Source organism: Sus scrofa, chromosome 2, assembly GCF_000003025.6.
Source record: "Sus scrofa isolate TJ Tabasco breed Duroc chromosome 2, Sscrofa11.1, whole genome shotgun sequence".
Taxonomy (NCBI): Eukaryota; Metazoa; Chordata; class Mammalia; order Artiodactyla; family Suidae; genus Sus; species Sus scrofa.
This window is the reverse complement of record NC_010444.4, coordinates 136,103,228-136,336,881: the sequence shown is the minus strand read 5'-3', so window position 1 is coordinate 136,336,881 and position 233,654 is coordinate 136,103,228. Positions and strand designations below refer to the sequence as shown.

General features: G+C 49.0%; 2 protein-coding genes and 1 long non-coding RNA gene across 8 annotated transcripts; all 3 read left to right on the top strand.

Moving 5' to 3' along the window:
* On the top strand, positions 2,421-34,694 carry VDAC1 (voltage dependent anion channel 1). Of its 5 annotated transcripts, none has more exons than XM_005652948.3 (9): positions 2,421-2,543; positions 16,268-16,340; positions 16,868-16,917; positions 18,031-18,183; positions 18,272-18,324; positions 25,432-25,659; positions 30,177-30,327; positions 33,078-33,135; positions 33,741-34,694. In XM_005652948.3, the coding sequence occupies exons 2-9, from the start codon at positions 16,274-16,276 to the stop codon at positions 33,830-33,832; spliced, it is 852 nt and encodes a 283-aa protein (XP_005653005.1). In that variant the 5' UTR covers positions 2,421-2,543; positions 16,268-16,273; the 3' UTR covers positions 33,833-34,694.
* C2H5orf15 (chromosome 2 C5orf15 homolog) lies at positions 37,757-50,375 on the top strand. The gene is made up of 3 exons (XM_003123938.5): positions 37,757-37,942; positions 46,301-46,827; positions 48,985-50,375. Exons 1-3 carry the CDS (start codon positions 37,804-37,806, stop codon positions 49,114-49,116), a joined length of 798 nt encoding a protein of 265 aa, XP_003123986.1. The 5' UTR covers positions 37,757-37,803; the 3' UTR covers positions 49,117-50,375.
* Positions 52,038-233,183, top strand: LOC110259480. 2 transcript variants are annotated; one of them, XR_002341906.1, is made up of 4 exons: positions 52,038-53,532; positions 53,881-53,958; positions 200,199-200,247; positions 232,360-233,183. It is a non-coding gene; the product is annotated as an uncharacterized LOC110259480 (long non-coding RNA). The 2 variants fall into 2 exon arrangements; XR_002341907.1 differs by lacking the exons at positions 200,199-200,247; positions 232,360-233,183 and adding exons at positions 69,691-69,737; positions 116,430-116,523.

Here is a 233,654-nt window from a genome sequence, read left to right as displayed (position 1 = left end):
TCTTCATTTTTAGGGACAGACTTTATAGCTCCAGGAAGCCTGACAGGGTCTCATTGGTCCATCCCTGCAGCTAGGGGAGTGCTGTGCTCTGATTGGTCAGCCCGAGCTATAGCGTCACCCCCAAGGACAGCCCCCTGGAGTCAGGGAACTGAGCAGAGGAAGCGCAGGGTCACTCCTGCAAAGTAAAACAATTACACCTGACAAGGATTTCATGGAGTTCGAATGTGCAAGAGTGGGGCTGATTGGCTGGTCTTGGGTCAGGTGCCCACCTCCAGCCCAATTAGCTGTGGCAGAGGGAGTGGAGGCGGGGCTGAGGGCGGGGCTAGAGGTGGTGCGGCTGGTGCTTGGGTGCTAAGCCTTGCAGGGAGGACAGGCTGCTTTGGCTCAGCTCTTTTCCCCAAGGGCTGCGGTGGGGTGGGGTCAGCAGTCAGGCCTGAGCGCTGCCTCATCTCATTTGTTTTCTTCACTGTTTTCCCAGTGCTTACTTGTCGGTGTTCCATTTTAAACTCCCAACAATACTCTGAAATTGCAGTTGAGAGGGTAGGCGTCTTGCCTAAGGTCACACAGCCAGGAAGTGATTCAAAGGGCACTCAGGTGATTAATCGGAAAATAGTACTTAAGGGATCCCCAGAAGGGACCTGGAGCAGGTGGGGCATGGGGATCTATACCCAAGCTGAAGGTCCTGAAAGGGGGGTTGACAGGGAGGCGCTAGAGGAGAAGGAGCATCCTGGACGCTTGATTCAAGTGTCAGGCCTGGGCTTTACTGACCCAGGGTGGACATCTGCTCCTAGCTCGTGTGAGGTTTCTGAAGCTGTGTCTTCTTGGAGCACCACCTGGTCCTGCCTGCCTCCCCGAGGGCCTGTTCCGCCTCCCTGAGGTTCTGTCCTCCCAAACTCTGCCTCACTGCGCTGGTGGGTGATTGAGTGGCTCTCCCTGCCTGACCCTCTCCAGGAGTGGGCTGGTGCCTTTATGTGGGGGTGGGGATGGCCAGGTTGGGAAGCCCACAGTCCCCATCAGTCATGGAACAGGTCATGGGCCTGCGAGAGTTCTAGCATTGGTTCTCCACTCTTCAGGACTCCAAGGGGTCCAGGGGCTCCTCCTCACATTTTTAGTCAGCCCTGAGCACCTACAGGAGCCAGGGTACCCAGTCCGCACCCCTCCCATCCATAAGCTTCCTTCTTTCTTAACGCTCTGCACCCACTGGAACATCAGCCACTACTTTCTTATGGAAGTTGCCACCTCTTTCCAGGAGCCTGTCCTGATTGCCTCTCTGCATGCCCAGTTGTTCATTGCTTTAATTTGTGCCACAGCAGGTTGTGAGCAAGTGTCCCGATTCTATAAGCTGGTACCTCCTCTAAGGGGCCCTAGAGGCAGTCGCCTCAAGCCTGTGGCTAAAGGCAAAGGATGTGCAGAATCTTCATCCAGCCATGAATTCATTAATTCTTGAAGTCTGATAGGGGTGGGCCGCATAGGCCCAGCGAGCAGTCTGCATTCTTTAACCAAGGTGAGGAGGCTGGACGCGGGTTCCCCGAGAGGACCTGGTCTGGTCCACGCACTGTGGGGTCCAGCAGGGGACGTTCTTGCAACATGCAATTTACTTTTTTCACTTCTCCAATGCTCCAAAAATGGCAGCCCTAGTAGCTTTGCTACAGGGGGAAACTGCTCATCTTGACTGCATCCTCCGCGCACAGAGGAATATTCTTGGAATTTCGTTCCTGGTCCCCGAGGAGATCTGCGAGCTAAGCGTGCTAAGCTGGGCAAGAGGGAGGGTCAAAGGCGCCGGAAGCGTTGCGTCCGGAGGTGGGAGCCGAGGAGCAACATTCATGGGAGCTACTCTATATATGCGCGCTGCCTCGGATGCCCAGTCCCCCAGCTGGGCCTGGTCATGTCCCCAGGGGTTCAGAGCGCGATTTAACACCCCGAGTGGGCTTTGCCGAGGGAACCGGGGAGGGGGGGCGGTCACCGCATCCACCTTGGCCAGGCCTTGGTCCAGCGACACCTGCCACATCAATTCCCGGGGGAGGGGGGTTGTCTTCCAGCCCTTAGGCCGAGTAGGAGGCCCAGGACCCTGCGTGTCTTCTATTAGCACAGGGGACCTCAGCCACCGCTCAGCTAACCGGAAGATCCCTCCCTTCCCGAATGCTTCAACCGGGCCGGATTTCCAGCAAGGACAGCCCACGCGGGCGGCGACACGCGTGTCCCTGCGCACGCACACACTCTTGAGCACGTCGGCCCGGGCGCGCGCAGGCACAGGCACTGCCGCGGGCCGGCACCCGCCCGTAGCACACGCGTCCGCCCGGGTACCCAGGGGCCCAGAATGATCAGAGTGCGGCTCAAGGGGAGGCAGCGGACCCCGGCGGGGCAGAGCTGGTGTCCCGGGAGAGCCCGGGAGGCGGAGCTCGCGTGGCCGGGCGCGCCGGGGCAGGGCGGGGCTGCGCCGCCGCGGTCCGCGCAGCCCCGCCCTCGGCCCCGCCACTGGCTCGGTTGCTCACGCTGCAGCCCCCGCCGTAGTCGCCGCGGAGCCCACTGCCACCGCTTCGGAGGTAGGCGCCGCGCAGAGGGACCCGGGCTCTGCCTGCGCCTCGGGCCGCAGGCCGGCTCTTGGGGAGGTAGGAGGAGATGGGGCGGAGAGCCGGCCACGGCGAGGGCTCCAGGGCTGGGCCGGGGCCGGAGCCGGGAGCGGCCCTCGCGGGCCTGGCGGGTCAGCGGCGGACAGAGCAGGCCGCGCGGGGCAGGCGGGCAGGCGGTGAGCGGGCCCGGGCGGGGGAGCGAGAGGCCCGGACATCCGGAGCCGCCTGCGGCTGGGGACCAGAGCCCGCGGGGAGCTGCGGGTGGAAGGGCCCGCGTCGCCGCGTGGAGGCCCGCCGGCTGCAGGTCTAGGTGACCTTCCCCGGAGGCGCCCTCTGGCCCTCGATCCCGCCAGCGCGGATAGGGCAGGGATCCGCCCGCCACCTACGCTCGCGGGGCCGGGCTCAGGGACCTGTGCGGGCCACATTGGCGCCGCGGGGATGAGCTCACGTGACGACTGTGGCCCCGCGCCCCCAGCCCTTGCGCGCCCTGTCTGGTCCACGCCCGGAGCAGCTGGCGCCCGGCACTGTCCGCTCGTGCCAGCGCCTTCCGGGAGGAACGGGAGGCAGGCAGTCGACTTAGGCCGCAGGGACCCGGCCGGGACGAGGGCCTGGGCAGGAGGTCAGGCCTTGGAAAAGGAGCTCCTGCGGGGAGCGATGTGGCTTTAGCAGGGATTCCTTTCTGATTAGGTGGCTCATTCATTCACCAAATGCAGCGGTGCATTCTTGAAACTGACTTCTAGCACTTTGGATTTGAGGCCCGCACCCCTTGTGACTTGTCCAAGGTCACAGCTGGGAAGATACCAAGCCTCAGTTTTTTCATCTGTAGAATGGGAGCAATTCTACTTCTTCATTGGGTTTTTGGGGCGAATAAAATGAGTTAACTTCAGACGTTCAGAACAGTGCCTGGCATGGAGAAGGCCTGGGTAGAAACCTTGACACTTACCCTTGAGGCTTTTTGGGAGCTTCTAGCCCATCCTTACAGAATGTTTTGTTCCACGTGGTGCTCTGGAAGGGGTTCAATAAAGGTAGCCCCTGTTATTTTAAACATTATTATTAAGCATTTGTGTGCTGGGCATTGAGTAACTTTCAGGGTCATTCATCAATAGCCTTTAAATTTTACAGACGGACAAAGTCAGGCCGGAGCAGGAAGGTGAATGTAGGGACAGACCTGGGCTAAGCCTAGGCCTGTTCCTCTTGAGCCCCCCCCGAACCAGCCTCCCCTCTCCAGAGAAGAAAGGGAATGAGCTTCCTCTTTGTCTAACATGCTGTTGCCAGGACCAGGGCACACTGCCCAGGGTCTGCCTTCCCCCCCAGCTCTGGACCGAGTTCCTACAGATCAGGCTTAAGCCCTATGCAGCTTTGTTTTCAGTGCCTGGGGTGGTGCCACCTGGCACACAGTAGGTGCTTGAGAAAGATCTGTATAAGTGAAGGTACTCCTGCCTTTTTTTTTTTTTTTTTTTGGTCTTTGCTAGGGCTGCACTAGCGGCATATGGAGGTTCCCAGGCTAGGGGTCTAATCGGAGCTATAGCCGCCAGCCTGTGCCAGGGCCACAGCAACGTGGGATCCGAGCCTAGTCTGCAACCTACACCACAGCTCACGGCAACGCCGGATCGTTAACCCACTGAGCAAGGCCAGGGATCGAACCCGCAACCTCATGGTCCTTAGTTGGATTTGTTAACCACTGAGTCATGACGGGAACTCCTGTACTCCTGCTTTTTATCCAAGAGTCAATTCACCCTTTTTGACACAAGAATAGTTTTTTTTTTTTTTTTTTTTTTTGGCACTCCAGAGTGTGGCTTAGAGTAGGTGCTCATTAAGTATTTGTGTGGGATTATTGAATGGGCCTGTGTAGTGGTTGTAGGCCCAAACTGTAGTCTCTCTCTTTGTTTTTTGTTCTTTGATTTGGGGGCTGCACCTGAGGCTTATGGAGGTTCCCAGGCTAGGGGTCATATCAGAGCTACAGCTGCTGGTCTACACCACAGCCACAGCAACTCTGGATCAGAGCTATGTCAGTGACCTACACCACAGCTCACGGCAATGCCGGATCCCTGACCCACTGAGCAAGGCTGGGGATCGAACCTGTGACCTCATGGTTCCTAGTCGGATTCGCTTCCACTGCGCCACAACGGGAACTCCCAGCCTGTAATCTCTTGATCTTGAACATCCGTTTTGAGGGAGACACATCTCACTCACTTCCAGAAAATAGCCTTGCCCAGCAGAGAGCCACAAATAATTAAAGAGCTGTGATGGTGTGGACAGCCCCAGAGCAGGGAGAGGCCCAACTGCTTTCCAGTTTGAAATAACTGCTTTAGACGTGTTATCTTCATTTCCGTGACTTTCCGAGTCCTTTGGGAAACTCGTTGAACGGGTGTTTCTGGGTTTGCAGGGGAGGGTTACATTGGTGCATGGGATTCTTCTAAAGCCCTCGGGCCTGGTGCCTTTCTTCCCTCCCCGAAGGTGAGTGAGCCAATGGCTTCTACTGGACTCGTTGCAGAAGGGCCTGACCCCGGGGATGTGCTCAGTTGATTAGTTTACTTCTGCTCTTCTGTAGGCGGGGGCTCCTTGTAGACAGAGGGGCTCAGGAGGACCAGATAGTGAGCGGTTGCCTGTGGGCCTCTGGCCCCATTGGGCATCTCCCAGCTGGTGGTCTTGGGGGACATTCAGCCCCGACCTTTACTGGTGAGATGCTCCCGACGTCCACTTAGCCCTCGATGGGCTTTCTCAAGGTGTGACATCTTTGGTGAGAGAGAGGCACATGTGGCTGAGAGCCAGCCCAAGCCCGTAGGCGGCCCCTCAACATATGTAGGGTGGCCTTGTCCTTCTCTGTGGTCACTACTGAGGGAAGGTCATCAGAGGACTCGTCAGCTGGCTCTGGGCAGGGTCCTCCATTTCTCCGTTTGCTCCCTCAGAGGGGTGACAGTGAGTGGGCATCTTAGCCCTTTTTCCAGAACTGGGCCAGGAGAGTCCCAGGGAGCAGGTCTCGCACTCACCGCCCAGCTCTGATAGGACCCGGGGGGGTCTCGCATGGGTCCATTGACCTTCTTGTGTCTGTTTCTCCATCTGAGCGTGTCATCATTGTCATCATGGTCCTTCTTTATTGAGGCCAAGCTCCTCGGGGCTTGCCGTATGTACAGTGCCGCTGACTCCAGCATCCTCCCAGCCCCGCAAGAGCAGTACTGTTGTTTCCATGGTCCCGGTCCAAGGCTTGAGCTCAGAGAGGCGAGGTCCCCATCCCAGCGGAAGTGGGGTTGGGATTCGGGGCCTGGGCTGGCCAGCTCCAGCACTGATGGTTTCACCCTGTGGTGGCCCCTCCACGGGGCCACTGCAAGGAGCTGGCAGATGTGAGTGCCTTTTGAAGGGTAGCATTTGCTCTTCAGAGGGCAGGTGTTGCTCTTTTGCACCGATCGGAGTGAGTGTGTATGTGGCGGGGTGTAGGTTAGCTGTCAGTGGACGGCGCGCATTGAGTCACCCTTTGCGTGGCAAGAAGTGTGGCACCGTGTTTATCAGGAGAAGGGTTGGTTTTCCCTGGGATGCGGTGGGAGGCATTCTTCCAGGACCTGGCTGGACAGTATTCAGCTAAACAATACCTCGTTAGGGCTGGGGAGGACTCTGAACTCTGTGATTCCGAATGACCTTCTGGCATCCGCACAGCAGCTGTGATTATAATAAGAAGTGTGTGGAATGAAAACCTGTAGTGCATGCTCTCCTTATGTGTGTTGCTTATTTACTGGGTACCAGCCATGGTACTAAGTGCCTTGTATTAGCAAGCGAATTCCGTCCTCACAATGATGCTGAGTCAGGTACCCTTGCCCTGTAGCGGCGCTGAAAGACAGTGAGAGGCAGATAGGTGGCGACTTGCCCAAGATCACAGAGAGAGTGGTGGCGGAGGATTGGAACTCGGGTCTGCTGGACTCCCGAAAAGCACCGTTGATTTTACCCCCCCCCCCCCCCCCGCCACAAGTCAAGCCTGGCAGCGAGGCTCCAGGGCATTTGAGGTGCGAAGGTCAGGCAGGAAGCCTAGGGGTGCCTGGGACCCAGGCCTCCTCGTGCTGCCTGCCAGCCCAGGTCTCCTCCTCTGCTGGGTGGGTGGGTGGGCGGGCAGGGTACCCCTCAGACAGCAACATTCTCTTGAGGCTTGCGAAAAGCTGTGCCTGAGTTTTAAAATAGAAGCAACGCCTGGAAAGCCTGGCTGCCCCGTGTGAGTCGCTTCTGGAAGGGGGGAGGGGGCACAGCTGCACCAGGAGCACCGATACCAGAGCCAGAGCATTGGCTTTGCCAGCGTCTTGGAGACCCCAGCCAGGGGCTCTTTTCCTGGGCTGCCTCTTGAGAGGGGAGGGGGAGAAGGTGTGGGGTGGGGGTAGGCAGGGAGGCTCCTGATGCTCTTGGCCTCACATGTTGGTTTTCAGAACAGCTCTGGCCTCCTGCTGGGGAAATTGCTTTTCCTGGTCCTCACAGTTCGGGAGGAGTTGCTTGCTCTCTAATCCTCCGCTGGTCTGATGCGCCTCTGAGAGGATGGCCCAGTTCTGCCCTCACAGACTGCCTGGAGTGGTGGTAGAAAGAGCAGACAGAGGAGTTCCCATCGTGGCGCAGTGGTTAACGAATCCGACTAGGAACCATGAGGTTGCGGGTTCGATCCCTGGCCTCGCTCAGTGGGTGAAGGACCCGGTGTTGCCGTGAGCTGTGGTGTAGATCACAGACGTGGCTCGGATCCTGCAAAGTTGCTGTGGCTCTGGCGTAGGCTGGCGGCTACAGCTCCAATTGGACCCCTAGCCTGGGAACCTCCATATTCGACAGGAGCAGCCCAAGAAATGGCAAAAAGACAAAAGGAAAAAAAAAAAAAAGAAAGAAAAGAAATAGCAGACAGAGCCAAAGGCTTTCCTGTGCTTCTCCCTTCCTGAGGGCGAGCCAGGATGGTGATGGCGATGGAGCTGATTGCTGTGTGGGCCCGTGTCCTGCGTCCTTGCGGGAATCAGCTGTACACGCACATGGGATAATTCAAGAGCAGGATGAAGGGATCATTTGCAAAAGTGTGGGCACACTATGGGGGACCTGACGAGGGGGTCCTTGGGCACGAGGAAGGTGTCCTTTGGTGGGAACCGTGGCCTGGGGTAGGGGGAAGTTGTCTCTGCCCCTGAGGCCCAGCAGGAAGGGAGCCTGGGGCGTGAATACCCCACCTTTACTCTCTCATCTTCTGCTGCTGCCTCCTTTTGGCTGAACCAACCCATAGCCCATTGATTTTTTTTGTCTTTTTAGGGCCGAACCCTCAGTATATGGAGGTTCCCAGGCTAGGGGGCACATTGGAGCTGTAGCCACTGGCTATAGCCACAGCAACGCCAGATCCGAGCTGCATCTACGACCTACCTCACAGCTCATGGCAACATCAAATCCTTAACCCGTTGAGCGAGGCCAGGGATCGAACCTGTGTCCTCATGGATGCTAGTCAGATGCGTTTTCCGCTGAGCCACAACCCAGAGTCCATTGGTGACGGTCCGTAATGATGAGCTCTTGGGGGCATAGGCCGGATGGAGGAGGAACGTGGATCTGCAGGGGCAAAGAAAGGCTGTCTAGAGGAATGGGTTGTGCATTCATTTTTGGCATACTCACCCGGTGCCAGGCTTTCTGCATGCTCTGTTTGCCTTACTCAGTCCTTGCAACTGTGGCGATGGAAAGGCAGTATTGTCAGTCCCATTATAGAGATGGGCAAATTGAGACCCTGGGAGTACAGATGATAAGTGGCTTGTTCCGAGTCACACACCTGCCCAAGGCTAGCAGGGGCTACATCCTCTGCTGGGTTCATAGCCCCTTCCATGTGCCCCGCTTACTCAGATGGGTGGAGAGATGCCTAACCAGTGTGGCTCTTGCTGTCTAGGTCCCAGCCCTTTTATCCCCTTGCCCTTGAACCTGTGTTCCGAAGACGTTTCCTCTCAGTTGTTCCTGCCTGGGCCCGGGAGCCCATCAGCCCTGTTCTCTGTCAGCCCTGGCCGTGGTGGTTGGTTCCCTGGGGCGCCCAGGCTTCCCTGCCTGGGTCCTTCCGAGGGGGCTGCTGCAGAGCAAAGAGCGTAGTTCAAAGCAGGGATTCTGGTGGGTGTCAGGGCTGCCCTGCTTGTGTGGGAGGCAGGGGGGAGGGAGGCTTGTGAGTAAGTGCCTCTGTCGATTCTTGTGCACCCTGAAGATGCACCCTTCTGGGCAGGGTGGCCAGAGCCACCAGTGGTCCCCTGAGGGGTAGAATGTGCTGCTCGCCCCCTCCCCCTCCAGTCTTATCTATTAACCACCTCAGTGTGGTTTGAATCTGTCCTTGGAACCAGTATAGACACCTTCCAGGGGGCTTTTCCTCTGACACCTCTGCTGCTGCCGCTGTGTAGCCTATGACTTGTATCATGGTAAATGCAACATGGCTCAATTTTGGACACATTGGTTAAGTTTTTAATTTTCTGTCCTTAAAAAAAAAAAAAAAGGAGTTCCCGTAGTGGCTCAGTGGTTAATGATCCCAACTAGTATCCATGAGGATGCAGGTTCAGTCTCTGTCCTTATGCAGTGGGTTAAGGATCCGGCGTTGCCGTGAGCTGTGGTGTAGGTCACAGATGCGGCTTGGATTTGGCATTGCTATGCCTGTGGCATAGGCTGGCAGTTACAGCTCCAATTCGACCCCTCGTCTGGGAACCTCCACATGCTGTGAGTGTGGCCCTTAAAAAAAAAAAAGACAAAAAAAAAAAATGATCAGAGTTTCCTGGTGGCTCAGTGGGTTAAGGATCTGGTGTTGTCACTGCTGTGGCTTGGGTCACTGCTGTGGTGCTGGTTGACCCCTGGCTGGGGAACTTTCATGTGCCTTGGGTGTAGCCCCCCCCCCCCAAAAAAAAAGAATCAAATACACAAACAACTTCAGTGATTAAGTGGAATAAAAGATGAAAATCCTATTTTAATTTCACTCTTTCTAGAAGCAACTCTAGGGCAGCCACAGTTTACAGATTAGCTTGTATCCTTCCCTTGCATATACTTTTCTATCCATTCACAAATACGGAGCATATAAAGAGGAGTGTGTAAAAAGGTTTTCCTCCAGTTACCTGGAATTATTCATTTTCTGAGGCTTGCTTTTCTCATTGAATGACATCATAGATAGCTTTCTGTGCTCCCGAGTAGAAATCTACCCCATTCTTTTTGATTGCCACATGCGACTCCTTTGCAAGAACCTTAATTTTGGCGTTTCCGTTGTGGCTCAGTGGTTAACGAACCCGACTAGTATCCATATGGATGGGGCTTCCATCCCTGGCCTCGCTCGGTGGGTTGCCATGAGCTGAGGTGTAGATTGCTGACAAGGCTCGGATCCCACATTGCTGTGTCTGTGGTGTAGGCCGGCAGCTACAGCTCTGATTTGACCCTTAGCCTGGGAACCTCCATATGCCGAGGGTGTGGCCCTAAAAAGACAGAAAGCCAAAAAAAAAAAAAAAAGAACCTTCAGTTTTATTCATTTGTTTTCTTGTTGATGGGCATTGAGGTTGTTTATGAGTTTTGTGTTACAGATAACCCTGCAGTGAGCATCCTTGTATACACATCTCTGGGTGCCTTGGCTACCACTGTAGGTGGGTTCCTAGCAGTAGAACTGCCACTAGAATTCTGCATGTCCTCTTAGGCACTGCCCGAGAAGGGGCTTCTCAGGGGTGGCACTGCAGGTGATACTCCTACTTGATGTGAATGAGTGTGATCATTTTCCACACTATCAGTAGATAATGTCATTGACATTTTTGTGACTGTGGGACGAGTGAGCTTCCCAGACACAGAGGTGTCAGTCTCTCTCCTGTGGCTCCCAGAGGCCCTTTGAATAAAACCCATGCTTGGTTCTGAGGTCAGAAGTGACAGCTCTCGGAGTCCCTGTTGTGGCGCATCAGAAACAAATCCGACTAGAAATCATGAGGTTGCAGGTCCGATCCCTGGCCTCGCTCAGTGGGTTAAGGATCTGGCGTTGCCATGAGCTGTGGTGTAGGTTGCAGATGCCGCTCGGATCTGGTGTTGCTGTGGCTGTGGTGTAGGCCAGTAGCTACAGCTCCGATTGGACCCCTAGCCTGGGAACCTCCCTATTGCCATGGGTGTGGCCCTATAATGACAAAAAGACAAAAAAAATTAAAAAAATAAAAAAGTGACAGGTCTTGCTTCTGAAGGCACTTGTCTCTTCCGCTAACGTTCAGCTCCCACTGTAGGGGTGGCACACGCTCTTTGTGCACTGTCCCTGGTGCTTCAGCAGTGTTCCTGTAGAGGGCGCTCCTGCCCACTGGTCACATTGTTTACTTAACTCCCTATTGTCAGATACTAAGTTTCCTTTTTTTTTTCCTGCTGTAAAAATGCCTTAATGCTCAGTGCCCAGTTACTCATTAAACAGGCATTTATATTGGATACCTACTGTGTGCCAGGCCTTGGCATCTTCATACGTGCAGTCCCTCCCGTATTTTGGGTAAATGTTTGCAAGCTCTGGGCTGCTTAGGGTTCCGGGTATGATTTGGGAGTAAGTGTGTTTGTAGGCGTGGAGGGGCCCTGGGAGCAGAGCCGCTGTCGCTGCCATGCAGCTGATGAGTCAGGGAGGATGTGTCCCCCAAGGTGGAGGTTATGCAAGGCTGGGCTGCTGGGCGATCGGCTCTCTCTCCCCTCCGAGCCTCCAGTAGGGGCTGGATTTTCATTCCTCCGCTGGAGTGGAGCTTGCATAATCTGTTCAAGGTCAGCCAAGGAATGGCTGGGTAGGGAGGCTGACAGGCCGTGGAGGGCAAGCAGCAATTCCTGTCTTCTGGTGTGACTTACAAGCCCAGCTCGAAGTCATCGGTGACTCTCGGCAGGTCTGCTCTGCCCGGCCCTGCCCATTCCTCATGCCCCGTGTGTCCTTGGGAACCTCATTCCCAGGCTCTACCTTGGAGCCCTCACCTGGGTATTGGTCTGGGGTCCTGGCTTCCCCAGGCAGCCTTCTGATTTCCATCTACACAGGGCGTGCTTTGTGCTCAGCCTCCAGGGGCTGTGCTGCCTAGCCCACCCCCGTCCCTTTAATTTTTTATTGAGGTAACACTTGTTTATAACATTCTATGTTTCGGAGTTCCAGTTGTGGCTCAGTTGTTAACAAATCTGACTAGGAACCATGAGGTTGCAGGTTCGATCCCTGGCCTTGCTCAGTGGGTTAAGGATCTGGCGTTGCTGTGCGCTGTGGTGTAGGTTGCAGACGTGGCTCGGATTTGGCGTTGCTGTGGCTCTGGTGTAGGCCGATGGCTACAGCTCCGATTCGACCCCTAGCCTGGGAACCTCCATATGCCACATGTGTGGGCCTAGAAAAGACAAAAAAAAAAAAAAAAATCTGTGTTTCATGTGTACAGCCTTGTGTTTCTACATGTGTCCACCACCCAGAATCTGAGTTTTCATCCATCACCACGTACTTGATCCCTTTCCCAGTCTCCCCCCTCCTCTTTTCCCTGTGGTAACCACTGCTGTATTCTCTGTATCTATGGGTTTGTTTTGGTTTGTTCATTTATTTTGTTTTTTTAATATTCCACCTATGAGCAAAATCTTAGGGTATCGTCTTCTCCATCTGCTTTATTTCATTTAGCGTAATAACCTCACGGTCCATCCATGTTGTCATAAATGGCCACATTTCATCTTTTTTTTTTTTTTATGGTTGTGTCGTATGTACACACACATGAATACGTACATGCACCATATCTTTGTTATGCATTCATTGGTTGATTTCCATGTCTCGACTATTGTCAGTAATGCTGCAGCGAGCATGGGCATGCACTTATCTTTGCAAATTAGTATTTGCACATTCTTTGGATAAAGACCGTGAAGTGGAATGGCTAGATTATTATATGGTCATTTGAGTCTTAATTTTGGGGAGGAATCTCCATTCTCTTTTGCACAGTGGCTGCCCAGTTTGCCTTCCCACCTGCCGTGTATGTGAGTTCCCTTTTCTGAAGACGCATAGTGGCATGGTCGGGGGGGATGCTGCAGAGACAGACAGGGAGTGGTTTGGAGCTGATCCAGGTGGAGGGCAGGGCCAGGACAAGGGTTCAGCCTCCCAGGCAGTGCAGGCAGGCTATTACGTAGGATACTGAATTCTCTCCCCTCTAGTCCTGACCTGAAAAAGCAGGGATGGCAATCACTATTGTGACGATAAAATTGTTTTTGAAGGGGGGTCCTGAGAACTGTGTTGGGTGCTGTTTGCACTTGTAAGAAAGCTGAGCTTCTCAGACAGGCAGGCTGTTTCAGTCCTGTCGCATCAGTGCCGCCGGAGACAGGAGGTGGGGAAAGAGGAAGTCCCCACGGAAAGCAGAAGGGGAAGCTGTAGCCACAGGGCCTTTGGGGGCCTTTGGTGGAGGGGAGTCAGCCCCTTGCCCCTGTTGGTCCAGGAGTGGCATTGGTTCCTGTGCATCTTCCTTGCCAGGTGCTGTGCTGGGGCTGCAAGGGGAGCCTGGCTTTATGTGAGCTCCCTCTGCTGTCCCACCTCTCCTGTCTTTGGGTGGTAATCTCCTTAGTGGCCCCTTTAGGGCGATGCTTGCTGTGGCTGGAGTGTTTTTTGACAGGTGGCTTTGCTTTCCAGTTTGGGGGATTAGGGATAAGAGAGGGCGTTTGGGGAGCATTAAATGATGAGTGTTCTGCTTTTTTCCTGAGGGATGGACCACTCCAGATGTGACAGCTGCCTGTGCCAGCTGGGGTGGGTCCTAGAGCCAGGGGAGGGTACTCGGGAAGGCCCTGACCCCTGAGGTACAGGAGGTCTTAGCTGACCCGGAAATAGTGCCATCAGGCCTCACCTGGCTGGGCTGAGTTTGTGACCCATTTGGGTAGGGGGCACAAACCAATACCTTTGAGTGCTCACGGGGGTGGAGAATGTTCTGGGCCCTTTGCTGAGATGTTCTGCACATTTCCTCGGGCTCTCTGACCTCACTTTTCGATCCAGGGTTGTTTCATTGCTTCTCCTGGGGGTGGTGGTGGTGGGGCAGGCGCATCTCTGGCTGGGCCACATGCCTAAGGCAGAGGGTGTCTCTGGGGGACCTGGCGGATGGTCTCCTGCTGTGTCCCTGGGGGCGGTGGAAGGGGAACAAGTTGGGAGAAGGGGGTCCGCAGACTTGAAAGAGCCAGTGAGAGCAGCCTAAAGCGGGTCTCTGCCCCTGTTCTCTGTGCCCTGATGCTAATAGGGACTGATGTGCCCATGGTTCCAGCCTGATCATGTGTAAAAATAACAACAGCGACAAAACTAGGGGAGCGTCAACAGCTTCCTGGGCTGTTCCTCTCCGCTCTGACACGAGAGGGAGCCGAGACACAATTGGCAAAACCTCTGAAAAAAAGTAAAAGAGGTCTTGGACCGTATTTTTGTAATTTAAAATTATTGAAGTTTACTTTTTATTTTATTTCTTTTCTCTCTTTTTTTTTTTTTTTTTTTGTCTTTTTGTCTTTCTAGGGCCGCACCTGCGGCATGTGGAGGTTCCCAGGTTAGGGGTTGAATCAGAGCTGTAGCCGCCGGCCTACACCAGAGCCACAGCAACTGGGGATCTGAGCGGCATCTGCAACCTACACCACAGCTCACGGCAACGCCGGATCCTTCACCCACTGAGCAAGGCCAGGGGTCAAACCTGCAACCTCATGATTCCTAGTCAGATTCATTAACCACTGCGCCACGACGAGAACTGCAATTTTATTTATTTTTTTAACATGATACTCATTGGTTCTGTGGGTTCCCTGCCGTGTCTGAAGTGAAGGCTTTGCTCAGGAAGGCACCTTCCAGTTGTGCTGTTGTTACCCTGGGATCCCTTGGACCGTTTTTCGGGGGGGGTCCCCCTCAACCAGGAACATGCCCTGTGGGTGTTTGTGTTAGTTGGTAAGGATGTGACTTTAGATGGGGTGTACGCAGATTCAGTTTGGTAACTTAGATACATTGTGTTAAAAAGGAGCAGACCAGCCCCGGGTTAAGTGAATTTCTGGCTGATTGAGACCCACGATTTTGAGGATGGAGAAGATACAGAAGTTGGAGCTTTCTCATGGTCTCTTCTTCTGGATGGAACACAGTGTGAGCTGTCTGGAGTAGGGTTTTCATTCTGTACATAATGTGTCATCACAGAGCCTCCCAGCAGCCCAGTGTGGTCCTCAGATAGGGCAAGGACTATTTGAAGTTCCTTGCCTTTCTTGGAGTTCCCGTCGTGGCTCAGTGGTTAATGAATCCGACTAGGAACCATGAGGTTGCGGGTTCGATCCCTGGCCTTGCTCGGCGGGTTAAGGATCTGGCGTGGCTGTGGCTGTGGCTGGTGGCTACAGCTTGGATTAGACCCCTTGCCTGGGAACCTCTATATGCCGCGGGTGCAGCCCTAGAAAAGACAAAACAAAAAAACGAAAAAATAGTGAAGTTCTTGTCTTTCTTGAACACCGAGGTGTTTAATAAATGCTTGTTGACTGGCTTAATGATATACAATAATCCCAAGTAGTACTTTGATAATTGGTTTTAAAAATGAAGTCATCATGGAATTCAATAAATTTTTGTTTGAATCAAATTTGAGGGGGATGTGGTTGCATTTCCTTCCCTATGAAGAGTTGCCTACTTAGGTTTTATTGTTGGTTTTTTTCTTTTTTTGCTTTTTAAGGCCACACCCACGGCATATGGAAGTGCCCAGGCTAGGGGTCCAATTGGAGCTGCAGCTGCTGGCCTACGTCACAGCCACAGCAATGTGGGATCCGAGCAGTATCTGCGACCCACACCACGGCTCACGGCAACGCCAGATCCTTAACCCACTGAGCAAGGCCAGGGATCGAACCCATGTCCTCATGGATCCTGGTCAGGTTTGTTACTGCTAAGCTGGGACAGGAACTCCAGTTTTTTTTTTTGTTTGTTTGTTTTCTCAGTGCAGAATATGATATCCCTGTTGATTCCTGTAAAATGCAAGTTTTGGGGTAATTTGGGTCCATTCTGACTCGCAGTAGGGACTCCATAAATATTTGTTGAATGAATGAAATTCGAATCTTAGGGAAAATCAGTTGTTCTGAAAAGCTCTGATTTCTATTTGTTGTATTAATGTCCTGGCAGTCGATATTTTGTAAGAAGATACGTTATATTGGCAAGAGTCCTGCCGTCGAGTGAAGTAGCTGCCTTCTGGGAATGCATCTTTGACAGTGAATTCATTTAGCTGATGTTGCCTGACTCCTCCCGTCTTCTGGGCCTGTGCTCAGTCCCAGGGATGCCTAGGAGAAGAGGTCCAAAGTCAGGCTGGGCGTTCCCGCTGTGGCTCAGCGGTTCACGAAACTGACTACCATCCAGGAGGATGCAGGTTCGATCCCTGGCCTCACTCAGTGGGTTAAGGATCCGGCGTTGCCGTGAGCTGTGGTGTAGGTCACAGATGTGGCTCAGATCTGGCATTGCTGTGGCTCTGGTGTAGGCTGGGGGCTACAGCTCCGATTAGACCCCTAGCCTGGGAACCTCCATATGCTGCCGGTGTGCCCCTAAAAAGCAAACAAACAAACAAAAAAACTAGAAAAAAAAAAACCAAAAACCCAAACCCCAAAAGTCAGGCTGGTTTGCTCTCAATAAAACTTATTGGGCATTTTAAGCTCTGGTCACAAAAAGAAGCAGCAGCCAGCACAGGCCTCTCCGCCTGCCACTGGGGGAACTCAGTGCTGATGATTTTTATTGGTGGAAACTCATAGCCGAAATTACCAATGTGTTTATTTTGGTGGTTTTTTTCTGGCAGCAGAAGATGGCTGTGCCTCCTACGTATGCCGATCTTGGCAAGTCTGCCAGGGATGTCTTCACCAAGGGCTATGGTGAGTGTCGCACGGAGTGGCCTTCCAGCTCGGAGGCGGGGGTGGCATGTTTGGGATTTTGCCCATCAGAGTTTGAGAGACTGGGGTCAGCTCGCTCTCAGACCTTTCATGTCAGGGAAAAAAAGATAAGCCTTCTACGGCTGGCCGAGCAGTTGTGGTTGTGCACCCAGTGCAGGTGGGCTTGCACATTGCTGCCAACAAGCGGGCGTTCTTGTTTCCTCTCGCAGGCAGGGAGCAGGTCTGTGGCTGCCGCTGCAGTGGATTGCAGCTTCTAAATTTAGCTTGTCCTTAGACATGTGCCCACGCGGTCATGCACCTTCTTCTCAGACTCCGCTGGGCGTGCAGGTGGGGCCTGGGCCTGTTCTGTCGGCCACGGTTCCATGGCAACCAGCCCCCCCCCAACACACGCAGCAGTGGTGACTGGTGCCCTCACACTCAGAGCGTGTTAAAGCAGACCGAGGGAGGCGGGGATGCTGTTTTCGAGTGAGTTATTTAACCTGCTAATAGCTACCATCTCCTCTCTTTAGGATTTGGCCTAATAAAACTTGATTTGAAAACAAAATCTGAGAATGGACTGGTAAGTTGTCTGGCCCACGCGGAGCATGGGTATTTATGCAGATCAGTATATAAAAAATAACTTCCTTCGGGGTGACCAACAAAGGGACTCTTCTGATTGTGGCAGCTTGTAGCTGTCCTTTGCATTGCATCCTTTGTAGGATTTGTGGTCCAGGGGAACCATGTGACCAGGTCCCCACTTCTTCAGCTGGATTCTAGTAGGAATATGGGGCAGGCTTCAGTTTTATTTTTCCTTATGCGTCTTATTTCAGAATCAGCCTCTGTTCCATACCATGTGATTACTTAAAATCTTTTTTTGCTTTTTTTTAGGGCCACACCCACGGCATATGGAAGTTCCCAGGCTAGGGGTCCAATTGGAGTTGTAGCTGCTGGCCTACACCACAGCCACAGCAACGCCAGATCCGAGCGGCATCTGCAACCTGCACCACAGCTCACGGCAACGCCGGATCCTTAACCCACTGAGCCAGGCCAGGGATCAAACCTGCAACCTTATGGTTCCTAGTCGGATTCATTACTGCTGAGCCGCAAAGGGAATGCCTAAAACAAAAACCTTAGTCTCTTTTAGATTGTACATGTGGTAATTGTTCGAAGAAGGATACTTCGGGTTGAATTCCTGCCACGTCAGCTTTAGCTCAAAAGCTTTTTCTCTCTAGGCTGGAGGCGGGATGGAAGGATTGCCTTCCTGTCCAGACTGAAGCGTTAACAGGGGAGGAAGGAAGCCGTGTCCTGATAAAGAATTCTCTGTAGTGGAGTTCCCTTGTGGCGCAGTAGGTTAAGGATGTGGCATTGTCACTGCAGCAGCTCCGGGCCACTGCTGTGGCACCGGTTCAGTCCCTGGCCTGGGAACTTTCGCATGCCTCGGGCACGGCCAGTAAAAGAATTCCCTGTAAGATTCCTTTCATTAGCCGGCTCCATCTGTACTTGAAATATCTCATTGAATTATCGAGTGAGGCTTTTCCTGCACGCATGCAAGGTGTCACCTCTTGCTTAAAGGAGAACAGAGGCCACGTAGGGGTGGCGTGGACTTGCTGCGGGGCTCCCAACATTTAGGGGGGGCGTGATGCAGAATGAAGCGTTGGCATGCAGGCCGTGACCCTCTTTCTTTTTTTTAAAGGAATTTACAAGCTCAGGTTCAGCCAACACGGAGACCACCAAAGTGACGGGCAGTCTGGAAACCAAGTACAGATGGACCGAATATGGTCTGACGTTTACAGAGAAGTGGAACACCGACAACACCCTGGGCACGGAGATTACCGTGGAAGATCAGGTAACTCGCCAAAGACGCGGTGTGACTGAGGGGCGGCTGCCGGCCCGTCTCGTGACTAACCCTGCTGGCGAATTTCTTCTCTGTTCAGCTTGCCCGTGGACTGAAGCTGACCTTTGATTCATCCTTCTCACCGAACACTGGGTAAGAATCTCATCCACCGTCTCCCTAAGGACAGCTAGCCGTGTCTTTTTTTATTTAATTTAATTTCTTTATTTTTCTTTGCCATTTCTAGGGCCACACCCGTGGCATATAGAGGTTCCCAGGCTAGGGGTCGAATCGGAGCTGTAGCCACTGGCCTGCGCCAGGGCCACAGCCACGTGGGATCCGAGCCGTGTCTGCGACCTAGACCACAGCTCATGGCATCGCCGGATCCTTAAGCCACTGAGTTCACCTCATGGTTCCTAGTCGGATTTGTTAACCACTGCGCCACGATGGGAATTCCTAGCTGTGTTTTATAGTGAGATTCTGTGCTGTGATTGTTCTGCTGGCCTCAGCTTGGAGGCTGCAGGATTTCTGGTCCAGGAATGCTGCATTCCCTGGGACTGAGGCTGCTGGTAATGTGAGTAGCCAAGGCCAGGGGGTGGCGCTGGGAAGCAGGGGCTAATGGGTCCCTGTGGCCAGCCCCCTTTCTTAGGCTTGATGGCCCTTTCCCCACCTTCTTACTTAGGGACACTGAGAGCATGTGGTCTTAACTACAAGGTGGCTCCAGAGGCTGCCTTTTTTTGCTCCAGGCCCTGGGGCCACACACAGATCAGACTTGTTGGTTATCAGGAGGAAAGGCGGGGAGTTCCCGTTGTGGCTCAGTGGCTAACGAATCTGACTAACATCCATGAGGATGCAGGTTCGATCCTTGGCCTTGCTCAGTGGGTGAAGAATCCAGTGTTGCCATGAGCAACAGTGTAGGTTGCAGACATGGCTCAGATCCCACATTGCTGGGGCTGCGGTGTAGGCCGGCAGCTGTAGCTCCGATTCGACCCCTAGCCTGGGAACCTCCCATAGGCCGTGGGTGCAGCCCTAAAAAGCCCAAAAAAAAAAAAAAAAAAAAAAGGGAGCAAGGGGCCTGCTGCTGGTCTGCCTCTGTTCCTGGTACTTTTCAAAGTGGCTAGAGGGAGTTGTTCTCTTCTAGAACACACTCTTGTTTTTTTTCCACGCAGAGCCGTAGGTCTCCTCATCCTGGAAAGGTTGTTTTGCACGCGGATAACAGGCTCAGGGCATGTATGGAATTTCATTTCTCAGTTTTTTTGTTTTTAAAAATCGTGGTAAAATGTACAGAAAGTTTACCTTCTCGGCTGTCTTTGAATGGCACTTTGAATTTAATTTTTTGCCATCCCGTATTTTCCTCTCTCCTCCTTTTTCCCTCTTCCGACACCTGTTTATTAGAGGGAGGCCCTTCCGAGCTCAGACCCTTGGTGCAGGCTGGCCACGGGGACTGGGTACACAAGGTTCCTGCCTCTGGAGGTTATGCTTTCTTTATTTTACTTTATTTTCAAATTTTTATTTATTTATTTTTCAACTCGCATCACTTGTATTGGTCATATATCCAGAATTCATTATATAAATCTTTCAAAATAACTAGATAGTACACGAATAGTTTACTCTTCAGCTCTGATTGCACAAAGACTGACTTGACACAGGAAAAAAAATATGGACCAAGTCACGAATTAGTGTGTCATCCTTGCGCAGGGGCCACGCTCATCTTCTCTGCATCGTTCTAAGTTTCGTATATGAGCTGCCGAAGCGAGCACTGGCCGTTATGCTCTCTTTCAAAGTTGGTCGTGGATGGTCTGAAGACCATTGGCCAGGAGCTGAATTTACTCTTGTTCTCACCTCTGCTGTAGTTTCTCTCGCGGGACTGTCGCCTTCTTGCTTGTCCACCTCCCTCTAGGTCCCCTCCCACAACAGCACAGGTTATCCAGAGAGACACTCAAGAACTATAATACAATTAGCAGAACCAGGAAATGTATGTCGATAGTATATCATTAACTAATCTGTTGCCCTACTGATGTCTTATTTCTGGTCCGTGATCCGGTTCAGGATACTACATTACACTTAATTTTCTTTTTTTCTTTTTTGTCTTTTTTTTTTTTTTTTGTCTTTTTGCTATTTCTTTGGGCTGCTCCTGCAGCATATGGAGGTTCCCAGGCTAGGGGTCAAATTGGAGCTGTAGCCACCAGCCTACTCCAGAGCCACAGCAACGTCCGATCTGAGCCATGTCTGCGACCTACACCACAGCTCACGGCAACGCTGGATCGTTAACCCACTGAGCAAGGCCAGGGATTGAACCCGCAACCTCATGGTTCCTAGTCGGATTCGTTAACCACTGAGCCATGATGGGAACTCCGGGACCGTGACACTTTTAAAGAAGATTGCCCCTTATTTTGTAGCATACTTCCGTTTGGATTTTTCTGATGTTTCCTCCTGGTTATGCATTTTTTTTTTTTTTTTTTTTTTGTCTTGTGTATTTTTGTCTGTTGTTGTTGTTGCTGTTGTTGCTATTTCTTGGGCCGCTCCCGCGGCATATGGAGGTTCCCAGGCTAGGGGTTGAATCAGAGCTGTAGCCACCAGCCTACGCCAGAGCCACAGCAACGCGGGATCCGAGCCGAGTCTGCGACCTACACCACAGCTCACGGCAACGCCGGATCGTTAACCCACTGAGCAAAGGCAGGGACCGAACCCGCAACCTCATGGTTCCTAGTCAGATTCGTTAACCACTGCGCCACGACGGGAACTCCTCATTTTTTTTTGCTGATGTTGTGGTTTCTTAGGGCCGCACCCACAGCATATGGAGGTTCCCAGGTTCAACTTCGACCTGTAGCCGCTGGCCTGCGCCACAGCCACAGCAACACCAGATCCAAGTCACATCTGCAGCCTACACCACAGCTCACGGTAATGCCGGATCCTCAACCCACTGAGCGAGGCCAGGGATGGAACCTGCGTCCTCATGGATACTCGTCAGGTGTGTTTCCGCTGAGCCCTGCCGGGAACTCCCTGGTTATGCATTTTTGACAACCACAGATGTGATATTGTGTTGTGTCCATCCTGGTGTGTGATAGCAGGAGGTCTATGTCAAGGTGCCTCATTACTGGTGACATTACTTTAATCACTGATTAAAGTGGCATTTGCCAAGTTTCTCTAAAAGCTACTATTTTTCTCTTTGTAAGTAACAAGTATCTTGGGAGATGATTCGAGACTGTGCAAATATTCTATTTTTTTATACTTTGACTCACAACTATTAGCTTCCACTGGTGAGTTATGCCTGCAGCAGTTACGTTTGACAAATAATGATTTTCTGTTCCCACCATTCCTTCTACATTTATTAAATCTGAATTTCCTGGAAGGAAGCGCTCTTTCTTCTCCACCTTTTATTCATTTAATCATCTATTTGTTTATATCCGTATGGATTCATGGACAGTTGTTTTAGTCTGTGGGTTATATTCTGTTAATCTCATTTATTTTGTTACCTGTATTGTCCTCGATGTGGCCATTGGGAGGGGCTTCAAGTTGATATCCTGTATCCCTTTTTTTTTGGCGAGGGGGCTGTTTTAGGGCCTCACCTGCAGCATGTGGAGGTTCCCAGGCTAGGGGTTGAAACGGAGCTGCAGCTGCCAGCCTACACTGCAGCCACAGCAACGCTGGATCTGAGCTGTGTCTGCAACCTACACTATAGCTCATGGCAACGCCGGATCCTTAACCCACCGAGCAGGGCCAGGGATCAAACCCACAGTCTCTTGCTTACTAGTCGGATTCATTTCCCCTGCACCACGATGGGAACTCCGATATGCTGTGTAGTTTTGACAAGCCCCTGTCATTTTTTGGACTGCTTCCTCAGAACGGGTGCCAGGTCATCTTCTCCTTGCCCTCCGTAGCCCCGCTCTCAGCCGTTTCTCCAGGGAGCCTTGGTTCCTTTAATTGAAGACGGATGATTAGAAACCAAGATTGTGGGCATACAGTGTAGTCCCTGCTCCTGGAGGCGAAGTTTTGATAACTTGATGGAGATTGGAAATGAGAGCTGGCTTTGCGCAGTGGCTGAGGGGTCCAGCCGGGAGCGTATCCTGGCTTCCATAGGGAGCTAAGCATCCACATCTGGTTGTGGCCGCAGACGGCCCTCATCCGTGGACCAGCCCCACACCGAGTACCTGTCACGGATGAAGCCAGCTTGTGAACCACAGAGCGGAGTCATGCCTCTCTCAGGCGCTTATCAAGTTACCACCACTCCTTTTTTTTTTTTTTTGTCTTTTTTTTCTAGGGCCGCTCCCGTGGCATATGGAGGTTCCCAGGCTAGGGGTCTAATCAGAGCCGTAGCTGCCGACCTGAGCCAGAGCCACAGCAACGTGGGATCCGAGCCACGTCTGCGACCTATACCATCGCTCACGGCCATGCCAGATCCTTAACCCACTGAGCGAGGCCGCGGGATTGAACCCGCAACCTCATGGTTCCTAGTAAGTTACCACCACTGTTGAAATAGCTTTAAACAAATTCCAGTAATATCTGAAAGAGGAAAAGCTCGAAAGACGTGAAACGCTGCCTTAGAGCGCAGTCCTGGAGAGAAACCTGAGTCACTGCCCTAGCAGTGCCCATTCCCTGGCTCTCCTGGCCAGGATCCAGTGAGGCCATGGGTGGAGGTGCTTGTAACTGTCCGGTGTGGCTGGGGCACACCCCTGGTCAGAGGCCCTGTTCCAGGTGTCACACTGTGTGTCAGCAGCAGCCTTTTACCCAGTGGTTATGAGAAAACTGATTCTTACATAATCTTGGTCTCCCCCACTTTCTAAATGTCAGCCTCTGAGCAGCTGTCTTTTCATCAATCACCCCACCCTTCTTGCTGCCAATGGAACACTTGGTCATAAGCCAGGGCTTCTTCTTCCAAAGAGTAGGCAGACCAGAATAGGTTTATTTTAAGTTTTTCTTATTGAGAGGTAATTTGCTTGGTTGTCACTCCTTTCCTTCAAAGCTTGCAAAAATGCACAGAAGCAACTTGCAAGTGTCATTGTCACTAGGGAAGCTTGTTGGCTTTATTTCTAAATAAAGATTGAACCCTCATCCTCATGGATCCTAGCTGGGGTCATTACTGCTGAGCCATGACAGGAACTCCTTCATTTTTTTAGCTGGACTATTTCAGTAAAGAGCAACTTCTAATCAGCATTTTGGTTTCTTGAGATCTAGTTAGTATAGCAGTGGTGAAATAAATATTTGATTTGTTTTTTTATTTACTGTATTCGAAATAACAAAGTGGTTCTCTAGTCTCTGAAGATGACCAGTGTATGTGTATTTTGAGTGTCATAACTTCATAGATTTTTTTTTTTTTTTTGTCTTTTTGCCATTTCTTGGGCTGCTCCTGCAGCATATGGAGGTTCCCAGGCTAGGGGTCTAATTGGAGCTGTAGCCACAGCAACACGGGCAACCTACACCCCAGCTCACGGCCACGCCAGATCCTTCACCCACTGAGCAAGGCCAGGGATCGAACCTGCAACCTCATGGTTCCTAGTCGGATTCATTAACCACTGAGCCACGAGGGGAACTCCTGTAATTTCCTAGATTTAAACATATTTGAGATGCTTCAATCCATTGCCGATATCATTCTTAGCGATGCTCACATTGTCTGATGTTTGAAGCCCTTGGGAGCCTCTTCATCTCAGCTCTCAAGTCCTTGCTTCCCACCTGCAAGGTCTTTAATAACTTTGATAGGTGCTTCACGCTCACCTTGCACCTTTCCGCCCCCAACCTGTAACCTCCAGTTTTCAGAGGAGCCCTGGCTCCTTTTGGGAGGGAATGGTATTTCGGGCCCACAGTCCGGCTGCTGGGGATGAAGCTGTAATTTCAGTGTGAAGGAAGCTGGGGAGGGCAGGGCTGTGCGCTTCTTCAGGCTTGAAGCCCATCTGGTTTCTCCTGGGGTCTCTGCTGAGCATGCAGCCTGCTGTGTGGGAGAGGTCCGTTTAGCATCTGAATGACAGAAACAAATCAGGTGAGAGTCGTCTCTGACTTGTTGGCTGTGATCGTGTCTCCAGTGCTGACGTTTGGTAAAAGGCATGATGATAATATATTTGCAGTGACACAACTCGCCTCCCCTTCCTGAGAAACGCTAGGTCTTGAGCAATAGGCAAGGGAGGCACTGCTCGAGCCATCTTGCGAATCTGGCTCAGCAGACCAGACCTGGGGTCTTCTCTGGTCCAGAAGGGCTTCCTGGCCCCAGGTTCCACACCGCTACCCAGTTCGCTGAAACATATGCTCATTGAAATCGTATGACGTGTGAATTAAAAGCTAACTGTGGTGTGTACTTAGAAGGGCTCTAGTGTTTATTTACTAAGCGAGCCACAAAATAAGAAGACAACCGTTTCCTTAAAAGCTGTGTAGATAGCTGCTGTCATGACAGATGTATCTTTTCCACAGATTTGGAAAATAGCAACGATGCATCTGTTCCATCATTACATGGTGACACGCTACCTAATGAGTGCCTGTGTCAGCCACCGTATTAAGCATGGGGGGAAGGTAGTAAAAATTGCGTCGTGCTTCTTTTCCAGGCTTTTCCTGCTTGTGTTCTTGCTTCATTATGGTGGCCTTTCTGCATTATTCTGCCTTCTGGTTGAAGAGAGGTTGTGTTCTGCCCACTGTGCCAGAGCAGCTGCTTAAGGGACTTCTGGGGCCCTGACTTTGTCTCCCTACCCCCCCCCCCCCCCCCCGTTCACACGGGGATTACTTTTTAAAAGTTTGCATTTCTTGGGAGTTCTTTTTTGTGCCTCAGCAGTCTTAGAATCCGACTCGTATCCATGAGGATGCAGGTTTGATCCGTGGCCTCACTCAGCGGGTTAAGGATCTGGCATTGCTTCGAGTGGCAGTGTAGGTCGCAGATGAGGGTCGGTTCAGGCGTCGCTGTGGCTGTGGTGGAGTCCAGAGGCTGCAGCTCCGGTTAGACCTCTAGCCTGGGAACTTCCGTATGCCGTGCGTAAGGCCCTAAAAAGACAACGACAACAAAAAGAGCATTTCTTGTCATGCTTGTCACAAGATGAGCGGGCTTCTGATTTTATTTACTTATTTATTTACTTATAAAATGAGAGTTGCAACATTTATTTCGGGTTCTCTCTCTCTTTTTTTCTTTGCCACACAGGCGGTATGTGGAAATTCCTGGGCCAGGGATCGAACCTCCGCCACACAGCGGCAACTAGAACCACAGCGGTGAGAATGCAGGAACCTCAACCCACCAGGCCATCAGAGAACTCGCAGCTTCTGATGGTAATACCATTTCTTTTCTTCTAGGAAAAAAAATGCCAAAATCAAGACCGGGTATAAGCGGGAGCACGTCAACCTGGGCTGCGACGTGGATTTCGACATCGCTGGGCCGTCCATCCGCGGTGCTCTCGTGCTGGGTTATGAGGGCTGGCTGGCGGGCTACCAGATGAATTTTGAGACCGCCAAGTCCCGAGTGACCCAGAGCAACTTTGCAGTCGGCTACAAGACCGATGAATTCCAGCTTCACACTAATGTGTAAGTGTGTGTGAATGTGTACACTTGGGGGATTGTTCTCTTGATTTCTTTTCTAGGCTCATTTGTTTTGTTTTGTTCTTTTCTAGGGCTGCACCCACGGCAAGTGAAGGTTCCCAGTCTAGGGGTCAAATTGGAGCTACAGCTGCCGGGCTACACCCCAGCTCACGGCAACACCGGATCCTTCACCCACTGAGCAAGGCCAGGGATCGAACCTGCAACCTCATCGTTCCTAGTCGGACTCATTAACCACTGAGCCACGACAGGAACGCCTAGGCTCAACTTGAAATCGCTGTGAAGTGAGTTTGATGGACTCAGACAAGGCCGAATGGCCTGCTGGCATTTTTCTTATTTCCCACCGACCCATTTCCTGGAGTGACATCAGTTTTTTTTTTCATTCCGTACCTGTGTCACTGGTGCACACAGAGTGACTGATCGGTTATGGCGAGAGCGTGCTGTCGGCCCACAGGAGTGTCCCTTCCCGGCAGCTTTATGGATCCCGGAGGTCCTTTGGGTTTTCGTTAAGAGAATGAGCGGGCTGGGGAGTCGCTCTCCCTTTGTGTGGCTGCCTGAGGTCCAGCTCGCTGTGCTCAGTGTGTAGGCCTGGGAGGCGGAGCAGGAGCGGATCGTCTCAGTTGAACTCCGCGTGTCCTCTCCGCAGGGCAGAGCATTTAAAAGTTCATTCTCGGGCCGGTATCGTGAAGGCAAGAGAGGATTATAGCGTAGGTCAGAGAGAGCTCCTTGTAATCCAACTTGAGAGTCGAGGCAGAGTGCTGATTTAGGTTTAAGGGAATCGAAAATTTCACCCAGGAAATCCCTGTAGACAAGAGGAACGCAGCAGTGCAAGCCGGGTGCAGCTTTACCAGATTTCTTTCTGTCCACTAGAGGTCGCTAAAGAAGTGTGTTTTTTTTGGTTGTTTTTTAATTTAGAGACAAGTAAATGGTATTTGTGTCTAAACTAATACCATTGCATTAATAAAATGTGTGGAGGAATTTTTATAATTAATGCAGTATAATAAATTAATGTAATATAATTAATTAAAGTTTTTTTTTTTTTTTTTTTTCTTTTCTGGGGCTTCACCTGCGGCACATGGAGGTTGCTAGGCCAGGGGTCTAGTCGGAGCTGTAGCTGCCGGCCTGTGCCAGAGCCACAGCAATGCCAGATCCGAGCCTCGTCTGCAACCTACACCACAGCTCATGGCAATGCTGGATCCTTAACCCACTGAGCAAGGCCAGGGATTGAACCTGCAACCTCATGGTTTCTAGTCAGATAAGTTAACCACTGTGCCACGACGGGAACTCCAAAGTTTGAGTCTTAAAATGAAAACGTCACAGGAAGACTGTGGAGAGGGACAGCCTGGTGGTGGGGAGAGGGCACAAGGAAGATGTCACTATAAAGGGTTGTCACGGGGGAGTTTGGGGGTGAGACTCTTCTTATTCTTGTCACATGCGTATGTGCATATGGTAAAATTCACAGAAATGTATACCAAAAAAATTTTTAAAAAGACAGATAAATTCAAAAAAGTTAACATGCAAAAAAGTCACAGCAATAATATTTCAAGCATAGAAAGGTTTTTTTTTTTTTTTTTTTTAATGGCCATGCCCATGGCATGTGGAAGTTCCTAGGCCAGGAACTGAACCTGTGTCACAGCAGTGGCCTGAGACAGCAGTGACAACGTGGACTCCTTAACCATTCAGCCACCAGGGAACTCCCAGAAGTGTTTCTTATTGAGATTTTTGGCTGACAGGGAAAGTGCTTTCTTCTTTTGGAATTGGGAACTGGCGCCAATGCTAGGAAAAACAGTGGCTGTTCGCAGTTTTCCTGACCTGAGATTCAAGAGATTTAATAAATAGACATGGTTTATTTTTGGAACTGGCATGGAAACAGCTGACAGGGCTAATCTGGGTTGCCCTGGTCTTACAGAGGCCCAGATGTGTAACAGATGTTCTGTGTCCTACATATAGATGAATTTGAATGAGTTCCCTCTGTTTATAGATTTGACAGTTTAGTACTGGAAGGCCATGCTGCTGGCTTTAGAAGGTATTGAAAAATCTAACGTTTAAACACATTGAAGCCCAAGAAACTTTCTCCATTTGTTGTACCATAGTCATTCGAAACTCTGTTATTTTGGAGGCGTTCCCGCTGTGGGGCATCTCTGGAGTGCTGGGATGTAGGTTTGACCCTGGCCTGGCACAGTGGGTTAAGGATCTGGCATCGCCGCAGCTTCAGCGAAGGTCGCAACTGCGGCTCAGCTGTGATCCTTGGCCCGGGAACTCCATATGATATGGGGCGGCCAAAAAAGGAAAAAAAAAAATCTGTTGTTTTCGCTAAGCTGTTGTATTGTAGTATGCTCAGAGTATGTGAAGAAGTCAGGATTCCCTGTGAGTCTGGTGGTGTCTGGGCTCTCCTGTACTTTCTGGAAGCACACGTCTGTCCAGCTGAATTTCAGGGCACACCTTAAGAATTTAGATCGTATTGGAGTTCCCGTTGTGGCTCAGTGGTTAACGAATCCGACTAGGAACCATGAGGTTGCGGGTTCGATCCCTGGCCTCGCTCCGTGGGTGAAGAATCCGGTGTTGCCGTGAGCTGTGGTGTAGGTCGCAGACACGGCTTGGATCCCACGTTGCTGTGGCTCTGGTGTAGACCGGTGGCTACAGCTGCGATTGGACCCCTAGCCTGGGAACCTCCATGTGCCGCGGGAGTGGCCCTAGAAAAGACAAAAAGACAAAAAAAAAAAAAAAAAAAAGAATTTAGATCGTATTTAATGAGCATCTATGTTAGGGAGTGTGTATTAGCGAAGAGTAGAGTTTGCAAGGAAACAGCAATAATTCGTTCTTGGGTTAGTGAGTTCTAAGCTTTTTGTTGGATCCCAAAGTAGTGTGTTTTTTTTTTTTTTTTTTTTTTTTTTCCTTAGCAGTTTCCAGTGCTGTTTCCATGGAAGACGAGCACAGTGATGAGGCAGAACTTTGACGCTGTATTTTTACAATAAGCGTGTCAGGGAGGGAAGGGAGGTATTCCCCGAGGTCAGTGTGGTGTATTTGGAAGCGAGGAAAGAGTTTGGCCAGCTGGATTTCATTCCTTTTTTTTCTTTTTTGGTCCTTTTAGGACCGCACCCGCAGCATAGGGAGGTTCCCAGGCCGGGGGTCGAATCGGAGCTGTAGCTGCGGGCCTACACCAGGGCCACAGCAATGCGGGATCCGAGCCTCGACTGCGTGAACCACAGTTCACGGCAATGTGGATCCTTAACCCACTGAGCGAGGCCCTGGATCAAACCCGCAACTTCATGGTTCCTAGTCGGATTTGTTAACCACTGAGCCATGACAGGGACTCCAATAGGCTAGGATTTTTTTTTTTTTTTTTTTTTTTTTTTTTTAGGGCTGCACCTGTGGCACATGGAGGTTCCCAAGCTAGGGGTCAAATCTGAGCTGTAGCTGCTGGCCTACGCCACAGCCACAGCAACGCCAGATCTGAGCCGCGTCTGCAACCTACACCACAGCTCACGGCAACGTTCCTTAGCCCACTGAGTGAGGCCGGGGATTGAACCCATATCTTCATGGATTCTAGTTGGGTTCGTTAACCGATGAGCCACGATGGAAACTCCCGTTCCGTTTTTTAAGGTAGAAGCATTTTGTGATGTAGCAGGTTGGTCCTATCTCACCAGGATGCAGCGTGGGCCAGCAGCATGCACAGGTGGCCGAGCCTGACTTGTAGGTTAAGGTCTTCTGTAATTGCTGCTTCTGTCAGGGGCTGGCTCCATGCTGACCACCGGTGGATGCAGCTAAGGGTTATAAGCTGCCGTCTGAGGAGCATGAATGGCCCCAACTTTCTTGCGCTCTCTGGCTGTGTTCTTGCTTACCATTTTTTGGATAGAGCATTTATGAAAATAAAAATAACCTTAGTAGCAGAAGAAAGAAGTCATTCAGAGTCCAGAACTTTTATTTTAAAGAATATTTTGGGGGAGTTCCCATCGTGGCTCAGTGGTAACGAACCCGACTAGTATCCATGAGGATGCAGGTTCGATCCCTGGCCCGACTCTGTGGGTTCAGGATCTGGCGTTGCCGTGCGCTGTGGTGTAGGTTGCAGGTGTGGCTGAGATCTTGCATGGCTGTGGCTGTGGCGTAGGCCAGCAGCTACAACTCCAATTTGACCCTTAGCCTGGGAACTTCTGAATGCCGTGGGTTCAGCCCTAAAATAAATAAATAAATAATAGTAATAAAATAATGACTATTTTGGAAGCAGACTTCAAGTTCCATGCAGACTTCAAGTTCCATGCAGCCTGAGTGGTTGACTGAGCTGCCTCTGGGTGTTCCCAGTAATGGCTGAGATAGCCTTTACCTTCCTCTGAGGCGTCCCGACCCTGCTGTCTGTGCCGTCCCTGTCCCTAATTTGGTGTCTGTTTTGTGATCAATTCAGCCCCTTGACAGCATCCCGGTCCTCTGTTGAACCTGGGCAGCTCCACCCAGCCCAGCCCGGCCCGCCTTCTCACGTGACTTGGCATTTGTGCTGTGCTTGTTTGCAGAAATGATGGGACGGAGTTTGGTGGCTCCATTTATCAGAAGGTGAACAAGAAGTTGGAGACCGCTGTTAATCTTGCCTGGACAGCAGGAAACAGCAACACACGCTTTGGAATAGCAGCCAAGTACCAGATCGACCCTGACGCCTGCTTCTCGGTGGGTACCTGCAGAACCGTGTATTGCTGAGGCCACCTGCCGCTTAGGTGGGCATCCTTTTGGATTGATGGAGTGCCGTGCTTTGGCTAGAGATTTTCTCGCTGTGAAAGAGGTCTCAATCAGTAAAACGATAATACTGATGGGACTTAACTGTGGGAGCCCGTTGTACATGGATTACTATGTTTATTTCTTACACACCCCGTTTGAGATAGGTGCTTTTCTCCCCCCCCCACCCCCCGTCTTTTTAGGGCTGCACCCATGCCATATGGAGTTTTCCAGGCTAGGGGTCCAATCGGAGCTATAGCAGCCGGCCTATACCACAGCACAGCCATGCCAGATCCAAGCCGCGTCTGTGACCTACACCACAGCTCACGGCAATGCCGGATCCTTAACCCACTGAGCAAAGCCAGGGATCAAACCCACAACCTCATGGCTCCTCATCGATTCATTTCCGATGCACCACGATGGGAACTCCCCAGCTTTTTTTTTTTTTTAAAGTATTCCATTTATGTTTTCGCAAATGAGGAACCAAAAGCTTAGAGCTGGGAGTGACTTGCCCAAGGGCCGGCCGTTGCAAAGTGCTGGGATCTTTTGGACGCAGGTCCCCCTGTTGTAGAGCCTCCTTTTAACTGGTCCCTGGTCCATGCTGCAGACTGTAAAGCGGTTCCCTTGAACCCACAGGTTTTAAATGTGTTCATTTTCCCCTCAGTTTTCATTCTCTGACTCAACTCCTGTACCGCATGTTAAGAAATCAGGCCCCGGCATCGGGCAGTTGGCATCTTATCAGTCCCAGCAGTGTTGCTCGTGGTCCCTTGGGTTGCTGCATAGTTTTTGCATAAAATCCTGTCGAGCTCATCTCTGCTGGCACAGGGCATTGCCCGCTGCTCCCTTTTTGGGGTGGAATGAGGACATCTCATGTTGCAGGCCGGTTTCTGGGCCGGCTTGTGATCTTTACAGGCAGCGCATTTTCAGCCTCCTGAAACAGGAACTGTGTTAGGTACGTAAAAACAGAGGAAAAGTGGCCTTGTTGTTTGGGTGGCATGGACAAAAGGGACCACGAGATGGGGCACTGGCTGCCGAGAGGCCTTCCTTCCTGTTGTCGCCTGTGGGAGATGCTGGGTCTGAAAACAGCACGCGAGCAGGAACACGGGCACCCTGGCAGCCCCAGCTTTCGCCAGGACTCCGAGTTCTCATGCGCTGGGCTTGCTCTGCCCCTGGCCTCTCCTTATTTCTCCTTAAAGGGGTCCAGATCTCCCTACACCTCAGGCAGAAGAGCGACGGCAAAATTCGTATTGACTCATCTGCTTTATTGAACTTAATTGTTCATCAGCAGTCACGGAATGCTAAGGTTTAAGCGATGGGCAAGGTCATGCTTTTGTTCCAGTATAAACGGCCGGTTGAGGCTTGTCTGCTAAATTTTCATGTCGGGATGACGTTTGCTTCTCTTTTCCATGAAGAGAAAATTTGAACAATGTTCTGCTGTTTTAAAAAATGCTTCATGGGAGCTCCATCATGGCTCAGCAGAAACAGATGTGACACGGTGTATCAGGAGGACATGGTTCGATCCCTGGCCTCGCTCAGTGGGTGAAGGATCTGGCGTTGCCGTGAGCTGTGGTGTAGGTCGCAGATGTGGTTCAGATCCCGCGTTGCTGTGGCTGTGGCTGTGGTGTCGGCCAGCAGCTACAGCTCTTGATTTGACCCCTAGCTGGGGAACCTCCATGTGTCGTGGGATGTGGCCCTAAAAAGAAAGGAAAAAAAAAAACCCCAAAAACGCCTCATGGCAGTTCTTGTTGTGGCTCAGCGGGTTAAGAAGCCAGCTAGTATCCATGAGGAAGAGGGTTCGATCCCCACCTGGCCATGCTTGGTGGGTAGAGGATCTGGCATTGCTGTGAGCTGTGGTGTAGGTTGCAGATGTGGCTCGGATCCTATGTTTCTGTGGCTGTAGTGTAGGCTGACAGCTGCAGCTAAGATTTGACCCATAAGAATGACCATATGCTGCGGCTGCATCCCTAAAAAACAAAAAACAAAACAAAAGTAAACAAAAAAAACAAACAAACCAAAGAACCCTGTCTGATACTTGCTCTGTTTTTCCTTATTCCAACAAATAGAATCTGGAAGACATCTTCCATACAAGAAAGGTTTTTTATCTCTCTGGTCATCAATGAAGGTGCCATACTTGTTATAACTTAAATACAGACCTACTCAGTATAAATGGAGTTGGGCATACATACTTTAAGGAATCAGAAATAAATAACTTTTTTTTTTTTTTTTCTTTTGATGTTTTCAGGGCTGTAGCTTCAGCATATGAAGGTTCCCAGGCTAGGGGTTGAATTGGAGCTGTGCTGCTGGCCTACACCACAGCCACAGCAATGCAGGATCCGAGCTGTCTGCAACCTACACCACAGCTCACGGTAATGCCGGATCCTTAACCTACTGAGCCAGGCCAGGGATCAAACCTGTGTCCCCACGGATGCTAGTCAGATTCATTTCCACTGAGCCACGACGGGAACTCCAATAACTTCTTTTAACTGAAAATTGTGTTGACTTTTTGAGTTACCCTTCTGAGACTTAATTCCCGAATTTGATTATTTCATTTTGAATTTAATGAATCCTGTAAACAAAGTGGTTGTGAAAAAAAGGGAAGTAGATTCTGGAGTCCAGAGTTGCTTGCTTTAGAAGTTCTTCGTCATTTTGGAGACAGAAACATGAAGTACTCAACGTTTTCACTCTCTTGTCTTTTCTTTGACTAGGCTAAAGTGAACAACTCCAGCCTGATAGGCTTAGGATACACTCAGACCCTAAAGCCAGGTATGTGTTGATGGTGTGTGGAATTAACTCTTTGCCTTAAAAAAATGGGGTGCTGGTTTGCTGCTTTATGTTAATGCTTATAAAATGACTGTCTAGCGCATTGTGAGTGTATATAAAATTTTGTCGTTGAATGTTTATAAAGAAGTGCAGAGAATAAAACATTTGCAGACCAGGAGAAGTAGTAAGTAGGAGCAAAAAAGGCCAAGGCTAACATACATTACATTTTTGGTTATTTTTTCCTATTGTATGCATAATGCTTGATTAGTTATTTCCACCAAGTTTTTATTTTTTATTTTTTTGTCTTTTTGCCTTTGCTAGGGCCGTTCCTGCGGCATATGGAGGTTCCCAGGCTAGGGGTTTAATCGGAGCTGTAGCCACCAGCCTACGCCAGAGCCACAGCCACAGCAACGTGGGATCCGAGCCACGTCTGCGACCTACACCACTGAGCAAGGCCAGGCATTGAACCCGAACCCTCATGGTTCCTAGTCGGATTCGTTAACCACTGCGCCACGACGGGAACTCCCATATATAATCATTTAACCTTTCTTGTCTTTTCTTTACTCTGTCTCTCCTCCTCTTCTGTCCCCGCTGTCTTCCCCCTGCAGGTATCAAACTGACGCTGTCCGCTCTGCTGGATGGCAAGAATGTCAACGCCGGTGGCCACAAGCTTGGTCTAGGACTGGAGTTTCAAGCATAAACGAATACTGTACAATCGTTTAATTTTAAACTATTTTGCAGCATAGCTACCTTCAGAATCTAGTGTACCTTTTACTGTTGTACGTCTGGGGATGCAAGTATTGCTAAATATCCTGTTAGACTTCCAGGTTCAAGATGATTCAGCTTTAGGATGTTACCCTTTCAGAGGTACAGAAGAAACCCAATTCCAAAAAAAAAGGTCCTTTCAGCTGCAGACTTGGGGGGAGCTTGCTGGACCCTCTCGAGATGTCCGGTTTCTTTTTGACCTAGAGATGGCTGCAGGTGGAAGCGGATGCTTTGTAGGCACTTTGTAAATTCGTACTGAGTAAAGGAATGAAATTGTGACTTCCCGAGAACTGACCCTTGGTTTCCTACCCTGCGGGAGGAGAGGCGCGCTGTTGGATGGCAGGCACAGACGCATCTGAAAGGGACTTTTTTAAAAAGGCAAACCTTCACGACCTGTTTTCACCCCCTTCCATCACCTCCTTTACACCAAAAGTAGTCTGCAGGGCATGGTAGCTGTTTCTTTTGTGCCATTTTGGGGTGGAGGTGGTGGATGTGATGACGCCAATCATTCAGGACTTAATTCCCTCTCGTGTTGTGGTTTTTGGCCCTTGCACCAGAGTATGAAATAGCTTCTCAGTTCTCCAGCTGCAGGCTGGGGAGAGTCTCTGTGACTAATCACATGGTGACCACCCTCGGAATCTAAATTGGATTTCTGTTGTATTCGCACCCGTTTATTTTTTAGCAGTTTAATGGGTACATTTTAGAATCTTCCATTTTGTGTGGAATTAGATCCTCCCCTTCAAATGCTGTAATTAACATCACTTAAAATAAAACTTGAATAAAATATTGAAACCATATCCTTCTTTTGTGGTCTTTATTCATATAAGTGTCAATAAACAGGGCATTTGTTTGGTCTTGTTCTTTAGCCCCTTGCTGTGGCCGGATGTATGTGTATGTGATATTTTTAAGATTCTTTTTTTTCTTTCTTATTTTGGCCTCCCCGTGGCCTATGGAGTTTCCAGGCCAGGGATCAGATCCGAGCCGCAGTTGCGACCTGCACCGCAGCCTCGGCAACGCCCGATTCTTCAACCCACTGTGCCGGGCTGGGGATCGAACTTGTGTCCTGGCACTGCAGCGACACCGCTGATCCTACTCTTTCACCGAGGGAGCTCCAGGCTCACACGGTTGTGACAGAATTCAGTTACCTTTGGTTGTAAGATAGCGATTTCGTTTTCCTTGCTAGCCATCCGCTAGGGGCCATTTTCAGTAAATAGAGGCCTCCTCTTCTGTCTTCAAGGCTGGAACAGACAAACTTCCTTGTCAGATCCCTCCCACGCTTCAGATCTCCTCCAGAAAACTCCTTTATAATTAAAAAAATTTTTTTTCTTCCTAAAAGGAAGACACCTTTAACATATAACATTGTATTAGTTCCAGATGGACAACATGATGACTTGATATTTGTATATATGATGAAATGATCACCATGGTAAGTCCAGTTCACATCCGTCACCACACAGAATTTTTTCTTTTCCTGTATTAAGAACTTAAGATCTACTATGTGTGTGTGTGTGTGTAGTGTGTTTGCCATTTCTTGAGCTACTCCCGCGGCATATGGAGGTTCCCAGGCTAGGGGTCGAATTGGAGCTGTAGCTGCCGCCTCTACCCCAGAGTCACAGCAACGAGGGATCTGAGCTGCGTCTGCAACCGATACCACAGCTCATGGCAACGCCAGATCCTTAACCCACTGAGCAAGGCCAGGGATCGAACCCAAAACCTCGTGGTTTCTAGTCGGATTCGTTAACCACTGAGCCATGATGGGAACTCCTTTAAGATCTACTCTTTAAGCAACTTTCAAATATATGGTAAATATCATTAATTATAGTCATCATGCTGTATGTACATACATTACACTGCCATAACTTCTAACTGCCTCAGGCCTTGTGAGGGCTCACCTGATTAGGTCAATTCCACAGAGGATAATCTCCCATTAAATCAGCTGTCCACAGCATAACCTAATCACAGGAGTGGTACCCTACCCTGTTCACAGGTCCTTCCTACCCTCAAGGGCCCGCGTCATAGAAAGGCATGGGTCATTGGGATGATTTCAGAATTCCACCATATGCATATTTTAAAATAATTTGTGTTTCAAACATTTAGCAAGTAGCATTGTAACAATTCTACAAAGACATTACCCAGCTTCATCAAATGTCAACATTTTTTTCCTATTTAATGATACATCTTTTTAGGCAGAATTCCTTTCTCTGGGTTTTGGAAGTGACAATTCCAAAAGGGTATTAGATTTACTTTTAGCATCTTGAATAATGGGTCACCCCAAATCTTCTGGCCCCAGTATTTTGTTATACTGTTTTCATGGGGTTCATAAGGACCTGCAGCTATTTCAAAGTGAGCTCTCTTAAATTTGTGTGAGATTTTTGGCAAATACAGGTTGTTGAGTACCTTCAGTCAGATGCCAGGTGCAGTACTGGTATTTTGAAAAGTACAAAGGGCTCTCTGAGTATGAGGGATTATTTTCCTCCCATTTACATATTAAGCGTCTGCCTGTTGGGTGCAGCATCTCGGAATATTATGCAAAATGCCTTGGGTTCATGACATCTCACCAGTCAGAGAAATGAAACAATCTGGTATGGGGACAAAGGAACAAACTGGTCAAGGAAGAAAAGATTTAAGGTGCATTTATTACAGAAAAAAGACCTGTTGAAGTCTGCATCTCTCAATAAGTAAGTAGAAGCTGGAATTGAAGAGGCTTATTCATTAAACGATGGTTTCTGTACTCACAGAGGGAATGCTCCAGGGGAACTCGGGAGGACTTTGTACTCTGTCTACCCTGGAAGTTCTGCAAAAAGGGCACCATTCAGTCTATTTGGGCTTGTGGTGGGCTTTGAGAAATGAACATATGAATGACTTCTTAGTTTTCCTAACACAGAGTTTGTGTGTTTCTGAGCGGTCACTGGGGCCAGATAAATGTTAAGGGAAACCAGATTCAGGAGAACATAGGCCCTTCTCTCTTCCGAAAGGCAGCTCAACTGTCTCTGGGGGAAGGCGGCAATCTTCTGAAGGACTCAGGGAGACCAGAGTGTGAAGCCGCGGGTGAAATAAATGTCTTGCTTCATGCCATACTGATTTTCCTGCACATCAATCAAATGCAATTTTACGATCTGAAGCCTACAGACATTTACTAAGAAAACAGTCACAGAAAACACAGACCAAAGCATTGTTGCTAGTGCCCCGAGGGAACTTCCTGGAAGTTTCTAAATGTGCATTTTCATATACTGGGGGTTTTGTCTTAAGTTACAAAACTACAAAATTGGAGCTTAATGCACCCCTCTTTCCTGGCCCATATTCCTGTTTGTCCTCCATAATACCTTTACCATGTACAGAGTATACATTTTATCCTGTAGTCTCTCGCACAGGAAAATAAATTCCACGAAGGTGGCGGGGGTTCATTTTGTTCAGCGCGGTATACTGAAATATGGAGAGGTGCTAAATGTTTGTTAAAGTAATAAGTGATTTGTGGGCAAAGTTAAAAAATAAAACAAATACCTAAAACTCTACCACCCAATTTTAACATTCGTTTGCTTTTAGGAGGGGGAGGGAGGATACTGCTCTTAGGAGATCGGTCTGTTACACAGGTGGATATACCTTCTAAACGTTTTAAAACACTGTTATTAGTTATATAGTAGCCGTGAGAGGGAGGGGGCGGGGAGGCTCGCTCTGACCCTCTCCACACCTTACACATTACAGCTAAACTCCGGGCCAAGTTTGGGGCGCCCGCCGGTTGTGCAACTCCCACCATGCCTCTTCCTTCACTCCGGCTCAGAGAGCCGCGCTCCCCGCTGCGACGTCATCACGCTGGGACGTAGATGCTTAGGGCCGAGATAGTATACGCAGTGTCTGACGTCATGACGTAGAGCCTAGCAACCGCGCAGGCTCGCAGCCGAGACCGTTATGGCTGCCGCCGCCCCTAGCAGGATGAGAGGCGCTGTACAAGCGAAGCTGCCGCCCAAGCCAGGCATCCAGGTTCCCACGGGGCTGGCGCGGCCGCTGGTCCTGGAGGTCCTGCTTGCGTCTGTCCTCATATCCAGCGGTAAAGGGGGCGCGGCGGCAGGGCGGGCGCAGGAAGATGGGGAGGGCCTGGGTACCTGCAGCGAGGCAGGCCCGGCCGGGGAACCGGCGCTTCGGAGTGTTCGGAGCTGGTGGCGATCATGTGTAGAGGGTCAGGGTCTCTACGGCCCTGAGAAGGGAGGGTAGGCTGTCTGAAGGAGTCTGCGGAGATGGGGTCTCTAAGAGGCCTGAGGAGTGGGGCTGCAGGGACCCAGGGAGCGAGTGTGTAGATGGGCGGGGAGGGAGGAGTGGTGGTGTTGTCTAAGTCTTGGCGAAAGGGTTGCCACAGAGAATGGCGGTGATGCGGTCTCCAAAATTCCTTGGAGGTGTTGATTTTTAAAAAGCCACACAACTCGAGGAGCTGTGAGTTGAGTGTATTCCGTGTCTTACTGACGGCTGTAGCCGGGAAGATAGCTTTTCAGATAGCTCTGAGAAATTATTGGACGAGGTAAGGGAGGAGCCAGAATATGTATGAATTTTTTGCTGGAAAAAAAAAAAAAACAACATGTAGTTGAAGATCAAAAGATGAGTGCTAATCACAGAGAAAAGATATCTCGAGTTCATGATTTTAGTCCTTTTCTATGTACGGGAAGACGCAAGAATCTGGGGTTGCTGAAATTCTTTCTTAGATAGGCTTCTTAACTATCTGGGGGCCTGTACATCCAAAACAAAATACTTCATCCTGTTTTTCTCTATCTTGAAGTCCCCTCTGGCGCACTATCAGTGGGCACCTGCAGTCGTTGGTGGCTTGATTCCTGTAGACTGTAATGGCAGGCAACTTTTTTTTTTTTTTTTCCTTTACAGAAGTGGGAGTTAGGAGGGTCTATAAGAGGGGACAGGGAGGGCAGGTGCTTAGGAGATGACTGAGATTAGGAGGTGTGGGGTCTAGAGAGGGGCGGGTGCCCAGGATCTAGCAGGACCAAGGGAAGGTGTGGGCTTCCCAGAATGGGTGAGATCAGTGGTAAAGACGGAAGTGAGTAGGGGCAGTGCTGGGCTGAGCTGATGGAATATTTTGGAGCGCAAAGGTGAAGGGGAAAGAGCTGTCTTTGAGTACTGGGGCATCCCTGAGGACTGGGAGCTTGTGGTGCTTGAATACTGGGGCCAGAATACTGGGGCTTGGGAGGAGGAGGGGGGTTCGGGGACAAGGAAATTCTTTGTAAACATGGTTCCCCTTCTCTGGGTCCTTGGTGAACCAGACACCTCTGCTTCCTTTTAATGGATCCGTAGGATTTCAGTATTTCTTTTTAAATTTTTTTTTATTGAGGTATAATTGATGTATTAGTTTCAGGTTACGGCATAATGATTCAATGTTTGTATGCACTGAGATCACCACAGTAAATCTAGTTACTCTCCACCACACAGTTAACAAAATATTTGTTTCTTATAATAACTTTTAAGATTTACTCTTAGCAGCTTTCAAGTATGTAGATGGTGTTAACTGTAGACACCATGCTGTACATCATATGCTCATACTTACTTTATAACTGGAAATTTGTTCCTTTTGATTCTCATTACCCCCACCCCCTCCCCGCCCCTGCGCCCCCTCAACCACCATTCTGTTCTTTGTATCTGTGAGTTTGGCTTTTTGATTTGTTTGTTTGTTTTTTAGATTCCACATGTAAATGAAACCATAGGGCATTTGCTTTTCTCTGACTTGTTTCACTTAGCATAATGCCCTCAAGGGCCATTCATATTGTTGCAAATGGCAAGATTCCATTCTTTTTTATGTCTGAATGATAGTCCATCATATATATATGTATATATATATATATGTGTGTGTGTGTGTGTGTGTGTGTGTGTGTGTGTGTATACACACCCTACAGTTTCTTTATCCACGGGCTGTTTGTTTCCATATCTTGGCTGTTGTAAATAATGCTTCATGATTAAGTATTCCTTGTCCTCGCAGTATTACAGTGTGACTTGAGATATTGAAGGCTTTATTGAGAAATGAGGAAACTTGTAAACCAGGGCCTGAGGTGTAGAGGGAACACATCCACTGGTAAGAATTTATAATGATTAAACGGTATCTTGTTTAGTACTTCCTTTTTAAATTTCAAGTCAGGACACAATCCTGCCTTTTCTGCCTAAATCTTTTTTGAGTTCAGATGAAAAAAGCAGTGTGAATGGGACAGTGTTCACTTACGGGCCAACAGGCGCTGTCCTGCCGTGCCTTCCTCCGCTCCAGTGCTGGGACTACTTACTGCGGTTCCCCCAGCAGCTCGGAGGGCCGGGCACCCGGACCACCCTGCGGGCAGTGTTTGTAAGTCTGCGGGGAAGGACTGTGGTACATTTTCCCAACGTCCTTTCATCGTTAGTAAAATATAATGAGGATTTCTCTGGTTGCTGCAGATATTCCTGTTCCTAAGGTACCTAAGTAACATGGGAGTTTTGGTCATTTAGTCATTTAAGAAAAAACTGATATTTAAACATTTATATTTCTTGCTGTAATGCTTAAGAAATATGGTTTGGGGAGTTCCCGTCGTGGCGCAGTGGTTAACGAATCCGACTAGGAACCATGAGGTTGCGGTTCGGTCCCTGCCCTTGCTCAGTGGGTTAACGATCCGGCGTTGCCGTGAGCTGTGGTGTAGGTTGCAGACGCGGCTCAGACCCCGCGTTGCTGTGGCTCTGGCGTAGGCCGGCAGCTACAGCTCCGATTCGACCCCTATAGCCTGGGAACGTCCATATGCTGCGTAGCGGCCCAAGAAATAGCAAAAAGACAAAAAAAAAAAAAAAAAAAAAAAAAAAAAAAAAAAAAAAAAAAGAAATATGGTTTGGGGTATATATAGCTGGTAACTATAGTTTTAGAAACAACTGCTTTTCACAGGAGACGGTGGAGAATCGTGTGATGGGTGGTAAGCGAGGGGAGTGTGGAGTCTTCAGGTGTCCTCTTGTCTGTTTTTACTTGTTAGGGCCCCATAAATATTGCTCCAACTACACAGTGACATTGCAGGGAATATTTTTTCTTTATTAAATTTTTGTATATATCAATTTTAAATTCAGATTATCCCCTATTGAAAATAGCTTAACACGAAAACTAATATATTTGCTTTTAATAGGGAAGCAGCTCCATTACAGTTCAGGGTAGCAAAGCTTTGGGTAAGATAAGTGTTCTTTCTAAGCGTGCCTTATGGAAGAGTGATTTCAAAGTAATTGCTCTTGTAATTAAATTAAAATCTAGCTAGAATGTTTTAAGTTCCTATTCAGTTAAGTGTAGAAAGTTAGAAAGTTACCGTATCAGATTTATTTAAACTTGTTCTATATTGTTTCTTAAAATCTTGGTACTTGGGTGTATTCTTGGCAGTCTGTAAGACTTTGTAAGTTTTATGTTTTTGCTTTGATAAAAAGCTTAGGAAAGTTAATGTAAGCGGTATTTTGGATCACTAGATGCTCACGGTATAACCAAGTCTTGCCATACCTTTTCAAAAGTGCCTACTTTCTACATTTGCCATCGTATTCCTCCCAAGATGTCACCCAAATTTATTTAATGTGTAATATATTTGATTTTTAAGGCAGTGTTTCCCAGTCGAGTGTGTGAATGAATTCTTAGGGTCCTCTGTATTCTTTTTTTTTTTTTTTTTTTTTTTTTTTATTATCGGTCTGCACCCATGGCATATGGAGGTTCTCAGGCTAGGGGTCAAATCAGAGCTGCAGCTACTGGCTCATACCACAGCCACAGCAACGCCAGATCCAAGCCACATCTGTGACCTACACCACAGCTCACTGTAACGCAGGATCCTTAACCCACTGAGCTAGGCCAGGAATCGAACCTGCATCCTCAGGGATACTAGTCAGTTTTATTTCTGCTGAGCCATGATGGGAACTTCATTCTTGTTTGAGAAAAGTTGATATAGTTTATTTTAAGGCAGTTTAAACTAAAATTAAAATATTTTTAAGATGTAAAGTTTTAACTAGAGAGGTCATATCAAATAGGAAAGGGTAGAAATTTGAACATACATTTAGAAGTCTGTAAGGCTTTGTGTGTGTGTGTGTGTGTGCTCAAATCCATAAAGTCGGAGTTATCTCTTTGTTCCGAATACTCTTCATATCTGACTGGATCAACTTCTCTAATTTGAAGGAATGACGGTCTAGGAGGTTGATCTCACTTGCATCAAATGTTTCTGAGGAATTCTTAGTTTGTTTTCTTTATATACCTTCCCTACTTTTACTCCTTGAACAGTGTTTATCAATTCTACTCCTGCTTGGTGCTAGGTATTGGAGCTCCAGCAACGAATATGGTGACGTGGAGGTGTCCTCAGAAGAGTGAGTGGGGTTTGACCCCCTTGGAACTATGAGAAAGGCTTTTCACGGGGAGTGGTAGGTGCAGAGATGCTGCTTGGGAAGCAGCGTAGTATTTGTGGTGATGCGTTGGGTGAAGAGCCTATTCAGTAAATATTTACTGAAGGCCTGCTGTCTGTTAAGTAGGCAGTGGGGATAGAGTAGCTGGGAAGGTTAGTAAGAGCATCGAGATGATGGGAACCAGACCATAGAGGATCTATCTTCGAGGCTTTTATAAAGACTTTGAATTTCCCTTTGGAGGCAGGTGGAGCGCCACTGGGAGGTTTTAAGCAGAGGGGTAACTTCATCTAACTTAAGTCTTTATGGGATGACTCTGGCTGTTAGGTTGAGAGCGTGCGCTAGAGGCCAGGCTAGGAGCAGGCGGATCATTCAGAAAGCTACTGTAACAATCCAGGCGAGATGATGGTAGCTTGGACTAGGCAGTGGCAAGGGAAAAGGTGAAAACTCTCCAAATTCTGCACGTATTTTGAAGGTCGGGTAACAGATGGGATGTGGGTGTTAAAATAATGACGCCAAGGCTCTTGGCTTACATAACAGAAAAATGAAGTTGCCTTGAGCTGAGAGGGAGAATCTAGGTGGAATAAGTTTTGTTTCGTTTTGTTTTTGTTTTTTCTTTTTGGAGTGGGAAGTAAAAATGTATTTCTTGAAACTTTTTTTCATTCTGAAATAATTGTAGATTCACTTGCAGGTGCAAAAATAAAATTACAGAAATTCTGTGTACTCTTTACCTAGTTTTTCCTGATGGTAGCATCCTGCAAAACAGTAGTACAATATCACAGCCAGGATACTGCATCAATACAGTCCAGATACCAAGCATTTCTGTTACCATAAGGGCCTTTCCTGTTGTGCTTTTATAGCCATGCTCATTTCTTTCCTCTTCCTACCTCCTCCTGAAATCCTGGCAACCACTATCGTTTATTTCTCTGATTTTTGTCATTTGTGATGTGATATAAATGGGATCATACAGTATGTAACTTTTTGGGATTGGCTTTTTTCACTTAGCATAATTCTCAGGAGATTCATCCAAGTTATTTCATGTGTCAGTAGTGTGTTCCTTTTCATGGCTGAGTAATATTCCCTGGTATGGATGTACTACACTTTGTCTGACTGTTCATCTCTTGAAGGACATCTGGGTGGTTTCCAGTTTTTGGCTGTTATGAATGAGGCTCTTATAAACATTTATGTACAGATTTTTGTGTGAACATAAGTTTTCATTTCTCTGGGATAGATGCCCAAGATTGTAATTGCTGGGTCATATGGTAGTTGCACATTTAGTTTTTTATGAAACTGCCAAGCTGTCTTCTGGAATGGTTGCCCTGTTTTACATTACCACCCGCAGCATATGCGTGATCTTGTTTCTCTGCATCCTTGCCAACCTTTGGTATTGTCATTTTAAAAAATTTTGCCATTCTGATAGTTGTGCGGTGATACTTCATTGAGGTTTTAATGTGCCTTTCCCCAATAGTTTACATATGCTTATTTGCCCTCTGTATATTTTTTGGTGAAATGTCTTTTTATGTGTTTTGCCCATGTTCAAAGAGGATTGTTTGCTTTTTCACTTTTGAGTCGTCAGATTTCTTTATGTATTCTAGATACTTTGTTGGGTTTGAGGCTTACCAGTAATTCTCTCACTTTGTAGCTTGTGTTTTCATCCTTACAAGAAGGTCTTGCACACAACAAAAATTTTTAAATTTGGATGGAATCCACTTGGTGAGTTTTCCTCTTATGTGTTGTGTTTTTGGTATCAGGTCTAAGAAGTTGTTGCCTAGTCCTAGATTCTGAAGATTTTGTCCTTTTTCTAAAATCTGGGTAGTTTTACACTTTACATTTAAACTTGTGATCCATTTTTAGTTAATTTTTATGAAAGGTGTGAGACGTAGGCCGCGAGGTTCATTTAGCTTGTTAATATAGTGAATTATGTTGACTGATGTAATGATTGACTTTTGAATATTGACCATTGTGCATCCCTGGAGTAAACCTTACTGATCATGGAGTAGCAGCCTTTTTATATATTATTGATTTCTATTTGCTCATATTTTGTTAAGGATTTTTGCATCTGTGGTTCGTGAAAGATCAGTCTGTAGTTTTCTTTTTCTGTAGTCTCTGGTTGTGGTATCAGGATGATAATATTAGCTTCATAAATGGGTTGTGACGTGTTCTCTCTCCTCAGCTCTCTGCAAGAGATGGTGTAGAATTGGTTTAAATTCTTTATTAAACATTTGGTAGCATTTTCCAGGGAAACCATCTGGGCTGGAGATTGATTTTTCGGGAGTTTTAAAGTTATGAATTCAGTTTCCATAATAGTTAAAGGGCTATGCAGATTATGTATTTCAAATGGGTTAGGTTGTGATAGTTTGTGTTTTTAAGTTTTAAGTCGTGTTTGTGAGACTCTGGTCTTATTTAAACTTTCACCTTCCTTTGCCTTTTTATGGCATTGCTCTGGCAGGAGAGGTGGTGGTCGGGGCGCATTACTGGCAGGTAGAGATAGAAACCTAGGGTCTCCCCTTGATCGCTGTTGACACCCAAAGGGTGGTGGTGATCCTGTTAGTTCTGGGCAAGGCTGAAAGTTTGGGCTACCCTCACGGCCTGCCCTGACATAATGCTGGGGGTGGCCTTGCTGTTGCTGGGTTGTGGTTAAAGTCTTGACTGTGCGCTGTTGTGGAGGAGAGGGGGCAGCTTGCTGCAGCTCAGTGAGGGGGGACGTCTAGGCTCCCCATTCAGCCTTTGCTGGTATAAGTGTGAGTGGAGCCAGAGTTGTTTTTTTGCGGTGTTTGCTTAGATAGTTGTTGTCATTTTCTTTTCTTTTCTTTTTTTTGTCTTTTTGCCTTTTCTAGGGTCACTCCCTCTGCATATGGAGGTTCCCAGGTTATGGGTCGATTCGGAGCTGTAGCTGCCGGCCTACGCCAGAGCCACAGCAACGTGGGATCTGAGCCGTGTCTGCAACCAACAACACAGCTCATGGCAACGCTGGATCCTTGACCCACTGAGCAAGGCCAGGGATCGAACCTGCAACCTCATGGTTCTTAGTTGGATTCGTTAACCACTGAGCCACGACGGGAACTCCTGTTGTCATTTTCTTTCTTGTTAGGCTGCCTCTCTCCCGATCTTATGGCAAGAAAGAGCAGGCATTTGGGGGACTCTTTTTGTCCATACCCCTGGGTGTTTCCAGGTTGCTGGCCCCTTCAACTCCAAGTCTGGAATACGTAAGGTAAAAAGAAAAGCAGGGACATTACTACTGGGTTGTTTCTCAGGTCTTGAGGTCCGTAACTACTCTGCCTTATGTTATTTTATGTGTAATATGCAGGCTTTTTAGTTGTCTTTAGTGGGAAGAATAGGGAGAAACACATCTACTCCATGTTCCTCGAAGCCAGAGGCAGACTTTATGTTGCACCTGTTAATTTGAATGACAGACACGTGAGAGGAGATGCCAGGCAGGCCGCTGGATTTGTGAGCTTACAGTTGTGGGAGGTCATGGTTTCCTTCCGATGGTTTCCTTTTTCCCTGAGAAGTTCGGAAGTGGTGCTCGCACTTGAAAATGAGGACAGCAGCGGAGAAGGTGTTAGAAGTTTAAGGACAGAGGAAAATTTGAATGCTCTCCCAAGGGAGCAGAAGGGTGACTGGACTAGGAGAATAACAGTGTAATTGCTCACAGTATTACAGGTACCTCTGACTTTTGGGTCCTGAATGTAAAATGAAGTATAATGAAAAAAATCAAACTGAAATGACACCCGAAATATTCATCAGGTAGTAAGAACTTCAGCAGCACAAGAGCCCAGTTGCATTACAGCGGCTGCCAGCATAAGAAAAAGAAGCGATGAGAGAGGGCTCTGACTCGGGGCCACAGCGGCAGCGTCCACACAGAGCTTGTGGCCCCTGTTTTCCTTTCACAGACGTTGGACCTGAGCACCCACACCACCCTGTCCCCCGAATGGAAAGACGGGACGCTGAGCCTGGCCTAGTGAAGAATTGAGGGCTGTGTGCTTCTAGCTCGGGGGGGGATAAATTTGGAGCTTTGCGTTTATTGTTCTTCACTTGCTTATTTCAGCTTTATCACAGACTCACGCGTTGAGCCAGCCTGCACTCCGGCCGAATGTTTCTACTCCAGATAGGAAAGCTTTAACGTCTGAAAACCAAACCGAACCTTCTCTTTCCCAAGTCAGTACCACCCTCGCTCCCGCGACTCGCACAGAGAAAAGCAGAGTGGCGTCCGTGTCCCCTTATTCCTCGCCTGCGACTTCTCTGTCCCAAGAGGAAGCCGACAACAACGAGGACCCCAGCATAGAGGAGGAGGATCTCCTGACCCTGAACAGTTCTCCGCCCACTGCCAGAGACACGCTGGACAACGGCGATTACGGAGAACCGGACTACGACTGGACCGCCAGTCCCAGGGACGAGGAGTCCAACGAGGCCTTGGAAGAAAACAGGAGCTACATGGAGATTGAACAGTCAGTGCGCTCTTTCAAGACCCCGCCCTCCAATGTAGAAGAGGAAGATAGCCATTTCTTTTTCCATCTTATTATTTTTGCCTTTTGTATTGCTGTTATTTATGTTACATATCACAACAAAAGGAAGGTAAGTTTGGGGTTTTTCAGCCCCTCTAGTTGTCTCCTATTATCTCAGTCATATTTCTTTCTTTCTTTCTTTTTTTTGTCTTTTTCTTAGGGCTGCACCCATGGCACATGGAGGTTCCCAGGCTGGGGTCGAATCGCAGCTGTAGCTGCCAGCCTGTGTCACAGCCACAGCAATGCAGGATCTGAGCCGCCTCTGCAAGCTACACCACGGCTCATGGCAATGCCGGATCCCTAACCCACTAAGCGAGGCCGGGGATCGAATTTGTGTCCTCATGGATGCTAATCAGATTCGTTAACTGCTGAGCCATGGTGGAAACTCCCAATCGTATTTCTTATTAATGCTTTTGCTGATCCAGAGTTTTTTCTTTTTTAGTCAGGTTTCAGTTGATGATCAAATATCGAGATGTCTCATCAGTATATAAATCTGTGATGTATTTTAACAAATGACAGACAGAATGCTTTACTACATGTGTTTCTGAAAAAAGAAGCCAAGTCATTTTTATTGAGTAAAATCAAAGCCCAATGATTTTAAAAAAATAAAGCTTTTTTATCTCAATTTAGCATTGCTCCTTCAGTGGGAGAACTTGTGGAGAAAGATTATTAATTTAGTCCTTCAAATTTATTAAACATTGAACTGAATGATATCTTGATAATTTTTTTTCTGGTCGTTAAGAGAATTACATTATCTTTTTGAGGGATTCAGAAAATGCAAAAAAGTATAGAAAAGAGAATGGAAGCTGCTACTCAAAGCTGAGCATTATTAACATTTTGGTGTCTTTCTGGTCTGTAAATGTTCGTATTAGTCAGACATATATGTGTTACGGTAATTTTTAAATGAATTTGATTTTATTTAGAGTTGCGTATCTTGCCTTTTACTTAAATCATGAGCATTTTTCATATCATTTATATTCTTTAAAAACGTGATTTACTAGGCACATGATTTATTCAGCTATTTTCCTTTTGAGTATTTAGATGGCTTCCAGTTTGGTTCAGAGATAATACTGTGAACGTTTCTGTACTGGAATTGGTTTGTTGGATTATATGAGGCAGAGGAGGCTTGACTAGGACTGGATGGCAATTAGCGTGAGGGTGCATCTGGGTCCTGGGCAGTTAAGCTTTTTAAACGGTTGAAGGGAGATCAGACACGAGGTCCTGTTTAATACTTACTGGCCAGGGAGTCTCAGTTCCTGGCTTTATTGTTCTTTGCCATTCCTGGCAAGCCATCTTCCCCTCTGGGACCTTGTTTTTCTCCCCGGGGAAATGATAGCACTGGACGAGATGATTTCACAGTGCCTTCCAGGTTTCCGAGGCAGTGATTCCAGTATCTTGTTTGTGGTTTTGAATTAAAAACCAAGCAGACAAACCCTTTTGGTTATTTATGGTTTCACAGTCTACCGCTAGCTCTGTAAATATTTGTAGGTGTACAACACTTTGAATTGCAGCGATATTCTATTCCAGGGTTTAGTGTTGGACCATCTCTATTATAAACACCTAAGGGACTTGTTAAACAGGTGGGTTCTTGGGCTCCACTGCAATCTCCTCACTCATCTCTGAAGATAGAGGCCAGGAATTAAGTCTTTTGCAAGCACTCTCCTGTACATTGAAATTTAAAAAGCACCATCTGCGCTTGTTTACAGGATGGAAAACAAAATAGCCCTCTTGTTGTTGATGTTTTACTTTTTTTTTTTTTTTTTTTTTGGAACTCTTCAAAGTTTTTATTCTAATGCAACAACATAAAGGCAATAAAAGTATATACTGAGGTTAATAATAATCTCTGTTCCAATCCAAAGAGTTAGGTAGACCCTGTCATTATTGCCATTAAGAGCTGAGAGAACAAACAGAAATGAGTAAGTTCCGAAACAGAAGTACTGAAGAACCAGTAATCAGAATACCACTGATCGCTCAGACTATCGTCTTCACTGCTGTGATCCCCTGTCAGGAAATGATGACAAAACGGGAACACGATTGGGACAGTCACTGTTATTAACAGTGGACTGCGGGACTGTGCTGCACCATATGCATATGTAATAACCAACTTGTTACATGTATATGATGTTTTACTTCTGTATTTGGGAACCTAGGAGAGAGAGATTTCACTTGTAAAAACTCTTCGCATATCTTCTCTTTTGCAAATCTCATTTATTTTGTTTTATTCCAGATTTTCCTTCTGGTTCAAAGCAGGAAATGGCGTGATGGTCTTTGTTCTAAAACAGTGGAATATCATCGTCTAGACCAGAATGTGAATGAGGCAATGCCTTCTCTGAAGATTACCAATGATTATATATTTTAAAGCACTGTGATTTGAGTTTGCTTATTATGTAATTTTATTTGCTTGACTTTTTATATGATATTGTGCAGATGTTTGCCATTGGCAGTTAGTACTTAAGTGAGAGGTGGGCCTCTCTTTATTTTGCCTCGGTGCTTTGGTAATGAAGTATCACAAACAAGGAGTCTATAATTTTTTATCTACATTTTTAGAGGTGAACTCAATCAGGTGTCCAAAACGTGGAGCTAAGCGTTACCTGTTCGTTTTTATTGTTTTAGATTTCTTTACTGTACTTCTTCTGGAAGTGTTGGTATGCTCCTTTTAAAGATCCTAGACTTGTAAGTTCTAACATATCTGATTGCTGGCTCAAATTCTCTTTCTGCCACCCAGATGCTGTTTCTTAAGCACACATTTCTTTGTGCTCCCAAACTGTAATTTACAAGGATGTATGTCAAAATGCTTTGCATATAAGTAACATTTTTTTCTTCCAGGAAGGTTACTTTAGATATTTTTGGATAATTTATAGGTAATTTATTATTGCTCATTCTGGCCACAATTTCAGGCAATCCATTAATAAATGTGTCTAGAAAATCTGGCGCTAGAGACTGCAGTTTGCAATGGACGTAAATAAAATGTTATATGGAAAACATTTTTTGGGTTGAATTACTGAGCTAAATTGAGGGTTAGAAATCGTGGTAAAATATTAAATGCTCACAATTGCTTTTAGTTAGCAATTGATTGTAGCACGGGTTCCTCTAAGTTTGAATAAATTTTAGGAGCCATTGTCACTTTCAAATTAAAACTATGCCCGAACGAAGTTGTTTGTATACCTAAAGGATATATGTGTGCACTGACTCGTTCTCCTCTTGTATTGGTTTTGTTTTCTTCTTTTTTTTTTTAATTACGACTGGAAATTATTTACTGTATTTAATTTTAGCCTGTCTTTCTAGCATAAGAAATTGATCAGTATGTAAATATGTGATTTGAACCATGGGTGACTTACAAGTGTCACCACAACTTTTTAAAAAACATAACCCTCATACATGTTAAACGCCGCTCACAAAGGCTGGTGAGCCAGTGGGCATGTGCTTCGTGTAGAGATGGAAGAGGCAGGACAATCTGTCATTTCTCTCGAGTGGACAATTCACTGTTACAGTAAGGAAGGGAAGCACAATGGAAATACACCTGAACTGTTTTATTGCAGTAATTTTTTTCATATCTGGAATTGTTTATTTCATATTTTGAATAAGATTTTAAAAATAAATGGCAAAGGTATAAGTCCATGAGTTTGTAAGTGTGTTTCATTTCAGTGGTGGCATAGGGCCCTTCATTTGGGTACTGATAGATGGGTAATGCCACGTCTGGGAGGAAGCTAAGATGATTCGCTTGTTTTGTTCCTTTTAGCCGTAGGTCTTTGCTTTTATGAATTTCATGTACACTTCTAAATCCTACTTTAGGTCCAGTTTACTGCTACATACTGAAGTTTATTGGAAACTCTGGGATTGCTGTGAAAAGTAAAGCAGCTAAATCCATGTGTGTTTCTAGCATCCTGGCTTCCGTGTGTCCCTGTTGAAGGCTCCGCCATCCTGGAGGATCAGCCCCCTCAGTGGATTGGGGTTCTTGGCTGCTTCCTGATGCCAAAGTCTTTGCTACCCATGTCCCAGTGGTGCAGTCAAATAGTCTCTGAATTTTGGAGCCTCAGATTGTACACCGATTAAAATTGTCAGCATCTTTCAGAGGCACCCAGGCTGCTGGTCTGTAAATATGCATATAATTCAGACATATATATGTATGTTAATTTTTAAGTGAATTTGATCTCACCTAGAGTTTTGAATCTAGCTTTTTATCAAATATGAACATTTTCTATATCAATACTCTTTAAAAAACATGTAATATCTACATATTTCATTTGGCTTGTTGCCTCTAGAATGTTTAGATGGCCTCTCATTTTTGGTTCAGATATAATATTGTCAATATTTCTATATTGAAATTGGCTTGTTGGGTTGCATGAGCCAAAGGAAGCACAAAAAGGATTGAAGAGTACAAATAAGACACACACTTGAGTCTCGTAGCACCAGTGTATCTTATTCACCTGTGGTGGTGTCTGCTCCCCTCTCCCCGTGTCAGTGGCTGCAGAGACCAGGAGCCCTGCACCAAACATCGGCACTCAGGGCATAATAGGTTACCCTTTAGTTCCCGTTTCTGTCTTAGCTGAAAAAGAATGTGTTGAAAGTTGAAGGCAGACAGAAGCAGACACTTGGAATTGGTGCACTCAGGTGTGTCTTGCCCGGGGTTTTGATTCTAGACGTGAACTCAGGAGGGCGAGTGTGGGCAGGGGTGGCCCTCTCTACAGTTTGTCTGCTCCTCAGAGTGGGAGCTTGAGAGCAGAGACTGGCTCTTAGGCATCTCCAGCCCCTTCTTCAGCGCTGCCTGTCACCTGCTTGAAAGCATTCAGTGACGTGTTTGCGAAATCAGATGAGAAAACGGGGTCAGCCCCGGCTCGTGTATTCCACATGCAGCCTCGTACCACTGATGGTCCAGGACCTGGCGCTGCAGGCAGTGGGGGAACCAGGATGCTGTGTCAGCTTTTGCTGAATGCATTCCCACACGAAGCTCAAGCCCACATGAATTGTGTGTGATACTCAGCTCTTTCCCCGAATCCCAGGTTCTGGCCGGAGCAGCTGCTGCCCATGAAGGCAAAGGGGCTGGAGATATCGGCTGGCGCAGCTGCCACAGGGTTCTGGTTCTTTCTCTCTGCATTTGGCTGTCTTGGCCTCACCTGGTGGTGCAGCAGTGGCCTCCTTTCTGGCTTCAGAGGCAGGCTGAACCTGGTGTGGGGTCTTCCCAGCACAAGTTCAAGAGGTTAAAACTCTCTTGCGAGGGTCAGCCGTCTTCCAGGGGAACTGAGAAGGAGGCTGTCCTGAGGTTTGAGGTGAGTCTGTCGCTTGATTCTGTTCACCTGTGGTTTTACTTATGTGACATGAGAAGGGGGCGTTGCTGGGACTGGTTCCAGAAATGGAGTTGGGGCCATTTCTGCCTCCCCATCTCAGAGCCCTGTGTGGGCCAGGTGATCTGCTGTCTAGGCTGCTAAAGTGACTCCGGGGAGCCTGATTTGGGACCAGTAGGCAGCGGCTTTTACCTCAGGCTCTAAGCCCACCTCCCAGCTCCCTCCTCAGGAGTCCCAGACGCCTTTGCCGCTATTGCTGAGGCTTCAGAGGAAAAGCCTCTGTTCCTTAGCCTCTCCCTACCTCACATCCTCGTCTCTCTGCTCTGACACCCTATGCTGCTTTCTCTCAAAACCCCCGAACCACCTCCGTTCCCTGCTGGTCAACCTCGAGGTGCCATATTCTGGGAATCCTTTACCTCCTGCTCACCCTTCTCATAGGGCCTTTGGGCACCTCTGCTGGGCCCCCCTTTGTCATGTGGATTGGTCTTCGCTCCCATCTGAGCCCCATCCAGAGGAGGCAGTGCCTTGCAGTGGGTTAGAGCTCCGGGGGGCCCTGGAATCAGACAGGTCTGGGTTGAATTCCCACTGTTGGCCTGACCTGTTGGCTCAGAGTCCTTCCCACACTATTTTGCAGCCTCTGGGGGGAGGCCGAGCACACCGCCTGATCCCCTGGGAGGGAGGAAGGGTCTCGGGTCTCCAGGGCTAACTGGAATGTCCTGGGCTTTGCAGGGGTTAAGGATGTCGTGGCCCAGGCTGCACCTACCTTCTCTGCTCGGAATATGGAGCTGGGGAGAAAGGGAGGGGGAGGAGGGGTGAGGCCGAGGGTGGGTGACCTTAGTCTGAGCTCTGTGTTTGCGGCAGCCTCCTACCTTGTAAAGTGAGTAACTGATTAGCTTGTCAGGAAGAAAAAATGGATTTATGTTTGGGAAAGTACTCTCTGTACCAGGAGGAGTTTATAACATGTCATAACAGAAGGGCCAGCTTGAGCCTGGGGCCCACCGTGGAGTGAGAGCCCGAAGGAGCTGCTGGGAGTGGCCCACAGTCCCAGGACTGCCCGCCCAGCTCCCCCAGGGCACCCTGGCAGCACGCAGCCTCTCCCAGCTGGGCGTATCCCCAGTCACACAGGCCGGGTGTGGCCTGCTAGGGGACAGGTGGGGCTTCCTCTGAGTTCCAGCCCCCCATTCCCTGTTCCCCATCCTTCTCTTTCCCTGAAGCAAGGCCAGAGAGTCCCTCCCATCACGCCCTGGACTGTCCCAAGAACTTGTGACTGGAGCCACTGCCACCCAGGGCCTAGAGAGGGCTGCTTTGAGGCGCCTTAGCCCGCCTCAGCTAAGGGAGCCTGGCTCCGCTGCGCAGGAAGGACAGAGGCAGGGCTTTGGCTCCAAGGTCACGCAGGTGTCCACCCTCTGCCATTACCACAGCTTCGCGTTCAAGGCCAAACACCTGGGCTCCTTTCATTCCAGCTCTGTGCTGCAAGCTGGGGATGCCAGTAGGTCAGGACAAACACTGTCTCTGTCCCCATGGTGCCACTGTCAGGCAGAGAAGAAAAAGACTTAAGCAGCTGCAGTGAAATTGACGAATATTGTTCTCCCAAAACTGGATTTCACTTTTGTTTCTTTGTGGTACATGTGATGGAAACTATTACAATAGTCGCTAACAGCAAGGGCTTCCCAGGAACTCGTGTGTGTGTGTGTGTGTGTGTGTGTGTGTGTGTGTGTGTGTGTGTGTGTGTGTGTGTGTGTGTGTGTGTGTGTGTGTGTGTGTGTGTGTGTGTGTGTGTGTGTGTGTGTGTGTGTACACGTTGGCTGAATAACGTAGTTACTCTTATCCCCATTTCATAGATAAGGAAACAAGCACACAGCTAAGCGACTTGCCCGATGTCACAGAGCTGATACGAGAGTGCGGGGATTTGACTTAAGGTAAGGTCTTACTCCAGACTTTTTTTTTTTTTTAATCTCTAATGCCTGCTGTTATAGAAAACGAGACAGCTATGGGAAAGTCAGAAGAAGAATTCTCCAGATTTTCCCCTTCGGCCTTAAACAATTAGGTGTATTCTCTTTTTCTTCCTTTTAAATGTGCTTTGATTATGAATATAACATAACACACTCTAGGAAAATGCATCAAACAAATGCACGGCTTAACAAATGATTAAAATGCACATACTTAGGTAGCTGTTGCCCAGGTGGAGAAAGAGAACATTGTTGGCGCCCCTGCTCCTTTGCCCAACCATCCCCCCTCTCCCTCCCTCCCTAGGGAGTTGTTATTTTGACCTTCGTGGCAATCGCTGCTTTGCTTTTCTTTGTAGATTTGCCACCTAAGTATACATCCCTAGACACTACAGTTTAGGACGCTTGGACTTTGCTATAAATTGAATCACATAGTAGGCTGTATGATTGTGTGGTATATATTATACAATATATGCAATGTAGATCTATTGTGTAATGTATTGCATATATTCTGTCATGACTGGCTTCTTTGCTTCTACATTATGAAGTGAGATTCAGCATGTTATTTCAGTGTGTTCACTCACCCCCATTGCTGAGCGGATTCTATTGGAAAAATACACTGCAATATATTTACCTCATCTACTGTTGATGGACATTTGAGTTATTTCCAGTTTCGAAGTAGTATGGATGAGGCTGTTAGGAACATTCTTACACATGTTCATATTTTTTGTTGCTGGCAGGAGCATTTGCATTTCCGGTAGGTACACACCTAGGAGCTGAATTGCTGGATGCCTAAGTTCAACTTGAATCGATCATGTCAAACAGTTTTCTCAAGTTGAGTGAACCAGTTCACACTCCTTTTCCTTCTAGTGGTATGAGAATTCCTGTTGCTACACCCTTGCTAACACTTGGCTTTGGTTAGTGGTTTTAGTTTTAGCTGGTCCGGTGACTATCTCATTCCGGTATCTTACTGTGGTTTGACTTTGCAGTTCCTTGATGATTAATCATATTGATCATTTTGGGGGCATTTGAATATCTCTTTGCCAAGTACTTTTTTCAAGTCTCTAGCTTATTCTTCTGTTGGAGTGTCTGTCTTTTTCTTCCTGTTTGGGGGTAGTTCTCGGTTCTGGATGTGAGCTTTTAGTGGATTATATATATGACATCATTTCTCTCACTCTGTGTTTGGCTCGCCTTGGCACTCTCTTAATGGTCTCTTGGGATGAGCGAAAGTTCTCCAAGTTTTTTGGGGCAATTATAGTTCTGTTTTATTGAGGTCCACTTTGCACACTTAAATTCACAGATGTTGAGTTCAATCAGTTTTGACAATTATATCTATCCGTGTGACTGCCACCCCATACAACATATTGTCACTCCAGCAAGTGCCCTAGTGCCTCTTTCTAGATGCTTCTTTATCCACCTTTCAAACATACCTACTTTCTGATTTCTGTCACCATAGATTAATTCTGCCGCTTCTAGAACTTCACCGAGGTAGAATTAGAAGTATGTATTCTCTTGTATCTGACTTCTTTTGGTTAATACAATGGTTTTACTTTTGGTTTTCATTTTTAGAGTCACTCATATTGTTCTATTAGCAGCAGTTCATTACTTTTTATGCTGAGTGGCGGTCATTAGACTAATAGGCCATCATTCATTCTGCTATTGATGACTACTTGTATTTTTTGTAGATATATTCATAATATATATCTGCATTTACTGTATATTATATTAAATATATTTTGGAAATGTAATAATATTTAATAATTAATATAGTGAATATATATTAAACTTTCAATTCTGAGATATAGATCAATGTGCAACTATAAGAAATGACATAAAGAGCCTGTGTATCTTTTACCCAATTCCCCTTGATAACATTTTGTAAAACTAGTACAAAAATAGTGCATGGTCAGAGCCAAGGTCTTGCCTTGATAGAGTCAAAATACACAGCGTTTCCATCACCACAAGGGTCCCACTTGTCGCCCTTTTATAGCCACTCCCACTTCCCTCCCACTCCCCTCATCCCTGGCAACCTCTAATTGCATCTCCACTTCCATTATTTTGTCATTTCAAGAATCTTGTCTGAATGGAATCATATAGTATATAACCTTTTGGGACTGGCTTTTTTATTCAGCATAATCTTCCTGGAAATTTATTCAGGTTGTTGAGAGCAACAATTGCCCCTCCCTGGAATTCCTGTTGTGGCTCAGTGGGTTATGAACCCAGCTAATAGCCATGAGGACACGAGACTGATCCTTGGCCTTGCTCAGTGGGTTAAGGATCTGGCATGGCCATGAGCTGTGGTGTAGGTTGCAGGTGTGGCTCAGATCCTGTGTGGCTGTGGCTGTGGTAGAGGCCGGCAGCTGAAGCTCTGGTTGGACCCCTAGTCTTAGATGGTATGTGTGGCACTAAAAAAGCAAAAAAACCCCAAACAAAAACAAATGAAAAACCAAAAAAACCAAAAAAAAAAAAAAAAAAAAAAAGACGCCCCAAACGACAGCTCCTTCCTTTTTATTGTTGTGTAGTATTCCATGGTGTAGATGCACCTCATATTTTTTAACCATTCATCTGTTCAAAGACATCTAGGTTGTTTGCAGTTTTCACCATTATCAATAAAGCTTCTATAAACATTTATCTACAGATTTTTGTGTGAACATAAGTTTTGACTTCTCTGGGATAAATGCTCAGGACTGCAATTGCTGGGTTGTATGGTACTTGCATATTTAATTTTTTAAGAGAGTTCTGGAGTTTTCTAGAATGATTGTCCTATTTTTACATTTCTACCAGTAACAAATCAGTGATGGAGGTTCTCTGCATTCCCACCAACATTTGGTGTTGTCACTAATTTTTTACTTAGGCATTCTGATAAGTACGTAGTGACATCTCATTACAGGTTTTTTTTTTTTTTTTTTTTTTTTTTTTAGGTATTTTAGGGCTGCACCTATGACATATGGAGATTCCCAAGCTAGGGGTCCAATCAGAGCTACAGCTGCCGGCCTACACCACAGCCATAGCAACGCCAGATCTGAGCTGCGCCTGTGACCTACACCACAGCTCATGGCAACACTGGACACTTAACCCACTGAGCAAGGCCTGAACCTTCATCCTCATGGACGTTAGATTTGTTTAGACTGAGCCATGATGGGAATTCCTTATTATAGTTTTATCCCCCCCTTTTTTATTACTCAAATGAATTTATCACATCTGTAGTTATTATAGTTTTAATTTGTGTTTGCTTAATAGATAATGATATTGGACATCTTTTCATGTGCTTGTCATCTGTATATCCTCTTTGGTGAAATGTCTCTTCATGTATTTGGAAATTTTTTTTTTTGCTGTTGGGTTTTTTTTAACTTTTTTTTTTTTTTTTTTTTTTTTTTTGTCTTTTTAGGGCTGCACCTGCAGCATATAGAAGTTCCCAGGCTAGGGGTTGAATCAGAGCTACAGTCGCCGGCCCACAGCCACAGCCACACAGTATCTGAGCCATGTCTACAACCTACACCACAGCTCACGGCAGCGCTGGATCCTTCACCCACTGAGCAAGGCCAGGGATCAAACCTGCGTCCTCATGGATACTAGTCAGGTCTGTTACATCTGAGCCACAATGGGAACTCCTAAACTTTTTAAAATTGGTAAAATAACTGTAAATTTATCATTTTAAGTGTGTAATTCAGTGGCATTAATTACATTTGTACTCTTGTGCAAACATCACCAGTAACTGTTTCTAAAACTTTTTCATCACCGCATAAAAACTCTGCAATCATTAAGCAACAGAAACCCGCCAACCCCTCGTAACCTCTAATCGACTCTCTGTCTCCATGATTGCCTAGTCTAGATATTTTACATAAATGGAATCATATATTATTTGTTCTTTTGTATCTGGTTTATTTTACCTAGCATGATGTTTTCAAGTTGTAGCTTTTCTGAGAACTTCATTCCTTTTAATAACTGAGTAACAGTCCATTGTATGTATTTTCTGCATTTTGTTTACCTGTTCTTTTGTTAATGGGCACTTAGGTTGCTTCTACCTTTTGATGGTTGTATGCTGCTGCAATTAATATTGGTATACAAATATCTGTTTGAGTCCTTGTTTTTAATTGTTCTGGGTGTAAACTTAAGGCAGAAATCGCTGTGTCATATGGTAATGCTTTGTTGAGTTTTTGAGGAACGACCAAACAACCTCAGCAGCTGCACCGTTTTTGCATTCCCACTAGCAATGTAGGAGGGTTCTGACTCCACATTTTTGCTGACATTTGTTATTTTTATTCATGCATTTATTTATTTGTATCCTAATAGGCATAAAGTGGTATCTTAATTGTAGTTTCTATTTGCATTTCCATAAGGATGAGGAATGTGGAATACCTTTTCAGGTATTTATTGGCGATTTATATATCTCTGGAGAAAAGTTGATTCAAGTTCTTTGTCGGTATTTAATTGGGTTGTCTTTTTGTTATTGAATTTTAGAAGTTCTTTGTATATTTTGGATCTGAATTCCTTATCAGATATATGACTTGCAAGCATCTTCCATTCTGCAGGTTGTCTTTTCATTTTCTTTATATATCCTTTGATACATGGAAGTTTTTAATTAAATGTCTTGGCTGTTTTTTTTTTAATTTTTAAAGAAATTATAGTTGATTTACGATGTACACACACACACACAAACACACTATTTTTCTCATACTATCTTCCATCATGTTCTATCACAAGTGATTGGATGTAGTTCCCTGTGCTATACAGCAGGATCTCCTTGCTTATCCATTCTAAATGTAATAGTTTGCATCAACTAACCCCAATCTCCCAGTCCATTTCACTCCCTCTGCCTCCTTCTTGGCAACCACAAGTCTGTTCTCCATGTCTATGAGTCTGTTTCTGTTCTGTAGATAGGTTCATCTGTGTCATATTTTAGAGTCCACATACATGTGATATATGGTATTTGTCTTTCTTTTTCTGACTTATCACAGTTAGTATGAGAGTCTCTAGTTCCATCCATGTTGCTGAAAATGGCATTATTTTGTTCTTTTTTTATGGCTGAGTAGCATTCCACTGTGTATATGTACCACATCTTCTTAATCTGTTCATCAGTCGATGGACATTTAGGTTGTTTCCATGTCTTTGCTGTTGTGAATAGTGCAGCTATGAACATAGGGGTGCATGTATATATTTTTTTAATATATCTGAAAATGAACTTTGTTTTTTTTTGTTTTTATATAATGATTTTTATTTTTTTCCATTATAGCTGGTTTACAGTGTTCCGTCAATTTTCTACTGTACAGCAAAGTGACCCAGTTACACATACATGTATACATTCTTTTTTCTCACATTATCATGCTCCATCATAAGTGACCAGACATAGTTCCCAGAGCTGCACAGCAGGATCTCATTGCTAATCCATTCCAAAGGCAACAATCTGCATCTATTAACCCCAAGATCCCAGTCCATCCCATTCTCTCCCCCTTGGCAACCACAAGTCTCTCCTCCAAGTCCATGACTTTATTTTCTGTGGAAAGGTTCATTTGTGCCGCATATTGGATTCCAGATATAAGTGATATCATATGGTATTTGTCTTTCTCTTTCTGACTTACTTCAGAGTCTCTAGCTCCATCCATGTTGCCGCAAATGGCATTATTTTGTTCTTTTTTATGGCTGAGTAGTATTCCATTGTGTATATATATACACACCCACACACACACACCCACACACACACCACATCTTCCTAATCCAATCATCTTTTGATGGACATTTGGGTTGCTTCCATGTCTTGGCTCTTGTGAATAGTGCTGAAATGAACATGGGGGTGCATGTGTCTTTTTCAAGGAAAGTTTTGTCTGGATATATGCCCAAGAGTGGGATTGCTGGGTCATATGGTAGTTCTGTGTATAGTTTTCTAAGGTACCTCCATACTGTTCTCCATAGTGGTTGTACCAGCTTACATTCCCACCAACAGTGCAGGAGGGTTCCCTTTTCTCCACCCTCTCTCCAGCATTTGTTATTTGTGGACTTATTAATGATGGCCATTCTGACTGGTGTGAGGTGGTATCTTGTGGTAGTTTTGATTTGCATTTCTCTAATAATCACTGATGTTGAGCATTTTCTCATGCGCTTGTTGGCCATCTGTATATCTTCCTTGGAGAAACGTCTATTCATGTCTATTTTTCAGTTGGGTTATTGGCTTTTTTCCTGTTGAGTTGTAGAAGTTGTTTGTATATTTTAGAGATTTAAGCCCTTGTCAGGTGCAACATTTGAAATGATTTTCTCCCATTCTGTAAGTTGTCTTTTTGTTTTCTTTTTGGTTTCCTTTGCTGTGCAAAAGCTTGTCAGTTTGATTAGGTCCCATTTTTTAGTTTTGCTTTTATTTCTGTTGCTTTGTGAGACTGACCTGAGAAAACATTTGTACGGTTGATGTCAGAGAATGTTTTGCCTATGTTCTCTTCCAGGATTTTGATGGTGTCTTATCTTATATTTAAGTCTTTAAGCCATTTTGAGGTTATTTTTGTGCATGGCGTGAGGGTTTGTTCTGGTTTCATTGATTTGCATGCAGTTGTCCAGGTTTCCCAGCAAGACTTGCTGAAAAGAGCATGTATCTTTTTGAATGAAAGTTTTGTCCGGATACATGCCCAGGAGTGGGATTGCTGGATCATATGGTAGTACTATATTTAGTTTTCTGAGGAACCTCCCTCTACACTGTTTTCCATAGTGGTTGTTATCAATTTACATTCCCACTAACAGTGTAGGAGTGTTCCCTTTTCTCTACACCCTCTCCAGCATTTGTTATTTGTAGCCTTAAAATTTTTTTTAAAAAAATTATATTTGATTTACAGTGTTCTGTCACTTTCTGCTTTTATATGTAGTCTTTAATGATACCATTCTGAAAATTCAATTTTTTTTTTTTGGTTTTCTTAGTTTTTTTTTTAGTTTCTTAGTTGGAAGTTCCTAGGCTAGGGGTTGAATCAGAGCTGAAGTTGCTGGCGTATGCCACATCCACAGCAATGCCACATCTGAACTGCAAGTATGACTTACATTGCAGCCTACAACAATGTCAGATCCTTAACCCACTGAGTGAGGCCAGGGATCAAACCCACATCCTCAGGGATACTAGTCGGGTTCTTAACCAGCTGAGCCACAATGCGAACTCCTCAGCTTTTTTTTTTTTTTTTTTTTTTTTTTTTTTTTTTTTTTTTTTAATGGCTGCACTGTGCCATATTCAAATTCCTGGACGAGGACTGAATCTGAGCCACAGCTGCTACTGACGCTCAGCTGCAGCAACACCAGATCCTTTAACCTACTGTGATGGGCTGGGGATCAAACCTTTGTCGCCCAGCAACCTGAGCTGCTGCAGTCAGACTCTTCACCCATTGTGCCACAGAGGGAACTCCAGTTTGTAGAGTTTTTGATGATGGCCATTCTTACTGGTGTGATGTGACAACTCAGAGTAGTTTTGATTTGCATTTCTCTAATAATTACTGATGTTGAGCATCTTTTCATGTGCTTTTTGGCTATCTTTATATTTTCTTTGGAGAAATGTCTAGATTTTCTGACCAGTTTCGATAGCGTTGTTTGTTTTTTTGATATTGAGCTGCATGAGATGCTTGTATATTTTGGAGATTAAGCCCTTGTCAGTCACTTTGTTTGCAAATATTTTCTCCCATTTTGTGGGTTGTCTTTTTTTGTGGCTTTTCAGGGCCGCACCTGCAGCATATGGAAGTTCCCAGGCTAGGAACTGCAGCTGCTGGCCTATGCCATAGCCATGGCAACACGAGATCCAAGCCACATCTGTGACCTACACCACAGCTCATGGCAATGCTGGATCCTTAACCCGCTGAGCAAGGCCAGGGATTGAACCTGTGTCCTCATGGATGCTAGTCAGATTCATTCCAGCTGAGCCACAGAACTATGAGCCATTGGTAATTTAATAGGAATTGCACTGAATCTGTAGATTGCCTTGGGTAGTAGAGTTATTTTGACAACATTGATTCTTCCTATTCAAGAACACGGAATATCTTTCTATTTGTTTGTGTCATCTTAGATTTCCTTCTTTAACATATAGTTTTCAGAATACAGGTCTTCTTCCTAAAAGTTTTAAATTTTACTAAGGTTCACTTTATCTGTTTTTTCTTTTCTGGCTTATGGTTTTGATGTTGTAAGGAGGGATCCATTGCCCTATCGAAGATTAGGAAATACCGTTTTCTTCTAAGAGCTGATGGTTTTAGCTCTTACATTTAGATCTTGATCCATTTTGAGTTAGTTTTTATAACTTGTTAGGTAAGCTTACAGTTTTATTATTGTTTGCATGTTGAAATCCAGTTGTCTTAGGACTACTGGTTTCTTTTTCCAGCACCATTTGTTGAAAAGATTGTTCTTTCTCTGTTGAAAAGGCTTAGCATCCTTGTTAAAAATCGTTTCTGTAGATATATGGGTTTATTTCTGAACTCTCTATTCCATTGGTCTCTATGTCTGTCCTTATGCTAGTACTACACTGTTTTGATTTCTGTAACTTTGTAATAAGTTTTGGAATCAGACTCTGACTTACTCTGTTTTTAAGTTTGTTTTGGTTGGTTGTGGCCCCTTGCAGTTTCGTATGCATTTGAGGATCAGCTTTTCCATTTCTTGAAAAAAGTCTGTTGGAATTTTTTTTAAAGGATTTTTATTTTTCCTATTATAGTTGGAAGTCCTGTTGGAATTTTGATAGGGGTTACATTGAATCTATAGATCTCTTTGGATAGTATAGACGTTTTCATAACGTTAAGTCTTCCTACCTATGACTATAGGATGTCTGCATTTATTTAAGTCTTAAAATTTCTGTCAGCGATGTTTAAAATTTTCAGTATGTAAGTCTTTTACCTCCTTAGTTAAAGTTATTCCTAGGCAATTTATTTTGTTAGATGCTTTTGTAATAAATAATAAATTTGCTTTCTTAATTTCTTTTTTGATTGTTCACTGCTCGTGTGTAGAAACAGATTTTTGTGTGTTGATCCTGTATGCTGCAACTTTCCTGAAATTGTTTATTAGTTTTAGCAGCTTTCTGTGGATTCTTTAGGATTTTCAGTTTATAAGATCATGACATCTGCAAATAAAGTTTTACTTCTCCCTTTCCAATTTCGGTGCCTTTTATTTCTTTTTCTTGTCTAATCACCCTGGCTAAAACTTGCAGTACAGTGTTGAATAGCAATGGTTAAAGTGGGCATTCTGGTCTCATTCTTTATCAAAGGGGGAAAGGGGTCAGTTTTTTTACCACTGAGTATCATTTTAGCTGTGTAGTTTTTGTAAGTGCTCTTTATCATGTCAAGGAAACACCCTCTTATTCCTAGTTTTCTGAGTTTTTTTTTTTTTTTTAATGGGTGGGGTTTGTTTTTGGCTCTGCCCTCAGCATGAAAAGTTCCTGGGTTAGGTATTGAACCTGTGCCATGGCAGCAATCTGAGCCACTGCAGGGACAACACTGGATCCTTAACCCACTGCACCATGAAAAGTTCTTTCATCTTGTCACGTGCCTTTTCCACATCAATTAAGATATTTCCCCCCTTTTTTTCTGTTAATGTGATGGATTATGTTGATTGGTTTTCTTATGTTGCATTACTCTTACATTCCTGGGATAAATCCCACTTGGGCATGAGGTATAATCCCTTTAATATGCTGTTGGATTTGGTTTGCTAGTATTTTGTTGAGAATGTTTGTATTTATATTCATAGAGATATTTATCTCTGATTTTTTTTTCTTGTGATATTATCTGGCTTTAGTATCACAGTAATGCTGGCCTCATAGAGTGAGAGGGAGTGTTCCCTTCTCTTCTACTTTTTGGAAGAGTTTGAGAAGGATTGGTATTTATTATTTATTTTTATTTTTATTTTGCTTTTTAGTGCCACACCTGTGGCATGTGGAGGTTCCCAGGCTAGGGGTTGAATCAGAGCTATAGCTACTAGCCTACACCACAGCTGCAGCAACATCAGATCTGAGCTGAGTCTTCAACCTACACCACAGCTCATGGAAAATGCCGGATCCTTAACCCACTGAATGAGGCCAGGTATCGAACCTGCAACCTCATCGTTCCTAGTTGGATTCATTTCCGCTGCAACATGATGGGAACTCCTTTGTTATTTTTTTAAACGTGTTGTGGAATTTACCAGTGAAGCCATCTGGTCCTGACCTTGTATGTCAGAAGGTTCTGATTACTGATTTGATCTCTTAAATTGTTATAGGTCTATAGAAATTTTCTGTTTTATCTTGAGTAATGTAGATAATTTGTGTGTTCCTAGAAATTTATCCATTTCATTTAGGTTATCCCTATCCAATTTGTTGGCATGCAATGGTTCATAGTATTCTATTATAATCCTTTCCATTTCTGTAAGGTCAATAGTAATATCTCCTCTTTAATTTCTGATTTTACTTATATGTATTTTCTCTCTTTTTCCCTTGTCAGTCTAGCTAAAAGCTGGTCAGGTTTGTGATCTTTTCAAAGAACTAACTTTTGATTTCATTGATTATATTATTTCTCTTTTCTCTATTTTATTTTTCTATTCTTTAGTCTTTATTTTCTTGCTTCTGCTAGCTTTGGGCTTGCTTTCTCTCTCCTTTCTTTCTTTCTTTCTTTCTTTCTTTCTTTCTTTCTTTCTTTCTTTCTTTCTTTCTTTCTTTCTTTCTTTCTTTCTTTCTTTCTCCAATACATCATTTTTTTTCTACTGTACAGCATGGTGAACCAGTTACACATACATATGTACACTCTGTTTTCTTACATTATCATGCTCCATCATAAGTGACTAGACATATGAGTGAAGTAAGTCAGAAAGAGAAAGACAAATGCCATATGATATCACTTCTTCTTTTTTTTTTTTTGCCTACGCCACAGCCACAGCAATGCCAGATCTGAGGCATGTCTGTGACCTACACCACAGCTCATGGCAATGCTGGATCCTTAACCCAACCCACTGAGCAAGGCCAGGGATCAGAGCCTGAAACCTCATGGTTCCTAGTCGGATTCGTTTCCACTGCACCACAATGGGAACCCCTTTTCTTCTTTTTTCTAGTTCCTCAAGGAATAAAGTTAAGTTATTGATTTAAGATTTTTTCTTTTTATTTTTTTTAATATAGGCACTTAACATTTATAACTTTCTCTCTGAGCACTGCCTTCTCTACATGTTATGTTTCGATATGTTGCCATTGTCATTCATCTTTCAGTATAATTTCTCTTGTGTTCTCATTTGATCCATTGATTGTTTAAGAGTATGTTTAATTTCCACACTTGTGAATTTTCTGATTTGCTTCTGAATTATTTATTTCAAGCTTAATTTCATTGTGATTGAAAAATACACTTCTTAGAGTTCAGCTCTAAAAAATTTATTGAGACTTGTTTTGTTCTCCCTTCAATTCTGTTTATGTTTGCTTTTTTTTTTTTAAAGGAGAATCATCAGAAGTTTTAAAATTATATTTATTTATATTGTCTCTTTTAGGGCCACACCCAAGGCATATGGAGGTTCCTGGGTTAGGGGTCAAATCAGAGGTGTAGATGCTGGCCTACACCACAGCCACGGCAGCGTGGGATCTGAGCCACGTCTGCAACCTACACCACAACTCACAGCAATGCTGGATCCTTAATCTCACTGAGTGAGGCCAGGGATCAAACCTAAGTCCTCATGGGTGCTAGTTGGAGTCATTTCCATTGAGCCACGACGGGAACTCTTATGTTCGCTTTATATATTTTGAGGCTTTTTTTGGTTGGTTTATATGTGTTTGTAATTGTTACATCTTCTTGATGAATTAGCCCTTTCTCAATATATAATGCCTTTCTTCATTGCTTTCAAAAGTTCGCTTTGGCTTAAAGTCTATTTTGTCTGATATACTGTATGTGTATATGTATATGTATATACATAATTTTTCATATTCTTTTCCATTATGGCGGTAGAGTCAGGTCCCAAGTTGCTGCAGTGGAAGCCCTGAGACTCAGGTCCTTGCTGGATCTGCTTCCTCTAAATGCATGCTCTCCCCCATCCCAGCATTAGCACATCTGTCCCAGAGAGGAGCAGTGCTGGAGCAAGAAGGGCTGGAATGGGACTCATCATGGGTTGCAGTGCAGGCTGGGCTGGTCCTGGGATCAGTCAGAGTTCTAGGCACTCCTGATTGGCTTCCTCCTTAGAACCAGCAATAGCTGCTCTCACCCTGTTCAGATGCTCTGTTGGATTTGAGCTGGCTCTGTCCCCTACAGCTGCTCACTCTCCTCCATTGCGGTAGCCTTCACCCTAGTGTGGCCCTGCACTGTGGAACAAGTGGGCTGTAGTAGGCTCTCAGCTCAGGCTGGGGCACACACTGGGGTGGTTGCAGGAAACCAGCCAGAGTCCAGGGCATTTTCTTTTTCTGCTTTGTTTTGGGAGGAAGCAAGTTCTCTTTATGAGCAGAGTGCAGGTTTCTTAGAGCCCTGCTGTCATTCCTACTGGTTTTCAAGCCAGCTAAGGGGATTTATCTTCCCAGTGTCAGACCCCAGGCTTAGGATGCCTAATATATGGTTGCAACTGCTCACTCCCTAGGAAGGATCTCTGAAGCCATATAATCCCCCTCCTCTTCTGTGTCCCCTCCCAGGGGGCAAGTCCTGAACTGATTACTCCTCTCCCCTTCCTACCTGCTTCCATATACATCTTTTTTTATAGCTTTGGTTGTATGAATCTTTCCGTCAGTCTTCAGTTTGTTTTCCATGGGAATTGCTCCATACGTGGATTTTTTGGTGGGTGATGAAGTATAGCATTGGTTTCTTGCAGGGTTCAGAAAGGAATATGGGCAGAGCATACTCAAAAGGTCTAAATTGTAGATATGTTTTTGATGTATTCATGTGGAGGGGTGAGATCCCTGTCTTCAGACTCCATCCTCTTGATCTCCTCCTGTGTTCTGTATGTCTTATTCTTTTTTCCCCCCTCATTCCTCCATTCCTGTCTTATTTTTTGTTTGGTTGATCTTTTCTATGGAACCACTTTGATTCCATTCCCATTTCCTTTTTTTATGTATTCTATAGATACTTTCTTTGTGATTACCATGAGGGTTGCATTTAACAATCTGAATTTATAACAACCTATTTTAAAACCCTACTCTTACATCGTTATGCATTGTGTGCCTAATGGTGTAGATTTACAATTATTTTTATGTATTTATCTTTTAATTCCTGTAGGAAATAAAAAGTGGAGTTATAAACAAAGTATAGTAATACTTGTTTTTATATTTGCCTGCGTATTTATCTTACCAAAGATCTTTATTTCTTTGTTTTTTGTCTTTTAGGGCCACACGTGGGGCACGTGGAGGTTCCCAGGCTAGAGGTCGACTTGAGCTACAGCTGCCGGTCTACACCACAGCCCCAGCAATGCCAGATCCGAGCCATGTCTATGACCTACACCACAGCTCACGGCAACACCAGATCCTTAACCCACTGAGCGAGGCCAGGGTCCAACCTGTGGCCTCATGGATATTAGTCACGATGGGAACTCCCAAGATCTTTATTTCTTGATGTGGCTTTGCGTTACTGTTTGGTGTCCTTTCATTTCAATCGAGAAATTCCCTTTAACATTCTTACACAGTAGGTCTGATGGTACTGAACTCCTTCAGCTTTAAAAAAGTCTGGAATTGTCTAAATTTAGCTCTCATTTCTGGAGGACACTTCTGCTGGATATAGAATTATTGGTTGACCTTCTGTCTTTCAGCCCTTTAAACATGAGATCCCACTGTTCCTTGGTTTCTGATGAGAAATTGCTACTGTTATGGAGCCTCTCTTGTATGTGATGAGGTGCTTCTCTCTTGCTGCTTTCAAGATTCTCTCTTTGTCTTTGTTTCTCAACAGTTTGATTATGAAGTGTCTCAATGTGGATCTCTTTGAATTTATCCTGCTTGGAGTTGAGCATCTTGGATTTTTGGATTTGTGGATTCATGTTTTCCATCAAACTTGGGAAAATTTTCCTCTATCACTTTTCTTCAAATATTCTTTCTGTCCATTTCTCTCTTTCTTCTCCTGGGATTCCCACAATCCATATATTGGTCTGCTTCATGGTGTACCATAGATCCCTTAGACTCCATTCATTTAACTTTTTTTCTTTCTGCTTTTTAGACTTGATAATTCCCGTGGTCCTGTCTTCAAATTAGCTGGTTTTATTTCTGCCTGCCCAAATATGCTGTTGAACCTCTCTAGTGAATTTTGGTTATTGTACTTTTCAACTCAGTAATTTCTGCATGTCTCAGCTGAGTGTCAGGAGTATTAATGTGGTGTTAACTGTGTTAATGAGATTTATTCACTCTGGCAGGGGCCCTCAGTACTTTTTCTCTCAACCCAACAGCAGCTACTGTCTGGCAAGGCTTAGGTCATCTCTTCCTACACATGCATAGTCTAGCCATCAGCCAAAGATTTATAAGGACCCTCCACACTGACCTATTGCGCTCTCTACCGCATGACTGTCTTCTTTTCAATGCCCTACCTCTCAGATTATAGCTGCTTTAGCTGCTCTAAACTCTAATCTCTGCCTCTTCAACTCAGTAAGTAATTCAGTCATGCTCTATTTGAAATCTAGCCCTTGAAACATAATTTGGAAACAAAAAAATGAACAAACCCACAGATATTCCAGTTTTATAGTTATTTATGGTGGGAGGGCTAGACTGGTACTTGCTGCCGCATCATTGTTAGAGGCGGCAGTTTCTCTCTTTCTGCATGAAATGGGTTATGTGTTGGCAAAGATGTTGAGACAGATGTCAGGCAGAGCGAGCCACTCTCTCTGATCCCTGCCTTTGTCAGGTCTCTCTGTGCAAGAGGACACTCACTCACTAGCCTCTACAAGAGCAGAGATGCGATGTCTTCTTCCTCCATCCTTAATGTACTTCCAGAAGAGGGCCTTGGGCTGTGTGAGCACTGATGGCAAGAGTCTCTTGGATCTTGGAAGTCATTCACCTTCTTGTTGCCCACAGATAACGAGTGTGTTCAATTCACCTTAAAAACTCAGTTCTGCCTCTAGTAGCCTGCTCTTTTGCAGCAAGGAAGTTAAGGTTGCCCTGTTGCCTGGTTGAGGGTGGAGGGGAGCACAGCATCTTCAAAGATCTATCTGGTTTCTTTGCTGCTGTAAGTCATTAGAATATGGATCGCTTTCCAGGCCTTGGGGCTGCAGGCAGCATGCCATGTAGTAAACCATGTTCCAGCAGAGGCGGACACACAAGGGCTGTTTTTCAGCCCATTAGGAAGGAGGCACAGCCAAGTCCAACACTAAAACAGAGGAGTTATTCTGAGACATGCTATGCCTATACAGGAATAATAAAGCTTGACATCTCACACTGTTCTAGGAGCCCACAGGCAGCTCATTCATTCACTAGACTTTTGATGTCTGCCTGCACTGAGCCAGACCCTGGGGTTCTGGGGATACAGGGTGAGGGGAAGATTCATCAGGGATAAGGACGGGGTCAAATCTTGGTTCCAAAGAAAATCGAGGAACAAATTGAAATGAACCCATCTTTTCCATACTTCTATTTGAATAAAAGAACGTGTACATTGAATTTATTTTCTGGAAAGGAAATACAGAGATTTTGTTTTAGAGGCTGAGGCACTGCCTTGCGGGGGACCTTGGGCCTTGTCTAACCCACCCAACACAGGCTCTCTCAAGAGCCCATAGCCGGTTGTGTTTCCGCAGTTGAAGGCATGAGTGGGCTCTGGCTTTTCTTGAGGACTGCTAACTCCTGATTTCCCTCTTCTTTCTCTTTTCTCTTAGACAGAGATGGTTGAGCTTGAGGTGCCCCGCCCCACACATCGGATTAGGTATGGACTTTGGTCTCCATCCCTGGGATACTCCTGGGATTCGACCCTCTGTTCTTGCCCTCCTGGCATCCTTAATCTGTAGCGGGCTTCTCGTCAGTAGAAAAGGGAAATTTCTATTCTAGGTGCTGCACATTTCACTCTGGAGCAGGGAGACTGCTGGCCAGCATGGACTTCTGTGGGTCTGTGTGTTCCTTGGGTAAATGAATTCACAACCCTCAAATAGAGTCTTGGTGTTTTCACCAATCCAGTTTCTGTTAAAGGAAGGTCTCTGAAGGGTCTTCAGAGGGGTCTTCTGGTTCTAGGACTCTAGAGATTGCCTGTTTCCAAAGATGATTTCTGGGTTTCCGTTTTGTTAGTTTGTTAGTTTTACAAATACTTGTTTGGGGAGTTCCCCTTGTGGCTCCGCAGAAATGAATCCAACTAGTATCTATGAGGATGTGGGTTTGCTCAGTGGGTTAGGGATCCGGCGTTGCTGTGAGCTGTGGTAGGTCATAGATGCAGCTCTGATCCTGCATTGCTGTGGCTGTGGTGTAGGCCGCTAGCTCCGATTTGCCCCCTGGCCTGGGAACCTCCATATGCCGCGGGTACAACCCTAAAAAGCAAAAAAAAAAAAAGCAACACCCCAAAACCCCAATAAAACCCCAAATACCGCTCTGCATCTCTGACTTCTTTCCTTGATCATGTTCTTAGGAGCCTTCTGTCTTATGGGCCTGGAGTCTTAGCACAAAGGAAGGCGGGCAGACAGTTGTTTTTTTTTTCTTTTTGCCTTTTTGAGGGCTGCTCCCGTGGCATATGGAGGTTCCCAGGCTAGGGGTTGAATCGGAGCTGTAGCCACCGGCCTACGCCAGAGCCACAGCAACGCGGGATCCAAGCCGAGTCTGTGACCTACACCAGAGCCCACGGCAATGCCGGATCCTTCACCCACTGAGCAAGGCCAGGGATCGAACCCGCAACCTCATGGTTCCTAGTTGGATTCATTAACCACTGAGCCACGACAGGAACTCCAGGCATCTTTTTTTGGTGGCATGCAGTAGCAGATTGATGTGCAATCTCAGTTTCCAGAGCCCAGAGTGAACCTGGTCCCCAGCCGTGAAAGGGCTGTGTCCCAACCACCAGACCACAAGGGAACTCCCCAGGCAGGGTCATCTTACCTGCTGGGTGTCGTTTTGAGGTTCTTTTGGCCACACTGGTAAATAAAGCTTCCAGTCCTTCGTTCCTTGTTGGGGCTCCCCCATCCTCTCTCTCTCTGCCCCTCCCACCGGGTTGCCCAGCTGTTTTTCCCTTTTGTCCACTGTCATGGGCAGGATGCTGCTGTTCACATACGCAGCATCCCTCCACGGGCAGGCTTAGACTTTTGAGGAAACACAGAATTTTTTTTGTGAGGGAGAAAAAGTCTATGAGACCATGGTCAGAATTCATTGCGATGGAAACATATTGATTTAAAAATAAAAGAAAATAATTAGGCCCGGAGAAAACAGCTTCGGAGAGGTTCTCTGGGTAGAAATCTGTGGACTCTGTGATGTGCTGTGTCGGTGGTTGGAATGAAGTTGACTCAGGAGCCTGCCCTGAGGAGCAGAGGGAAGCTGGTCAGCATCACCGCTAGGGGGCGACAGAGGTCACAGCTGCCATATCCTGGGACGGTGGTAAGGCCCCCTTCCCTTCTCAGGGGAGTAGGTGCGAGGGTCAGCCAAGAAAAGGGACCCTGTTCTATAATCTGCTCTACTGAACAAAGCAAGTAAGCTGTTTGGTAACACTACTCAAGGTCACCAAGAAGTAAAGCAACCTAGGAGTTTTTTTTTTTTTTTTTAGGACCACACCCATGGAATATAGAAGTTCCCAGGCGAGGGGTCAAATCGGAGCTACAGATGCTGGCCTACACCACAGCCACAGCAATGCAGGATCTAAGCTGCATCTGTGACCTACACCACAGCTCAGGGCAATGCTGGATCCTTAACCCACTGAGCAAAGCCAGGATTGAACCTGCATCTTCATGGATACTAGTCAGGTTCGTAACCTGCTGAGCCACAATAGGAGCTGTGGGACCTAAGATTAGAAATGGTGCTTTGGACTCTCTAGGAACGTACCAGAAGGGGAGGAGGAGGGTCAGGGCAGGGAGAGAAGGGGGAATTCAGTTTCTGATGCAAGCAAAACAAAAACAAAAAAGAAAGCAACAAATAGATCCATCAATAAATAGGGAAAATACATGAAGCTGTGAGCCAGTATTGGCCACATGAATCTAAAGCTTTCTGACAGCCCAGACTTCGAGCACTGGGTTTTCAGGATGCATGAACTGCTCTGAGCCATAATGGGTTTGCTTCCTCCCTTCTTGCTCTGCCAGCACAATGAGAGGGGGCTTTTCCATAATTGGCCCTTGAAACATTACTGTATCACTTTGTGGCCTCCTTCAGCTTATTTTTAATTACAAGGTCTATTGCGTTGTTAAATGATTAACTCTGCCAATTACTTATCTTGGCATTTTCTTACCCTGGTGAAAACAGCAAGGTCGTGTTAGCTCACTCCAGGTTTTGGTCTGCTACAGCTGAAATTAAGCTGGATCAGTTCAGCACATGTTGGTAGGGCGGGGAACAGCCGAGTTTGTGGAGGGTAAGCCGGTGGAAGCGGTGGAGGGGCTGGGCGGCCCGCACTGGTGCCCGTTCGGGCTGGTCGGGGCCAGGTTGTCTGTAGGAGTGGGACATGCAGTTGCTGCGACGGTGTTTTGCAAACGTGGGCGGCTTCTTCCCCTCACCCTTGAGGAAGGGCCCTGCCCATGGGGCTCCCATGTGCAGAAGCTCTCTTTCTGGTGGTTGACAGCCCCGGGCAGAGTCAGGAAGAGGAGCACGTCCTGTGGCCTCTGCTGATCTGGCCTGGCTCTGCTCTGGCTCCTGGTCCCCTTTCCGCCTTTCTAAGTCCCACTCATCTGAGGTCCATTGTGGACACTTTCTTCCCTCTCTCGGCCCCCACTGCCCTCCGTGGTGCTCACTGGATGACAACACGGGCAACAGTGACAGCGACTAAACAACCGCGGTAACAACGATGAATGTGTATTGAGTGCTTACTGTATACCTGGTGCCTTGCCTGCCATAGACGCTTCACAAACGTCTGCAAGTGCGGGCCGGGGCAGGTCGCGTTGTCATGCTGCCCTCTCTCCAGCAGGGGGTAGTGTGACTACACCATAAAGGGGACCCTTCTTCTCTTCCTGTGTTCTCAGGAAAAGTGACGCTTCAGCGTTTCTGCAGATGCTGGAAGAGGGCTTCTGGCTTTGACAGTGGGTCCAAGGCTCTGACTGACAGTGAGGACAAAAGGCTGCAGAGCTATCACCTCTCGCTCCCCCCAGCCTCGGGCACTTGGGGTCCCTCTGACCCAGTGTCAAGTCATTCTATGTTCGGTCCCCGTCTCCCCTGACTCTGTGCATGAGCTTGGAGAGATGGCTTTGGCCTCTGTTGACGGTGCTAGCTCTGTGGCAGGTACTTGTCACCTTGCCTCCTTAGAGATACACAGATGTTCCCAAAGCAGACAGCCACTTGGCGGGAGCTAGAGACTGGGTGTGCAGATGCCCCACATGCTGTATGCATTCGTGGATGGCACTGCTTTTGAGAGACCTCTTGGCCACGTGGAGCAGTGGTTTCAGGAGGCACACCCCTGTGCTGTGCAGTTTCTCCGGCAGGAGCCTGTGAACAAGTCCCATCTTTCCCACAGCCTGGGAGCCCAAGGTTCCCAGGGTATCACACCCAGAGGGGGAGGGGTGAGGCTGTTGGCAGGGTGTGGTTGTGTCGGCTCCGAGCCCTCTAACTTGGGGAGGACCTTGGTGAGAAGGAAGGGTACAAGCTGGCACCCACTCTGGGCGATTTCTGTCGATGCAGCTCTGGCTATGGTCCGACAGTCTGGGGAACAAGCGGGATATTCCTGGAATTGACCCCATGGATGTTACTGACAACACCAGGGCCCACTCAGGACTCGGAAGGCTGATTCTTTATCTTGGGAGGGATTTTTGTGTCTGGTCCCCAGCAAGGGTAGGCTGGGAGATCTCTGACGACCTCTGCAGAGGAGTTCAGATCCTGGGTCCCTCGGTACCTCCTGCGTCTGAGGCTCCATCTCTGATGAACTTATGGATCGATATTGCTGCCCTGCCTCTTGGCTTCAGAAGTGCTTTTGGTTCAGATGTTCAAAGCAGCCCTGAGTTATCTTTGTAGCCTCTCCAAATTCCTCCCCTGTTCTCTAGGCCCCTGTGAAAAGAAAATGCTAATCTATCAGCCACTGCTAACCCCACCCCCAACCACCTGCCTGCTGGCAGCCAGAGGGAAGAGAGCCATCGCAAGTGTTGAAACTGGAGTTCCCTTGGTGGCACAGTGGTTAATGAATCCGACTAGGAACCATGAGGTTGCGGGTTTGATTCCTGGCCTTGCTCAGTGGGTTAAGGATTCGGCGTTGCTGTGAGCTGTGGTCTAGGTCGCAGACGTGGCTCGGATCCCACGTTGCTGTGGCTCTGGCGTAGGCCAGCGGCTACAGCTCTGATTCGACCACTAGCCTGGGAACCTCCATATGCCATGGGAGTGGTCCTAGAAAAGGCAAAGACAAAAAGACAAAAAAAAAAAAAAAAAAAAAAGAAAGTGTTGAAACTGAAAAGTGTCTGCGTGTCCAAGGCCATGGCCACATTCGGGGCCTCTTGCTCCCCATCGCCAGGCCTCACCCCAACGGCCCTTTGCTGTGGAAGGCCTCAAATTCAAGGCCTCAAGTTCAAGGACGCTGTGTCTGTGTGTGCAGGCTCACCCCGAGTCCATTTTGAGAGATTTGCCTTTCAATACCCGAGTGATAGCCAAGGAGGACACGTGCCCCAGTGCCTCACCTGGGACCTGGTACATCAGTTGGGGGCATTTGTGTACTCCTGTTTAAAATAATAATAATAGGAGTTCCCATCGTGGCTTAGCGGAATGGAATCCGACTAGGAACCATGAGGTTGTGGGTTCGATCCCTGGCCTTGCTCAGGGGGTGAAGGATCCGGCGTTGCTGTGAGCTGGTGTGTAGGTCGCAGACGTGGCTCGGATCTGGCATGGCTGTGGCTGTGGCGTAGGTCGGCGGCTAAGGATCCAGTTTGACCCCTAGCCTGGGAACCTCCATATGCCAGGAGTGTGCCCTAAAAAAAAAAAAAAAAAAAAAAGAAAAAAGAAAAAAAAGAATGATGATAATAATAGTGATAATAATGATAGGTAGCAGTTTTGAGGTCTCCTCTTTCTCATTGGCTAGCTTCTTCTTAGGGATTACCTGATTTCATTTCTACAGGATTTTTTTTTTTTTTTTTTTTTTGTCATTTTGCCATTTCTTGGGCTGCTCCTGCGGCATATGGAGGTTACCAGGCTAGGGGTCCAATTGGAGCTGTAGCCACCGGCCTACACCAGAGCCACAGCAATGCGGGAGCCGAGCCATGTCTGCAACCTACACCACAGCTCACGGCAACACCGGATCCTTAACCCAGTGAGCAAGGCCAGGGATCCAACCTGTAGCCTTATGGTTCCTAGTTGGATTTGTTAACCACTGCGCCACAACGGGAACTCCCTCTACAGGATCTTTATGATGTAACTGCTATGTGTAGGATAATGCGTATGGTATTATACACATATTTTACGTACTATTTATAACGTTCCCATTATATGAGGTAGCATCGGAGGTGGGGAGAGGTTAAATTGAAGGTCTCTCAGGGGCTATGAGGCTGAAACTTGGGGAAGGGGCTCAGAGGAGGCTGGCTGGGGAGCAGGAGACGTGTTTCAGGGCTCTCACGCCCCCAGCTCCTTGTAGCCTCCTGACCTGGAGGGAGTGGGGCTTGGGCCAGGCAGCGTGCCCTCCCCCTGCCCAGTCCTAGGGACGGGGAGGAACGACTGTGTCCTTCAGGCTTGAGATGGGAGTTCTACTCATGGTGCCCTGATGGCTGGGTTGACTCCTGGGAATTCAGGGGGATGGCGGGGAAAATGTCTAGCATGAGAATCAAACTGAGGCCAGCAAAGTTGCGGGGCTTTTTTTGCTCAAGTCTGTAGTGGGCTTTTCTGGCTCCCTAGCACCGGCCCCAAGACCACACTAGCCCCCGAGTTCAGACTCTGAATGTCTCTGTCTGAGAAAACAGTTCGGTGAGGTCAGAAGCCAAGAGGTCAATTAAGAAAATGTGATTTGAAGTTCCCACTGTGGCTCAGCAGGTTAAGAACCCGACCTAGGGAGTTCCCATCGTGGCGCAGCAGAAACAGATCTGACTAGGAACCATGAGGTTGTGGGTTCAATCCCTGGCCTCACTCAGTGGGTTTAGGATCTGGAGTTGCTGGGGGCTGTGGTGTAGGCCAGCAACCGTGGCTCCGATTCAACCCCTAGCCTGGGAACCTCTATATGCTGCAAGTGTGGTCCTAAAAAAGCAAGCAAGCAAGCAAGCAAACAAAAAAACCTGACATAGCCTTTGTGAGGATGCAGGTTTGATCCCTGGCCTTGTTCTGTGGGCTAAGCAGCTGGCATTGGCTCAAGCTGTGGCGTAGGTCACAGATGTGGCTTGGATCCAGCATTACCGTGGCTCTGGGGTAGGCCTGTAGCTGCAGCTCCGATTTGACCCCTAGCCTGGGAACTTCCATGTGCTGCAGGTGTGGCCCTAAAATGAAGAAAAGTGAAAGAAAATGTAATTTAAAATATATTGGGTTAGTCCGTATTTTTCAAATGGCTCAAACATGTGCATGAGAAATTAATTCAAGCAGTGCAAAATGCTGAAAACCGAGTCTCCGCCCACCTTTGTCCCCCGTTCCTCTGCTCTGTACCATCGCTGTTCTTGCGAATCCTTCCAGAGACAATTCATGCATGTGTAATCATCTCTGCAAATGTGACAGGTTGTTGAAAGGGGTTCCCTGTCTACGTTTCATCTGAGACCCCAAACCTAGGAAGTCTCGTAAGAGAGGGCTCCGCAGAGTATTTGCAGGACGGTCACTTGGATGTGACCCCCGGAGTTGGGGCGCTGGTGTCTGGTAGATACTTGAAGAGTCTAAATATGAGATAGAGTGAAGCGGACAGGACAGGATGGGGGAGAGAGGTGTGAAGAGCATTTGGAGCCAACGGTGCTTTTTACCAAAAGCAGGGCCATTGATACATATTTTCTTGGAGACCAGGTATGGGCACCAGGGCAAGAGGCTGGTCTATAAAGCTAAGTCAGAAGTTCCCTGATGCGTCAGTGGGTTAAGGATCCAGCATTGACACTGCTATGGCTTGGGTCACTGCTCTGTTGCAGTTTGGTCCCTGGTCTAGGTACTTTTGCATGCCACGGGCATAGCCAAAAAAAAAAAAGAAAAGAAAAGAAGAAAAAGACCAGAAGGGAAGAAGGCAAACCACTAAAGACAGACCTCCAGATTCCTGTAGATGGAGGGAGGGAGGAAATCAGCAGTCAGCCACTGGAGAAAGCGAGCAAATATGCTCAAGGTGGTCTCTAAAGATCCCACCCACCATTCATGAGAGGAAGGTTAAGTCTAGAGAAAACCAGCTTTCAATGCCAGTTGTGACCAGAGAAAGCCATGGCCAGATGACACTGATTTTTTTGTTGTTGTTGTCTTTTTAGGGCTTCACCCGTGGCATAGGGAGGTTCCCAGGCTAGGGGTCCAATCGGAGCAATAGCTGCCAGCCTACACCACAGCCACAGCCACGCCAGATCCAAGCCATGTCTGTGACCTACACCACAGGTCGTGGCAACGCCGGATCCTTAACCCACTGAGCAAGGCCAGGGGTCAAACCCGCAACCTCATGGTTCCTAGTCGGATTTGTTTCTCTGTGTCACGACGGAAATTCCCCAGATGACACTGGTGACAGTCAAATATCCTCCTCCTTCCTCTTCCATGCGTATTCAGTGTGGTAATCTGAAGCTTTTGTTCTTGGACGTTTGTGTTGGTAGCTGCTCTATCGCGATGCCCCCAGAGACGAGGAGTAGTGAGCCACACACTCGAGTATTACTTGGTCTCCATAAGACGAAGAATTAGATCCAGTGGCCAGAGGCTAAACTGCAGTCTCTGCAATGGTCACTCCTGCAGTTTGTCATCCCTAGGTCTGTCCACATACCCGAAACCACACAATGAAGGCGGTTCCTGGCCCTCTGGAGGAGGAAACCTACAACAGTGCCACAGATACATTCAAGTGTGACCCAGAAACCGGCTCCCAGGCCTTCCCCAAGGGGATCCATAGTCGTTTACCGGGGAGACTGTAGACCAAGAAGATATACAGTCCTTCTGGGGGCACCTGGACACTGAATCTTTTTTTTTTTTTTTTGACTTTTAGGGCCACACCTGCAGCATATGGAGGTTCCCAGGCTAAGGGTCTAATCAGACCTACACCACAGCTCACAGCAATGCCGGATCTTTAACCCACTGAGCAAGGCCAGGGATTGAACCCGAATCCTCATGGATGCTAGTCAGATTTGTTCACCACTGAGCCATAGTGGGAACTCCTAACTTTTATATTGGAGTATAGTTGATTTATAATGGGCTCATTTCAGGTGTACAGCAAGGCGATTTAGTTGTACATATATCTGTTCATTTTCAGATTCTTTCCCCATGTATATGGGTTATTACAAAATATTGAGTAAGGTTCCCTGTGATATACAGTAGGTCTCTGTTGGTTACCTATTTTGTATGTAGTCGTGTGTATGTATTAATCCCAAACTCCTAATTTACCCCCCCCTCGCCTTTCCCCTTTGGTAACCACTGGTTTGTTTTTGAAGTCCGTGAATCTGTTTCTGTTTTACAAGTAAATTCATTTGTATCACTTTTTTTTTTTTTTTTGGTCTTTTTGCTATTTCTTGGGCCGCTTCCGAGGCATATGGAGGTTCCCAGGCTAGGGGTCGAATCGGAGCTGTAGCCACCGGCCTACGCCAGAGCCACAGCAACGCGGGATCCGAGCCGCGTCTGCAACCTACACCACAGCTCACGGCAACGCCGGATCGTCAACCCACTGAGCAAGGGCAGGGACCGAACCCTCAACCTCATGGTTCCTAGTTGGATTTGTTAACCACTGCGCCACGACGGGAACTCCTGTATCACTTTTTTAAGATTCTACATATGTGATAGCATGTGATATTTGTCTTTCTATGCAAGGAAAAAGTTTATTTTATTTTTTTAATAATGATTTTTATTTTTTCTATTATAGCTGATTTACAGTGTTCTGTCAATTTTCTACAGCAAAGTGACCCAGTCACACATACAAGTATACATTCTTTTTCTTACATTATCCTGTCATGCTCCATCACAAGTGGCTAGTTATAGTTCTCAGTGCTATACAGCAGGGTCTCATTGCTTATCCATTGCAAAGGCAATAGTTTGCATCTATTAACCCCAGATTCCCAGTCCATCCCACTCCCTCCCCCTCCCCCTTGGCAACCACAAGTCTGTTCTCCAAGTCCATAAGTTTCTTTTCTGTGGAAAAGTTCATTTGTGCCGTATATTAGATTCCAGATATGTGATACCATATAGTATTTGGCTTTCTCTTTCAGACTTACCTCACTTAGTGTGAGAGTCTCTGGTTCCATCCATGTCGCTGCACGTGGCATTATTTTGTTCTTTTTTATGGCTGAGTAGTATTCCATTGTGTGTGTGTGTGTGTGCATGTGTGTATGCAAGGAAAAATTTGTGATGGTCAGGTGATAAATGGGGTTTTGGACAGTCTTTACCTCATGGTAAAGAGGGTCCATGGGGCCTCCTCTGTGATGTTTCCCTGGGCTCTACATGTGTAACTGGCATGGACATACTCTGCACTTGGTAGAATCATCGCCTTAGTTCCTGGACCCGTGAAGTGGGAATTAACACAGAAATTCCTCCTCCTCCAAGGACAATAAGCCAAAAGCAGTGCTGCATCCTTGGTAGGGGTAGAGGGGAGAGGAAGGATTTCAGAGATGATTAGCATCAAAAGTTAATAAGGGAGTGATTTCTCTCACAGGCCCGTTTAACTCATGTATTTGGCCTGTGTGGGAAGGTGGTGAGGGGGCAGAATCTTGGAAGATGACTGTGCATTATCATAAGCCTAAGTCAGTTGGTAATTCTAATTGCAGCCGCAGTTCTAGTCGCAGTATCTTTATCAGAACAAATCAGCACAGCCCCTGGCACCTAGTGTGCATGTTTTTTTTTTTTTTTGTCTTTCTGTCTTTTCTAGGACCGTACCCGCAGCATGTGGAGGTTCCCAGGCTAGGGGTCTAATCAGAGCTGTACCCACCAGCCTACACCAGAGCCACAGCACTGCCAGATCTGAGCCGCATCTGTGACCCACAGTACAGCTCACGGCAACGCCGGATCTTTAACCCACTGAAAGAGGCCAGGGATCAAACCCGCAACCTCATGGTTCCTAGTTGGATTTGTTAACCACTGAGCCATGACAGGAACTCCTAGTGTGCATGTTTTTGATCTGACAAATACTTTTGATTTCGTGGGTCAGGTGCACTGTTGACAGGGTACCTTTCTCGTATCATCCCAGGGTTATGTCATTTTTCCTGTATTTGCCATAATATAGATGCTAGAGGTCTTGATCACCTTAGGATTCCACAGGACACAGCAGATACACTGCAGTGATGACAGCTTGCTGATTGGACCAGATACGTGGTAGTACTTAATATCTTTGAAAGACATATACAAGCCAGAGGGTGAGAGATTAGCCCCCTGAAAATTCCTGGAAGTCTTTTAGAGTCCAGTGATTTGGAGAACATGGAGATTTGCCCTCCAGAGTGAAAGAAAATTTGCTACATCCTGCACCCCTTGCCTTTAAAGAGACACAATGCTTGGGGGCCTCGTTGGGTCTTGGAAGCAATATAGCCACCATTCGAGTGTGCTGCTCTGACCTGTTTATGAATTGACAGGCTTATAGCTTTGCAAAGAGCCCAAAGTGAGAGAAAACTCTGCAGGAATCCAGGGCAGCAGCACAGATGCTCTGAGACGGAGTTTTAGGATCTAGCAAGTGTCTAGGGATACTGCGTGAAGGCACCAGTAAACCCTAAGAGGAAAATCAGGGCAGAGATCCTTGGACTTCTGAGGAAAAACCATGCTCTTTTATACAAAGAACTAGTCTCCATTTGAGAAACAGCTCCTGGCTTCCTACAGGCCCCTGCACACTAAATTCCTGATTTCAGGGAAGAAGCAACCCGAACTACCCAGCATGCACCGGGTCTCATGTGAGCGCAGCCATAGGATGGGCTTTCAGAGCAGCACTCCCTCAAGTGGAAGCTTCGGCTAAAGGAACTAGTGAGTACAAGTAAGATGCAAGGGGCTTAAGCAGATGCTTATTGCACGGACTCCTCTCCCTCAATCCATGCTTACGGCCATATGGGTGTGTTGCTATAACTACTTGAGTGAGAGGAACAAAAATGAGCCTGGGTTACAAAAGATTTTGCAGGATAAGCTCTGGAAGGTTCTGGAAGAGGGTTGATAGGGCGGAAACAGAAGAGTGGTGAAGAGGAATCCTCCAAGGGGACAGAGATCTAAGAGTCACCTGTGGTTGTCCATTTTCTCCGGGTGCAGCGCTGGCCACAAGCGTGACTCTGCTGTAACTCATGGGCAATGGCTCATAGCTTGACTGGATGGTCAGGAGCTTGGAAAGAAGAGGATCAGAAATTGGCAGAGGCCAGGATGAGCTGTAGATACACCTGTCAGGAAGGATGTGAAGGTGAGGTATCCCATGTGAATTCTCACCAAATCACATCCACTGCTCAGGAGGGGTTAGTGAACAGGCGGACATGGTTGCTTTCTTTATTCTTTTCTTTTTTCTTTTCTTTTCCTTTATTTTCTTTTCTGTCCTTTCCTTTCCTTTTGCTTTTTAGGGCCACACCCACAGCATATGGAAGTTCCCAGGCTAGTGAATTGGGGCTATAGCTGCTGGCCTATGCCACAGCCACAGCAACACGAGATCTGAGCCGCATCTGAGATCTACAGGACAGCTCACAGCAATGTCGGATCATTAACCCACCGAGCGAGGCCAGGGATCAAACCCACATCCTCATGGATGCTGGTCACATTCGTTTCTGCTGAGCCACGACAGGAATTCCCATGACTTTTTTTTTTTTCCAGATTAGTGATCCTTAATCCTGAATGTACACTAGAAATATTTAAGAGCTTAAAATTTTTTTTCAAAATTTTTTTTAAATTTTAAGATTTTAATTTTTTTGTAATAGCTGATTTACTATGTTCTGTCAATTTCTGCAGTACAGCAAAGTGACCCAGTCATGTATGTATATATATATATGTGTGTGTGTGTGTGTGCGCGCGTGTATACACACATTCTTTTTCTCACATTATCCATCATGGTCCATCACACGTGACTAGGTATGGTTCCCTGAGCTATACGGCAGGACCTCATTGCTTATCCACTCCAAATGCAATCATTTGCATCTGCTAATTGCAAATGGTCAGTCCCTCCCACTCCCTCCCCCTCCCTTGGCAACCACAAGTCTCTTCTCCATGGGCCTGGTGACCCTGTACAGTCAGTGAACTTCTTTCCCCAGTGATCCCAGGGCTTGCTCAAAGGGCCCGCGAACAAAGAACCCAAGGTGGAAGGAATGGAGGCTACACCTGGGCTTGGAGTTCCCTTGTGGTGCAGTAGGCTAAGGATCTGGCGTGGTCACTGCTGCAGCTTGGAGCACCGTGGTGGCACGGGTTTGATCCCTTGGCCCAGAATCATCTACATGCCACGGGTGAGGTGAAATAAAATAAAGACAACCCTGGCCTTGCCGGGTGCTTGTCTTGGCAGCCGTGGAGACCAATGCCGAGCCCCTGCTCTGGCGCCACTGGGTGGCATATTGGACCGCTTCCATCATGGAGGGGAGAGCAGTTTGGCCCCTCTGGAATAGTCAGGTATTCAGTATGTGGTTTTGCTTTCCCTTCGTGCTGCCGGCCCCACCCGTGATGGGCACATAGAGGCCTTATTCATGTGAACGTACCCGGATGACATTGCTTCTGACTAAGGAACACATTTCATTGTAAAAGCAGCACAGCAAGGGGGACGTGCCTGTGGAATTCGCTGGTCTCACCAGGTCACCCGCTGTCCAGAGGAAGCTGCCAGCACGTAGGTTGAAACATGTGAAATGGCCTGTATTCAGCCGTTTTTGAGTGGAGCTCCTGGTGTGGCTCAGCCCTAACAAACCCGATTAGGATCCATGAGGATGCGGGTTCCATCTCTGGCCTCGCGCAGTGGGTGGAGGACCTGGCTTGTTGAGAGCTGTGGTGTAGGTCACAGATGTGGCTTGGATCCTGAGCTGCTGGGGCTGTGGTGGAGGCTGGCAGCTGCAGCTCTGATGGGCCCGTTGGCCTGGGAACCTCCATATGCCACGGGTACGGCCCTAAAAAGCAATGGTAATAACAAAAGACGCTTGTTTTTGACTTAAAAAATCAGCAGTTTCAATGGTTCAACTCCATGTAACAGTGGAAGGGCCTATTGAAGATTCATGTGTGGTCCCAGCTGGGAGATAGACAGCATTCCAAAGGACTGGGATGCTATCTTAGATGATGCAGCTGCCACTTTGAAGCAAGGACCCGTTCTGGGGCTGTTCCCCCTCTAGCCAGAATACAGGGATCTGGGGCTCAAGCGAGTGAACGTTGGAGTAACACGCTTCACTGCTATTCCCTGTAACCCACTCGGATGATTTCTGCTTCGTGGCCCTACAACTTTGTGCTCAGCTTGTTTGGAAGTCTTGATTTCCAAGGGAGAAAGTCTTCCACCAGGAAACACAGCACCCACACAGTGCAATTGGAAATCGAGGCTGCCACCTGGCCACTCTGGGCGCCTCATGGCACAGAGCCAACAGGCAAAGAAAGGGTAAATTGACCTTACTGGTTGGGATGGTTGATCCCAATTACCAGTCCATTCATGGTTTTGCCTAAGTTGAGTTTGGGCTGGTTTTCTGTCCCTTGTACAAAGCTATCCAATGGCTGCCCAATCAGTACTGAATTATGGGTTAGCTTCTCTCCTGCTTCTTTGGCTTGTTCCACGGTCGGGTCACAGAATAGCACAGAGAGTTGATGTCTTGTCTCTGGGTGGGAGCTTCCCGGCTCGATGGCACCTGGAGATGCAGCGTCCACTCCAGTGGGATGAGAGGGCATGCAAGCTGGATAGGGCAGCAGAGAACAGAACCAAACTTGAGCTTGTCATTTAAAACATGAGAAAGGAATAAAAAAAAGGGTGGGGGCAATTTCACAGATCTCAGTTTGTGTTTAATTCCTTCTTCTAAACTCTCCCCGGGGCCTCTGGAAGCTTCTGCAGTACAAAGCTTGGAATGGCTTCTTTATTTCCCACCTTTGGCAAGGGAGAGCTTAAGGTCTGAGCGCTCTAAGCAAAGTTGCTTTTGTCCCGTTCCTTCTGTTATAAGGTCCACTGATGCCTATTTAATGGGTTGGAAATGAGGTCCCAGGTGCCTCCATCAGGGCTTGGAGAATCGTGTCTAGTGGTACAACGTTCTCTCCAAATTAATGCACCTCATGGTAAGGCGGCTAAATAAACTCGTTTGGAGAGCTAACCCGCGTCCTCATTGTCAACCTAACAGCATTCATGGTGTGTGCGCTTAGAATAATGCCTTTTCTCCAAGCCAAATGGGAAGCTGCTCTAATGCATTTCCTTGAATTTGGCCCGTCAGTATTGTAAATTACCTTGCTTAATGGGCTTGAGGATTCTGTTATCTATTCAGAAACTCCGGAGCTCTCAGAGAACCAAATCGAGGGCCTTAGTCCCCAGGAAGGGAAGGCAGGCTTAGAAGATTTACGGCTCCGTGACCATCATTATTGATGTCTGTTGTGTTGTGCAAACAACTTGCCAGTGGAATAAGTGCTTATGATGAGGCCACGGGCGCTTTTTTTTTGGATAAGTCGCCCTGAAATAATGACTATGAGGGCCCATAAATCCCCTCCGGAAATCAACATGCCAGGAGGGTATTTGGCAATGATTTCCCTTCCTACCCCCACCCCAGTGGCACATGGGCACCCTGCCCAGGTCCTCAGCAACCTCAGGTCATGTACCAACAGTGGCTAAAATATGTCACAATCACCACCACCACCACCACCACTGGAGCTCACATGCGTAGAGCACTTTACAGTGGAAAGAGGGCTTCGCAGGCTGTGTTTCACCTGCTAAGATATGCAGACAGTGGCCCAGAGAGGTCGGCCAGGAGTGAGAGCCAGCAACAGAGTGGAACCTGGGCCTCCTGACTCATGTCTACTGTCTTTGCTTCCTGCCACCGGGCTGGTTAACTTAATTTAATTTTTATCCCCCAGCTTCTCTAGTTCTTTATTATTATTATCATTGAAGTATAGTTCATTTTTTTTTCTTATGCTAATTTTATTTTACTTTCATTTATAATGATTTTTATTTTTTCAATTATAGCTGGTTTACGGTGATCTGTCCATTTTCTACTGTGCAGCATGGTGACCCAGTTACACATACATGTATACATTCTTTTTTCTCACATTATCATTCTCCGTCCTGAGGGACTAGATATAGTTCCCTGTGCTACACAGCAGGATCTCATTGCTTATCCACCAAAGGCAATAGTTTGCATCTATTAACCCCAAATTCCCAATCCCTTCCACTCCCTCCCTCTCCTCTTTGGTAACCACAAGTCTGTTCTTCATGTCCATGATTTTCTTTTCTAATATATGGTTCATTTGTGCCATATATTAGATTTCAGATATAACTTATATCATATGGTATTTGTCTTTCTCTTTCTGACTTCCTTCACTCAGTATGAGAGTCTCTAGTTCCATCCATGTTGCTGCAAATGGCATGATTTTGTTCCTTTTTATGGCTGAGTAGTATTCCATTATGTGTATATATATATATATGTGTGTGTGTGTGTGTGTGTGTGTGTGTATATACACACACACACCACATCTTAATCCAATCATCTGTTGATGGACAAATGGGTTGTTTCCATGTCTTGGCTATTGTGAATAGTGCTGCAATGAACATGCGGGGTGCATGTGTCTCTTTTAAGTAGAGTTTTGTCCAGCTGTATGCCCAAGAGTGGGATTGCGGGGTCATATGGTAGTTTTGTGTATAGTTTTCTAAGGTTCCCCCATACTGTTCTCCATAGTGGTTGTACCAGCTTACATTCCCACCAAGAGTGCTGGGGGTTCCCTTTTCTCCACTCCCTTTCCAGCATTTGTTATTTGTGGACTTGTTAATGATGGCCATTCTGACTGGTGTGAGGTGGTACCTCTGGGCTGGTTAATTTTATGTGTTGACTTGACTGACCTTGGGGCCCAGGTACTGGGTCATATGTTGCATTATTGTGGGTGTTTCTGTGAAGGTGTGTTTGGAGAAGATGAACATTCGAATTTGTAGACTGGGCAAGGCAGCTGGCTCTCCCCAGTGTGCATGGCCTCAGCCAACCTGTGGCTAAACTGACTAGAACAAAAGCCTGTCTCTTGAGTAAGAGAATTTCCTGCCTGATGACCTTTGAACCAGGACATTGGATTTTGAGCTTGCCAGCCTCCATAATTGTGTGAGCCAATTCCTTCTAATCAGCCTTTGTGTGTGGGTGATCTATAAATACCTCCTACTGGTCCTGCTTCTTTCTCCTCACGTAGTTGCTTGACTTGCCCTGAGCACTGGTCCCTGAGCTGAGGTCCAGGCCTGAGCTGGGGCTGCAAAAGAGCTTAAACTGGTTGTGAAGTTAAAGATAAACAAACAAACAAACAAACAAACAAAACACTGACACAACACTGTAAACCATCTGTGAAGGAAAACATATAAATCATTAAAAAAAATAAAAAAATAGGAATTCCCATTGTAGCTCAGTGGAAACCAATCTGACTGGCATCCATGAGGACGCAGGTTCGATCCCTGGCCTCTCTCAGTGGGTTAAGGATCCGGCATTGCCTTGAGCTGCAGTGTAAGTCACAAACATGGCTCGGATTCTGCGTTGCTGTGGCTGTGGTGTCGGCCAGCGGCTATAGCTCCAGTTCAACCCCTAGCCTGGTATTGAATATGCTGCAGGTGTGGCCCCAAAAAGACCAAACAAACAAAAAAAAATTAAATGTTAAAAAGCATTTTAAAAATATTTATTTTTAATGGTGCTAAAATATATATAATGTAAAATTTACCATTTTGACCATCGATAAATGTACAGTTGACTCGTGTTAAGTATATTCCCGTGGTCGTGTCAAGTTCTGATTTAAACCAGGCTAGACAGGACTTTTCAATCTCAGAAGATGAGATGCGATCATCCTTTTGGCGGGAAGTGACCCCCAAGGTTATGGGATTTGCCCGCGATGGCTCCAAGCTGCAGGAATGGAGATGTGGTGGAGGGTGTTTGGAGGCAGGGATGAGAGGAAAATAAACAATAAAGCTCCCGGCCCTTTGCCTCTGTGGAGCAGAGACCTGCTCTGCAGCAGGAACAGAGCCAGCTGCGGTGCCCTGAGAGCATCAAGGCCAAGGAGGCTGGGAGGAGGGGCCTCTGAGCCGAAGGTTGAGGGGTGGCGGGGTTGGAACCATTGAAGATGGGAGGGGATGAGGCGGGTATGAGGCAGAGAGCAGTGAGGGCGAAGGCCAGCCCCAGCGGGCACACCAGCCTCCCCGCAGCCAGGAAGGCTGTCCTGTGTCACTGGGCCATGTCCACTGTGGTGACCATACCTGTTCCCAGCAGCCTCTGCAGCCCGGGCTGCCAGTGGCTCTGACTGGAGGAGCAACCCCAAGTCCCCTTGAGCGTCCACCCCATGCCTGAGAAGCAGTATTTTCCAAATAGCCATGTTGGCACAGCCTTAAATATGGCACCTCTGGGAGCTTCCTTACCCAGCGGCAGAGCTGAAAGTAAGTACCGGCTGGGGGGGCTGCTCATGGGGCTGACGGTACAGGGACGGGCAGAGGGTCTAAAGTGTGGCAGAGAGCCCTGGCTCCACATAGCCTCCCCCCTACTCCTCCCACCACCACCCCCTTATAACCAGCAGGCCTGGCCTGAAGGAGCAGGTCCGGAGCCTCTGGGAGCAGCCTTCGGCTACACAGAGGGAAGTCCCACCCCAGTGCCCTCTCGTGGCCCTACTCCGTACTCTGTCCCTCGTCTGATCAGACCTCTGGGCCCTCTGTCCTCACTGGCTTCTTCTCGGACACCATGAGCTGGCCGAGGCCACAGCTGGGGCCTCTAGGGGAGCATCCAGCTTCCAGGGTCAATCCAGGGACCCTGCTCAGAGGAGTCCCCCTGAGCAAGGCGCTTGAGTGGGCCACACACATCCCAGGGCTGGGGGTTCTGGCCCCACCTGCTGTCAGTGACTCCCACTCTGCTTTTCACCCTGGGACCCCAGGTGCCCTCTTTTGGGACCTCAGAGGCACCAAGCCCTGGCTCCACGTGGCACTCCTCTCCGAGCACAGGGCACCTAAGAGCCCCTTCACACCCCGACCTCAACTCTGCAGGTGGGCTTTCCCTGACCACTGCCCCCCTGCCCTGGTGGGACAGTGGCCCCGGTGCACACTCTTGAGCACTGTGTCTTTCTTAAGAACCTCACGTTCTAATAGTTATCGTGCCCTCATGGTGCCGTTCTTGGCTGACTGGCACCTTTACAAGATGGCGAGCTCCATGAGGACAGGGGCAGTGTCTGGCTTGTTTCTCCCTGTATCCCGAGCCCCGTGCCCAGGGCTGGGCATGCAGTGGGTAGGCAGTGAGGGTGCCATGAAAGAAAGAAGGACCATCCCGCAGAAGCCACACCTCTCTGGGACCAGAAGCACCCACACCCCAACAGCTGAGACCTCCCTCCTGCTCCCTGGAAACATCTGGTAACCTCAGCACCTGAATCTGGTGGAAGGAGGTCAGAGGGTCAGCCGTGGCCTCTCCGAGACCAGAGCAGGGAACATGGGGCTGAGGTCTTTGGCCACTAGAGTATGATGGCCACAGGGATGATGGAGGCACAGTGGTTCATGGTCAGTGCCATTGTGCCAGCCATCTCCAGCGGTCCAGGGGGCACAGGGAGACCACCCTATACCTATGAGGCAGACTGGGGAGAGGTGAGGGCTCTGGGGGAGGGGTGCCTGCACAATGTAGGCTGCCGGGCTTCAGGAGGGGGGTGCACAAGGCTCCGGGCTGTGTCAGGAGACAGAGATGAGGCCATGAGGAAAACATGGGGGGTTGGCCTCAGTTCTCACATGCGGAGCCTTTGCCGACGAGTCCAAGCTTTGCTGCCCATGATGGCAGAGTGATGACACGGTCATATAGATCCTTGGCTGGAGGGCTGGAAATCGGGCACCCCTGGGCAAACCATGGCCCACCAAGTTCCCCGGGGCAAGGCAGAGGACTGGCCAGCAGGGAGCAGCTGGTGCTGCCAGGGCCCTAGGTCTCCATGTCTTGCGGGGCTCCGAGGTCTGAGGGGAGGAGAGGGGAGACACAGGGAGGGGATGAGAAGGAAACGGGTGGGAGATGCCTTGGCCTCATGGTCACACATATGGCCCCAGTGCTCCCTCTGGGGGTGCAGGGCCCAGCCTGGGCCAGAGCCTTTTGGCCTAAGTCTCACATTCACAACCATCTCTTCCCATGTAGACATTAGGAATTAGGTTTTTTGGTTTTTTTTGGTCTTTTTGTATTTTCTAGGGTTGCTTCCGTGGCATATGGGGGTTCCCAGGCTAGGGGTCCAATCGGAGCTATAGCCACTGGCCTATACCAGAGCCACAGCAACTCGGGATCCGAGCTGGGTCTGTGACCTACACCACAGCTCACGGCAACACCGGATCCTTAACCCACTGAGCAAGGGCAGGGATCAAACCTGCAACCTCATGGTTCCTAGTCGGATTCGTTAACCACTGCGCCACGATGGGAACTCCCCAGTGAGGTTTTGATGTTAAAGGCAGTCATTTGTTAAAAGTGAGCATTTAGATCATGCCACAGGCTTAAAGCTCTATTTTGGCAGGTCTTTGGTTTTTAATGCATCGGAGCCTTAGAATAGTGGAAGTGGTCCAGACCTCTTGACTCTGGGCAGCCTGGCGGAGCGGTCCTTTCTCAGGGCCAGAGCCCCAGGCTGCGGGGAGTCAAGTCCTGACCTGGACACTTTGGTGGGGTGCCTCCTCTGGCTGGCTTTGCCCAGGCCACCAGCCCCCACCCCTCCAACTCTGCGAAGAGAATATAAGGATGTTTTTTTTTTTTTTTTCTTTTTGTCTTTTTCCTTTTCTGAGGCTGCTCCCGCAGCATATGGAGGTTCCCAGGCTAGGGGTCAAATCGGAGCTGTAGCCACCGGCCTACACCAGAGCCACAGCAATGCGGGATCCCAGCTGGGTCTGCGACCTACACCACAGCTCACGGCAATGCCGGATCCTCGACTCACTGAGCAAGTCCAGGGATCGAACCCGCAACCTCATGTTTCCTAGTCAGATTCGTTAACCACTGTGCCACGACGGGAACTCCCATAAGGATGTTTTCATAGCCTCGTATTCCCCATAGGGTGATGGGGATGCTGAACACAGAGCACCCAGTGGTGGCCAGGAGAGAGTGACACAATTTCTGGGTCATATCTGCTCCCAGCCCGGGCAAGGCGGACGCAGAACACCAGACAGGGCCACAAAGAGGTTGCGTGTGGGAACAGGGTGGACAACCAGGGCTTGTGAGAGGCAGGTTTATAGTATCAGGAGGGTGAGGTGGCGCCCTCTTCCTGTGGGAGGATGCGATGGGCTTGTTGGAGTAATTCAGTGACTGGCAGGGAACCGAGCTGCCGTGGCTGGGGGAGTTGTTGGTAGCGGGCCTTTTCTGTGGGGGCAGATGCGGGACAAGGCGGTTAGGCTGTGGGAGGCCTTCCCATTTTCACCAGCTGTTGGGCAGCATGTGATATGAGGCCTGAGTGTCAGGCTCCGGTGCCCCTGCAGAGGGTGACAGAGCCTGAGACTGGGCAGACCGCCACGTGTGCACGGGGCTCAGGGAGGGCTTGGGAGCAGCCTGGGAGCAGGCTTGGGAGAAAGATGCAAATTCTCTGGCTGGCACGTTGCTGTGGGTACCTCTTGAGGCTGCCCCTTCTGTGATTAGACCACCTCAAACTTCCTCCCACCAGGGCACAGCCCTGTTTTTCTGACTTGGTGGAGAATGCCTGTGTGGGTGTATTTGGACCAGGGACCCCAAGGCCAGGGGACAAAACCACCTGGGGGACAGATGGACCCTGGTAGGGGCAGGTTCAGGCTCCTGGGATGTGGGAAGCCTCAGAGGATCCATTGCTGGTGCCCTTCCCTGAACCTCTAGATCCAGGCTCACGGAGGGCCTTGGGGAGCCAGGGGCAAAATGGAGAGCCAAGGTCACACATTCCAGAGGTCCACAGTTCTGCCCTTTGCTCAGGATCTTTGTCTCTGCCTCTCGCAGTGACATGTCGGTCCCTCCCAGGGTGCACCATGTCATAGTAGCTTCGCATCCCCGCCGCAGGCTCACTGCTTGGCCACACCTGATGCCAGACCCAAGCCCTCAGCTGAGCCTTCCTGGAGCTCCTGCTGGATTCCGCCTGTCCTTCCAGGGGCCTTTTCCAAGGCCACACACACCAGAGCATCTGTCCTCAGAGGTCCTGGTCCCCGTTACACCTTCCTAAGTGTAAGACACAGAATGCAGGGACAGTTAATTTGGATATGAATCTGTTTTGCTCGCTGAAGCATCTGCGGTCCTTTGCCTAAACCTGGGAAGGGCCTGGTGGTTTGGTTTGCAGGTTTCGCAGCAACAGCAATGGTCTCCCAGGCCCAGGTGTTCTCTGAGGATGGACGGGACCTCAGGGAGGAGAGTGGATGCGGTGGTCCTGGCAGAGGTTTCCCCCTTGATGCCCCATCAGGGGGTGACCAGGGAGGACTGCAGATGTTAGAGTCTTCTGGAATATTCTGCTTTGTGCGGGAGCCCCAAGAATGTTGCACGACTCCAGGGAGAGCAAGAGGCCTCCTTAAATCCCAACCCATGTTGGATCCTTATCAGCCTTGGCGCATGATCGTGAAACACTCCAAGCTCATTTTATTCTAAGTAATTTGTCTTTAGATGATTGAGACAGGATGGAAAAGTACAAAGATACCCCCCTCACCCAGGGGTCAGCATGACTGCCATGTTGGTATCTTTTCCTGTGGTCCCACTGTGCGTGTACTAAACGTGGGTGTGTCCACTTTACGGGACGAGGGTTCTCTGTGGAGAGAGTTGTATTTCTGCCTTTGGTTTAATAGCTGCACAAAATTCCACTCTGTGGCTCTGCATTCATCTAACGCTCTCCCTATTTTGGGTAATTTGGGTGGTTTCCAGTATTTTGCTGTCACGCTACAGGAAGTATGCTTGTGCGTCAAAGCATATGGATGTTGCTGATCGAGTTATCAGTCAGGTGTCACCACGCACAGCCCCCGCTCGGGCATCCAGGGGTCGCTCGGCCTGGGGGTCCAAAGCCAGAGGCAAACGCCCATCTGCAGAGCTCTCTTGAGAGAGGCGTTGGTTGGCGCTAAACTAACCTGTACCTGCATGAGATGGTTCAACCCTTGCCCACAGCCTTTCAAGGACACTATCCCTGCCCTGCTCTTCCTCCCTCAACAGATGAGGGAATGGTGGTGCCAACAGAGTCCTTAAGTGGCTGGTGGCCCTAAGGACAGAACGGCAAAAGCAAATGGCCCCCGTGGTGTGGAGAACAGCTCTGGCTGGGATGCGACCCCATGCCCCACTGCTGCACTTGCTTTTGTTGCTCACGTCACACACCCCAGCTTTCTGTGGGTGTTCAGATGCTCCCAAGGCAGGGCTGTTGAGCCTCACACTTCCTCTGCATTCATTCAGCGCACAGCTGCTGTCCACCTCCACCCACCACATCCAAGGAGCCTTGCAAATACCACTGGACCAGGGCCAGCAAGCGCTCTCTCTGGTGCGGCCCCCTGCTGTGACTCACAGGTGGGCTCGGAGCCTTGCCAACACTCCTCCTGGCAAGGGGGTCACAGTGACTCTTGGAGCTTTGTGCCCCCCAGGCCCTGCCCTGGCTTTTCCAGAACAGGGAACACTGGTGCCCTCTGGAAAGGCCCCCCCGTCCTCCCGCAGCCTCCACGGAGGCTCTGAGGAGTGAGACCCAGACTGCAGGAAGGATTCGCAAGTCTTCTGTTGCCACCACACCGTCTGGGCTCTCCCTTGTCCCAGGATCCTGGGAAGCTGCTGGACTATCTTTCCAGAATGTTCTTCCTGCCAAAGCCTGAGATGCTGATGAAGAAGCAGCCGAGTGAGACCACGATGCTGGAGAGCATGTGTATGGGGGGCCTTGGGGGTTGAATGGTACATCGCCCTGCCCAAGAGATGACAACCTCTCATACTCAGATGCTGTTGTTGGGAAATCATTTGCCGATATTGTTAGTTAGGAGGCTTAGGGAGGGCCTGAAATCCGAAGAGTGGGGTCCTTATAAGAAGGTGTGTAGAGACACAAGAGAAGACGTCCACGTGACAATGGAGACAGGCTAGAGTGATGTATCTTCAAACCAAGGATGCCCAGGATTTTTGTATTCCCAGAGTGAGGGCGAAGCAAGGAAGGACTGGAGCTCAGAGAGGGCGCAGCCCTGTAGCCACCTTGACTTTGGACATCTAGCCTCTAGGGCAGCGAGAGAATGAATTTCTATTGTCTTAAGCCACCTGCTATGGGGCTGCTTGTTATGGCAGCCCCCAGGAAGCTAACAGGGATGAACCAGGGTGCTTGGCCCACCTGAGGTGCTCCTATGCCTGGATGATGGGAGGGCACCCACCAGAGGGCAGGGGAGGGCTTCTTGAGCAGTTTTCTACTCAAAAGTACAAAAGAAGAAAACTGGCTCAGAGTACAGTCCTAGATCTGCACCCCGGCTGTCTCAATGGTCTCTCCTGTTTCCCCGTCTCTTCAGATCCTGGGATATGCTGGGGTCTGGGGGTGCACATGTGATGCCCCAGGACTGGTCTGGCAGAGACGCTTTTGTGTGTTAGGGGACCAATCCTGAGACTGGACTTTGTATCTCAAAACCTGAGAACAAAAACCAATTTTCTTTAAGTGGCCCACTCATGTGTCCTTTTTTAGCCAGGAGGTAAAAATAAGTCCTCATGGAGTCACAGTTGAATGAGAAGCTCCCCGACTCTCCTTTGCTTTTTCTCCCACCCTCAAAGGGAACTTAAAGCCCAGGAAGGGCTGCTCAGGGACAGGAAGCTCCAGAGTTCCCTGGTGGCTCAGTGGGTTAAGGATCCAGCATTGTCACTGCTGTGGCTCTGGTTACAGCTGTGGCATGGGTTCGATCCCTGGCCCCACACCTTGCATGTGCAGTGGGTGTGGCCAAAAAAGAGAGAAAGAAATAAAAAAGAAGAAACCTGGGCTGGGTCCATGGGGCTTCCAGCTGCCACAATCAGCATGGACAGCACAGGTTGGTTTGGGCTTGAAAGCACATTTGGTGGGGGTGGAACTTCCTCCTCCCTGAAGTCAGATAACATCCCCAAGACAGTGGCTCAGAGCGAAAGCCACTCTTTCTTTTGTTATTTGCCTGCGTTTGAAAATCCTTCAGCCCACTCAAGGGTTCAGACCTCTTTGGCATGGAAACACCATTCAATCCCTTGTATGGAGGTTGATGACATCTGCTCTCTCTGAACTGTCTGCTCCAGGAGGGCAGGGCTTGGTCCCTTTTGTTTACTGCTGTGTCCCCAGTGCCAAGAACATGCCAGGCACATAGTGGAGGCTCAGCAAATATTGATTGAGCCAATAAATTAGAAAAAGATTGTCTGGAGTTCCTATTGTGGCTCAGTGGTTAACGAATCCGATCAGGAACCATGGGGTTGTGGGTTCGGTTTCTGGCCCCACTCACTGAGTTAAGGTTCCTCGCTCAGTAGGTTGCAGATGCGGCTCGGATCCTGCGTTGCTCTGACTGTGGTGTAGGCTGGTGGCAAGAGCTCTGATTCGACCCCTACCCTGGGAATCTCCATATGCTGCGGGTGCAATCCTAGAAAAGACAAAAAGACAAAAAAAAAAAAAAAAAAAAGATTGTCACTTTACAGAGTCACTGACTGTGAGCTCAAATCCATGTGGCAAGGGTCGAGGGGCACAGACTCTTTGAAGAAAAGAGCAGCAATCAGTACCACATACTCATAGCCTCTCAACTTCTTAGGGGACCATTGCAGGTGTGACGACTGCTGTGTGACGATGGGAAACCTGAGGCTGCACAGGCTGAAGTGACATGCTCACAGGGGCATGAAGTTGGAGCAGGACTGTGGCAGGAACCTGGCTCTCCTGTCTGGGCTCCAGGCCTTGTAACCTGGATCAATGAGGAGCGTTAAATAGTACTTGTTCATTCCACAGTGACAAGGAAAACAGCGGGCCCATCCAGTGTCTTCCAGAATGTGTTCTGAGAACTTTGGGCCCTCATGGAGCTTTGTGAAAAGGCTACACGCTCCGGCATCTCTCAGCCGACAAGAGTCCCTAAGGCGCCCTGCAGTCAGGTCGCCCGTTTAATGTCCCTGAGCCCTGGGTTCCCTGTGACTTGGACCTGAGAAGCACCCCCCCACCTCCCCTGCCTTTCTGGTAATAAATAACCATCCTGGAGACAGGACTTGGATGCCATGGAGTCTTGGGTTGCCTCTCACCAGAGGAGCCCTCACTCATCTTTTTCAGAGGATAACTGGAGGAGAGACTGGGATGGGGCAGAAAACGCCTGGCAGAGCCTCAGATCCCCCTGGGCTCTAAGACTCGGTGGTCCCCTTGGGAAACATGCTGGACTCCCCAAGGAGAGAGGGGGCCTCGGGGGACAGGAGTGCCAGTCCGGGGGCGGCAGCTGCTCGCCTCAGCGGAGCGGAACAGACTGTGATTCATTATTCGGGCTCCCGCGTCACGCAGCCTCCCCCACCGCAGCTCCCTGGGCCTGATGACAAGCCCCCCCCCATGCAGACTCATCTCCAACTTGTTTGATGCTTCTCCACAGAGCTCCATCTGGTTCCTGCACCGCTTCTGACAGGTGGCTAACACGGCCCCCTGAACACCAGGACGCATCTTCCGCAGAACGGACTTGGCGTTGATGTCATATTTCTGTCTCCCAGTCGTGTGTTTGCCACAACCACAGACATTTGTATGAAAATGGAATCCGTGTTTGTGAGGGCTCATCTGTTCAGGCTGCCTGCGAGGGGGCACGGGGGAGCCCTCTGCCAGACCGGCACCCACCTGTGTGGCTCCCCGGGTGAGGCTTCCTGGCCTCTGAGCGCGGGGGATGCCATCCGGCCAGGATTTATGGCCTGTGTGGGCCTCCCTGGACCATGGAGCATCTGCTTCCACGTTGCGCCGTGTCTAAGCATCTATCCAGATGCGGGCCTGAGCCTTGTGAGCTGCAGGCTGGTCGTGGAGCGCTGGGCTGGACGGCGGGTCCGGGAAGGGCTGCTGGGGTGTCCTGGGGCCAGTGACAGGTCAAAGGGGTTAGAGGTGAGCCACCGAAAAGGACATTGAGCGAGGTGTCAGGGCCTGGGTGGGAGCCAGCATAGGCCCCTCCTGACGCAAAAACAGGGAGCGCACCTCTTTTGCCTTCCGTGGGAACGTGGAACTTTAGTCTTTGCAAAGCACCTGCACCTCTGCTTCGTGTCTTCAGGATGGCGTTAGGGACTGAATGTTTGTATCTTCCCCAAATTCCTATGCTGCAGCCCCTGTACAAGGTGATGGTATTTTGAGGGCGGGGGCCCTTGGGGAGGTAATTAGGTATAGATGACGTCATGCCGGTGAGGACCCCATGATGAGATGAATGCCTTTATAAGACGTCAGGGCTTCCTTTCTCCACCATGTGCAGACACAGTGGGAAGGAGGCCGTGTGTAAACCACGAGGAGAGCCCTCACTAGAACCCAACCACGCTGGCGCCCTGCTCTCCTACTTCTGCCGGAGGGTGCTGAGCAGAGGAGTGATGGCGTGTCATCCCCGTTTTGACAGGTGCATGCTGTGTTGAGGATGGACAGCAGGGGCAGGGGTGGCGGCAGGGAGGCCTGTTAAGAGGCTGGCACAGTACAATCCAGGCGAGAGATGGCACCAGCTGGCTCAGGGAAGAGGTGGCGGAAGGAGTCAGATTTTGAAATATTTGATATTGCTATTTGATTTGATATTTCCACATCCTGGGATGTGGAAAGAGAGAGACAGAGGAAGCGAGGGTGCTCTTGGCAGAGGCAATGGCAGGATGGATTTCCACTAACTGAGGTGGATGATGTAGGAAGAGCAGGCTTGCAGCAAAAAGATCGGATTTCCATCTGGAAATGTAAGGGTTGTGATGTTCATTAGAGATCTGCGTGAGGCTGTTAAGTGACCCTGGAGCCAGGGGTGAATCTGGGCTGAGACCTCAAGTTGGGAAGGGCAGCAGATGGAAGGCATGTAAAGTCATGAGATCCGATGGAATCGCTGGTGGAGGATGGTTGCTTGAAGAGAGAATATGCCTGAAGCTTGTGCCCTGAGCTGGCCGATATTTTTTTTTTTAACTTTTTATACAATGATTTTAATCTTTTTTTCCATTATAGCTGTTTTACCGTGTTCTGTCAGTTTTCTGCCGTACAGCATGGTGACCCAGTCACACATACATGTATACATTCTTTTTTCTCACATTACCATGCTCCATCATAAGTGACTAGACATAGTTCCCAGTGTTACACAGCAGGATCTTATTGCTTATCCACCAAAGGCAATAGTTTGCATCTATTAACCCCAAATTCCCAATCCCTTCCACTCCCTCCCTCTCCCCCTTGGCAACCACAAGTCTGTTCTCCATGTCCATGATTTTCTTTTCTGTGGAAAGGTTCATTTGTGCCGTATATTAGATTCCAGATATAAGTGATATCATACAGTATTTGTTTTTCTCTTTCTGACTTACTTCACTCAGTATGAGAGTCTCTAGTTCCATCCATGTTGCTGCACATGGCATTATTTTGTTCTTTTTCATGGCTGAGTAGTATTCCATTGTGTATACATACCACATCTTCCTAATCCAATCATCTGTTGATGGACATTTAAGTTGTTTCCATGTCTTGGCTATTGTGAATAGTGCTGCAATGAACACGCAGGCTGCATGTGTCTCTTTTAAGTAGAGTTTTGTCCAGCTATATGCCCAAGAGTGGGATTGTGGGGTCATATGGTAGTTCTACGTATAGTTTTCTAAGGTCCCTCCATACTGTTCTCCATAGTGGTTGTACCAGCTTACATTCCCACCAAGAGTGCTGGGGGTTCCCTTTTCTCCACCCCCTTTCCAGCATTTGTTATTTGTGGACTTATTCATGATGGCCATTCTGACTGGTGCGAGGTGGTACCTCATTGCAGTTTTGTTTTGCATTTCTCTAAGAATTCATAACATTGGGCATCTTTTCATGAGCCTGTTGGCCATTCGTATGTCTTATTTGGAGAAATGTCTATTTAGATCTTCTGCCTTTTTTTTTTTTTTTTTTTTTTGTCTTTTTTAGGGCTGCACCTGTGGCACATGGAGGCCATTCTGACTGGTGTGAGGTGTATCTTGTGGTAGTTTTGATTTGCATTTCTCTAATAATCAGGGATGTTGAGCATTTTTTCATGTGCTTGTTGGCCATGAGCTGGCCGATATTAACAGTGGGGGAGATGAGGAGGAAATGACAAAGATTCTGAAAAGAAGGCACCGAGGAGGTGGGAGGAAAACCAGGGTGGGTGCTTGTTGGAAGCTAAGATGTGTGTTTCAGGGAGGACAGGATGACTACTACATTTTTCATTCCTCTGGGCACAGTGTGTGGTTCACACACATGACCTACGCCCATCAAATTGGAGTACATTCAGGACCCTTAACAGAATGATAAAGAATAAGAAACCAACTCTCTTCTGCCTCTTGGTCCTTAGCTGGGGGATGAGCCTGGAGCTCTTGGTAGCCATGTTCCCCACTGGAGAGAAGAGCCAGGGCAGAATCAGAGCCATAGAGACACAGAGGGAGACAGAGCCCTGGTGACATCACCTCTGCCCTGGATCCAACCATGCCTGAAACCCTAGACATTTAGCTTCCCAGTTTTAAGTCAGTTTGAACTGGATTTCTGAATTTGCAACCACAAGAATTTTGACTGAAGCAGTAATGTGCCCCTCCTCTAGTATTATCCACATAGAGAACACCCCTCACTGCCATCTTGAGGCTTCCTTTCCGCCCATGTGGAACACCTGTTCTGTGTGACACTGAGCCTCTTTCATAGGGATATCTTAAAACAGTCACCTTTTTCTGAGGCTCAGCAAAGAAGGACTGAAGAGAGAGCAATGGAGAACCAATGGAGAGGATTGTTTGTTTGGCAGTTTATTATTTTCTTTGCTTTTTAATAATTTAAGAAATGTATTATTTTACTCTTAATTATTATTTTTTACTTAAAAATTTTTTTTTCTATTTCTCTAGCACTATTCCTTTTTTGTTTCATCTGTTTTTTGTCCTTTTAGGGCTGCACCCACGGCACATGGAGGTTCCCAGGCTAGGGGTCGAATTGGAGCTACAGCTGCCGGCCTACACCACAGCCACAGCAATGCCAGATCCGAGCTGCGTCTTCGACTTACACCACAGCTCACGGCAACGCCGGATCCTTAACTCACTGAGCAAGGCCAGGGATCGAACCCGCAACCTCATGGTTCCTAGTCGGATTCGTTTCTGCTGCGCCACAACAGTAACTCCCAGCATTATTCTTTTTATTGCTTTCTTTTTCTTTGTCCTTTTTTTTTAATTGAAATATAGTTGATTTACAACATTGTGCCAATTTTTGTTGTATAGCAACCTGACTCAATTATATACACATATCCAAGGAGATTGGATAGAGTTCTCTGTGCTATCAAGTAGGCCCTTACAGTTCATCCCATTCTAAATGTAATAATTTGTATCTACTCAACCCAAACTCCCAGTCCACCCCACTGCCTCTCCTGTCCCCCTTGGCAACCCCAAGTCTGCGCACGTCTGTGAGTCTGTTTCTGTTTTGTAGATCCGTTCACTTGAACCCTATTTTAGATTCCACAGAGAAATGATATCAGCTGCTATGTGTCTTTCTGACTTTCTTAGTGTGATATGCTCTAGATGCATTATTTTAAATATTTATTACATTGAAAATGTTTGTTTTTGTTATTAGGCGCTTTATTAATTAATTATTTTTTAAAAAGAGAACTGACAGGTGTGTACCTGTAGTTTGTCCTCCAGTGGCTGTGACAAGAGGTGACCTGGAGGGGCCGAGGCTCCGGTGGGGCAGGAGGAGTACTGGGGGATGGGCTCCTGCACACAGAAATAGGCAGGGGGATGGATTCCAAGAAGTGGAATCTTCAAGGGTTGTGACATATTGACCTGAGGGGACATGAGGAGGATGGAGTCAAGGAGGAAGGACCTTTTTCTTGTTTGTTTGTTTTTGTTTTGTCTAAAGCACCTGGGTGAGGGAGTTCCCTGGTCCCTCAGTGGGTTAAGGATCTGGTGTTGTTGCTGCTATGGCCTGGGTTCGATCTCTGGCCCCAGAACTTGTGCATGCCATGGATGTGGCTGAAAAAAAAAAAAAAAGGCAATTGGGCAAACAGGGGAGAGCCACTGAGTCAGAAGAGTTTAGAGGGACCAGCCCCGGGGAGCGGCACATCCAGGCCCTGGCCCCTGGCTCCGTTCCCCAGATTATTAATCTCTTGTTCTGTCTACATGTTTGTTTTTGAAGGGCATTTTTTTCCTCCATGCCTTGGAGTCACTTAATTCATTAGTTCTTCATCATTTATGTCCTATTTCATTATGTTATAATCTTTACAGTTGTTAATTTGCATTTCCTCTCCTGCAGTGACAAAAACCCCCTATCCATGAAAAATGTTATTGTTGTAAATATTAATACAAGTCACAAATGATCAGCATCCCGACCCCATTTCATAGAGCAGCGGCTCCCTTTGTCTGAAGCTGGGAGAATTTGGGGAAATTACCAAAAGCAAGAGCTCTCCATGGCCCGAGGCTGAATGAGCAGAACCCGTCACGAGCCCTGAGATAATATTAGAAGAGGCAGAAAAACCAGCACTTGCAGATGGCCACAACCCACTTGTGCACAGAGTGTCACCGCTGACACAGACCCCACTCGACCTGCACCTGAGTGTCTCAGAGGCTTGAGGGACAGATGGCTGCCTCCGTGCAGCATGGGTGGGGGTGAGCCTGTGCCCAGGACAGAGCAGGAGCAAAGCTGAGATGAGATCTTCCCTGAAGGGTTGCCAGGGAGAAGGGGGCCCTGGGATGGCAGGAGGGCGGCCTGGGCGGTGCTGCTGCTGCACCTGCTTCAGCTCCAACCCCTCACGTCCTTCTCTCCAGGTCCAGAACAGGACCCTCGCTCTGTGCCTTTTTAAGGGCAATTGCGCTGTGAAGAGTCCTTTCTTTGCTCTGGGGACAAGAGATGACTACCACTCCCAGCCCCTGAATGAGCCGCCTCCACATCTAGACCTAGAAGAAAACGCCCAGCCCTCCTGAGGTAGTTCTGTGCCTCCTCGCCAAACCCTTATCCCATAGGAAGCTCCGGAGCAAATCAGGGGCCCAGCGCTGAGCTGGGAGGTGAAGGCTGAGAGTGTAACCCCCGCGTGGCCTCTGCTCCAGAACCGTTCTGAGTCCCAACTCTGACTGCTAACCGGCCCCAGCGGCACCTGATCCCAGGAGGAGCCCTGGCTGTGGTCACAGCCCTCTCTGGTCCCCCCTTCCGATTAAGCCCTTACCCTGGCCGGGCGCTCCTGCTCCTGTCCCCGTCCCCGACCGAGGTCCCGATTCCACTCGCTTTTTCCTAGTGTAGCCTTAGCTTTGGCAGAGCATCTCCGCTGTTGCTCACACCAAGTTCACGATCAATCAGACCAGGCAGGGGCTGCTGGAAACCCCTCCCCCGGAGCTGTCTCCCCACCACTCTGCTTCTCCGTGTGCTTCTGGTGACTCCAGCTCTGCTTCCTCCAAAAAGGCTTCTCCAGTCAGCCCAGCCCTCCTCCACCTGTCCCACCACAGGCAGCCCTGGGGCTGCACTTGCATGACCTCTTGGTTCTCCTGCATGGTAATATCAGTAGCCATTATGAACTGGGACTTAAGAGATGCCAGCGGCTGAATTCTTCACACCCCACAGCCTGGTTAATTCTCTAACGGGCCCAGGGTATGGAGACGATGTTATGCCCACTGCACGGAGGGGAAAACAGGCTCCAAGATGCAAATCCATCAAGTTGCTCAAAAATCACACAACTTGAAAATCACAAATCCAGGGTTTGAACCAGGTGCTCTAGCTCTTTCTGTAAACATTCTTCCTTCCTTCTTTTTTTTTTCTTCAAAGTTTTAAACCCACGGAAAAGTTGGAAAACTACACAGTGCAGTGAACACCTGTGTACCCCTGTTAATATCTGGTCTTACTTTCTCCATTTTTCTCCCTTTATAAACACACACAGAGTTTTCTCTTTTTTTGTCATTTGAGGGCTTGCCCGCGTGGCATATGGAGATTCGCAGGCTAGGGGTCGACTTGGAGCTTCAGCTGCCAGCCTCCAGCACAGCCGCAGCAATGCTGGATTCTTAACCCACTGAGTGAGGCCGGGGATTGAACCCGCAACCTCATGGTTATTAGTTAGATTCATTTTTGCTGCACCCCCATGGGAATTCCCTAGGTTTCTTTTTTTGACTACCACTATGGACTCACGGATTTTTTTCCCCCTCCATTATATGTGTTGGAATTTCCATGATCCTCATTATTCTTTTTGGTTGCTATATTTGCCCCAAATTTGACCAGTGGGATCCCCCTTTTGGCTGGTTCTTGTGTCTTTTAAATATGACCCACTACTTTGTCCATTGGCCCCTGCTTTCTTGTCCTCGATATACAGGTCTACCTTATACTTTCTCTGCTCTAGAACTGGCATCAGCTCTTTTCTAAGAAGTCATTAAAAAAATTTTTTTTTAATTCATTAGTCTCAGGAGTTCCCTTCGTGGCTCAGTGGTTACTGAATCTGACTAGGAACCATGAGGTTGTGGGTTCGATCCCTGACCTTGCTCAGTGGGTTAAGGATCCAGTGTTGCTGGGAGCTGCAGTGCAGGTTGCAGATGCGGCTCGGATCCTGCGTTGCTGTGGCTCTGGTGTAGGCCGGCAGCTATAGCTCCGATTAGACCCCCTAGCCTGAGAACCTCCATACGCTGCAGGAGTGGCCCAAGAAATGGCCAAAAAAAAAAAAAAATTCATTAATCCCCGCACAGACTAGACACAGAAAGTATATCTCACTATTTCTTGTAGGATGGGTGTCCTGGATGATCTGTTGTAACCTCATGGTCACTCTCTGAAGGTGATGTCTTAGTGAGTCATTCTGAGAAATGGAGATGAGCTCAGGGCACTCCCAAGGTATCATCTAGAATGCTCTGGATGGACTAGGTCCCCATGAGCCAAGGCCCTGCCAGGGCTGAAAGGTGCTGCTCAAAGATATGTCTTTACTCGGACACCCGTGTATCACTTTCTTTGGGAAAGAGGATCTTTGCAGGTGGGGTTGATGACCTTGGGATGAGAGTATCTTAGGGCCCACCTGGGCCCTAAATCCGATGACAAGTTCACTAAGGGTCAGAGAAAGATGCAGATGCAGAGAAGCCCAGGTGAAGACAGAGGCAGAGATGATTAACTTGTAGCCACAGGCTGAGGCGGGCCTGGAGTCACCAGAGGCTGGATGAGGTAGCTTTCTGAGGGAGCCCAGCCCTACCAACACCTTGATATGTGATTTCTGGCCCCCAGAAGTGTGAGAGAATAAATTCTTGTTGTTTGGAGCCATCCAGTCTGTGGTGCTTGGTTACGGCAGGCCTCGGAAACGCACATGGTGCCAAGAAAGAAATTTGCCTAAAAAAGCAACAGAGTCCTTACCGCAGGAGAAATCACAATGGTGCTGGATCACTTAGACATGGTTTACTTTGTTTTGATCTGGAATCACTGCTTGAGTCCTGTAAGGTCTTGCCCCAGCTCGGACCTGAGTTCCTGATGGCTGGCCATGGCCATGGCCATGGCTCTGTGGTGTTTGCTCTGGCCTGATGCAACCCCCCAGATACGTGGCTTGCTCTAAACTCTGTGTCTTGGTGTCTGTGGGCTGCTTCACCTAGGGGGCTGCCCCCCCAGCCCTGCGGTGCTCCCCCATGCAGAAGGCACCTGACTGCCTCCTCCGCTGCACGCCCCATTCCCCGATGTGGGCACCGCAGTCACATGACTGAGTGGCAACACAGGAGGACCTAGGGCAACACTTAGGTGACACTGACGTGCTGGTCTGGAGCCACCGTCAATGCAGCTGCAAATTCTCTGGCTAATTCTGCAACTGTCGGGCTGGGGTGCAGCCCCAAGAGTGTAGACTCGCGGGCTGAACCGCAAAGCCAGGAGGGGGCTGGAGAGACCTGGGGGTCAGAGAGTGAGCCCGGCTTTGTGTGGCTCACAGGCTGGGGATGCCTGATCTGTTTGATAAGGGGTGACTGCTGGAGGGCAGGGCATGAGTCCCACCCAAGGGCCAGGGGTAGCAGGCTGGTGGCACATGCCATCCACTGGCTGCCCAATGACCTGGGAAGACATGGGTGCTTCAGGCTCAGAAGGGCCAAAGCTGATCCACTTTTGAGAGGTGTGTGACTTTGGGCTTTGCTGAACATGTTTGCCCCATGAGTGGTCTGGAGCTTTTGAGGAGGTAGGTCGTTAGAGGTGAACCAGACCAGGGCGCCCAAATCAGGCCTCATGGCCCGGGTGCTGGGGGGCGAGGGGCTCCCAAGGAGCATTTCTGCAGAAACCCCCACCTCCATCCCTGGGTAATGCAGACCCTTGGCCTTCAGACTAGAAAAGGGCAGGAGGAAGTGACCTTGGGCCCAAGCTGAGCCCTCTAGCTCGGGTGAAACAGCCACATCGCTGTAACCCTTCTGATGGCCACACCAAACCATAAATTCTGATTAGGGAAAGGCGCTGGTTGGCAATGACATGCAAAAAAGTTTGTGATTAGTGAACTGTGAAAGCTAACACGACACGCTCATAATTGGGATGTATTTACTGTGCAGAAAAACGCCACGCTGCCATCCGGACAATGTGACTTTGAGGGAACTTTCCCGACACAACTTCCCTCTCTTGCGTACCAAACAGCAATAACCTTTATTGATGGTGCTTTTCAAGTGGCAGCTACAGAGGGAGAGGGGCTGTGGCTTCTTGTCAGAACTGTTTTATGGTGTCGTATTTTCCGGGTGTTTAAGAAGCCCTGTTCATTTGCCGCATTATCCTGGGTGATTTATGGACCCTCCAAAAGCTTACTTCATTTCGATGTTTTAGGCATTTTGCTTTTTTTTTTTTTTTTTTTTTAACAACAAACCTTCTTCCAATATAATCAATGGAGGTTTCTCCTCGGGCCTGGGAGGGGAGTGCTGCGTGGGTTTATAGCAAAATCAATACGAGGATAAATGGACAGCCAAGATAGTCCATTGTCAGGGTGGAAAGAGGCTTGAAAGCCCGTGGCCCAGTGGCACAGCCATCAGAGGGGGGTGGTCCAGAGGCCGGCCTTGCTGAACTCAGCGGCAGGGTGTTGTCCGTGCTGACCAGCCCAGGAGGAGGCGAGGGACATAGAGCCAGGCAGTGGGACAAGGGCCCAGGCACGCTTTAATTAAGTAAGTGGGTTTAGGAGTTCCTGTCATGGCTCAGCAGTTAACGAACCTGACTAGCATCCACGAGGATGGGGTTCGATCCCTGGCTTTGCTCAGTGGGTTAAGGACCATGAGCTGTAGTGTAGGTCTCGGACCCGGCTCGGATCCTGTGTTGCTGTGTCTGTGGTGTAGGCCAATGGCTATAGTTCTGATTGGACCACTAGCCTGGGAACCTCCATGTGTTGCGGGTGTGGCCCTAAAAAAAAGACAAAAAAAAAAATTTGGTTTATAAGTGACCCCCCGCAAGTCTCATGAATGTTCAGTGCTGTTTGAATGTGTTTTCTAATTAAAGTAAAAAATGATTCTCAAACACATCAGTGTTCCAACACGTGCTTTCTAGGGGATGAGAAAGCAGATGAGTAGCTCACAGCTGGGCCTTGTGTCCCTTGAAAGAAACCTTGCAGCCGCAGAGGTGGGGTTCTGTGCAGACGGAGGGGTACCAGAGAGGCTGCTGCTTCCAAGGGGGCTGGGAGGTGGGGGTTCTGGGGCACCAGGATGGGGTCCACTAGGAGGTAATTGAAGCCATTTAAGACAGATATGAGTTTGCTCTTACAGGGGAAGGAAACTGTACAGGCCTCTTGCGGCCCCTTCCTGGAATACAGGAAGAGCAAACAAAAGAAGTTTAGGCTGGAAGTAAAATCCGGCTCCAGGCAGAGTGGACGCACATGTAAGAGGTATCTTCTTGCCCCCGGGAAGCCTCATCGTGCAGATAGTTGCTCCCTGTCCCATTCATTCACTTATGCATTCATGCACTGAACACCTGGCACGGGCCGGGCGACATGGCCACAGGACAGGCAGGCTTTGGCCCTCGGGGAGCTCCCAGTATGGTGGTGCAGGAGTCAATTCATGTGTTCTTACCAATGATGCGGGTCGTGAAGGCAAAGAGCTCAGGCGGCTCCCTGGCCTCCTTCCTGAAGCACTCCCACTACCCTCTGGCCAGAGACCATCCTGCTCCTAGCGCTTGATGGATTTGGTTCCAGCCCCAGGCCTTTATTGAAGTAACCCTCTAACCCCAGTAATCCTTCAAAGGGAGGTCACAGAACACTTGGGGCCACCCGCCCCGCCTCCGCGTCTGCCCCCTCTCCCCAGACCATCGAATTTGAGTGGCCGGAGGTCTCATAAGGTTTGGCTCCATTCCAGTCCTTGTGCTGGGCTCAGAGGAGTCAGCCAACATAGAGTTTTCTTTCCTCAAAAAACACACACCCTCTTCTTTGCACCAGGATCCTTTTGTTCAGCATCTGATTATCCCCTGCCTTGGGCTGGTGCCTGCTGATTTCATGCAGGAGGGTCCCAGTAGGTCTGGGGGTTCCTAGAGGTGGGGGTCTCACTGCTCCCTTTGTGGTCCCCTGCAGGACATCTGAGCACAGGGCCAGACTCAGAGCTGGGGCTCCTGCTCAATTCGTCGTGCCAGTCTCCACCCCACAAGGGGATCCATTCTTTGCTCTAAACCACAGTGACTGTTTCTATCACTAGCCCAACAAGAACCAACTGAAGCCTCATGTGGCGGAGATGGCTGGCTACCCACCAAGATCCACCCTCCCTTCCAGCAGAGAGCAGTAGCTGGAAAGCCCATCCAAGGATATTTTCCAGCCACATCCCCACTTCCCTACCTCCATCTCATGCATCTCAGCATGGCTGTGACAAGTTTCTTTTTTGTGACCAGTGTTTGACAATAGAATGTGAATGAGTGAGATGTATGCTGCTTCAAGGTCCAGATTCTTTCTCCTTTCATCAGCTGCATGAAGATGACCGCAGGCCATAGGCAATGGTGAAGCCATAGAAATAAAGATCCTGGGGCCCTGAATCACTGTGTGGAAAATGCTCTCCACCAGCCTGGGATACTTGCTATAAATGGTTATGTAAGCAAGAAATAAGCTACTGTCGTGTTTGAGTCTTTATGCATATTTAGGTCAACTCATTGGGTGCCTGTTCTCCCCAGGCTGTACCCCAGCATGAGACCCCCATTTCTGACACCTCCCCACTGCCGCCCCCCCACAGGCTATGCTTTCATAGCAACTTGCTCATCTCCCTTAGTCTTTTGCTTATGAAGGAGAATTATGCTTTTGGCCAGAGCAGGTGTCAGAAATCGTGATGGTTTGGGAGCTCCCTTTGCAGCTCAGTGGTTAACGAACCTGACTAGGATCCATGAGGATGCTGGTTCAATCCCTGGCATCGCTCAGTGGGTTAAGGGTCAGGCATTGCTGTGAGCTTTGGTGTAGGTCCCAGACATGGCTTGGATCCCGAGTTGTCCTGGCTGTGGCATAGGCTGGCAGCTGTAGCTCAGATTGGACCCCTAGCCTGGGAACCTCCATATGCCGAGGGTGGGCCCCCCCCGCCAAAAAAGAAATCATCATGGTTTGCTTGTTGGTTTTGTTTTTGAACTTTATATCATGAACATATATATACAGAAAAGTAGAGGAAAGAGTACAATGGGCGTATTTAGTATAATGTATATTGCCGTAGTGTAATGGACATCCTTATGCCTCTCCCCTAGATTTCACTGTTGTTTACATCCTATCATATCTGTTTCATCTGGTTTTTTTTTTCTGAAGTATTTAAGAATATAGACAGGAGTTCCATTGTGGTTCAGCTATAACAAACCTGACTAGCATCCATGAGGACGCAGGTTTGATCTCTGGACTCACTTAGTGGGTTAAGGAGCCGGCGTTGCTTGTGAGCTGTAGTTTAGGTTACAGATGCAGCTCATATCTGGTGTTGCTGTGGCTGTGGTGTAGGCTGGAAGCTGCATCTCCTATTTGACCCCTAGCCCAGGAACCTCCATATGCCACGGGTGCAGCCCTAAAATACTGAAAAAAAAAATATAATAAATATTAGTATTTATAATATATATTATATGTATATACACATTATTACATTTCAATAGACACCCCCAAAATAAGGTTCTACTGATCCATAATCATAATGCCATTACCTAAGGGTTCTCTAGGGAAACAGAACAAACAGGATGTATGCAGGTCTACAGAAAGAGCTATATCTGAAGGAGTTGGCTTGTGTGATTGTGGAGGCTGAGAAGTCCCAAGATGTGCCCTTGGGAAGCTGGAGGCCCAGAAGTGCTGATGGTGTAATTCCAGGCTGAAAGCCAGTAGCCTTCAGACCCTGGAGGGTGGTTTGGTCCAAAGTCCCAGCTTAAGTGGTCCGGCAGGTGGCCTTGGCTATTCCTGGTGGGAGGGCCAGCCTGCCAGGCTTTTTGTACTAGTCAGACCTTGGGCTGAGCAGATGAGGCCCACCCATAAGAGAGGGCGGTCTGCTTTACCCAGTCTCCCTGTGCCAGTGTTGATCTCATCCCAGACCGCCTCGCAGACACACTCAGAATTATACTTGGCCAAATGTCTGAGAACCTGTGGCCCAGTCAAACTGACACCTGATATTAACCGTCAGGGCCATTGTAACTTCACAGCTCCCTGACACCATCTAACACCCAAATGTGACTTAAAGAATCGTTGATTCAGACTGGCATCCCATCAAAGACCAAGCCTTGCATTTGGTTGTGGCCCATGACCCTTTGAGAAGCCCAGCAGCCGGGGTGCATGACTCCCCCGGCCTGGCCCGGTGAAGGGGATGTTTGGACGTGGTGTTGACCTGCAGGTCTGAGAAGATGATTATTCATCACTGAGAACAAGCACAGTGGAGCATCGTAACACTCAGGGCTCCCTCTCTGGGAGTTTATGGGCTGCAGGCATCAAGCGCTTAGGTCTCTAAGTGCTTTTACATCATTAATTAGAAATACCTGGGAACCCAGCAGGGGTGTGTGGTCAGGGCTGGGGTTACCTCCAGCAGAGCATGAGCAGCTGAGCTGCCCACTCAAGGTCACCAAGCCGGTCTGGGCTTGAGCGTGGGCCTCTGGCCCAAGAAGAGTATCCCAGAGTCCCCTCTGAGTGTCGAAGCTGAAGCCCAGCCAGAGAGGGGCTGGGCGCCAGTCGGGCCTGGCCCAGCATTCCCAGGCCCAGGACAGACTGAACCTTTATTGTGTGTGTGCATTCACATCCATGGCATATGGAGGTTCCCAGGCTAGGGGTTGAATGGGAGCTGCAGATGCTGGCCAACGCCACAGCCACAGCAACTCCAGATCTGAGCCACGTCTGTGAGCTACACCACAGCTCATGGCAGCACCGGATCCTTAACCCAATGAGCGAGGCCAGGGATCGAACCTGCATCCTCATGCATCTGAGTCAGGTTCGTTACCCCCGAGCCACCATGGGAACTCCCCACATTTTTAAAAATTATTATGATTTTTAAAAATTGTAGTTGATTTACAGTGTTGTGCCAATTTCTGCTGTATGGCAAAGTGATCTAGTCATACTTATACATAAATTCCCTTTTTATATTATCTGCCATCATGATCTATCCCAAGACTGGATATAGTTCCCTGTGCTATACAGAAGATCACATTTTTTTTTTTTTTTTTTTTTTTTTTAGGGCTGCAGTCATGGCATATGGAGGTTCCCAGGCTAGGGTTTGAATAGGATCTGTAGCTGCCGGCCTACACCATGGCTCATGACAATGCCGGATCTTTAACCTACTGAGTGAGGCCAGGGATCGAACCTGTGATCTCATGGTTACTAGTCGGGTTCATTTCCGCTGTGCCACAACAGGAACTCCCAGAAGATTACATTTTAAAAGGACATTTGCTCAAACTCCAGGTGGGCCCTTTTCCAAAGTAAAAGATCCTTCCATTAAGTGAATAATTTGTTCTTAAACTGTCCAGTTTCTATGAACTGAGTTTTCTAAAAATAACATAAACGCACAGGAGTTAAAAGTGTGGGCCCCTGGGTGCCAGAGTCTGTCTCACAGCAGCTGGCTTACCTCAGTTCCCTCGTATATAAAATAGAGATTATAATGGGTCTACCTCAAGGGGGATTATGGAAGATAATGCTTGACTCAGTGGCTGGCACATCACAAAGAATGAATGCTGGCTGGCTTGTCATTATCACTCTGTTATTACCTATGAAACAGACAAACAAATCAATGACAACACAAACAAAACTGCCTAGAATTCGTTCAAGTCCAGGGTTTCCTATCGGCCACCCAGACAGTCCTAAAACCTGGAAGGAGTCCCTGGGGCACAGTGACCACAAGTGGGGGTTCCTGGTCGGGCAGGGATACAGAACAGGACAGGATGCTTCGAGCTTGGGGAGGGTGTCTGGGGTGGTCTGTGCATTGTCCATTACCAAGTTCAGGAAGTTCCCAAGCTGAGGGCTTGTCCACGGTTCGCTCAGGACTGGACCATCTCAGGCTAGCCCAGGACTGAGGTCGGTCCTGCTACTTCATCTGCTTTCTCCTTCATTTTCTCATCTGTCACATGAGGCTAATACTATCCACCTCCCAGCACGGTGAAGCCAGAATGGGGTTCATTGGAGAAGGTGCCTCGCTCAGGGACTGGCATAGGGGCTCTGGCCACTCCCGGTGCTCACGTGTATCCTCAGCACTCCTTGAGGGTGGCTCCCAGAGGTGGCCGCCACCACCATGATTGAGAACGCTGTAGTGGTGGGGTGTCCCCCCACCAGGCCCAGGGCCCGTCCCCACGTTCCAGGGCAGGAAGGGAGAATCCCTCTTGGAGAGCCCTCCTGCTGGGGCAGGTGGTCCTCTGGGCTTAGATACACCTGGCCACCCGAGCCCCTGTCGGAAGAGCGGTACTCTGGGCTCCTGCTTGCCATTCACAGCCATCTGCCTCTGCCTCCTTGCCACATTATCTTTCAAAGTGATGGCCCAGGGAGGCAGTTGCTGTTCCAGTTGGGAGGAAGATCTCTCCAGCCTGCAGCATCTGCTGCTCTCCTCATCTCTTCCTTGGCCTTGCCAAAGGCTTTCTCCATTTTCATGCCCAAGGAGGGGCTAGAAAGTTTCCAAGAGCGAGGCCACGCCCCCCTCTGAGTGGACACTTGTCGTAAGACGGGGGCACCTCATTATCTCAAGAGCCTTAGTGAAGAAGCCGTTGTTTATTCCCACCCATGGTGTTTGGATTCTGGGAGATTTTTTTTCCCCATTGGAGAGCAAACTTAATTAAAATTGCACTTTATTTATAGACAACTTAGGACTGCAGTCTGGAAAGTTTAATTGGGGAAGAGGAGTTCCAGGATGCTTGGCCAGGCACTGATGGTCTGTGAAAAGGCTGCTAGATCCAAGGTCCTTCAAGAACAAATCTGTGGCAGAGAAGGAAAGAAGCTAGGGAATCCCAGAAGTTGCTTCGGCACGGCTTCTATCTCTGCACAGTGTGGGGACAGTGCCACTGAAGAGGCAAGGACCATCGTGGACGGTGAAGGTGGCATCCCAGCCTGGAACTGTGGAGAGTGCAGATGGCCTGCCTCCCGATTGCAGGGGGCCAGTGACGGCAGGGGTGGGAGCTTGCACTTGGAAATCAGCAGTTGAGCAGGGCAAATGATGCATCACCTTTCTCCTGAGGCTTCTGCTGTCACCCTCACCCTTCCCCAGGAGCATCCCTCCAAGATGCTCAGCTGGCTATGCCTCAAACTGTCCCTCTGGACCGAAATGTCCCCTAAGTCCTCTCTGGGTGCTGCTTCAGGAAGTTATACCTTCCAGAGGCTGTGTGCCCTGTGACCCCACAGGCCTGTGCCAGTTCTGTAGGGTATGGACCAGCTTTGGACTTGGGGCGGCAGAGCTCTTGGTCTGACCTGACTGGGGTCTGTGTGCAGATATCCTCCAGTCTCAGATGAGGTGATAAATCTATGTGGCCACGGGTCATTTGACTGGGAAGGAGGGCTGCAAGGGACATTTCCTGCCACTGCAGAACTTCTCTCAGCTGCCCTGCCTCAGGCCACCCGATCGCCCATGTATGGGATGCCCTGGGTACCTTGGCCTGCAGGCAAATCCCAAACCCTGTTGTTAAGATCTGCCACTTCTGACAAAGGGCCTGGCCTCAGAGCTGTTAGGAGAGTGATTTTTTTTTTTTTGTCTTTTGTCCTTTTTTTTTAGGCCCACATCTGTGGAAAATGGAGGTCCCCAGGCTAGGGGTCAAATCAGAGCTGTAGCTGCTGGCCTACACCACAGCTCACGGCAACGCCAGATCCTTAACCCACTGAGGGAGGCCAGGGATCGAACCTGCAACCTCATGGTTCCTCATTGAATTCGTTTCCACTGCGCCACGACGGGAACTCCAGGATGGTGATGTTTTTGACGCCAGTGCCCAGTGTCCCTGTAGGAGGACTCAGAACTGCGCTCTCCCAAATCAGAAGCAATGGCAGTGCAACTGTCATCACGTTTTGTTATTCCTGCCTGCATTTACATAACATTTCTGCACAGTGCTTTATAATCATTTCATTAGTCCTTCATTTGCTTAATTGCATAGCCTTCAATTCGATTAGAAAATCTGATTTTAAATTCAAGTTTCCACTACCAGAAATTTTAATTCAGAAGAAACTTTTTTTTTTTTTTTAAACTAGGTAGAAACGTTTCCACATTTTGAGCCCCATCCCACCAACAGTGACTGGTTCTGGAGTACGGGGGAAGGACATTTACAAGTGGGGTAGGGCCTGTATGTTCACTGCAGCACTATTCACAATAGCCAAGATATGGAAACAACCTAAATGTCCATCGACAGATGAACGGATTAAGAAGATGTGATATATATACACAATGGAATACTACTCAGCCATAAAAAGAACAAAATAATACCATGTGCAGCAACATAGATGGAACTAGAGGCTTTAATACTAAGTGAAGTCAGAAAGAGAAAGACAAATACCCTATGATACCACATGTATCGGGAATCTAATATATGGCACAAATGAACCTTTCCACAGAAAAGAGTCATGGACTTGGAGAACAGACTTGTGGTTGCCGAGGGGGAGGGAGAGGGGGAGGCAGTGGGATGGATTGGGAATTTGGGGTTAATAGATGCAAACTCTTGCCTTTGGAATGGATAAGCAGTGAGATCCTGCTGTATAGGACTGGGAACTATGTCTAGTCACTTATGCTGGAGCATGATGGAGGATAATGTGAGAAAAAGAATGTATATATGTATGTGTGACTGCGTCACTTTGCTGTACAGTAGAAAATTGACAGGACACTGTAAACCAACTATAATGGAAAAAATGAAAATCATTAAAAAAAAGTGGTGGCAGGGAGTTCTTACTGTGGCGCAACAGAAATGAATCCGACTGGTAATCCATGAGGACTCGGGTTCGATCCCTGGCCTCGCTCAGTGACTGAAGGATCCAGTATTGCTGTGAGCTGTGGTGTGGACGGCAGACACGGCTTGAATCTCGCATTACTGTGGCTGTGATGTAGGCTGGCAGCTGCAGCTCTGATTCGACCTCTAGCCTGGGAACTTCCATATGCTGAGGATGTGGCCCTAAAAAGCAAAAAAAAAAAAAAAAAAAAAAAAAAAAAAAAAAAAAAAAAAAGTGGCAGTAGTGGACTGGTTTTGAGGTTTAATGTAGAATGGCAGTAGTAGACCCCTACTCGCCACTGTGAAATAGGAGGAGCACAGGTTGAGCACCAATAGGGAAGCAGGGTAGCAGTGGTCATCAGGGAGAAAGTGCTATTTCAACTTGAAAGATGGATAGGAACTGGGGGAGTGGGGGTGGGGGCAGTGATGCTGGGAGTGACAGGAAGGTGAAGAAGAGGAGGGAATCCAGGCCAGGGAACAGCATTTGTGAGGTGAGAAGGGTCAAAGGACCAGGAAGCAGTGGGTGGCAATGGCAGGTATGTGCTGGGTGGGATGGAGGAAGCTATGGGAGAAAAAAACCTGAAAAGGCAGTTTGGGCCAAGCCAGAGAGGGCCTAGGATTCTGAAAATCAGGCGGAAGCAATGTGGGGTTTTAGGCATCGAGTTAGACATGCTCAGTACATGCCAGGTACTTGATAACTTCAGCACAGAGATGCAGCAAACACCCAGATGGAAAGCCCTCTGTTTCATGGTGCCTGGAGTCTAGTGGAACAGCCTGCAGTCAGGATGCGTTAGTTACACACGAAACAGAGAAATACAGCAGGGAAATGGAATAGGGAGTGTGAGGAGGGGGGAAGGTAGGGTGCGATTTCAAATAAGCTGGCAGGGGAGGGATGGCTGAAAGGGAGGCATTTGAGTAAGGATTTGACTCAGCTGCCTGCTTGGGAGGGGGCCTTGGGTGGCCAATGGAGCATGGATGGGATGGGAGAGAGGCCACTAGGGGGCCCTGGCCATGGTCAGGGTTGGGGAGGCCCGAACCTATGTCACAGCCCCTTGTGCTCTTCCTGCAGCCCAGCCCTGCTCCTGTGGCCTGATGTTCTGTCTGTGGCCTCGCACCTGGGGGACTGTGATGTCCCCAGGGAAAGAGGAACATAGCACCTGCGGCTCCTGCGGGAGCCCTCAGCATCAGGCACCAGGTGTTGGGTGGAGGGCTTGGTGTGGGTGATCTCGTTTGCTTTCCCAAACTCTCCACGAGGTACGTTTTGTGACTATCCTCATTTTACAGAGGAGGAAGCTGAGGCCCAGAGAGGCCCAGAGAGGCCAGAACTTCACTAAGCGTCACACTGCTTGGGAGGAAGGGGGCCAAAAGTCCGACCCAGGTCTGACTCCAAAAAGACCTGTGCTGGCAACCACCCCCATCCCACCTCCTCTCCGCAGCTTGCTTATGTTTTTATTTGTCATGATGTTGGTGCAAGTACCAACTTTCCACACTCTAGCGTCCCCTGACTGCTCCGGCCCCCATGCCCCGCCCCCCCGCCCCTCGCGGTATCTGATTGGCAGGTTAGAGGAGGAAGTGGGTGTGGCTTCCCTGCCCCTTCCGGTTCTCGATGGTCCAGGGAGCCTGGGTGCCCCTGCCTGTCTGTGCTCCTAACTTTCCGTCCTGTGCCGTGTCTCCACCTGACAGGGTGGGAAAGCCGACCTATTTTGGAGGTAGAATAGCAGACAGCCCTTGCCCTCAGATACCTTCACGATCCTCAGTTCAGGCTGTTCGGAAGTCACAGCAGACTTTTGGTCTCCTCTTCCATATACTTGGCTCAGATTCCGGCTGAGAAAGGGGTAGTTATTTACCAGGTGCCTGAATTGAAGTGAGGCTGGAGAAGGGAGTGTGAGGAATGCAAAGCTTGGTGGGGGCAGGCGGTGCTGGGCAGAGGAGGGTGGACCAGTCTCTTTGCACAGAATGGAGATGCTGTCCAGACACAAGGAGACAAAGGAGAAGCTGCAGGAACCTGGGGCCATGATCCTGGGTTCCAGATGATCCCAGGCTGGGGCTTAAGGAGATCAGGGTTGAGGGGGAAGGTGGTCCTTGCCCTGTGCCTCTCCCATTGGCCTGGCTTCCATCTGGTTAGCATCTTGCCGGCCCTCAGCCCGTCTGCAAAGAGGTTGTAGTCTGGGGTCTGTGGGCTCTGGCAGAAGTCCTCCAGGCTTTCCTCTGGGCTCTGAGTGTGTATCCTGTGCCTGCTCCAGGCTCAGGCCCCCATCTCTCTGTCTTCCAGCCAGCTCCCCACCCCCACCCTAGCAATTCTGGCAGCTCCTGCCTGTTGGGTGCTTTGGAGCCTCCAGGGCTATATCTTGCCTCTTGGCCTGTTGCCTCCCCTGAGAGCTGGGTCTCTAGCACACCTGCCTGGCTGCTCTTGGCTGGATCATCTTCAGATGCCTGGCATCACACGGAGCCTGGAGCAGGAAGCCTGTGGTGAGGATGCTCCCTGGCATGGCCATGGCTGCTCAGAGCTGGGTGCTCCAGGGCTGGGTGGCTGTTCTCTGTCAAGGATGGTCTGCTTCTGGGGCTTGACGGGGGGGAAAAATGCAGATGCTCGGGGTGGCCAGGGCTCAGCCAGAGCCCTGCCAGAGCCTCAACAACCTTCCTCCTCCCTGATTGTCTCTATCCAAAAATAGCAGTGGGGCCTATTGTGTGCAAAGTGCTGTAGACGCTGCATCTAATTCCAGCCTCACAGCCCTCTTTCCCCATTACGGCTGAGTGGCGGAGGCCAGGCTTGAGGTCCCCGCGGCAGGTGCGGCACCTGTGCTCCTGTTTCTCTTTCTCTGCCTGGTTGAGTCACAAGCTTTGCTGAGTCCAGTGAGGACACAGTTCCCTTTCAGGCTGATCCCTGCTGTCACTGAGTCTATACCATCCAAGGTGGGGGCTGTGGTGGAATCCAGTTCTCCAGCCAGGAGTTCCCCTCTAGAAAAAGTCAAAGTAATTGCTTGACCTAATTGCTTGACTTTTCTTTTCTTTTTCTTAATGAATTTTATTACATTTACAGGTGTACAACAATCATCACAACGAAACCCTACATACAGCATGCCTATCCCAAACCCTCAGTATGTCCTCCTACCCCCCAACCTGTCTCCTTTGGAAACCGTAAGTTTTGCAAAGTCTGTGAGTCAGTATCTTTTCTGCAAAGAAGTTCATTGTTTTTTTTTTTTTTTAGATTCCACATGTAAGCGATAGCATTTGATGTTGGTGTCTCACTGTCTGACTGACTTCACTTAGCATGATAATTTCTAGGTCCATCCATGTTGCTAAAAATGCTGTTATTTCGTTCCTTTTAATGTCTGAGTCGTGTTCCACTGAGTATATGTACCCTATCTTCTTGATCCACAGCTCTGTCGATGGACATTTAGGTTGTTTCCATGTCTTGGCTACTGCAAATAGTGCTGCAGTGAACATTGGAGTACATGTGTCTTTTCGAGTCATGGTTTTCTCTGGATAGATGCCCGGGAGTGGGATTGCTGGATCAAATGGGAGTTCTAGTTTTAGTTTTCTGAGAAATCTCCAAACTGTTTTCCACAGTGGTTGCACCAGTTTTACATTCCCACCAGCAGTGTATTAGGGTTCCTTTTTCTCCACACCCTCTCCAGCACTTACTATTTGTAGACTTTTTGATGATGGCCATTCAATTGCTTGACTTTTCGAAGCAGTTTCACCTTGGGCGTCTCACTTAGTTCTCCTGCAGTAGTGGCTTTTGGTGCTTCCCTTCTCATGGGTGAAGCATCTGAGCCCCAGGCAGCATGCAGAGCCCTTAGTGGGGCCAGACTTCCTCAGGCAGGTGCTTCTCCCACCAGGCCCTTTGGCCCCTATTGCAGTTAGATGTCCATGAGCCCTGGGGTGGTGGCGGGGGGGGGGGGTATGCTTGGAACCCGGTGTGCCTGCCTGTGGAAAGTTCTGGCCAGGACCTCTGTTCCTTTTCTGTGGGAAGATGCCTGCCCCTTGCTGGACACCTGACCCTTAAACTGTCCCTCTGTATCTGTAGCCCCCTGAGCTGGGAGGGGAGGCCAGGCAGTATTGGTCATGGCCCCTTGGGGCACTTGGGATCTTTCAGGGCGAGAAAGAAAATTCTTGACTTTTCAGTGGTTTAGGTCAATAATATTATGAAGCTTACTTCTCATTCACATCGAATCCAGTAGGGGCAGGATCTGGTCAGGCTGCTGATGCAGTGATCCGGGGGCCCAGGCCCCCTCCATGTCATGACTCTACTGACTTCAGTGACCCATGTCACTAAGGGCTCTTCTCTGCTCCAGCCAGAATGCAAAGCAGCAGGGTGACTCTCCCATGGGACGTCAGGAGCACACATCACTTGTGTCCACATCCCATCGGTCAGGACTTAGGCACACGGTCACATCGAACCACAGGGGCAGATGGGACAGGCCATCCCGCTGAAGACCCAGGAGCAGACAAGCTTGGGGAGCATGCAGTGCTCTGCGCTAAGGCCTGGCGTGTCTTCCCTGCTGCTCCCTGGGGCATCTCTGGGGCCAGATGAGCCCCTTGCTGAAGACACTGGTGTCTCTGCCTCTGCAAGATCAGGGGCCCTGAGTCATGGAGGCTGGACAAGGGCCAGGCTCCTCCTCTGATGGATGTGCCCGTGACTCCGGGAGAGGCCTTGCACCTCTCATGGCTCTGATACACGATGAGCCCAGCCTGCTTCTCAGAGCTGTCAAAGGAGCGGGTACGGGCACCCAGAGGAGATAGGGTGCTGAAGGGGGGAGGAGGGGGGAGCAGAAAAGAGGCTGATCACAGCCGGGCCCGCCCCGCCGAAGGCTGTGGACGCTCGGCCTGAGGATGCTCAGATACTCAACAGGCACCATCGGTCAGGTGCTGCCCTGCCTTCCATGGCCCGGCCTTTCACCTTGACCCTTTGTCTGATCAGTCTGCCCTGTACCCCCATCCTCCCAGGGGATCCTAACACACTAATGGCCTTTGATCTGGCCCCGTTTCCCCTCCAGTTAAAAACAAGGCTTATAAATTGAGGCCATGCCCTCAGGGACAGCCAAGTTATAAGCTCATCACCTGATGATGTTCAAACCTAGTTATAAAAATACACAGCCCTTCCGCACCAGGGAGCGAGTGGCCTACTTTATACCTCACGGAGCGGCACTGAATTGGCGGGGGGAAGGTCGAGGCCCTTGTTCTGTCTCTAAATTCCCCCAAACCTGTGTTCTCTGGCTGATTGCGCGTCTTAAAGCCGGAAGCCCCTAACTGGTGTGTTTTTCTTGGGCGAATGCTGCTTCTTGCTCAGTTCTGGGGCCGTGCAGCAAGGTACTCTGGGGCTTGGGTTGTCCAGGCCTGTGATCTCCTGTCTCCCCCATCAGGGTATCTGTCTCTTGGAGCAAGGAGTGAAGCCTTTCTGGGTGTTTGCTCACCCCCTCTTCCGTGTGCCTAGTGCTGAGGTCCCAGCAGGATGGGCTCCGTTGTCCTGGCTCTCTTTACATCTGCATCTGTGGTCAGTTCAGCGACTCCAGCCTCAGAGCCGTCTCTGGGTCCAGAGCCTGAGGACACGCAGGGCGTCTGATTGCTCTTCCCTCATTCATTCAGCAAGTGTTTGCTGAGGGTGTTCTGTGCACCATGCCTGGTGGGCAGTGAGCAGGTGGCTAGGAAACCTCCCATGTGCAGCTCAGCCTCCTGGAGTAGGCGCACAATTACCCACAAATGTCCTGAGTGTATCTATCTGTATATCTCTATATATCTACATGTTTACATATCTGTCTGTATATATAAACACTGACAATGGGAGTTCCCATTGTGGCTCAGCGGGTTTAGAACCTGACTCATATCCATGAGGATGCAGGTTTGATCCCTGGCCTCCCTCAGTGGGTTAAGGATCTGGTGTTGCTGTGAGCTGCAGTGTAGGTTGCAGATGCGCCTTGGATCTGGCGTGGCTGTGGCTGTGGCCGGCAGCTGCAGCTCCGATTCAGTCCCTAACCTGGGAACCTCCATATGCCACAGGTATGGCCCTAAAAAGAAAAAAACAATTGACAGTGGTGGTAAATTCCAGCCAAGGGTGGGCACCTCCATGGTGTGATGCTGGGAGGCTAGAGTGTGAAAGTTTGACCCAGTCATTGAAATCAGGGAAGGCTCCCTGGAGGAAGTGACAAAGTTGCTGAGATTGACGATGAGGACAATCAAGCCGGGTCAGGGAATGCAGAGTCAGGACGTGGGCTGTGGAGCAGAGAGAGGGAGGTCAGCTGAAGAAGCCTCCCCAGGGCCTCCAACCCTTGGTATATTTGGCTCCCACCGAGGGTGCAAGGGCTGGTGGGCGGGGCCGTCTCCTGACCCGCCTCCTTTTATACCTGTACCTTCATCAGGCTCACACCTTGGCTGTGCAGCAAGGCCTGGCTGGGTAGAATTCAAGGACAGTTCTTCATTTTTCTCCTAACCCCCCCTCAAGGTTTATGTCGCTTCTTTGAGGTCATAATATAGCCCAGGATCACCTGGGGCAGTGGGGACAATGCCCACACCGACTTCTGCCCCCTTCCCACATTCCACTCACCCTTGACTTTCAAGTACACTCTCGAGATTCTTTTGTTAAGAGATGACATTTGTTTTCCTACAGAAAAGATCCGAGATGTTTGCTTGCTTTGGGAGTGGGGCTGCCATTGTATTTGATGTATTTAGCAGCTGGGCCTGAGAATCAAGATGGTTCTGTTCGGCCCACAGCCTCCTGGTTGATGTTGACTCTGTACACAGCAGTGGGTGCTCAGCTGACCCTGTTGCCCAGGACATGGGTGACCCACACTCTCTGTGGCTGGATCTGTCCTGACGAGGCTCCAGTGGCTCACAGGTGCCACCATCTGGGTGAACCCTTGTCGGGGGGCGGGTCCTGCGTTTGGTTGGTGGGCCACAGTGATGGGATGAAGTTGCTCGGGCAGCACCCAGGACTCTGGGAGGCCAGCTGTCAGACCTGGAGGATGTGCCGTCCTGCTTGGGCATAAATGCCTCCGTCAGCGATCAGCCACCTCTCCTCCCTCATCTTACCTCTGTGCTTGTGTCTGCTCCTTGGTGGCCTGGAAGGAGCCTCACTGATGGGCTGGAGCTGGCCCCGCCACCCCTCTCATCCATTCCAAGACCCCTCCCAGCCTTGTTTGTGGAAACCCTTCAAGTGCCTTGGGAAGGAGACCCCCTTCCAGTCTAGGACCCCCCCTGGAAGACCTAGGACAGAGCTGGGAGGGGTGTCCAGATCTCTAAGCCAGAACTTGGCCTTCGGGATGTGGTTAAGAGAGATCGTTGCTGATATTACTGTTACCCTTTGTGGGACAGAGTGTAATTAGGTGAATCAGTGACGCGGAAAGCACTGATTTTACCATGTGACATTCACACTTGCTAAAGACCTTCCCAGCGGGGCTCTCCCTTTCTTCCCTCTAAAATAATCCTACGTGTCATATGGTGTGGTGACATATAGGTACCGCTAATCCCGACTCCCCAAAGAGGAAACTGAGGCCAGAGAGGCTGTTTGACTTGCCCCAGTGTTCGGGTCAGTTCGCGGCAGTGCTGTGAAGCCTTAATGCATGACACATTCCTGCCCCCGCTCTTGGCTGCTTGTTTGGGGAAACTAGACTTAAAACTTGCAGAGAGGGGGTTTCTCCTCTCCTCTCCTCTCCTGTCCCCCCATCATCAGGCTCTCAGAGAGAAATAGGCTGATGGTGCCACCCTGCTCCCGCAGAATCGCTTCAAGATCTAGCTCAAGAGGCAGGTGCGACCCTGGGGTCTTGTGTGTTGCACAGCCCACATGCGGACTTCCGGACCAGGAGAAGGATTGACGTGCGTGGCTGTAAGTGTGGTGGTCTCCCAACCAGACACGCTTTAGCTGCAAGGATTAGAAGCCAAGGTCAGGGCTTCCTGGCCTCTGAGAGGTCAACTGGTTCATTATCTGGGCAGGGCTGTGGAGTCAGAGGGGCAGACAGAGTGGCTCTGGCCAGATGTGGAAGGCAACGGGTGGGGACACCTGGAGAGAGAAGTGGGGACCCTGGGAGGCTCAAGCAGACCCATCCTCAAAGAGGAAACACAGGTGTGTCTTGGTGCTGATGCGTGGCCCTCCTCGCTGGGCTGGGTGGTGCCACCTGTCCTGGCAGGGCCTCCCGGGACCAGGACTCTCCCATTGGTTTGCTCAGAGGCATCTGTGCTCCTGCTAGCCAGCCTGCCTTGCCCGATGCATTATTAATGAGGAAGCCTTCATTTCCAGTTTTTGGGTAGCTAATTTGTTCCTACAATCATGATTTCAAATATCACATGAATAATTCAGAAAATTATTTTACTGTAGTTAGATAAGCCTGTTAGCTGTCACACATTGGAATAAATTAGTTTTTTCATCCCATGGGGCACGGAGAGGAGGTGCTGGCCACGCGGTGGGGCTCTAGCTCAGGTTGGCATCGCACTCAGAACTTGACTTCACCGGGCCAGGTCTGTCTCAGAGCTGAGGGAATAAGATGCGTTGTAATTTGTCATGGAGGAGCTTGGGTGCTGCAGAGGGTGGATGGGTCACAAATGACAGTCTCCCTGCCCAGATCTGGAGATGGGCACGGCTGCTCAACATGCCCCAGGTGGTACAGCTTTGGGCCCTCAGCTCAGCAATGCAGACCAGGTTCATGTTCCGCGTGACAAGCAGGGGACTCTGCATATGTCTGTTCTAGAAGGGACCCCTCCCCAAACATCTATATACTCCTTTCAGGAAGGCGGGGCTCAGACAGAAATTCACCTGATTTTGAATTTTAGCGGTGGTGATGGGGGGCGGTGGCGGTGGCTTTGTCCCTTACTCATTGGTTTATGTTTGGGAATTTGTTTCCCTTCTCTGAGCCTCGATTTCTTCATCTGTAAGTTGGGCACAGTATTTCTAGGATGCCTCACCCCACTGGGATTTTGTGAGTGATGAAAGTGAAATGGAGTTCTTGTTGTGGCTCAGTGCTAACGAACCTGACTAGGATCCATGAGGATGTGGGTTCAATCCCTGGCCTTGTTCAGTGGGTTAAGGATCCGGTGCTGCCATGAGCTGTGGTGTAGGCTGGTTGCTGTAGCTCCAATTCCACTCCTAGCCTGGGAACTTCCATATGCCATGTGTGCAGCCCTGGAAAAAAAAAAAAAGAATTTGAAGTAATGGACATGCAAAAACTTTGCAAACGACAGAGCCCTGTAGGAATATCCCAGTTATTCTGTGCTTGCCTCCTTCAAAACAAGCTTCGTCCTTATCCCTCCTCTGTAAATACCCAAGAAAAAGCAATTCTGGCCTCTCCCAACACCCATTCTAGAAGTTGGAGGGACTATTCAATTTCTCATGTATGCAGCAGTCACTGTGCTACTGCCTGTCTCTGGCCTCTCTCCTTGTACCCCTGGTGTGTCATTCCCAACTCTGGTTAGGACAGGCGGTCACCTGTGCCAGTGGCAGAAAAGCTTCTGGTCCCAGGGGTGGAGCAGGCTCTGGTGGAACCATCTGACTGAGGAGCTCTGTGGCTGAAAGTAGAAGAGTCAGGTGCCCATAGGCCCCACCAGGGAGCAGCCTGAGCAGCAGAGATCAGCGAGAGAGGCGGGTGTGGCCTGGTGACACTTCAGCTTGTGCCTGGGTGCAATGCTGGCAAAGGCATGAGTCATCAGGTGGCTGCTGAAAGAACAAGTGCCTCAATCCCACTCCAGGTGGTCGCAGCTGGAGCTCAGTTTGAGGGGAGGGGTTGGGGGAGCAGCCTGGCAGGGCCTGGGGGTGGGCGTGAGGGCGGAGGTGAGCTTGAGGTCTGGGGCTTCCTCCCTGGGGGGAGGGGGAAGGAAGAGGACCGTGGGGGAGCAGCTGGGGAGGATGGAGAGAGAACGAGAGGCCAGGGCTCCAGGGACCACGCCGAGTGCTGGGGGCCAGGGCACGGGGTATGGTCAAGGGCAACGTGACCTGGAGGATAACGATGCCAGCTCTGGATTCAGACCTAGGATCGGTCCTGGTGCCACCAGGGGACAAGAGCCAAGACCCTTCTAGACTTTGGTTTTCTCCTGTGTGAAGTGGAGATACTGATGCACTCGTCCCTGGGGACGCGACGTGGGTTCCAGGAGATAATACTTTGTAAGCTCTTCGCACAGTGCCCGGCATGTGCACCAGCATCCGCCAGGCTCCCCTCATCACTGTACCCGTTTTTATGATCCTCACTGATTTCCAGGCCCTTCTCGGTTGTTCCAGCTGCAGATTTCTCTCTGGAGTCGAGGCCAGGCAGGTGTGAGGTGCAGGCAGCTGAGTGTGTTCGCTGCCCGCCTGCCCTCCTCATGGCTCCTAGAAGGCTATGGTGAGCGTCTTTGTAGCACTCTTCATTACCCACTGCTTGGGAACCTCCTCATTGGCTCCAGCCTTTGCCTTGGCCACTTTCTCTGGGTCCGACCCTTAGGTCCAGCTTAGATGTCCCCAGGGGTGCATTAGAGGGCAGGTGGGGGAGATTCGGCATCACTAGGGACAGGTGGGTAATTTAGTTGGAGGATCATTCACTGTTGCGCACAAGTTGGGGCTGGTGGAGGATGTCCTGGGGCGGGGGGGGGCTCCTCTCTGTCGGGGACCCCCCAGGACAGAGTAGGAAGACCTGCCCTGCCCAGGGGGAGGGCCAGGCTACTACGTGAGAGAGGAGTCTGTGAGGCTGTGCAGAAAAGGGGGATGGCTGGGCCGCTGAGCAGGCCATTTGTCAGGATCTCGGCGACAGGTGTTTAAAAGGAAAAATATTTGCATGTGTATGTTTTTTCAAGATGATTAATATTCAAATTAGTGTTGGAGATTCAAATTGCTAAAGCATAACTAGGCAGAAAACTTCTCTGACAGCTTGTAATTTTTGATCCACTCCACCGTTCCCACCCCCACCCCCACCCCCATGCTCCCCGACCTGGTTCCTAGAAATATCTCTGGGCTCCTGCAAACTTGTCCCGGAAAGGCAGCAGCTCCGTGGGAGTTCACTGCCTGCTTCTTACCGCGCTGTGGGCACCTGACCTTCCAGCCAGAAGAGCAGCTTCCCTGTGACCGGCGGGAGCCCTTGAGATGCCCATCTCTTGACACAATCCCCTCTCCCCACTCAGGGATCATACTCCAAAGGTGCCATCCTGATGCACAAATATAAACATCCCGCTGCTCCCCTGCCCCCTGCAACCCCCTGGCACTGTCGTTGTTTGTAGAACAACGTCTGAACTGCTTTTTCTGGAAATCATCATCAGGACCCATGGCAGCTGTGCAGCCCTCTGACTGCTGCTGCCCTCTGCTCCAGCCGCATGAGCACCCCCGCCTGCACCGTGGCTCCCTCGGCAGGTGTGCATCTCCCCCTCTGTGCTCTTGCTCATGTTGTGGCCTCAATGGGCGTGTTTCACTGCACTGTGGCATCTTGTTTCCAAGGTCTTTCAGGGCCACCTCCCCTTAAACAAATATAATCCCACTTTACAGTAGAGAAAATGAACCTGGCAGAAGAGGGGGACAATAATTACTTTTATTTCTCAGGTTTACAGCTGGCCTTTTTTTTTTTTTTGCATTTTAGGATTTATTATTATTATTAAAGTATATTCTAAATAGCAAAGTATACTGGAAAGACACACTCTCATATACATATTATATACATTACATGGGAGCCGTAGCCAAGGAAGGTTTTGGTGAGGATAAATCACTTTTTTTTGTTTTTAGGGCCACACCCCCAGCATATGGAGGTTCCCAGGCTAGGGGTCCAATCAGAGCTGTAGCTGCCGGTCTATGCCACAGCCACAGCAACATGGGATCCGAGCCGCGTCTGTGACCTACACCACAACTCACAGCAATGCTGATCTTTAACCCACTGAGCGAGGCCAGGGATCCAACCTGCGTCCTCATGGATGCTAGTCAGACTCATTTCCGCCGAGCCACGACAGAATTCCAGACAAATCACCTTTGAGGGCCAGCTTCTGGTGACTCTTCAGGTGGTGGTTGTAGGTGGATGACTGGTGGTACAGCTGGCTTTAAATGTGCTTTTCAGCTTAGACACTGTTCTTGAGCCTCTAAGATACATACAGAGGAAGGAAGTTCACTGCAGCCTTAATTTCATAATCTTTAACAGAGCTTGGGTTCTACCTATGAGAGCTTTTGTGTGAGGGTGGTTCACTGAGCATGTGCCCTGGGAACCAGTCTCTGGCCGACGGGTTCTACCAGCCAATCACACGTTCTCTCCACCCCTAAGACTAAGCAGGTGTCTTAGGACACGTGTGTTCTTAGTCTCACCTTGTCTTTCCTCTTAGGTACTGAGTGTTACCTGAAGGCAGGTGTAGTGTCTTATGCTTCCCCGTGTCTCAGCACTTAGCATCCATCCATCCCCTCATCCATTAATCCAATCAATATTTATTGAGCACTCGATGAGTTTTAAGCCTTTTTCTAAGTGCTGGGAATAAAGCAGCTAACAGCCCAAATCCATGTCCTGCCTTCTAAAAGCCGCTTGTCTAGTGGCCACGGTAGAAGGGCAGACAAGCAGTTACCACGCAGAGCGGTCAGGGGGCTCTGGGAGCCAGAGGAGGCAGAGACCCAGGGAGGGTGGGGACAGAGCAGAGGGGAGGGGTCAGAGGACAAATCCAGAGTCAGGGATGCTTAGGGTGTTTTGCAGTCAAGTGTCCCTGGATTTAAGTTCCAGGTCTGCAAGTTGAGGGACAGTGGGCGGGTGGCTTCCTCTCTGAGCCTAAGTCTCTTCGTCTCTGAGATGGAGATGGTAACATCTGTCTTATCTGGTTATTTTTTAAAAAGTACAAACTACGTTTCCAGGAAAGATGAAAAACAGAATAAAATGAAAAGTCACATACATGGTGAACTATGTCCCCACATTGAAGCTCTTAGACATGTGAGAAAGAGGCTGAAAGCGAGCAGTAATAAAGCTGAAGAAACAGGACAGGAAAAATGGGTATTGCTGGATAAAACCAATAATTAGGCCTTTGAAAAAATCCACAAGGCCATTAGTCCATCTGATCAAAGAAAGAGCAAATGTAGAAGTAAAAAGAACTGGAAGTGAAACACGAGAGGCAACCAGTAATGCAGAAAAGATTTGTAAGTTTGGGGAGATGATGGATTTCATTTACATGAATAAATAGGCAGTTATGGGTAGGTGTCTACAAAAAGTCCGAGATATGGCACCTCAGGCCACTGGCACACTTGCAAAGAGATGTGTTGTCTTTGTCACTGGGTTGTTACAGGTTGAATTGTGTCTCTCCTCCCCAACCCCAAGCCCCTGGTGCCTATTAATGAGACATTATTTGGAGACAGCGCTTTCTCTGATGTGATCAAGTTAAGATGACATCATTAGGGCAGCCCTAATTCAGACGGACTGATGGCCTTGTAAGAAAAGGGAAACATTTGGGCACGGCGAGCACAGTGTGATGACAGGGGCCGAGACTGGACCGATGCAGCTGTAAGCCAAGGGACACTGAGGATTAACAGCCGCCGTCAGAATTTGGAAGCAGCAAGGGAAGGTTTTACCCAGAGTCTCAGAGGAAGCACAGCCCTGCTGGTCCCCTGCCTTCCGACTTCCCGCTTCCAGAACTGTGAGAGAGTACCTTGCTCTTGTCCACACCGTGGTGGCGTCTGGGTACAGTGGCACCAGGAACCCTACACAGGGTCCCTCCCTATGTCAGCCACTGGACCACATCTGTCACGTTTCTCAGGGCTGCAATGTCCTGTTCGTCTTCTTGTCACTCAGAGAGTATCGTGTACAGTCAGGGGGCATTTGTTGGATACCATCTTTCCATCTTTCTTGCACCTCTTTTGTGGCCATGGCGTTTGAGCCACATATTTGTGTAGGGCTGCGGCTGTTGATTCATTAAAAAAGAAATCTATTCTGTGGTGCGTTTGGGGATCTCCTAATACTCTTTTCTACCGAATCTACTTTATCTGTTCTAAGGTGACACTTGCTTAATATTTTTTGCGTTGACAATAAATAGTAGGGCAACATTTCAGCCTCTGCTAATTAGGGTTAGGGTTTGTTAAGCTTTTTCTTACGGTTTCTTGTTTTTTTTTAGCCATCCTGCAGCCTATGGAGATCCTGCACCAGGGATCAGATCCAATTGGCAGTTGTGACCCACGCCGCAGCTGTGGCAATGCTGGATTCTTAACCCTCTGCGCTGGTCCAGGGTTCAAACCTATGTCCCGGTGCTGCAGAGACGCCACCAATCCTGTTGTGTCACGGCAGGAACTTCTCTTAGAGTTTCTATAAGCAGGGCTGCATGTTGATTTTGTCGCAGAGTTCATTCAGGAAGTTCTCCAAGGATTCCTTATCCTGCAGGTACTATATGCAGGCACAGGACTAGCCTGGAGACACAGAGATACCCAGCATCCCTGGCTTGGCCCTCTCGCACCTCAGATCCAAGGATGTTCTGCCATTGGCTGCTCTCCGAACGGGGAGGTCAGCTCATCTGTGTATCAGGTTAGCACTGACCCAGCCCTAGGGTGCTCAGGTACTGCCAGTTAAGAGAGAGTGAAGGGAGTTCCTGCCGTGGTGCGGTGGAAATGAATCGGACTAGGAACCATGAGGTTGCAGGTTCGATCCCTGGCCTCACTCAGTAGGTTAAGGATCCGGCGTTGCTGTGAGCCGTGGTGTAGGTCGCAGATGCAGCTTTGATCTGGCATTGCTGTGGCTGTGGCGTAGGCCAGCATCTGTACCTCTGGTTTGACCCCTAGCCCAGGAACCTCCATATGTAGCGGGTGCGGCCCTGAAAAAACAGCAAAAAGCAAACAAACAAAAACGAGGGAGTGAATAATGGAGAAAAGGAGGAGGAAAAGACAGGAGGGCAGGAGACAGAGAAAGGGAGGCCTTGGGGGTCTTGAAGCTCTTTAGAGAGGCGTTGGTACCTTGCCACCCGAGGCGTCACAGGTGGCATCCTGGTTCTGTTCTGTGGAGCAGGTGTATGCTGGGCTGAGGTCACCTTTGGGCCGTGGCGCTCTCACACTGATCCTCTGGGCCATCTCAAGTGCCACATCTTTGCCTGTCTGACCTGGTGCCTCTCTCCCTGCGGAGCCTGAATGCATGTCGGGTCTCTCCTTGTTCTCCTGTCCTGAGGGAACCAGCTCCCCAAAGCCTCTGCTCTTGTCCCACTGGGAATGCTCTGGAAAATCAGGCTCCATTGGAGCAGGGCACTTGATTTACAGCTTTGGAAACAATGCTTCCTGTTCTCCTCTGCTTCTGACTTTGCGAAGCTGTGGCCGCTAACAGAGAAACAGGGCCCCAGAGACTGTCCAGGACAGACAGCTTCCAGGACAGAGGAAGAGACTGACCCTGTGTGATGGCCCCCAGCCAGCTGGTGGCAGATGGCCTGACTTGCAGGTCAGGGCTCCCTTGGCCCTCTGGGCAGGCATTGATATGGGTCACCCAATTCTCTCTACCCGAATGGGACAGCCAAGCCTGAAAGCAGCTGGTTTCCTGGCTGCCTGGCCTGGCCTGAGCTGGTCCCAGCAGCCAGCACCAGGAGCCTGGACAGGAGGGCCCTCTTCTAAGCACCAAGCACCAAGCACTGCATGTTCTCGCCTCACTTTGATTTCCAGCTCCTGTCCAGCCGTTAGAGTGCGTGCATCCGTCACCCCTACAGCTTCCACCCTGGGGCCCTCACGGTTCAGGAGGTTCTATGACTCAAAGCCATGAGTCCAAGTCTTCAGCTGACCTTCTCTGGACTGGGGATGTCTAACTTAGCCAAATTTATTTATCCCTATCTTCAGCGGCCAAGAGGGGTGGCCCTAAGAGCCCATAAAGCAGGCAGCATGGGGAAGGGGGGAGAAGCTTGGAAATAAATCTCCAACCCTGGTGACTTTGAGTTCTGACTCAGGCCCAAGGATTCAGAGTGACTCTGCTGACCCAGTCTTAGGGCCCTGACCTGACCAGCTCACTGCAAAGGGTGCTGCGGGGACCACACCCCAGGTCTGATTCTGCTGCATCTGTGAGCAGACCCGCAGTACCAGAAAACACGGGGAAAGCTGTAGCCTCCAGCTTATGAGATGCGGTCTTGCCCCAAGGCCCATGTGCCCACCCTGGCCCACCTCCTGAGCAGTGGGTATCAGGCTTGGCCAGCCTCTCCATCCCAGCCCTGGCTTTGCCCTCAGGGATGTACTCTGGAAAAGCAAAGTCTTTCCACGCAGCGTCTCACTGAAGATTCCCAGCCCCCTTGCAAGCCAGGTTTCCTTATTATTCCCATTCCCAAGGCCTCGAAGCCAGAAAATGGCAGAACTGGTTTGAACCCAGGAGTCTTTGACTCCAGAGTCTGTGCTTTTATGCATCCATGGTCCTCCGCTCCGTCACCGGGGTGGACATGGCTGGAAGGGAGGCCAATCTTAGATCCTTTCTGGACCTTGTATTCTTTGTGTCCCCTCCCTTTTTTTTTTTTTCCCCAATGTTCATACCTTTGGCATATGGAGGTTCCCAGGCTAAGGGTCCAATTGGAGCTACAGCTGCCAGCCTATGCCACAGCCATAGCAACGTGGGATATGAGCTGCATCTGTGACCTACACCACAGCTCATGGCAACGCTGGATCCTTAACCCCCTGAGTTCCCATGGGTTAACTTCCCGGATCCCTTAACCCATGAGGATCGAACCCGTGTCCTCATGGATACGAGCTGGGTTTGTTACCGCTGAGGCAGGACGAGAACCCCTGAGTCCCTTCTTTGCATCAGCCAGGCTGCTCAGCGGGAAGAGGGTGTGTTTGTCAAGCTCTTGAGTCAATAGCCTTGTGAGTCAAAGGCCAGGAGGCAGGAGATGTGGGGGGGCTGGCTTCTCCCATAGTCCACCAGCACTTGAAGCCCCGTTCCCATCATCCTCAGAGACCAAGGTGAGGCGTCCCGAAGGTCAGCTCAGCCCCCCAAGTGTCCTTCTACACACAGCCCCAGGGCGTGTGGCTCTGGGAGCCTCCTCCTCTAGGTCAGCCCACTGCACCATGGCCTTGGACTCTGGCCAAAATTACCCCCAACAGTGACTGACATCCCGCTGTCATCCCAGACACTGACGCATGGCCTCTGCATACAGCCGGGCTCACCATCGCTGTTTTTCTTTTTTTTTTTTTTTTTTTTTTTTTTTTTTTTTTTTTTTTTTTTTTTTTTTTTTTTTTTTATTAAATTTTATTTTCCCACTGTACAGCAAGGGGGTCAGGTTATCCTTACATGTATACATTACAATTACAGTTTTTCCCCCACCATTTCTTCTGTTGCAACATGAGTATCTAGACATAGTTCTCAATGCTATTCAGCGGGATCTCCTTGTAAATCTATTCTAGGTTGTGACTGATAAGCCCAAGCTCCCGATCCCTCCCACTCCCTCCCCCTCCCATCAGGCAACCACAAGTCTCTTCTCCAAGTCCATGATTGATTTTCTTTTCTGAGGAGATGTTCATTTGTGCTGGATATTAGATTCCAGTTATAAGTGATGTCATATGGTATTTGTCTTTGTCTTTCTGGCTCATTTCACTCAGTATGAGAGTCTCTAGTTCCATCCATGTTGCTGCAAATGGCATGATGTCATCCTTTTTTATGGCTGAGTAGTATTCCATCGTGTATATATACCACATCTTCCGAATCCAATCCTCTGTCGATGGACATTTGGATTGTTTCCATGTCCTGGCTATTGTGAATAGTGCTGCAATGAACATGCGGGTGCATGTGTCTCTTTTAAGTAGAGCTTTGTCCGGATAGATGCCCAAGAGTGGGATTGCAGGGTCATATGGAAGTTCTATGTATAGATTTCTAAGGTATCTCCAAACTGTTCTCCATAGTGGCTGTACCAGTTTACATTCCCACCAACAGTGCAGGAGGGTTCCCTTTTCTCCACAGCCCCTCCAGCACTTGTTATTTGTGGATTTATTAATGATGGCCATTCTGACTGGTGTGAGGTGGTATCTCATGGTAGTTTTGATTTGCATTTCTCTTATAATCAGCGATGTTGAGCATTTTTTCATGTGTTTGTTGGCCATCTGTATATCTTCCTTGGAGAAATGTCTATTCAGGTCTTTTGCCCATTTTTCCATTGATTGATTGGTTTTTTTGCTGTTGAGTTGTATAAGTTGCTTGTATATTCTAGAGATTAAGCCCTTGTCAGTTGCATCATTTGAAACTATTTTCTCCCATTCTGTAAGTTGTCTTTTTGTTTTCTTTTGGGTTTCCTTTGCTGTGCAAAAGCTTTTCAGTTTGATGAGGTCCCATGGGTTTATTTTTGCTCTAGTTTCTATTGCTTTGGGAGACTGACCTGAGAAAATATTCATGATGTTGATGTCAGAGAGTGTTTTGCCTATGTTTTCTTCTAGGAGTTTGATGGTGTCCTGTCGTATATTTAAGTCTTTCAGCCATTTGGAGTTTATTTTTGTGCATGGTGTGAGGGTGTGTTCTAGTTTCATTGCTTTGCATACAGCTGTCCAGGTTTCCCAGCAATGCTTGCTGAATAGACTTTCCTTTTCCCATTTGATGTTCTTGCCTCCCTTGTCAAAGATTAATTGACCATAGGTGTCAGGGTTTATTTCCGGGTTCTCTATTCTGTTCCATTGGTCTGTCTGTCTGTTTTGATACCAGTACCACACTGTTTTGATGACTGTGGCTTTGTAGTATTTCTTGAAGTCTGGGAGAGTTATGCCTCCTGCTTGGTTTTTGTTTCTCAGGATTGCTTTGGCGATTCTGGGTCTTTTGTTGTTCCATATAAATGTTTGGATTGTTTGTTCTAGTTCTGTGAAAAATGTCATGGGTAATTTGATAGGGATTGCATTGAATCTGTAGATTGCTTTGGGTAGGATGGCCATTTTCACAATATTGATTTTTCCAATCCAGGAACATGGAATATCTTTCCATTTTTTTACATCTTCTTTGATTTCTTTGATTAAGGTTTTATAGTTCTCGGCATATAGGTCCTTTACCTCTTTGGTTAGGTGTATTCCGAGGTATTTGATTTTGTGAGGTACAATTTTAAAAGGTATCGTATTTTTGTATTCCTTTTCTAATGCTTCATTGCTGGTATACAGAAATGCAACTGACTTCTGAATGTTAATCTTATATCCTGCCACTTTGCTGAATTTATTAATCAGTTCAAGGAGTTTTGGGGTTGAGTCCTTAGGGTTTTCTAGGTATAGAATCATGTCATCTGCATACAGTGACAGTTTGATCTCTTCTCTTCCTATATGGATGCCTTTGATTTCTTTTGTTTGTCTAATTGCTGTGGCTAAGACTTCCAAAACTATGTTGAAGAGCAGTGGTGAGAGTGGGCATCCCTGTCTTGTTCCAGATTTGAGTGAGAAGGCTTTCAGTTTTTCCCCATTGAGGATTATATTTGCTGTGGGTTTATCATAAATGGCTTTGATTATATTCAGGAATGTTCCCTCTATACCCACTTTGGCGAGGGTCTTGATCATGAATGGATGTTGAACTTTGTCAAATGCTTTTTCTGCATCTATTGAGATGATCATATGATTTTTGACTTTTTTCTTGTTAATGTGGTGTATGATGTTGATTGATTTGCGTATGTTGAACCATCCTTGTGAACCTGGGATGAACCCAACCTGGTCATGGTGTATAATTTTTTTGATATGTTGTTGGATTCGGTTGGCTAAGATTTTGTTGAGAAGTTTTGCATCTATATTCATCAATGATATTGGGCGATAGTTTTCTTTTTTGGTGGTATCTCTGCCTGGTTTTGGAATGAGGGTGATGGTGGCCTCATAGAATGTCTTTGGGAGTATTCCTTCTTCTTCAACCTTTTGAAAGAGTTTAAGGAGGATGGGCACCAATTCCTCTTTATATGTTTGATAGAATTCACCTGTGAAGCCATCTGGTCCTGGGCTTTTATTTGTAGGGAGTGATTTTATGACCTCTTCAATTTCATTTCTAGTGATTGGTCTGTTCAGTTGGTCTGTTTCTGCTTGATTCAGTTTTGGCAGGCTGTAAGATTCTAGAAAATTGTCCATTTCTTCCAGATTGTCAAACTTATTGCCATATAGTTGTTCATAGTATTCTCTTATGGTTTTTTGTATTCCTGCTGTATCCGTTGTGATTTCTCCTTTTTCATTTATAATTTTGGTGATTTGGGTTCTTTCTCTCCTCTTTTTAGTGAGTCTGGCCAGGGGTTTATCAATTTTGTTCACCTTTTCAAAGAACCAGCTCTTGGTTTTATTAATTTTCTCTATTGTTTTTTGAGTCTCTATTTTATTGATTTCTTCTTTGATCTTTACAATTTCCTTCCTTCTGCTGACTTTAGGACTTCTTTGTTCTTCTTTTTCTAATTCATTTAGGTGGAGGGTTAAGTTGTCAATTTGGGATCTTTCTTCTTTTTTGAGAAAGGCCTGGATTGCTATAAATTTCCCTCTGAGCACTGCTTTCGCAGCATCCCATAGATTTTGAGAGGTTGTGTCTTCATTATCATTTGTTTCAAGATAGTTTTTAATTTCCTTCTTGATTTCCTCATTGACCCATTGGTTTTTTAGTAGCATGTTGTTTAGTCTCCATGGAGTAGGTTTTTTCTCTTTCCTTTTCCCATGGTTGATTTCTAATTTCATGGCATTGTGGTCAGAGAAGATACTTGAGATAATTTCTATGCTCCTAAATTTATTGAGATTCGCTTTATGTCCCAATATGTGGTCGATTCTTGAGAATGTTCCATGAGCATTTGAGAAGAATGTGTATTCTGATTTTTTTGGATGTAGTGTCCTGAAGATATCAATTAAGTCTAACTTTTCTATTGTTTCCTTTAGGATCTCTGTTGCTTTATTGGTTTTCTGTCTAGAGGATCTGTCCATTGATGTGAGGGGGGTATTTAGGTCTCCTACTATGATTGTATTCTCATCAATATCTCCCTTTATGTCTGTTAATATTTGTTGTATGTATCTGGGTGCTCCTATGTTTGGGGCATATATGTTGATGATAGTAACATCCTCTCCTTGGATGGATCCCTTAATCATTAAATAGTGTCCTTCTTTGTCTTTCTTTATGTCTTTTGTTTTAAAGTCTATTTTGTCTGATATGAGCGTTGCAACTCCTGCTTTTCTGTCATGTCTATTGGCATGAAATACTTTTCCCCAGCCTTTCACTTTCAATCTATATGTATCTTTTGTCCTAAGGTGAGTTTCTTGTAGGCAGCATATTGAAGGTTTTTGCCGTTTTATCCACTCAGCCATTCTGTGTCTTTTGATTGGGGCATTCAGTCCATTGACATTTAAGGTGATAATTGATAGATGATTATTTATTGCCATTTGATCCTCGTGTTCCAGTTGATTCTATGGTTCTCCATTCTTCTTTTTTTTTTTTTTTTTGGTTGGATGGTCTCCTGTTATTATCTGCTTGAGTGTATTTTTTTTTTCATTTTTTGCAAATGCAATATTTGGTTTTGGCTTGTGGTTGCCCTGTTTTTTAAGTATGCTAACCCCTTCCCATAATTGTGTGTTTTAGCCTGATGGTCCTGTAAGTTCAAACACTTCATTATTATATTAAAATTAAGAAGAGAGACATACATACAAACAAAAAGGATTATTTACCTCCTAACATCCCTTGCCCACATTTTATGGTTTTGATGACTCTTTTATTTTTTTCTTTTTAATTTTATTTTGTTTGAAGCATGTTCATGATTAAATCTGTATGCTGGCTTATTTGAGTGACTGCTCTCTGATTGTATCTTCCTCAGTCCTAGTTCTTCCTCTTCTTCTTCTTCTTCTTCTTTTTTTTTTTTTCTTTTCTTTTTTCTTCCCTTTCCTTCCTTTCTTTTTGGTTTAGAGAAGCCCTTTCAATATTTCCTTTAACCTGGGTTTTGTGTTGCTGTATTCTTTAAGTTTTTGTTTGTTGGGAAAAATTTTTATTTCCCCTTCTATTTTAAATGATATTCTTGCTGGATAAAGTATTCTAGGTTGCATATTTTTTCCTTTGAGCACTTTAAATATCTCTTGCCATTCCCTCCTGGCCTGTAGTGTTTCTGTAGAGAAATCAGCTGATATTCTTATGGGGGTTCCCTTGTAGGTAACATTCTGCTTTTCTCTTGCTGCCTTTAGGATCCTCTCTTTATCACTAACTTTTGCCATTTTTATTATGATGTGTCTTGGTGTGGGTCTGTTTGGGTTCAGTTTGTTTGGGGCCCTCTGTGCTTCTTGTATCTTGAATCCAGTATCCTTTAGATTTGGGAAGTTTCCAGCGATAATTTCTTCAAATATATTTTCCATTCCTTTATCTTTTTCTACTCCTTCTGGAATTCCTATTATGACCATCGCTGTTTTTCATAGGTGACAAACACCCATGCACATTTCCCTTCTCCAAATCCCTGGCCACTGATCAGGGCCAGAGGGGCCCAGAGACCAGAATGTGAGTTAAATGTTATCCCAGATTTTCACACGCAGAGAGCATCTGCTTGAGACAGCTCTGAACTTTGGGAATATCCTGGAAAGTTGAAGACCTTATAGGAAGTGGTAAGGAATTCTTGTGTTTTCATGCTGGGTGCCTTGTGCCAGTTTCTAAATCTTCATTATTCCAACTTGATGCCTCTGGATCGCTCAAAGAACAAAATATAAGAAATGCGGACTTTGCTTTGGGGGGCTTCCGTCATCAGACGGTTGGCTGTGAGTGGGAAATGCAGGGGTCTGGGGGTCTCAGATGATGGAGGGTCTGCCTCAGTGTGTCCCTAAGACACCTCTCACCTCTGAGTGAATGTGGGGGAGGGGAGAGGGGTATTGAGGAAAACTCACCTTGCTCCCCGCCTCTCCCCAGCAGCCTCAGAAATGCCACCCCTCAGCCTGTCTGCATCAGAGGGGACCGCCCCACCTCCAAGGTTGCTGCTCGCTGCAGTCTCACACTTCTGCCATCTCCACCCCAGCAGGGCCCTGGAATATTTGCAGCCTTCGAAATAGTCAGAACGCGCTAAAAATGCAGTGACAACAGCTGTCTGGGGGGCATATTTTTAAGGGTAATAGGATCTGAGAGTCATTGGTGCCAGAAATGCAGGTCTCATCTTATTTTTAAAAACCAAGTGTCACATCACCAGATGCTCCAGCCCTCACCTCGGGCCATGTCATTAAACAAATATAGCCTCTGTGTCTCTTGAGTGTTGGGGACACAGTCAGGTGTCATCCTTGTGGGCGTCCACATCAGGTTCCAAGTCTGCATGATGCCAACTCAGAGTCAGGCCCGAGGACGCAGGGCTCCCAACCCAGGGCTCCTCCTTCCACATTTCAACTAATCCCCCGCCCGAGGGTGAGGTTTGGGGCCCTCTGGGCATGCCAGCCACACCTGGCCAAGGGAGCCCCACATGGAGCTGATGTGGCTGACCCCTCTGGCCATTGTCTGAGGCCCAGGCTGCACGGGACCCAAACGCCATCAGCACAGAGATGCCAGTGCTGCCTGGCCCAGGAGGGGGACCCTACCCCCTTGTTTGTGCTGATGGACAGGACTAACCGTGGAGTTTGGGTGATTCAGAGGAAAGCACCCCCCCGCCCCCGACTTGTGGTCAGAACTGCTGCTCAGGTGACTTTTTCCTCTATGTCACTGCTGTGCCATACAAGTGTAATGCAAGCCACATAAGTTGTTTAAAAATGTCTATTAGCCACATTAAAGAAGTAGAAAGGAACAGGTAACATTAATTTTTTTTCTGTTTTCTTTTCTTTCTTTTTTTTTTTTTTTTCCTTTTCTAGGGCCCCACCCATGGCATATGGAGGTTCCAGGCGAGGGGTCCAATCGGAGCTGTAGCCACCGGCCTATGCCAGAGCCACAGCAATGCAAGATCTGAGCTGTGTCTGCCACCTACACCACAGCTGATGGCAACGCTGGATCCTTAACCCACTGAACGAGGCCAGGGATTGAACCTGCAACCTCATGGTTCCTAGTTGGATTTGATGACCACTGTGCCATGACGGGAACTCCAAGGTAACATTAATTTGAATGATGCATTTTATTTACCCCAATCCCAAAATCCTATCATTTTAGCATGTAGTTAATATACAAAATTGTTAATGAGGTAGTTTACATTCTTTTTTTGTATAAAACCTTTGAAACCTGCCATGTCATGGTCACACATATCCCTTTGGAGTAGCCACATTCAAATTGCTCAGTGGCCGCACATGGCTTGCAGCTACCATATTGGACGGTGTAGGTCTAGAGCCTGTTCTAGGTGTGTGTGTGTGTGTGTTTGTGTGTGTGGAAGGCCTGGCGGGGTGTGGGGTGGGATTCTCTCTGGCCTCAGAGGAGCAGATAGCCCATCACTCATGGTTGCCTTTTCCTGGGGCACCTAGAAGAGCTGGGGTGACGGGGCTGGTCCTCAGGCCTTTGCACATGCTGTTCCCTCTCTAGAGGCCAGGGGGCCAGGGCTTGGGGCCCCCTGTTGTTCCTCACACAGGCTGGAAAGATTGCAGAGGTGAACTTTCTGGGGGTGTAGGTCTTAAGAACACAGCCCCCCTCATTCCCTCTTGCTTCCCCCATAATATAATTTCCTTGTGAGATAGGGAGCAAGGTCATTCATCCTCCAACAAGTATTTCAAAACACGGAACACATGCAAGGCTCTAGGATCTGGGAATAAATAGAGCAGTAAAAAAAAAAAAAAAAAAGTCAAAAATTCTTGCTTTCATGGAATTGTTTAGTTGAGGAGGTGTGTGGAGAGATAGGCAATAAGCAAATAAATATGTCAGCAATGATGTATATTGTCTTTGTCCCTATGGAATACCACAGACTAGGTGGTTTATAAACAGGGGATATTTATTCCTCACAGTTCTGGAGGCTGAGACGTCCAAGATCAAGGTGGCAGCTGATTCAGCCTCTGGTGAGGACCTGCTCCTTCGTAACTTAATTTGGTACTGAAGGCCCCATCTCCCAATGTCCTCACCTATGGGGTCAGGTTTCAACATATGAATTTGTTGGGGGACAAGCATGCAGTCGGTAACAAATGTTAAGAAGTGAAGCATCGTAGGAAGAGAGGCAGGGGGTGCTGGGTGGGGACATCCATACCTTTTCGGTGGAGGAGCCTGAGAGCCTTCTGATGACAACGTTACTGAACCACACTGGAGCCTGCTCTCCCGCACAAGGGAAAGCCAATCTACCGGCACCGGATTGTGATGAAAGTGCAGCATTTATCACTGAGCGCCAAGTGAGGAGTCCAGGCGGCTTGTGCTTTAAAGACTGGAACTCCCCAAAGGCTTTCAGAGAAAGATGGGGCGGTGGCGGGGGGGTTGTGGGCCATGTGATCGATCAGCTCATGGACGTCCTCCTCTGATCAGCTACTGGTGAGGGGAGCTCCTGTCGTGGCGCAGTGGAAACGAATCTGACTAGGAACCATGAGGTTGCGGGTTCGATCCCTGGCCTCACTTGGTGGGTTAAGGATCCGACATTGCCGTGAGCTGTGGTATAGGTTGAAGGTCCTGCTCGGATCTGGCGTGGCTGTGGCTGTGGTGTAGGCTGGTGGCTACAGCTCCGATTGGACCCTTGGTCTGGGAACCTGCATATGCTGAGGGGGTGGCCCTAAAAAGACCATATATATATATATTGGTGGTGAGGTATCAGACTTCTGGTCAACACCATCCACTTTCTGGTTCCAACCATCTGAGGTCTCTGTGCTTGTGGGCAGCGGACAGTTAGCTTCTTCCACCTGGGGGCGCTTTCAGTAGCTACCAGACAGCTCAAAGGATGTGAGTAGTACCTATAGGAAGAACGAAAGGTCCTTGACTTTGTTGAATGTCTAAACTCTTATCATTTTGTCTTGCTTGACGCTTCCTTTCTTTCTGCATTTTCTCCCTTTTCTGATTCAATGTATTCCTTGACTACATTTTTTCTACAGACAAAAGGCAGGTGGGAGAGTCCTGTTCTGAGAGGGCCCGATGAGGTCTTCTTGGTGACAGCAATACTACGCAGAGACTGGGGGAGAGTGGGCCCACCTCGTGTGGGCCTCATGGGCCTTTGTAAGGATATCGGCTTTTGCCCTGGGTCAGATGAAAAGCCACGGCAGGGGTCTTGAGCAGAGAGGTGACATCATCTGAGTTGCACTTCATCAGGCTGTTTGATTAGTTTTCTGTTGCTGCTGTAACAAATCACCACACAGTTGATGGCGTAAACAACTCAAATTTCTTATCTTCAAGTTCTTTAGGTCAGAAGTAGGACGTAGTCTCACCAGGTTAAAGTCAAGTTGTTGATGGCGGGGCTGCGTTCCCATCTTAGAAGCCCTGGGGAAGCTTGACTTCCTTGCTCATCTAGAGGTTGGCAGAATGTAGGTGGATGCAGTTGTGGGACCGAGAGCCCGTTTTCTTGCTGTTGTCCGGCAGGGGCTGCCCTTAGCGCCTCCTGGCCCCTCTTCCATCTTGCGTGGAGCCTCCAGCCTCTCTGAGCCAGCAACGGGTGTGGCGTCCTTCTCATGCCACCTTCCTTCTGCCCTTCATACACTGTCCCGTCTCCTTCTGACCACAGCTGGAGAGCTTCTCTGATTTTGAAGACCCACGTGATTAGATTGAGCCCCAGATAATCTACCGTGATCTCTCCCTCCTTAACCTTCAGCACATCTGCAAAATCCCTTTTGCCACGTGAGGCAACATGGTGCCAGGGATTACAGCATGGGCATCTTTGATGGGAGGGGTAAGTGGCATCATTTTGCCTCCTACAGGAATGGATGAGATGGTGGGTGGGGGACAAAGGAGGAGGCTGGTGCAAGAATCCAACGGGGGGGGGGGAGAGGGGCATGGCTTGGCCCAGGGATGGCAGTGGAGCAAAGTGAGCTGATTCTGCACTTATCCTGAAGGTAGAATGGGCAGGTTCTGCAGATAGATTGGACGTGGCAGGTGAGAGAAAGGAAGGAGGCAAACGCTGTGACTCCTGGTTCTTGGCCTAAGCAATGGGAAGGATGCCCTTGCTGCTCTCTGGTGTGGGGGACACTGAGGCGGAAGCAGGTTTAGTGTTGGGAGGTGACCGTGGGACTCAGGATTTCTAAGAATTCTTGGTTTCTGCAAAATCCTGTTTATTTCAGGGAGACAGAAAGGTGGGGAATATTAGCAAGGAATTGGCCAAGTGTCCTGGGGCAAGGTTATTGGCACAGCACTTCCCATGGATGAGGGCCAATTATGTGCCAGGTAGCATGGCAAGCACATCGGCTCGGCTCTTTGCAGTGGGAGGCTGACCACCCCGCCGTCCCACCTGCCGTCGCAGTCCCTGCAGGGCTTTGGGCTCACTGAGAGGTGAGGACGAAGTGCAGGAAACACGAACTCCCCGGGCCAGGCAACACCTGTTTGGTACAGGTGAGGAGAGGAGCTGAGGGCTGCCCTCCAGACAGGTCTGGGGAGGAAGGGTCCTGGGCTCCCTGGGCAGTGCCCGCACCTGCCACTCAACCCCTCAGCCAGTGGCTGTTCTCTTCCCCATGTGGAGGCTGTGACACCTAGTCCAGCATCCACAATTTCCCGTTTCTGGGGTTCTTAGTCTCTGTGTCTGTCTGTGACCCTTCCTGTTTAGTTGCCATGGTTTCTCAGGTCACTGTCCAAGATGTCCCATGTCCATTGTCTGCATTCTTTCATATCTGGAGTTTTTTCCTGAAGCAGCTGGACAGGCTGGAGCAGCCAGCATGCCTGCTATCCCTTGGGAACCTTGCCCTGGGGAGCAGGTGCACAGGCCTCTGTCTGCCTGTGGTCATGTTTCCTGCACTTGGCCCTGACCTCTCGCTGAGACCCAAAGCCTCGTAGGGCCTGAGATGGTGGATGGGACTGCGGGGTGGTCAGCCTCCCACTGCAAAGAGCCAGGACCCCTCCTCGCTCCCCATCTCTGTGGGGGTGGCATTCACGGCTCCCAGGGGTGGGAGGGGAGACCTGACTGCTCTTATTGGGGATGCTTTGGGGCGGGGGCTGCCTTGGGGACTTTCTGCAAGCAGAGGGGACCTTCTTGGAGGAAGGTCTGTGATTGTGACCTTCGTGGGGCTCCTTTGGTTGGGCTGTGTGGTAAGTAACATCATTAAGATGAATGTGTGTTTTGGTCAAGGGTATAAATATATGAATAGTATCCTCTCCAGCCCCATACATCACCCTGCGTTTATTCCGTGCCCGGCGCATAAGCTAGAAGGCACGCATCGCTATTTGGGGCTGAGGGTTTTAAAGTACATTAGGGGAGTTTACTGAAAACTCTTGGCAAACAGATAAAATACAATTACTCTAATTCCCAAGGCGTTGCAGACAGAGTGTCCTGAAAACCTGCAGTGTAATAATTCACAGGGAGCCGTGGCAGGCGGCCTTTGAGGCATCAGAAACGCTGCTTTTGTAAACTTCAGAGGCGGCCAAGAGCGGTCCCTCGGGAGACCCCTGTGCTGTGTTTTATTAACCTCCCTGTTTCTGGCTGAGGAGCTGCAGGGGGAATCTTGCTTGCAGGGCTGGCTTCTGCCCCCGTGAGCTTTTCTAGGGTCATCGTATTGGGGGGATGGGGCTGAGATGTCCCATTTTCCTCTGGCTGTACCTCTCCTTGTCCCTGTGTTGTTAGACTAACTCTGCTAGTTAGATACCCTTGCATGATGGAAAAGTCTCACCACCCATGAAATGGGCAGGACTCTTGGCCTCCTCCTGGGAGATGGAGACTTTTTATGGGACACTTTCTGAAAAGATTTATTTATTTATTTGTTTTTGTCTTTTTGTCTTTTTAGGGCTGCACCTGCGGCATATGGAGGTTCCCAGGCTAGGGGTCCAATTGGAGCGGTAGCTGCCGGCCTACGCCCCAAGCCCAGCCACGCCAGATCCGAGCGGTGTCTGTGACCTACACCTTAGCTCATGGCAATGCCGGATCCTTAACCCACAGAGTGAGGCCCGAGATCGAACCTGCAACCTCATGATTCCTAGTTGGATTCGTTTCCGCTGTGCCACGATGGGAACTCCGTGTGGAACCCTTGATGGAAGGATACTACTCATCAGGTTTGTCCACATCCCTGGGATTTGAGGTTGTTTCTTAGCTAGACACAGGGGACATGGGACAAATCCTGATGCAGTGGAGTTTCCACCCTACCAGTCTTGAGCACGATCCGACAGGTGGTCCGCTCTGCCTTGCCTCCCACATTTGCCAGGGAGATGGAAAATGCCCCGGACCTACAGACTTTAGGTGCTGCCAAGCATCTGGTACCCTGAGCCCAGGATGGGCAGCAGAGCTGTTGTCCAAAGCTCAGGGAGAGCCTGCACCCTCCTGGGGAGAAGGCGTGGTGGACAGCAGGTGGCTTAGCTTCTGGCCATGTGCATGGGCAGCAGTGAACAGCAACCAGAGGCCAGAACTTTGGGGGCCCTGGACCTCAGTTTCTTGCCGAGGGAACAGCAGATGGGCCTTCCTTGTGCAAGCCTTCTTCCTGGCTCCCAGTCCTGGGCTGCTCTTCAAAATCTGGGCTGAGCTGCTGTGCTCAAGAGCCAGGGCAGGCCCAGAGCCTTTGTGTAGGGTGACTGGGGGGTGCTCATAGGTGGTGTGTAGAGTGGGGAGAGGCAATGGGGGTGCAGAGTGGGTGAAGGCCTGTGCCTCACTCTGTGATCAGGTTCTCAGAGCAGAGCAGACCCTTGTGGGGGGAGGGCCTTCCGTGAACATTGGACAGACGTCACACTAGCCAAACCCTAGTCAATTGCATGAGCTGAAGTGTTGGGGGCCTGAGAAATGAGTCAGGCGGGATGAAAACTCAGAGACTTCTGGAACCTACTCTCTGCATCGGTAGTTCATTGCAATATTTCATACTTGCTTGTGTTGCAAACATACAATAATAAACACCTCCTCAAATAGTAACTTCTCGAATTTATAAAGGATACACTTTCAGGGGGTGGGGTGGTCCCAGAGCTGGTTAAAGCTCAGGGCTTGATACCTGTGGCCGCCTGGCTGACAGGGCTCCTTCCATTGGAAGGTGGCCCAGGGCCTCAAGCCAGAGTCTGGCTTTTTTCTTTTTTTCCCTTTGCTTTTTTGGGCTGCCCTGTGGCATATGGAGGTTCCCAGGATAGGGGTCAAATCAGAGCTACAGCTCCCAGCCTACACCACAGCCACAGCAATGCAGGATCCGAGCCAAGTCTGTGACCTACACCACAGCTCATGGCAACACCAGATTTTTAACCCACTGAGTGAGGCCAGGGGTCCAACCCGCATCCTCATGGATACGAGTTAGCCACAGCGGGAACTCCCAGAGTCTGGCTTTGATGTTTCTATACTTGGCGACTTGTTTTCTTTCTTGGAGCCTGCATGAAGGTTTCCAGCCGCAAGTGTGTGTTACCTGATCCTGTCACTTAGCTGGACCTCCTGCTCAGAGCCCAGGCAGGGCTGCGTGGGGTGTGGGGATGGGGAACAGCCCAGGTGGTCCACCTGGACCTTCTTCCAGCCCCAGGCTTACAGAGCCTGGGGACATGGATGTCTTTGGCCGAGATTTAATCGCTCAGATACAACAATATGTGGAGTCCCTCAGGGAAGATACCGAAATTAGACCTGATAACGGGACTGACCCCTTCTCAGCCACAGCCAGTGTTTAAAAGCGCCCCCTTCCACCACCAGGGAGACCGTGTAAGCCAATGTTCTTTGAAGTGGTTGTTCGATGGGGCTACTTATTAATCTAGCATTAGTTACGGTAGTTAAGCTTTTAGAGATAATGAAATGTAAATGGGCCTCCAGAACAGGCCATGTTCCCCGAAACCAAACACATTCGTGGGGAAAAATTGTTGTGGTACGATGATGGCGAATATTAATCGCCTGCATTTACATACTCTACAGATGGCCATGCAGATGCTGCGTACAGTCAGGATGCAGGCCGGCAGGGAAGGGGAGCCCGCGCTTGCTTTGCTCGTCCCAGGGCGGGTGTCACCCTCGCTGGCCACTCAAGGTCTCCCGTTGGAGTTGGATGGGCCACACGGGGTCAGGGGCGGAGCTGGATCTCCAGCCCCCCGCAGGCTGACAGCCTGAGGCTGAGCTTTGCTCTTCACCAGCAGAGCCTTGGGAGTCCCCGGGCTGCCCATCTGCTTGGGTCCCGGGGGGCTTGTATCCTCAGCGGGTCACTGCGCATCTATGCTGACGGCCTCCCTTCTCTGCAGCCTCCACACCCCACCCCACCCCCCTGAAATCAGAAAGAGCCAGTGATAATGATTTTTTAATCCACAGCTGTTAATTATTGAGTGCCCGTGCATGCCAGGCACCACGCCAGGTGTCGAGGTTACTTTTGCTCATGGAGCTGACATCTCAGCCCAGTTGTCGCTCAGGTACTGACTGTGAGAAGGGCCAGGAAGGCACAGCAAAGAGCGTGATGGGTGACAGATGATGGCAGTAGTAGTTCCTTGCTACGTGCTCCACACGGTGCAAACCACTGTCAGTGCCTTATGTCCCTTGATCCTCCAAAGGGCTCCGAGAATGAGCTTCATTTTACAGATGAGGAGATGGAGGCTCTGAGAGGCGAAGGATCTCGCCCACGGTCACGAAGCTCGTGCGTAAGCAGCAGACCTGGGATTTGAATCAGGAAGTCTGATTTCCAATTCCCGGCTGCTAATAATCACGGTTTTATTGCCTCTCGGAGAAAAGAGAGTTCATGTGGATGACCCAGGAGGTAGCAAGACTTCTCAAAGGAAGCCCTGGGTAAACTGGACCTGGGAAGCCAGCTGGCCAGGTGGGAAAGCCCTCGGGGAGGAGAGAGTTCGGGCCCCCAGAGGGAGCCATCAGCGTCTGCATGGGCCTGGGAGTGCTGGCCAGTGCCATATGATTCGGTTTCCTGGGGGCTCTGGGGCTGGTGAGCTGTGAGTCCTGATCCTAAAAGCTGCAGGAAGCTGTGTCAGGGTTTGTTTGTTTGTTTTTGGCTTTTTAGGGCTGCATCCGCAGCATATAGAGGTTCCCAGGCTAGGGGTCCAATTGGAGCTGGAGCTGCTGGCCTACACCACAGCCACAGCAACGCAGGATCCGAGCCCACGTCTGTGACCTACACCGCAGCTCAAGGCAATGCCAAATTCCTAACCCACTGAGTGAGGCCAGGGATTGAACCTGCGTCCTCATGGATGCTAGTCAGATTGGTTTCCGCTGAGCCATAGTGGGAACTCTGCGTCAGGGTTTTAAGCAGTGGAGTGACAGGATCCAAGCTTTATTTCCCTCCCCGATGGCTTAGTGAGGGGATAAGGCCCTTTCCACTGCATAGAGGGTTCGTTTGGTAAGTTGGTATTTGGCCTATGGCAGGAGCATGTAAATTCAGGGCAGATCAGGGGCAGAAAAGGCATCTGTTGGCTTTGAAGAGAGAGGACGGGTCACACTCAGGGTTGTGCAGCCCCCAGTGTGTGGGGGGAGAGAGGAAAGGCAAGGCCAGCCAGCCCTGGGAGCTGTGTATATGGGTCGGGGAGAGAAGGCGGTGGGGGCGGAGGGCTGCCTTCTGAGATGGCACAGCCCGTGGATGCACTAAGCAGGGGCATGCATTTATCGCCGAGGGAGCAGCAGCCTGGCAGTGGCTGACTTGAAAGATTACAACCCCAAGGAAAGAAACCCATCAGTTAGCACTGACCTGTGGTTTATGAGTTCCAGAACCCCTGGCCCTTAGAGGAGAATGACTCTATTTGTTGCATACAAGGAGGGTCCCTTTTTTGTTAAAATGGAAAAAGGCTGCAATGCATATCTTGGGAGCTGCCCTTCACTTCGAGCAGGAGAAGCTGTGGCTTGAGGAAGCGGCCAGTTCTTGCCTCAGGGTGGGCTCTTTGGGGGGAAGATCTTGTGCGTAGATCATTTTTATCAAGTCCAGGGTCTGAGATAGTGACCAGAGTGGGTGGAGAGCTGGAAATGCCCAACATGCTTGTCACAAAAAAAAAAAAATAGAAATCCATCAGCGGTTTGGTTGAAGAGGTCAAAGGAAGTGCATTCACCAGCTGTAAGAAGGTGGGCATCTGGGAGTGCTTCCTGGAGGAGGCAGGTCTTGAGCTGGACCCTGCGACTCTCAGGACAGTGATCCTTAGAGCCCTGAAAGCCCCTGTGGTAGCCTGGCCCTGGGGAAGGTCCTCCTTGTGTTAGATCCTCATGAGGTTCCATAAGTCAAGGTTCAGATGGCAGCCCTCGGGACTCTGTGCCAAGCTCTGGGGAGTGGTCCCCAGCCACCGGCTCTGGAGTTCTTGCATGGGTTGAGGAGTCTGTGGACAAGTGGGCCAGAGGACTGGCTGTGTTCGTGTGCCACTTCACCTGGTCAGTTGTGTCATTAAGAGTGGGGGCAGTGATGGGCCTGAGGGGGTTCCCAAAGATCCCCCCAGCCACCACTTAGCTCTGCCACTTTTCTCAGGGTCTGAAGCCATTGCTAGGGTGACGGGTGCTCCCCAGTACTGGCCCTCTCTTCTGTTCTTACGTCCAAGGACACACTTAGACACTTTTTTTGGGGGGGGGTTCGTCTGTGACATACGGAAGTTCCCAGGCTAGGGGTCGAATTGGAGCTACAGCTGCCGGCCTACACCACAGCCACAGCAACGCCAGATGTGAGCCGTGTCTGTGACCTAGATCACAGCTCCCAGCAACGCCAGATCTTTAACCCACTGAGTGGGGCCAAGGATCGAACCCTCATCCTCATGGATGCTAGTCAGAATCATTACCCCTGTACCACAGCGGGAGCACTTACACACTTTTAATCTACCATGGGATATTTTTGACCTAGAACAAGTCAAGCCTGCACCTTTTTTTCTTCCTTTCTTTCTTTCTTTCTTTCTTTCTTTCTTTCTTTCTCTCTTTTCTTTTCTTTCTTTTCTTTCTTTTGTTTCTTTGTTTCTTTCTTTGTTTCTTTCTTTGTTTCTTTCTTTGTTTCTTTCCTTCCTTCCTTCCTTCCTTCTTTCTTTTCTTTTCTTTTCTTTTCTTTTCTTTTCTTTTCTTTCATCTTTCTCTCTTGTCTTATTAGGGCTGCACCTGTGGCATACGGAGGTTCCCAGGCTAGGGGTCAAATCAGAGGTGTAGCTGCCGGCCTACACCACAGCCACAGTGACACAAGATCCAAGCTGTGTCTGTGACCTACACCACAGCTCACAGCAACGCTGGATCCTTAACCCACTGAGTGAGGCCAGGGATCGAACCTGCCACCTCATGGTTCCTAGTCGGATTCGTTTCCTCTGCGCCACGACAGGAACTCCAAGCCTGCATTTTTCTATGTCCAAATCTCAGCAAGCCTTCAGGACTTTTTACCAGTGCTTCACCCTCCTCTCACCATGAGCTCCACAGGCGCAGAGGCTCCTGGTTTCATTCCCTGGTGCTGTCCGAGCTTCGGGAACAGGGTCCAGCACGTGGCAAGGAGTCAGTGGATACCCATGGAATGAATGGACGAAGCTTCCTCTCCTTCTGGCCTTGGGGATCCCAGAGGATTTTATGAACCTCAGCTGCATTTGTTGAATTCATTCTGATGGTGGGTTAAATAGGGTTTTCCCCTACCCGCTGCCCCAAATTCATGTCAACCAGGAACATCAGAATGTGGCCTCATTTGGAAATAGGATCTTTATAGATGTAGGTAGTTAAGGATCTTGAGATAAAGTCATCCTGGATTTAAGGTACGCCCATGTGAGATCCGTGGGAGGCCACGTATAGAGGCGGAGACTAGAGGGATGCAGCTAAAAGCCAGGGAAACAAGGATTGCAGGTGACCTTGGGAAGCACAGGAGGGGCATGTGACACCTCCCAAACGAGCCGATCCCGCCCACACCTTGACGCTGGCCTCTGGCCCCCTGAACTGGGAGAGAATGAATTTCTGTTGTTTCCAGTTATCCCATGTGTGCTAATTTGTTCCAGCAGGACGCTAATACAATCCCTCTTGTCAATAGGGTGTAAGCTTTCACTTCCCTCTAGAGCCAAGGCTTGGTCCTGTCAGGGAGCCTGGGTCCCTGCCATCAGTCCAGTGCCTAGGTTGTTGGGTGACCAACCAGCTGGCTTGTCTGGGACTGAGAGGGATCCCAGAATGTAAGCTTTTTAAGAGCTAAATTGGAGACAGTCTTGGGTAAACCGAGACCACTGGTCACCTTGCTAGCAAGGTGGCTGCCCCTGGGTGAGTGCCTGATAGGTGGTGGCGGTTGTGTCTTAGGTGTGGGAAGAGGACGGGTGGGGCCAGGTGCAGGTGGCATGTGCAGGGATTTTGTGCAAGATGAGTCTGGAGTCAGACAGGAGAGGACGGAAGGATGGGAACCTTACTCTCTGGGTAATAGGGAGCCACAGTAGGTCTCTGAGGGCTACAGGGCTTCTCCTAGGAGGCCTGGGAAGTCCTGTGCCAGAATCCCTGTGGCTTCCCTCCAGGCCTGCTCCTGGGAGATCCAGGCACCTTGACTCTAGGAGCTCTCCCACAGGCCACCCAGGAGCTGGGTCCCTGCCCCAAGGCTACAGCCAGCACCTGTTGGGTCCACCGGGAGCTTCTCTCTGAAACCAAGTGCTGAGAAAGCCTAGGCTACCCAAGTCATTCTTCCTCCATTTGAATATCCTGAATGGAGCTGATTGCCTAAATTGAAGGTATTATAGTATAATGATTGTTATAATTAAAACTATTATCATCTGAAAGAGACCAGAACAGGGGAAACCACTGCAAAGACTTTTAAAGCTTTTAAAAGCGTGTTTTTGAACCAGATAAAAGCTCCTTTGTGTGGAGTGTTATGAAGAGAGGAAGTCTAGGAGGGGGCACCTGTGGGCTCTGCAATGCAGCTCTGGCCGCAGCGGGGACAGGAGAGTCTGGTCCTCCGTGAGGTGGCAGTGATGTGGGGTCAGAGGATGGCAGCTGCCCTCTTGGCCCAGACCTGAGAGGCTGCCCTCGGGCAATGTGGGCAGAGGGGGGCTGACTCTGAGGGCCAGACCGGGAGGAGATCCAACAGAGAAGCTTCCTTCTGAATGCGGGGCCCATGGAAGCAGAAGCAAAGGTGTTGCGTCCCCCCACCCACCCCCAATTTGGGAAGGACAGTTTGGCTCTGGCAGGAGAAAGAAGGGGGCAATGCCTGCGCCTGGAGGTGTGAGATCTTGGGGGGGTCTCCAGATGACAGTAGAAGGGGTCATTGGTCATAGAGTGGCAGGCTCAGGGATGGCCTGGGATGGCAGGATGCGGGCTCTCAGCAGGCTCTGAACTTGGCCATCATCACTCTCCCCCCACCCCCACTGCTCCTGTGACGGTGCTCTCAGGTCCCCAGGTAGGTGTGGAGCCAGAAACAGCTGAGAGGAGGAGTTGGGCCCAGCATTGCCATTAATGGCTTTTCTTTTTTTGTTTGTTTTTCCTTTTTGTGTGATTTTTTAAAAATGATTTTTATTTTTTCTATTATAGTTGGTTTACAGAGTTCCGTCAGTTTTCTACTGTACAGCAAAGTGACCCAATCTCTCTCTCTCTCACACACACATACACTTTCTTTTTCTCACATTATCCTCCATCTTGTTCCATTACAAGTGACTAGGTATAGTTCCCTGTGCTATGCAAGAGAATCTCATTGCTTATCCACACCAAAGGCAATAGTTTGCATCTATTAACCCCAAATTCCCAATCCCTTCCACTCCCTCCCCCTCCTCTTTGGTAACCACAAGTCTGTTCTCCAAGTCCATGATTTTCTTTTCTGTGGAAAGGTTCATTTGTGCCATATATTAGATTCCAGATATAAGTGATATCATATGGTATTTGTCTTTCTCTTTCTGACTTACTTCACTTAGTATGAGAATCTCTAGTTCCATCTATGTTGCTGCACATGATATTATTTTGTTCTTTTTTATGGCTGAGTAGTACTCCATTGTCTATATATACCACATCTTCTTAACCTATTCATCTGTCAGTGAACATTTAGGTTGTTTCCGTGTCTTGGCTATTGTGCTGCAATGACCATACAGGTGCATGTGTCTTTTTCAAGGAAAGTTTTGTTTGGATACATGCCCAAGAGTGGGATTGTTGGGTCATGTGGTAGTTCTACGTATAGTTTTCTAAGGTCCCTCCATACGGTTTTCCGTAGTGGTTGTACCAGCTTACATTCCCACCAAGAGTGCAGGAAGGTTCCCTTTTCTCCACCCTCTCTCCAGCATTTGTTATTGGTGGACTTATTAATGATGGTCATTTTGACTGGTGTGAGAATTTTGATTTGCATTTCTCTAATAATTAGTGATGTTGAGCATTTTTTCATGTGCCTGTGCTATGGCAATGGCTTTTCTAAGGCCAGTTACCTCCCACTGTCCTTGGCTTCCCTACCCCTACATCGTACAGGTGAAGAAACTGAGGCTCAGAGAGGGATGCGCCAGCGTCACCCAGCTGGCCAGTGCTGGGGCCAGGCTCTGGACCCCAGCTCCACGGTGCCATGCCCTCCACCTTGGGGCTCTCTGCTCTGGTGGTGGTGGCTGTGATTGGTCAGCTCTCTCTTGGGCAGGCATCCTGTGTGCTTGCTCTTGATTTGGATGGCACTTGATTATATTTTGATCCGCTTTGATTTTACTTCTCCTTTTCCTTCCTTTGCCTTCTTTAAGAAGATTACACAGTTAAAACATGAGACCATTCTTATTAAGAAATCAAGCATTATGGGTGATAATATTACCAACTAAAGGATGTTGCTCCCCATCTGGTTCCGCAAGGACTGAGTCATTAGCTGCTGCAGCTGCTGACCTTCGGCACCTGCTGAGAGCAATTCTGGGCAGAGATCAGGAGGGAGGCACTCTCTGCTCTGGGAGAACTGGCAGGATAGTCCTTCAGATACGTAGATATTTGCGGGAGAAAACTGTATGCACCCAAATGCTTACATCTTCCCATACTTTGCAACCTGCTACTGGGCTATGAGCTTGATTACAGGTACCCTTCATCTATTGTGTATATACTGACTTCCTCCCTTTATCTCCTGGGAGCCATTCTCAGAGTTCTCAGGGAGGCTCTTTCCCGGGCTATAGTCCTCAGTAAGGTGCTATAATAAACTCAACTCACAGCTCTTAGATTGTGTGTTTTTTTCAAATTGATAGTAGCTAGCACAGAGCAATGATTTTACACACGTGTGTGTTTATGTATACACATGTACATAACACATGTAATTCTCATACAACCCTATGATATAAGTATTATTTTCCCTGTTTTATAGAAGAGAAAACGGAAGCCCTTACCAGAGGCTTTGCAGTGGGACTTAGAGCATGCTGACTGGTCTGGAGCCTGTGTTTGATTCCTGTGCTTAAGGAGGAAGTCGAGTCCCCTTGAGAATACGCCCCCTTCCCCACCCCACAATCTTACTTCCTCCTCCTCTGCAAGGAAAGGCCAGGAGGCTCTGCCCTAAGGATCAGGAGGGCTCAAGTGTTATCATCCAAGGGGAGTGGGGGTGGGAAAAGACAGCCTCTTCCTCTTTCCTCTTCCTCCTGGGTATCCAGTCATGGAGCTTATTCAAAACAGCAGAAGGGTGGTCCTCAAATTCCTGCCCTTGGTCTGAACCTGAATGCAGGCTTCACCCCATCCCCTACCCAATGACCCGAGGCATATCTCATGCCTCCACTAGTCAAGCCAGCCTGCCCTGTTCTGAAGGCTTTCTTGAGTAGTTATTCCCTTACAGTGATCTCCCAAAGCCCCCTAGGTTTCCCTCTTTATCTGTGGTCCATTATTGGGACTTCTACAACTACCTGTGCCTTCTCCATCCCTATCAGTGCCATGAATGTTTGTGTCCCCTTCCAGATTCCTGTGTTGAAACCTAATCCCCCAACTGATGGTATTAGGAGGTGGAGCCATTGGGATTGATTAGGTCATGAGGGTGGAGTCCCTACCACCAAAGGGATTGGTATCTGATTAAAAGAGACCCCAGGGAGCTCCCTTGCCCCTTCCACCTTGTGAAGACACAGCAAGCCATTTATGAATCAGGAAGCAGACCCTCATCAGACACCAAATCAGTTGGCATTCCAGCCCCTAGAACAGCGAGAGGTGAATGTCTGTTGCTGGTAAGCCCCCCAGTCTATGGTAATTCTGTTGTAGCAGCCTGAACAGACTGAGGCAACTAGCAATCATGAACATAGAAATTTTTTCAGAAAAGGAGATGCAGCTTTTTCACCTGACAGTTTAGCAAACTTTAAAAAGATTGCTACCATCAAGTGTCGGCAAGGACGAGGGAGGGCTCTCACTCACTGCCGATGGCTGTGCATTACTGGAGCAGCCTTGTGGATGGTAATTTGTCAGTATCTATTCAACTAGCCTACCTTTGTCCTAGCCGCCTACTTTCTAGATCTCTAGCCCTGAGACAGATGTACGCACACCAGTAAGGAGGCATCCCAGTGATGCTCATGTAGCATGTTGGTAGTGGTGCAATATTTTTTTTTTTTTTTTTTTGTCTTTTTGCTATTTCTTTGGGCCACTCCCGCGACATATGGAGGTTCCCAGGCTAGGGGTTGAATCGGAGCTGTAGCCACTGGCCTAAGCCAGAGCCACAGCAACGCGGGATCCGAGCCGCGTCTGCAACCTACATCACAGCTCACGGCAATGCAGGATCCTTAACCCACTGAGCAAGGGCAGGGACCGAACCCGCAACCTCATGGTTCCTAGTCGGATTCGTTAACCACTGCGCCACGACGGGAACTCCGATAGTGGTGCAATATTGAAATAGCCTACTGTTTTTCTTGGTCTTGTGTCTCGGCTGAATTGTAAGCTCCCCAGTTCAGTGCTGGGTCCTTGGCTGCCTCCCAGCCTCTCAGAAGTGGACACCGACTTTCCCATGTGCCAGGAGATCAGCAGACACTTTCTGATTTTTTTGCTTTGTGAACTTTTTCATCCAGGTCCTGTAGATGGAGGTACAGAAGCCAAATAGAACTAGTGAGCTTAGAATAAAAGATGGCAGCACCCTGCCCCTTGTCCCCTGCTCCCAGCTCCTGAGAATCAATTGCGTTCAGTGTTTAACCTAGGTTTTTTTTAATATATCTTGTATTTTCTCCGTATTTCTCTACTGCTGGCTTTAACTGCTATTTCTTGATTTCTTTTTTCCCTTGAGAAAGGATTCCATTGACGTTCTTTTGTGGAAGGGAGGGATTTTGCACTTTTATTACCTGCATGGCATCGTCCCCTGCCCCCTACCCCCTCCGAACAGCTTCTCCGTCCTCTATCCTGAGAATGTTAAATCTTCATTTTGGGCTAAATCAATAGTCACTGTTTACATTATTACGACTATGTAACTATTATATACAGAGAGCCACATGCAGTACTATGATTATAGTTTCTTGTACAACTTTTAATTTTCTCAGAAGTTAATAATGGCCCCTTGGTTTTCCCTTGGTTTTAGTTTATGTGTTCCAATTACAAATTATTCCCCAAACTCCGTGACAGAAATGAAAATCTCTGATTACTTTAAACCCAGCCCTAAACGACTTGTTTTAGTTGTTTGTTTATTTTTCAGCCAGCCCTTAAGAGCTTCCAGCCTGCAGCTGCTGTCAAATTCGCTGCAAACAGCACCAGACTTCTTACCCAAACTTTCCACCACTTTCCTCCAGGGCATCTCCTGAAAATTGGATCCCACTTCATCCTTTCTTGGGTGCTTCCCTTCTTTGTTTTGGGGCAGGGGGGATACGTCCCCCAGTAGCTTCCTGAGAAAGGGGCATAGGAGGTAAGTTTTCACTGGCCCTGTTTGTCTGAAAATGTCTTTTTTCTAGCCTCGCATTTGATGGATAGTGTGGCTGACTCTAAATGGGAAATCATTTTCCCCTCAATTTTGAAGGCAATTGTTCTATTGTCTCTGGCTTCCATTGTTGGTGAGGCATCCGATGCCTTTCAGATCCTGAGGTTTCTCTGTGACCTGCTTATTTCCTTTGAAAGTTTCTAGGATTTCTCTCCATTTCTTTGTTCTACACTTCATGATAATGTTCCTCAGAATGGTTTAAAAATTAAAAAACATTAAAAATTTTTTTTTCTAAGTTTAATTCATGCTGCCATATACTTGGAAGATGTGTTAAATCTTGAAGTACATTTTCTTCAGTTTTGGAAAAATATCTAGTATTATTTTTTGATAATTGCATCCTTTCTGTTTTCTTTCTTTTTCTGTATCTCTTATTAGTTCAACAATGAATCTCTTAGGTTAATCTTTTGATTTTCTTTTCTTTTTTTTTTTTCTTTTTTGAGGTGAAGCAACATAGCTTTGTTGCTTTGCCAGGCAAAGAAGGCCACAGCAGGCTAATGCCCTAAAGACTGTGCCCTCAATCTTTTAATTTTATCTTTCATATTTTCTACTTTTTTCCTATTTTTTAATGGTGCTTTCTTCTATTTTATTTTTCAAATATTCTGTGGATTAAAAAACTCTGCTTTCATATTTTTAATTTCCAAGTTTGTCTTGCTTTCTGAACAGTCGTTTTTATAGTCCCTTTGTTCTTCTTTCATGAAATGCAGTATTTTCTAATTTTTCTGAGGGTATTAAAAGCCATAGATTATGTATTTCCCCCCCTCCCCTGTGTCCTACAGTCTATTTCCTTTGGAATTCTTTTCTTTCCTGTTTGCTCTGATCTTTCAGTTAGAGGCTTTTCTCCACCATCTGGTGCTCAGTGGCTTTCCACGCATGTCTAAGAGTGAGGCACCAGTGACCCTGGGAGGCTCTGTGACCAGTGGGCTTCAGGGTATAGTGATTGGGGTGGGGTGACTTGGTTATTTCCATGTGAGATCCCCTGATAGTAGTATCTTTAGGTCTCTTCTCTTGGGATGGTCAGTTTCTCCAGAGCAAAGTCCTCCCGTTGTCTGCCTGGAGGAGGGTGTAGGCCTGGGGGAGAACTTTCCGGAAGCTCAGTGGGAGAAGATGACATGAGTCTTCACCATTCATCTTGTAGAATGACCCCCTATGCTTCCTGTTTTACTCTTATTGCCCCACCCCATGCTGAGCTCTGTCTGATGCCCTGGAGTCCAGAATGTCTTTGACTCAGACTCTCCAGAGAGTTGGCCTCACGCCTTTTCTCACGGTGAAGGTAGGGGGGTCATCCTGCTGGGAGGGGGGGAGTAGGGTTCCTAGTTCTCACGTGGACTTTCCACAAGTCCTGTTTTGAGCCCCGTCTAGGCCTCTGCTGTCTGAGGCGATATGTGTTGCTCTCTCCACTCCTGAGCCTTTTGGGGTTCTGAATGGGTTGGCTCATCCAAACACAGGCTTGGCTTTCAGTGCTCCCTGATCTGCTGAGCCAGTTGGCTCTTGCCTGTCTGCCTTCCAGCTTCTAAATTGCTATCGACATAACTTATCTTCTGTCATCGTCTTTGTCCTTGTGGGTTCTGTCCCTTTTAGACCTTCACTGCTATTTTAGGGGAGTTTTCTTTGGGGAGTGGCAGAAATAAGTGTGTATGTTTAGTCAGTCATGTTTATTCTACTCCTGAGTTTTCCCTTTGTGATGGAGCATGAGCAGAGGCCCAGATCATTTGTTCGTTGCGTGTCCTCACAAGAGTAATGTGTATCACAGTCCTGTTTTCTTGCTGGTCTGCTGTCGTATGATGGGAAACCTAACCCAAAGAGCTTATGCAGTAAAGAGATTTATCCTACCTCATGAGAAGCTCTGGGGTAGGACAGCTCCAGGTCTGGTTAATTCAGCAGCTCCACAATGTCACTGAGGGCACAAGTCCTTTCCATTTTTCCACATGCGCGTGCCCTTCATGGTCACAAAATGGCTGCTGTGGTTCCACCCAACCTTCATGTCCTTACATACAAATGGCCACAGGCAGAAAAGATAGCATCCTTCCATCATTTTACTCTTTTAAAAATATATAATTGGGTCTTCCTCCGTTCAGGCTGCTATCACATAATACCATAGACTAGGTGGCTTATAAACAGAAAACATTTATTTCTTACAGCTCTGGAAGCTGGGAAGTCCAGAACCATGGTTCTGGCAGATTCCATGTTGGGTAAGGGCTTTCTGGTTCATTAGATGACTGTCTTTTTGCTGTTTCCTCATGTGGCTGAAGGGCTAGGGATTTCTCTGGAACTTTTGTTTATCAGGGCACTAATCCCATTCATGAGGGCTCTGTCTTTGTGACCTAATCACCTCCCAATGGCCCCAATTCCTAATACCACCACCTTAGGGGGTGAGATGGCAACATAGGAATTTTGGCAGCAGTGACACAAACATTCAGACCACAGTAAATTGTTTGCATAGATGTTACATCCATAGATTAATGATCTAAAACACTTAAAATGCAAAGTCTGCCTATTACTCTATTCTATCTTTTCATAGTTAGGACTTACTTATTTTTGCAGACGCTCTTTGTGTAATAAAGCATGTTACAAGCAAATATGAGTGTATAGTTTTATCTGCCTCACTGTCACTTTTCCCAAATGGTAGCATCCTCTAAGCATTTTTTTTTTTTTTTTTGTCTTTTGTCTTTCTTAGGGCCACACACACCCATGGCACATGGAGGTTTCCAGGCTAGGGGTCGAATTGGAGCTACAGCAACGTGGGATCCGAGCCGTATCTGCGACGTGCACCAAAGCTCATGGAAACACCAGATCCTCAACCCACTGAGCGAGGCCAGGAATCGAACCCGCATCCTCATGGTACTAGTTGGGTTCATTAATCACTGAGCCACGATGGGAACTCCTCTAAGCAATTTTTGACTCTGCTTTTTCTTTTTAACCTAGCAAAATATTTCAGTAGATAAAGCACATCTTTAGCACTGCTTTATAGCTATATCATATTGCATTATAGGCATGTAACCTAATTTGTTTAACCAGTCATCTTTTGATAGATATTTTGGTTGTTTCCCATATTTACTATTATAATAAATTCTGCAAATCTGTTAGTTTTCCTAGAGGATAAATTCCCAGAAGTAAAATCGCTGAGGCAAAAGGGGGTATGTATTTGTGACCTTGACAGATGTTGCAAATTGCCCTTCCCAGGGTTTGTACCAGTTTATTCTCCCACCATTCATGTACAAAGAGCTGGTTTTCCCACAACCCATGGGGTAGCTTCTCAACCTCTGGATTCTTGCCGGTCTGATAGGTGAAAAATGGTCCTGTGTCTCTATTTAACAGCTAAGAAACCATTCCCAGAACCTTCTCTAGCATCCTTGTTTTTCTGCAGAAGGTCTCCTTGGCCAGAATTTTGTCATGTGCCTCATTCTCAGCCGGTCATTGGCAGAAGGAATGAAATAACGCTGATTGGTTTAAATTAATCCAGATTAACCTCCTGTGTTGGAGCTGGTAGAGGGGCAGCCTTCCCACCTCAGGGATGCTAGGACTGCACCTGTTCGGCTGGTGAGGGAGATGGGCGTCATGCCACGGGGTAGGTATTAGGTATCCACTGTGTCTGGGATATTCCTGGTCCACCACCTGCTAGAGGGCTTGACCTTGCACCTACGCCTCCAAGGTCTGCAAGGCTGTTTCTAGGAGTCCTGATACTGATGGTCTGCCTGGGGCCGGAGGATGGTCTGTGTTTGTACAAATAGCCTGGTCTCTCATCAGATCCAAGGTACTGGTTACATTAGCCAGTCTAGGCTTTGGAACCAGGCAGCCCTGGGTTCAAATGTCCCTCTGCCACTTACTAGCTCTGTGACCACTGAGCCTCTGTAAGCCTCAGGAATCTCCACTGTAAAACTGGGCCAGGAAGTGCCGCCTCAGTGGCTGTCAGGAGGTTGAGAGCAGTGTACGCACCTGCCTGTCCCAGGCCTGGGTCCACAGGGAGTTGCTCAGCAGAGGCCCGCCCTGTCTCAGGTCTCCTGTCCTGCAGAAGGCAGGGAAGACGGGCCATCAGCTCTGCTGCGGTCCTAAGCTCCTGGGACATGGCCGGGGAGGGAGCTCAATGGATCCTGTGTCCTCCGGGCCCGGCGCACAGCTGGAGGCTCGAAAAAGGGCTCCATCTCTGCTTGTTGATTGAATGCGAGAACAGCAGTAAATTAGTGCAAACGCCGCTGCTACACATCCTAACAGGGTTTGGCTATCTTGGCCATATTGAGGCAGAATTTCCCTCGATACCAACCTGTATCGAATCATTTACACACATTTGTTTATGTGCAGCATCGGCTCCATATTGATTTATCAATGCCCATTTTGCACAAGGATCAATAATAAATTGCATCTCCACAGACAGGGGAATACAACCTGTTTGCCATGTAGAGTGCAGCCCTGAGTTGAGAGCTTCTGAAGCCTTTGCTTGCTCCTTGCAAGTTTTCCTGCAGACGGGGCTGCTTGCATGGCCATGGCCCAGGTCCTGAGTGACCGGCCATGTCCACTGCTCTGGCAGAGGTCAGGACCATGAGAGACCTGGTGCCAGTGCTGGATGTGCGTGAAGGTGTCTGGGTGGCTAAGGAAGCATGGCCTTGGGGGAAGGGCTTTTTTGCAGGGGATGGGGCTGTGGAGCTGGGGGGGGCTTCTCTCCTGTGACCCTTCCTGGGGTGGGTGTCACCCCATTTAGACCTGCCTCTCTGGTCATTGCACAGGTTCTAGCTTGTCTGTCTCCCCAGGGCTTGCCGCACACGAAGGTGGGGTGCAGTCAGGGCTGGCTGAATGCCTGAGGATAAAACGTACCATTTTCTGGGTTTCTAGAAGGTCTGGGAGCTGGGGCGCGGAGGTGGCAAGACTCGGGCAGTAGGTGGCGCTCTGTCAAAGTCTGCCAACAGTCTGGGAGAAAAGCCCCGTCAGGAGAGCTTCAGAATCCACCCAACTTCAAAATTACACAGAAAATGATGATGGAGCGTTTCTTACCTTAAACCATTTTGAGAGAATATGAACAAGCCTTATTTTATAAACGTTAGGGCCTCACAATCAATCACCTAGCATAACATCCACTCCTTAAGCACCTACTAAGTGCCAGGCAGGGTGCCGAGGGTGTTAATTCCGATGGAGCGTTCCTCTTTATGTAACACATGCCCCTGTCTAATTTATCTCTATTACTTACCTTTTAGAGGACTACATTGATGAATTGCGCTATTAAAAGACAATACAGATATTTAAAGTCCTTAATGGCAGAGGCATCACAAAGGCGTTTTTAAGGCTAACTTGGAATTGTGTAGAACACTCAGCACATTATGCTAATGTTTTTCACAGGCTGAGCAGCTTAGAGGGAGAAAAACTCCACCTGTTCCCATCGAGTTGCAGAAGCCGGGTAATCTACGTCTCATCAATGCTAACAAATATACCCCCTAATAGCAGGTTGTGCTTGTAACAGTGAGAAATGCTTCCCTGGAAAATATTATGCGCACTCGCCTTCTCTTCCGCATTAAACTATTGTTCAACGGAGGGTCCCAGTAAAAATACAAGAGCAGATTGCAGCGTTTGGGCTCTCTATTTTTATGTTAGAGACTTCATTATGTGGCAAAGCATACAGAAATTCTTTGAAAACAGACACCTAGAGCACACTTACAATTGCCAGAGCCCGAGCTCCGATGGGGCTGCTGCGTGTTGGGTCCCAGACTTGGTCTCTTTCTTGTCGGGGGAACTGGGGGAGCAGGTGGTATGAGGGGTGCCGCCTTCCCCAGAACGGGGAGACTGAGGGGCGGTTCTAAGCCAGCCCTGCTCAGTGGCCATCTTCCCTGCTAGATTGTCAACTCTGTGGGGACAGGGAGTGGGGCGTGAGGTTCCTGCTGTCACCCTAGCAGCCAGCACGGTGCTCGGCACACCTTGGGGCCTCAGCCATGCTAGGTCACCCCAGGGGTTGGAGCTACAGGAGAAATAGCCAGAGAGGAGGGGCTAAACAAGGTGTTACCCCCGGATGGGGCAAGCACTTCTGGGGGTGACTGGGCCCTCTTGAGGCCTTGGGCAGGAAGGATCCCAGGTTCAGGCTGACGCAAGGGCAGGACTGTGGTCCTGGAGCCTGGTGTGAGGACAGAGGAGGGAGTGGTGTGCCTGATGGAGGAAGCTGGTAAGTGGCTGGAGGAGGGGAGGGGAGACGTGAAGTGGGGGGAAGGCATTAGCAAGGCTGCAAGCGGGCATGAGATGAGAGTATGTAGGCCAAGCCAGGGCCAGGGCCGGGGAGGGAGGAACTTGGCTTGTAGTCATCCCAGGCTTCCAGACCCCAGAGGTGCCCTAGCGCAAGGCCCCTTCCCATTCTTTTGGTCCTTAGAGCTTGGGGCTGTTCTCCTCCAAGGCCCCTTTCCCTGTCCCAAAGGGCTGTTTCCCATCTGCAAAGCGGGGTCTCTGCCGACAGCAGTGGTGCCGTTGGCACTGATTCTGTGGACGAGCTGCACCTGCAGCTCAGCAGCCAGGCATTTCTCTGAGGGTGGCCGTGAGCTGATCAGGGACGGAGCTGCCAGGAGGGGCTCACAGTCCAGGGGAGGCGGGCATCTTCACGTGAGATGCCACGGCTCACAGGCCACACAGGGGGTCTCTTCCGCAGGTCTTTGTGTCTGTCCCCAGGTGAAGCACAGAGCCTGGACCATAGCAAGTTCTGATCTTGGTGAACTCGGAGATCTGAAACCTTGGCGAATTAAGGTTTGGGGGCCATGGGGTTACTGGGGCCTGGAGTGAGGGCGGAGCTGAGCCACTGTGTGGTCAAGTCTGGGGAGAGGGTTGATAGGCGGAAGGGGGCAAGGCATTCCAGGGTGATGCAGCGCTGAGTGCCAAGGCTTGGAGGTGGAAAACACGGCAGTAATTGGGGAACCCAGGCTGCGTGAAGCATGGGGTACATACAGCAAAGGGGGACAGAGCCTTTGGGGCGGGATCACGAGGAACTTGGATCCCAGAGTGAGGTGTCTGCTCTTGCTTCTCTGCTCTCGGCTTGGGGATCTGAGCAGGGTGTGCCCAGGTGGCGGACACCCCCAAGGGCGGAAGTCCAGAAACCCCTCAGGGAGTCCCCACCCCCGCGGGCTGGGGAGGCTCAGGAACTTCTTGGGGGACAGGGGGCTCCGGCCTGAAGCTCACAGCCAGGAAGACGGCTGGCTCTGGCCGGGAAGATGGTGAAAGAGACCCCAACCCTTACTCTAGAAGGAGGAGCAAGACTTGGGGTCCGGTGTCAGTCTCTGGGCAGGGTGGGAGCTGCTCTAGGGCCCACGGCACCCCCTCGGTTGAAGATGGAGCCGGTGCTCTCCTTGGGGAGCCCTGGCAGGCTCCAGGTCCAGGCATTGCCCATGCTGCGCAGCCACCTTCTCTCACGGTTTGACTCCACCCCATTCCACGAACTCTCCGGGGTCGGGGCCCCAGAAGAGGCCCTGAGCTCCCAAAGCTCCAGGATGGAGGCCCCCACACCCAGCCCCGCGCATGCGCCATGTGAGGCGCTGTGCCCCCAACCAGGCTCTGTTCTTCGCTTAGTTATGAGCCGAGCAGCCCGCGTCTCTCAGGCCATCACAGGTCATTTTCCTCTTAGAGCCGAAGGCGGAGGAGACCCGGGGAGAGGATGCTCTATTCGGGGAGAGAACAAAGGGAAATAACCGCCTTTTACTGTGCAAGGGAACGCATTAGCCGCTCCAAATAAGCGGGGGAGTTGGCGGAGGAGAGAGTAACAGGCAGTAATCCGCCGTGGGCAGGGAGGACAAAACTGGGTTCAACAAGCTTTGCCTGAGTGACAGGGGCCAGGCTCCCCAGGGGACCCTCGAGGCCCACTCTTCTCTCTGGCCCCCCATCCCCACGTGGCTGCCCAGTTATCCCAGACCGCAGGCGTGGCCTCTGCCGCCGGTTCCCTTCCCTGTCATCAAGCCTGGCATCGGGACGTCCCCCCGGGCTTTCCAGCACAGAGGGGCCCCGGGAGTTGTGGACCCAGAGCCCACCTGCTCACCCGGGCACCAGGGTCACCCAGGCACCAGGCTGTTGGCACCCCTCTCTCCCATGGTTGGGTCTCTTGGGGGTGGGGCGTATAATTTTTTCATCTCTCTGGCTCCAGGGTCTTGGCTGGGGCCTGAGATGAGGTTTAGGGTGTGAAGGGGTGAGGATGAAGAGGATGAATTCTGAATGTTGTGGGGTGACAGGGTTGATGGGGGGTGCTGTGCAGGAAATGGAGCTGGGCGAATGCTTGCTGGATAAATGGGAGTTCTCTGGAGAGCTGTTGATTGGCACTGGTCAGTACTTGCTGCTGCCTGTCATTCTCTCCCTGGGGTGACCCTAGGTTCTTTGAGGGCACATATTGTATGCCTTTTTTTTTTTACCATTTACATTTTGAATTTTTTTAAGTTTTATGGAAGCATAGCTGATTTACAATATTGTGATAATTCTTGCTGTACAACAAAGTTTAGATTCAGTTATACATGTACACACATTCCTTCTTTTTCAGATGCACTTATTTTATTCTCTTCGTCTCTATGTCATCATAGTCTAGTTCGGGATCTGACAAACAGTAGGAGCTCAATATATGCATGCTGACTCAATGAACGACTGGTGGAACTTAGCATGTTGTAAATAGATGCAAGCCCTCTGGTCTCTCTGGGACTCAACTTGCTCCATCGGTCAGCAGGGCGTAAACGGGGAGGACTCTCAGGTGTCTTGAGCTCCCGCTGTGACTCTGATGCTGGGCGCTGGGTGCTGTGGATCTCTCTAAGCATGTGTGGGTGCATCGCCAGGGCTGAGTCCACAGCTGCATGTGCTTCTACAGCCCTGTCAGGGTGACTCCTGCTTGTGGGGAGCTGTGCCCTGAGGGATGGCACCCAGCGGGTGGGCTGGCATGATTAGCTGCTCTCTGACCTGGCTAGGAGGGGAAGAAGGGAGGCAAGGAAAACGGGGTATGATGCTTGTGAAGGCTCAGGCTCTCTCGTCTTACTGGGGGAGGAGAAGCAGGGCCCTGGCAGCAGCTTCGCGAAGAAGGAGAAGACTCAGCTCTGGGACTCTGTGCTCTGCTGTCCCAGGCAGAAAGGGTCCGAGCATCCCGGTGCTCCAGGAGGAGGCAAATGAAACTAAAACCCGGTGCCCAGAAGATCTGCAGAGCTGAGCTCATATTTATTTTATTTATTTATTATTTATGTAGTTATTTCTTTGTTTTCTTTTTAGGGCTGCACCTGCTGCATATGGAAGTTCCCAGGCTAGGGGTTGGATAGAAGCTGCAGCTGCTGACCTATACCACAGCCACAGCAATGTGGGATCTGAGCTGTGTCTGCCACCTATACCACAGCTCACGGCAATGCCAGATCCTCAACCCACTGAGTAAGGTCAGGGATTGAACCCTTGTCCTCATGGATGCTAGTTGGGTTCATCACTGCTGAGCCACAGGGGAACTCCTCTGATCACCTTTAGAATGACCCCCAAACTCTGGCCATGACCTCCTGGGGCTTCTGGAGTCATCCAGCTGGCCTCCCAGCATCATTTCCAGCCCTGGGCTTCCTCACATTCCCTGCGCCAGCCTTTGAGGGACTGAGCTCATCCCTGCTCATCCTTCCTCCTTAAAAACATCACTCTTGGAGTTCCCATCATGGCTCAGTGGTTAACGAATCTGACTAGGAACCATGAGGTTGCAGGTTTGATCCCTGCCCTTGCTCAGTGGGTTAAGGATCCCGTGTTGCAGTGAGCTGTGGTGTAGGTCGCAGACGCATCTTTGCACTGTGCCCCATGCTTCTTCAGCATGAGAACACTGTGTCTTCATGTAGCTGGTGCCACGTCCCAGCCACTCATCCCTCGGGTGCGCCGCACCCCGTCCACCTTGCTGCCAGGAGCTGACCTGTATGGGCCCTCGTGGCTGCCCTCACCTCTGGCCTCCCACTGAGTTCATTCAGGGGGTACAGGCAGGACACTGGGGTCGGGAGGAAAGTGAGCCTGGCATATTCATCTGGCCCCTTCCCCATGGGTCTCCGTGCGCTGGCTCTGTCCCTTTGCTGAGGGCGCCAGCTCTCATCAGGTGGTCCTCTCCATAGACACGCCCTCTCAGCGTTCCAGCAACTTCTCTTTCCCTTTGACCTGTGACGTCTAGCGGCAATTACTGCTCTCTCTTTAAACACGGCCCACATCTTCGTAAACAGCTCCTTCTCAGGTACCAAGTTGGCCCCTCGTCTCCTGCTAGCTCTCCTGCACACTGGCTCGCTAATTTACCTGCTTCCTTATGATCTCCCATCCTGGCCTGTCTGCTTTGTGGGGTCGGGAGCTGTCCACTTTCACTGCTGAACCCGCAGGGCTTACCTTGGGGGTCTGACACACACTGGGTGCTCAATCAGTGCCCATTAAATGAGAGAGCACCCCCACACATGCACACACGTGTCCATGCAGATATGCAGACAGATAGATAGACACCTCCCATTCCCGTCAAAGCCCCCTGCAGGCTTCGGCAGCTTGGCTTGACTCTAGCCTTCAGGGAGCTGAGATCAGAGCTGGCCCCACAGCAGGGGGGCCTGGTCCTTCGCAAGCCCCTGCCTTTTATGTGAGGTGGTGGAAGCTGCCAGGGTTCCTGCTGTGCCGCCCCAGGGGGTCAGCCTCATCTCTTTGGGCTTCAGTTTCCCTGCACAGGGAGAGCGATGACTGCTCTGCGGCCACCTTCCTGGGTGATCCAGGGGCTTAGGGCTGCCAGTGACCCTGGGGAGTCAGAGGGCAGGATGCCTGGTTCACGGTGGGAGCAGCATGAGGGTCACGTGAGCCTGGAAGGACTTGCCCGGGGGTGGCGGGGGGTGGGGGGAAGGACTTCTGTGAGCGGGTTATTGCATCAACTCACCTTCTTTTTTTTTTTTTTTTTTTTTTTTGTCTTTTTGTTGTTGTTGTTGTTTGTTGTTGTTGTTGTTGCTATCTCTTGGGCCGCTTCTGCGGCATATGGAGGTTCCCAGGCCAGGGGTTGAATCGGAGCTGTAGCCACCGGCCTACGCCACAGCCACAGCAACACGGGATCCGAGCCGCGTCTGCAACCTACACCACAGCTCACGGCAACGCCGGATCGTTAACCCACTGAGCAAGGGCAGGGACCGAACCCGCGACCTCATGGTTCCTAGTCGGATTCGTTAACCACTGCGCCACGACGGGAACTCCTCAACTCACCTTCTTGATAAGGGTTTCCCGTGCCCAGGCGGGGGGGGCTCCCCGTTTAGCTGAGGGAAGGAGACACACACCCAGAGCCCCTCCTGCTGCTCCCTCCCCTCCTCTTCTTCTTTTCGTTTCCTTCGGCCAGATTTCTCTTCCCCCTCCCCTTTGTCTGGCTGAGAGAACTTTCTGGAAGGTTTCTTGGGATGGCAGGGGAACAGGACCCATTCTCATTGAGCCTTTAAAAGGAGGCCATAAAACCTCTGTGAGTTCAGGTTTCTATTACACATGTAGAATGTGGAAGCTGATGATAGTCTATGAAAATTCAATAAACCTGGAAAACAGCATCAGGGTTGATATCTGTAATTTAAAATAATGGATACCAAGAAATTGTTTCTCATTTATCTCACTGCTGAGACTGTGGCATGAAAGAGACTTCATTAAGCGGCGATTTTTTTTTTTTAAAGAAAAAAAAATAATGTCATTTATCTCAATCAGTGACGGATGCGGGCGGTGGCTGATGATGGTGTTTAATAATATCCGCCCCACCGAAGCCTCGGTTCCTTCACAGTTTGGGACACATAAATGGATACACAGAAATCACTTCGCTGCGGGAGAGGTGTGGGAACGTCACACCTCGTTCCGACAGAGAAGCGCCACTTTTCACGTGGGAGGCAGCACATCTGGCGGGTGGCGTTGATCAGGAATTAGGGGAGGGAGAGGGGACTGAAACGTGGCTGGGTCCCAGACCATCTCAGCCGGAAGCCTTGATCTGAAGCTGGAGTGCCTGGGAGAGAGGCTGCTTTAGGCCCTTTACCTGCTCCAGCTCCCAAGATGGGCTGTGCTTGGCTGGAGAGATTCCTGAAGTGTGTGTGTGGGAGTGGGTGTGTGTGTAGACATGTGTGTATTGCATACGTATGTATGTGTGTACACGTGTATATGTGTGTATATACATGCGTGCATTGTATATGCATATGTGCATTATATGTGTACATGCATGTGTGTACACGTGTATATGTGCATATATACATGCGTGTATTGTATGTATATGCATGTGTATGTGTGTATGTATGCACATTGTATTGCACATGTATATATGCATGTGTATATTGCTTTTTAAAAAATTTTTTTTAGGGCCGCTCCTGTGGCATATGGAGGTTCCCAGGCTAAGGGCTGAATCAGAGCTACAGCTGCTGGCCTACACCACAGCCACAGCAACATGGGATCTGAGCCACGTCTGCGACCTATGTCAGCTCAGGGCAACGCCAGATCCCTGACCCACTGACTGAGGCCAGGGATTGAACATGCATCCGCATGGATCCTAGTAGGATTCGTTTCCTCTGCACCACAGTGGGAACCACCTATACATGTGTATGTTGTATGTGTGTATATACCCACGTGTGTATTGAATATATATGTGCATGTGTCTGTGGGTGTGTGTGCGTGCACGTGTGTCTATGTCTGTGCCACGTCTAGGCTTCTCCCTAATGAGTTAGAGGGTAGCGTCCCTCTTTCTGCCATATTCCCAGTTCAGAAACCAAAAATCCAAGCGCCTAGTTCCTGTAAGTGACAAATTGGCAAAGCAGCAGACCATCTAAGTGAGGGTGATAAATTAACTCCCTTTTGAGGACGAAGAGCATTTAACCCACCATCTTAAGCTCGTTCACGGCAGGTGGTGGAGGCCAAGGACTCCTCCCGCGTCCAAGCCCACACGGATGGAGTGGAGGTTCCACGGAAGCCCCTGGGCTTGGATCATTAGTTCCTTTGACCATATGGCTGGTTATGTGCCGGGGGTCGGGCACAGAGCTGCCCAAGTCAAGGGGTGGGGTGACAGTGACGCAAGATGCTCAGGGACACGGAGCCCCCTGGGCTCTCAGCTGGCCTACAGCAGGGGTTCCCAGGGCGGGGCCCACTCTGCCAGCTGGTGAACCGCCACCCCCTGTCAGGTTTCACCCTGACTTCCTCTTCTCTCTGAGCACAGGCTCAGGCTGCTTGTGTTTCAGAGCACAGGTCACGTGTGTGAGCCTCTCTCCCCCTCGTACACCCGCCTCCCCGTGGAAACAGCAAGCTTTGCTCATCCAGCCACAGAGCCAGGGACCTCCCACTGTGAGGACATGGATCAAAGAACGCTAATTGATCAAATATTAAAGGCTGGTTAAACGCGGCACTGAATAATGCACCTTTTCTCCTGTGAGCAACTTTGCAGGAGCTAGAACAGGAAGCAGGAATTTTCATGCTGATAACGGCGTGAGCAGGGAGGGGAGCAAATGCTGTTTGTTTTCCTGAAGTGTTGCAAAATGTGTGAGCAGCCAAGTCCTCACTTATTAAAGTCAGTCCTGTAGGAATACAGTGTCAAGATTTTCCATCTCAACCTGAGTTTTAAAGAATCAGGTGACAGAGACGTGGCGGGCATTGAGAGGAGGAGGGCAGTGAAGTCCTTGGTGGAGGAACAGCTGATGGAACTGGGGGTGCTTTGCTCTGAGAAGGGGAAGCTCAGAGAATAAGGGGGACCCCACTCTGGAAGGCTAAATCATGGCCCTCCAAAATGTCCTTGGCCTAATCTCTGGCCTCTGTGCCTATGTTCCCTGACCTGGCAAAAAGGACTTTGCAGACGCTTAAGTGAAGGATCCTGAGTTAAGAAGTTTATCCTGGATTATCCAGGAAATCACAAGGGTCCTTTGTGAGAGAGGCGGGAGTCTCAGAGTCAGAGAAGAGAATGTGATAACATGAGCAGAGTTGAGAGGGATGCGACCCTGAGCCAAGGGATGCGGGCAGCCGCCAGAAGCTGGGCAAGGCAAGCAGCCGTTCTCTGCAGCGTCCAGAAGGAACACATCTCTGCTGACACCTCCACTTGAGGCTTTTGTGATCCGTTTGGACTTCTGTCTTCTTGAACTGTAAGGTGATACATTTGTGTCCTTTGAGCCACTGGATTTTTTTAGTGGAAACAATATAGGCACCTTTGAGATCCCCACCCCTGTATCTTGCCATGTGCCTAAAACTGTACCATCGGGGGAGTGCCCGTTGTGGTGCAGAGGAAATGGATCCAACTAGCATCCATGAGGATGCAGGTTCGATGCCCGGCCTCACTCACTCAGTGCTGGGTCGGGGATCCAGCATTGCTATGGCTGTGGTGTAGGCAGGCAGCTGTAGCTCCGATTCAACCCCTAGCCTGGGAACTTCCTTATGTTGCAGCTATAGCCCTAAAAAGCAAACAAAACAAAACAAAACAATAATGACAAAAAACAAAACCAGTACCATCAGGGCACCTGCGGAAAGCAGATATTCTTTTCTTTTTGGCCATGCCTACAACATGTAGAAGTTCCCCGGCCAGGGATCAGACCTGCACCACGGCAGTGTCAACACCTGATCCTTAACCTGCTGAGCCACCAGGGAACTCCCAGATATTCTTTGTTACAATTACAACCAGTATCATTTGTAAGCACTCACTGTGTGCCATCCCCTGTGCTCAGAGCTCTACCTGGGTTCGCCTACTGAGTCCTCACTTCAACCCTACTGTTGGTGGGGTTCAGAAACCCATTGCTGTCCCTGCCACACTGTTATCTACTGCTCTGCAATTACAGCTTCAAGCAACAAACATTTGTTATCTCACAGTTTCTCTGGGTTAGGAGTCTGGGAGATGCTCAGCTGGGTGGTTCTGGCTCAGTGTCTCTCATGAGTCTGTGGTCAAGGCGTTGACTGGGGTTGTTGTCATCTCAAGGCTTGACTGGGGGCAGGTCCACTTCCCGGCTTGCTCATATGGTGGGTGGGGGTGCCCCTGCTGTTGGCTGCAGGTTCCAGTCCCCTCTCCGGAGTAAAGGATGGGAGAACGAATGAGGAAGAGTGAGGGAAGACTCAAGATGGAATCTAACCCTAACCCTAATCCTGTCTCAATCTTAGAAGTGACAGCCTGTCGCTTCTGCCATAGTCTATCCATTAGAAACCAGTGACTAGATCCAGCCATACGCAGGTGGAGGGAATTACACAGGGGTGTGAATACGAGAGGCGGAGATCACTGGGGACTGTGTTAGATGCTGCCCACCACACCCACTTTACAGATGGGTAGCTGAAGTCCAGGGAGGTCAAGCTAGTCAGTTAGAGCTAGTATTTGAATCCAGCCCTGCATGAGCTGGGACCCCACATGTTTAAGCATTTTGCGGTCTTGTTTTTATGAAGCCGGTGTTATTGACCTGCTCTGGCCACACTCAGACCTTGTTTTGCTGCCCCTCCTTGGTGTATCCATGGCCTTTCATGTTCACCCGAGACCTAGCATGGACCACCCTACACTGCTGTGTTTGCTTTGTTGTCTGCCCTGCTAGATGGGCTGGCTGGCGAGCCAAGTGCTGATTAAATGAGTGAAATAGGAAATGTAAGGATGGACTCAGAGGTGTCCTGGCCACCTGGGGCCACAGGGTGCAGCTCCTCCTGTGACAGGTAGGGGGAGTTATGCATGGATGTTAGTTTCTGTATTTGGTGGTCTCTTGTGTGAGGTTTCCTTGGGATTCCCGCCTCTAGGCCAGGGCTTCTCAAAATGTGGTCCCTGGACCAGCAGCAGCATCATCTGGGACTTGATAGAAATTTAAATTCTTAGCCCTTCTATCCCAGCCCTTCTGAAACGGAAACTGGAGTTGAGGCCCTGCAGTCTGTAGCTCGGCAACCCTCTAGGTGATGCCTAAAAATCAGAGAACCACTGCTCTAAGCCTTAAAAAACATCCCCTCAAAGCGCTTCCATTTCTTAAGCATTTCAAAAGGAAAAATCTTCGATATATAAATATGTTGGAAAATCCAGAAAAAAATAGAAGGAAATTGTAATTACCTGGAGAGAAATATTAATTTATGTGTGCATAGGATTATGTGTGTATTTATAAATATACACCCGTAAAATTGAGATTTTTATGGTAAATACAGTTTTTTTTTTTTTCTTTTTTGTCTTTTTAGGGCTGTAACCGTTGCATATGGAAGCTCTCAGCCTAGGGGTCAAATCAGAGCTGCAGCTACCGACCTGTGCCAAAGGCACAGCAACACCAGATCTGAGCCACATCTGTGACCTATACCACAGCTCACGGCAACGCTGGATCCTTAACCCACTGAGCGAGGCCAGGGATCAAACCTGCATCTTCATGGATACCAGTCAGATTCATTTCCACTGAGCCATGATGGGAACTCCTATTCTGCCATTTAAAAGCACTTCTCCGTGTCGTAAATATTCTCCTGTGACATCACTTGTTCCTGGCTGTCACTCCTTCCGTTGTTGGGATGTACCATAATTTAACCAGTCCCTGGGATGGGAGCATCCACTGATGTTGGCTGTGAACCCTGCAGGTAGACTCACAGTGTAAACAGATGGCTGGCCAAGCTGATGCGCCCATGAACCACTTCCTCTGGGCCTGGAGGGGGGCACGGGTGAGGAGCCTCAGGAGAGTCTAGCCTCGGGGCGGGGGCTGGACACAGCCACGGAGTGCAGTGAAGGAGGGGCCGCAAGCTCAGCAGGTACCCAGAGTGGGCTTTGAGGGTGGAGCGGGGGTCAGAGGTTCCAAATCTTTGTGCTCCAGAATGCACTGTCAGAGGAACACAGCCGATCCCACTTTTGCCTCAGGAAAACCAAAAATCACCACAAAAGCAAAACTCTGTCTTCATATGCACAGGAAAATGGGTGGAAGGATATAAACCCAAATGTTCGTGTGATTTCTTTTCTTTTCTTTTTTTTTTCTTTGAGCTTTATTTATTTATTTATTTATTTTTTTTGGCAGGAAGACCTCTTTTTTTTTTTTTCCCACTGTACAGCAAGTGGGTCAGGTTATCCTTACATGTATACATTACAATTACATTTTTTCCCCCGCCCTTTGTTCTGTTGCAACATGAGTATCTAGACAACATATTTCTCAATGCTATTCAGCAGGATCTCCTTGTAAATCTATTCTAAGTTGTGTCTGATAAGCCCAAGCTCCCGATCCCTCCCACTCCCTTCCCCTCCCATCAGGCAGCCACAAGTCTCTTCTCCAAGTCCATGATTTTCTTTTCTGAGGAGATGTTCATTTGTGCTGGATATTAAATTCCAGTTATAAGTGATATCATATGGTATTTGTCTTTGTCTTTCTGGCTCATTTCACTCAGGATGAGATTCTCTAGTTCCATCCATGTTGCTGCAAATGGCATTATGTCATTCTTTTTTATGGCTGAGTAGTATTCCATTGTGTATATACACCACATCTTCCGAATCCAATCATCTATCGATGGACATTTGGGTTGTTTCCATGTCTTGGCTATTGTGAATAGTGCTGCAATGAACATGCGGGTGCACGTGTCTCTTTTAAGTAGAGTTTTGTCCGGATAGATGCCCAAGAGTGGGATTGCGGGGTCATATGGAAGTTCTATGTATAGATTTCTAAGGTATCTCCAAACTGTTCTCCATAGTGGCTGTACCTCGTGTGATTTCTGAGTGGTGATGTTAGGAGCTATTTTCCTCTTCGTCTTACTGCTGATGTATATTTTCTGAATTTTCTATAATGAACATCCATTCCTTTTGTAATAAAAACACTAAAAAGAAAAAACAACCGGGGGAGTGAGGAGGAACGTTCAAGAGGAAGAGAAGGGGCATCTTTTGGGTGGAAGATGTTGGAAGGTTCTATTTAGTTGTGCTGAGGTGACGGACCCCTGGGTCAGGGTTCAAGGAGGGAATTTGTAAATCTCTCTCCTCGAGATGCCCAGGATGTCACGGGCTGGACTGAGCGTTTGGGGTCTGGGAGAGGACCGTGGATTTCCCGTCAGTGGATCAAAGGACCCGAGGCTGCTCAGAGAGGGTGCTGCTGGGAGGGACTCTTGGACCGTCTTGCTGACGGTGTGGGGTGTGAGTGTGTGTGTGTGTGTGTGTGTGTGTGTGTGTGTGTGTGTGAGAGAGAGAGAGAGAGAGAGAGACAGAGACAGAGAAGGAGAGAGAGAGAAAGAAAAAGAGAGAAGAAACAAGAGAAAGAAAAAGAGAGAGAGAAGGAGGAAGAGAGAGAAGGAGAAAAAGAGACAGGGAAGAAGCAAGAGAGAGAAAGAAGAAAAATAAAGAGAGGCAGAGAGAGAGAGAGAAGGAAGAAGAGAAAGAAAGAAGAAAAAGAGACAGAGAGAAGGAGGAAGAGAGAGAAAGAGAAAAACAGAGAGAGAGAAAGAGAGACAGAAAATGACCACTTGCGGCCCCCCCCCCCCCCCCGTGGGAAGATGGAGGCCACGCCCTTGATTTGGGCTCTGCAGGGATCTAGTCGTCCAGTTCTAGAACCCTCCTCGAGATAAGGCTGATTAGGAGGGAGTGAGGACTGTTAACCTCTCTTTCTTGGGCGCAGCTTTCATCATCGCAATGCCCCGAGGAAGGAACCTTGAAAGACAGCGCGCAAATGAGTTTCCGCGACATCTCATCTGCCGCTCAAGGGGCTGTGCTGGTTTTTTTATTAAAGTTCATTACTTTCAATTACGAAAGAGGGGGTTTGGCGGGCTTACGTCTTCAAACTAATTGAACCATCTCCCTCACGCTTCTCCCTCGTGTAAAACATTCCCACCCTTTGGTGCAGAAAGCAGCAGAGAAAACATTTTTTCATTTTAAGACCACAGATTGATCCGTGAAGAATTAAGAAGTGAAGGAGACGGAACAGGCTGGCTTTGGAAGTGAGGGAGGAGGGGGCGGCTACCAAGGACCTGACGCCGGGGGTCCTTGAAATCTGACAATGATGGGAAGGGGTCTGCCTGGCCAGCTCCCAGGATTCCTGGGTCCTCCATCGAATTCCATGGTCTGCTTTGTTTCTTGGGAAGTGGAGGCAGCTTTACAGGGAAAGATTGATGAGGTTGATGGAGGCCACTGGCTGGAAGGATCGTGCAATTGTTCCTGGATAAGCAGAATGCGTGCTTTCTCTCTCTCTTCCCTTCCAGCCTCCCAATGAGATTTCTGCATCCGAAAAAAAAAAAAAACCAGTATGGCTGGAGCTCGTCCTTGAAAGGAGCTGAGCTAGAGTTCGACCCTTCATGGAGCCTTGTGGGGATTTCATAAAAAGTGTACCAGAGGAGGGGTGGGGGGCCTCTGGGGCAGGGTGTCAGGAGACCTGGCTGCTCTCTTACACACGAATCTCAGCTCTGCACCTGCACGTACCACTTACTTTAGAACATTTTTCTCTAAAGCATCTTTGTAGAAACCCCTTGTCGAAGCCAGGCAAGCCAGGGAGGGGTGAGAGGTGGGCTTGGGGGCTAGGAAGCTGTGTCCTCGAGGCTGTGGCTGTGGCACAGGGGAACCGGAAGGTCACTGTCTGCTCCCTGTGCAGGGAACCCCCTTTGCGCTCTCCTTCTGCTGCAAAGGGCTGTGATGGGGACAAGCATCCCCCGCCACCAACCCCTGGACCAGAGCCTGGGTGGGGCGGCGAGGTTAGGAGAGTGAAACACAGACAAGCGTCCTGACCGAGTGCATCCGGGTTTCTGATTACCTTGTCCTCTGCCTTTTGTTTGGGCGTGAAGGCAGCGGGGAAGGAGGGGGCCTGGAAGGAAGGTCCGCTCTTCTGGTGGAGCTGATGGCCCTGGGCTGGGGGTGGGCATGGCTGGGAGGTGCTGTCCTCTGACTGTCTGATTCTTGGAGGTGGCTCTTGGGCCCTTCTCATGAATCTGACCTTGGCTCCCTGTGAGCTGTCTCTTCCTCCCCTCCTCCCATCCCCATCCGTTATCCTGGAGCCTTTTACTGCCTGGGCGCTGTGAGGACAGCTGGGGGGCTTGCAAAGTGATAAGGAGACTGTCCGTGTTGGTCTGGAGCTTGCTAGTTAGCCAAGATGCCACAGGTTGATACCGAGGGTGCTCGCAGCAGGGCGTGGAGAGGGTCTCAGGAGAGGGACTTTCAGGGACCTTCAGGCGGCTGTGGCACTTGGAGGCAGGGAAGGCTTTAGGGTGAAGAAGCCCTTCTCTTGGACTCTGTAGGCTTTGAGAGCGGTATGTTTGAAAGAACATTCTGAAACTGGGGGCCAGCAAGGAGAAGGCCTGGATGTGAGTAACGGGAGGGGGAATGGGGTGAGGGAGGTTAGAAAGATTGGAGTGGGAGGGGTAAAATGGATGCAAACTGTGGGGAGGCTTGAACACCTTCTAGGAACTTGATCATGGGCCGAGAGGCGGGTAATCTGGGGAGTCTGCAAGTTTGGGAGCTTACTTCAAACTGGTTTTGAGAAAGCTCACTGATTGCTGGGCTTCTGGGTCTGGGGCTGGCAGTGTGATGGGGGGGTGAGTGGGGGCGCTTGGGCGAGGAGCAGGGGGTTTCTCCTTCTGGGGCTCTGAGCATCACCATGGAAGGTACGGCCATGTATGTCCCTGGTGTCCTGTCTTGTCTGTAACCATGGCTATGAAACTGGCTCTGGCTCTTAACTCCACTCTTTAAACCTGGGCCATAGGCTCAGTGGTTAATGAACCCAGCTAGTATCCATGAGGACGTGAGTTTGATCCCTGGCCTTGCTCAGTGGGTTAGGGATCTGGTATTGCCTTGACCTGTGGCATAGGTCACAGACGTGGCTTGGATCCCACATTGCTGTGGCTGTGGCGTAGGCCGGTGGCTACAGCTCTGATTCGACCCCGAGCCTGGGAACCTCCATATGCCGTGAGTGTGGCCCTGAAAAAAGACCACCACCACCAACAACAACAAAACCAAACCCCTGGGCCCTTGTGGGACTGGAGTCTCATCCCCAACCAGAGCGGACAATGCTAACTCTCTCCTATCTTGAGGACCAGAAGCTATCTTGGGTACCTGGATCATGGCTAAGCCTGATACCCACCTGGGCCTGAGGCTGCACCTGCTGAAGCCATCCATTCCCTAACCTACCCCCTATCTTCTGCTTCCCCTGCCCAGGGTCCTGAGTGTCAGTCTACACCCAAGAGAGCATCTGATGCTCTCAAGGCCCTGCCGGTGAGCGGGTTCTTGATGAGCCTGAAGATGGTGGGTTTGTGGGGATGGGGGAGTCCAGAGCTGACACTTGAAAGGTGTCCTTGTTTAATGAAAGTTTAAAATTTAATAAAACAATTTATGGGGGATGTTGCCGCTTTCCATATATCCTTCAGCCTCTTGCTGACACAGCGCGTTGGGCACACAGCTGTGCCTCTCTCTCTCCATGGCAGAAATGGAAGCCGGTGGTCCTGAGGATTGGCGGGGTGGGCGAGGGCAGGTGGCCTGCTTCAGACTCACTAGGGCTGGGGGCGGGACAGAGCTGGGCCAGGGTCAGGGTGGGCCAGGGTCACGTCTTTGATGCCGTTGTTCTCAGCCCACCTCCCTTGGCTGCCTTCATTGTAGCAGCCTGGCCTTGGCAGTAGTTGAGGGGACACCGGAAGCCCTTAAACACCCACGTGGAGAGCAGTAGAACAGAGGGGGACAGGAATGGACTGCAGGGCCAATCAGCTGGAATCCCAGCTCTGCTGGGAACTCACTGTGCTGGTACCTAAGAGCTCCTTCTTCTGCAAGACAGCGGGAGCAAGAGATCCTCCCTCATTGGGTGCTGGGCAGGCTGTGCCAGTGAGGTGCTTAGCATAATGCTGGCATGTCACATGAAATAAATGGTCCCTTTTTCACGCTTCTTCGTATGGGCTAGCCGTTGCTGGTGTTACATTCCTGCCCTCACAGAGCCCAAAATCAAAATAAGGGGGCGACTTCGCAGAGACACACTTGGAGGGATGCTGAGTCCTGAGAGGAACCCATAGGGTGTGTGAAATCTGGGGAGGCCCCTAGGAGGAGGTGATTTTTTTTTTTTTGACCCAGCTTCTTAGGGAGGAGGGAGGATTTCAGGTGAAAGATCTAGAGAAACCTGACAAACACTGCCTCTGCCAGGGGACCAAGGTCAGCATCTGTGGCGATCAATCATTGTTGATGGCATAGTCTCTGCCTATGAGAATGCCACTTGGTCTATATGGTCTTCCTCCCTAAAACCCGTCACTCTAGTCTCATCACGAGACCATCAGACAAATTCCAGTAGAGTCACTTCTGACACAATTCCTGACCAGGACCCCTCACAACTGTCGGGGCTGTCAAAACTGGGAAAGCCAGAGCAGGACTCGGGGCTGAGAGGGGACAAAGGGATGACTAAATGTGATGTGATATCTTAGATGAACTCCTGGAACTGGAAAAAGACATCAGATCACAACTAATAAGATCTGAAAAAAAGTGTGGACTTCAGCTAAAACCAAAGGATCCAAAGTCATTGTCTCTTAAAAGGAAGCATCTGAGAAAAGCTGAGCTGAGCGAATGATTGTCCGGGCCGAGGGGTGGGTCGTGAGATTCCGGGTGATGGATTCTCTTTAGCCGAGCGCTGGGATTCCGGCCATCCCCGACGGTGATGCTACGTGATGACAACAACAGCAGTAATAATAACAACAACACACACGGTGAACTCAGGCCAACTAAAGCAGGTGTCTACCAGCCTGGGCTTTGCCTCCTTCCTGGCATACCTCCTAGAGAGTGGATCACAACCCACCTCCCATCAGGAAATCTTATTGACAGCTTTCCCAGCTCCGGGCAGGGTTCCTGACCCCTGAAGATCACGGCTGGTGGGGAGACTGGCGAGGAAGCAGGTCTCAGCGCAGGGTGTGTTGAGTGCTGAGATTGGGGTGCACCGACTGAGCCGGGGTGATGGGCGTGGGAGCCTTCAGGACCCAGGAACGCGAAGCTGAGCCCCGAGCATGCGCACAGACCTCCTGGGCGAGGGAGCACCTGCCCCAGAAGCCGCCCCTCCCCAGATGCAGTCTCATCACCGCGACCGGAGCATAGCCTCTCAAAGCAGCTTGTTGACAACATTTTTTAAAAATCAGAGAAACGATTACAGTTTGGCCCAGATTTCCAGGGCTGTGAGAGCAGCAAGGTATTTGCATGAAGGCCTTTGAGGGTCTGGAGCTCTCTGCTGTCATTCATGGCTTTCCTTTTAATCGCTATTTATTTTAAACTATCTGTCTAATGTATAATACAAGCTTAGACTCTTGAGGCCATCCCCTCCCCTTTCAGCTCTGTTTCTGAAATCCCATTTACGGAGGACAAATAGCTCTTGGCTACAAGAGTCTTTGCTTCTTCAAAGACGTGGTTAGCGGCCAGTTCTCTCCTGACTGTGGCTGTCTGTGGCTGGGGCAACAAAGTGAGATTATTTTAATTCCATTTAAAGTCTCCGTGGGTCTGGCTGTCAAGGGAGGCAGCTGCTGTCTCTGTTGGCTTCCTTTCCTGAAACCACTGTGCAGATTTCTTGCGGAGGGGTGGGTGGGGAGGGTAAGGCAGGGGGTCTGCCTCTGCCTACGGGCCACTATCAAGGCCTGAGGACCTGGGCCCCACATTTCTCTGAACTTCAAAAAATCTCTCAGCACGATCTTTGCAGTAATGACTCAGAGGGCGTTTGCTGAGTTTGTGAGTATTTGTGCGTGGGAGGGCCCTGGGCGCTGAGGTTGCTGGATTTGTTGAAAATCAAGCTTATTCTTCTGAGCTGGAATTTCTGGAGTATCAACCATGTCCCAGTCACAGGCCACACAGAGGGGCTGAGTCACCTGCCTCCTTGGTGGGGTGCTAAATCCTGGCCAGAAGGAATACGGGGTGCTGGGAGAGCTCGGAGGAGAGGCCCCTGACCCCGTTCAGGAAGGCTTCCTGGAGGAGTTGGTGTTGAGGCTGGATTCTGATGCCCGAGTAGAGGCCATCCTGCTGGTACCTTCCTCTTCTAAGAGAAGAGCATGCCTCCCGGCTGTGCCATGTGAGGGCCTGGCGCTTGGGGGGAACTTTGTGAGTTGGGGACATGTCCAGACACGTGCAATTCAAAGGACTGTGGAGGTGACAGTGAGTGAGGGGCAGCTGCTGTCCGTGCCCGCCTGGACTGGTGGGCTTGTCTCAGGCTGGGGAGGCGAGGGTTGGAGTGGTCCTTAGCCTGACATCCTTGGCATGGCTTAGGGGATGAAGTAGCAGGTGGTAGATCTTCCCAGCAAGATGAACTCAACCAAGAGGTGATGCAGTGGGTCCCGCAGGGACCTCCAGTGGTCTCTCCTGCCATGCGTGATCCTCCTCTGGGGATCTTTTGGTTATAATGACAGGCGGCAGAGCTGTGATCAGGAGCGGGGGAGGGGGCCTGGTCATCAGAACCACCTTGCCTTCCAGCTGCTGTTCAAACCCTTCTTGTCTTTATTTAACCTAAGGGTGTCTCCTTCCGTGCCTGGGGGTGCGGAGATTTGGAATCTATGAAGAAACAGAGGCAAAGTCAGGCGAGGTGACCTGACCTGACTATGGAGTCTTCTGGAGGGCAGAGCCCATGAGGCCCCCTGGCCTGGGCTCCATGGAGTATGACAGAGACAGCACAGCCTCCACACGTGCTGTTTGGAGGCTACTAGACACCAGGCACAGATTCACTCTCCCTCAGGGAGCCCAGCCCTTGAGCTGCGTGTGGAGCTGAGGCTGGGCTGTGTGCAGGGCCCTTCAGTGTCTCTGGGTGGAGGAATGGAGTAGGGAGCCGGAGTGAGCAGTTGGCTCAGGGGCACCTGTTAGCATGGCAGCATCGCGGGATCGGCGATTGGGAAACCCAGGTTCTCGCTCAGGGATTTGCTGGATGATGTTATCAGGTCACCTTGCCTGACTTTGCCTCTTTCTTCTCCCTCCGTTTTACATCTTAAAATGGGGGTGACTGAGGTTACAGGTGGCATTTGGTGCTTTGCCAGTGCAGGCTGGTATTCCGAGGCCATGCCTGGGCCTGGCCCTGCAGTCTGCAAAGTCCCCTCCCCGCCACTCCCTTTTGGGCCCCGGGGATCCGGGATCCAGAACGCCCTCCAGGGCTCGCCTCTCTGGTGACTCAGCTTTTGGAGCACAGGAGAAAGTCAGAGCAAAGGATGAGAAGATGAATTCAGTGCCAGGGTCTTTAAAATAGCTCCTTGGACAGCTTGGGGTGGGTGTGGGCAGCATTAATTTTAGCTCCCTGCATTTCCTCGATTCACAGTGAGCCCAGCGCCCTTCCCACATAGGCCAGATCATTCACCGTGGTTTTGGAGTCAGCGTGTAGCCGCTGTCATCCTGCTGGGTTCTCTGCAGGAGCAGAGATGCCTTGGTTAGAGCTCTGTGGAGGGTTCAGGCCCTGCCTTGGGGAGCCCTCGTTGTGGTCTGGATCGTGTCCCCAGAATCCCACGTGGGCAGGTTCCACATTCTCAGGACAGTGTCCGGCCTGGACTGTGGGGTTCACGATGGGGCAGGTGAAAGGGGGCGGCGCCGCGTTTACCTGATTCTTTTGGGGTCACGTGCTGAGTCCAAGGCAGGACTCAATCCAGAAACACTTGCCTGTGCCCTTTGTCTCAAGATGGGCCCATCCTTCTTCTCTCCCCTCAGCCTCTTGCCCTCTTCTCCCATCCTCGGAAGTTCTGCTGTCCATACAGCAGGCACTAGGCACATGTGGCTCCTGAGCCTTTGAAATGTGGCTGGTCCAGACGGAGGTGGCCTGGAAGTGTAAAATAAACCCCAGAGCTGGAAGATGTGACAGAATGTAAAAAGTATGTAAGTGGGAGTTCCCGTTGTGGTGTGGCAAAAACATATCCGAGTAGGATCCATGAAAATACGCGTTCCATCCCTCACCTTGCTCAGTGGGTTAAGGTTTCGGCGTTGCCATGAGCTTGCTGCAGTTCGCAGATATGGCTTGGATCTGGTGTTGCTGTGGCTGTGGTGTAGACTGGCAGCTGCAGCTCCGATTCAGCCCCTAGCCTGGGAGTTTCCATGTGCTATGGGCGTGGCCCTGAAAGGCAAAAAAAAAAAAAAAAAAAAGTATGTAAGGTATTTCATTAAAATTTTTTCATATGGGAGTTCCCGTCGTGGCGCAGTGGTTAACGAATCCGACTAGGAACCATGAGGTTGCGGGTTCGATCCCTGGCCTTGCTCAGTGGGTTGAGGATCCGGCGTTGCCGTGAGCTGTGGTATAGGTTGCAGACGCGGCTTGGATCCCGCGTTTCTGTGGCTGTGGTATAGGCCGGCAGCTGCAGCTCCAATTCTACCCCTAGCCTGGGAACCTCCATATGCTGCGGGAGCAGCCCTAGAAATGGCAAAAAGACAATATATATATATATATATTTAATGTAGTTATAAGAAAATGAAAAATTACAGGTGCGCTCGTGTTCTCTTGGGGCTGCTCTGGGTCTTGCCACTCAAAGTGTGGTCCCTGGACCAGCATCGCTGACATCACCTGGGAGTGTGTTGGAAACGTGGGATTTCAGGTGCCGCTCCGCACTGGCTGAGTTACAACAGGAATTTGAACAAGATCCCTCGATGAGGTGCAGGCTCACCCAGGCTAGATTAGGCTCTGCCTGCCTGGGTCCGAGTCCCACCTGTAAACAAAGGAAGGGTGCCCTCACGTCCTCACTGGAATCCTGAGTCCGGGCAGCAGTGGGCCATTTGTGCTCCAAGCCCAGGCAGTTCTCTGAAGGGCTGGTCAGCTCGGGGGCCAGAGGAGCAGCCTTGGGGGACCTCCTGGTCTGATGGGTAAGGTCACAGTGACCCAAGGGAACAGTGTCCCCTCAGGGAAGGCTTCTGACCGCTGTTTCAAGCAGAGACTTGACAAATTAGAAACACATCAAGCACATGGAGGGCAGACTCGTGGTTGCCAGTGGGGAGGGGGAAGGAGTGGGATGGACGGGGAGTTTGGGGTGGGTAGATGCCAGCTATTAACATTTGGAGTGGAGAGACAGTGGGGTCCTACTGTACAGCACAGGGAACTATGTCCAGTCTCTTGGGATAGAACATGATGGAAGAGAGTATGAAAAAACAAAAGAATATATATATATATGATGGGTTGCTTTGCTGTATAGCAGAAATTGAAGGAACATTGTAAATCAGTTATACTTTAATTAAAAATTAAAAAAAAACAAAGCAGGGAGTTCTTGTCTTGGTGCAGCGGAAAACGAATCCAACTAGGAACCATGAGGTTGCAGGTTCGATCCCTGGCCTTGCTCAACCGGTTAAGGATCTGGCGTTGCCGTGAGCTGTGGTGTAGGTCGCAGATGAAGCTCGGATCCCGCGTTGCTGTGGCTGCGGTACAGGCTGGCAGCTACAGCTCCAATTAGACTCCTAGCCTGGGAACCTCCATACACCGTGGGTGAGGCCCTAAAAGGACAAAAGACAAATAAATACATAAATAAATAAAATAAAAATAACAAAGTAGACACTTAAGTTATTAGTTCAAAGACCTTTCAGGATAAACATCTGGAAGTTTTGGGATTTCTAGTCAACCGAAATGGATACTGACAGCAACAGTGTCCAGGGACTCGGGGCTTTGTCTCAGCAAGTGTGAACAGAGCTTGCGCATGCGCACCCCGCCTCAGTGGCTTCCCTGAGGTATAGCTAGGGAACCGCTGGGCTTGGCCGAGGCAGACGTGTTTTCTGAGGCTCCAGGTCCTGGGACTTGGGAAAGGGTGGCTGCACCGTGGGACAGTGGCGGGGCTGCACCTGCAGCGTCCCCTGGGGCTCATCCTACTCCCACCCACGTGCTGGTGCCTCGGCTGGCCTGTCCTCTGGGATGTGCTGGGCTAGTGCCCAGGGTGGGGGATGGAGGGTGCCGTTAGAAGGGAGGTGCTGATGGCCAGCCGCTCATAGACATGCCGATGGCTATAGCCGTCTTCATTCTCGAGGGAGGGTCAGACTCATGTCCGCTCCCCCCTCGGGGCTAGGGTGCGCGGACAGAGTACGGGTTTGGAGTGAGGTCCCCACCTGCCAAGAATCTGATTCTGAAGCAGTTGATTCCTGTCACCAGAGTCTCTTTGTCATTTGCACCCGATTTTGCAAAATCTGATGGCCGCTCCAGCCTTCCAGGATGTCTTCCCAGGATGGGAGAGGAAGGTGTATGCACTCCGACAGACTGGGCTGATGGGATTTTCAAGCAAGAGAGCCCTGTCCTAGGTGGGGGGTGCTGACCTGATATGCAGTGCTTGGGGAGGGGGCAGATCTGAGGGTGGCAGGTGACGGGGGGGTGGGGGTGGGGGTGAGAGGCCGCGTGGCCAGAGCAGGCCCGGCCCTGGGGACATCCCCCATCCCCCACCCTCAGGGATGGCTGCCAGGGTCAGGCTCCCGCAGGGCTGCAGACCCTCGTCTGGGCCCTGGTGGGTGCTGGCTAATCTCCCAGCCAGTCTGACAGCTGGACCTGGCACCCAGCTTACAGGGAGGGGGTTCTGTGTGTCCCTGGTTGGTGGGCTGGACATCAAAGACAGTGCTTAACCTGAGGACAAAAAAAACCCAACCCCAAACAAACAAGCACCTGTGCTATTAGGTGTTTGCATTTTCCTTATGGGCTCCTGTCCTCCTTGGGTTTCCCACAAGGTTTTCTTTTGAAAAATTTAAAAACATCAATGTTGAGAAATTTGCCCCCACTGCTTTCAGGTGGGGGAGAAGGATTCGCTTCTACCTGGGCCGGGATCGCGGGGTAGGGCTGGTGAGTGGACCTTCCAGAGCAGCGGAAGGACAGGCAGGCCTGGCGTCCCCTCTGTCAGGGAGGGTAGCAGGATGGGAATCGGACGAGGCATCTGCTTTCCCCCTACCCCTTCCCCCTCTTCAGATCCGCCTCCGTCTTCCGGCCCAGCTCCAGTACCCCTTCTTCCAGGAAGCCTTCCTGACCGCTCCCTCTTGCACCTGTCTCTGCTGGGTATTTCCCTGAGTGATTTGCGCGGCTTCTCTCTTTAATCCCCCCAGTAGCTTCCAGTGGCCTTATTCCCATTGCCAGATGAGGAGACTAAGGCTCTGAGAAGTTAAACGGCTTATTTTCGAGTATGTTGTTGGCAAGTTGTGGAGCTGAGATTCTAAATCAGGACTTCTGCTGCATACAGCAAGCGCTTCATATTTTATGGCTGTAATTGGATGGGATGTTGATTTTAGAGCTCGCTTGGCTAGGCTGAAGGGAGCTACCTAGGACCGTGGTCATACCTGTGGGGGTGGTGGGTGGCGGGAGGGCCGGGGCCTTGAGAGAGCCGACCCATTCCTTGCAGGACAGGAACCTGTGGTAACGACCCAGATGCCAGGGTCAGGGTCTGCGATGATCTGCAGAAAGGCCAGCCCTGGCGGTGGGGGCCATTGAAGCAAACATCCCAGTTTCAATTTGGGGTGTCTAGCTGGTGGGGGGTTGGAGGGTATCACACACCCCTGTGTCCCCACTATCTGGTGGCCTTGGCCAGTGGCAGCCCTGATGCCCAGTATTGGTTGGCCAGCAAGCTCTGGAGTAAAGCCACATTTTGTTTGTTTTTGTTTTTGCTTTTTTCAGGGCCACACCTGCAACATATGATAGTTCCCAGGCTAGGGGTTGAATTGGAGCTGCAGCTGCCAGCCTACATCACAGCCACAGCAGTGTGGATCCGAGCTGGGTCTGTGACCTACGCCATAGCTCATGGCAACGCTGGATCCTTAACCCACTGAGCAAGGCCAGGGATCGAACCCGCATCTTCGTGGATACTCGTCCGGCTTGTTACCGCTGAGCCACGATGGGAACTTCCTAAATTCACATTTTGCTTCTCATCGCTCACTCTTGTTCTCACCAATCATCTCTCTAAGATGAGCACATAAGAGGATGAGAAATACAGTGTGGCGCTTAAGCCTGTTTCCTCAGCTCTGACCTAAATAATTCCCTTCGTTATGTGGCTACCCTGTGCTCGAGCACATGACCTTGGCCATTATTTAGAGGTGGCTTGATCTTTGCTCCCTGTGCTGCTGTTGAAGACCCCACTCTATCTCCCTCAGGTAGGATGGCTTACCACGATCTGGGTTCTCAAGCTGGAGGGGCTAATAGGCCACCCTTGTGCCTTTGCCAGGGACACCCCAAGCTTCCCTCCATTGCCTGGCCCCTGGCTTGTAACTGTTGCGATCCACGTGGTTGGCAGGTCGCTGGCCTCAGGGACGTGTGAGGCAAGGCTGTCTGTTATTTCTGACGTGTTTATTTATTCATTCAACAAACATTGGTTGGGTAACCACCAAAGAGCCTGGCTCCCAGGCTGGGCCAGAGGGAATGCAGAGATGAGCATGGCCCTGCCTGCGGTGAACTTGGCTGTGATAGGACGTCTGCTAGGACGTGATGGAGATAATGGCAACACCCATCACCCAGCGGGCACTTAACAATTTGCTAAGAATTTGGTGTGCCGTTTTTTCTTTTAATATTGGCTTTATTTTTACCATTTTATAGATAAGGAAACTGAGGTTCAGGGATGATAAGAAACTGGCCCAAGGCCCCACAGCTGGAATGGGAAGGAACTGGATGTGGAAGCCAAGCGCGGGGTGCCGGGGGCTGCCCTCTTAACTGCAGTGTTATTGAGAACCCTGTAGGAGCAGAGAGGAGGGTGGGTCACGCAGCCCAGGGGCGAGGGTGAAGGAGAGAGGTGTCGCTGGAAGTTTCTGTGAGCTCGGTGCTTGATGCGTAAAGCAACAGCCATCTCCCCTGCTCACCTCTCATCATCTGTGGGACGGGGACTGACTGGGCTCATCTCTGGGTTCCTGTTCAGGACCTCTTTGGGGGTTGTAGTCAGGTGGTGGCCGGGGTGAGAGTCATCCATGACGCCTTCCTCCGTCCCCTGTCTGGTGCTGGAGGCCGGCTTTCAGCCAGGACCTCCGCGGGGGCCGTGAGGGCCTCTCCATAGCCTCTGGGCTTCCCTACAGTGTGGCGGCTGCGGGATAAGACGAGGGGTCCCCAGGGTCAGGCGGAGCTGTGTTGCCTCTGATGCCTTAGCCTTGGAGGTAGTGAAGCATCATTTCCCCACACTCTCCTGCCTTTGGTAGTGAGTCGCTAAGACCAGCTCAGACTCCGGGGAAGGAAGCCGGATGCCATCTCTCCATGGGAGGGGGGTCACGGACTGTGCCTCTGTGTTCACACAAGCTCAAGGTGAGACGAGAAGCAAAAGGCTCTGTCAGAGGTCAGCAGCAGAGGAGGGGGTGTGAGGAGGTATTGCCAGCTGAGGGTACCCTACTCGCACAGTCTGGTGGGGGGGACAAGGGGCCTGGGTGGGTGTAGGAAGAAGGCCACTCTGGGGGCTGGGGGTTTCCCAGGCAGGCCCTACAGGTCGGGGCAGGGGTGTGGGCTTTCTGGCAGGGCCCTTAAAAGAGCACTTTGGAAGCAGCTGGACGAGCAAGGCCACCCCCCCTCCCCCGCCCTGCCCCGCAGCAGCCCTGGGCTGGGAGCCTCTCAAAGGCTGATCCCAGGCTCTGAGTCCCCTGACCTGTGGGTGGGGCCCCAGGAGATCTTCCTGCCCCCACCCCCGGCCCCACCTCGCTCCTCAGCACATCTCAGGTGTGGGCCTCCCTCCCAGCTTCCTGGAGAACAGTGGCTCCTGGGTGTCTAGTTCCAGGACAAGGAGGTAGTCCAGTGGGTGATGGACTTTGTTTAATAATGTGGTGACTGGGGGAGGGTGGGAGAAAGAGGAAGGGAAGCCGAACAAAGGCTTTGTGTATTTATTTACTTATTTACCTGCTTATTTATTTATTTATTTATTTACTTATTTACTTATTTATTTATTTTGCTTATAAGGGCCGCACCTGTGGCGTATGGAGGTTCCCAGGCTAGGGGTTGAATTGGAGCCACAGCTGCCAGCCTACACCACAGCCACAGCGACCTGGGATCTGAGCCGCGTCTGCGACCTACGCCACAGCTCATGGCAATGCAGGATTCCCTGACCCACTGACCGAGGCCAGGGATGGAACCTGCCTCCTCATGGATGCTAGTTGGATTTGTTTCTGAGGTGCCACAACAGGAACTCCCAGAAAGGGCCTCCTTTAGATTGGGTGTTAGAGTCAGCTCCTGAAAATATCTATTCCAGGCTGTGCTCGACAGTGAGGGGCTTCCCCCCAACCCTTGTGTGTATGCACGTGCACACACACACACACACACACACACACACACAGAGCAGTCCTGGAGCTGGCTGTTTGCTGACCTGCCTCTGCATGTGTCCAGGCATGGAGGCTCGGTCTGAGACCTTCCAGGGTGTGCTGGGGAGGGGATCAGGCTTGGCCCCACCGCCCATACACAAGGACAGGCAACTGGCTGGTTTTAGCACAGAATTCTCCCTTGGTCCCTGGGAGAGCCACCCCTGGTGTATGTGACCCTCCCCCCTGAGCATAAGTGAGACCTTATGTTTACTGGTTAGCGCTCCAGCGACTACAGAGTAAGCTGCTGCCTGGTGGAGGGGGCCCCTTGGCCAGGACCTGAGGGCAGCTGCTAGGGACTGCTTGCAGGTGACCCCTAGCTGACGGCCAGCAAGGAACAAGGACCTCAGTCCTCCAAGCGCAAGGAACTGAATTCTGCCAACAACCTGAATGAGCCTGGCAATGGGTTCTTCCCCAGTTGAGCCTCCAGCTGCCCCTATAGTCTGGCCAAAATCTGGATTTCTGTCTTGTGCGACCCTGCCTGGACTTCTGGCCTAAAGAACTTGGCCGAATGCATGGGTATTGCTTTAAGCTGCGAAGTTGGTGGTAATATATTACACAGCAGTAGGACACTGACACAGTGGGGGACACCTCTGTCTGCATTTTGGGTGGCATCTGGACCCTTGACAGTCAGGGCCTGCAGGGTAGGTGGGCGTGGCTTGTGCTGTGGCCGTGGTGGCTCAGTTCCAGGTGGCCAGTTCCAGACCCCTGAGCCTCACAGCTCACCTCCGCTAGCGCCCCTAGTCACGTGACCACCCAGTTTTACGGCCTGGCCCAGCCACATTTTATTGTCGAATTAGTAGGAATAACAGCGGTATTTTAGTGGCTGATTGGGAGCTGTATATTAGTGATTGTATTAATAAGTGCACAGTGACAGGAGACCAGTGAGAGTGAGAAAATGAGACGTGGTATTTATCCCCTGTGCAAAATCTTTTTTATTATTAAAGGCGCTGGGTTAACTGAGGATAGATTTAATGCCTGCTGGTAATTTTATTGGCTCATCAGCAGCTCAGGGTCCCCACTGCAGCCTGAGCTCTGGAATCCTCAGCCAGGGCCAGTGGGTTCCTCAGAGAAGCTGCAGGGCTGGGCAGGTGCAAAGACGAGCACTTTGGGGGACTTGCCCCGGGGCCTGCAGCTCCCTGTGCGCAGAGGCTGGGCCACTGACGTGAGATGGGGCGCGTCCCTCATGCCTTTGGAGATGGGCGGTGCAGTTCTGGGGTGTCTGAGGAGAAGGATTGCAGGGAGAACATCAGAATCATTGCATGCCCATCTCTGACGCTTAGGGGAGCCTTCCAGCAGGGGGCTGCACAATTGGAGGTCTTGCATCCCGGGGGCAGCCAGCAGGTGCCCCTCGCCCTGTGCCCTGTCCTGTCCAGGGCTAGCTGAGGCCTGGGACCATGCATTCTGGTAAGTTAGACCAGGCCGAAGATCCTTGCAAGCACTTAGGCCTCAGAACATTTTAGCAGAGGGTTAGGGGATAGACTCGGAGACAAGAGGAGAGGACATGGAATCCAGAGACGCTGGCAGCTGATGGGCCCTGCTGGGCCTGCTTCCCAGGGACCTGTAAGCCCCCTTAAGCCTGCTTTTCCTTTCGCTCCCTCCAGCTCCCTTCACTGTTTCTCTGTCATTCTCTTCTGAAGAGTCAGATTCTTCTCAAGGACCCTCATCTGACTTTCTCTTTGCATCTTGGACCCCCGCCACCAACAGATGTTGGGGGAGAAGATGGGTGACGACAGGTGAGGGCCTCAAGTGGCCTAGGGGCCAGGGAGCCTGGCGTAAGAGGAAGAACATGGGCTTTGGAGCACGTGGGTTCATGCCCCAGCCCTGCCCTGTGCTGCTGGGAGATGCTGGTCTTGGGCATGGTACCTAACCTCGGAGCCTTTCTGTCCTCAGCTGCCAAAGATGCCAGCTACCGCCCCCCTTCAGGGGGTGGTCGTAAGGACTGAAAGAGAGGATGAATGTCTGTAAAGGGCTCTGTGCACTGTCTGGCACATAGTAGGCGCTTGGTGTAGAACATGCCATTATTTATAGAAAAACTCAGAGTCTTGTTTTTCGCCTTTTTTATTTTGGGGGTGTGTGTGTCTTTTTATGGCTGCACTCACAGCACATGGAGGTTCCCAGGCTAGGGGTTGAATTGGAGCTGTAGCCACTGGCCTACACCACAGCCACAGCCATGCCAGATCTGAGCTGCGTCTGCAACCAACACCACAGGTCGTGGCAACGCCAGATCCTTAACCCACTGAGCGAGGCCAGGGTTTGAGCCTGGGTCCTCATGGATGCTCGTCAATTCATTTCCGCTGAGTCACGATGGGAACTCCAAGTCCGGTATTCTCAAAGGCACCTCCTGGCTGATAATGAGTTTAATGTACTCACTGGTTTGTTCTTTCTGCAAGTGTTTGGTGCTGGCTCTTGGTGTCACCATGGGAGGCAGATAGGAGGTGGTCAGTGAGTATTATTGGGTGGACGTCTGCCGAGGTTACAAAGTTCTTGCTCTTGGGGAAATTTGCCTGCGAAGGAGTGGTGCCCCTGATGGTGCCAGTGCGTGGGGATATTTTCTGGTTTTCCTCAGGCCATTTGATCTTACTTCAGTGCCTGGTGCTAAGGAGGAAGCCTCAAAGATGCCTCCATCCCCATGGACCAGAGACATCGCCTCCTCCCTCTGTAACGTGACTTTTTTTTGACATGGGGCCTCATGGGAAGGTGACTGTGATTTTATCTCTGTTGGAAAAGATAGCGTGGACTTCCTTGGCCCAGTGTCGGGGGGTTGGGGGAAGCTTGTGGACACTGTCAGTATTTTGTAGCCTCCTATGGATGCTCGGGGGGGGGGGCGGTCTCCACTCCCCCTGCTTCCCAACCACACAATGCTCTGCCTCTCTCTGGCCTAGGATAGACACAGACATGCCCAGCAGGTGCTCAGTGAAGAGCTGAGGGAAGAGCAATCATTTTGGGAAGTCTTCCTATGCTCTTCTGGAGAGCTTGAGCTGGGTTCCTGGGTAGGGTGGGGATGGGTGGGATGGGGGTCCCGGTAAAGTTGACCGGAAATGATTCCCTTCCCTTATACTGGGCTTACTTTTGCAATGCATGTCCTTGCCTTCAAACTGAGGTCCCCCGTCTCACATCCCATGTAGACTGCTGGCTTGGTAGGGTTCTGGCTTGAAGAGCCAATCTTGGAAGTTGTCAGTAAAGCAGAGGTTGGCCCTGCTGTCTCTAAAATTGAAGAGAGTAGCTCAGAGTAGAGTGAGTGAGTGCCTAGGGGGTTTGCTGGGCCTGGGAGCATGTGAAGGCATCTCAGGGGTCCCAGAATGGGCAGCCTTTGGGTCCATAGAACTTTTCGCTTTCAGAGGCTGATTGTGCAGAGACCAGCAACCGTGCGGAAGCTGGTGGTGATTTAGCCATTGTAGGGCTAAGGACTGGAAAATCTGTGTGATTGTTTATTGCTTCCATTTTTTATTATCAGCAAAACTTTAATTACAGCTCTCGCTAAACCTACTACCGTCTGCCGGCCTTTACAAGGTAATAAATTTCCCCTTCTCTCTTTACACGATCTGCACCTCCAATAGGGCAGTGCATATGCACCAGAAGATATTGATTCCCTAAAGAAATTATAACAGCATTTGTTCTCAAGTAAACACACAGAGAGACTATTATAACACCGAGGAAGCGTCGATTGTCTTTGCTTTATTAAACAACACAGCTCTCAGTTGGAAGCACATCTAAATTACCAAGAGATCGGTGGAACAGGCAGGCAGCAATGCCTTCAATGAGGCTTTGAGTGGGAGGACTCTGTGACACAGAGGTTAGGAGGAAGGCTTTGTCCCTGTCTCCTTGTTTCTCACTCCCTTATCAAACCAAATCATCGCCCCACCCCTCACCCCTCACTTTAGCCCCGAAGGGACATTGATTGCGGCTCTCAGCTAGGGAGTGGGCAGCTCACTGCAAGCTGGTGGAAGTGAAGCTTGCTCAAGGCTGGCCAACTGGCTAATGGCCCCATGTGTATTGGCAGACGGTCCACACAAGCCTTTTAAAAACATCTTGTGTTACTGGCAGGTGGAAAAGGTTGATGCATTCATCAGCCTCATTTGGAAAATGGTACACGGTCCGTCTTTGCTTCGGAACTCCTAGAAATGCATCCCGGCTGAGCAGAAGAGTGATCAGCCATGACCCTGGTCCCACCAGGCGATTTGAGACAGAATATTTCACTGTGAGCAACGTGGTTCTACAGTCCCACAAGAGTGGAGATGGAATCAAAAGTCTGAGGCTGTTCCTTGCAAAGGTGATGTGTACTACACAGTGTTTGTGGGGTGTTAATTGGCATCCTGTTAATAAAAAGATAGCTTTCCCCAAACCCACTTTCCGTGATTAAATAAACTCATGAGACAAGGGAGTGAAACATAGTTAAGCAGATTTCTTCGCTGCAGAAATTTTCAGAGGCTGTGTGTTAATATGTGTTATGAATCTGAAAGAGGGTGAACTATATGAAGGTCTCTGCTTTTTTTTCATAATACTTTTATTAAAAAAATTTTTTTAGAGTTGATTTACAGTGTTCCATCAATTTCTGCTGTATAGCAAAGTGATCCAGCTTCCCATACACACCCATTTTTCTTTCCTTCTTTCTTTCTTTTCTTTTTTTTCGTTTTTTTTCTTTTTAGGGCCACACTTGTGGCAAATGGAAGTTCCCAGGTTAGGGGTCAAATCAGAGTTCCAGCTGCCAGCCTACATCACAGCCACAGCAAGGCGGGGTCTGAACCGCGTCTGCAACCTACACCACAGCTCACAGGAATGCTAGATCCCCAACCACTGAGAGAGGGCAAGGATTGAACCTGCATCCCTGCATCTTCAAGGACACTAGTTGGATTCGTTTCCCCTGAGCCACATCGGGAACTCCAATTTTTTTTTTCTCTTTTTTTCATTTTCCGTCAGGTTTTTGCTAAAGAGACCAGATACAGTTTCCTGAACTCTACAGCAGGACCCCATTACCCTAATCTGTTCTAAATGTAACAGTCTGCATTTAATTTTTCTCCTAATTTTATAATAATATAGAAAACAGAAAAAAGGAGAATTAAGAAAATTAACATCTCTAGAGATGACTACCTCTATTTTGGGTAGAAAAATTTCAGGCTTTTTTCCTTGTATGTGTAGAATTTCTACTTTTATTCCCTTTAAAACAAAATTAGGGTCATATTATATATGGCAGCATTACTTTTAATGACTGACTGGTATTCCACCGTATCAACATGCCATCTTTTATTTCTATAATTTAACTTTGTTCATTGACTTGTTTTTATTTTTATTTTTATTATTTATTTATTTATTTTTTTTGCTACTGGAAACAATGCTGCAGTTTTTGTTTTGTTTTGGTTTTGTTTTCTCCGGCATACGGAGATTCCCAGGCTAGGGGTCAAATTGGAGCTACACCTGCCGGCCTACACCACAGCCACAGCAACGCAGGATCCAAGCTGCCTCTGCGACCTACACCACAGCTCAGGGCAATGCCAGATCCTTAAGCCACTGAGTGAGGCCAGGGATCGAACCCGCAACCTCATGGTTCCTATTTGGATTCATTTCCGCGTGCCATGACGGGAACTCCGATGCTGCAGTTTTTAGTTGAGTTAACAATAGATACCTTGTGGCACTTATCCAGGTTTTTCTAGAAAAAAATTCTTGACGTTTAACTGCTTGGTCAAAAGGTATGCCCATGCTTATAGTTTTCAACTCCTGTTGCCACATTGCCTTCTAGAAAAGCCACACCAACTTCCACTCCCATCAGCACAGGGTCTGTCTTCTTGCTCTTACCAACATGGGACACGATCCTCCTTAGGAATTTTGTAAAGCCAGTTAATGGAAAATGCCATCTTGATCCTTTTTTTAAATTTTAATTTTTACTTTTTTTTTTTGGCCTTTTTTGGGCTGCAGGTGTGGCATATGGAAATTCCCAGCCTAGGGGTCGAATTGGAGCTACAGGTGCAGCCCTATGCCACAGCCACAGTAATGGAGGATCTGAGCCATGTCTGCGACCTACACCACAGCTCATGGCTTAGCTGGATCCCAGACCCACTGAGTGAGGCCAGGGATCGAACCCGAGTCCTCATGGATGCTGGTGGGGTTCATGTCTGCTGAACCACGATATGCTATCTTGATCTTTTAATCAGCATTACTTTGGTCTCTAGGAAGATTGAACATTTTCTCACACCTTTATTGTTCATTTGTACCTCATTTTTTGTTAATTTCCTGGCCATGGGACATCGATTCTGTGGGTCCCAATAGGGACATGTCTGACTCAGGCGAAGGCTCTTATCCGAGGTTCTAGATGGAGTTGTGTCCTAAGCCCCTTGCTCTTTTGTTTGTTAGTCAGATGCAAAGGGTCTGTTTTAAAGTGTCTGAAATGATATCGTCTTGAAATATCTGAACTGAAAGAGCGCATAGAGGACATTTGTTACATCTCCCAGTTTTACAGAGGGGAAAACTGAGCCCCAGAGAGGACAAGCCCAAAGCCACATGGCATACCACCCCCCCACACCTGCCTCTTCTTTCTCGATCATGTATTATTCAAACGTGACGTTTGGAATGGCTCGTTCCCTCTGGTGCCATCTGCTCTTCCCTCCCTGTCATTTGGGCTAAAGATGGAAATATTGGGTATGAGGCTGAGATCCCAAACTGTCAATCTCACTGCCTGGGACAGATCAGGAGAAAGTCTAGTCTGAATGTGAATATCCTTGAAAAGGAAATGCTTCTAAAATCCATTGTGATTCTAAATAGATTTAGGAGATGTCAAGTTTCAGTATGTTCAGGATTTGCTTTAATGAACAGATTAATGTCATTTATACATGATTCATGATTTTAAATGAAAATGGGTACCACAAAGGATGTTTCAAGTGTGTTCGAAAAGTTATTTCTTTCCTTAATAAAACTTTTATATTGAGATTTTGTCTAGTCCATGAATTCACCTAGAAAAATGCTTCATAGATTGTTTCAGAGAAGAGAGGCTAAGTTTGCTGTAGTAGAAGTAACTTCCCAAATCTTAGGGATGTAAACAACAAGAGTGTGTTTCTTGCTCACTCTGTCTGTCCAGTGGTACTAACTGGGGGCTCTGCTCATCTCAGGTGCTCATGCACCAGGGCTGATGCAGGCTCCATCTCCTTGGGCAGGGGAAGCAAGTATAACAAATTACCCACTGATGATTTTGAAGCAGGGGTTGGCAAACTATAGCCTTTGGGCCAGATCTGACCTGTCACCTCTTTTTGTACATTTTCAAATAGTAAAAAAAATTAAAGAAGAACAGCATTTTGGAGACATATAAAAATTGTCTGAACTTCAAATTTCAGTGTCCATAAATAAAGTTTTATGAGAACACGGCCACACTCATTTGATTATGTATTACCTAGGGCTGCTTTCATGTTATAATGGCACAGGTGAGTAGTTGTGATATTGCTGGTTTGGCACACGGAACCTAAAATATGTACTCTTTGGCTTTTCAGGGAGAAAGTTTGCTGTTCTTTTTTTTAATTTAATTTTTATCTTTTATTGGACTATAGTTGATGTACAATGTTGTGTTACTTTCAGGTGTACAGCATAGTGATTCAGTTACACATACACAGGTATCGATTCTTTTTCAGATTTTTTTCTTGTGTAGGTTATTAGAGAATATTGAGTAGAGTTCCCTGTGCTATACAGTAAGTCCTTTTTGCTTATCGATTTTATCTATAGTAGTGCCAAAATCCTAATTTGTCCCTCCCCCCAGCCTTTCCCCTTTGGTGACCATAAGTTTGTTTTCAAAGCTCCTCTGCTTATGTTTTCTGTTATGTAAACAAGTTCATTTGTATCATTATTTTAGATTCCTCATATAAGTGGTATCATGATATTTGTCTTTCTCTAACTTCACTTAGTGTGATGATATCTAGATCAATCTGTGTTGCTGCAAATAGCATTATTTAATTCTTTTTTATGGCTGAGTAATATTCCACTGCATATATGTGCCATGTCTTCTTTATCTACTCCTCTGTTGATGGGCATCTAGATTGTGGTCATGTCTTGGCTCTTGGAAATAGTGCTGCAGTGAACACTGGGGTGCACCTATCTTTTTGAAATATGGCTTTCTGTGTGTATTTTTTTTTTCTCTTTAGGGCTACACTTGAAGCACGTGGAAGTTCCTGAGCTAGGGGTTGAATCAGTCTCAGGTGCCAGCCTATACCACAGCCACAGCAGTGCCAGATCTAAGCCTCATCTGTGACCTACACCACAGTGCACAGTAATGCCAGGTTCTTAACTGAGTGAGGCCACGGATTGAACCCACATCCTCATGAATACTAGTCAACTTCATTACTGCTGAGCTGCAATAGGTACTCCCAGAACTCCTATGTTTTGGAAATTAATCCCTTGTCAGTAGCATCATTTACAAAGATTTTTCCCCATTCTGTGTGTTGTCTTTTTGTTTTGTTTATGGGTTCCTTTGTTGTGAAAATGCTTTTAAGTTTAATTGGTCCCATTTATTTATTTTTGTTTTTATTGTCATTACTCTAGGAGGTGGGAGTGAGAAGATATTGGTGCAGTTTATATCAGAGAGTGTTTGGCCTATGTTTTCCTCTAAGAATTTTATAGAATCTAGTCTTATATTTCAATCCTTAAACCATTTGAGTTTATTTTATGTATGGTGTTAGAAAGTGTTCTGATTTCATTCTTTTACATGTAGCTGTCCAGTTTTTCCAGCACTGCTTATTGAAGAGACTGTGCTTTTCTATTTTGTATACTTACCTCTTTTGTCATTAACTTAGTTGATCATAGGTGCGTGGGTTTATTTCTGGGCTTTCTATCCTGTTCCACTGATCTATATTTCTGTTTTTTATATCAGTACCATACTGTTTTAATGACTATAGCTTTGTAGTATAGTCTGAAGCCAGGGAGCCTCATTCCTCTAGCTCCGTTTTTCTTTCTCAGTATTGCTTTGGCTCTTTAGCGTCTTTTTTGTTTTCATACAATTGAAAAAATTTTTTTGTTCTAGTTCTGTGAAAAAAATGCCATTGGTAATTTGATAGGGATTGCATTGAATCTGTAGATTGGGTGGTATAGCCATTTTGACAATACTCATTGTTCCAATCCAAGAACATGGTATATCTTTCCATCTGTGTCATCTCAATTTCCTCCATCAGCTAATAGTTTTCAGAGTACAGGTCTTTGGCTTCCTTAGGTAAGTTTATTCCTAGGTATTTTATCATTTTTGATGTAAATGGCATTGTTTCCTTAATTTCTCTTTGTGATCTTCATTGTTAGTGTATAGAAATGCAGGAGATTTATGTATATTAATTTTGTTTCCTGCAGTGTTACAGAATTTGTTGATGAGCTCTAATAGTTTTCTGGTAGCTTAGGATTTTCTGTGCTTAGTATCATGTTATCTGCAAACAGTGACAGTTTTACTTCTTCTTTTCCAACTTGGACTACTTTTCTTTTTCTTCTCTGATTGCTGTGGCTAGGACTTCCAACACTGTGTTGAATAAAAGTGGTAAGAGTGGACATTCTTGTCTTGTTCCTGATTTTAAAGGAAATCCTTTCAGCTTTTCACCCTTGAGTATGATGTTAGCTATGGATTTGTCATATATGATCTTTATTATGTCGAGGTGTGCCCTCTCATGCCCACTGGTGGGTTTTTTAAAAATCATAAATGGGTGTTGGATGTTGTCAAAAGCTTTTTCTACATATATGGAGAGGATCCTATGGTTTTTATTCTTCAATTTGTTAATGTGGTGTATCACAGTGATTGTTTGCAGATGTTGGAAAATCCTTGCATCCCTGGGAGAAATGCCTCTTGATCATGGTGCCTGAGCCTTTAAATGTATTGTTGGATTTGGTTTGCTGGTATTTTGTTTAGGATTTTTGTGTCTGTGTTCATCAGTGTTATTGGCCTAATAATTTTCTTTTTTTGTGGTATATTTGTCTGATTTTGCTATCAGGGTGATGGTGGCCTCATAGAATGAGTTTGGGAGTGTTACTTCCTCTGCCACTTTTTGGGGAGAGTTTCAGAAGAGTGTTAACTCTTCTCTAAATGTTTGACAGACTTCAATTGTGAAGCCATCTGGCCCCAGACTTTTGTTTGTTGGAACTTTTAAAATTATGGTTTCAATTTAAATACTTGTGATTGGTCTATTCGTATTTTCTATTTCTTCATGGTTCAGTCTTGGAAAATTGTACCTTTCCAAACTTTTGTTCATTTCTTCAAGGTTGTCCATTGTATTGGCATATAGTTGTTTGTAGTAGTCTCTTATGATCCTTTATATTTCTGCAGTGTCCATTGGTAACTTCTTTTTCATTTCTAATTTTATTGATTTGAGCCCTCTCCCTTTTTTTCTTGATGAGTCTGGCTAAAGGTTTATCAATTTTGTTGATCTTTTCTATTATTTTCTTTGTCTGTATTTCATTTATTTTTGCTCTGTTCTTCATGATTTCTTTCCTTCTATTAATTTTAGGTTTTGTTTGTTCTTTTTCTGGTTGCTTTAGGTGTAAGGTTAGGTTGTTTATTTGAGATTTTTCTTGTTTTCTGAGGTAAGATGCCCTCTTAGAAGTGTTTTGCTGCCTCCCATAGGTTTTGGATCATTGTGTTTCTGTTTTCATTGGTCTCTAGGTTTTTTTTTTTTTTTTTTTTGTCTTTTGTTGTTGTTGTTGCTATTTCTTGGGCCGCTCCCGTGGCATATGGAGGTTCCCAGGCTAGGGGTCTAATTGGAGCTGTAGCCACCGGCCTACGCCAGAGCCACAGCAACGCGGGATCCGAGCCGCGTCTGCAACCTACACCACAGCTCATGGCAACGCCGGATCGTTAACCCACCGAGCAAGGGCAGGGACCGAACCCACAACCTCATGGTTCCCAGTCGGATTCGTTAACCACTGCGCCACAACGGGAACTCCGGTCTCTAGGTTTTTAAAATTTCCTCTTTGATTTCTTTGGTGATCCATTTGTTGTTTAGGAATATATTGTTTAGCCTCCACATAGTTGTGTTTTTTACAGCTTTTTTTCCTTGTAGTTGATTTCTAATCTCATAGTATTGTGATCAGAAAAGATGATTGATATGATTTCAATTTTCTTAAATTCACCAAGGCTTGCTTTGTAGCTCAACGTGTATTTGGAGAATGTTCCATGTGTACTTGAGAAAAATGTGTATTCTGCTGCTTTAGATGGAACATGCTATAAATAGCAAGTAAGTCCATCTGGTCTAATGTGTTATTTAAGGCCTGTGTTTCCTTACTGATTTTCTGTCTGCATGATCTGTCCATTGATGTAGATGGAGTGTTAGAGTCTCCCACTATTATCGTGTTACTGTCAGTTTCTCTTTTTATGGCTGTTAGTATTTGCCTTTAATAGTGAGATGCTCCTACATTGGGTGAATATATATTTACAAATGATATGTCTTCTTGGATTGATCCCTTTATCATTATGTAGAGTCCTTTGTCTCTTATAAACGTCTTTATTTTAAAGTCTGTTTTGTCTGATATGAGTACTCCAGGTTTCTTTTGATTTCAATTTGCATGGAATACCTTTTTCCCTCTTCTCACTTTCAGTCTGTATGTATCCCTAGAACTTGAGTGGATTTCTTATAGATCTTGTGGCATATATTTAAGTCTTATGTCCATTTAACCAGTCTATGTCTTTTGGTTGGATTTTTTTTTAATGGCTGCATCCATGGCATATGGAAGTTCCAGGGCCAGGCATTGAATCTGAGCCACAGCTGTGACCCATGCCACAGCTGCAGCTATGCCAGATCCTTTAACCCACTGTGCCAGGCCAGGGATTATACCTGCACTTCTTCAGTGACCCGAACCACTGTGGTCAAATTCTTAACCCACTTGAACAACAGTGGAAACTCCTAGTTGGAGCATTTAATCCATTACATTTAGGTAATTATTGATATGTGTATTCTTATTTCCATTTTTTAATTGTTTTATATTTGTTTTTACAGGTCTTTTTTCCTTCTCTTGTGATTTGATGACTTTATTGTTGTGTTTGGATTGATTTTTCTTTTTGTGTGTGTGTATCTATTGTGGAGTTGTAGTTTGCAGTTACCATGAGGTTTTTTTTTTTTTTCTCTTTTGCTTTTTAGGGCTATACCCGTGGCATTTGGAGGTTTCCAGGCTAGGATGTTGAATTGGAGCTGTAGCTGCTGGCCTATACCACAGCCACAGCGACATGGGATCTGAGCCGTTTCTGTGACCTACACCACAGCTCATGGCAATGCTGGATCCTTAACCTACTGAGTGAGGCCAGGGATCAAACCCAAACCTCAAGGTTACCAGTCAGCTTCATTTCCACTCCATCACAGCGGGAACTCGACTATGAGGTTTTGATATAGCAGTATCAAAATAGCCTTTCCAATATTCTGCATTTGTACTCCCCTTTTCTTGGGATTGCTGGTTTTGATATCATATTTGTGCATGGATGATTTCCTACCTTTATTTTGTGTTTACCTTTATCAGTGAGCTTTCTCATTCTTAGTTTTCTTGTTTCTAGTTGTGGACCTTTCTTTTCTACCTATAGAAATTCCTTTAGCATTTTTTTTTTTTAAAGCTGGTTTGGTGGTGCTGAATTCTCTTAACTTTTGCTTGTCTGTAAAGTTTTTATTTCTCTGTCAAACCTGTACAAGAGCCTTGCTGGGTAGAATATTCTTGGTTGTGTATTTTCCCCTTTTATCACTTTAAATATATGATGGTACTCCCCTCTGGCCTGCAGCATTTCTGCTGAAAAATAAGCTGTTAACCTTATGGGGATTCCTTTGTATTTTATTTGTTGCTTTTAAAATTTTCTCTTTGTTTAAAATTTTTGTCAGTGTTGGTGTATGTTTCAACATGTTCCTCCTTTGGTTTATCCGTATGGGACTCTGTACTTCCCAGATTTTTTTTTAATTTTAATTTTTGTATTTTTATTTTTTTTTATTGAATTAACATTTATTTCTCCATTTTTCCTTTCAAATACAGTAGCATTTGCTTCAAATATTTAGGTGTTCCAATGCTGAGTGTATATTTATTTTACCATCATTATAGCCCCCCAATGACTTGATCCTTTTATCATTGTACAGTGACATTTGTCTCTGGTTACAGTTTTTCACTTAATGTCTTTTTTGTTTCATATAACTACCACTGATCTCTTGGTTTCCATTTGCTTTGAATGATTTTTTTTTTCTATCCCCTAACTTTGGGTCTTAAAGTGTGTCCTGAAATTTGAAGTATTTTTTTTGTTGTAATTTTATTTTCCCACTGTATAGCAAGGGGATCAAGTTATCCTTACATGTATACATTACAATTACATTTTTTTCCCCACCCTTTGTTCTGTTGCAACATGAGTATCTAGACAAAGTTCTCAGTGCTACTCAGCAGGATCTCCTTGTAAATCTATTCTAAGTTGTGTCTGATTTTGAGTGAGTGCTTCCTTTCTCATATTAAGCAAATTTTTTGGCTATTACCCCTTCAACTATTTTCTCAGACCATTACTCTCTCTCTCTTCACCTTCTTAGATCTCTATAATGTGAATGTTGAGATGTTTAACTCTATCCCACAGGTCTCTTAGACTGTCCTCAATTCTTTTCATTCTTTTTTTCTTTATTTTGTTCCATGACAGTATATTCCAGCACTCACTTCTAGCTCACTTATTCATTCTTCTGCCTCATTTATCCTGCTATTTATTCCTTCTAGCGTATTTTTCATTTCAGTTATTGTATTGTTCATCTCTGTTCTTTAGATCTTCTAGCTCTTTGTTAAAACTTTCCTTTATGTTCTTGGTCTGGGCCTCCATTCTTTTTCTGAGATCTTGGATTATCTTTACTATCATTACTCTGAATTATTTTTCAGGTAAATTGCTTATCTTCAGATAGTTATTCTTGGGTTTTATCTTGTTCCTTCATCTGAAACTTATTTCTCTGCCATCTCATTTTGTCTGATTTTCTGTCTTTGTGGTCTTTGTTCCACAGGCTGCATGAATGTTCTTCCTCTTGCTTCTGATGTCTGTCCCATAGTGGGTGAAGTTGGTCCAGGGCCTTGTGCAGCCTCCCTAGTGGGAGAGACTGGTACCTGCCCAGTGGTGGATGGAGATGGTTCTTGTCCCTCTTGTGGGAAAGCCACTTTCAAGTGGTGTGTTTAGAGGTGGCTGTGGGCTCAGGACAGTATTAAGAAGCCGTCTGCTGATGGATTTGGCTGTGTTTCTACCCTGTTGGTTGTTCAGCCTGAGGTGTTCTGGCACTAGAGCCTGCAGGCTGTTGGGTGGAGCCAGGTTTTGTTGCCAAGTGGTGACCTCTAGGAGAACCAATGCCAGTGAATATTCTCTGTGACCTCTGCCACCATTGTCCTTTTTCCCACAGAAGCCACAGCTGACCCCTGCCTCCAAAGAAGACCCTCCAAGACCTGAAGGTAGGTCTAGCTCAGGCTCCTGTGGAGTCACTGCTTTTCCCTGAGTCCCAGTGCATGTTAAACTGTGCGTATGCCCTTCTAGAGTGGAGTCTCTGTTTCTATCGTTTCTGTGGAGGTCTTGCACTCAAGCCCACTGATTTTCAAAGCTAAATGCTCTGGGGGCTCCTCTTTCTGATGCCAGACCCTCAGGCTGGGGAGCTTTACATGGGGCTCAGAACTCTCACTTCTATAGGAGAACCTCTGTGATACAATTATTTTCCTCTGTGTGAGTCATCCATCCAGGGGGTATGGGATTTGATTTTATCATGATGGTGCCCTTCCTACTGTCTCATGGCTTCCTCTTTGTCTTTGGGTGTAAAATATATTTTTTGGTAGGTACCAAACTGTTTTGTCAATGATTATTCAGCAGTTAGTTGTGATTTTGGTGTTTTTGTGAGCAGAGGTGAGGTCGAGTCCTTCTACTCTGCCATCTTGTCTTCTCCCTCCAACCTCTGTTTTAAAGCACCTACCTGGAACTTGTATATGGTACCCATGCTCACCTTTCATTGGCCAAAACAAGTCCTTTGGCCTTGGTTAACTTTTGAAGAGATGGAGAAATGCACATAAGACAGGGAACTGGGAGTTGTCTCTGTGATGCACAGAATCAGTGGTGTCTCAGTAGCTCCAGGACACAAGTTTGATCCCTGGCCCAAAACAGTGGGTTAAAGGAACTGGCATTGCTGTAGCTGCAGTATAGGTTGCATCTGCAGCTTGGATCTGATCTCTGGCCTGGAACCTTCATATGCTGTGAGGTGGCCAACAAAGAAAAGAAAAAAAAAAAAAAAGAAGAAGAAGGGGAACTGGAAATATTTGGTGAAGAAAACTGATGATGACCCCATAGACAGAGGGAAGGTGACCTTCTCCCTACCATCTGGTTGAGATCTTGCCAGTACTTAATGAATTGATTCCGAACTAAAGATAATTTACTTTAAATGCTTATCAAACCCTGAAGTGCCTATGTTTGGGCAGACCTGGCCCTGCCTCAGAATGACTGCAATCGATCTGTGATTATTCTCATAACTTCAATTTACAACTTGATAACAACAGCCATAGAAATTTATAAGCAACCCAATGAGCAATTTTAAGAAAAAAAATCAATTCCAGTTCTCCAGAGTACAAGGGGACATTTAATACTGTAAATTGTCTGAGCTCAGCTGGAAAGAGAAAAAGAAAAGCATTTATTTTCTGATTCACAGTCTCCTTTAGGGTAAGCATTTTGACCCTTATCTTGGAGTGATGTTTCCCACACAGTGCAGCAGGGGAACTAGCAAGGCCGGCACTGCTTCCTGAGTTAGGCGTAAACACTCCCACCAGCTTCAGGCATGTTCCCACCATTTAAGTCCATAAATGCTAAGCAAACCTTGAAGAAAATAAGACATGTAAATAATTTCCAAGTGTTATCTCAGGGCTGCTGGATGTATTTATTTATTTATTCTTAATTTATTTGTTGCTTTTTAGGGCTGTACCTGCGGCATATGGAAGTTCCCAGGCTAGGGGTTGAATCAAAGCTACAGCTGCTGGCCTACACCACAGCCACAGCAACACAGGATCTGAGCTGCATCTGTGACCTACACCACAGCTCACGACAATACCGGATCCTTAACCCGCCGAGAGAGGATGCCAGGGATCAAACCCGCATCCTCATGGATCCTAGTCGGGTTCATTAACCACTGAGCCATGAAAGGAATTCCAGGGCTGCTGGGTTTCGATTCCTCTCACAAGATGTAGACACATGCTTAGCTTTGGTCATTGACAGCAGTGTTTGGACACGACAGACGAGTGTCAGACAGGACTTATGCAGACCCCTCTCTGCCCTGTGGACACACAGACCCAAGGGAGCAAGCTTGGGTACCCTGACCAGTGGTTCCAGAGCAACTGAGGCCACGGAGTCAGCTTCGCTTATGCTGGCTGCCTGAGATATTTTCTCTCTGCCTTCTCTTCTGCAAGTTACCATCCTCTTCTTTTAAAAATCTCCTGAAAGCTCTTGTGCCTTTGCAAACCACAATTATTTGTAATGAATCATCCCCAGAGGGTACGTCTTCATGAAGTCTTGCCTACTTCCTTATGGTTCTGGCAACTGAATAATCAGAGGATATAAGAGCTCTTGTGCTCTGCCGTAAAATACATTTATAGAGATATAATTAGCAATAGTATTATCTCCATTTGGATTTAGCCATGCTAAATGTCTTCCAAGAGTGGTTTACGAGGTGATATGAATGGTAATGGTATTAATAACGTGATTAGCCAGAAGTATCAATATTTCCTACCATTTACTGTCTCCTAATGAGGTTGCATGTGGAGTTCTGGGATGCGGATGAGCTGGTGGATTTATAGAAAGTTGTAAGGAAGTCCTTAAGAGTCATTAAAAGGCATTGGGTAACCTCAACATAGAAGGCCCTTGTCTTTCCTTGAGCTACTACAGTAGCCGAGGGCAGGTTTCTAGACACAGATCCCCATGGCCCTGGACCCACCATGACCTTGGCTCTCTTCAGGCTTTGCAGATGTCACTCCCCTACCTGAGATGCCCGCTCTCGGCCCATCCAGACATAGCCCTCCATGGGGCTGGTTCCCTTGCTTCCTCCTCCAAGAAGCATTCCGAATACTCAGTGGGGGCCTAAAATTACTCCATCCTCTAATGTGGGTGGTCTGCGCTCATGGGCTGTTTTGTCTTCTAACAAGCATGTGGTGGTCTTCGAAATGGGCGCCATGTTTCTCATTTCAGCATCTCTTACAGCACCCGGGAAGAAAGAGGCTAGAGTTCCCTCCCTCTGAACATCCCAGGTCTGTCTTCCAGTGCTCAGTAGGTATTACACCTCCCAGAGCCCCTGGAGCTGGAGGGGTAGAACTGGGGAGGCCTCAGATGTCATGCAGTCCACCTGGTCACTGTACAGGCTTAGTCGCCATCCAGGCTAACCCTGGCTATCACTAGCAGGCACTCTGGCTCTCAAGGGGGGGTCTCATCCCAGGCCTCAGAGGGAGCCTCTCTGGGTACCTGGGGCCCAGAGAGGTGGTCTGTTTGCCACAGTCTCATATGGTGAGTGGCAGAGCAGAGTCCTTCGCTTCCAGTTCCCCGGCTGGCTTTGGAATAGATGGGTGGAAGCGGAGAGGATACTGTGGAAGCACCAGTGTGGGGCACAGGGTGGTTCTGGTTGTTCCTCCAGAATCCTGGATGTCCACCTGACTGAGGAAGACTACCATGGCAGCAGCAGGGCAGCACCGAGGAGGGAGCTCTGGGGCTGGTGTTAGGGGGCTGCTCTGCCTCTTTCACGCCTGCCGTGGCCGAGCCTCTGTTTCCTCTAAGGCTGGGAAGTGAGGATGTTACTCTGCCCTGTCGGCCGCTCTGTGTGCCTGGGAGAATCCCCTGGTAGACTCGCTGAGAAGCTGCTCATGCTTCTGTGCTCCCTCCCTGGCCCGGGCAAGGCAGGGTTCATGGAAGGGGAGTGTGAGAGCAGAAGCAGGGCCCCCCTGCCCAAGGGCCTACCCCTTAGGTTGGCAGTGATGGCCCCTCACTTCCCCCGTGTGCCTGCACTCTCCGTCCAGGCCCTGGCCTGCCTCTGCCAGCTCTTTGGCCCACGCTGGATGGGCACCTGGGGAGCAGAGGGCCCTGTGGCAGCTCATCTCGTGCTGACTGACACATCCTCCTGATTCATGGCCAAGAGGCCATCTGGGTCAAGGGTTAGCTCCTCACACCCCTGGAGCCTTTGACCTCAATGTGAGTACCCGAGCCTGAGCACAGGATGAAGGCTATCAGCTGCGGGGGTGGGCGATGACAATCTCTATAGCTCTTTTGTCTTGAAGAATGGGCACATGCGTATTGATTTTGTCACTGGAACTCGCTTCTTGGGGGTCATGCAGGAGGATCCTCAGAGGATCTCTGGGGCAGAGCTGGGCTGACCCCTTAGTCGCTGTCCAGGCTAACCCTGGCTATCACTAGCAGGCACTCTGGCTCTCAAGGGGGGGGTCTCATCCCAGGCCTCAGAGGGAGGCTTGAAGAAGGGTGGGTGCTGGGTCCCCAGACAGCGAGGGTCCTTTCATCACGAAGGGGAGTGCAGAGGGACCATGGTTGTGAGGGTGGAGGAGGGGTGAAGGGCAGCCCTGAAGCCACCTCCAGGATGGGCTCTCCAGGCAGGTCTTCTTCCCTAGGCCTGGCCATGCAGCTCTAGACTGGCCTCTGAGAGGAGCCCAGACTTGCTCTAAAGACCAGGCATGAGGTTCTCCCATTGTCCCCTAGGCAGGCGCCTACAGGGGACAGCAGTGTGCCTCTCTTCTGTCCCCCCCGGGGTCAGCAGGGAAAACAGGACCATTGACCCTTTCTCTGCACCCCTTGATGACACCAAGAAAGCATCCATCAGCTTGAGAACTCCTGAGCCCTGGCGACTGTCAGGTTCCTCTCTCTACTTACCTTGGCGCACACAGTAGGTGTTTGAGACACTGAATGAATGCAGGGGTGAGGAGGATACATGGAAAAGAGGGTGGTTGGGTTTGGTCTTTGGGATATTTCTGAGTCTTTTCTTGGAGAGAAGTGAAAAATCACCCCATCTCACCTGAGGGAGAGCATCTTTCTGACATCCCAGGTAAGCGGTTCGTGGGAGGGGCGGTTGGCCGGAAGCTCTGCTGGACTCTACTCTCGCTTTTGCCAGCAGGGCTGCCTGGCCTTGTATATGACTCCTCTTAGCCCTCTCAGATCCTATTACGCCAACATAAATTGAATTACAGAGTCAAAAGCTCTTTGTTTGGTGAACCAAGCACTTTGTATTAGTTACTACATCTGTCTTGTTATTTTGCATCATCTTTGCTAGAAGCCTGCATGCGTGTCGAGGAGAAAGCTGTAAAGACTAAATGATTTATGAAACCTGTTTGGTTTGTTTGTTTATTCTTAAATGGGATAAATACTGGCGAGGGGGCTCCAGTATTTGCAGGGGAGGAGAATGAGGGTCTCTTGTCCCCTTGGTCTAGGACAATTGTGGTGCCTGAAGTAACCCATCCGTGGTCAGCCGAGGGCATGGCTGGCCTTCTCTAAATCTAACTGGGCACAGTCTGTTAGAAAGAGTTCTTGCAGAATGGATATGAGAATGATTAAGATTGCCATTTCTTTGCATTTGCACAATTTAAAAAAATAGCAGTTTTTTTTCTCCACATTATGAAAGTAGTGTGGTGTGCATGGTAGGAGATTTGGAAAATAGAGACAAAGCACAATGAAAAATAAGTCCCAACATTGAGGATAAAACACCGTTAATGCTTTAGGGTGTGGCCTTTTAGAGACTGAGGATGGGGTGTGTGTGTGTGTGTATCTATACTTAGACATTTATGTACTTTAAATTTTTCAAGAAACGGAAGTTCCCCTCATGGCTCAGCAGAGACAAATCTGACTAATATCCATGAGGATGCAGGTTTGATCAGGAAACCTTGCTTAGTGGGTTAAGGATCTGACGTTGCCATGAGCTGTGGTCGCAGATGCGGCTTGGATCCTGAGTTACTGTGGTTGTGGTGTAGGCTGGTGGCTACAGCTCCAACTTGACCCCTAGACGGGGAACCTCCATATGCTTTGGGCGCGGCCCTAAAAAGACAAAAAACATTTTTTTTTTTCAAGGAATGGATCCAAAGTGTCCTTGCCTTTTATCCTCATAGCCATGGTGTCTTTGGCTCCCAGGAAGCCAGCTCACCTGTCAGCTCACACAAAGCCTTCCTTTCCCCCAGCCATGACCGTCCCCAGGGAATCCGCTCCATCTTAATACAGCAGGGTGACTGAATGCCAACTGCGTGTCACCAACACCCAAAGCTCTGTACCCCTGGGGACTCCTCGTGGGACAGGAGGTGGGGCTGAGTGTCCCTTGATGGCTCTGTCACCCAGGAAATACCAAGCTGTTCGGAGCCTCTTGGTGGCTCTACCCTGCCCAGGATGGGGCTGGATGTTGATGTGCTCCTGCATGGCTGACTTCACAGGCCTCAGGCTGGGTCCTGGTCCTGGGCTCCTGCAGGACCCCCAGGTGTGCCTGTGCCTCATGCTCTGCCCCCTTGCCTCATCCTGCATCACTGAAGATGAGTTTCTGCCTGAAGATGGTTCTAGGGAGGTGCATAGCCAGCCTGGCCGGCAGGGTGCAGAATTTGGGGCGAGGTGGGATGGAAGAAACCCAGGCTTTGAAGGCCTTCAGCTTATGGAGGGAAGCGATACCAGAGGAAGCTACAAACGTTGATCTTCTCCCTGGCCTTGGGAGAAACTTGACTTTTTTTTGCTCCGTCACTCACAGGTGATGTTGTGCCATCTCTGCCTTAGCGCCGATTTCTAAGAGGGTATTTGTTCAATGTCCGCTTTCCCTTTTCTCAGAGAAATCAATCCTCCTTGTCAGAAACACATAGTTCTGAGGTGGTGCCTGCATCGATACGGCTGATCTCAGGGCTCTCATCGGAGGGGGACCACAGACACTCCTCATTCAATATTCTTTGACCTCCCAGCTCACCCTGGCTTTGTTCCGTCGGTCCCCCACCCCTGCTGTCAGGAAGGCCTGCCCTTGAACGTGGCTGAAGATTCATCACCTGTCAGAGGCAGCCAGGTGTGTCTGCACCCAGCGGTGCTGGGGCCTCGTTAGTTGGCTTAGTCATTAAAAGCAGACAAAGTCCAGATAGAGACCTCTTGGCGTTGCTGGGGGCGCTGGGGCAGAAATGAGCAGAAAGGCAGCCAGGATCCAGAGCCCAGAAGATGCGGTGTCCTGGGAGGTGACAGAGAGATGCTGAATTCTCACAGTGCGGACAGCACATGGCCTCCCGTCTCAGCCATGGTGTCTTTGGCTCCCCAGGAAGCCACAAGTCCTCGCTGCCATCTGGGCCTGGGGTGGGCCTTCTGTGTTGGGAGGACAATGGCAATTCCCCTTCTCACATCCCTGCCCTGCTGGGCCCTTGTATCGGAATCAAACTGGGTGTTGGTGGCATCCTAAGAAAAGCCTGGATTTTAGTGATTAAGTGTTAGAGGTGGGCTTCAAACCCCGAGCTTCCTGATCCCAAAGCTTTGCGCTTGCTTTTTTTCCGTAGCTGGGGTGTGTGAAGGATTGAATGGGTGCCCCCCCACCCCAAGGTATATCCATGACCCTGAAACCTGTAGATGTGACCTCATTTGGAAACAGGGTTTTTGCAGATATAATTAAGTTCAGGATTTTGAGATGTAGTGACCATCTGGTATAACCCTGGTGGGTCCTAAAATCCCACGACAGGTGTCCTTACAAGAGAAAGGCAGAAAGCGATTTGAGGCAGACAGAGAGGAGGAGACATAGACAGGAGAAGAGGAGGCATCTTGACCACAGATATAGAAAACGGAGGACTTCCTGTCGTGGTGCAGTGGTTAACGAATCCGACTAGGAACCATGAGGTTGCGGGTTCGATCCCTGGCCTTGCTCAGTGGGTTAAGGATCTGGCATTGCCATGAGCTGTGGTGTAGTTTGCAGATGCAGTTCGGATCCTGCATGCTGTAGCTCTGGCATAGGCTGGTGGCTACAGCTCCAATTAGACCCCTAGCCTGGGAACCTCCATATTCCATGGGAGCAGCCCTAGAAAAGGCAAACAAAAACAAAAACAAAAACAAAACAAAAAAAAGAAAGAAAAGGGAGTGATGGGGCCACAAGTCACGGAACACTGGGTCCCCAGGAGCTGGGAGAGGCGGCAGGGAACGGACCCTCCCTTCAAGCCCCTGGAATGTATGGCCCTGCTGGACTTCAGACCTCTGGGCTCCGGAACTGTGAGAGAATCCATTTCTGTTGTTAAATGCCACTCAGGGTGTTCCCTGGTGGTGCAGCGGGTTAGGCATCCAGCGTTTTCACTGCAGCAGCTTGGGTCACTGCTGTGACTAGGATTCTTCAGTCCCTGGCTTGGGAACTTCTGCATGCCACATGCGTGTCCACCCCCCACAAAAAAAGCCATTCGGTGGGCAGTAATTTGTTATGGCCACCACAGGAAACTAACACAGGGTGACTCAGCCTGTCAGAACTGGAGATCGGCAGCCCTTTGCCATCATAGCAACAGTGTCTTCTGGGGACATAGAGGCAGCGCTGGTGGGGTGTGGCCTGGGCATGGAGACATGCGTTCCCCGCCCCCCTCCACCCCCGCCGCCTCCATCCTTCCAGGCCTCTCATGATGTCCGTGGAATCACAAGCTGCCCCTGCAATTGCATCCATGGACTTGCAAGTCTCCATGTCCTCCTGGTGTACCCTGGAGTCCCCAGCCCTGGCACACAGCGAAAGCTGACCTGATGTTACCCATACATCTTTTATGAATGGATGCTGCTCAGCTCCGGGGTTGCCTGTTGCTTGCCCAGAGGCAGTGGCAGGAAGTTGGTGCTGTTGGAGGCCTTTAGCCCTAAAGTGGCCCCTTCCCTCTCCAGCCTCACCGGCAGGTGACCTCACAGGAAAGTTATAAATAGCAGTCAGGGATGGGTTCTGAGTGCCTTGAAGCAGAAGCACAATCCCTTGATGACAGTTCAGTGCAGGGGGAGGCGGCGGGATGCTGGGGGCCGTCGCCTCTCCTCCGCTCTGACGGTAATCAGAGCAGGCAGATGTCTCCGACAGCTGGGGCTAATAGGCTGTCAGACAGGGCTGGGCCGGTCTGGGACATCCTCCGTGCTCCCTGGTGCTGGTCCAGCTCAGGCCGAGGGCAGTCAAGCATGGGGCTGACGAGGGAGGCTGTGGACCTGCTGGCAGAGGCTATGCCCCCTCTCCCTCGAGATGAAATCTCACTCACCAGAACTGGGGCTCTGCTCCACCCATTCTGGGCCATTTTTTCCTTTGGGGGAAATGGTCATTTGAATTATTGATGAGAGATGAAAACTAGGCTAATTCAGTTCAATTTCTCCAATAGACAAAACTATTTATAATTAACCTAGAAGCAAAGGTCGAGGCACTGGTAAATGGCTGGGGTGGCAGAAGAATTGTAATGAGGACTCACGTGGTGCAGTTTCTGCAAGAACCACCTTGCTAAGCGCTTTGAAACGAATTCCCAATTCAAGACTGACGTGTGATGCTCCCTGAAGGACCTTCATCTCAGCCTTGGGGCCTTTTGAGCAAAGGGGAGTCTGGGCTTGTTTCTTCAATGCACAGCCCTAAAAAAGAGATCAAGCCATTGGCTTCTGGGGTGTGTGTCCTCTGATGTGGCTTGGGTTCTGCGACGTGGGGAGACCTGAGGTCTGGATTGGCTGCTCTTGCAGTCCCGCCTACATCAGGGTCTTTGCCGAGTCGGGAGATGGGACCAGCCCCCCAGATCTTTCCCTCTCTGCCACCCAGACTCTTGCCTTGTGGCCATAATGAGGGATTCCAGGTCTGACAGGGAAGGGCTGCCTGTGGCCTGGATGTCCCCTCTGTTCACAGATGCTCGGTGCCCCTTGAAGCGGAGCCAAGGTTTTCTTTTTCTAAAAAATGTTTTTTATTAACGTATAGTTGATTTATGGAGTTCCTGTTGTGGCTCAGCGGTAACGAACCCAACTGGTAACCCTGAGGATGCAGGTTCAATTCCTGGCCTTGCTCAGTGGGTAAGGATCCCGCGTTGCTGAGAGCTGTGGTGTAGGTCACAGATGTGGCTCAGATCCTGCATTGCTGTGGCTGTGGCATAGGCCAGCGGCTACAACTCCCATTCACCCCCTAGCCTGGGAACCTCCATATGCCACACGTGAGGCCCTTTAAAAAAGAAAGGTATAGCTGGTTTACAGTGTTCGATCAATTTCTGCTGCCCAGCAAAATGACCCAGTTGTACTTATGTATGTATTCTTTTTCTCATATTATCTTCTATCATGTTCTATCACACGTGATTGGATATAGTTCCTTGTGCTCCATCTTGTCTGTCCCTGGAGCTGAGGGTTTGTCTTTGGTGGGGGTCCTGGACCGAGGAGGGACCGTTCAGCCACCTGGGCAGGTGAGAGGACTCGGGGACCCGGCAGAGGGTAATAGTCTCTCCCAAGCACCTGCCTGGATCCGTTTTACCCCTGCCTTCTGGGGGCACCTGCATACTTTGGGCAGCCAGCCACTTTCCACCTGTCAGGAAGGCACAGGCCTTGGGTTCTCTCGGTCTTTTGGCTTCTCTTTTGGACCCAAGGAATGTATCACTGCTCATTTAATGCTGGTAAATGTATTTGGAACCCTAGAAGTAGCTTTCAAACATTTATATAGCAGCAAAATCCCTTAAAAAATGGAACCTATGTAGCCCTACCTAGCTGCCTCCTTCCCCATGGGCGGGCTGGCCCCTTGAGGGACCACGAGAACACCCCTCATCCGGACCCCAGGGTTCGCTGACCTTGACAGAAAACTACTGAGGATGGGACTGACCTGCTCATTTTCTTTTACTTTATTTCATTTTATTGTATTTTTTGGTCTTTTTATGGCATATGAAAGTTCCTGGGCGAGGGGTTGAATAGGAGCTGTAGTCGCCAGCCTGCACCACAGCCGCAGCAAGGCAGGATCTGAGTTGCATCTACACCACAGCTCATGGCAGAGCCAGATTTTAATCCACTGAGCGAGGCCAGGGATCGAACCTGCGTCCTTATGGATACTAGTCTGGTTTATTACAGCTGCACCACAATAGGAACTCTTGACCTGCTCATTTTATAGCAGAGAGACCTGAGACCCAGACACGGGAGTGGATGTCCACTGCCCAATGGCCTTGTGCCTAAGCAGGACTCTCCTGGTTTCTAGGCTGGCCGAGAGGTGGGGAGGGACTGGAGGGAGTATTTTGTCTCTGACACCACACTGCCTTGCTGGGAGCGGTGCTCAGCCCGGCTGGGAGTCGGGTCTCTGATTTCCTGAGGACCTGGCTTCTAAGAAGATCTTCCTGCTATGTGATTGGTCCCCCAAGACTTAATGTCAGGATAAGGCCTCACCACTCCTGACCAGGGGGCCAGATGCAGGTCCTGGGGGTGGGGTAAGGGGAGGGGAGGAGAGCGGGGAGAGAAGAGCGCTGTCCTGCTGGATGTGACTGTAGCTCAGGAGACCAGCAGGGCTGCCTTGGGTCACTCTCTTCTCATATCTTCCATTTATTTGTTTCCTGGGAGGCTGAGGCTGGTTTTGGAGGAACTGATAAGGATGTATAAGTGGCCCAGGAGTGTCTGGTGATGACCAGATCTGGCTCTGCTTTCTTCTCTCCAGTCATTGTCCTTGACCCTAGAAACTCTTGCCTTCTTCTGCTTTCTTCTCTTCAGTCATTGTCCTTGACCCTAGAAACTCTTGCCTTCTTCTTCTTCCTTTTTTTTTTTTTTTTTTGGTCTCTTTAGGGCTGCACCCATGGCATATGGAGGTTCCCAGGCCAGGGGTTGAATCAGAGCCATAGCCTCTGGTCTACACCAGAGCCACAGCAACGCAGGATCTGATCCATGTCTGCCACCTACAACACAGCTCATGACCATGCTGGAACCTTAACCCACTAAACGAGGCCAGGGATTGAACCCGCAACCTCATGGTTCCTAGTTGGATTCATTAACCACTGTGCCAGGATGGGAATGCCTATTCTCCCTATTTGCTATGTCTGTTGTCATGGGTTTCCATGCCCGTGGCTGCAAAAATCAGCTCCTCCGGGGTAGACATAGTGTCTGTTTTGTTCGCTGCTCTAGCCCAGGTAAAATCTCTCTCTCTTTTTTTTAAGTTGTATTAAAGTATAGTTACTTTACGAGGCTGTGATATTTCCTGCTGTGCAACGAAGTGACCCAATCATACACAACAGATATTGTTCAAAAGATAAATGAACGAGTGCCTAATATTTCCTTCCAACACACCTGCGACCTTTTGCCTTTTCTCTGGAAGGTTAATCCTCTGCCTCTTGACCTCTTGAGTTTATTTCAATTTTGGGGGCCTCTTTTCGGGTAGACTTAAAGCTGATGAGTTCCCAGAAAGGGTGTTTGAGGTCTGCTGAAGGAAAAGAAAACTCTTGCCTTAAGATGGGATCCGCCTTCTCGTTGGAATAATGCCTGCCCTGGACGATGCCTGTGCTTTTCCCTGAGGGTCCCTGGAGGTGACCACAGCTTTCCCGAGTCACGGCTGGCCCCCGTGTTACTTCTCAGGGCTCCACTCTCAATTCCCTTGGTTTCTGCTGTTTTGAAGTCTGCTCTCCCCTCTCAGCCATGAGGAAGTAAACACCGCTGCGGTGTGCAGCCTCTGATTTTAATTAGATTTGAGATGAGTTTTGAATGAATGAATGAAGTTGCTGGGCTCCAAGAACCAGCTCTTGGAGCAGTGAGTGGAAACTATTATATGAATTTCCTCAGGACATCTTCCTTCCTCTGCCCAGATTGTTTGTAGACGCTGGTCAATGCTACGTATAAATTGAGGTCTCAAAAGGCTAAATTAACAATTAATCAGAAGCGTTTCTTAGACCCTAAAATGGAAATAGTCCCTCCATTGTAAGAGGAAATCTACCTCCAGAGACCTCTTGTTATTGAAGATGTGCCCCTTGAACGCGGCAGGGGAATGTGAAGTGACCTCTGGTTTATAAGGGTCCCTGGGGGCGCAGAGTGTTCATACATCAAAGACATCATTCTTAGCATTTTGTCACATCAGCTTTTCTCTTTCCTCATGCTAACGCAGTCTTGGAGGAAAAATCACCTCTGTCACTCAAGGAGGGCAGAGGGTTTGATTTAGAACGTGCATGGGTGTGACCCCACGGGCACTTGATTTCCCTCTTCCCTCTCGCTGTGTCCCCTCAGACGTCTCCGAGGCACCTGGCATCTGGTACCCTGCCTTTTGTGGTCCTCCTTCCTGAGCCATCATGCTCCTTGCACCTGGATTTCTGGCTCCTTGTCTCCAGTATCTCCCTCCCCATCCTTTCTGAGCAGGCGTTCTGTAGCTACCCTGCTCAAGAACCCTCGATGGCTCCCCAGTGCCCACAGGAGGAGATGGGCACTCCTTCCCCTGGCTTTCCGGCCGGACCCAGCCTGGCACCACCTCTTCAGCACCCTATTCCCTTTCCCCACACGTGCTCCAGCTTCCCTTGGGGCTGGCTGTTCCCGCATTCCTCCCACTCCCCACCACTCTGCTAATCCTTGCCTCCAAACTCCTGCTTCTCCTCTTTCTAGGGTGGCCCCAGGAATTTACCCTCTCTTGTCCAAACCAGGATGGGTTGATAATGAAGGAGGCTATTAATAACTATGCTGGGACATTGGGTGGAGTTGGACAGTCCCGGGACACTGGGACATGGGGTCACATGGGTTGTGTCTTACAGTTGTTCTCTCACTTTCCATCTCCGTTCTCACCCTCCTGCTAAGGTCAGCCAAGGTCTTTCCTGTCCTTGAAGGCACACTTCTAAGAAGCTTCTCTTGGCGAGTTCAAGTTTCTGCATCTCCATTATAAGGGCATTTCTGGCTCTGTGCTTCTCATCTGAGCACCTCCCAGGGGATTAAATGGTGGTACCCAGATCAGGGGCATGGGTTTTGCATCAAGAGGAGTCCTTCCTGTTAGGTTAGTGCCAAGAACTAAATCACAGGTAAAAGCATAGGATGTCACTTGTTCGACATGTCGTGGTCATTGCCATTCTTTTGGTTTTTCTGCTCTCTGAACCCCCTTATTCATAGGTAACTGCCTCTGTCTGAGGCAGACCTTGTCTCTTACAAACACAATTTCAAATGCCAGGTACTCACTTTCTGGCTTCCCTTGCGATCAAGGTGCAGGAAGAGTCCACCTGAACCCCCGTCTGGTGAGCATGGCAGCCGTGACGGCAGACAGTGGTCCTCACGGAGGTGTCTCCTGTCAGGTGTCGGTGGCAGCCCCAGCTGAGGAGTCTGCACCTGGCATGGGACCATCAGTGGTGGATTCTCTGGACCAGTTCAGGAGCAGATGTTGAAGATCTGTTTCTGGTAATGCGCCCTCAAGGCTGGTTCTCTGTCCTTCCTGGTGACTCCGTGGACTGTTTAGCATTCTTTATTATCAAAAATGTTAACCAAACACAAAAGAAGAAAAAAAAAATCACACAGTGGACCCAAGCCTCTCCATGCTCACCAAGCCGACTTAACAATTATAAAACTTTCCCCCATTTCCTTTTTTTCTCTCACTCTCCTTTCTGTCTCTCTAGCTAATGAATTTTAAGACTATTTACTCCTAATACTTCAGTACGAATGTATTGAATGTATGAATGACATTTTCTTTTCTTCTTTTTTCTTTTTCTTTTTTTTGCTTTTTAGGGTCACACGTGCAGCATATGGAAGTTCCCAGTCTAGGGGTTGAATCAGAGCTGCAGCTGCCAGCCTACACCACAGCCACAGCAACACTGGATCCAAGCCATATCTGCAACCTACACCACAGCTCACAGCAATGCTGGATCTTTTTGTTTTTTGTGTTTTTTTTTTTTTTTTTTTTTTTGCTTTTTGGGGCTGCACTTGCGACACATGGAGGTTCCCAGGCCAGGGGTCAAATCGGAGCTACAACGGCTGGCCTACACCACAGCCACAGCAGCGCAGGATCTGAGCCATGTATGCGACCTACGCTGCAGTTCACGGCAATGCCAGATCCTTAACCCACTGAGCGAGGCCAGGGATCGAACCCATAACCTTGTGGTTCCTAGTCAGATTCGTTTCTGCTACACCACGACGGGAGCTCTGAAGACATTTTCTTACACAACCTCGTGATTTTCATCTTGCCTTGGACGGTGAACACTAAGTCCTTTACAGTGTCTGCTGTGTAGTTTCTCTTTCCCCAATCGTTCCAAGAATACATTTTTATCACTGTGTTTAAGTCAGAATCCACCCTTTGCGTATAGTTTCTCTGTCTGGGAAGTGTCTTTTACTGTAGAATCACTTACATCATTGACTTGCTTTGCTGAGGACACCAGCTCTTTTGTCCTGTAGAAGGTCTCACGTTCTGGACCCATCTGATTTTTTCCTGGTGGTGGTGTCACTTTTTGTTCCTCTGTCTTCACCATTTCCTTCAAATGAGAAATTAATGTAGAGGCTTGAGTAGATTCAGGTTTAACTTTTTTTTTTTTTGTCTTTTTAGGCTGCACCCATGGCATATGGAAGTTCCCAGGCTAGGGGTCAAATGGCAGCTGCAGCTGCTGATCTACACCACAGCCATAGCAACCCAGATCCAAGTCGTGCCTGCAACCTACACCACAGCTCTTGGCAATGCCAGATGCTTAACCCACTGAGCAGGGCCAGGGATCGAATCTGCATCCTCATGCATACTAGTCTGGATCATTACCACTGAGTCATAACGGGAACTCCAGGTTTAATTGTTTTAGCAAGAATATTTGGTTGTGTGCTGTGTACTTCCTTCTGCATTGCATCTGGGGGCTCACTATCTGGACTCCCGCTTATAGAACTACCAGTTTGATCAGTAGGTTCACTTGATGGCAGCCTGAATTCTTCACTACAAAACTGGACTTTTTCCTTTACAGCAGCAGGTCATCTGTGGACACGTATCTGGCAGCCAGTGAATGTCCAGTTCTCCTTTCAGAATTCACTATTTTCCACTGCCATTCATCATTACTGCCTGTTTAGTGTTCTTTAATGCTTTCTTTTCTGCTAACCTCCACCGGAGAGATTTGCTTACAAATAAGAGCGCTGATTTAAAATTAAAAATGTTATTTTTGTTGTTGTTGTTGAAAAAAATCCTAACAATAGCTGGCTGCTTTATGTACACATATGGCATACTACCTGGGGAAAGTTTTGAAGAAGTAGAAACGCTGCAGTGCCTCCGTGCATCTTTAGCTATTGCGAAGCCCCAAATGTCAAAGGCGTCGGGCAATGACAGCTTTGTGTGTTGTCGCTGTTCCTGGTTGGCAGGCAGCTTTTCTCCACCCAGGGATTTGGGGCCCCAGTTTCTGCCCATTTTGACTCTTCCATTCTCAAGGGCCATGTGGCCTTTGGGGTCGAGCTGGAAGGAGGGAGAGATGGTGGAGCATGCACACCGGCTGCTTCTCTGGGCAAACGGCATCCCTCGTCTCTTACTCCATTTATGAGAGTCAATCGTGTGGCCAGTCCTGGGTGCAGGAAGGGCTGGGACATAGATTCTTTTGTTGTCACCACTTTCCAGGACAGTTCGACGTTGTGGGAGAGGAAGCATATATTTTCACAGACGGTTCTACCACTGCTTTCTTGGTTAGTGGGGAGCCTGGCTGGAGTGATGTCACCGCCCTGGCAACTTGGGCACTGTTTTCCCTACTTTTGTTACTGCCTTTGGGTGTGGGTGTCTCCTTCTGCAAGCTGTTGCACATCTTGTCCACAATCTGATCCTCTGAGGCACCCGGATCCTACGAAGGGTCTCTTTTTAGTTCAGCCTTGGCAAGAACCAGATGAAAAAGAGAAGTGAATGGCATGACGTCATCTACATCTCTCAAGAAATTCTGCTTCTCATCAGAAGAACGATCTCTACTCTAAGGAGGCCTTCTTGCTTTCCTCGGTATTTTTACTCTTTAACTTTCTATTGAAGTTACTATTTACTTTCTTTCCTCATCTCCCTGTGAATTCTCCAGAGTGTGACAACAGTGTGTGACACAGTTTGTATTCGACTTTTGGAGGGAAGCAGGAAAATAAGCATTTGGAAGACACAATAAATAATATAATATAAAATAAAATAAAATAAAATAAAATCAGTGGCTGCTCTGAAACCTTCCTTGTAGTTCTTAAAACTTGTCTGTTCTTGCCTTTTTCTGAAAGTAACCCCTTATTGGTTAGAACACAGTATTTTTTTTTATAATGTACCTGGTATAGTTCTACAATAGTTTAATATGTCCTTCCCCCTCTCCACGTTTAGAAGTCCCCAGAGAGGGGATAAGATTGTCTGTGTTTGGTTCTTTTTTTACCCCTGGCTCACTGGCTCAGGGCTGGCCACGAGTGTTGCTGGTGGGTTGGTAGACTGCTCTTACGTTGCCTGGAAAAGAAGTGACTCATGAAGTCTGAACAGTAGCGCTTAAAAGCCCTCAAGCTGCAGGTAGTTTTAGGGGTGGTGGAATGCTGTAGAGTTGGGGACCTCTGTTCTCCCTGTGAAGGACCTCTTTTTCCTCGCTGTTGTCCACAGACCAACAGACTATGAAGTGCATAAATCAGGGATGCTAGGAATGATCAAACTGAAGGACCATTTAAATGTTTTATGGGAAAAAAAATGTACCTCAAATGGGGCAGGAGTGGGGAGGGAACGTCTGTGCCAGACAAGCCTTTGGTTTTGAGTGTGCTTCCTGCCCGAGCAGGAGAAAACCAGCGTGGCCACCAGGAGGGAAGCGTGTTCCCAGGCATCTGATGGAGCCATAAATAGCATCAACAATGACAAGTCCCATAAACATCACCAGTGGAGGAATTTGCCTTGAAGTTCCTTCTGGGATCTAATTTAAAGGAACATCTTGGTGAAACTGAGGTCATGAGGGAAGCAGAAATAAGTGGAGAGAAATGCAGCGTGACAGCGGAGCCCGCCCGCCTGCCCGCCCCGCTGCGTCTGCTCAGCGGGAAGGCCTCGGGGGAGGAGGCGACAGTGGGATGTGACTCCGCAGGAGACAAGCCTCGGCCGGCTGCAGTGTCCCCTTGGGCCTGCTGCTTCTGGGCCCCAGGAAACGGGAACTGGGCTAAGCCGGGAAGAGGAGCCGGAGTGAGAAGTTCGGGGTTGGAGTCGGTCCTCTGCCGTTTGCTAGAGTTGGGTGACCTTGGGCAGGGTCACGAGTCTGAGTAGACACCCCTTCCTCTGAAAGTGGAGCTGAAGGTGCTACCACTCGGGCTGGGCTGAGGACTAAATGCAGTCGCGTCTCCAAGGGCAGGAAGTGTGGCCGTCACGCTGTCGGTTGATTGATGAGGAGGGATATCCTGGGTCCCCCAATCGGAATATTCTTCCCATTCAAGGCTTTATTTGGGCTTTAGTTTCTGAAAAATGGATTCTTTCATTCTTTCTTCCTTCCTTCAAACCTTCCTTTCTCGTTTTCTCTCTCTTTTTTCCTGTATTTTTAGGGCCACACCCGCGGCATTTGGAGGTTCCCAGGTTAGGGGTCTAATCAGAGCTGAAGCCACTGGCCTACACCACAGCCACAGCAACACTAGATCTCACCCACGTCTGCGACCTACACCACAACTCATGGCAATGCTGGATCCTTAACCCACTGAATGGGCCCAGGGATCGAACCCGAAACCTCACGGTTCCTAGTCGGATTCGTTTCCACTGTGCCACGATGGGAACTCCTTTCTTTCCTTCCTTCCTTCCTTTTTCATTTCTTCCTTCCTTCCTCCCTTCCTTTCTCTCTTTCCTCTGGAGTTGGGAATACGAGGTTGGAGAACAGCAGGGCTCATCCAGCACAGCGCGGTTGCCTCTTGATCCCTGGCTGCGCTGTGAATGTCTCAGGTTCTCTAAAGCTGCCTGCGACTCCATCGCTGCCCTGTGTTTACACCGACACAGAGACACAGGTAAATTAGAGTCTGCAGATCCGGGGGCCCCTCAGGCTGCAACTTCGTTCTGCAGAAAGGCTGAGATGCCTTGTGTGCAGCCAGGAGGCCAAACACCGGGTCCCGCGGCCTCAGCCTTGACGCTCATGCTTCTCAGCCGTCCAACAAAGCCAAGGCTGGGAGCTCCGATGTCACTGGAACCTGTTGTCTAAACACTGTGAGGAGGGCATCTTTCTTCCCCAGGGCCCTGCATCCACTGGCTGTTCCCCTCAGCAAGTAGGAGACGGTGTGCCTGTTTATTTTCAAAGTGGAGCTGACCTTAGTCTTTTGTTCTAGGTGGTTCTTATTTTAGCTGAGCCTTGTGGTATCTGTGCTCAGGGCTGGAGGCAAGTGTTCACTGTGTCTAGGAGACAAGGAAGCAGCAGGCAGGGCCTGGAGCATTGAGAAAGCTCCAGGGGAAGCTGTGTGTGGCGCGGGTGTCGGGGTGGAAAGCTGGGCAGATTCACTAGGTTCACGAAATTCTGTTGATCATCCCAGAAATTGGGTGTGTGGGTTTTTTATTTTTATTTTTATTTTTTTTTTAGCTTTTTAGGGTCGCACCTATGGCATAGGGAGGTTCCCAGGCTAGGGGTTGAATCAGAGCTCTAGCCACCGGCCTATGCCAGAGCTACACCAATGCGGGATCCGAGCCGCATCTGCGACCTACACCACAGCTCATGGCAATGCCGGATCCTTAACCCACTGAGTGAGGCCAGGGAGCCAACCCGAAACCTCATGGTTCCTAGTTGGTTTGTTTCCCCTGCACCATGACAGGAACCCTGGGTGCGTGTCTTTTGTCTTCAAAAACTTCTTAGAGTATGTTAGAAGAGAAGGGCTGGAAGGCTGAGTGGGGGACTTCAAGCCGAGTCCCTTTCTGAGATGAGTGGGGTTCTTTTTAGGCTCACAACTGAGGTCTAATTCCTCCTTCTAGAAAAGGAGTCTGGAGAGAGAGAAGGGGCGTGGCATGGGGTGGCGGCAGGTGTAGAGGTGCATGCACCTGTTTGTTAGGATGGATGACACAAGGCTCTCCCCTGGACTCAGTGGGAGAGTCTGCAGCCCTGTGAGGCCTGGAAGATAATGCAGCTATCATCATATGATGCGTGAGCGGGCCCTGAGAGCTGAATTTAATTTTCTGTCCGCTGGGAGCTTCCAGCATTGTGTTTCCATGGTGCGGAATAGTTATTTACAATGAAGCGCTTACAGAGAAGTAGTAAAGGTAACGGAGGTTTCAGAGGAATTAGCCCTGTTCTCTTCCCCAGTGGCACAGCAGCCTCCCCTCTCCAGTAGCTGGATCCTGTGAGCAGGCGGTGCCCAGAGCTAGTGGAGTTTAGGGGTGGAGGGTGGGTGAAATGGGCAGGGATGCCAAATGGCAAGGCCCAGGCCTTCAGAGACCTGCCTGTGGTAGGGTTCTACTGCCAGGCGGCCTCTTGGGCCAGCAGCCCTGCGGGGCTTTGCTGGGGGTTCCCAACCCTGGGGGTCCTGGCTGAGTAAATACTGTTAGTTCAATGGCTCGTCGTGGCTCGTGCTGCTGCTGTAAGAAGCTCAGGGCTGTGCGATGGTGCCCTGTGCTCAGTCCCTGAAGGAGTGAGCCTCTTGCACCAGGGGGACGCTGACTCAGTTCAGCCACATGCCATGAGTTCCCAGGTTGTGCATCCTCAGGACAAGGTTGCTGTGTTGCCCCTGCCTCCCCATTCCTCGTGATCAGGGGTTAGGAGCCAAGCAAATGTGGGTTTGAATACCGAATTCCAGTGAATGACTCGAATATGTTGCATGGTCTCTTGAGCTTCATTTTCCTTATCTCTGAAATAGAGACAGGAGTTCCCTGGTGGCTCAGTGGGTTAAGGATCCAGCCTTGTCATTACTGTGGCTCAGGTTACCATTGCAGCGTGGGTTTGATCCCTGGCCCGGGAACTTCCACATGCTGCAGGTATGGTGGAAAAAAGAAAAAGAGAAAAAGGAGAGAGAGAGAGACAATAATGATACCAGTGTCATAGGTTTGGGGGAGGGTTATGTGGCATTGGGTTGCAAGCCCTGAGCCCTGGGTCAGGCACTATATAAATCACAGCACATCCTAATTTGCTGTCTCTCAGCTTCACCCGCCATCTGGAGTGTTTCTGGGCGAGCTCGTCAGCAGGCCATGCTCCCCAGCCTTCCTTGCTGGAGGCCACCTGGTGGGTTCATCTCACGCACTTCCCTCTCCTTCCAGTGGGGTTTCCGGGATGGGCAGCCCCTGGGTGGCCCCTCCTCCATCTCCCACCTCCTGAGACTGAAGCCCCTCCTCTCTGTCCCCAGGTTGGGTAACCTCATCTCCTCCCTTTGTGTCCCCAGCCCCTGGGGAGGGGTTGGCCCCTGGCGTTTCCTCATCTCTGGGTCACCTGCCTTTCCCCTTCGTGCTGTCCCAGCACCCAAGTACGCACGCGCTGTTAAATCTCCTCCTCCTGGAGGACCTGGTGTGGTTTCTGTGTCCCTGACTCGACTCTGATGGATGCAGTGGGGCTCTGGTCATCATCACAAGAGCCCAGGCGTGGAATCAGAGCAGGCAAGGTGCACACATCGTGGCTCCACCTCTGCCTGGCTGTGCGACCTCTAGAATGGGGATGATAATAGACCAGCTTCTGGGTTTGTTGGAGGATTTGATGCGACTCAATTCTTTTCCTGTAGAAGTAGATTTACACAGGGTGGGGATGGGCCGCCACACAGCACGAGACTGTGTTTCTAGAAGCGTTTGTTGCTTTCTCAGGTTGGCCCAGGAAGTGATGAGGAGGCCCCTGGAAAGGGTGTGCGAGGTGGTGGCCTTGGGCCTGGGGATCCGTGGGCAGCAGGGAGGGCTGTGTGGACGGGGATTGGATGGGGGCATCTTGTGTCTTCTGCCAGGTTGGCTCAGAATGTCAGCTGAGCACCAGGGACCAGGCCTTCCTGGTCAGAGGAAGTGGAAGTGCCCTGGCCTTGTCTCCAAGTGTCTGGGTCTCAGATAAGCGAGGAAGGGGCAGCGCCTCAGTCGGAGGCATCACTGATGTACGTGGCTTTTAAAATCTACTTAGTCATTCATGTCACCTAATTAGCCAGTGACCTCACAGCAGCTTGTAATGTTATTTTCCACTCAGAATGACACTCGTGGGATTGGGAGACCTGGCCTATTTCATCCTCCCAACATTTCTCATTCAGATGCTGCCGTGGGGAGGGTGGTGCGGGCCCTGCCCCGGGGGTTATCTGAGAGTCCAGGGCCTGGGAGGGCATCCCTGGGCCATCCCGCAGGCTCCGTGGAGTGCCGGGTCAGCATCCTCATTGTGAGTGGCTTTCTCTGAGTTTTGTGTCTCTAGTGGGGAAGGGTGGGGCATGATGAGCAGGCAGAAGCTTGGCCAACTTTGGCGAGATCTGAATCGGCAGAGTTGAGACAGCTTGCATCCTAAGCAAGCCAACGGGACCGTGTAGATTCGCCCACCTGCCTGCTCTCTGCTGGGCCTGGCTTTTCCTGGGGTGCTCCTGGGGAGCTGGAGCTGAAGCCCAGAGCCCCACATTTCAAGGTCTCCCTCTACCCCCGGGAGCCCATCGGCCTCAAAAGCATCCTTTTCTTGGGACAGGCCAGCTCCCCGGGTGTACCTTCCTTGCTGGTGCTGCCCCTCCTGCCTGTAAATGCAGGTCTTCTTTGTTCTTTAAGGCCCGAGGGAGGTTTCCTTGCTGCTCAGAGGCCCGCTTACCTCCCTCCTTCCTGCCTCCTCTGTCTTGTGTAACAAGCACTGCATTAGGTTTTGTCTGACACGGCTCTCCGGGTCTTTGTAAATGTCAGGCCAGAGTGTCTCTTGGCTTTGGTAATGCTCGGGGTGGCATGACCAGCCCTAGAGGGGTGGGGGTCTCCCTTGGGTGCATTTCTGAGTCGTCTTACCAGGAGGACAGGGTTTTCAGGTCATTTCAGTTTGGGGCAATCACCTAGGCCTTCCCAGCTTTTGGATAGGGGAGGAGTCCTGACCCAAGGTTTCTCGATCTGACTTTGTGCCAGAAACACCTAGAAAATGTTAAAAAGTACCATTCCTAGACCTCACCTTCAAACACTCTGTTTGGGTAAATCTGGAGGCAGGGCCTTGGAGTGTGTGGTTTAAAGCCAGATTCCCAGATAATTCTTTTATTTTCTTCTTCTTCTTTTTACAGCCGCATCTGCAGCCTACGGCAGTTCCTGGGCTAGGGGTCGAATTGGAGTTGCAGCTGCAGCTTATGACAATGCCGGATTCTTAACCTACTGAGTGAGGCCAGGGATGGAACCCGCATCCTCACAGAGACAGTGTCTTGTCCTTAACCCACTGAGCCACAACTGGAACTCCAAGTCTCAGATAATTCTGATGTCCAGCCGAGTTTGGGGAACCTGGCATAAAACAACACACAAGAACAATCACCCTTAAAACTATGCCACATCCCACATCTTTCAAGTATTCTGTGCCATCCCTCCCACAAGCCACTGAAATAGCCCAGAACCCCCAGATTTTTTTGACCCAAGGTAGCTGTCTCAGCTGTCTACCTCTCAGATGGGAATAAGGCAGGAGGCATTCTCTAGAGCCCCAGTCCTGGGTTAGGAAGTGGGAAAGTGCTACCTGCCCATGAAAACAATCACAAAGCATTTGTTTTTCACTTCTCTTGGAAACTAAAATTTACCAAAGAGTAATTCAAGAATCTTCACCGCATGATTCAGTCATTGCTAGAACATTCCCAGTAAGAGGAACCCACCCTGGGGCTCCGTAACCCCCTGGGTGGCCCAGCAGGTTATAGCTTCTCTGCTCTGGGGGTGGCCATTCTCTTCTCTGTCGCTGTCAGCCCTGGTCTTGCTTCAGGCCCTTTGAGCAGTGGTTTTCCACCGTGGCTGCGGGTTAGAACCACCTGTTGACAACGAGGCCCCTTGCACCTGCTGAGATTCTGATTCAGTTGGTCGGGGTGGGGTCCTGGCCTTGGTTTGGGTGTGCTCCTGGCCCCGAGGAGCACGTGTGTGAAGCCGCGTTCACACACACACACACACACACATACGTGCATTCAGTCCAGTGGGAACTAAATTCGAGCAAAGTCTGAGAAACTGTCAAGGCTCAGGCACAGATTAGAATTTTCCTTACTGAGCTCTGCTTGTCCTCATGCTTGAGGTTCCTTGCTTGATTTTTCAGATGCTTTGAAACCATCTCTCTTGTTGTAGCACCTGACGCTTGAAAGTGGGTGCACCCGGAGACTGAGGCATCCTGACCACCTTGAACTTGTGCTCTTGACAGAGCCGCTGGCTTTATGCTGCCCCCAGACTCCCCTTTTCACAGCCAGGGCCCTCTCCGGCTCTTATGTTTTCATGACAGTAGTGGAACTTTCTGTTCCTCTGAGTTATCTGAATGTTCTCTCCCCTGTCCTCTGGGCTGGCTGGTGCCATGTCCTCCCTGTGCGCCAGGGCCGCTGGCACAGAATCAAGGTTGGCCACGAACCGCACCCGCCGCCCCCCCCAACTCCTGTCTGTTTTGGCTTCCAAGAGAGGAACACGTTCTTCCCACGGAACCCTGGAAGACTTCGCTTTTTCAAGCCAAGTACAGGAGTTCCCATCGTGGCTCAGCGGAAACGAGTCTGACTAGCATCCATGAGGTTGCAGGTTCGATCCCTGGCCTCGCTCAGTGGGTTAAGGATGCGGCGTTGCCACAAGCTGCGGTGTAGGTCGCAGACGCGGCTCGAATCTGACATTGCTGTGGCTGGGGTGCAGGCTGGCAGCTCCATTTGGAACCCTCGCCTGGGAACCTCCATATGTCACAGGTGTGGCCCTAAAAAGATTAAAAAAATAAAAATGTAAAAACATAAAGCCAAGTGCGGCTTCCTAACCATCTGACCTCCTCTGTTCCTGCACACGCTCCTTCCCTCCTACCGAGCCTCGTGCTGAGACCCATCCAGCCCCAGGAAACATGCCCCCTATTCAGTCCTGCTGCATTCCTTCTTCTTCTGCCCTGGGTTCGCTCTGCAAGGCAAGCCTGCGGAGGAGGAGTGTCAGGGTGTGTGTTCTCTCTTCAGTAGGCTGTCACTGTCCTTGTTGGTGACAGCCCCTGCTTTCATGGCCCCTGGGTGTGGTGTTTAGCCCAAGAAATAAGCTTGTTGGAGGAGATTTTGACCAGCCAGGGCTGGGGTTTGTTAATATGAAGTGTGGGATTCCTCCACACTTTCCGGTTTCCAAATGAGCCTCTTCTCTGGAATGGAGTTGCGTTCACCCTTTGCAGCTGGTTTATAGGATTCATTAATTCTCCTATTAGAAGCAGATCCCTATTAAAGTCAGTTAATAAACTGTGAGAGTCTCGTGGTGGACCTGGAGCCAGGAAACACAGGAGGCTGATCCGAGCAATGCCATGGGGGAAGCTGCTTCTGTGCCTGGGCCTGGGAGGGCCGGCTCTCGTCACTTATACGTGCGGTGAATTCAAGGCACTGCGAAGGCGTCTTGGGCAGAAATGTAGGGGAAAGGAAGATAATTTAACACAGGCTCTGTGTTTTGATCTCAATGCAGAAAAACGTGTATCCCATAAAAACAACATATGAGAACAAAATGCATCCCAGATGTGACCTAATGCTGTTCTCACATCTACCGCCGGTGATGCTCAGTTATCCTGGACCCACTTTGTCCAACAGGGTGGCCACCAGCCACATGTGGCTATTGAGCACTTGCAAGGTGGCTCGTGCAAATTGAGATATCCTGTAAGCCTAAAATACACACTTGAGGAGTTCCCGTTGTGGCGCTGTGGTTAACGAATCCCACTAGGAATCATGAGTTTGTGGGTTCGATCCCTAGCCTTCCTCTGTGGGTTAAGGATCCGGCATTGCCGTTAGCTATGGTGTAGGTCGCAGACATGGCTTGGAGCCCGTGTTGCTGTGGCTCTGGTGTAGCCCTGTAGCAACAGCTCTGATCAGACCCCTAGCCTGGGAACCTCCATATGCCTTGGGAGTGGCCCTAGAAAAGGCAAAAAGACATAAAATAAAATAAAATAAAATAAAATACATACTTGAGTTTGGACACTTGGTACAAAGAAAATATGTGAAACAGCCAATCATTTTTTTTAATATGGATTAAAATGATAATATTTGAGATAGGCCGGGTTAAATAAAATCTGTTATTGGTACTCATTTCCCAGGTTTCCTTGTCTCTTTTTAAAATGTGGCCATGAGACAATACCTTGTTCTCTGTTTGGCTCTTGTTTGTGGCTTATCTTATATCTCTGTTGGACGGTGTGGCAGATGAGCCCTCCCCCTGCTGGACTTCTGGTGGCTGGTGACTTCTCCTAGGGATGAGGACAGCTCTGTGGCTGAGGTGCTCCCTGGCTGTCTTGGCTCGTCCTTTGCTCGAGTCTGCTCTTCCTAGAAATCCAGTCACTATAAGGTTATGGTGGGGAAGGCATCTCCCTGCAAACTTGGTTTTGGAAGCTCCAACCCAGTTTGTGTTTTTTCCTCTGTTCAGACCAGAACTGTTACCTGGCAGGACTTAGCCTAGAGACCATGTTACAGAATTCAGGACATAATCCAGCACACATTTGTTAAGTGCCTGTGAAGTGTTGGGTGCTGTCTTGGGCACTGGGATGCCGCAGTGGACGTGACAGGTAAGCCCACCTGCCCTCTGGAGCTTACCCTCCAATGACAATACTGACAATAAACAAGTACATACCTAAATGAATAAGATGCCTTTAAGGAGTGGTTGTTACATGGATATAGAATAAAGTGGGGACATTGAGTCAAAAATGATGGTGGGAAGATTTCCTGTTGTGGCGCAACAGCATCGGCAGCATCTCTGCAGCGCAGGGATGCAGGTTTGATCCCCAGCCTGGCAGAGCGGGTTAAAGGATACGGCATTGCTGCAGATGCAGTGAAGGTCAAAATTGTGGCTTGGATCTGATCCTTGGCCTGGGAACTCCATATGCTGTGGGACTGCCAAAAAAAAAAAAAAAAAAGATGGAGGGAGACATGGGGAACTACTTTAAACTGGATGATCTGGGATAGCTTCTCTGAGGAGGTGACATTTAAGTATAGGTTTGAATGACAAGAGAAAGGCCATCATGTGGAGATGAGAAGGCTGAAAACTCTTTTTTTTTTTTTTTTTTTTTTGGTCTTTTTGCTATTTCTTGGGCCGCTCCCGTGGCATATGGAGGTTCCCAGGCTAGGGGTCTAATCGGAGCCGTAGCCACCAGCCTATGCCAGAGCCACAGCAATGCGGGATCCGAGCCGCATCTGCAACCTACATCACAGCTCATGGCAACGCTGGATCGTTAACCCACTGAGCAAGGGCAGGGACCGAACCCGCAACCTCATGGTTCCTAGTCGGATTCGTTTACCACTGCGCCACGACGGGAACTCCGGCTGCAAACTCTTGATAGAGGGATCAGCTCGTGCAAAGAACCTGAGGTTTGGCTAAGCTTGGTGTGTTTGAGGACCAGGAGAAGGCTAAGCAGAAGGGGTGTGATGGGAACTGAGGTTACGGAACTGTTGGGACAGATCACATGGGACTGTAGGGTCATGGGGGGGGGGCTCAGGGTTTAGAGTAAGGGCCTCTGATCATTCTGGCTCCTCTGTGAAGAATGGACAGCAGACAAGCCCGGAAGCAGGAACAGTGGAGGCAGTGTTTCTCAGCAGGCATGCCGGTGAGTGAAGCAGAACAATGCAGAGTAGTGGAGGTAATTGGGTTCAAGATGTATTTTGGAGTTGGAGCTGCCTGGAGTGGCCAGTCGTTTGGCTGTGGGGCTGAAGGAAAGTGAGGCATCATGGAGGATGCCTAGATTTTTATCCTGAGCAGCTGGATAGAGGGACGGTGGTGTTCTTTCCTGAGATGGAGAAGCCTGCGGGAGGAATGAATTTTGCAAGAGGTGGGAATGAAGAGAGTATCGAGAGTGCAGTTGCAGACATGCTGAACTTTAGACATTCTACGTGGAGACACTGAGGAGGAGCTTCCATCTCTGACCCTGAATACAGCTCAGGAGAAAGGTCTGGTCCTGTGATGCAGACGCGGAAGCCACCTGCACCTACGTGCCGTTTAAAGCCACAGCTCTGGACAAGACCCCCAAGGGGCTGAGGCAGATGGCGAATGAGAAGGTTCTGAGAGCCCTGGGCTTTGGGGCCCTCTAGCATTTAGATGGGGAGCAGAGGGAGAGGGGCCAGCAAAGGGGCTGGTAAAATTCCCTGAAGGTGTAGAAGCCAAACTTAAAATGTCTACACCTCTTGAGCCTGGCTCTTTTGGCTTCAGGTATGGGCTCCTAATTTCTGGTTCTTTGATGGTTGTGTTGAGGAATTCCCAGGCCGAGGGAGGCCTTGGGGTTGAGAGGAGGGCAGGGCCCTGGGGCTGCCTCAGGCAGCTCTCCTGCTACCTCTGTATCCTGGATGCTGTGGGAACAGCCTTTGTTCACAATGGGATTTTGGCCAGGTCACCATTTATGAGAACAGTGTAGGAAGACTTCCCAGAAGAGGCAAGCCCTGAGTAGGCCTTGAAGGGCATCAAGAGTTAAGATGGGGGACAGCCTTCCAGGTAAGAAACTAAAGCCTGAGGCAGGAATAACCTGGGGTGTGGGGAAGGGGTGAAGAGAAAGGGGGCTTATGAAGAGGTCTATCTAATTTATTTAGGTAAGGGAGATAACTTGTAAAGTGGCTATATCATCACTCAACAACATTTTTTTTTCAAAGGTAGAGGTTATAATATGGGTGTGGAAGAGAAATATGACTGGATGGGCTGGTGCCTGCCTGGGAATCGTGCAGCACCTTCGAGGAGTAGAATGGTGAGAGAAGGGTGCTGTTTGAGGCTGATTAATCTGGCAGGGGCAATGGGCAAGCTGACCGAGATTCTGAGACACAGGCTATGCAGCCATCATGTCCAAGAGAGATCAGTAGGGCTGGGGACAGGGCGCTGAGCAGGTTGTGCCCGCCGAGCCAGAGGATCTGACCATTTTGAGGGTCTGGACCAGCTGCGGGTGTCACCTGTAGGAGGGGCAACCCAGGAGTGGTGGCCCCAGCTGTCAGGGTGGTCTGGAACTCAGATCCTCAGATGCCAGAAGCCCTGCATGGGCAGGTTTGTGCAGAGGAAGGCCTTAGCTGTGATTGCCAAGCTTTCCTTGCTTGCGAGAATGGCCCGAGTCTAGGAGGGAAAGTGATCACCAAGCACAGGACACCCCTGTGGCCTTGAAGGACCTGAGTATGCATCGAAACTTCTGTGTGATTACTTATTAAACGTCTATATCCCCAGCCCACCCACACTGCCCTGAGGGCAGCCCCAGTCTGCTTGCATGTGGTGTGCTATGTCCAGACTGCAGCACGACAATCTGCAAATAGCAGGTGCCTAATTAGTGTTTATGGACTGAGTGCAGGCCAGTGTTGTGCCCTTGGTCTGGGCTGTCAGGACTAGAAGGTACCTCCTTGGAGAAGGGAGTTCTACTGCCTGTTTCCGGGAGGGAGAGAAGATGGTAGCAGTTTTCCCACTTGGTCCTTTGGCCCTTAGCAGGGATGGGCTGCCTGCCGTGAGCCGCATCCTCACGTTGGTCCCAGCTCCTTCCTCCCATCTCCTTCCTGAGCTGCTCACTGGTCCCCTCTGGCCACGTTGTTTGGGATGTATTTTTACACAGTTTTCTTTAAAAAAATTTTAGGTGCTACCCTGACTTTGGGGTGGATGCTATTTCTTTGAGTTTTGAAAGGTCAGATAGTGTTGTTGAGACCAGTTCTGCTGAAAGTTGGATGTAGACACAGGAGGGGCTGTTGGGACATGTCAGACTGAGCGCTTGGAATGAGCAAGACGGACAATTGCCCTCTTTCCCCTCCCCCAACACTGGCACCAGTGCTCACGTTACCCTCCGAGGCCATCAAACCTACAGCTAAGAAATATCCTTGCTCTTCTTATCCTTGGACTCATGTTCACACCCCTCAGTTCACACCCTTCAGAAAAACTGCTCTTGAAGTGAACGGTCTGAGCTACAAGTCACTCTGCTTACTACAGACCCACTAGCTGGGTGGTTTCACTGAGCTCTTGTTTTCTGTCCTGTCTTCCAGGTTCTGCTGGAATCACGAACAAAACATGCATGGGGGGCAGAGGAGAGAAGGCGTGCTTGCCCCTCGTGGCGTTTGGTGGTTCGATTCTCTGGGGTCTTGCCTCCGTCCCCAGTATGGAAGCTGGCTAGGTGACATCCCACCAGCTTGACATCTTCTTTCAATGACTCTGGGGGAGGCGTAAGGGAAAAAAATTCCCGAAGGCTCTACTTTACCACCAAGCTTTCAAAGTCATTCTGAAGGATACCAGCCAAGATAGCATGCTTAACTTTTTTCTTTCATTTTTTTTGAAAACATTTTTTAATACTGCAAAGTTTACCCTGAAGTCCCTTAACATCTGGTCTTACAGCTGCAGGTGCCATTCTTGGTTTGCAGCCCCATGCTGGCCCTCAAGCCTGGATGGGTTTGAGAGCAAGATGCCGAGAGGCCTGCCTGGTAGCAGTTAATTGGCTTGGACCATCAGGATTGGAGACTGAGCGTTGCCAGATATGCCCCAGATTGAGCGGCATGACTTTGTTCTGTCCTGGAGGTGCTCCCTGCTCCTGTCCATCCTCCCTGAATCGAGGGGGTTCTGTGTGTACTCAGTCCCCTGGCTATTTAGGAGAGCCACGTTGTGTTCTTTCTGAAACCTGCCAAGTCTCACAAATGGCAGGGCCTCACATCTTAGTGTGGACCAGCAACACTTAGAGAAGTTTAAACACCAGTGGGAAAAGTTAAACATTTGACTATGTTAAAAAAAATAAGGAATTTCCATTGTGGCTCAGTGGTACTGAGCCCAATGAGTATCCATGAGGATGTGGGTTCGATCCCTGGCCTCGCTCAGTGGGTTAAGGATCAGGCATTGCCCTGAGCTGTGGTGTAGTTCCCAGGCACGACTCAGATTCCACGTTGCTGTGGCTGTGGTGTAGGCTGGCAGCTGTAGCTCTGATTCGATTCCTAGCCTGGGAACCTCCATATGCCACAGGGGTAGCCCTAAAAAGACAAAAAACACCCCAAAACCAATCAAACAAAGCCCTCCCCCCCAGTCGAGGATTTCACATTTTATGTCTTAAAAACAAAGTTCAGCGTGTACCCGGCAAGGATTTACTTGAGGCTGTGTGTGGCGGGGAAACCTCTTCTTCCCAGGAGTTCAAGTGTCTGGTGGTAGAGAGACAGCAGAAATCAGAGGAGAGAAGGCAGTGCCTGAAGTGTGGGAAGTCTGGGGTGGATCTGGGAGGCGGGAGGGTTCAAGGTGAAGCTGGAGAAGCTTCTCCCAGAAGGTGCCATCCAGAGCACGACGAGAAGACACCATCCAGAGACACGGTGGGCTCCTGCGCTGTGGGCAGATGCTACCTAAATGTGTGACCAGGGCCTCCCTTAGTTTAACCTGGATTTTGTAGTGACAGAAGCTGACCTCTGTCCACAGACGCTTCCAGAGGCAGCTCTGTGGCTCTCTGCACCCCCACACCTGTTTACTGAAGTCCTCTGCTTTCCTCTGCATCTCTTGAACCACGCATGGGTTTTCGGCTCTTTAGCTCTTTTCTGGTTACGGCGTGTTCTTGTGACTTTCACAGGTGACAGTCAGCTGGGGAAAGCGAGGGAACAGAGTTCCAAGGGGAGAGAAGCAGCATGACCCACTGCTGTAAATTCTGAGCCTCCCTCTGTTTGTGTAAGGGTCTGTTTGCAGTACATCCTCTCTGCTGATTGCATTTGTCCTCCACTTAAAGTGGGAAGAGCCCTCTTGACCCCATACAAGCCAGTCATAAAAGAATGTTTTAAGAAAAACTCTCTGAAGCAGAGTTCTATTTACAGAAATGCGATTTCAACCCAGTCTCTCCTTCCAAACAGCCGGGGGGAGGTGAGTAGCGCCTCTGGGGTCCTGCTTGCATTTGGAATGCAGCAGCTGCCCCCCAAAGGCGCTGAACCTTTCAGATTTTAGCTACAATGGGTAAATATTAGCCCTGTCTTGCTGTCAGGAGACCGAGGAACAGACGTGTGTGCTTCCTTTCCAGTCTCCTCTCCCGACCCAGCCGACGACCACTGATGTTCAAAAGCTGTTTAACAACCAAAGGAATCATGTTATTGTCGTGAGGTTGAGGGGGTGCTCATGAATATCCATGACACTCATGCATATGCATAAGCGAGAGGGGATGGATGGCCCACACCGGAACGGGTTCCAGAGCGCCCTCCAAAGGCCTCTCAGCCCTGAGCCCTCATCCAGGTTGCTTTAAATCCTGCTTTGGGAAAATACCCATTTCCCTCCTCGACTCCGCAGCTACGGGGAAACATTTTTTTTTGAGGGGGGCCATACCCATGGCATGTGAAGTTTCCCAGGCTAGGGGTCGAATTGGGGCTGTAGTTGCTGACCTACACACCACAGCCACAGCAATGCCAGATCCGAGCCGCATCTGCGACCTACACCACAGCTCACAGCAGTGCTGGATCCTTAACCCCCTAAGTGAGGCCAGGGATGGAACCTGAGTCCTCATGGACACTAGACAGATTTGTTTCCCCTGAGCCTCGAGGGGAACTCCCATAAGCTAATACTCGTGGCATGGCCAACCTAGCAGCACACCAGGGTCAGACGAGGGGAGGAGGCGAGAAGGCTGGTGCTGTCCAGGTTGGCGCCTGCAGTGTCCTTCCTCACCGGGTACTTCATTCATTCTTGGAGCCAAGGCAAGTCAGAAGCTTTCCTGGGACCCGTGCGGTGGACTCAAGAGAATGCCGTTTGCTTTCTTCCCCAGCAGCTCTGAGACTTGAGAATGATGCCAGAGACTAGAAGCTGCTCGGCGGTCCAGATCCTGCCCCTGGTCCCTGGTTGGAGCTGGCAGGTGGGTGTTGATGTTGTGGCGACCGCTGCAGAAGGGGAACACCTGTTCTTCTCCCGACTCTTGTTTTCACCTCTAGTTCCCATGTCTCTGCTTACTCTTGTCTGGGAGCTCAGCACTTTCTGAGTGGATGTGACTCTCCCCCATGTCTGCAGTCGGTTGGGTTGGTTGTTTCCACTCATACCATTGAATATGTGGATTTCTGCTATTTGATGTTATTGATGAGGGTGCTCCAGAGAAAGAGAACCAACAGGATGTATCCATCCATCCGTCCACCCATCCATCCATCCATTGATTTATTACATATTTAAAAAATGTTAAGTCAGTTTTACTCAAGGGGGCTATTAACAATGGAGTTTTGTATTAGGTGAGCAAGATCAGCTCAGCTCCTTGGATATCTGTTTTAAGGCACTCATGTGACTGTGGAGGCTGGCAAGTCCCCCTGTACAGGATAGGCTGGCGGGCGGGAGGCCCAGGGAAGGGTGGATAGTGCACTTGAGTCCAAAGTCCTCTGCTGGCAGAATTGCCTCCTCTCAGGGGACCTCGAGGCTTTTTCCGTTTAGACCTTCCGTTGATTCACTGAGGCCCAATCCATGTCGTGGAGCATCAGTTGCTTTACTCAGAGTTCACTGATGTAGATGTTAATCTCATCTAGAAAATACCCTTTGAGAAACATCTCGAAGTGCACTTAACTGGATACCTGGGTACCGTGGTCTAGCCAAGCGGGCACATAAAATGAACTGTCACACTCAGCTTCCCTGATGCTTGATGTCAGAAACTTGTGATCCTGGTGTGTGATCAGATACTGCTTGTAACTAAGCATGCCAGGATTTCTAGAACCGGCCTCTTGGCGTGGATCTTTCAAGCAGCGCGTCATCCTGGGAACAGAATTGCCAGGGTCCGAGGCCGCATCTTAACCCGAGTGTGTGGCAGAGGTGTTGCTCCCTTGCCTTGATTTGTTTTTGTCAACAGCATCTCAGAGGCTGGGATCCTGGCTGACTCATTCTCGCACCCTGGGTACCAAGCACGACTTTGCAGAGGGTGGAGCTTGGTAGATATGCTGAGCTGACTCCCTGAGCGCCTCGGTGTGAGCTGTTCTCTTAAGGGTCCTGAGGCACTCAAATGCCCATCCCTCCGGGCAATGAGCCATGCCTGCTGCCACCAAGGGCCCGGTCCCTGTCCTGCGTAGCTATCTTGAGCCAACCACCTGT

What these genes read in the sequence shown, in the direction of transcription:
- VDAC1 (XM_005652948.3), top strand. Translation starts at nt 16,274, where the DNA reads ATGGCTGTGCCTCCTACGTATGCCGATCTTGGCAAGTCTGCCAGGGAT. An exon ending in TTCCAGCTTCACACTAATGT is followed by an intron (nt 25,660 to 30,176) that starts GTAAGTGTGTGT and finishes GCTTGTTTGCAG; the next exon opens with AAATGATGGGACGGAGTTTG. An exon ending in CACTCAGACCCTAAAGCCAG is followed by an intron (nt 33,136 to 33,740) that starts GTATGTGTTGAT and finishes TTCCCCCTGCAG; the next exon opens with GTATCAAACTGACGCTGTCC.
- C2H5orf15 (XM_003123938.5), top strand. Translation starts at nt 37,804, where the DNA reads ATGGCTGCCGCCGCCCCTAGCAGGATGAGAGGCGCTGTACAAGCGAAG. An exon ending in GTCTGTCCTCATATCCAGCG is followed by an intron (nt 37,943 to 46,300) that starts GTAAAGGGGGCG and finishes TGCTTATTTCAG; the next exon opens with CTTTATCACAGACTCACGCG. An exon ending in CATATCACAACAAAAGGAAG is followed by an intron (nt 46,828 to 48,984) that starts GTAAGTTTGGGG and finishes GTTTTATTCCAG; the next exon opens with ATTTTCCTTCTGGTTCAAAG.